The sequence below is a fragment of the Trichomycterus rosablanca genome, chromosome 20 (assembly GCF_030014385.1).
Source record: "Trichomycterus rosablanca isolate fTriRos1 chromosome 20, fTriRos1.hap1, whole genome shotgun sequence".
Lineage (NCBI taxonomy): Eukaryota > Metazoa > Chordata > Actinopteri > Siluriformes > Trichomycteridae > Trichomycterus > Trichomycterus rosablanca.
In genome coordinates this window covers 16308655-16597012 of record NC_086007.1, presented here as the reverse complement: position 1 = coordinate 16597012, position 288358 = coordinate 16308655, and the positions used below count along the sequence as shown (strand labels likewise).

At 39.3% G+C, this 288358-nt stretch overlaps 6 protein-coding genes across 7 annotated transcripts; 1 reads left to right on the top strand and 5 right to left on the bottom strand.

The window, feature by feature from the left end:
* Nucleotides 1-31990: 31990 nt before the first annotated feature.
* nyap2a (neuronal tyrosine-phosphorylated phosphoinositide-3-kinase adaptor 2a) lies at nt 31991-94011 on the bottom strand. Its single transcript, XM_063017116.1, has 6 exons — nt 93842-94011; nt 74394-74695; nt 69276-70436; nt 52195-52359; nt 42787-42911; nt 31991-32417 (listed from the first exon to the last, which is right to left on the bottom strand). The coding sequence occupies exons 1-6, from the start codon at nt 94009-94011 to the stop codon at nt 32196-32198; spliced, it is 2145 nt and encodes a 714-aa protein (XP_062873186.1). The 3' UTR covers nt 31991-32195.
* A 21346-nt stretch (nt 94012-115357) lies between these two features.
* vps53 (VPS53 subunit of GARP complex) lies at nt 115358-164741 on the bottom strand. The gene is made up of 22 exons (XM_063016426.1): nt 164658-164741; nt 155467-155547; nt 154107-154156; nt 153941-154007; nt 150863-150949; nt 150451-150566; nt 147417-147536; nt 144330-144408; nt 144109-144252; nt 143879-144021; nt 141659-141800; nt 141392-141487; nt 139341-139435; nt 138835-139077; nt 138392-138539; nt 138233-138315; nt 137680-137758; nt 136449-136597; nt 136306-136375; nt 119982-120119; nt 116699-116803; nt 115358-116426 (listed from the first exon to the last, which is right to left on the bottom strand). The coding sequence occupies exons 1-22, from the start codon at nt 164739-164741 to the stop codon at nt 116253-116255; spliced, it is 2493 nt and encodes an 830-aa protein (XP_062872496.1). The 3' UTR covers nt 115358-116252.
* Nucleotides 164742-165991: 1250 nt separating this feature from the next.
* slc35f2l (info solute carrier family 35 member F2, like) lies at nt 165992-172119 on the top strand. Its single transcript, XM_063016724.1, has 8 exons — nt 165992-166074; nt 167347-167522; nt 168654-168781; nt 168881-169040; nt 169203-169359; nt 170449-170501; nt 170601-170755; nt 171611-172119. Exons 1-8 carry the CDS (start codon nt 165992-165994, stop codon nt 171851-171853), a joined length of 1155 nt encoding a protein of 384 aa, XP_062872794.1. The 3' UTR covers nt 171854-172119.
* A 6182-nt stretch (nt 172120-178301) lies between these two features.
* On the bottom strand, nt 178302-206257 carry mnta (MAX network transcriptional repressor a). The gene is made up of 6 exons (XM_063017097.1): nt 206068-206257; nt 196040-196517; nt 195072-195113; nt 194719-194830; nt 180339-180531; nt 178302-180244 (listed from the first exon to the last, which is right to left on the bottom strand). Exons 1-6 carry the CDS (start codon nt 206138-206140, stop codon nt 179526-179528), a joined length of 1617 nt encoding a protein of 538 aa, XP_062873167.1. The 5' UTR covers nt 206141-206257; the 3' UTR covers nt 178302-179525.
* A 2778-nt stretch (nt 206258-209035) lies between these two features.
* Nucleotides 209036-249730, bottom strand: mettl16 (methyltransferase 16, N6-methyladenosine). Of its 2 annotated transcripts, none has more exons than XM_063016667.1 (10): nt 249703-249730; nt 247448-247577; nt 225101-225288; nt 224073-224213; nt 223866-223978; nt 223544-223686; nt 220543-220612; nt 217122-217211; nt 212181-212351; nt 209036-210933 (listed from the first exon to the last, which is right to left on the bottom strand). In XM_063016667.1, the coding sequence occupies exons 2-10, from the start codon at nt 247573-247575 to the stop codon at nt 210463-210465; spliced, it is 1515 nt and encodes a 504-aa protein (XP_062872737.1). In that variant the 5' UTR covers nt 247576-247577; nt 249703-249730; the 3' UTR covers nt 209036-210462. The 2 variants fall into 2 exon arrangements, with proteins under 2 accessions (XP_062872737.1, XP_062872736.1); XM_063016666.1 differs by having other exon boundaries at nt 249648-249724.
* Nucleotides 249731-251659: 1929 nt separating this feature from the next.
* pafah1b1a (platelet-activating factor acetylhydrolase 1b, regulatory subunit 1a) lies at nt 251660-285896 on the bottom strand. Its single transcript, XM_063016755.1, has 11 exons — nt 285752-285896; nt 278949-279177; nt 269613-269697; nt 265664-265738; nt 265071-265277; nt 262842-263010; nt 259579-259681; nt 259231-259459; nt 256067-256168; nt 255765-255921; nt 251660-253587 (listed from the first exon to the last, which is right to left on the bottom strand). Exons 2-11 carry the CDS (start codon nt 278978-278980, stop codon nt 253514-253516), a joined length of 1233 nt encoding a protein of 410 aa, XP_062872825.1. The 5' UTR covers nt 278981-279177; nt 285752-285896; the 3' UTR covers nt 251660-253513.
* Between the last annotated feature and the right edge of the window lie 2462 nt (nt 285897-288358).

Below are 288358 nucleotides of genomic sequence, written 5' to 3'. Positions count from 1 at the left end.
GCTGCAGAGATTGAAAAGGTGGGGTCAGCCTGTCAGTGCTCAGACCATACGCCGCACACTACATCAAATTGGTCTGCATGGCTGTCACCCCAGAAGGAAGCCTCTTCTGAAGTCTCTACACAAGAAAGCCCGCAAACAGTTTGCTGAAGACATGTCAACAAAGGACATGGATTACTTTCCATGTCCTATGGTCTGATGAGACCCAGATTAATTTGTTTGGTTCAGATGGTCTCAAGCATGTGTGGCGGCAATCAGGTGAGGAGTACAAAGATAAGTGTGTCATGCCTACAGTCAAGCATGGTGGTGGGAATGCCATGGTCTGGGGCTGCATGAGTGCAGCAGGTGTTTGGGAGTTACATTTCATTGAGGGACACATGAACTCCAATATGTACTGTGAAATACTGAAGCAGAGCATGATCCCCTCCCTCCGGAAACTGGGTCGCAGGGCAGTGTTCCAGCATGATAATGACCCCAAACACACCTCTAAGACGACCATGTCGTGGTGGCCACACAAAATATTGACACTTCAGGAACTTTCACTAAGGGGTGTACTCACTTTTGTTGCCGGTGGTTTAGACATTAATGGCTGTATATTGAGTTATTTTGAGGGAAGAATAAATTTACACTGTTATATAAGCTGCACACAGACTACTTTTCATTGTGTCAAAGTGTCATTTTGTCAGTGTTGTCCCATGAAAAGGTATACTTAAATATCTGCAGAAATGTGAGGGGTGTACTCACTTTTGTGATACACTGTATATACTGTATATGTATATATATTATTGAACTACAAAGCGCAGTGACTTATAAAACTATAACTATATATATATACACACACATATATGAATATACATATATGAATTATATATATATATATATGTATATATATTATAGAACTACAAAGCGCAGTGACTTATAAAACTATAACTATATATATATACACACACACATGAATATACATATATGAATTATATAAATATATATATATATATATATGTATATATATTATAGAACTACAAAGCGCAGTGACTTCTAAAACTATAGCTATATATATACACACACACATGAATATACATATATGAATTATATAAATATATATATATATATATATATATATATATTATAAAACTACAAAGCGCAGTGACTTCTAAAACTATAGCTATATACAGTATATATACACACACACACACATATGAATATACATATATGAATTATATATATATATATACAGTATATACAGTATATATATATATATGTATATATATTATTGAACTACAAAGCGCAGTGACTTCTAAAACTATAACTATATGTATATATATACAGTGTATCACAAAAGTGAGTACACCCCTCACATTTCTGCAGATATTTAAGTATATCTTTTCATGGGACAACATTGAAAAAATGACACTTTGACACAATGAAAAGTAGCCTGTGTGCAGCTTATATAACAGTGTAAATTTATTCTTCCCTCAAAATAACTCAATATACAGCCATTAATGTCTAAACCACCGGCAACAAAAGTGAGTACACCCCTAAGAGACTACACCCCTAAATGTCCAAATTGAGCACTGCTTGTCATTTTCCCTCCAAAATGTCATGTGATTTGTTAGTGTTACTAGGTCTCAGGTGTGCATAGGGAGCAGGTGTGTTCAATTTAGTACTACAGCTCTCACACTCTCTCATACTGGTCACTGAAAGTTCCAACATGGCACCTCATGGCAAAGAACTCTCTGAGGATCTTAAAAGACGAATTGTTGCGCTACATGAAGATGGCCAAGGCTACAAGAAGATTGCCAACACCCTGAAACTGAGCCGCAGCACAGTGGCCAAGATCATCCAGCGTTTTAAAAGAGCAGGGTCCACTCAGAACAGACCTCGCGTTGGTCGTCCAAAGAAGCTGAGTGCACGTGCTCAGCGTCACATCCAACTGCTGTCTTTGAAAGATAGGCGCAGGAGTGCTGTCAGCATTGCTGCAGAGATTGAAAAGGTGGGGGGTCAGCCTGTCAGTGCTCAGACCATACGCCGCACACTACATCAAATTGGTCTGCATGGCTGTCACCCCAGAAGGAAGCCTCTTCTGAAGTCTCTACACAAGAAAGCCCGCAAACAGTTTGCTGAAGACATGTCAACAAAGGACATGGATTACTGGAACCATGTCCTATGGTCTGATGAGACCAAGATTAATTTGTTTGGTTCAGATGGTCTCAAGCATGTGTGGCGGCAATCAGGTGAGGAGTACAAAGATAAGTGTGTCATGCCTACAGTCAAGCATGGTGGTGGGAATGCCATGGTCTGGGGCTGCATGAGTGCAGCAGGTGTTGGGGAGTTACATTTCATTGAGGGACACATGAACTCCAATATGTACTGTAAAATACTGAGCAGAGCATGATCCCCTCCCTCCGGAAACTGGGTCGCAGGGCAGTGTTCCAGCATGATAATGACCCCAAACACACCTCTAAGACGACCACTGCTTTATTGAAGAGGCTGAGGGTAAAGGTGATGGACTGGCCAAGCATGTCTCCAGACCTAAACCCAATCGAACATCTTTGGGGCATCCTCAAGCGGAAGGTGGAGGAGTGCAAAGTCTCGAATATCCGCCAGCTCCGTGATGTCGTCATGGAGGAGTGGAAAAGCATTCCAGTGGCAACCTGTGAAGCTCTGGTAAACTCCATGCCCAGGAGAGTTAAGGCAGTTCTGGGAAATAATGGTGGCCACACAAAATATTGACACTTCAGGAACTTTCACTAAGGGGTGTACTCACTTTTGTTGCCGGTGGTTTAGACATTAATGGCTGTATATTGAGTTATTTTGAGGGAAGAATAAATTTACACTGTTATATAAGCTGCACACAGACTACTTTTCATTGTGTCAAAGTGTCATTTTGTCAGTGTTGTCCCATGAAAAGATATACTTAAATATCTGCAGAAATGTGAGGGGTGTACTCACTTTTGTGATACACTGTATATATATCACGAAGTACATCTCAACTAAGCCTGATAAATTTGGCATAAAGTTCTGGATTGCTGCAGACTTGGAGACGAAGTATATGTGCAACGCCATTCCATATTTAGGAAAGGACCCCAGTCGTCCCAAGGGTGAAAGACTGTCTGAGAATGTCGTCATGAAGCTCATGGAGCCATTTCTGGCCAGCTCACTCAGGCCTGTCTGTAGAATTTGGGCAGGGGGATGAGAGGTGTTTGTGTATAGACAGGCTGTGGGTCATTACCATGATAATGGGTACTAAGTGGCTCACAACAGGGGAGTGGGGGATCGAGAGGCAAAAGTCCCTTGTGAAAAAAAGCATAAGCATTGTCATTCTAGTGTTTTAAGCTTCAATTTACCCATTAAACGGGTCACCTTGGCCATCATCGCAACAATTGCCCCCCCTGGGAGATTTGGCAGGAGCCGCCACTGATATCTATACAACTACACAATATTTTTTAGCAATATATTATTGTCCCCAACATTACAATCATTACAGTCTATGATTTCTGTAGGGACTTATTTGAAGCTGACACTTGTAGATGTTATAATTATGGAAACAAACACTGACAGGAGAGCACATATCAGCAATGAAAGAAAAGTGACATTTTGATCTCTGGAAATGTGAGAAATTTTATTATGTATTCATCTTGATCATAGATTTATTTATTTATTTAGTGTCATTACCATTTATGTTGTTACAGCAGTATTTTACAAAAAAAATGAAATGTTTACATTTACTTATATGTATGTAAAATGCATCTTATACTAGCTGTTGACTAACTGTCATTACCGCAACATGTCATTACCAACACATAACTTGTTGTGATGGTAAAGAGACTTTTACCATCACTATATTTTTAACTGTTTAATGATTAAAGTTAAATAAGATTTTATTTAAATATGATTTTACAATGAAATGCATAACTTCTTTAAACTAATTTTCACAGTTTTTAGTCAATATAGCCTTTAAAATATGGCCTATCGATCTTATTTGCCTAATCCCACCACCTCAGTCGAAAAGGCACATGATGCTGCCAGTGGATGTCTGGGAGAAACTGCACTCATATGTTCAGATAGGAGATTTGTCAAAGAGGCAAATGAGCATTATTTAGTTACAGTAAGATGTTAATATAAACATGTAGTCTGTATGAACAACCACTTTATGGCTGGGCTAAATTTGTTTACTGTTTAGATTAATGTTGTCATAGTTACATTTGATCCTGGGAAAAAAACCCTCAAGATTTAAAAGACTTTTTTCCCTATTTTGGACTGTTATAATTAGGGCCCTACTAAATTCACGGGAAAATATCATTCATGGACCTCGTTTTTTTCAAAAAATTTTAAAGAAAAGTGCCAGATTTCAGAGCAGTCATTAAATAACACTCATACATTGAATGATAGAATAAACGGAAGCTACAATACACACCACATCCTACCTTAATAGTTGAAAGATGAAAAATAACCTCTGTGTTTTGATGCCATCCTCTGCATCCACAGAATTGGTTAGGAGTTTTCAAAACTCAGTTACCCGAGTCTTGTTTTTAGCGGCTTTAGACTTCAACATCTTATACATTTAACATTTTTGAGTTTATAAAGAAAGTAAACTATCGGGAGCAGAATACTTTACTGGCTTGTTCTTTTGAGGTGAAGCACAGAGATGATCATGTGTGTAGAGAAGCACTTTTCCATTGATTATAGAATCCACTCAATATGTAAACACACACATCAAACATTGGCTGCATCCGAAATTGCATACTTAAACAGCACATACTAAATTCGAGGCAGTGCGCTCTGCTCGGCCGGTAAAGCAATAAGCTCTTTCAGTATACAAGTGTGCAGTATGCACACAACCTCAGATGTAGTAATTGTCAGCACTCCACACCACAGAAAAGTCAAGTCAAGTCAACTTTATTTATATAGCGCTTTTTACAATAGACATTGTCTCAAAGCAACTTTACAAAATCCAGGACCAACAGATACAAAAACCCCTGTTGAGCAAGCCGAGGGTAACTGTGGCAAGGAAAAACTCCCTGAAAATTACAGGAAGAAACCTTGAGAGGAACCAGACTCAGCAGGGCCCATCCTTCTTGGGTGACCTGGAGGATACTTTAAATAAATACACGATTTACACAAAGCATACAAACACAGAATTAAATGATCTAAAATTTATAACTGGTAATAAATAGATAAATAAATAAATAATAATAGAGTTGTTATTCGCTCTAGTCTTCAATAAAGTCTGTAGTGATTTCTTGTAATTCTTGGTGCAATTACTCCAGACCCGTCACATCCGGCAGGAGCAGCATCATTGTCACGGCAGTCTCGACTTTTAATCCTTAACCTCGGCGGGTAAACAGGTTTCCATCAGAATGCCTTTGGGGTAAAACAATAGAGAATGTAGTTAATAATGTACAATGCTAGTTGAGTAAAACAGTTTTACAGAGAGTTTTAGACTCCGGCAGCCCTAAATATTACAGCATAACTAAAAGGGAGAGCAAGCAGGTAACAAGGTCATGAAGGCTTTCACAGGACATCAGCGCCCACCTCTCCTACCCAAACCGGAGTGATCGGACAAGAGAGGCAGAACGACAGCAACCCAACATCCCTGATCACCACAAGTTTCTATGACCAAGAACCCCCAAGCTCTGCACCTTTGTCTATACTACCGTAATCAAAAGCCTGAGAAAATAAATATGTTTTCAGTCTAGACTTAAACATTGAGACTGTGTCCGAATCCCGAACAGAGGCAGGAAGATTATTCCAAAGTTGTGGAGCTTTGTAAGAAAATGCTCTTCAGCTGTGGTCTTTTTAATTTTAGGAACTACAAGTAACCCTGCATCTTGTGAACGAAGTGGACGCGCTGGGTTGTAGTGATTAATAAGCTCACTCAGATACTGTGGAGCCAGACCATGTAGTGCTTTATAGGTTAGTAAAAGTATTTTGTAATCAATGTGGAATTTAACTGGCAGCCAGTGTAGAGATGATAGAACAGGAGTAATATGATCAAATTTTTTAGTTCTAGTTAACACTCGAGCTGCTGCATTTTGAACTAACTGGAGTTTGTTTATGGATCTACCAGAGCATCCAGTTAGAAGAGCATTACAATAATCTAACCGAGAAGTTATAAACGCATGGATCAGTTTTTCGGCGTTATTAACAGATAGTATATTTCTTATTTTAGAAATATTACGCAAATGATAGAAAGCAACTCTAGTAATATTATTAGCGTGTGTATCAAAGGAGAGATCTGAATCTATTGTGACACCTAAGTTTTTTACATCTGAGCTGGGAGTAACAGAGAAAGTGTTTTGGTTTAGCACCAGGTTAGACAACTTGTCTCTTGCAGCTTTAGAGCCAACAAGTAAAACCTCTTATCTGAATTAAGTAAAAGAAAATTCCCTGACATCCAGTTTTTTATGTCGTTTACACAATCTTCTATCTTACTGATTGTGTCAGTATCATTTGGTTTGGCTGATATATACAGCTGTGTGTCATCTGCATAGCAGTGAAATTTTATGCCATGTTTATGAATAATTTCACCTAGTGGAAGCATATAGAGTGTAAATAATAGCGGTCCCAGTTCCGACCCCTGTGGAACACCACACTTTACTTTTGTAGTTTCCGAGCATTTATTATTTACATAAACAAATTGCGAGCGGTCAGTCAGATATGATTGAAACCAAGAGAGTGTGAGTCCTTTAACACCTACTGTATTTTCTAGCCTATCCAGTAAAATGTTATTATCGACCGTATCAAACGCTGCACTAAGATCTAATTAGAACATAATTGTTTGGAAACGACTTTTTCTAATATCTTAGAGACAAAAGGAAGGTTTGAAATTGGCCTATAATTAGATAAAACATGTGGATCAAGATTAGGTTTTTTAATCAGGGGTTTAATAACGGCACTTTTAAACAATTTAGGTACATACCCAAGGCTAAGGGATGCATTGATTAATGTAAGCAGGGGCTCTACAATAGCTGGGAGTAAATCTTTAACGAGTTGGAACAGGATCGAGTATACACGATGATGACTTCGATGATTTAATCAACACAGTTAGTTCGTTTTGGGAGATTGGATTAAAGGAATTTAGTTGGATTAACTCGTTACTATTATCACCAATGCTGCTCAGAGTGAGTTCATACTTAACATTGGCAAGTGACACACTCTGACTCTGAAGTCGTATTTTTTCTATCTTATCGTTAAAGAATTTTAAAAAATCATCACTGGTACAGTCAGGTGGTATATTAGATTCAGTTTCATTGACGTTTTTAGTTAATTTGGACACTGTCTCGAAAAGGAATCTGGGATTGTTTTTATTTTTCTCTATTAGGGATGAATAATATAAAGATTTAGCTTTTATAAGGTATGTTTATATTCAGTTAGAGCATCTTTCCAAGCAATCTTATACACCTCCAGTGTAGTGTGACGCCACTTGCGTTCTAATTTCCGTGCTGCTTGTTTAAGTGCGCATGTGTGGTCATTGTACCAAGGAGCAAGTTTTTTCTCCCTAATCAATGTAGTTTTGAGTGGGGCTACGTTATCTAAGGTTGTGCGCAGTACGGTCTCTAGGTTTTGAGTTGCCTGATCTAGTTCTTTAGGTTCTGATGCTGATTTGGTAATTCTGGTAGGCAGTTTATGAACGCTGCTGCAGTTGCAGATGTAATAGTGCGCTTACATTTAAAACGATGTGGTTGCTGTATATTATTGGACAGGGACACTTCATAAATTAGTAGGGAGTGATCAGAAATTAAATTAAGTATTAAATCTAAGGTATGTTTACAGCGGTGAGTGGGTCCTGTTACATTTTGGGTAATGCCTAAAGATTCTAAAATAGAATCAAACGCAATTTTGAGTGGATTACACTTATCCTCATAATGAATATTAAAGTCACCAACAATTAAAGCTTTTTTAGTTGATAAGACTAATTTAGAAAGAAAATCGGCAAATTCTTTAAGAAATTCTGAGTAAGGACCAGGGGGTCGATAAACAGTAACCAGCTTAAACATACTAGTTTTATCAGATGAACATTTATTGGTTATGTCAGAGATAAGAACCTCAAACGAGTTTGTTATGGGAGATGATTTTACAGTAAGACCTATGTCTTTGTCATAAATTGTGGCTATTCCTCCACCACGACCGCTAAGACGTGGCTTATGTTCATAACTGTAACCCGGAGGAGATGCTTCATTTAAACCTAGATACTCATCAGGTCTAGCCCAGGTCTCGGTTAAACAAAGTGCACTAAGACAATTATCTGTAATTATTTCATTTACAATTACTGTTTTGCATGCAAGTGACCTGATATTTAGAAGTCCTAACTTTAGTTTAGCCTTACTAGGGTTTTCATGATGCTCATTTAGATTAATTTTAATTAAGTTATTATGACATACTTTTTGATTTAGTTTTGGCTTACACCTGCCACGGTAAACAGACACAGTCTCAATGGTTTGTGACCTAAGGATTCCGGGTGACGTCCGATGGCGACTCGCAGACAGTCGGTTAGGCCTGTTTGTCTGCTGCCTGGTCTTGGCTCTGGGTAGTCATTTACCACTATCTGCCGCTACACTAACACGGTGGTAAAGCCTGTCACCTATGCTGCAAGAAATGCGAGCAGCACCCTCCCACGTGGGGTGGACACCATCCCGTTTCAAAAGACCAGGCCTTCCCTCAAAGGTGGACCAGTTATCTACAAAATCAATGCAGTTTTCTGAGCACCATTTAGAGATCCAGCGGTTCAGCGACAACAACCTGCTGTAGGTTTCGCCACTGGGTCGAATGGGTAAGGGGCCAGAGCACACTACTGCCTCAGACATCGACCTAGCTAACTCACACACCTCTTTAACATTACTCTTAGTAACCTCAGACTGCCGTAAACGAACATCATTAGTGCTGACGTGGATAACAATCTTCGAAAATCTACGATTAGCATTAGCCAGCACTTTCAGATTTGCTCTGATGTCAGGCTCCCTGGCCCCCGGAATGGGAATTGCTGGTGTCTATGGGGGTTGCAATACGCACGTGTCGGAGCTGAGAATCTCCTATAACCAGAGCACTTACATTAACAGGCTTCTCAGCGGGTGGGTCACTGAGTGGGGAAAACCTGTTGGACACGTGCAACTGAGATGGTCGGTGCTTTGCCCTACGACTATGTCGCCGAGACATCACCCAGTCACCCCGCTGTGAGGGCTCTAATGCCGGAGTCTGGGGTTCTGTACCTGAACTGCTGGCATTCGGGACTGCTACAGCTAAAGACGCACGCTGAGACGCTAGCCTAGTTGTTTGTTTGTAGCCTTTAGCTAAATAACTTTTTATATACGTATGTTTTAAACATATAATTTATACGTTAATCTTCCGTGTGTTGTTGATTTAGTTTTATTTTGTTTATCGTAGAAAAGCGCTTGTGTTTACTAACGTAAATTCGTGCTGTGTTGGAAACTAGGAAACTTCTGCTACCGGCATCCGAACGAAGCCGGTTTTGTTTGTTTTTGTACTTCAGCGCATAAACATCATAATTATCCAGAATTAAAACCGTTTTCGGTCCGCACGAAGCGCGTTTGTGTTTGGTTGTGTTCTGTATTTCAGCTCTTAAAACACCTCTGTTTTGTGGGGAGTTAAAACCGTTTCTGTTCGTAGGAAACGCGTTTATTTGTTTTGTACACCAGCGCATAACACCGTTCTCCTTTAGAATTACAGCCGCTTTTGTCCGAACGAAGCGCATTTGTGTTGTTTGGTTGGTGGTTTTTGTATTCCAGCTCATCATCGCCTGTTTCATCCGGAATTAAAGCCGTTCTTCTGTGACTACCAGCAGAAGCGCCGGTGAATCCAACATAAACATCATCTCCAACTCATCTTGTAAAGCTAAGTATATTTCTTTGTTACTATGGCCCCAGCAGGAGCATTATATCCATGTTCCGAGTGTAATATGTTCAGTTATTCCTTCTCCGTGTTTAGTGATAACTTTACATGTGATAAGTGTAGATTAGTGGTTAGTCTGACGGAGAAGATCTCAGTGTTAGAAGGGCGCATTCGGGCGTTAGAACAGACTACTACTAGTGAGGGTTTAGATTCAGCTGTAGCAGTCCCGAATGCCAGCAGTTCAGGTACAGAACCCCAGACTCCGGCATTAGAGCCCTCACAGCGGGGCGACTGGGTGACGTCTCGGCGACATAGTCGTAGGGAAAAGCACCGACCATCTCAGTTGCACGTGTCCAACAGGTTTTCCCCACTCAGTGAGCCACCCGCTGAGAAGCCTGTTAATGTAAGTGCTCTGGTTATAGGAGATTCTCAGCTCCGACACGTGCGTATTGCAACCCCCATAGAGACACCAGCAACCATAGTCACTTGTATTCCGGGGGCCAGGGCGCCTGACATCAGAGCAAACCTGAAAGTGCTGGCTAATGCTAATCGTAGATTTTCGAAGATTGTTATCCACGTCGGCACTAATGATGTTCGTTTACGGCAGTCTGAGGTTACTAAGAGTAATGTTAAAGAGGTGTGTGAGTTAGCTAGGTCGATGTCTGAGGCAGTAGTGTGCTCTGGCCCCTTACCGATTCGACCCAGTGGCGAAACCTACAGCAGGTTGTTGTCGCTGAACCGCTGGATCTCTAAATGGTGCTCAGAAAACTGCATTGATTTTGTAGATAACTGGTCCACCTTTGAGGGAAGGCCTGGTCTTTTGAAGCGGGATGGTGTCCACCCCACGTGGGAGGGTGCTGCTCGCATTTCTTGCAGCATAGGTGACAGGCTTTACCACCGCGTTAGTGTAGCGGCAGATAGTGTTAAATGACTATCCAGAGCCAAGACCAGGCAGCAGACTAACAGGCCTAACCGACTGTCTGCGAGTCGCCATCGGACGTCACCCGGAATCCTTAGGTCACAAACCATTGAGACTGTGTCTGTTTACCGTGGCAGGTGTAAGCCAAAACAAAATCAAAAAGTATGTCATAATAACTTCATTAAAATTAATCTAAATGAGCATCATGAAAACCCTAGTAAAGTTAAACTAAAGTTAGGACTTCTAAACATCAGGTCACTTGCATGCAAAACAGTAATTGTAAATGAAATAATTACAGATAATTGTCTTAGTGCACTTTGTTTAACCGAGACCTGGGCTAGACCTGATGAGTATCTAGGTTTAAATGAAGCATCTCCTCCGGGTTACAGTTATGAACATAAGCCACGTCTTAGCGGTCGTGGTGGAGGAATAGCCACAATTTATGATAAAGACATAGGTCTTACTGTAAAATCAACTCCCATAACAAACTCGTTTGAAGTTCTTATCTCTGACATAACCAATAAATGTTCATCTGATAAAAATAGTATGTTTAAACTGGTTACTGTTTATCGACCCCCTGGTCCTTACTCAGAATTTCTTAACGAATTTGCCGATTTTCTTTCTAAATTAGTCTTATCAACTAAGAAAGCTCTAATTGTTGGTGACTTTAATATTCATTATGAGGATAAGTGTAATCCACTCAAAATTGCGTTTGACTCTATTTTAGAATCTTTAGGCATCACCCAAAATGTAACAGGACCCACTCACCGCTGTAAACATACCTTAGATTTAATACTTACTTATGGTATAAACATAGACAACCTGGAAATTATACCACAGAATGACTTAATCTCTGATCACTCCCTACTAATATATGAAGTGTCCCTGTCCAATAATATACAGCAACCAAATCGTTTTAAATGTAAGCGCACTATTACATCTGCAACTGCAGCAGCGTTCATAAACTGCCTACCAGAATTACCAAATATATCAGCATCGGAACCTAAAGAACTAGATCAGGCAACTCAAAACCTAGAGACCGTACTGCGCACAACCTTAGATAACGTAGCCCCACTCAAAACTAAACTGATTAGGGAGAAAAAACTTGCTCCATGGTACAATGACCACACATGCGCACTTAAACAAGCAGCACGAAAATTAGAACGTAAGTGGCGTCACACTACACTGGAGGTGTATAAGATTGCTTGGAAAGATGCTCTAACTGAGTATAAACATGCACTTATAAAAGCTAAATCTGTATATTATTCATCCCTAATAGAGAAAAATAAAAACAATCCTAGATTCCTTTTTGAGACAGTGTCCAAATTAACTAAAAACGTCAATGAAACTGAATCTAATATACCGCCTGACTGTACCAGCGATGATTTTTTAAAATTCTTTAATGACAAGATAGAAAAAATACGACTTCAGAGTCAGAGTGTGTCACTTGCCAATGTTAAGTATGGACTCACTCCGAGCAGCATTGGTGATAATAGTAACGAGTTAATCCAACTAAATTCCTTTAATCCAATCTCCCAAAATGAACTAACTGTGTTGATTAAATCATCGAAGTCATCATCGTGTATACTCGATCCTGTTCCAACTCGTTTACTTAAAGATTTACTCCCAGCTATTGTAGAGCCCCTGCTTACATTAATCAATGCATCCCTTAGTCTTGGGTATGTACCTAAATTGTTTAAAAGTGCTGTTATTAAACCCCTGATTAAAAAACCTAATCTTGATCCACATGTTTTATCTAATTATAGGCCAATTTCAAACCTTCCTTTTGTCTCAAAGATATTAGAAAAAGTCGTTTCCAAACAGCTATGTTCTTATTTGAATGAAAATTGTATTCATGAAAAATTTCAATCAGGATTTAGACCCAACCATAGTACCGAAACCGCATTAATTAGAGTAGTTAACGAGTTGTTAATGTCTTCTGATAATGGATGTGTCTCTTTTCTTGTTCTATTAGATCTTAGTGCAGCGTTTGATACGGTCGATCATAACATTTTACTGGAGAGGCTAGAAAATACAGTAGGTGTTAAAGGACTCGCACTCTCTTGGTTTCAATCATATTTGACTGACCGCTCTCAATTCGTTTATGTAAATAATAAATGCTCAGAAACTACAAAAGTAAAGTGTGGTGTTCCACAGGGGTCGGTACTTGGACCGCTATTATTTACACTCTATATGCTTCCACTAGGTGAAATTATTCATAAACATGGCATAAACTTTCACTGCTATGCAGATGACACACAGCTGTATATATCAGCCAAACCAAATGATACTGACACAATCAGTAAGATAGAAGATTGTGTAAACGACATAAAAAACTGGATGTCGTGTAATTTTCTTTTACTTAATTCAGATAAAACTGAGGTTTTACTTGTTGGCTCTAAAGCTGCAAGAGACAAGTTGTCTAACCTGGTGCTAAACTTAAACACGTTCTCTGTTACTCCCAGCCCAGATGTAAAAAACTTAGGTGTCACAATAGATTCAGATCTCTCCTTTGATACACACATTAATAATATTACTAGAGTTGCTTTCTATCATTTGCGTAATATCTCTAAAATAAGAAATATACTATCTGTTAATGACGCCGAAAAACTGATCCATGCGTTTATAACTTCTCGGTTAGATTATTGTAATGCTCTTCTAACTGGATGCTCTGGTAGATCCTTAAACAAACTCCAGTTAGTTCAAAATGCAGCAGCTCGAGTGCTAACTAGAACTAAAAAATTTGATCATATCACTCCTGTTCTATCATCTCTACACTGGCTGCCAGTTAAATTTCGCATTGATTACAAAATACTTTTACTAACCTATAAAGCGCTACATGGTCTGGCTCCACAGTATCTGAGTGAGCTTATTAATTACTACAACCCAGCACGTCCACTTCGTTCACAAGATGCAGGGTTACTTATAGTTCCTAAAATTAAAAAGACCAAAGCTGGTGGAAGAGCGTTTTCTTACAAAGCTCCACAACTCTGGAATAATCTTCCTGCCTCTGTTCGGTATTCGGACACAGTCTCAATGTTTAAGTCTAGACTGAAAACATATTTATTTTCTCAGGCTTTTGATTAATATAGACAAAGGCGCAGGGCTTGGGGGTTCTTGGTCATAGAAACTTGTGGTGATCAGGGATGTTGGGTCGCTGTCGTTCTGCCTCTCTTGTCCAATCACTCTGGTTTGGGTAGGAGAGGTGGGCGCTGATGTCCTGTGAAAGCCTTCATGACCTTGTTACCTGCTCGCTCTCCCTTTTAGTTATGCTGTAATAATTAGGGCTGCCGGAGTCTAAAACTCTCTGTAAAACTGTTTGTCAACTAGCATTGTACATTATTAACTACATTCTCTGTTGTTTTACCCCGAGGGCATTCTGATGGAAACCTGTTTACCCGCCGAGGTTAAGGATTAAAGTCGAGACTGCCGGGACAACGATGCTGCTCCTGTCAGATGTGACGGGTCTGGAGTAATTGCAACGACAAGAAATCACTACAGACTTTATTGAAGACTAGAGCGGATAACAACTCTATTATTATTTAATTGTTTATTTATCTATTTATTACCACTGTATGACTTTTAGATCATTCAATTCTGTGTTTGTATGATTTGTGTAAATCGTGTATTTATTTAAAGTATCCTCCAGACCACCCAAGAAGGATGGGCCCTGTTGAGTCTGGTTCCTCTCAAGGTTTCTTCCTGTAATTTTCAGGGAGTTTTTCCTTGCCACAGTCGCCCTCGGCTTGCTCAACAGGGGTTTTTGTATCTGTTGGTCCTGGATTTTGTAAAGTTGCTTTGAGACAATGTATATTGTAAAAAGCGCTATATAAATAAAGTTGACTTGACTTGACTTGACTAAATCTAAGCCCTCACTACTAGTAGTCTGTTCTAATGCCCGAATGCGCCCTTCTAACACTGAGATCTTCTCCATCAGACTAACAACTAATCTACACTTATCACATATAAAGTTATCACTAAACACTGAGAAGGAATAACTGAACATGTTGCACTCGATACAGGGATATAAAGCTCCTGCTGGGGCCATTATAATAATAGAGAAAAGTACTTAGCTTTAGAAGATGAGTTGAAGTTGATGTTCAAGTTGGATTCACCGGTGCTTCTGCTGGTAGTCACAGAAAAACGGCTTTAATTCCGGACAAAACAGGCGATGATGAGCTGGAATATAAAAACCAACAACCAAACAACACAAACGTGCTTCGTTCGGACAAAACGGCTGTAATTCTAAAGGAAAACGGTGTAAACACATCGCGCTTCCTACGAACAGAAAACGGTTTTAACTCTCCACAAAACAAAGGTGTTTAAGTGCTGAACTACAAAAACAAACACAAACGCGCTTTGTTTCCGACAAAACCGGCTGTAATTCTAAAGGAAAACGGCGTTCATGTGCTGGTGTACAAAACAAATAAACAGAACGCAGTTCCTAAGAACAGAAAACGGCTTTAACTCTCCACAAATAGCAAATATGTTTAAGCGCTAAAATACATAAACATCCAAACACAAACGTGCTTCGTGCGGACAGAAAGCGGTTTCAATTCTGGATGAATAATATGTTTATGCGCTGAATTACAAAACAAACAAACTAAAACCGGCTTTGTTCGGATGCCGGTAGCAGAAGTTTTCACAAGCACGGATTTACGTTAGTAAACACAAGCGTAAACACAAGCGCTTTGTTTCGATAGACAAAATAACACTCTATATTAACTACGCACGAAAGATTAACGTTTAAAACATACGTATATAAAAAGTTATTTAGCTAATGGCTACAAACAAACAAACAACTAGGCTACAGTCTCAGCGTGCGTCTCAGCGTGCGTACCACCGGAAACCGGAAAGTCTGTTACACGAACTTAATTGCCGTATGATTTAAAGGACCACCTTAAATTGCATATTGCGCCTCATATTGCACACGCTATGCAAATGAAAAATGTTAATTTGATAAACACAAATATTAAATTTTAAATTTCACAGCAAATTGCATATTTCACAGGCAATGGCTCAATTCACGAAAAACGTCTCATTTCATGGTCCGTGACGCAATTTTTGCGGCCGTGAATTAGGTAGGGCCATAGTTACAATGCATTTCATTGATGTCATCACCAAAACACTATGTCATTACCAGAACCAGGGGCGATTTAATGCACGGGCTTACCTGGGCTTCTGCCCAGTGGCCCGAATAATTGAGGGCCCCGGATTGGCTGTTTCCTTTTTTATTTATTTTGTTAGTTATTTTGGTTAATAATAATGGGGAAGCTTACAAACCAATGATTTTGTAAATAATTTACACATTATTCATATTTCTGACTGTTGATTGGCCAGATAAACTCTAACGAGCTGCTGTAATTCTGATTGGTGGTTTCAGTTCAGCAACATGAACGTTAGAGCTAGTATGTGAGTGAAATTCAGCTCAGCCAATCAGAATGCAGCACCAGGTTTATACACGTGCATTCGGACGTTCTTCTGCAGTTAGTTTTGGATATGAGTCTCACCTTGTGCTCCCAGCATTGAAGTTCGAGTTCTGGAGCTAGGCAGTCTAAAATGTTGTAACGCTCATTGAAGTCCTGACTAAACAGTTAAAGTGACTCTACCCTGTCATGTGCCTTTATTCCCACACCTCCACCACCACACAGCAAAAGACCCGTAACATCCCCACCGGACAGCGGCTAGGTGAGCCGACCCTTTACAGTAGCAAGTGGCTAATGCTAGCGGTAAAGTGCCGCGACAGCGAAAGTAAAAACACGACAATATTTTCGTTAAGTAAAATATAAAAATAACTAGTGCACAGCAAGGGATTTTGGGAATCTGTGTAACCTGCTTAACGTTACTAGACCCATATATATATATATATATACAGTGGGGGAAATAAGTATTTGATTCCCTGCTGATTTTGAAACAAAGACCCTTACAAAGACTTGAACAGTCTATAATTTTTATGGAAGGTTTATTTTAACAGAGAGAGACAGAATAACAACAAAAAATCCAGAAAAAAAACATTAAATAAAAGTTATAAATTAATTTTTATTTAATTAAGGGAAATAAGTATTTGATCCCCTACCAACCAGCAAGAATTCTGACCCCCACAGACCGGTTATGTGCCCATGAGGCACACAAATTAGTCCTGTCCCTGTATAAAAGACTCCTGTCACAGAATCAATTTCTTTCGTTCAAATCTCTCGACCACCATGGCAAGACCAAAGAGCTATCAAAAGATGTCAGGGACAAGATTGTAGACCTGCACAAGGCTGGAATGGGCTACAAGACCATCAGCAAGAAGCTTGGTGAGAAAGAGACCACTGTTGGTGCGATAATTCGAAAATGGAAGAAATACAAGATCACAGTCAATCACCCTCACTCTGGAGCTCCATGCAAGATCTCACCTGGTGGGGTAAGAATGATTCTGAGAAAGGTGAGGTCAGTCCAGAATTACACGGGAGGAGCTTGTCAATGATCTCAAGGGAGCTCCACCAAAATCCACCAAAATCACTTGCAGCTGAGACAGCAGGCCAACAGGAGGGTCCACACAGGATAGTCTATGCCAAAGTGCTGAAGCAACCAAATTATTAGTAATGAGCACTCTCCCTCTAAAAGACATTTGACTATGTATCCACTTCCACCTTGCTAATCGGCCTTTCCTTTTTTCTACTACACCATCCCAGTTTGCCTGCTGTGAGCCTTCATCCCCAAGGAAAACTCCCAGGTACTTTATCCCCCCTCTTTTCCAAGCCATATCAGCTGGTAGCAAAGGCAGCCCCATTGCCCACTGCCAGTGCCTCGCTCTTTGCCCAGTTTACCTTTGCTGCTGATAGAGCCCCAAAATCTTGAACAATAGAAACTACACTATCAATGTCTTTCTGCCCCCTCACCATTACCATTACATCATCAGCATATGCTGATATTCGGTGATGAATGTGTTTCTCATGGTCCAAAACAACACCATCAATTGTGGAGCGAAGCTTGCTCAGCAGTGGTTCAATGGCAATGGAGTAGAGCATACCAGACAATGCACAGCCTTGCCGTATACCCCGAAGAGCCTTGAATGGAGCACTCAATCCACCATTAATTTTTAAAACACTTTCAATGTCATGGTACAATACCTTTATCATGCTAATGAAAGATGGACGAAAACCTAATGTTTCAAGAGTCAGCCATAGGTATTGATGCTCAACTCTATCGAAGGCCTTCTCCTGGTCAATCGAAATGAGACCAAAGTCAAGCCCCTGAGACCTGGAAATCTCCAGAACATCTCTAACCAAGCAAACATTATCCCTGATGGACCTGCCAGGCACACAGTATGTCTGGTCCTGGTGAATGACCTGCCCCATCACTTCCCTTAGTCTGTTAGCCAGGGTTTTAGAGAAGATCTTGAGATCTGTGCACAGAAGACTTACTGGCCTCCAGTTCTTAATGTCCTGCAGGTTACCCTTTTTAGGAAGCAGGGTGATGACAGCCCTCTTACAGCTCAAAGGCAGGGAACCATCAGCCAGACTCTCATTTAGTACGGCTAGCAAATCAGCACCCAGCTCCGTCCAAAAGGTCTTGAAAAACTCCACTGGAAGGCCATCTATGCCTGGGGCAGTGCCACCCTCCATGCTCTGTAAAGCAGCATAGAGCTCTTGCCTACCAAGCGGCCCTTCCAGTATCTCACTGGAGCGTTCTGAGACCCTCTGCAACCCTGCATAGAAACCATCAGCCAGTTCTCTATTTTCCCTGTAATCACTTCTGTACAGTTCAGCATAGAACCGTACAGCCCGCTTACGGATCTCTGTTGGCTCTGTCAGTTCCTGCCCGTCTTCAGAGCGCAGAGAGTGAATGAAATGGCTTTGACCATTTCTCCTTTCCAGACTAAAGAAAAACTTGGATGGGGCATCCATCTGTGTCAGGCGGACCAGAGCCCCCTGTGCCTTGACGTCCAACAGGTCTCTAAGAGCAGAAGTTTTAGATTTAAGAACTCCGACTTGACTTTGGTCTCTGGTGGAGTCCATCTGTCGTTGTATGTCTAAAATGTCTTTTTCCAAGTCTTTCATAGACTGAGTAATGTACCTTGAAACATTGAAGGTGTATTGTTGGCATAGTTGCTTTATTTGTACTTTTCCATAATCCCACCACTCTCGTAGGTCATGAAAACATTGTTTTTGCAATTTAAAACTATTCCAAAAAACAGTAAAAGCTTTTTTAAAATTCGTATCGCACAGTAGGGAAGTATTCAAATGCCAATAAGCACTCTTGGGTTAAAGATTTGCAATAAAGACGGAGCATAATACCATGCAGTGATCTGAAAAACCCACAGGAGTAATCACACAACTTCTAACAATATTAAGGTGGTGCTTAAAACAATAAAAACGATCCAGCCTGGCCATTGTCACAAAACCCTCTCTTGCATGTGTCCATGTATATTGTCTAGTGTTCCAATTTAGAGCCCTCCAAACATCACACAAGCTGTGAGTCTTCAGGGACTCACGAAGAGGATGCAGCATGAGGTTCAGAATGATTCCTATCTAGAGTGTCATCCTCCGTACAGTTAAAATCGCCCCCCATAAACAGAAATTCCTCAGAGCTGCACTTCTGCAGCGCTGTACTGACTGTGTTAAGAAAACCAACCCTTTCAACCCCAGTTGTGGGAGCATAAATGTTAAAAATAACAACCTTAAAAAGCTCAAACTGAGCACGCACCACCATACACCTCCCCTCCATCACCTGCTCAACCTCATAAGCAATTGGCAAAAAGTGCTTCGCAAATAAGATCCCTACTCCACCTCTATTGCTCAAAAGAACCTCCCCTTCAAACTCTTTTTTCCAATCTACTTCATTAGCCCCGTCACTGTGTGTCTCCTGAATAAGCATAATGTCAATCTTTTTTTGCCTGATGAGTTCATAAAGCAGTGCTCTTTTCTGTATGTCCCGTGCCCCATTCAGATTCAAAGAGCCCACCCTTATCCTACTCATAAAAATAAAAAGGTTGCACAACACAAGCAGTAACACAATAAGAGGCAGAAAAACTATGAGGTTTCAAATCCAGTGTCATTTTGAAGTTCAAGTTTCAGTTTTAACTAGGGCTGTCAAACGATTAAAATTTTTAATCGCGATTAATCTCAGAATTTCATATAGTTAATCGCGATTAATCACATTAAAAAAAATCTGTGTAAATGTTATAGAAAACAAGGATTTTTAAGTGAAATGTTACAATTACAATGGTGAACACATTTTATGCTAAATGTACTAATGTTAAAAACTGCTGGGACAAGAGAAAACTGTAAGGGAGTTTTATTCACTCACATACTAGGCAGTAATACTATCCAGTGGTTTAATGGACGTTTCTACACGAACTGAGTGTGTTTAGACTAGGGTGGCCAGATTCATAGTAACAAAAAGGAGGACATTACACCCCAAAAAGCCGGACATCTTATTAGGAACAGGGGGACATGCTACTGCAACACACAGAATGAATCCAGAACCCATATAACAGTTTTTGACCAATTTAAGCAAGAATTATATAACAAATGACTGTTTTACTCACTAAATGTTGTGTCTTTTCATATTTAGGTCCGTTCATCGCTGCCTCAAAAGTTTACTTTTTGGCATTTTCACCGCGTTCCTGATCATGAGAGCTGAGTGATTGACTCAGGTAGCGCGGTGTTTACAAAACAGAGAGGGCGGGCGAAATTCAACCACCCAATCACAGACTAGCATTTAGAGGGCGGACCTTCTCCGATTGGCCAGTGGTAGCTCTATAAGGAGTCAAATGAGGCTGTTAAACCAATGAAATACAAAGCATTTGTTTCGACATGTACCTGAGCCAATGGTAAATAATATTGATCAAAAATGAAACCAGTTCACTCCAAAAGGAGGATTTTTAAGTGTCCGTCCTAGCGTTACGTGAATGGAGGACTGGCAGCTTCTTTATTATGCAAGTGCATTACTACGACACTACCACGCTCGGTAACATTATGTTAACAAACCGCAAATAAAAAACGGTGGCAAGTCCGACATTAAAACGTTTGTTCTACCAGTCAAGTCTCAACATGAACTAGAATTTGCGTTAACGGCACTAATTTTTATAATCGCGTTAAATTGAGATTGCGTTAATGCGTTATTATCGCGTTAACTTCGACAGCCCTAGTTTTAACACAATTTTCTTTTGTCTATAAATTTCTTGTGCAGTAAACTGACATTCACCCTCACATCTCATAAAAGTTTGTACTGACTCAATAAAATGTTTGCGATCAGGGAAATATTCTTCCACCACGACACCTTTCATGTTCTTAGTTTTATGAAGAAAAGACCAAATTTTTTCAAAAGCATATGCACTCCTCCTACTCCGTTGACTTTTCACATCTAACAGATCACTGTCTGAGTCATCAAGGGTGCCAGAGCCAGAACCGGGGTTCTCTTTGTCCTTCTCGCTCTGTGCCTTCCCTTTTTGCCCACAAGCTCTAGCCCTCATTTTCCTTTTTCCCAACGGTATTCTGAAAACAGGGTCCTGCGCCAATGTATCTGTCTCCATTCCCTCCCCTTCCACAATCAGTTGAGCGGTATCGATAGCATCTAGTCCTGCCCCAGCTTCAGTAATGTTCTTAATCTGAAACCCAGAACACTCCTGCTCCATATGTACATTACTGTTCACAGGACTGTCTTCAGCAACAGACTCAACTGCTCCCCCCTCATCCCCATCCTGAGTCTGTACTTTTGAGGTTACATCACTTTTGCAACTATCAACCCTGGTACCTATCTCACTGCCCCCTACTCCACTAGGCCCAGCTATCGCCTCAGCCCCCTCCACTGTTTCAGGGTCAGTCTCAGGCCCAGGCCCATCAGCAGTGCCGGCCGTACCACCACCCTCAGACGCAGGGCCAGAGGCACGTGAGGTGCCTTCACCTGCCTCTGAGGGACAAGAACGCCTTAAGTGCCCCTCTTGTCCACACCCAAAACATTTCATTGTGTCTGAAGTAGCAAAAACCACATACTCAAAATCATCAATCCTGAACTTAAATGCCACATTCAGCTCATCAATACCGCTTTTTAAAACCATGAAAATTTGGCGTCTGAAACAGATGACATGCTTCAGCAGGGGAGACTTGGCACCAAGAGGGATTTTTCTCATTTGAGAAACGATCTGACCATAACGTGCTAACTCTGCAGTCAACACTTCATCTTTAATAAAAGGTGGGACATTGGACAGTGTAACTTTTTTTGCAGGACTTTTGAGGGGCACTACAGGTGTGAATGTACCCTGAATAACAACCCCATTCTGAACCATGGTGTTAGCTATCCAAAAAGACAACCACAGCACTGTTCATCCTAGAGGCAGACATAATACTGTCATACCCAACAACCTCTCCTACAGCCAAGCTGCACTCCTCCACTGAACATTTAACCCCAGGAGCGTTGTTCAGGAGTTGTTCAAACCGAACTTTCTCCGTCGCCGCCATGGCAACCGGCAAAAAGCCGGCAGCCGCAACAACCGGCGTTACACACGCTACACGCGCGCAACTTGCGCTCACAACAACTACACCGTTCCCTGTTCGTGACACAATTTCTATTGATTATACCCAGCAAAGATAGAAAAGATAAAAAAAAGAAGAAACTCACTCACCCGGCAAACAGCCAACCACGCTCGCTCACACACCGCTCACCCGCTCACACACTCACTTCCGCTCACGCGACAGAGAGAGAGAGAGAGAGAGAGAGAGAGAGAGAGAGAGAGAGAGAGAGAGAGAAGGGGGCCCAAAATAATTTTTTGCACTGGGGCCCATGAGCTCCTAGTTACTCCACTGAACTCTGTTGTCTTACGTTGTGTACTGATTTTATGAAAACTATACGTGGGGGCCCACAACCAGCCATAGCCCCTGGGCCCACAGGCGGGTTAAATCGCCTCTGACGAGAACACCATGTCATTACCGCCACAATACTTAATTTACAGCAAAAGTAGTTTTAAAACTGTTTTATCTTCAGTTTTGTGCTGTTACATAAAAAACTGAATGAAAAAAAAATTCAACTATCCAAAGTTATATTTTATGGTCAACAATGTTTACTACATAAATGAGTTAAAATAACCTGCTTGTTATCTGGTTTTCATGTTAAAAATGTGTTTTTGAAGCTGGCATTTTGCTATACCACTTGCCAAATAAATATAAAATATTTAAATTCTATATAAGCTCAATTTTAGCCATCATTAAATCTTTACTTTAAAGCATATGAACATTATTTTCTCATAATCAAAACAAAAATGTAACTGTTCATCAGTAGAATGGTTTTGACAGTTGTTTTGACATTTGTGTCAGCTTTGCAGGCCATGCATTCTGCTTCCCAAGGATCCCTACTGAGACAAAAACACTGATTTTTTTTCCCCTGTAATTCGTCTGTGAATGTTCATTTGCACTTGGGCATTTTTAAGAGAATTGCAAGAAGGCGGGATCTAAAGAGAAAGATAAAATCAGTGCAAAAACACGCAAAGAACAGCTCACGCAGACTATAAAAGCCGAATTCCGGACATTTTTGGTGATTTAGAAATCCCGTCCTGACGCATTTTTAGGTCCAAAAAAGAGGACGTGTCCGGGAAAAAGAGGAACGTATGGTCACCCTATAATAGATGTACGCTTTTGCCCCATTTACTGTGCACTGTAGTCTACAGTACAATAGCTCTTTTTATTGCAGGATACCAGGGATGCAAATTTTGCCAATTTCTTTTAACTGTCAACTGATCGTCATTAGTCAACAGTTAACCGATAACCAACAAGCTTATTGCATTCCATTAAAATATAAAACACACTTTAAACTTGGTGTAGACACTTGTTTGAAATTATAGAATATATGATGGACATATTAGATTTTCACTCAGCAGAGAGAATGGGAATGGGAAACAAACCAGGTAAGCTGGATATTAGAGTAATACAGTATTTGTAGCACAACCTCTCTCCTCTGCTTTGTGTGCAACTTATTACAGCGAGTTTTATGCCGATGTGCAAGTGATGCTTCTTATCTATTTTTTATATTTCTGCCCCTGCAGCAAACCCATCTCCATGTCTGAATATGTAATTTTTATTTAACTTTTTTTCTTTCTTTAATCCATTTTACCAAGAACGAGATTTATTTTGCTGATTAGCTCGTTTGAGTTATATTTATTGAAAAACTTTAAAAAAGCAGTTTTGCAAAAGATTGGTTCGTTGAGGCAACCAATCAGAACACACAGGGGCAGGGTTTTATTACAAAGCAAGTAGCTCAATTAACACTCATCTGGATAAGAACCCCAAAATAAAAAATGTAGGAGTAGCTGTAAAAGCAGGATCACATGCTGTTCTCCCTTATTTTAAACGGCAAAACACCCTGCGCTTCAAAAGTTGCTATATTTTGCTATAGAGAATAGCAAATGCATGAAACGCTAAATTTGGAGCCTGAATCTGCACCAATTCATCAACATCCTGTTCTCATTGCATTGTGTCGTTCAAGTAAAGCTTACTTTTTTTGTATTCATGCTGCTATTTTACTAAAATCAAGTGTTGATCTGTTGTGATTGATTGATTTAAAAAAACAGATGTGCTCCTTCAGGTCAGTGCTGATCAACTTCTCAGTTCTCAAAGAATTAAAAGATTTTGTTTTATTAATTGAACATCAAAAGTAAGATAGCACCACTTTTGACTTTGGTGCTTTAAAAAAAAGATGAACTGTAATGACTGAGATATTTAGGTTTCCTCAGATAATGGTAATTGTTCCCTCAAGCCACAACTTCTGTGTTTCCTTTGTCAAATAACTAGTCATGATCAACAACGAGACACATAAATATATATACATATTTTTAGCATTAACACATGCAGTAAAAATTTAATGAAATGGAAAAAAGTTACAAGATAGTTTCAGGAATTTATTTATTTATTTATTAGGATTTTAACATCATGTTTTAGAAACTTACTTACATTCATGACAGGACAGGTAGTTACTCATTACACAAGATTCATCAGTTCAAGTCTTTTTTTTAATGTCAAACACAATGGACAATTTAGTATCTCCAGTTCACCTCACTTGCATGTCTTTGGACTGTGGGAGGAAACCGGAGCTCTGGAGAAAACCCACACAGACACGAGGAGAACATGCAAACTCCACACAGAAAGGACCCGGACCGCTCCACCTGAGAATACCTGCTACCCACCGAGCCACAGTGCTGCCATAGTTTCAGGAAAATATATTTAACAATTTTGATGTTTTATTATTGTTTAAGATATCCTGCAAAATGATCTAATACATGAAAGTACCATGAGACAAGACATGTAAAAAGAAGTAAAATATGTAAAGCATATGGAAGCATAACAAGACCTAAATTAAAATATGTTGGACACGTTTCACCACAGCTGATGTGAGGAAAACTGTATGCAGAGTCAACCAGCGGAAAGCTGCTGGACCAGACAACATTCATGGCAGAGAGCTCAAAGAATGTGCAGATCACATCTTCAACATCTTCCTGAGCAGCACAGTCATTCCAAGGTGCTTCAAGGCAACCACCATCATGCCTGTGCCAAAGAAGTCATCAGTGTCCTTCCTCAATTACTATTGTCCTGTAGCATTTACATCCATTGTCATGAAGTGCTTGTCACTAGGTATATGAAGACCCTGTTGTCTCCCTTAATGGACTCACTGCAGGTATATGAAGACCCTGTTGTCTTCCTCAATGGACCCACTGCAGTTTGATTATCATCCCAACCGCTCAACTAATGAGCCATAGCCACCACACTTTATCTGGCTCTCACACATATGGACAAAAAGAACACGTATGTTAGGATGTTATTCATAGACTTAAGTTTGGCATTTAACAGCACCATTCCTTATCATCTTATTGGAAAGCTGTGCTTGCTGGGTCTGAACATCTTTCTTTGCAACTGGATCCTGGACTTGTTTGTCCAGATCTGTAATATTCACACTTCCAGCACCACCACACTGAGCACTGGAGCTCCTCAGAACTGTGTGCTCAGTCCATTGCTGTTTACTTTATTGACCCATGACTGCACAGCAATGCACAGCTCCAATCACAAGTCTTTAGATGACATGACTGTGGTGGGTCTCACCAGAAAAAACAATTAGTCATCAAATAGAGAGGAGAGTTAACGGACTGGTGTAGAGTCTGAATGTGGATGTTACGTGCAAAAGAAGCACGTATGTTTTTGTTTAGTTTTCCCCCTCTTGGTCTATCAACCTTGATTACAGGTGACGCTGAGCTAATCAGAAGTGGCTGCTGACGACTTGGAGGCGGGTCCTGGCGCTTAAAAAGGACCTATCTGGGCAGAGTTCGAGAGGAGAGCATGTTGGCGTGTAGCGAGGCTTTTGTTTACCGGCAGTTTCAGTTTTACCTGGTGATGTTGGCTTGTAGAAAATTGTATCTAACCAGTATCTGCCGGAGTCTCATTTATGCTCTCCCTGGTATCTTTCTCTCTCGTTTACCGCGACGGCTGGACAGGCAAGCTTGGCGCGCGTACATACACACACACCGTAGCGATTGTTTGTTAAAACCACTAGGTAAGAGGCGGGTGCCATTACTTGTATTTTTGAAGGTATCTTACGGGTTAGGTAGTTAGTCTCTTTTGTTATTTTCTTTTCTTTGGCTCCGTCTATGTCCACCGTGCGTTTAAATTAATAGTTAAATAAATCTTAAAGTTTCAGCATGCTCTCCAGTTAATATAGTTATATAGATATACTTATGTTAACGTGTTTTTGTTAGTAGATATTTTTGTAATAATCATTACTAAACACAATTATTTGGTTAAAGAGATCTTGTTGTCTGTGAACATTTATTTTGTTGGTTTGTTTGTATCATTTTATTTGTAAAGTAAACAAAGTACTGCTTGGAAAATCAGCCACTGGTGTTTGTGTCTGTCCTTTCTATTCACCCCCACATGCCCATGTTACATATCGTAACAGTGGACAAAAGATATTGTTGACTTCAGAAAAACACAGTGACCACTCTCCAATGAACGTTGATGACTTCTCTGTGGAGATTGTAAAGAGTACAAAATTCCTTTGTGTTCACCTGGTGAAGAACCTCACCTAGTCCCTCAACACCAGCTCCATAACCAGGAAAGCTTAACAGTCCACTTTTTAAGACGCATCTGCTACTTCCCATCCTTACCACATTCTACAGAGAAACAATCAAGAGCAGGGGTGCCCATACTTTTGTGGCTTGAGATCCACTATTTCAGTTGACAGGTCATCGCGATCGACTTTTTAAAGTTGGCCTCATCACTTTTTAAATGCGCTTCAGTTGCCTATATTGATATTTAGCATTACAGGGCAAGGTACTGAAAAATCACACTAACCTTATTCTGATGATTTGCACTGAATGATGTATGCCAGGTTTATGTAGTCTCAGTAGCTGCTGATGCCAGATCTCAAACAGTTTTTCAGGTGTTCATCAGTAAGGGTGGACCGATATTTAGACTTAATTATTTTCATGTGGGAAAAGGCTGATTCACACAAGAAGGTTGATCAACAAATTTTGTCAAATATGTGGCACATTTTCTCATGTTTGGATATTTTTCCTCAGCCAGCAAGTTCCAAAATTGTCCAGCAGAGGCTCTTGACTTCATATGAATGTCAGATTGTAGGGTTAAAATTTCTTCGCCAGCTTCTTACATAAAACAGCCGTCTTTGTAGTGTTCTTGCCAGAAACAAACTGTTTTTGGCTTCTTTGTTCTTAGTTGCACACTCATCTTCACAAACAGTGTAGGTTACAAAAGGAAAAATGCTAAAATGGCTACTGACGAATGAAAACATTCTAGATAGTGCTTTAGGAGGGCTGAGACGTGGCTATGATAAGAAACCGCAAATTAAAGAAACAGTGGCAACATGTCATGTCATGACCTGTTTGAATGAGGTGCGATCCACCAGCGTGCACTGTGCGACCGACTGGTAGGCCGCAATCGACGTATTGTAGGCACACCTGATCAAGAGCATCCTAAGCAGCTGCCTCACTGTCAGGTTTAGGAATTGCACTGTAGCAGTGCAGTGAGCAGTGAGGACAGCTGAAAAAATCATCGGGGTCTCTCTTCCATCACTCACAGACATTTACAACAAATGCTGTATTCGCGAAGCTCTTAGCATTGAGGAACATTCATCACACTCTTTACATGGACTTTTCACTTTCCTGCCATCTGGGAGAAAGCGCACACACACTTGTAGGCACATACACACGCTTACATACACACACATTGACACACAATTACACTCCCAAATATACACACATACACAAACACAAACTAACACACACATAGACACATACACTAAATATACGCACACTACATACACACACATACAAAAAATATGCAAACACATGCATGTATACATCCACATACATACACACACACACACACACTTAGACTGACACAATTACACTCCCACATATATACACTCACACACACACATGCAAACATACACACGAACGCATACATAAACTAACACTCAAACTTACACACACACTTACAAACTTGCATACATACACACACAATTACACATAATTACTTACACATATACAGTCAAAATCCAGGACCAGCAGATACAAAAACCCCTTACACACTTATACATACACACTTATATATACACACTTATACATACACACACACTCATACACAAAACAAACTTACATGCACAAACACACACACAAACATACACACACTCACACATTCATAAACTCTCGCACACACTCGACATTTACATTTAACATTTACATTTTCAGCATTTAGCAGACGCTTTTATCCAAAGCGACTTACGGTATGCAGTCTAAGCAATTGAGGGTTACTCAAGGGCTTAACAGTGGTAAACTGGCAGTGGCTGGGTTTGAACCAGCAACCTTCTGATTACTAGTCCAGTACCTTAAACGCTAGGCTACAACTGCCCGCACAACTGCACATACACATACAGTGTATCACAAAAGTGAGTACACCCCTCACATTTCTGCAAATATTTCATTATATCTTTTCATGGGACAACACTATAGACATGAAACTTGGATATAACTTAGAGTAGTCAGTGTACAGCTTGTATAGCAGTGTAGATTTACTGTCTTCTGAAAATAACTCAACACACAGCCATTAATGTCTAAATAGCTGGCAACATAAGTGAGCACACCCCACAGTGAACATGTCCAAATTGTGCCCAAATGTGTCGTTGTCCCTCCCTGGTGTCATGTGTCAAGGTCCCAGGTGTAAATGGGGAGCAGGGCTGTTAAATTTTGTGTTTTGGGTACAATTCTCTCATACTGGCCACTGGATATTCAACATGGCACCTCATGGCAAGGAACTCTCTGAGGATGTGAGAAATAGAATTGTTGCTCTCCACAAAGATGGCCTGGGCTATAAGAAGATTGCTAACACCCTGAAACTGAGCTACAGCATGGTGGCCAAGGTCATACAGCGGTTTTCCAGGACAGGTTCCACTCGGAACAGGCTTCGCCAGGGTCGACCAAAGAAGTTGAGTCCACATGTTCGGCGTCATATCCAGAGGTTGGCTTTAAAAAATAGACACATGAGTGCTGCCAGCATTGCTGCAGAGGTTGAAGACGTGGGAGGTCAGCCTGTCAGTGCTCAGACCATACGCCGCACACTGCATCAACTCGGTCTGCATGGTCGTCATCCCAGAAGGAAGCTGACGCACAAGAAAGCCCGCAAACAGTTTGCTGAAGACAAGCAGTCCAAGAACATGGATTACTGGAATGCCCTGTGGTCTGACGAGACCAAGATAAACTTGTTTGGCTCATATGGTGTCCAGCATGTGTGGCGGCGCCCTGGTGAGACAACTGTATCTTGCCTACAGTCAAGCATGTTGGTGGTAGCATCATGGTCTTGGGCTGCATGAGTGTTGCTGGCACTGGGGAGCTGCAGTTCATTGAGGGAAACATGAATTCCAACATGTACTGTGACATTCTGAAACGGAGCATGATCCCCTCCCTTCGAAAACTGGGCCTCATGGCAGTTTTCCAACAGGATAACGACCCCAAACACAACCTCCAAGATGACAACTGCCTTGCTGAGGAAGCTGAAGGTAAAGGTGATGGACTAAACCCAATTGAGCACCTGTGGCGCATCCTCAAGTGGAGTTCAAGGTGTCTAACATCCACCAGCTCCGTGATGTCATCATGGAGGAGTGGAAGAGGATTCCAGTAGCAACCTGTGCAGCTCTGGTGAATTCCATGCCCAGGAGGGTTAAGGCAGTGCTGGATAATATGGTGGTCACACAAAATATTGACACTTTGGGCACAATTTGGACATGTTCACTGTGGGGTGTACTCACTTATGTTGCCAGCCATTTAGACATTAATGGCTGTGTGTTGAGTTATTTTCAGAAGACAGTAAATCTACACTGCTATACAAGTTGTGCACTGACTACTCTAAGTTATATCCAAGTTTTATTTCTATAGTGTTGTCCCATGAAAAGATATAATAAAAATATTTGCAGAAATGTGAGGGGTGTACTCACTTTTGTGATACACTGTACATACAGACAGACACTAACACAGTCACACGCACACACTCACACAAACTCTCTCACACACACACACACACACACACAGAACCAACACAGTCTTGCTCCCTGGACTCTGACAACTTCAATACATACAACTACTTGTACATCTCTTTGCACAATTTTGCAGTTGGAGTAATGAAATGTACTGGGTTTTCTTTCTATGACAGATTGAAACCACTGAGCCATAACTCTTCTTCTTATACAAATACATGTGCCATTAAAGTACTACATTACTACAATATTGAAACAATCACTTGTTTTAATACTGTAGTAATGTAGTCCTTTAATGGCACCTGCTTGATGACTTTTACTATTATATCTCGGCTGTCCAAGCACGGATTTAAGATCTGAAAGCTGGGAAATGGCTGAGAGGATGTGGGATATATAGGATTAAATATTTACTTAACATTTATTAGAGAAAAAATCTGGTTGATAAATTGAGGTAAGACATTGCAATTTTAAGACATTGTAATTTATGACATTGTTTTGTTTGTTTTTATACTTTTATTTGCACAAATGTTAGGAATAGCAATACAATAAATTGGAATAGCTTTCACTGGCTTGTTAATGCTAGGATTAGTTACCTAGGATTAGAGAGGTTAGTCTGGTACATGTTTTAGTTTAAAGAAGTGACATGGTTTGCTTGGCATTCTAGTGAATGAATAAGAAGTTAGATTTAGTGTCCAGAATAACCTGTGTGTAGTAGTTTATATTAAGACGGGTTGGTATTTACCGCAGTTTTGCAAACATGAATTCACACTCCTCACCTGTGGGGGAAGCCCATGGGCAAAAAATACAAATTATCATATAACGTTTAAACATAACGTTTAAACTACATCACATAAAGTTTAAACTACAGCAATTATCTTCCTGTGCTTCAAGTGGAACACATTGGCCTAGGCCTCAAGGATGACCCGTACTGAATCATGCATTGGCATTGATAAAACAGTGCAAATGCTTTCTGATATAAAACATGTCTTTGTGTAGAGAAAGAAACAGTCTGTGGTATAATCATACAGTATTATTTTGCTTACATATATCTAATGTATGTAGGTGTTTTATAAAGAGGTTCTCCCTAAAATCTTTTAAACACAAAATGGATGTTAGTGCCACATTGCCACGAGAGCTATTGTGGTATGTTATATTCATTTACTGCAAAAATGATACATATTAATATACAAATTATCTTGCAGAAAAATGCAGGTTAAAGCATCTTTAATGTCCTGTGAGTAACTTATTTACTTTCTCAGTCATTACGGTCATATTCTTATATTATGTATCTATCAAAACAATGTATATTTATGTGTATATATTTTTACATGACAAATTTAAATCTTTATGAATTTTGTTTTAAAAAATGGTGCGACACATAATAATAAAAAGATTAAATTTACTTTACATTGAGGACACATTTAATTTTAAATAAACTTTACAATAAATATTTAGAAAATACCAATCTATGTTAAAAAGGGTACATATTAATGTTTAAAAACATGGTCAAGTTCACTTCCACTAAGTTTCTAAGTATGTTTTTCCTTAAACAAAATTACACTCCACTCTTAAAAAACAATGAAAAACAATATATAATCTTTTTTCAAGGGTGCCTTTGCATACCATCACATTACCAAATAAGCCCTGAGATTTCCACCTTCTCCTGTAAAAATCTAATGACACTGCTCTGTTTCACATTAAGACCATTTTCAATTTGAAAAATATGACAAACAGTGATGTAGAAAAGCAAGGATAGTGAACCCCTTGGATTTAATTTGATTTGCTACAGCACTTTTGTATCTTCCTTTTTATGAGCTGTCAGACAGATTGTTATACCCCGTCTTAGAGTGTATTTCTTCAGAAATTCAGAAGTCTTCAGAAGATGATTTTACTCTCTATTACATATCTCCATTATTTATTCCTGTTAGACTGCTGTATCCCAGAAGATTGTTGTTTGTGCTGAGTAGGGTGGTGCCATCTTGCTGCCATTGGTATTTTTCCAACTGGGCAGGATAGGCAGGCTGTCCTGCTTGCACAGGGCCTTGTCTGGCTTTTGCCGTGCTTTGATTTCCTTGCAAAGATGACGTTTTTTTTCGATCATCTCTATCATGGTGTTGTCATTGCATGCCCATGATAAAGGGAGCATCTGGGGGTAAGAGAACTTTGGTGACATCTTTACATTGAATTATTTATTTGTTTATTTGTTTGTTTGTTTTACAAATCACATATTACTCTAGTTTCCTATCATTTGTTAATAAAACTACAGCCAATAAGTCAGCAAAGTGCTTGATAGTTGGCTCCTTCAGACACTATGTATGGACATTGTGCCTGATAACATAAATGCAAACACTTCCAGACACTCAGTACATGCTCACATTAAACAAGCTGTGCTTTAAGTAAGAAAAGAGCAGAAAACACAGATGACAATCAGGAGGGAAAACAGAACAATAAACATTATTACTATTTATTTTAGTGTGTTTTGAGTGCTAATGTTGATGTAAGTTTGACTTCAAACTCTTGAATGTTTGCAGGGTTTTTTTTCAATAACAGATTTTAGCTTTCTTTAAATATTTTAAACTAAATTGAGATCCTCTGATTTCACTGTTTCTGTAACAACTTCTAGTCCAAGCGGCAGCAAAGCAGCCCCACATCACTGATCCTCCACTGATTCACTGTACAGTGTATCACAAAAGTGAGTACACCCCTCACATTTCATATTTCATTATATCTTTTCATGGGACAACACTATAGACATGAAACTTGGATATAACTTAGAGTAGTCAGTGTACAGCTTTTATAGCAGTGTAGATTTACTGTCTTCTGAAAATAACTCAACACACAGCCATTAATGTCTAAATAGCTGGCAACATAAGTGAGTACACCCCACAGTGAACATGTCCAAATTGTGCCCAAATGTGTCGTTGTCCCTCCCTGGTGTCATGTGTCAAGGTCCCAGGTGTAAATGGGGAGCAGGGCTGTTAAATTTTGTGTTTTGGGTACAATTCTCTCATACTGGCCACTGGATATTCAACATGGCACCTCATGGCAAAGAACTCTCTGAGGATGTGAGAAATAGAATTGTTGCTCTCCACAAAGATGGCCTGGGCTATAAGAAGATTGCTAACACCCTGAAACTGAGCTACAGCATGGTGGCCAAGGTCATACAGCGGTTTTCCAGGACAGGTTCCACTCGGAACAGGCTTCGCCAGGGTCGACCAAAGAAGTTGAGTCCACGTGTTCGGCGTCATATCCAGAGGTTGGCTTTAAAAAATAGACACATGAGTGCTGCCAGCATTGCTGCAGAGGTTGAAGACGTGGGAGGTCAGCCTGTCAGTGCTCAGACCATACGCCGCACACTGCATCAACTCGGTCTGCATGGTCGTCATCCCAGAAGGAAGCTGACGCACAAGAAAGCCCGCAAACAGTTTGCTGAAGACAAGCAGTCCAAGAACATGGATTACTGGAATGCCCTGTGGTCTGACGAGACCAAGATAAACTTGTTTGGCTCATATGGTGTCCAGCATGTGTGGCGGCGCCCTGGTGAGAAGTACCAAGACAACTGTATCTTGCCTACAGTCAAGCATGGTGGTGGTAGCATCATGGTCTTGGGCTGCATGAGTGTTGCTGGCACTGGGGAGCTGCAGTTCATTGAGGGAAACATGAATTCCAACATGTACTGTGACATTCTGAAACAGAGCATGATCCCCTCCCTTCGAAAACTGGGCCTCATGACAATTTTCCAACAGGATAACGACCCCAAACACACCTCCAAGTTGACAACTGCCTTGCTGAGGAAGCTGAAGGTAAAGGTGATGGACTAAACCCAATTGAGCACCTGTGGCGCATCCTCAAGTGGAAGGTGGAGGAGTTCAAGGTGTCCAACATCCACCAGCTCTGTGATGTCATCATGGAGGAGTGGAAGAGGATTCCAGTAGCAACCTGTGCAGCTCTGGTGAATTCCATGCCCAGGAGGGTTAAGGCAGTGCTGGATAATAATGGTGGTCACACAAAATATTGACACTTTGGGCACAATTTGGACATGTTCACTGTGGGGTGTACTCACTTATGTTGCCAGCCATTTAGACATTAATGGCTGTGTGTTGTTATTTTCAGAAGACAGTAAATCTACACTGCTATACAAGTTGTACACTGACTACTCTAAGTTATATCCAAGTTTTATTTCTATAGTGTTGTCCCATGAAAAGATATAATAAAATATTTGCAGAAATGTGAGGGGTGTACTTACTTTTGTGATACACTGTAGGTATGGTGCACTTTTCTTTATAGGCTTGATTTTGTCTAGTTCTAGTTTAGTGGGTTCATCTGTCATAGGACAGTCATGTCCTGGTATTGTTTTACATTTTGTTTTTTTCCATGCCCCAAGTTTTTTTTTTCTGTTTTTTTTTTCTTGAGCTTTCCTGTATCAAACATGTAAGCATATCCAGGCATGTAAATATATCCATGCAATATCACTAAAACTTTATTTCAGGAAATATTTTACATGGCGTACTTAATATATATATATACAGTGCCTTGCAAAAGTATTCAGCCCCCTTGAACTTTTCAACCTTTTGCCACATTTCAGGCTTCAAACATAACGATATGAAATTGTAATTTTTTGTGAAGAATCAACAACAAGTGGGACACAATCGTGAAGTAGAACGAAATGTATTGGATATTTTAAACTTTTTTTAGAAATAAAAAACTAAAAAGTGGGGCGTGCAATATTATTCAGCCCCTTTACTTTCAGTGCAGCAAACTCACTCCAGAAGTTCAGTGAGGATCTCTGAATGATCCAATGTTGACCTAAATGACTGATGGTGATAAATAGAATCCACCTGTGTGTAATCAAGTCTCCGTATAAATGCACCTGCTCTGTGACAGTCTCAGAGTTCTGTTTAAAGCGCAGAGAGCATCATGAAGACCAAGGAACACACCAGGCAGGTCCGAGATACTGTTGTGGAGAAGTTTAAAGCCGGATTTGGATACAAAAAGATTTCCCAAGCTTTAAACATCTCAAGGAGCACTGTGCAAGCGATCATATTGAAATGGAAGGAGTATCAGACCACTGCAAATCTACCAAGACCCGGCCGTCCCTCTAAACTTTCAGCTCAAACAAGGAGAAGACTGATCAGAGATGCAGCCAAGAGGCCCATGATCACTCTGAATGAACTGCAGAGATCTACAGCTGAGGTGGGAGACTCTGTCCATAGGACACAATCAGTCGTACACTGCACAAATCTGGCCTTTATGGAAGAGTGGCAAGAAGAAAGCCATTTCTCAAAGATATCTATAAAAAGTCACCTGGGAGACACACCAAACATGTGGAAGAAGGTGCTCTGGTCAGATGAAACCAAAATCGAACTTTTTGGCCACAATGCAAAACGTTATGTTTGGCGTAAAAGCAACACAGCTCATCACCCTGAACACACCATCCCCACTGTCAAACATGGTGGTGGCAGCATCATGGTTTGGGCCTGCTTTTCTTCAGCAGGGACAGGGAAGATGGTTAAAATTGATGGGAAGATGGATGGAGCCAAATACAGGACCATTCTGGAAGAAAACCTGTTGCAGTCTGCAAAAGACCTGAGACTGGGACGGAGATTTATCTTCCAACGAGACAATGATCCAAAACATAAAGCAAAATCTACAATGGAATGGTTCACAAATAAACATATCCAGGTGTTAGAATGGCCAAGTCAAAGTCCAGACCTGAATCCCATCGAGAATCTGTGGAAAGAGCTGAAAACTGCTGTTCACAAACGCTCTCCATCCAACCTCACTGAGCTCGAGCTGTTTTGCAAGGAAGAATGGGCAAAAATTTCTGTCTCTCGATGTGCAAAACTGATAGAGACATACCCCAAGCGACTTGCAGCTGTAATCGCAGCAAAAGGTGTATATATATATACAGTGTATCACAAAAGTGAGTACACCCCTCACATTTCTGCAGATATTTAAGTATATCTTTTCATGGGACAACACTGACAAAATGACACTTTGACACAATGAAAAGTAGTCTGTGTGCAGCTTATATAACAGTGTAAATTTATTCTTCCCTCAAAATAACTCAATATACAGCCATTAATGTCTAAACCACCGGCAACAAAAGTGAGTACACCCCTAAGAGACTACACCCCTAAATGTCCAAATTGAGCACTGCTTGTCATTTTCCCTCCAAAATGTTATGTGATTTGTTAGTGTTACTAGGTCTCAGGTGTGCATAGGGAGCAGGTGTGTTCAATTTAGTAGTACAGCTCTCACACTCTCTCATACTGGTCACTGAAAGTTCCAACATGGCACCTCATGGCAAAGAACTCTCTGAGGATCTTAAAAGATGAATTGTTGCGCTACATGAAGATGGCCAAGGCTACAAGAAGATTGCCAACACCCTGAAACTGAGCTGCAGCACAGTTGCCAAGATCATCCAGCGTTTTAAAAGAGCAGGGTCCACTCAGAACAGACCTCGCGTTGGTCGTCCAAAGAAGCTGAGTGCACGTGCTCAGCGTCACATCCAACTGCTGTCTTTGAAAGATAGGCGCAGGAGTGCTGTCAGCATTGCTGCAGAGATTGAAAAGGTGGGGGGTCAGCCTGTCAGTGCTCAGACCATACGCCGCACACTACATCAAATTGGTCTGCATGGCTGTCACCCCAGAAGGAAGCCTCTTCTGAAGTCTCTACACAAGAAAGCCCGCAAACAGTTTGCTGAAGACATGTCAACAAAGGACATGGATTACTGGAACCATGTCCTATGGTCTGATGAGACCAAGATTAATTTGTTTGGTTCAGATGGTCTCAAGCATGTGTGGCGGCAATCAGGTGAGGAGTACAAAGATAAGTGTGTCATGCCTACAGTCAAGCATGGTGGTGGGAATGCCATGGTCTGGGGCTGCATGAGTGCAGCAGGTGTTGGGGAGTTACATTTCATTGAGGGACACATGAACTCCAATATGTACTGTGAAATACTGAAGCAGAGCATGATCCCCTCCCTCCGGAAACTGGGTCGCAGGGCAGTGTTCCAGCATGATAATGACCCCAAACACACCTCTAAGACGACCACTGCTTTATTGAAGAGGCTGAGGGTAAAGGTGATGGACTGGCCAAGCATGTCTCCAGACCTAAACCCAATAGAACATCTTTGGGGCATCCTCAAGCGGAAGGTGGAGGAGCGCAAAGTCTCGAATATCCGCCAGCTCCGTGATGTCGTCATGGAGGAGTGGAAAAGCATTCCAGTGGCAACCTGTGAAGCTCTGGTAAACTCCATGCCCAGGAGAGTTAAGGCAGTTCTGGGAAATAATGGTGGCCACACAAAATATTGACACTTCAGGAACTTTCACTAAGGGGTGTACTCACTTTTGTTGCCGGTGGTTTAGACATTAATGGCTGTATATTGAGTTATTTTGAGGGAAGAATAAATTTACACTGTTATATAAGCTGCACACAGACTTCTTTTCATTGTGTCAAAGTGTCATTTTGTCAGTGTTGTCCCATGAAAAGATATACTTAAATATCTGCAGAAATGTGAGGGGTGTACTCACTTTTGTGATACACTGTATATATATATATATATATATATATATATATATATATATATATATATATATATATATATATATATATATATATATATATAGTCTTACAGTTGTGTTCAAAATAATAGCAGTGTGTTTAAAAAAGTGAAAAGCTCAGAATTCTTATAATAGCTTTTATTTTCATACACACAAATGCATTGACAACACTGCACATTCTTTTCCAAATCAAAACATGAATTAAAATTGGTCAAATGTGTTATTACTTTACAGAAAGTGAAGAAAAGGGAATATTAGGCTGTTCAAAAAAATAGCAGTGTCTGCATTTTTCTTTACAAACTCAAACATTTACTGTTTAAACTGAAAAATTCTTCAATATTTAGCTTTCCTGTAAACCACTAAACTAATAATCAGTTGTATAACCACTGTTTCTGAGAATTGCTTCACATCTGTTTCATGGAGTCAACCAACTTCTGGCACCTGTGAACAGGTATTCCAGCCCAGGACGATTGGACCACATTCCACAATTCCTCTGCATTTCTTGGTTTTGCCTCAGACACAGCATTTTTGTTGTCACCCCACAAGTTTTCTATTGGTTTAAGGTCCGGAGATTGGGCTGGCCAGTCCATAACATTAATCTTGTTGTTCTGAAACCAAGATGTTGCACGCTTACTTGTGTTTGGGGTCATTGTCTTGTTGAAACATCCATTTCAAGGGCATTTCCTCTTTGGCATGAGGCAACATGACCTCTTCAAGTATTTGGATGTATTCAAACTGATCCATGATCCCTGGTATGCGATAAATAGGCCCGACACCATAGTATGAGAAACATCCCCATATCATGATGCTTGTGCCACCATGCTTCACTGTCTTCACAGTGTACTGTGGCTTGAATTCAGTGTTCGGGGGTCGTCTGACAAACTGTCTGCGGCCACTAAACCCAAAAAGAACGATCTTGCTTTCATCAGTCCACAAAATGTTGCGCCATTTCTCTTTAGGCCAGTGAATGTGTTCTTTGGCAAATTGTAACCTCTTCAGCACATGTCGTTTTTGCAACAATGGGACTTTGCGGGGGCTTCTTGCCGATAGCTTGGCTTCTCACAGGCGTCTTCTAACCGTCACAGTACTCTTAGGTAACTTTAGACCTTCTTTGATCTCCCTGGAGCTGATCATTGGCTGAGTCTTTGCCATTTTGGCTATTCTTCAATCCATCCGAATGGTAGTTTTCCATTTTCTTCCACGTCTTTCTGGTTTTGGTTGCCATTTTAAAGCATTTGAAATCATTTTAGCTGAGCAGCCTATAATTTTCTGCACTTTTTTATGTTTTTCCCTCTCCAATCGACTTTTTAATCAAAGTACGCAATGTCTGGAACGACCCATTTCACTCTGTTTTTTAGAGAAAAATGCACCATAACCAGCATGTACAACATCTGCTGCTTTTATACTTTAATAAGGGCCACCTGTTTGACACCCATTTTTTCACAGAATGAATGACCTCACTAATTGAACTTTACACTGCTATTATTTTGAACACGCCCCTTTTAGTTACTTATTCAATTACACAGAATCAGCAGCATGCATGTCATAATGGTTGGGTCTGTTGGTTTTTTATTACTCTACTACACCTACTAGTAAGTTTTTTGCCATGTATAAATATAATTTCTACCAAAAACAGTGATTGATCTGATTAGTGATGTTGGACTGCTATTATTTTGAACACAACTGTATATCTTATATCTATAGTATATATATATATACAGTGTATCACAAAAGTGAGTACACCCCTCACATTTCTGCAAATATTTCATTATATCTTTTCATGGGACAACACTATAGACATGAAACTTGGATATAACTTAGAGTAGTCAGTGTACAGCTTGTATAGCAGTGTAGATTTACTGTCTTCTGAAAATAACTCAATACACAGCCATTAATGTCTAAATAGCTGGCAACATAAGTGAGTACACCCCACAGTGAACATGTCCAAATTGTGCCCAAATGTGTCGTTGTCCCTCCCTGGTGTCATGTGTCAAGGTCCCAGGTGTAAATGGGGAGCAGGGCTGTTAAATTTTGTGTTTTGGGTACAATTCTCTCATACTGGCCACTGGATATTCAACATGGCACCTCATGGCAAAGAACTCTCTGAGGATGTGAGAAATAGAATTGTTACTCTCCACAAAGATGGCCTGGGCTATAAGAAGATTGCTAACACCCTGAAACTGAGCTACAGCATGGTGGCCAAGGTCATACAGCGGTTTTCCAGGACAGGTTCCACTCGGAACAGGCTTCGCCAGGGTCGACCAAAGAAGTTGAGTCCACGTGTTCGGCGTCATATCCAGAGGTTGGCTTTAAAAAATAGACACATGAGTGCTGCCAGCATTGCTGCAGAGGTTGAAGACGTGGGAGGTCAGCCTGTCAGTGCTCAGACCATACGCCGCACACTGCATCAACTCGGTCTGCATGGTCGTCATCCCAGAAGGAAGCTGACGCACAAGAAAGCCCGCAAACAGTTTGCTGAAGACAAGCAGTCCAAGACATGGATTACTGGAATGCCCTGTGGTCTGACGAGACCAAGATAAACTTGTTTGGCTCAGATGGTGTCCAGCATGTGTGGCGGCGCCCTGGTGAGAAGTACCAAGACAACTGTATCTTGCCTACAGTCAAGCATGGTGGTGGTAGCATCATGGTCTTGGGCTGCATGAGTGTTGCTGGCACTGGGGAGCTGCAGTTCATTGAGGGAAACATGAATTCCAACATGTACTGTGACATTCTGAAACAGAGCATGATTCCCTCCCTTCGAAAACTGGGCCTCATGGCAGTTTTCCAACAGGATAACGACCCCAAACACAACCTCCAAGATGACAACTGCCTTGCTGAGGAAGCTGAAGGTAAAGGTGATGGACTAAACCCAATTGAGCACCTGTGGCGCATCCTCAAGTGGAAAGTGGAGGAGTTCAAGGTGTCTAACATCCACCAGCTCCGTGATGTCATCATGGAGGAGTGGAAGAGGATTCCAGTAGCAACCTGTGCAGCTCTGGTGAATTCCATGCCCAGGAGGGTTAAGGCAGTGCTGGATAATAATGGTGGTCACACAAAATATTGACACTTTGGGCATAATTTGGACATGTTCACTGTGGGGTGTACTCACTTATGTTGCCAGCCATTTAGACATTAATGGCTGTGTGTTGAGTTATTTTCAGAAGACAGTAAATCTACACTGCTATACAAGTTGTACACTGACTACTCTAAGTTATATCCAAGTTTTAGTTCTATAGTGTTGTCCCATTAAAAGATATAATAAAATATTTGCAGAAATGTGAGGGGTGTACTCACTTTTGTGATACACTGTATATATACAGTGTATATATATATATATATATATAATCACTAAGATCACAGAGAACCACAGTTCCTTGGACTTAATGACTTGGTCTTTGTTCTGACAATGCAGTATAATTGTGGACCCCTATAGACCCAGCTGTCATAGTGGATCTCATGGACCTAGCTGTGTTCAATCAATTCAAATTGCTATAGGTGGACTCTATTTGAATTTGAGACGTCTCAATAATAATTAAAGCAAAAAAGCACCAGACCACAATTTAAGGTCCCACAGCAAAGGCTGTAAATACCTTTGTTAATGAATGATTTCAAATGTAGTTCAAATATGGTCTTTTTAAGCATAGTCTTTATTTGACATTAATCCGAAATTAATTGAGCAAATCAAATTATACAGCATGACAATGTATGATGCCATTATATACTACTTAATGAAATGAAAATACATATTACAATCACTGGTTTACATTCATATTTATTTAATTGAAAACCATTACACCATTTACTGTGTCCTTGGCAGCTTGATTCCCAGTGAAGCCATTGCCAGTAATGGCCAGGGTTACAAAAGTGCATGACCAACCTTGGTTTTTTTTTTTAGAAGGAAAACTAGCCAGTTGTGGACATCATTTATTAGTGTCCTCATTTAAGTGTGTTATGACATGAGCAATGGGATCCAACAAAAAGTGATGGCTAACTTCAAGTGTCACTGAGCAAGCATATGTTTGCCTTTAATCTAGGTTGATAGCTGGGTGAAATGGCAGTGGTCAAAAGTCAAAAGAAGATTTGTAAACAATAAAAATACTTACTGCCCATATTTTTGTTTGTCTAGCATATTTTATATTACAAATCTTACTACACACACACTGTGTGTGTACATACTGCATTTTATATATCCTAAACACACACATTCCTCCAAGTGTTTTACTTAATTTTCTTTTCTTTTTTCTATTTAAGTAACCATTGTTTATTATACTAATCTTTGGGATGATCAGAACCATGATAGGCCTGAAACCTGCCTCAAAGAATAAACATTAAGCACAGTGCAGCAATGTACCATGTGCAAGTTTTGCCAACCCATCACACACTGATAAATGTACTACCTCCCAAGTAGGTATTTTTTGGAGGTGGAAGGAAATTATATTAGCCAAAGAAAACGTGTGTGTAGATAGGTATAAAATATAACAGCAGTGACTGGAGGTTGAGTTTTAAACCCAGGTCCCCAGAAGACTGGAGCTGTGCGGCACTAAGTTAACACCTACGTCACTGTGTTGCCCAACTGATTTAAAGCACATACATGTATTGTAAAATAATATGCCATAAAATGAATGAAGATGGTTAGTGGGACACCCACTGCTAAGCAATAAATAAAACAGAAAAGTTAAAGACTTACAGGAAGACAGCCCTGGTCTGGACCAAACTAAAACAAATATGCTATGAAAATTAACCTACACCAAACACAAATCATTAGTGAGGACAGCAGCAACAAGTATGCAGTAGACACACAGTCAAGGACAAGTTCACAAAGACAAGACACACATTAAAGACACACAGATCAGTTGACAGGCTGATAGACATGATGACAGACATGGAGATGGGACAGAGCCTCACACACATGCGCAGGTTGGCTTACGCTGAAGAGTAATGAGGAAGTACCTGGAATGGATTTGCAGTCTGATGGCTTAAGGGTTGCTCCTGGGCGTGTCTCTGGGGTGTTCCTATTGAAGTTGACACTCCTGATGTAGAGGCAGAATGGCCTAACTTACAGGCTGCTTTAGGTTCTAAAAAAATGTCAGACACATACTTAAAAATGGTAACACTTTATTTTAAGGAAATTATTCATGTCTTTTATTAATGTCTTGTTTCCTGTTTGTTGAGGCATGAATTGGACATTTATAAATTATTTATTTACTATGCATTACGCTTCATTTAGTGTGACCTTTATTAGTGCATAATTGGGGGTCTTATGTGTAAACCACTATTGCATTATTAGTTGTAAAAAACAGAATAAACACTTCAATAAGACCTTGTTATGCAACTTATTAAGGATTACCTAAATGTACATGTTAGTAGCATGCAATTGGCACCACTTTGATTCATGTGGGCTCAAATATTACCAGGTTTATTGCTATATGTGAGTTTCAAGAGTTAATGAAAGTTTAATAAGCCACTAATTGACCATGCAGTGTTCCATATTTTAAAGTGAGGTTCTACTCGTCACTAATTAGAAATTAAAAAGCACTAAATAAGTATTTAATAAGTCTATTTGAGTGTCATATTTGGCCTTTCATACACAGGATTTGAATTATACTGTTAAGACATCAAATGTGTGTTGCAACTTTGAGTGGCATCATAGAAAACACTTTCTAATGGACATTTGATAACTAACACAAAACACTGAAACGATAATAGTAGTGTGCTTTGTTAAAGTAAATACAAACACACAATACAAAAAACTTGAACATGTGTGACTATGCTACAAAACGTTTAAACAAAATTAGCAGATTTCTTTGATGGATATTTTGTTTGGACTGTTAGGATATTCTCTTAATGCTAACTTGCTTGTCTACTAACTCTAGTTGAAAATGGGTTCCAGTTCAAGTAAAACATATCCAGCCCCTGAGCCAAACTAAACTCCTAAAGATTGGATGTACAGGTGGGGATTTGAAAATGTATCTGCTAATTTAGCAGGTTGGACTAAAGGTTTAGGTTTAAAGACTTATCCTAGACAAGAGTCTTTTATAATCACCTAAGGATTGCTAGAGTATGCATATCTGATGGATACAGAGATCCAACTTGGGACTACTATCATGTCCAAAGGACTTTTTTGGAATCAGTTCCATTAAAAGAGTACCAAAACGGCTATAAAAACCAGAATTGCATCATTGAGCCCTCATGATTCTGAGAATTGTTCTGATAAGAAACCACAGAAAATGCAGGCCCAATAAAGTAAGCAGGATAGTCAATCAGAACAGTCTTTTATCAGAACTGCCTTCAGCAGCTGCAACCAATGTAAACTCATGAGTGATGCCTCCCAACTGTAATATCTGGATTTATCGCAGTTAAAGAATCCAACAACACGTTTTGTCATAGTGGGAGCTAAAAAGGTTGGGGTTTTGCCCCTCAAAGCTGTCAAATATTTACACATAGTCTACTGTTGGACTGGCTTCTACAGAACAGTGTGTGAAATAATAAATAATATACATATACATATAAATAAATATACATATAAATAATAATACAATAATATATGTCCATCTGTTTCTCTGCATGTTTTGTTAGCCCCGTATCATGCTGTTCTTCAATGGTCAAGACGTAATATTTAGGTGGTGGATCATTCTCAGCACTGCAGTGACACTGACATGGTGGTGGTGTGTTAGTGTGTTGGTATGAGTGGATCAGACACAGCAATGCTGCTGGAGTTTTTAAACACCTCATTGTCACTATTGCACTGAGAATACCAACCAAAAATAAAAAGCCAACATTGCCCCGTGGGCAGCGTCCTGTGACCACTGATGAAGGTCTAGAAGATGACCAACTTAAACAGCAGCAATAGATGAGCGATCGGCTCTGACTTTACATTTACAAGATGGACCAACTACACTGCAAAAAATTATTTTTTGACTTAGTAAATAGAGTGAAGATTTTTAAAGTACTTTATACAAGAATATTCTAGTACAGTCTTGCTACTTAATAATTTCACATATAATTTAGTGTGTTACTTGGTGTTTCTTTGTAACTATTTGTCATCAAATACATTAGTAAATTTTATTCTAAATACCAAGTAAAAAACTATGTTTTTTATTTCTTGGATTGAAGCAAAGAAAAAACTGAAAACTTCTAGTAAATATTAATACATGTTCCACGCATGCGCATTGCCTGGCAAGTACGGACATGTACGAGATTTTTGAATCTTCTCAAGTCTTCTCGAAGTTTTTTGGTTGTTGAGGACATACTTTGGCCAAAGGGGACTGTTTTATGGTAAGTTGTCATTTTTTAAGAAATTATATTACCGTGCCAGTTAATATTATAAATATTTAAAAAGTTGTTTAACTTTCTACACTATTGACTCCAAATTAGCGTCTGTTAGCATGGCAGATTTAATGTTATGTAGTTATATTAATCGTGATAACTTGTTTCGTTTAATGCACGTGGGCTTAAAACGTTGGTTCTAAAATAGTTCTTTTGTCTCATGATTATGAAAGCCCATTTTGCTACTTAAATAATAAATCTGTATAAGGCTGTAGTCCCGGGTCTTTCAAATACAAATGTGCATTATTAGGCAACCTGTGAGTAAACCTTGAGAAAGTAAAATTGAATTATAATATGTAACATAACATTCTGAGGTCTACATAAACTTTATAATTACTAACTTATGTTATTTTTTTAATCTTTTTCTTAGGTGAAAGATGAGTTCAGGAGGATAACTACACCTGGAGTGAGGGTTTCTCTTGCACTTTTACTTGCATCTATTTTTATTTTTTACTGCAAGTTTTCAGAAAAATGTTTGAAAGATTGATATTATTTATTTTGTCCTTACACTGTGACACTTTTATAGTTTGTTTTCCATTTACAGTTTTACTTTAGTGTAGTGAGACTTTAGAAAACATGCTGTTTGAAAGACATTTTGTCCACTGAACTGTAAGTGAAAATGTATTTCGATTAATTGAGCAAAACAAATAAAAAAGGTTTGACAAAAAATGTTGTCTGTCTGTCATAGTAGCTTTTGTATATGGTAATAATTGATGTTGAATTGAATAATGTAAAATTATTTAGCATTTTATAATATATGTTTTAATGCTTTTAGTGCTGCAATGTTTAAGTAAAATCTACTAAGATACAGCTATTAAAATATACTTGAAGCAGTGTGTAGCAAAGTAACTTTTACTGAAGAATTTCTAGTAAAATCCACATAAAATTGTGAGTATCTTTTACTTGAATATATGGTCTGTTAAATTTACTAGCAGTTTGTATGTGGAAAAAGTTTTTTTAAGTAAATCTTACTCCACATTTTTTGCAGTGTAGGTAGGAGTGTCTAATAGAGTGGACATGGTATTTAAAAACTCCAGCAGCGCTGCTGTTTCTGATCCACTCATACCAGCACAACACACACTAACACACCACCACCATGTCAGTGTCACTGCAGTGCTGAGAATGATCCACCACCTAGTTAATACTTACTCTGTGTTGGTCCTGACCATTGAAGAACAGGGTGAAAGCAGGCTAAAAAGGTACAGTGTATCACAAAAGTGAGTACACCCCTCACATTTCTGCAAATATTTCATTATATCTTTTCATGGGACAACACTATAGACATGAAACTTGGATATAACTTAGAGTAGTCCGTGTACAGCTTGTATAGCAGTGTAGATTTACTGTCTTCTGAAAATAACTCAACACACAGCCATTAATGTCTAAATAGCTGGCAACATAAGTGAGTACACCCCACAGTGAACATGTCCAAATTGTGCCCAAATGTGTCGTTGTCCCTCCCTGGTGTCATGTGTCAAGGTCCCAGGTGTAAATGGGGAGCAGGGCTGTTAAATTTGGTGTTTTGGGTACAATTCTCTCATACTGGCCACTGGATATTCAACATGGCACCTCATGGCAAAGAACTCTCTGAGGATGTGAGAAATAGAATTGTTGCTCTCCACAAAGATGGCCTGGGCTATAAGAAGATTGCTAACACCCTGAAACTGAGCTACAGCATGGTGGCCAAGGTCATACAGCGGTTTTCCAGGACAGGTTCCACTCGGAACAGGCTTCGCCAGGGTCGACCAAAGAAGTTGAGTCCACGTGTTCGGCGTCATATCCAGAGGTTGGCTTTAAAAAATAGACACGAGTGCTGCCAGCATTGCTGCAGAGGTTGAAGACGTGGGAGGTCAGCCTGTCAGTGCTCAGACCATACACTGCACACTGCATCAACTCGGTCTGCATGGTCTTCATCCCAGAAGGAAGCTGACGCACAAGAAAGCCAGCAAACAGTTTGCTGAAAACAAGCAGTCCAAGAACATGGATTACTGGAATGCCCTGTGGTCTGACGAGACCAAGATAAACTTGTTTGGCTCAGATGGTGTCCAGCATGTGTGGCGGCGCCCTGGTGAGAAGTACCAAGACAACTGTATCTTGCCTACAGTCAAGCATGGTGGTGGTAGCATCATGGTCTTGGGCTGCATGAGTGTTGCTGGCACTGGGGAGCTGCAGTTCATTGAGGGAAACATGAATTCCAACATGTACTGTGACATTCTGAAACAGAGCATGATCCCCTCCCTTCGAAAACTGGGCCTCATGGCAGTTTTCCAACAGGATAACGACCCCAAACACAACCTCCAAGATGACAACTGCCTTGCTGAGGAAGCTGAAGGTAAAGGTGATGGACTAAACCCAATTGAGCACCTGTGGCGCATCCTCAAGTGGAAGGTGGAGGAGTTCAAGGTGTCTAACATCCACCAGCTCCATGATGTCATCATGGAGGAGTGGAAGAGGATTCCAGTAGCAACCTGTGCAGCTCTGGTGAATTCCATGCCCAGGAGGGTTAAGGCAGTGCTGGATAATAATGGTGGTCACACAAAATATTGACACTTTGGGCACAATTTGGACATGTTCACTGTGGGGTGTACTCACTTATGTTGCCAGCCATTTAGACATTAATGGCTGTGTGTTGAGTTATTTTCAGAAGACAGTAAATCTACACTGCTATACAAGTTGTACACTGACTACTCTAAGTTATATCCAAGTTTTATTTCTATAGTGTTGTCCCATGAAAAGATATAATAAAATATTTGCAGAAATGTGAGGGGTGTACTCACTTTTGTGATACACTGTATGTAGAGAAATAGATGGACTACAGTCAGTAATTAAATACAAAGTGCTCCTACTATAGTCATACTATAAGATAGTCATGAAATTAGGTAAAAGAACAATGCTAGATAGAGTTTTGGTGGACAGGGTAACTTAGAAGTCCCAAACACAAAGAATTATTTTAAAAAGTGCCAACCAAATTGTGGACAACACCACACTGGTATAGGTTTGGTAAAGTCTAGAGAAGAAGTCTAGATTCAACTAAAACCAAATGTGCAACTCCTATTTCAAAAACAGTACCCACTCAGTGCTGCTGCACATTAAGGAATAATGCCTACAGTTAAGGGGTTGATAGAAGCAGGTGTCCTAATCGAGACTGAAAGCAACTGTAATGTCGTACCATATTCACATACTTTGCGCAACATACATAGCAGGAACCAAATATTATACAGTTATTGATCTGTGTTTGGCATTATTTAGCATACCACTGCATGAACAGTCGAGGTACCTCTTTGTCTAGGTTACTACAAGGCTACTGCAAAAGTCCATCAATATTTAATAGAGTGGTAGCAGCAGATTTATGTGACATTGAAGTGGCACACTCTTACAGTATGTAGATGACCTGTTAATTTACAGTTCAACCAAAGACCAGTGTGAGTAAGATTCCATTACTGTGCTGACAGCATTAGCAGAAAAAATACATAAAATAAATTAAAAAAATAAATAAAATGAATTGCAAGGGAAGTGGAATATTTAGGTAGACCTCTCAGAGGAGGTGAAAGATTTATTATGCCATGCCAGCATAAAAGCAGTGCAATATGCACCAGTGCCAATGACTATACCTGAGATGTTGACATTTCTAAGGAGTGCTGGGTATGGCAGACAGTAGATATGTGACTTTGCGTTAAAAACAGCTCCATTAGGAAGACAATCAAAATGGCTGTTTGTGTGGGGTGATGAGGCAGATCAGGTTTTTGAAGATGTTATGGCAGACTTAGGTTTACTTCTAGCACTGGCAAACCCAATCTATTCAAAATTATATTTTGTGATTTTATGTGACAGCAAAAAATGGTTATGCCACCCCCGTGCTAGCAATGAGAATAATGGGCAAAGTCAACCAATTGCTTACTTCAGCACACAACCAATCGCTTACTTCAGCATTGTTTTTTTTAATGCATTTTCTCCCTTTTTCTCCCCGTTTAACGCGTCCAATTGCCCAATTGCATCATGCTTCCTCTCCGCCTATGCCAATCCCTGCTCTGACCAAGGAGATCAAAGCTAACCCACGCCCCCTCCGACACATGGGCAGCAAGCCATATGCATCCTATCACCCACACATTGACAAGTGTTGTGCCACCTAGCGTTGTGTACGGAGAGACACACCCTAAGAGCACTCTTTCCACATCTCTGTGTAGGCTCCTCTAATTAGCCAGCAGAGGTCATAATTGCACCAGTCTGACAGAGAGAGACCCATATCCGGCTTAGTCCCGCCCATCTGAACAACAGGCCAATCGTTGTTCATGTGGCTGCTCATCCTCAGCCGGCAAGGCAGAGCTGAGATTCAATACGATGTATTCGAGATCCCAGCTCTGGTTGCAGCGTGTGTTTTTACCGCTGCGCCACCTGAGTGGCTACTTCAGCATTGTTAACATCCAGTTTTTTTGTATTGACTAGTGCTAGGCAAAAAGAGTTTGATGTTTTTCTTTCAGCGCCTGAATTGACATACGTAAATGTTCTAGAGAAAACCCAGCTGTAGGGTTAGCTACTCCAGATGAAGGGGTTTATGTTTTGTTTGGTGACAAATGTTGTACCTATATCCCAAAGAACATAGCTGAGAAAGCTGAAGCTGTTACAGAACATAGCTGTAACATAGGCTACAGGGCAAGCTGTAGCCTAGTGGTTAGGGCACAGGACTGGTAATCCAAAGGTTGCTGGTTCAAGCCCCACCACTGCTAGGTTGCTTCTGTTGGGCCCTTGAGCAAGGCCCTTTACCCTTAGTTGCTCAGACTGTATACTGTACTGTAAGTCGCTTTGGATAAAGGTGTCTGCTAAATGCCGAAAATGTAAATGAGAAAGATAATTTCACTAAAATAATAGATCGGTTACTTGAACTAAGGGATGCAAGAGATGGTTTAGTTGGTTATTTTCTGGCCAACAGAAATCTATTTTATTTAAAATGGGAATGATTTTGTTTGTATTGCTTTTGATTCTTTTTGTACTGGGATGCTGTACATTAGTGGACAATCCCAAATACTACAAGGCAAAATTTCTGCAAAAGATAATCTTCAGGTGACAAACAACTACAGTAGGCCATGGTGAAGTGCTAGTAGCCTCTACAAGGCCCACCAGCAAGCCTCTCTATGTGGTGTAAAATCACAAGAGGCAGAAGAAAGAGAGAAAAATGCATGTTCATCAAGATCGTGGTAATCATTTATCATGTGGCATATATTCAATATTATCTATGTTCATCATTACATTTATCATTTTACTTATTACTTTTGCAGTTAAGCTTTGTAAACTTGACTAAAGTTTTGATTATTGTTTTCAATTTCTAAAACTCTGGCTAGCTACGAGGCAGACTATGATTTGTAATCTGCATCCAATAAGTTGGGTAAAGAATGACAGTCTGATTATGATGTGCAGAGATTTCACAGCTGCATGTTAACATGTGGCCTTGGTGTAGCCGGTACCAGTAAAATGGCTTTGTGGAAGTAACTCTGTTATGCAGATCTGTTTTCTGAAATAATCAGCATGGTACGCTGTGTAACCTCTTTCAATTAGCTGTGCCAGCTGACACACCTTTGTCTCTCGCACAGCTGCGTGAAGCTTACCATTCTGTTAACTAACTGTGAAATGGTAATTTGGCACTTTGCATAATTATTGTCTAATTGTCCTGTGCTTAAAGTAATATAAAAGGGGGCATATGACAGGGAAAGTGTTGTATATTTTTACTCTTTTATTTACAGAACTGATGTATTTCAGTATTTAATGTATTTCTACTTATTTATTTACTCATTTATTCATTTAATAAGTTACTGTTATTATTTTGTTGATTCTTATGGATTTTTTATGGATTTTAATATTTACTCTTTTATTTTTACTTATTTTTTGGATTCTTACTTTGTCACTATATTTGTTTATCTTTTGTCCATACATTGATGGTATTAGATTACCCTTGTTGGTTTGGCAATATTTTAATGATTCACTGATTATCTATGCATTACTTATGGTATTGCTTATGGTATGAACATAATTAACCTACTATAAGCACTCATTCTGTGACTCATCCCGCACCGAACTCAGTTGTTGAGTGCACTATTGTGCCAAAAAGGTTGGTAGAATGGGAGTTTCCTCTCTATTAAAAAGTAAAATTGACTGATGATTAAAAAATTGGCTCATGAGTTTCGAGTTTCCTATGGCTGAGGAATGATAGGATAAATTATGTATTAACTTGAAAAATGTCTTTTAAATCAAGAGAATATTGTTAATTCATTTTATTATAAGAAGTTAAGCTTAGAATTAAAAGTATCAGAATCTTAGGCTTAGAATGTAAAATTCCAGTACCTTAGTAAGTAAAGCTTGAAAGTCAGGATTCAGTCTGTGCCACGTGGTGCAGGACAGTGCAAGGCCGTGAGGTCGGTAATCTTTTTTAAAAAAGTAAACATCCACCACTTGGAGATGTGTATAAACTATCTTTTGGCTAATCTAAGGATAGGATTGTTCTTCATCCCCCTAAAAAACTGTATAAAAATAAGACGTTTATGAACATTGAGATGCATTTGATCCCAGTCTTTGCCAGGTTTGATGCCTCTTGACCAAAACCTAAAATAAAGTTTGTAGCCTATTTCTCTTCTAAATAAATCCAGTTTCTGACATTTTTCTTTGAGAGTTTTGTGTTAGTTTAACAGTTTGGTGTGAAAGTATTTGCGCAACGACAGCCTCTTGTTATATTACCATGAAAAGTAGGTCTAACTTTTCCCACATTTTTGTTATTAGTAATAGTGAGTCACAGACTCACTTATTCAATTTGTTAATGATAGCATATCAACAATAAATAAATAAATAAATCATATTTAAAACAAAAAATATTAATAAATTAAGTAAAGAAGACAAAAGAACAAAGCTATAGGGGCAAAATCATTAAAAAATCATTTGAATTCATTAACCTGTCCATAAAAGGTATCCATTTTCAGACAGCCTTAAAAATTCATACATTGACCCAGCAGTGATTCTGAGAGTATCCATAACATAATGGTAAATTACCTGAGGCTCCACCAGCAAGCATGGTGGTTGGACTGAGGGAGGGGTGTCCCAGGTTAGTTGGAGTAGCAGATTGTCCTGACGGTGTGTCCCAGTCCAGCCGCTTTGGAGAGTTACGCAAGGCTTGGTCTTTACTGTCAGAGCTATGGCTTCTGGTTTTCACCTTAACTACATACACATAAAAGACAGTATAAAAAAAAAAACAATGAAAAAATACCACGTGTGCAAAATAAAATCACATTAAAAAAAAACAATATCATTTTTGTAGTCAGTATTTTATGTGATTATGGTATTTTTGTAACTAGTAAATTATTTAATAAACATGCATTTTAGAACAAGAAGGGGACATAAGGATAATATTTACAAAGGCAATAAAAAAACTGGCAACATGCTAAAAAAACAGAAGACGGGGAAGACAAATTGTTTTTAAAGCTACATACAACAAATGACACTGCTCAAATTAAGGAAACATCACAGTATAACACAAAGTAAGTTAAACTTCAGGGATTTCAATATGCTCAGTTAGGAAGCAAAAGCGATTGTGAATCAAGTTCGCCTGCTTTGGTGCAAATAAAAAGTGAAAACAGGTGCACTGAAGAGGCAACAGCAAGACAACCCCCAAAAAGGGAATGGTTTTGCAGGTGGTGGTCACAGACAAATACTCTCTCCTTATCCTTCCTGACTGATTCTTCTGTAGTTTTGAGTTTTGCTGGTGTCCTTGTCACTACTGGTAGCATGAGGTGGAGAGCAGGACAGGGCCGTAGAAGGGCATCAATACAGCAGGAGGAGCACTGCCAGAGCCATACTAAGTGACCTCCTGCGAGCTACTGCATATTTCTAAACAAACTGTCAGAAACAGACTCCATGAGGGTGGCATGAGAGCCCAATGTCCTCTAGTGGGACCTGTACTCACAGCCCAACACTGTGCAGCTCGATTGGCATTCGCCAGAGAACACCAGAATTGGCAGGTCCGCCATTGGTGCCCCGTTCTCTTCACAGATGAGAACAGGTTCACATTGAGCACGTGACAGATGTGAAAGAGTCCGAAGACACCGTGTGTGTAGGCAGTTCCTGGACGATGAAGGCATTAATGCAATTGACTGGCCCTCACATTTCCCAGACCTGAATCCAATTAAAAACCTCTGAGACTTTATGTATCAGTGTATCCGTAGCCACCAGTGACTGTCCAAGAGCTCATTGATGCCCTGATTCAAGTCTGGGAGGACATGCCTCAGGACACCATCCGCCAACTCATCAGGAGCATGCCCAGACGTTGCTAGGAGTGCATACAGGCACGTGGAGACCATACACACTACTGAGTAACATTAAGAGTTGCCATGATGAAAATCACGGAAATTGGATGAGCCTATGATTTCAATGTTTTACTTTGATTTTCGGTAGTAATTTGAGTCCAGCCCTCCATGGGTTGATGATTTTGGTTTCCACTGACTTATGTAATTTTGTTCTTCACTAATTACACAATTTAAATCAGTAAAAATTTTCAACTTGAATCTTTCATTCATCGAGATCTGATGTGTGATTTAAGTGTTTCCTTTTTTTTTTTTTTGAGCAGTGTACATATTTAGGCAAAACTGTAATAGCAATAGCAGATGTGTACTCCTTAACTGGGTCTTGGTAAATCAGGACCTTATCGGATATTTCATCAATATATACAGTCATGTAAAAAAGTTAGGACACCCCATGAGAACCTTTGTCTTTTTAAACATATTTAAACATATGGACGTCTGAGCTTCATTTAAACAGTATTTAGAGATAGAGCTTATATAACTAAACAAATAAAACTGAAAGAATTACTTTCAAACACAAGTTGTAAAATGTAATGAACAAAAATGGAAATTCATTGTGAGGAAAAGTTAGGATACCCTATGCCCTAATAGCTGGTATTTCCCCCTTTGGCTGAAATAACCTCAATTAGATGTTTCCTATAACAATCTACCAGTCTCTGACATCGACTGGGGGAAAGTTTTTCCCACTTCTCCATGCAGAATTTGTTCAGCTGTGTGAGGTTTGAGGGGTTTCGTGCATGCACAGCCTGTTTTAAATAACCCCCACAGCATCTCAATAAGATTAAGATCCGGGCTTTGACTTGGCCATTCCAGAACTCTCCATTTCTTTCTTTTGAGCCAGTCTTGGGGGATTTACTGGAATGTTTTGGGTTGTTGTCATGCTGCATGGTCCACTTCTGCTTCAGTTTCAGTTTTTGGACAGGTTGTCCCACATTTTCCTCAAGCATCCTCTGATACAATGAAGAATTCATCATGGGTTCTATAAAGGAGAGTTTGGAGACGTATTTACGCATCTTGCAGTCTGCTCTTGGGCTGAATTTGCTAGGACGGCCTGACCTGGCCATGTTGGCAGTTGTTTTAAATGTTCTTCACAGTGTTCCAGACAGTGGAATGGCTGGTTTTGAGATCTTTTTAAATCCCTTCCCAGACTCACATGCATCTACAACCTTCTTTCTGAAGGCCTCAGAGAGCTCTTTAGATCTCACCATGGTGATAACACTCACTTCAACAATCAGGAGCAAACCAAACTGTCTGAGGTTTAAATAAAACTCCAATGTCCTCTAACGATGGTCTAATCATTGCAGCTGATGTGGTGCACCAAATTTTAGATATTTTAGGAAGTAATAAATGTGGGGGTGTCCTAACTTTTTCCTCACAACACAATACATTTCCATTTGTGTTCATTACATTTTACAACTTGTGATTAAAAGTAATTTTTAACATTGTTTTTGTTTAGTTATATAAGCTCCATCTCTCAGTACTGTTCAAATGAAGCTCAAATGTTTATATGTTTAAATGTTCAAAAAGACAAAGGTTTTCATGGGGTGTCCTAACATATACAGTGTATCACAAAAGTGAGTACACCCCTCACATTTCTGCAAATATTTCATTATATCTTTTCATGGGACAACACTATAGACATGAAACTTGGATATAACTTAGAGTAGTCAGTGTACAACTTGTATAGCAGTGTAGATTTACTGTCTTCTGAAAATAACTCAACACACAGCCATTAATGTCTAAATAGCTGGCAACATAAGTGAGTACACCCCACAGTGAACATGTCCAAATTGTGCCCAAATGTGTCGTTGTCCCTCCCTGGTGTCATGTGTCAAGGTCCCAGGTGTAAATGGGGAGCATGGCTTTTAAATTTGGTGTTTTGGGTACAATTCTCTCATACTGGCCACTGGATATTCAACATGGCATCTCATGGCAAAGAACTCTCTGAGGATGTGAGAAATAGAATTGTTGCTCTCCACAAAGAAGGCCTGGGCTATAAGAAGATTGCTAACACCCTGAAACTGAGCTACAGCATGGTGGCCAAGGTCATACAGCGGTTTTCCAGGACAGGTTCCACTCGGAACAGGCTTCGCCAGGGTCGACCAAAGAAGTTGAGTCCACGTGTTCGGCGTCATATCCAGAGGTTGGCTTTAAAAAATAGACACATGAGTGCTACCAGCATTTCTGCAGAGGTTGAAGACGTGGGAGGTCAGCCTGTCAGTGCTCAGACCATACGCCGCACACTGCATCAACTCGGTCTGCATGGTCGTCATGCCGGAAGGAAGCTGACGCACAAGAAAGCCCGCAAACAGTTTGCTGAAGACAAGCAGTCCAAGAACATGGATTACTGGAATGCCCTGTGGTCTGACGAGACCAAGATAAACTTGTTTGGCTCAGATGGTGTCCAGCATGTGTGGCGGCACCCTGGTGAGAAGTACCAAGACAACTGTATCTTGCCTACAGTCAAGCATGGTGGTGGTAGCATCATGGTCTTGGGCTGCATGAGTGTTGCTGGCACTGGGGAGCTGCAGTTCATTGAGGGAAACATGAATTCCAACATGTACTGTGACATTCTGAAACAGAGCATGATCCCCTCCCTTCGAAAACTGGGCCTCATGGCAGTTTTCCAACAGGATAACGACCCCAAACACAACCTCCAAGATGACAACTGCCTTGCTGAGGAAGCTGAAGGTAAAGGTGATGGACTAAACCCAATTGAGCACCTGTGGCGCATCCTCAAGTGGAAGATGGAGGAGTTCAAGGTGTCTAACATCCACCAGCTCCGTGATGTCATCATGGAGGAGTGGAAGAGGATTCCAGTAGCAACCTGTGCAGCTCTGGTGAATTCCATGCCCAGGAGGGTTAAGGCAGTGCTGGATAATAATGGTGGTCACACAAAATATTGACACTTTGGGCACAATTTGGACATGTTCACTGTGGGGTGTACTCACTTATGTTGCCAGCTATTTAGACATTAATGGCTGTGTGTTGAGTTATTTTCAGAAGACAGTAAATCTACACTGCTATACAAGGTGTACACTGACTACTCTAAGTTATATCCAAGTTTCATTTCTATAGTGTTGTCCCATGAAAAGATATAATGAAATATTTGCAGAAATGTGAGGGGTGTACTCACTTTTGTGATACACTGTATATATATATATAGTCATGTGAAAAAGTTAGGACACCCCATACACACACACACACACACACACACATATATATACAGTGTATCACAAAAGTGAGTACACCCCTCACATTTCTGCAAATATTTTATTATATCTTTTCATGGGACAACACTATAGACATGAAACTTGGATATAACTTAGAGTAGTCAGTGTACAGCTTGTATAGCAGTGTAGATTTACTGTCTTCAGAAAATAACTCAACACACAGCCATTAATGTCTAAATGGCTGGCAACATAAGTGAGTACACCCCACAGTGAACATGTCCAAATTGTGCCCAAAGTGTCAATATTTTGTGTGACCACCATTATTATCCAGCACTGCCTTAACCCTCCTGGGCATGGAATTCACCAGAGCTGCACAGGTTGCTACTGGAATCCTCTTCCACTCCTCCATGATGACATCACGGAGCTGGTGGATGTTAGACACCTTGAACTGCTCCACCTTCCACTTGAGGATGCGCCACAGGTGCTCAATTGGGTTTAGTCCATCACCTTTACCTTCAGCTTCCTCAGCAAGGCAGTTGTCATCTTGGAGGTTGTGTTTGGGGTCATTATCCTGTTGGAAAACTGCCATGAGGCCCAGTTTTCGAAGGGAGGGGATCATGCTCTGTTTCAGAATGTCACAGTACATGTTGGAATTCATGTTTCCCTCAATGAACTGCAGCTCCCCAGTGCCAGCAACACTCATGCAGCCCAAGACCATGATGCTACCACCACCATGCTTGACTGTAGGCAAGATACAGTTGTCTTGGTACTTCTCACCAGGGCACCGCCACACATGCTGGACACCATCTGAGCCAAACAAGTTTATCTTGGTCTCGTCAGACCACAGGGCATTCCAGTAATCCATGTTCTTGGACTGCTTGTCTTCAGCAAACTGTTTGCGGGCTTTCTTGTGCGTCAGCTTCCTTCTGGGATGACGACCATGCAGACCGAGTTGATGCAGTGTGCGGCGTATGGTCTGAGCACTGACAGGCTGACCTTCCACGTCTTCAACCTCTGCAGCAATGCTGGCAGCACTCATGTGTCTATTTTTTAAAGCCAACCTCTGGATATGACGCCGAACACGTGGACTCAACTTCTTTGGTCGACCCTGGCGAAGCCTGTTCCGAGTGGAACCTGTCCTGGAAAACCGCTGTATGACCTTGGCCACCATGCTGTAGCTCAGTTTCAGGGTGTTAGCAATCTTCTTATAGCCCAGGCCATCTTTGTGGAGAGCAACAATTCTATTTCTCACATCCTCAGAGAGTTCTTTGCCATGAGGTGCCATGTTGAATATCCAGTGGCCAGTATGAGAGAATTGTACCCAAAACACCAAATTTAACAGCCCTGCTCCCCATTTACACCTGGGACCTTGACACATGACACCAGGGAGGGACAACGACACATTTGGGCACAATTTGGACATGTTCACTGTGGGGTGTACTCACTTATGTTGCCAGCTATTTAGACATTAATGGCTGTGTGTTGAGTTATTTTCAGAAGACAGTAAATCTACACTGCTATACAAGCTGTACACTGACTACTCTAAGTTATATCCAAGTTTCATGTCTATAGTGTTATCCCATGAAAAGATATAATGAAATATTTGCAGAAATGTGAGGGGTGTACTCACTTATGTGATACACTGTATATATATATACAGGGGTTGGACAAAATAACTGAAACACCTGTCATTTTAGTGTGGGAGGTTTCATGGCTAAATTGGACCAGTCTGGTGGCCAATCTTCATTAATTGCACATTGCACCAGTAAGAGCAGAGTGTGAAGGTTCAATTAGCAGGGTAAGAGCACAGTTTTGCTCAAAATATTGCAATGCACACAACATTATGGGTGACATACCAGAGTTCAAAAGAGGACAAATTGTTGGTGCACGTCTTGCTGGCGCATCTGTGACCAAGACAGCAAGTCTTTGTGATGTATCAAGAGCCACGGTATCCAGGGTAATGTCAGCATACCACCAAGAAGGACAAACCACATCCAACAGGATTAACTGTGGACGCAAGAGGAAGCTGTCTGAAAGGGATGTTCGGGTGCTAACCCGGATTGTATCCAAAAAACATAAAACCACGGCTGCCCAAATCATGGCAGAATTAAATGTGCACCTCAACTCTCCTGTTTCCACCAGAACTGTCCGTCGGGAGCTCCACAGGGTCAATATACACGGCCGGGCTGCTATAGCCAAACCTTTGGTCACTCGTGCCAATGCCAAACGTCGGTTTCAATGGTGCAAGGAGCGCAAATCTTGGGCTGTGGACAATGTGAAACATGTATTGTTCTCTGATGAGTCCACCTTTACTGTTTTCCCCACATCCGGGAGAGTTATGGTGTGGAGAAGCCCCAACGAAGCGTACCACCCAGACTGTTGCATGCCCAGAGTGAAGCATGGGGGTGGATCAGTGATGGTTTGGGCTGCCATATCATGGCATTCCCTTGGCCCAATACTTGTGCTAGATGGGCGCGTCACTGCCAAGGACTACCGAACCATTCTGGAGGACCATGTGCATCCAATGGTTCAAACATTGTATCCTGAAGGTGGTGCCGTGTATCAGGATGACAATGCACCAATACACACAGCAAGACTGGTGAAAGATTGGTTTGATGAACATGAAAGTGAAGTTGAACATCTCCCATGGCCTGCACAGTCACCAGATCTAAATATTATTGAGCCACTTTGGGGTGTTTTGGAGAAGCGAGTCAGGAAACGTTTTTCTCCACCAGCATCACGTAGTGACCTGGCCACTATCCTGCAAGAAGAATGGCTTAAAATCCCTCTGACCACTGTGCAGGACTTGTATATGTCATTTCCAAGACGAATTGACGCTGTATTGGCCGCAAAAGGAGGCCCTACACCATACTAATAAATTATTGTGGTCTAAAACCAGGTGTTTCAGTTATTTTGTCCAACCCCTGTATATACAGTGTATCACAAAAGTGAGTACACCCCTCACATTTCTGCAAATATTTTATTATATCTTTTCATGGGACAACACTATAGAACTAAAACTTGGATATAACTTAGAGTAGTCAGTGTACAACTTGTATAGCAGTGTAGATTTACTGTCTTCTGAAAATAACTCAACACACAGCCATTAATGTCTAAATGGCTGGCAACATAAGTGAGTACACCCCACAGTGAACATGTCCAAATTGTGCCCAAAGTGTCAATATTTTGTGTGACCACCATTATTATCCAGCACTGCCTTAACCCTCCTGGGCATGGAATTCACCAGAGCTGCACAGTTTGCTACTGGAATCCTCTTCCACTCCTCCATGATGACATCACAGAGCTGGTGGATGTTAGACACCTTGAACTCCTCCACCTTCCACTTGAGGATGTGCCACAGGTGTTCAATTGGGTTTAGTCCATCACCTTTACCTTCAGCTTCCTCAGCAAGGCAGTTGTCATCTTGGAGGTTGTGTTTGGGGTCGTTATCCTGTTGGAAAACTGCCATGAGTTTTCGAAGGGAGGGGATCATGCTCTGTTTCAGAATGTCACAGTACATGTTGGAATTCATGTTTCCCTCAATGAACTGCAGCTCCCCAGTGCCAGCAACACTCATGCAGCCCAAGACCATGATGCTACTACCACCATGCTTGACTGTAGGCAAGATACAGTTGTCTTGGTACTTCTCACCAGGGCGCCGCCACACATGCTGGACACCATCTGAGCCAAACAAGTTTATCTTGGTCTCGTCAGACCACAGGGCATTCCAGAAATCCATGTTCTTGGACTGCTTGTCTTCAGCAAACTGTTTGCGGGCTTTCTTGTGCGTCAGCTTCCTTCTGGGATGACGACCATGCAGACCGAGTTGATGCAGTGTGCGGCGTATGGTCTGAGCACTGACAGGCTGACCTCCCACGTCTTCAACCTCTGCAGCAATGCTGGCAGCACTCATGTGTCTATTTTTTAAAGCCAACCTCTGGATATGACGCCGAACACGTGGACTCAACTTCTTTGGTCGACCCTGGCGAAGCCTGTTCCGAGTGGAACCTGTCCTGGAAAACCGCTGTATGACCTTGGCCACCATGCTGTAGCTCAGTTTCAGGGTGTTAGCAATCTTCTTATAGCCCAGGCCATCTTTGTGGAGAGCAACAATTCTATTTCTCACATCCTCAGAGAGTTCTTTGCCATGAGGTGCCATGTTGAATATCCAGTGGCCAGTATGAGAGAATTGTACCCAAAACACAAAATTTAACAGCCCTGCTCCCCATTTACACCTGGGACCTTGACACATGACACCAGGGAGGGACAACGACACATTTGGGCACAATTTGGACATGTTCACTGTGGGCTGTACTCACTTATGTTGCCAGCTATTTAGACATTAATGGCTGTGTGTTGAGTTATTTTCAGAAGACAGTAAATCTACACTGCTATACAAGCTGTACACTGACTACTCTAAGTTATATCCAAGTTTCATGTCTATAGTGTTGTCCCATGAAAAGATATAATGAAATATTTGCAGAAATGTGAGGGGTGTACTCACTTTTGTGATACACTGTATATATACAAGCCCAGAGTGGCTAATCGGGAGATTCGGGAGGATTCCCGATGGGCCGGCTCATGTCAGTCTCAAGTTTGGGCCGGTTGGGAAAAATAATTTTGACACTCATCTGTCACTTATCTAATCTTATTCTTGCATTCATTCTCCATTTATCTGACAGCGCAGCCCCTACATCGCAGTAGATTAGATGGGTTCTACCATCTGAGGGAATCCCCCCCTCCCATATGTTTAAGTTGGTTTGGCCCATGAGGCGTCTGTTCTGGAGCGCCGGTAAAAGTAAATATAGCAACAGAATAGCACAAGTCGGTGGTGATGGAGGGCAGGAAGAGGCCAGGTGGAGCCAAAAAGACCAGGTTAAAAAAAAAAAGAAAGGCAATGGAAGAAGATGCTGCCAAATGTGCCAAATTAACAGACATGTTTTCCAGAGGACAGACCCCATGCAGCCGGTATTGCGCAACATAGCCAAGTCAACTTAGCATAGTTCATTTTGTAGAACCCAATACACAGCATTAATCACAAATATCCAGTTTCAAGCTGAAAATAATAAACATAATTTGAAGTGTGATATATTAAATAACCTAACTCATTAATGTAATGTTTTTGTTCCGACACTACTGTACTGATGATCCATGACTACTGAAGGGACAGGTAGAGGATATTCTAACAGATTTATTTAAACTAAGATGGTTATTTGTAATGTAAAATATAACGTAGAGAATATACTGTACATGATATATGTTAAATTGTTCAGACATTCAGAAAGATGTCAGCACGATGGCCTATTTTATTTTAAGAAATGAAGACAAATAGCCTAAATCACTATCAATTTTACACCATCATAATATAGGCTAAATTGTTAAAAACAAAAAAAACTTTAAGCATGTTATGTTATTCAGCAAAACAGGCTAACTCTTAATGAAATGTTTTTTTTTAACCTCAGAGCAGCAGATAAGCCATGTTTCATGTCTATAGACAATGACACCGTTATTAATAAAGTGCACTGCTTAGGAGGCTTTTGATGCTGTAGGTAGCCTACTAAATAGTGAAGCTACTTAAGAGTTTAGTGTAAACCTAACAATAGAGCACCTCTCTGTTGAAAAGACAAATGCTATTTAAATTTTTATTTCAACTTATTCCTCATGTACAAATGTAAATACTTTTTCATCTTTATCACATTTTTTACCTTTTAAATCTTTATCTGATTTAAATTTGAATTAAACATGTTTAAGTGAAGTGTTTTCTGTTAACTTACCAACATACACCTGAACTTATACCCAATAAAAAGTCATTGTAAGAGCTAGCTGCTGTTTCATTTATTCAAATTTTTCCTCCGTGGAAAAAGTGGGCCGGGTTTGGGCATAAAACTCCCGGGCTGAAAAAGGGGCCCACTCCGGCCCTGTATATATACAGTGTATCACAAAAGTGAGTACACCCCTCACATTTCTGCAGATATTTAAGTATATCTTTTCATGGGACAACACTGACAAAATGACACTTTGACACAATGAAAAGTAGTCTGTGTGCAGCTTATATAACAGTGTAAATTTATTCTTCCCTCAAAATAACTCAATATACAGCCATTAATGTCTAAACCACCGGCAACAAAAGTGAGTACACCCCTTAGTGAAAGTTCCTGAAGTGTCAATATTTTGTGTGGCCACCATTATTTCCCAGAACTGCCTTAACTCTCCTGGGCATGGAGTTTACCAGAGCTTCACAGGTTGCCACTGGAATGCTTTTCCACTCCTCCATGACGACATCACGGAGCTGGCGGATATTCAAGACTTTGCGCTCCTCCACCTTCCGCTTGAGGATGCCCCAAAGATGTTCTATTGGGTTTAGGTCTGGAGACATGCTTGGCCAGTCCATCACCTTTACGCTCAGCCTCTTCAATAAAGCAGTGGTCGTCTTAGAGGTGTGTTTGGGGTCATTATCATGCTGGAACACTGCCCTGCGACCCAGTTTCCGGAGGGAGGGGATCATGCTCTGCTTCAGTATTTCACAGTACATATTGGAGTTCATGTGTCCCTCAATGAAATGTAACTCCTCAACACCTGCTGCACTCATGCAGCCCCAGACCATGGCATTCCCACCACCATGCTTGACTGTAGGCATGACACACTTATCTTTGTACTCCTCACCTGATTGCCGCCACACATGCTTGAGACCATCTGAACCAAACAAATTAATCTTGGTCTCATCAGACCATAGGACATGGTTCCAGTAATCCATGTCCTTTGTTGACATGTCTTCAGCAAACTGTTTGCGGGCTTTCTTGTGTAGAGACTTCAGAAGAGGCTTCCTTCTGGGGTGACAGCCATGCAGACCAATTTGATGTAGTGTGCGGCGTATGGTCTGAGCACTGACAGGCTGACCCCCCACCTTTTCAATCTCTGCAGCAATGCTGACAGCACTCCTGCGCCTATCTTTCAAAGACAGCAGTTGGATGTGACGCTGAGCACGTGCACTCAGCTTCTTTGGACGACCAACGCGAGGTCTGTTCTGAGTGGACCCTGCTCTTTTAAAACGCTGGATGATCTTGGCCACTGTGCTGCAGCTCAGTTTCAGGGTGTTGGCAATCTTCTTGTAGCCTTGGCCATCTTCATGTAGCGCAACAATTCGTCTTTTAAGATCCTCAGAGAGTTCTTTGCCATGAGGTGCCATGTTGGAACTTTCAGTGACCAGTATGAGAGAGTGTGAGAGCTGTACTACTAAATTGAACACACCTGCTCCCTATGCACACCTGAGACCTAGTAACACTAACAAATCACATGACATTTTGGAGGGAAAATGACAAGCAGTGCTCAATTTGGACATTTAGGGGTGTAGTCTCTTAGGGGTGTACTCACTTTTGTTGCCGGTGGTTTAGACATTAATGGCTGTATATTGAGTTATTTTGAGGGAAGAATAAATTTACACTGTTATATAAGCTGCACACAGACTACTTTTCATTGTGTCAAAGTGTCATTTTGTCAGTGTTGTCCCATAAAAAGATATACTTAAATATCTGCAGAAATGTGAGGGGTGTACTCACTTTTGTGATACACTGTATATATATTAATGTTGGGAACTTACATTACAAATTTAAAATCTGGACACAGTCTGGCCATAATATGTGTTTCACCTTTCTTTTATCTATCTAAATATGAATCTATTAGGTTAAACAAGGTTGAAGGTTAACTAGGTACTCTCTTTCACTCTGTATGCCTCCCTTACTGGGAACCCATTAGTGATCACATTTATCATGTCTCTCTTTTACTCTGAATGCATTAAGGATATTGCTTCACTAGCAGATGAAAGCTTTTCAATTATTACAGCTGGCAAGTGTCTAGTGTGTGTGTGTTTGTGTGTGTGTGTGTGTGTGTGTGTGTGTGTGTGTGTGTGTGTGGGCCTACACAACGCAATTCTGAAGACAAATGTCAGAGTAAACACCAGTGAAATGGGTAAAGACAAACACTCATGTTCCCAATTGTAAAATGTCGATTTCATCATAAGAAAACCTTTATATCACTTAACAAATTGTGTTTGATTTAAACACCTTTTGTTCACCAGTGACCTAAAGTGCAATACGTCATGATTAGTAATTGTGCACTTTTGGATTTAATCAGCACATGGCTACTCTGCACACAAACATAGAAACAGCTATTTCAGTTTTGTCTACACTTTATGACTGAGTTTCAGATGTTTAAAACAGAGTTAAATAAAATTGTTTACTAGCAATGAGCCTCCATTTGTCAGGCTTGTTAGCACTTACCCAAATGGTTTTTGTTTTTGCCTTGTCCAACAAAGATATTTAACTAAATTTCTTTAAGCCAATCTTCCATAAGCTACTGCATTAATTAAATCATCAAAGCCATCATCATGTATACTGTTTTAACTCATTTTACTTAATTTACTCCCTGTCATTATAGAGCCCCTGCTTACCTTGATAAATACATCTCTTAGCCTCCATCTCTTTGTACCTAAATTGTTGAAATGTGCTGTCATTAAACACCTGATAAAAATGCGTTCTAATTATAGGTCGATTTTAAGTCTTCCTTTTGTCTCTAGAGAAACAGTTTCCCAACAATTATGTTTTTTATCTGCACAAAAACAGTTAACATTTTCAGTTAGGATTTAGACCCAATCACAGCATTAATTAGGGTAGTTAATGATCTATTAATGTCCTCTGATAATGGATGCATCCCTTTTCTCATTCTATTATATCTTAGTGCAGTGTGTGATACACAGGACTTGCACTCTCTTGGGTATAAATCCTATTTGACTGACCGCTCTCAATTTGTAATTTGTACAAGAGTAAAGTATGGTGTTCCCCAGGGGTCAGTAGTAAGATCTCTTTTGTTTACACTCTACATGCTACCATTAGGAAAAAATATTCATGAACATGGCATCAATTTTATCTGCTATGCAGACAACAGCTGTATATACAGTATATCAACCAAAGCCATTAACACAATTTGTAAGATTGTGTAAGATAAAAGACTTACTTAATTCAAATAAAACAGAGGTATTACTTGTTGGATCTAAGGCAGCTAGGGACTGGTGCTCAACCTTAACCCATTCAATAGAGCAGAAGGTGGCTTGGTTGGTAGCACTGTCACCTTACAGCAAGAAGGTGCTTGGTTCGATACCCATGTGGAGCAGTTTGGGTCCTTTCTGTGTGGAGTTTGCATGTTCTCCTCATGTCTGCATGGGTTTCCTCCGGGAGCTTCGGATTCCTCCCACAGTCCAAAGACATGCAAGTGAGGTGAATTGGAGGTACTAAATTGTCTATGACTGTCATGAATCTAACCAAAGTGTGTAAAACATGACGTTAAAATCCTAATAAATAAATAAAAAATCCATTTAACAACATCAATCACAATATTGACCATAAAATAGTTTCAGTTATAAGGCTTTAAAAATGTAAGTGAATGATGCATCAATGCATTTCCAGCAAATATTAAAATAAATAAATTTTCTCAATGAAATATGTACAGTGTTACATATTTAGTGTATACTGTCACATGACCAGAGCTGGTTGCACCATGAGAAGAGGATGACTGTATCAAAGTACACATCATCTTTAAGGTGTCTAGTATTGATGTGTGCATTTACAATTACTTTGTTCAGTGTGGTCAGACAATAAGAAAACAAGGTTGATGACAGGATAACAGTACATATACATGCATATTTGTAGTTGTACTTTCTACTCTGTTCTTTCTTTTAGGTTCACTTTGATAAGGGGTATAAGTCATAAGGGGTAAACAGGTCATATTGGCAAGAAATCTACGAACAATGAAACTGGATCTTTACTGGCTGCTCATGGTAAATATGGAACATAGAACAAAGCTTCTCACTGACCAGTCAACCATGATGCACCAGTTTTAGAGATGTTGTTACTATGACAAACGCACTACTAATGCATGTGAGAAATACAAAGCACCGTTGCACAATGAGTGCTTCAAGATATACCATGGGCAGTGGAAAAGGAGATAGGAAAAAAGGGAAAAAATATAAAAGTCAATGCAGTGTGGAAATGAAGTACAATAGACTTTAGGAAGAAAAGTCAACAAAAATGGGAAAAAGACAAACAAAACGACTGAAATGTTTTTGGAAAAGAAGGTTAATTGATTTAAGACATACTGTAAAAGTTTTGCATGTTATTGTATTGTAATCATGCAGCCATAAGGGTGTCTGCTGTAACTTTTCTGTGGTACTATGACTGGTTGACACTGTGTTATGTTCTCTTCATTTGGAATTCTCACTAAAGCCTTACAGTTCATACAGTGGGGCCAAAAAGTCAGCCACTGATTGTGCAAGTTCTCCTACTTAGAAAGATGAAAGAGGTCTGTAATTTTCATCATAGGTACACTTCAACTATGAGAGACAAAATGAGAAAAAAAAATCCAGGAAATCACATTGTTAAAAAATTTATTTGTAAATTATGGTGAAAAATAAGTATTTGGTCAATAACAAAAGTTCAACTCAATACTTTGTAACATAACCTTTGTTGGCAATGACAGAGGTCAAATGTTTCCTGTAAGTCTTCACCAGGTTTGCACACACTGTAGCTGGTATTTTGGCCCATTCCTCTATGCAGATCTCCTCTAGAGTAGTGATGTTTTGGGGCTGTCGCTGGGCAACACGGACTTTCAACTCCCTCCACAAATTTTCTATGGGGTTGAGGTCTGGAGACTGGCTAGGCCACTACAGGACCTTGAAATGCTTTTTACGGAGCAACTCCTTTGTTGCCCGAGCGGTGTGTTTGGGATCATTGTCATGCTGGAAGACCCAGCCACGTTCCATCTTCAATGCTCTCACTGATGGAAGGAGGTTTTGGCTTAAAATCTCACGATACATGGCCCCGTTCATTCTTCCCTTAACACAGATCAGTCGTCCTGTCCCCTTTGCAGAAAAACAGCCCCAAAGCATGATGTTTCCACCCCCATGCTTCACAGTAGGTATGGTGTTCTTGGGATGCAACTCAGCATTCTTCTTCCTCCAAACACGACGAGTTGAGTTTTTACCAAAAAGTTCCATTTTGGTTTCATCTGACCACATGATATTCTCCCAATCCTCTTCTGGATCATCCATATGCTCTCTGGCAAACTTCAGACGGGCCTGGACATGTACTGGCTTAAGCAGGGGGACACGCCTGGCACTGCAGGATTTGAGTCCCTCTCGACGTAGTGTGTTACTGATGGTAGCCTTTGTTACTTTGGTCCCAGCTCTCTGCAGGTCATTCATCAGGTCCCTCCGTGTAGTTCTGGGATTTTTGCTCACCGTTCTCATGATCATTTTGACCCCACGGGATGAGATCTTGCGTGGGGCCCCAGATCGAGGGAGATTATCAATGGTCTTGTATGTCTTCCATTTTCTTACAATTGCTCCCACAGTTGATTTATTCACACCAACCTGCTTGCCTATTGTAGATTCACTCTTCCCAGCCTGGTGCAGGTCTACAATTTTCTTCCTGGTGTCCTTCGACAGCTCTTTGGTCTTGGCCATGGTTGAGTTTGGAGTCTGACTGTTTGAGGCTGTGGACAGGTGTCTTTTATACAGATAACGAGGTGAAACAGGTGCCATTAATACAGGTAACGAGTGGAGGACAGAAGAGCTTCTTAAAGAAGAAGTTACAGGTCTGTGAGAGCCAGAAATTGCTTGCTTGTTTGTGGGTGACCAAATACTTATTTTCCACCATAATTTACAAATAAATTCTTTAAAAATCCTACAATGTGATTTCCTGGATTTTTTTTTCTCATTTTGTCTCTCATAGTTGAAGTGTACCTATGATGAAAATTACAGACCTCTCTCATCTTTCTAAGTAGGAGAACTTGCACAATCAGTGGCTGACTAAATACTTTTTGGCCCCACTGTATCTGTTTTGCAACTGTAGGGAGTGAGAGTGATATTCTGATCTAGCTTTGTGCTGTGGTTACTGAGCAGCAGTGTACAATTTAGCATTAGCTGGATGGGCTATGGTATAGACTATATATGATATACATGACACGATGTTTGGGTTTAGCTACAAATCGTACTCACTGCTCACTTTTATCAGCTGTACTTACAGTAGCATCTCCATCAACATGATCCTTTGGTCTAGTTCTTTGTGTCGCCACTGTCTGCTGCTATGTTAAGCTCTTTACCCACTGTTTGCTGCACTCCCATACACTGATTCTCATCACACAGTGCCAGAAAAATCTGTAACAATTCCGACAGCATATGTCCTAAAATCTGAAGAGGCATTTTACATTTTGCTTCTTCGGTAGCATGTTGTAACTTTTCTGTTTGATGTAACTATAGCACTACAGTAAAAAGTAACAAAACAGAAAATGTCCACTTATGGCTTTATAGCACTCCTGGCTGGTTTACTATCTGTAAAAAGCTCAGATATTGTATAGCTTAAAAACACAAGAATCATCTTAAAATAAAGAAAAAAAAATCAGGTTAGTTATCACTGAATTATGGTTTGCTGGCACATTAAAAAGCAGAAGCAAGTCGTTTTTTAGCTCTAATATTCTGTATATATTTTTTCAGAAAACATGTTAAAATTGGCTAGGGTCCAGTGTGGTCAAATGTATCAAAATATGAGTAACTCACTCTCACTGAGCTCCTTGCTCTTGTGCCCTCCAGAATCCTTTCTCAGCATGTTCTTGCTATAGGTAGTTATGTTGCTGAGCTCATCCAGTGAACTAGTCGGTGATCGGGCTCCAGACCCTGAGGTTGACCCAACTGATGCAGTGGAAACATTTTGCATGGATCCCCCATAAATGCTGGAGGAGCCTAAAAGGTGTCCGCTCTCGCAGGATCTATGCAAGACTCTGGAGGTACTAAGTGGAATTGTGCCAGTCAACAGAGCATCATAAGGTGGACATTTAAGACTAAGAGGTGTCGATACCTGTCCCATGCTTAAGGGAGATGGGCAGGCAGAGTGGCTGCGAGGGTAACCATGAGCTGCAGAGGAACCACTACTCTTGTTTGATGCTGATAACAACGGTGGGGCAGATGAACGACCAGATGCAGTGATTGTCTGGGTAGACTGGGGTTCTTTATTTTCTGACTTTTTATGGTTGTGTTGTTTAAGATTGTGTTGCCCCATAGACTGTTGCCCTGGCAATGCTTGTCCAGAGTCACCAGTTGTTGAGGAGTTGCTGGGTTTACCAAAGCCACAATTGTCTAGCATAGGAAGTTTGGTGACATCTAGTGGAGTAAGGGGGGATTCATCTGAATTTGGGGAACACTGAGTTGGTGCAGAGGGGAACTCAAGCAAGGGGGCTTTTTGAGTGAGTAAATTAGGAAAGGGGGCAGGTATGTCACCATGTGGCCCACGCTGGGTTGATTTAGTTAGTGCTTCATCTAAAACTGCAGGATTTGAACATGGCTTCAAACAAGATTGGATGTGTTCAGTAGATATGGCTGCTTCTTCAAAGATAGGGTATTTCATCTCCTCATACACACTTTCTCCCTGATCATTCTCTTCATCGGCATTGTGTCCAGTAAAGTGCCGAAAGTCATGCAGAATGTTTCCCACCATATCTATATAAACAGGCTCAGTCTCCTCATCAGTGTCCAAAGCACAGCTTTGATTTTGAGATAATGATTTCTTCTGTTGCCTTGGCAAAGTGCTGGACTTGAACTTATTGCTATGTTTTTGGATGTAAGACTCATCAAAGGAAGTGCTAAGCTGAGTGCTGGGATTGCGTTTAGGTTTAGGTGGAGGCATGAGGCGATACTCTTCACTGCACAGAAGGCTCTTCAATGCTGCAGGAAAGAGAACACTTATGTTAGTCTTCTACACATAACCTCAATGAGATTCTTATCTGTCATACAGTATTATGGTATTGTGCTCTTACGTTTGCAAAAGGAAAAAAGCTTACAAATAATTGAAGGTTTGAAAATAACCATTGTGTTGAATATTCATAATAAGTAAGTGGTAACTGGTTCTGCGAAATGCCTGCTGTACTTTGACTGGCCAGTGGCCAAATTCCTCACAGACATTGACTAGATCAGTGGTTCTCAAACTGTGGTACGCGTACCACTGGTGGTACGCCAGATAATCTCGGAAAAGTAATTACATGGACCGAAAAAATAAATCATTTAATAATTATAAATAAAAAATAATATGAAACAAAATGTGTAAATTACTAATAAAATCTGTTTCAAAGTTCTTATAATTCTGTTTTAATAAAATCAGTTTAATTAAAACAACTTGTATTTAAACTAATGTGCTTTTAAAAATATTCGGGGCTATGCAGACACCGTACTTCATTAAGTCTATACTTCACGTTCGCAGTTTCCATCTCGAAATTTCCGAAACGTTATTAGTAAAGTTATCAGTAAAGTTATCAGTAGCTCTCTCGCTTTTGTCAGAGCAGATCTGTGTTTGAATCTCACTGATCTCGTTCCTGACATCACCAGGCTGCTCCGCTAAACACGCGCACTCACTCAAATCCGAAAACACTTTCAGTATCGCGGAGAATGAGCGAGCGACACACACACACATATACACACACACACACACACACACACACACACGAGAGCTAGTAGTATAATAACAAATAATTGAGAAATAAACTATAAACTTGATTAATTAGGTTAAATCTGATTATTTCATTGTGCTTATGTTTTAAAGCAGAATCAAACTCAGTCACATCTTTGTACAAGAAAGGATTTTTCTAAAATGTCTCTTCCCTGTAGTTTTTTGCCTTTTGAAATTAATCTTTCTTATTTAAGTGATGTTTGAATTAGGCCTACATTTAATGCAAATTTGATGTTAATATCGGGGATGTCTTATAGTTTACCTAGCAGCGCAAAGATTCACTTTTTGAATGGCTCTTTAAAAGGAACCAAGCCAAAAGATCCGGCTCCTGTCAAGAAGCCATAATTCCCATCACTGCCTATATATATATATATATATATATATATATATATATATATATACAGTATATATATATATATATATATATATATATATACAGTGGGGCCAAAAAGTATTTAGTCAGCCACTGATTGTGCAAGTTCTCCTACTTAGAAAGATGAGAGAGGTCTGTAATTATCATCATAGCTACACTTCAACTATGAGAGACAAAATGAGAAGAAAAAAATCCAGGAAATGACATTGTAGGATTTTTAAAGAATTTATTTGTAAATTATGGTGGAAAATAAGTATGTGGTCACCTACAAACAAGCAAGATTTCTGGCTCTCACAGACCTGTAACTTCTTCTTTAAGAAGCTCTTCTGTCCTCCACTCGTTACCTGTATTAATGGCACCTGTTTGACCTCGTTATCTGTATAAAAGACACCTGTCCACAGCCTCAAACAGTCAGACTCCAAACTCAACCATGGCCAAGACCAAAGAGCTGTTGAAGGACACCAGGAAGAAAATTGTAGACCTGCACCAGGCTGGGAAGAGTGAATCTACAATAGGCAAGCAGGTTGGTGTGAATAAATCAACTGTGGGAAGACATACAAGACCATTGATAATCTCCCTCGATCTGGGGCCCCAAAAAATCCCAGAACTATACGGAGGGACCTGATGAATGACCTGCAGAGAGCTGGGACCAAAGTAACAAAGGCTACCATCAGTAACACACTACGTCGAGAGGGACTCAAATCCTGCAGTGCCAGGCGTGTCCCCCTGCTTAAGCCAGTACATGTCCAGGCCCGTCTGAAGTTTGCCAGAGAGCATATGGATGATCCAGAAGAGGATTGGGAGAATATCATGTGGTCAGATGAAACCAAAATGGAACTTTTTGGTAAAAACTCAACTCGTCGTGCTTGGAGGAAGAAGAATGCTGAGTTGCATCCCAAGAACACCATAACTACTGTGAAGCATGGGGGTGGAAACATCATGCTTTGGGGCTGTTTTTCTGCAAAGGGGACAGGACGACTGATCCGTGTTGAGGGAAGAATGAACAGGGCCATGTATCGTGAGATTTTAAGCCAAAACCTACTTCCATCAGTGAGAGCATTGAACATGGAACGTGGCTGGGTCTTCCAGCATGACAATGATCCCAAACACACCGCTCGGGCAACGAAGGAGTGGCTCCGTAAAAAGCATTTCAAGGTCCTGTAGTGGCCTAGCCAGTCTCCAGACCTCAACCTCATAGAAAATTTGTGGAGGGAGTTGAAAGTCTGTGTTGCCCAGCGACAGCCCCAAAACATCACTGCTCTAGAGGAGATCTGCATGGAGGAATGGGCCAAAATACCAGCTACAGTGTGTGCAAACCTGGTGAAGACCTACAGGAAACGTTTGACCTCTGTCATTGCCAACAAAGGTTATGTTACAAAGTATTGAGTTGAACTTTTGTTATTGACCAAATACTTATTTTCCACCATAATTTACAAATAAATTCTTTAAAAATCCTACAATGTGATTTCCTGGATTATTTTTCTCATTTTGTCTCTCATAGTTGAAGTGTACCTATGATGAAAATTACAGACCTCTCTCATCTTTCTAAGTAGGAGAACTTGCACAATCAGTGGCTGACTGTATATACCCCACTGTATATACACACCTAATTAATGTGTGCTATATGTGGTTCTGTGATGAGAGACATAGGTGGTACTTGGAAGTTTTGGTTTGACAATGGGTGGTACTCGGTCTAAAAAGTTTGAGAACCACTGGACTAAATGAAAGGATTAATCCCAGGACCAATAAGCTCAGTGCTACCCATACTACATATCAAATATTTTATTTTGCTTTAAAATTTTTCCTATTTATATCAGTTTTAACTGTTATGAAAAATAAAGAACGTATAATAACTTATTATCTTAAAGAAACTTATTACAATGTTTTCTATTTCTACTGATAATAATTTATAATTGTGTCACATATTTCTGTCTGTGTAAAACGCTGTAAACACTGAAATATCTTAGATTCTTACATATGGCATTATAAAAAAGAATTTTTACACATTTGTACACATGTATAAAATCAAGTTCATCAAATAAATTATATGATTACAAGCTTGGTTTGGAGAAACTCCAGTGGTCTGCACAGAGCTTTGACCTCAACCTTATTGAATTATTTGGGATGAAATGAAATGTCTTTTGTAAGCCAGGCCTTCAACATTATTGATTGTCCTCACAAGTGCTATTTTGAGATAAAAATGAGCTTCAATTTCTGCAGACACATTTCAAAATCTGTTGGGGGTTTATTTTGGTATGGAGTACTCAGATTCATGTTTTAATTTGTTTATAGCTTAAACTTTTTAAGCTAAAAACTTCTGTACAGGCGCCATAGGCCGCTAACCAGGGTCCTTATACAGTGTCGAAGATCCCACCCCCTTTTTCTCACCCAGCAGGCTAGTGGCCAATTTTGTCTGCTGCAAGCACTGCCAATTGTGCCTGCTAGGGGGCACACAGTCGACTGGTAGCAGAGCTGAGATTCAACTCTGAGAGATCACAATCCCAGTGCTGGTGTGCTAACGAAATATCCCACTGCACCACCTGGGTGCCTAAAAGATATTTTTAAATTTTAAATTTAAATAATTTATTATTACTTTAAATACTTAAAATAATTTTAAGTAATAAAATACTTAAATATTTAGAAAAAAATTAAAAACAAACATTTTTAACTGGGTTGCAAGAGAATATAACATATTTAGTCATCTTTTTTTCTTTAATTCTTATTATTTGTACTGTTATTATTCTTAAGGAAACTTGTCAAAGTAAACACGTATGCTTACAATAAAATAAAACAATCTTATATTTACCATCATTCTTATCCAACTCCTTCGATCTCTTTCCTGTGGTTAAGGTTGTGTTGACTGTTTCAGATGAGGTGCTAAGTTTGGTGCTGGGGTTCCGTTTGGGTTTTGGTGGGGGTTGTTTGCGTAGGTTTAGGCTGCCTCCATCCTCTTTGCCACCTCCTACTGAATGCAAAGACTGGGAGCGCACTGTAAAACCCAGTCCAGTTGGTTCAGACAGCCGGTCTAGGGGAGCTGGCATCGTCATGAAGCCCATGCGAAAGTGTTTACCAGTGTAAGCCTCTTCTCCTTCCACATCCTCACCCATCCTATAGAGACATACAGAACATACACAAAGATAGCTAACATTGTAAACACACGAGAGATAAAAATGTTCAATGCATATAATTATTTCACTAATACCCTAACAATTAGGACCCAACAGTAGTAAGGCTGTTTCTAAACAAAAGACCGTCCAATCTTAACCCTTAAAACACCATTGCTCACACTGCCCTACTAGAAACAAAAGTGTACTGAGAAAATTGATTTTTTTAAACCTTATTAAAATTAATATATAATTAGCATTTAACCTAATAATCTTAATGTATAATTTACATGTAACAGTAAGAACACCATACTAACAAAGAAACATGCTGGTGGTGGCATGGATGGAGTGTGAGTGCTTTTCTGAATCAAGGATTGCTGCTGTTGAAGAAACATTAAGAGGGGGACAAAGAGGGTGGTATGGGTGTGAAATATAGTAGTATGTTGGGCAACTGTAGCCTAGTGGTTAAGGTACTGGACTAGTAATGAAAAGGTTGCTGGTTCAAGCCCCACCACTGTCAGGTTACCACTGTTGGGCCCTTGAGCCCCCTAACCCTCAATTGCGTAGACAAAAAATAGTCACTGTACTGTAAGTTGCTTTGGATAAAAGAGTCCGCTAAATGCTGAAAATGTAAATGTTTTACAGTATATCTTAAATATCATGTATTTATGTCAAATCCTTTATTCTTTCAAAAAAGGGCTAATTTATAGACATTCTGAAGTAAACGGCCCTTCTATAACTGTAGTACAAACAATGACTATAAAAAATTAGGGCTGTCAAACGATTAAAATTTTTAATCGCGATTAATCTCAGAATTTCATATAGTTAATCGCGATTAATCGCATTAAAAAAAATCTGTGTAAATGATATAGAAAACAAGGATTTTTAAGTGAAATGTTACAATTAAAATGGTGAACACATTTTATGCTAAATGTACTGATGTTAAAAACTGCTGGGACAAGAGAAAACTGTAAGGGAGTTTATTCACTCACATACTAGGTAGTAAATGTCAGATTGTAGGTTAGAATTTCTCCATCAGCAAACATTGTAGATCAGCGGTGCTTTAGGTGGGATAAGGTGTAGTTATTGTATCAGACTTGTCTGTGGTTGTATCGTGACGATGGTTTGATGGACGTTTCTACACGAAGTGAGTGTGTTTTGACCCTTTGGGGCTTCCATAGTTCATGAACTAACGTGCTCGACTCAGCTTTCCGGTATTCGGTACAGAAGAAGAAGTTAATTAAGTGTAATAAAGTGTTCTGCTCCCGACAACTTGTGAATATAGCGTGTATTTATTTCTTTATTATGCAAGTGCATCACTACCACGATCGGTTACATTATGTTAACAAACCGCAAATGAAAAACGGTGGCAAGTCCGACATTAAAACGTTTGTTCTACCAGTGAAGTGTCAACATGAAATAGAATTTGCGTTAATGGCACTAATTTTTTTAATCGCGTTAAATTGAGGTCGCGTTAATGCGTTATTATCGCGTTAACTTCGACAGCCCTATAAAAAATATATATTATTTCCTTCCACCCATTTATTTACCACTTACAGTGGGGTCAAAAAGTATTTAGTCATCCACTGATTGTGTAGGTTCTCCTACTTAGAAAGATGAGAGAGGTCTGTAATTTTCATGATAGCTACACTTCAACTATGAGAGACAAAATGAGAAAAAAAAATCCAGGAAATCACATTGTAGGATTTTTAAATAATTTTTTTGTACATTATGGTGGAAAATAAGTATTTGGTCAATAACAAACAAGCAAGATTTCTGGCTCTCACAGACCTGTAACTTCTTCTTTAAGAAGCTCTTCTGTCCTCCACTCGTTACCTGTATTAATGGCACCTGTTGGACCTCGTTATCTGTATAAAAGACACCTGTCCACAGCCTCAAACAGTCAACCATGGCCAAGACCAAAGAGCTGTCGAAGGACACCAGGAAGAAAATTGTAGACCTGCACCAGGCTGGGAAGAGTGAATCTACAATAGGCAAGCAGGTTGGTGTGAATAAATCAACTGTGGGAGCAATTGTAAGAAAATGGAAGACATACAAGACCATTGATAATTTCCATCAGGAGAACGGTGAGCAAAAATCCCAGAACTACACGGAGGGACCTGATGAATGACCTGCAGAGAGCTGGGACCAAAGTACAAAGGCTACCATCAGTAACACACTATGCCGAGAGGGACTCAAATCCTGCAGTGCCAGGCGTGTCCCCCTGCTTAAGCCAGTACATGTCCAGGCCCGTCTGAAGTTTGCCAGAGAGCATATGGATGATCCAGAAGAGGATTGGGAGAATATCATGTGGTCAGATGAAACCAAAATGGAACTTTTTGGTAAAAACTAAACTCGTCGTGTTTGGAGGAAGAAGAAGAACCCAAGAACACCATACCTACTGTGAAGCATGGGGGTGGGAACATCATGCGTTGGGGCTGTTATTCTGCAAAGGGGACAGGACGACTGATCCGTGTTAAGGGAAAAATGAACGGGGCCATGTATCGTGAGATTTTAAGCCAAAACCTCCTTCCATCAGTGAGAGCATTGAAGATGGAACGTGGCTGGGTCTTCCAGCATGACAATGATCCCAAACACACCGCTCGGGCAACGAAGGAGTGGCTCCGTAAAAAGCATTTCAAGGTCCTGGAGTGGCCTAGCCAGTCTCCAGACCTCAACCTCATAGAAAATTTGTGGAGTTCGTGTTGCTCAGTGACAGCCCCAAAACATCACTGCTCTAGAGGAGATCTGCATGGAGGAATGGGCCAAAATGCAGCTGCCCGCCTGGTTTTCAACTAAACTAAACACTGCCACATCACCTCACTGCTGCATTCTCTTCACTGGCTTCCTGTAGCTGCCCACATTCAGTTTAAAACGATGCTCGCCTACAAGCCAAAAATGAACCAGCCCCAGGTACCTTAGAGGACTCAAAACCACGCTCTGTACAACGCAACCTCTGAGCCACAAGTCTCGCTTGTCTTGAAACTCCACCCAGAACTTGAGGAAGGCATGCATCTACGCTCTTTTAAGTACTGGCACCCAAATGGTGAAATAAACTTCCCCTGTCTGTCCGAACATCTCAGTCTTTCACCATTTTCAAAAGACGATTATAGACCAACCCCTAAGCACTTAAGCTGAGAACTAACATGTACTTTCTAACCCTTTATAGCATCTTCAAATAAAGACATTTTTAAACTAAATGCAGAAAATGTAAATGTGCTCACTTTCACTTTAAGTGTGTGTGAAATGTAATTTTAGTACAGTTAAGTTCAGTTAACACAGAGACGTTTTTGTACTATTTTTGTAAAATTAAAGTATAATAAATACAAAAATAGTTGTTCAATTTTACCACTCTTTAAATTCATTAATCATTAGTGTTACAGCAAGTACACTATTAACAATCATTTCTTAGTCTTACTGGTATTTAAGGAAAGATTGCTGTCCTGGCACCATGCCACCAGATTTTCCAACTCTCTTCTATATGCTGTCTCATTAGTTCCAGTGATCAGTCCAATAACTGTTGTATCATTAGCAAATTTGGTGATACTGGTGTTGGTCTGGGAGGGCTTCGCAGTTGTAGGTGAAGAGAGTGTAGAGCAATGGACTCAATACACAGGCTTGGGGTATTCCAGTGTTTATGATTGTTGTGCTGGACATATGATTACCAGTTCTGACAGACTGAGGCTTCCTGTAAGAAAGTTCAACAACAGCCCAAGTGTGTGGCGCTTATTGGTTGGTTTAGCTGGAATGACAGTATTGAATGCAGGTGGGTACTGTGGTTTGTGCAATGGACAAGTTGAAAATGTCTGGACATCAGCAAGCTCCACTGAGCAAGCCTTGAGTGCATGCCCGGGGATGTGGTCAGGGCCAGCTGCTTTATGTGGTTTTGTTCTCCTCAGTGTCCTGTTCTGCCATTAAGAATATGAATGATGTGAATGATGTAATAGTCACTCAAAGTGAGTTACATTTTAAAAATGTGCATAATAAAAATTATTAGCTATAATTTAGTATGCCATCCACTGCAACTGCAGTTTAACAACTTTAAGCCTTAATAGCCACTCATAAACCATATAATGATAAGCCAAAACATTATGATCACCCATCAAATATGCTATTAAATAGTTTGGACTCACTGACACATGTACTTCACAAGATCTTTGAAGGTGTCCTAGGGTATCTGGTGTGCGAACATTATCAGCTAGTTTGTTATTATGTTGTGAGATGAATCATTCTACCTTGGTGCATCTTTTCTAGGTTAAACACGCATGTACCCGGCTGTCCATATAACAGTGGATTTTTTTTTGTTTTCTCATTTTCTCCAATTCTTTCCCCCAATTTTCTCCCCTAATCTAGTCGTATCCAATTACCCTGTATGTGTGATGCTTCACCTTTACCAATACAGCCCTCCACTGCTGACTGAGGAGCTTCGCAACTGACACACACCCCCTCCGACACATGTGCAGTACCAACTGCATCATTTCACCTGCACGAGGCGAGTTCATATGCGGATCAGCCTTGCGCACGGAGAGCCACACCCAGATCAGCATTATTCCCCAACTCATGGCATGCGCCATCAATCAGCCAGCAGAGGTTGTAATTGCACCAGTTATGAGGAACACCGATCTGGCTTGTCCCACCAGTTCACTTATTTTGAAATGGAAGAAGCTTGGCATAAACCTAAACCTTGTTCGATTAATAACCATCTACACAGCACTCCATAAATCAGGACTTTTTGGAAGAGTGTCAAGACAAGTGGCTGTTAAGTAAAAGGAGTATGGGAGTGTGCTTGAAGAAAAAGGCACTGCTTAACACTAGGGCTGGGGATATATTGCAAATATCGATATATACAAGTATTTTTACAGAATATTGAAAATAACCATATTCGTTATATCAAGTATGCCTAGGATAAGTAGGTTATTATCTTAAAAAACAAAGCACAAAAGAACTGTGCAGCACAATTTCTCTCGCTCTTTCTTGTGCACATGAGCAGGTGTGCACACACACAAACACACCACGTTTGCCCAATATGTCTGTGTATTTCACCAGGTCTACATCACTGATAACTGATGTCAGTCAACAACAAAACCAGTGCCAGTGCCAAAAATTTAATTCCACAAAAGACTGTGCATGGGTCAGTTGTGTGGTCAGTTGTGTTGTATTGAAACCAAACGGTTTCCATAGGGATTATGTTTAACAAAGTAGAATTTTGTGCAAATTATGTGGTTAAAATGTTGCAACTAATGTATCAGCATGACACATTTATTTTATCATCATTGTGTTTTATCTCACTCACTATATAAGAGACAATCAAACCAGGGTTACCCACCGTCCTGTAAAATACAGAATCCTTCTTTATTTGGAGACTAAACGCCGCGTTCTGTATTGAACTGATACAGGACGCTTTGTTCCGTATTTTTATCAATGGGAGACTGTGGGAATTATATTAAGTAGTATTCACTTTTATTCTTAGTAACGGTGTGTGTGCGCTGGTTATAGCAGCATAACCTGTTTAATACACCTCTGTATGAGTAGCGCAGTGGGCAGAGTGCGTTGTTTTGCCTAAAATATGGTTCTGACTTATTATTATAAAGAATAAAAATAATAAATGTTAAACACCATAAATAAAACCTTTGTTCTCATGACTGCGTAAGGTGCCCCCCCCCCCCCCCTCTTATATAGTGAGTGAGATAAAACACAGCGCCAAAGCTTCATCAGTCCCGCACATGCTGCTGCTTTAATATAAGCTCCGATACACTGAGTCCAGTGTTACAAAAGTGAAACAAGCTTTAAAGCCTCGGTATCAAATGTTCCGTCCCTAATAAACAATGTTTTGTCCATTTTGTGTTAATTATTTTCATTATTTCGCTTTTGTTGTTCTTGTGGGAATTCCTTAGATGTTTAGAAGAGCGGACGGTAAATGGAGATGCACACGCCACGTCTAACCGTCTGCACAAACTATCTAATAACTTTCCACAAGAAAAACAATAGCGGGTCAACTGGATAAAATGATTTCCACAAACGAGACAAAACCTTGTTTATCGTCACCATCACAAACTCCGTTCACTTTACCTCTGACAAACAGTTTGATTGACAGCTGGTAAGCAACACGCACTTCCGGTTTATTGTACCTACCTTTTCCGTCAGAAATGTTACTGCAAAATGCAAAATTACATATGCCGAAAACAAATTTACAAGTGCTGAAACACTTTTACATATGCCAAAACAAATTTACAAGTGCTGAAACACTTTTACATATGCCAAAACAAATTTACAAACACTGGGTACCCAAGCACTTGTAAATTTGTTTTTGCTTTCGTTGTAAATTTGTTTTTGTTTTTTTGTAATTTTGTTTTCTGAAATGTACAGTGTATCACAAAAGTGAGTACACCCCTCACATTTCTGCAGATATTTAAGTATATCTTTTCATGGGACAACACTGACAAAATGACACTTTGACACAATGAAAAGTAGTCTGTGTGCAGCTTATATAACAGTGTAAATTTATTCTTCCCTTAAAATAACTCAATATACAGCCATTAATGTCTAAACCACCGGCAACAAAAGTGAGTACACCCCTAAGAGACTACACCCCTAAATGTCCAAATTGAGCACTGCTTGTCATTTTCCCTCCAAAATGTCATGTGATTTGTTAGTGTTACTAGGTCTCAGGTGTGCATAGGGAGCAGGTGTGTTCAATTTAGTAGTACAGCTCTCACACTCTCTCATACTGGTCACTGAAAGTTCCAACATGGCACCTCATGGCAAAGAACTCTCTGAGGATCTTAAAAGATGAATTGTTGCGCTACATGAAGATGGCCAAGGCTACAAGAAGATTGCCAACACCCTGAAACTGAGCTGCAGCACAGTGGCCAAGATCATCCAGTGTTTTAAAAGAGCAGGGTCCACTCAGAACAGACCTCGCGTTGGTCGTCCAAAGAAGCTGAGTGCACGTGCTTAGCGTCACATCCAACTGCTGTCTTTGAAAGATAGGCGCAGGAGTGCTGTCAGCATTGCTGCAGAGATTGAAAAGGTGGGGGGTCAGCCTGTCAGTGCTCAGACCATACGCCGCACACTACATCAAATTGGTCTGCATGGCTGTCACCCCAGAAGGAAGCCTCTTCTGAAGTCTCTACACAAGAAAGCCTGCAAACAGTTTGCTGAAGACATGTCAACAAAGGACATGGATTACTGGAACCATGTCCTATGGTCTGATGAGACCAAGATACATTTGTTTGGTTCAGATGGTCTCAAGCATGTGTGGCGGCAATCAGGTGAGGAGTACAAAGATAAGTGTGTCATGCCTACAGTCAAGCATGGTGGTGGGAATGCCATGGTCTGGGGCTGCATGAGTGCAGCAGGTGTTGGGGAGTTACATTTCATTGAGGGACACATGAACTCCAATATGTATTGTGAAATACTGAAGCAGAGCATGATCCCCTCCCTCCGGAAACTGGGTCGCAGGGCAGTGTTCCAGCATGATAATGACCCCAAACACACCTCTAAGACGACCACTGCTTTATTGAAGAGGCTGAGGGTAAAGGTGATGGACTGGCCAAGCATGTCTCCAGACCTAAACACAATAGAACATCTTTGGGGCATCCTCAAGCGGAAGGTGGAGGAGCGCAAAGTCTCGAATATCCACCAGCTCCGTGATGTCGTCATGGAGGAGTGGAAAAGCATTCCAGTGGCAACCTGTGAAGCTCTGGTAAACTCCGTGCCCAGGAGAGTTAAGGCAGTTCTGGGAAATAATGGTGGCCACACAAAATATTGACACTTCAGGAACTTTCACTAAGGGGTGTACTCACTTTTGTTGCTGGTGGTTTAGACATTAATGGCTGTATATTGAGTTATTTTGAGGGAAGAATAAATTTACACTGTTATATAAGCTGCACACAGACTACTTTTCATTGTGTCAAAGTGTCATTTTGTCAGTGTTGTCCCATGAAAAGATATACTTAAATATCTGCAGAAATGTGAGGGGTGTACTCACTTTTGTGATACACTGTAAATTTGTTTTGCACTTCTCGGCCACCGTAACCTGGAGACTAGTAAGAAATGAGGGACAGATACATGTAGCCAATGCAAACTTAGACTGTACCAACTCACATTTTAACACAACATTGACTCTGTAGTGGAGGGACCTGAAGATGGATCTTGATATGATCAAGAATAGCTTGGAGAAATATGAAATATTGAATTGGTCTAAAGGAGCTTTTGTAAATAAAGGGACACAGGTTATCACACGCCAGTGGGCAGAGTAGCTAGTGTAGTTTTTACCTTTTATCTAACATTTCGTACTTTACTGTGTGGAGGGGGCTTATCACCAAAAGCTGCTGTGGGGCAAGTGCATGGCCACTTGAGTTTTCTGACTGGGGAAAGAGTGGGGTTATGTCCCAGTGGGGCAAACATCATTTTCTTTTTAGAGAAAGCGTGTGGAGTGTAATACCCCTACTCAGACTAATGCGGTCATCTATCTGTATCTACTGTATAAATACAGAAAAGGCTCCCTAAATAAGTCCACTGCATAGAATAAAATATATCGTAAAATATCTGAACCATATACCGTGGTGTGTGTGTGTCCTTGGGGAAAGCAGGCTAAATGTAGAGAAGTGGAAATAAAGACCAAGCCCACTGTTGTCATGGAAACCCTGTATCGTAGTAACACACCTCTTTCAAAGTGCTGATGAAGTGTGACTTTGAACCTCTAAATGCCAGTGTATACTTTTTGTGTGATCCTCTACTGAAGTCTTGTATCAAGCAAAAATGGGCAAAAATTTCAGTCGCACAAATTGAAAATGAGTGTTGCAGACATCAAACATTAAATTTACAAAATACTATTAAGCTGTTTAGTGAAAACACTGGGAATCTTTTCTTTATACTTTGTTAGTTAAATTAAGGTTAAAAAGATTTTTTTTTTAAATCACAGATCTCTGTTTTTATTGCAGGATAAATTTAGGATAAATAGGAGGAGGACAAGAGGAGGACACGCAGAAGGTTTATAAGGTTTATAAGAAGAACCTACCACTTGATGGGCAGAATTACAGTGTATCACAAAAGTGAGTACACCCCTCACATTTCTGCAGATATTTAAGTATATCTTTTCATGGGACAACACTGACAAAATGACACTTTGACACAATGAAAAGTAGTCTGTGTGCAGCTTATATAACAGTGTAAATTTATTCTTCCCTCAAAATAACTCAATATACAGCCATTAATGTCTAAACCATCGGCAACAAAAGTGAGTACACCCCTTAGTGAAAGTTCCTGAAGTGTCAATATTTTGTGTGGCCACCATTATTTCCCAGAACTGCCTTAACTCTCCTGGGCATGGAGTTTACCAGAGCTTCACAGGTTGCCACTGGAATGCTTTTCCACTCCTCCATGACGACATCACGGAGCTGGCGGATATTCGAGACTTTGCGCTCCTCCACCTTCCGCTTGAGGATGCCCCAAAGATGTTCTATTGGGTTTAGGTCTGGAGACATGCTTGGCCAGTCCATCACCTTTACCCTCAGCCTCTTCAATAAAGCAGTGGTCGTCTTAGAGGTGTGTTTGGGGTCATTATCATGCTGGAACACTGACCTGCGACCCAGTTTCCGGAGGGAAGGGATCATGCTCTGCTCAGTATTTCACAGTACATATTGGAGTTCATGTGTCCCTCAATGAAATGTAACTCCCCAACACCTGCTGCACTCATGCAGCCCCAGACCATGGCATTCCCACCACCATGCTTGACTGTAGGCATGACACACTTATCTTTGTACTCCTCACCTGATTGCCGCCACACATGCTTGAGACCATCTGAACCAAACAAATTAATCTTGGTCTCATCAGACCATAGGACATGGTTCCAGTAATCCATGTCCTTTGTTGACATGTCTTCAGCAAACTGTTTGCGGGCTTTCTTGTGTAGAGACTTCAGAAGAGGCTTCCTTCTGGGGTGACAGCCATGCAGACCAATTTGATGTAGTGTGCGGCGTATGGTCTGAGCACTGACAGGCTGACCCCCCACCTTTTCAATCTCTGCAGCAATGCTGACAGCACTCCTGCGCCTATCTTTCAAAGACAGCAGGTGGATGTGACGCTGAGCACGTGCACTCAGCTTCTTTGGACGACCAACGCGAGGTCTGTTCTGAGTGGACCCTGCTCTTTTAAAACGCTGGATGATCTTGGCCACTGTGCTGCAGCTCAGTTTCAGGGTGTTGGCAATCTTCTTGTAGCCTTGGCCATCTTCATGTAGCGCAACAATTCGTCTTTTAAGATCCTCAGAGAGTTCTTTGCCATGAGGTGCCATGTTGGAACTTTCAGTGACCAGTATGAGAGAGTGTGAGAGCTGTACTACTAAATTGAACACACCTGCTCCCTATGCACACCTGAGACCTAGTAACACTAACAAATCACATGACATTTTGCAGGGAAAATGACAAGCAGTGCTCAATTTGGACATTTAGGGGTGTAGTCTCTTAGGGGTGTACTCACTTTTGTTGCCGGTGGTTTAGACATTAATGGCTGTGTATTGAGTTATTTTGAGGGAAGAATAAATTTACACTGTTATATAAGCTGCACACAGACTACTTTTCATTGTGTCAAAGTGTCATTTTGTCAGTGTTGTCCCATGAAAAGATATACTTAAATATCTGCAGAAATGTGAGGGGTGTACTCACTTTTGTGATACACTGTATATGGGCATGGTGATAGTTACAACAAACATAAGCCATTTGACCTGCCCTTTCGGGATGCATAGATGAATTGTTGTGAAAAGTATTGTGGCTTGTATGTGGGCCAACAAATAACAATCTATCAGTAATCTCCAGTGGCAGTAAGAATGGCATTATGGCTGCAATTCAGTACACCCTATGCCACCAGCATGCTGACTTCTACTCAGGAGTGTCTAGCCGTATGTATGGCTCACCCACAATCAAGATATCTGGGAGTCTATAAAAACTGTAGATACGTCTAAAAGAATAAGAGTCCTACATAAATATTTTATAACACAAATAAGTGCATAGGCATGGTAAATAAACATGCTTAATTGCAAGTACTTTTATCTGATTTTTTTCATTAAATCTTTGCCATATTTCAGGATTTATTTAAGGAAACTCTTCAAATGTAACCTAGTGTGAAAGAGACCATGGTCACACAGCTCCATATAGGCTTAATAACATGTCAAAACTAGTAAAACATAGTTTTCTGTCTCAAATCTGCAAACCAGTTACACGTGGTTTAAAAACAGCAAAATCCTGAAGAATTCAGAATTTCTAAATCCATAAGTGATTTAAACACATTGTATGAATATATGAATGGTACATATATTGTTTGAATATGTATTTGCCATTGAGAATGGCAGATCATCAGGAACTTGATAGCGGTTCCAATCCAGATGAGGGAAGTAAAGTTAGTTCAGTTGCAAATATGAAAGCATCTACATGCACAGCAGCCTGGGCTTCTGTAAAGAAATAGAACTGTTCATGCACATCCTGGTGTAAAGTGTTTTTTTCAACTAGTTATAAAAAATAGTTAGTACATTGTGCAATCTAGTTTGTAAACTTTCACAATCCATGATATAGTATGCTCTGTAACCTGTCTGCCCTTCTCTTAGTCTCCTGTTGCTCCCTGATAGACTAAGGTCAGGTTTTAAAAGTCTCTCAAGTTCAAGAGCAGTGAACTGAGTGGGGCAGGCAGTGCAGTCAAAGACTGAAGGGCTGAAAGACCTTCTTTAAATCTAATCAGTACAACACACTACTGTATGGTATCAGATATAGTATACATATGGGCAATGTAATAAACATTCTCTAAAATGACTATCCACTAAAACACATATTCATCACCAGAAACTCTTAAAAAGGGCTGTATGTTGACAGTTATTGAAACTGTCTTTAACTGATAATGCAGTACTATTTATGTGTCACCCATTTTGTCCATACTTTAAACATAGTCCCTGAGAGCCTGGCTGGATTAACGCACACTCCTCGGATGCCGTTAGGATATTTTTTTTGTTTGTGTAGACAAAAGATGATGAGAATTATTTTACACCAGAACTTGATAGGGAAGAGCGTGGTCAAAGCAGTGTCTTTCACCAAACACACAGATCTTCCACATTACCACTTTACACATGCCCCCCACGTTAATGCTCTTCGCCACTACACGTAACCCCAAACCCTATGACGCAGCACCAGGTGACAATACATGCGCATTTCAAAAACAATGATCCATTACCATATCTCAAAAATAAATATGAACAATGCTAAAACTGTAACATTCCGGCCCCTAATTTTTGTTTAACAAATAATTATCAAATTATATTAACAGCCATTCACTGATAACTTAAATAGGGTCAATCGACCAAAACCCATCCTAAACATTCAAGATTTGCACATCAGTCTGTACATCAATCCATTTATAAACAAATATATATTCCAATTTTTTTTTTTAATTACATAATCTATTCAGGTGTACATGAGTCCTTTGTGTGTCCATAAAAGTACCCCATACTCTTTCAGTTATTAGTAGTGCCAAAACTATCCAAAAACTGTATGAAGAAAGTCCAAAAAAAAAAGTCCAAAAAAAACAAGGTTGAAATTTTGTAAAAAAAAAAAAAAACATTGCATGCATGCAATGCAAGTGTCAAGTCAAGTCAAGTCAACTTTATTAATATAGCGCTTTTTACAATAGACAATAGAAGTGCAAATCCATCTGCTGGCTAAACATCAACATTATTATTTATATAAGGTCAGTTATGTTTCAAGGTTCTTTCAATGTTCAATTTTAGTGTTCATGTTCACAAAATTAAATACTATCAGTTTTGTTCTGCTTTAAGGCAAAAGGCAGATCTTAGTAACGGGTCTTTCCAATTTATTCGTTTGTGTTTTAACTCATACTTTACGTACAAGTCCTTTAGAGTCTTATATAGTTTCTGTGATTCGCCCCATACACCACGAATTTCTGGGGGCAGAATCATCTACTATAAGGACTAGATCTCCAACTACAAAGTTCTGGTGAACTTTATTCCACTTTTGACGTTGTTGCAGTAAAGGAAGATATTCTTTTGCCCATCTTTTCCAAAATAGGTTGCTAATTTACTGCACTTGTTTCCAGCATCTTTTCCCGTATGTCTCACATTTAGTAAACAGACCAGGTGGGAGAATGGGTTTCCCTTTTAACAGCAAAAGGTGATTTGGTGTTAACGCTTCAAGATCGTTTGAATCATCACTGGATGGTGTTATTGGTATATCATTTAGAATAGCCTCAACCTCACAAAATATGGTATTGAGGGCTTCATCATCAACCATTTGCTGTTTAGTGACAAAAACAATGGATTCTTTTAGTTTGTTGTACGAGACGTTCCCAAGCGCCTCCATGGTGAGCTCCATGAGGAGGATTAAAAGTCCATTTTATTTCTTCCTGTAGGAAAGTATCCTTTATTTTCCTTTGATTCAGATTTTGTAGCGCCTGCTTTAACTCACGATTTGCACTCACAAAATTTGTTCCATTGTCAGATCGTATTTCTTTGACCTGTCCCCTTTGACATATAAATCTCCTTATGGCATTGATGCAGGAATCTGTATCAAGCGTGTGAGCCACTTCTAAACGAACAGCACGATCCTTCCTCTTTTTACCTCAATGGGTCCAAAATAATCCATTCCAACCAATGTGAATGGTGGTAGGTCTACTGCAGGTTGATCAGATGGAAGACCAGCCATTTTTTGTTCTCCATATCTTTGACGATATCTGCGGCATGTCATACATTCTCTAATAACCTTCCTAGCCAATGAATTGGCATGTGGAATCCAAAATTGCCAACGTAAAGTGGAAAGCATATGATTTCTTCCACTGTGTCCAACCTTTTCATGCACACAGCGAAGGATGAGCTTTGAGATGTTACTGTTCTTTGGCAGAACGGCAGGATGTTTTACCTCTTCAGGCAACAAAGATCGGTTCAACCGACCTTCTACTCTTAGGATACCATCGACCATTATAGGATCCAGTTTGTGCAAATGACTGGATTTCTTTACGACTTTTCCACTGCTTAGATTTGATATCTCATCAGTAAAGTGTTGCCTTTGACTATTGCTTTTTCAGCTTTATCAAGATCCTCCAATGAAAGTTGTGTACTCCACTTTTTCTTTAGAATCACAGCTTTGTCCTCTTTCATTACGGCATTGATATCAGAATGGATATTTATCTTCTTTCTTTTCTCACACCTCTGCCTAAGTGTGTCTTTAAGCTTTAAAAGCCAACCAACTGCTCGTTTCAGGTCTGCCCATTTAGAAAAGTATGAAAGCAATTTACTGATGGGACAAGACTCTTTCATCTGCTGAACAGACATGAGGTGAACAGAAACTTCCTGCTTGATTTCAGGGTCATCATCCGATATGCTACCGGTTTCAAGTGCCATTTTTTTTTTTTGCTGATAGGCCGTGTGAAACAGAGATTCGATTTGCAACATATGTCTTAAATCGTTTTCTTGTGTTTGCTATATACTGCAGAACTGTCGGTGAATTTGCAATTCTGTTTTCAACATGTGATTCAGCTGATCTAGCTCCATTCTGGGAATGGTGGTACACTTCAGCGGTGCCACTTTTGCCTTTCCAAATGCACAAGACACACAGACTTCATCTTTATCGTTTGTAAGCCGAAGATAGGACACGGCACCATATCCCACCTCACTAGCGTCACAAAAGTGATGCAGCTGCGCAGATGTGATGTCACCAAAGCCTCTAGGAATAAAGCTTCTATCGACACCAAAGGTATCTAGTAGATAAAGCAAATTAAGCCATTATGTCCAGGTCTGTGCTATGTCATGTGGAACTGTTTCATCCCACCTTAGTTTCAGTTTACATAAACTTTGCATGATTTGTTTTGCCACAAGAATGACAGGAGCCAAAAAACCCAAGCGGTCATATACAGAACAAACAATAGACAGTATGCCCCTTCTTGTTAATTGGTGTGGCTTAACTTTTATGCTGAAAGTAAAGACATCCTTTTCGACGTTCCATTGAGCACCAAGGGCTCTTTCCATTGGCAGCTGCTCCTTGTTTAACTCCAAAGTTCTCACTTCTTTGGCTCTGTCCTCTTGGGAATGGCAGAGAGCACAGTACGATCATTACTGATCCATTTGTTCAAATGGAAGCCACCTTTTGAGCATAATTCCGTAAGTTGTTGATACAAAAACATAGCCTGTTCTGTATTGTTGGTTGCTTTCAGGCAGTCATCCACGTAGAAATGTTGTCAAACGGTGTTTGTGACTTCTTCACAATATTCATTTTGATTGTCATCTACTGTTTTGACTCTTTATTGTGTCGACCATTTTGTCCATACTTTAAACATAGTCCCTGAGAGCCTGGCTGGATTAACGCACACTCCTCGGATGCCGTTAGGATATATTTTTTTTGTTTTTGTTTGTGTAGACAAAAGATGATGAGAATTATTTTACACCAGAATTTTATGAAGTTGATAAGAAAGAGCGTGGTCAAAACAGTGTCTTTCACCAAACACCCAGATCTTCCACATTACCCCTTTACACACGCCCCCCACGTTAATGCTATTCGCCACTACACGTCACCACGTAACCGTATGACGCAGCACCAGGTGACATTACATGCGCTAAACATTATTATAATTCAAAAACAATTATCCCTTACCACACCTCAAAAATAAATGTGAACAACGCTAAAATGGCTGTAACAATTTAAGTTCTGTTAACAAGTTGCAAAAGTTGCAGATTGGCATCATATTCATTTTGAACAAGGTAACTAACATTAAATTAGGCAAAGATATGTTGTTACCTGCATTACACACAAGTTGCAGTTAATAATATACCATGGGAGATAGTCTGAAACAATTGTTAAAACAACATACTTATTTAGCATGTTATATATAAACACAATATACATGTACATAATAATATATGTAATATATTATATTATATGTACATTGGGGAAAATAAGTATTTGATCCCCTGCTGATTTTGTAAGTTTACCCCCTTACAAAGACTTGAACAGTCTATAATTTTTATGGAAGGTTTATTTTAACAGAGAGAGACAGAATAACAACAAAAAATCCAGAAAAAAACATTAAATAAAAGTTATAAATTAATTTGTATTTAATTAAGGGAAATAAGTATTTGATCCCCTACCAACCAGCAAGAGTTCTGACCCCCACAGACCGGTTATGTGCACAAAAGGCACACAAATTAGTCCTGTCCCTGTATAAAAGACTCCTGTCACAGAATCAGTTTCTTACATTCAAATCTCTCGACCACCATGGGCAAGACCAAAGAGCTATGAAAGGACGTCAGGGACAAGATTGTAGACCTGCACAAGGCTGGAATGGGCTACAAGACAATCAGCAAGAAGCTTGGTGAGAAAGAGACCACTGTTGGTGCGATAATTCGAAAATGGAAGAAATACAAGATCACAGTCAATCGCCATCGCTCTGGAGCTCCATGCAAGATCTCACTTCGTGGGGTAAGAAAGATTCTGAGAAAGGTGAGGTCAGCCCAGAATTACACGGGAGGAGCTTGTCAATGATCTCAAGGGAGCTGGGAGCACAGTCACCAAGAAAACCATTAGTAACACACTTCGCCGTAATGGATTGAGATCCTGCAGTGCCCGCAAAGTCCCTTTGCTCAAGAAGGCTCATGTACAGGCCCGTCTGAAGTTTGCCAATGAACACCTGAGCGATTCCGAGAAAGCTTGGGAGAATGCGATATGGTCATATGAGACCAAAATTGAGCTCTTTGGCATCAACTCCACTCGCCGTGTTTGGAGGCAGAGAAATGCCCAGTGGGGATGGTGTTCTTGGGGTCATATCCAGCATTTCTCTGCTCCCAGCTCCCTTGAGATCATTGACAAGCTCCTCCCGTGTAATTCTGGGCTGACCTCACCTTTCTCAGAATCATTCTTACCCCACCAGGTGAGATCTTGCATGGAGCTCCAGAGTGAGGGCGATTGACTGTGATCTTGTATTTCTTCCATTTTTGAATTATCGTGCCAACAGTGGTCTCTTTCTCACCAAGCTTCTTGCTGATGGTCTTGTAGCCCATTCCAGCCTTGTGCAGGTCTACAATCTTGTCCCTGACATCTTTTGATAGCTCTTTGGTCTTGCCCATGGTGGTTGAGAGATTTGAACGGAAGAAACTGATTCTGTGACAGGAGTCTTTTATACAGGGACAGGACTGATTTGTGTGCCTTTTGTGCACATAACTGGTCTTTGGGGGCCAGAATTCTTGCTGGTTGGTAGGGGATCAAATACTTATTTCCCTTAGTTAAATACCTTGCTGTGTTTGTCTGTGGCAGGGAAACATTTGTCTATGGCAGGGAATCAAAAGCCACAATTAAAGCCACGACTTGATAACACAAAACATAATGCTAGTATTGGTAAGTGCATTTAATTACAGCAAACATTCACACATGGTACTCGTGTACAGCCCTTCAATTATAATTAAAATAATATATATTTTGTTCTGTTGGCCAAAGAGCAAAATGACTATCCTAATTGTTACCAATATTACAAAGACAGAGAGTATGTCGGTTTATGCATGTATTTTGGAGCAACATACAATATATTGATAAAAATATTGGGACACCTCTATTAACTACTGAATTTGTTTGTTTTAGCTACAATATTGCCAACAGGAGTAATAAATCAATTAATAATACATAATAAATAATCATTGCTTCCAACTTTGAAGCAACAGATTATTGAAGGCCTACACAGAACAAAAGTTCCAATTACATTTATATTAGCTGTTCATTAGCCTTTCTGAGGTTTTTGATCTGTCTCAAAAAGTTGGGCCGTGGTCAATATCAGGATGCTCTTTGAATGACAAAAGAAAAGTTCAGGAGGGTTGTGACACAGAGAGAGGAACTGATGTCAAAGAGTGGAAGCCTGTGTTAATAGATGATGGAGTTGTAGGTAGAGTTTGTTTCTTTAGGTAAGTGCATCTTGCTTGAGAAAAGGACAACTCCTTCCAAGTCCTAATTGACTGCTTATATAGTAACCAATCATTCCTTTCCCTTTTCCTTGATGAATCCTTGCATGCAGCCTACAACAGTACATTGACATCCAAGCTTCACATCACATATTGTGACTAACATCTAAACTTCATATCAAAGACTACAATATCTAAACTTTGTATGAGACTAGGCAGTTCTACACCTTTGTTTTATACATTTAAGCCACACGCCATGACCAATTGCAACAAAACAGTGCTATCTGCCACTTTTTCTCAATTTTCCTCATCAGTCAACACTCATCACAAACCTGCACAAATCACCTCAATTCAAAGCACCAGCATCTCAAATTCCACCACTTTCTTCATCATCACTTTCCTCATCATCACTTTAAATAAAACCACTCTCTACTTCTCAATCTCTCTATTCAAGCTCTTCCCAAGCAAACATGCAGCTCTTCAAATCTACCAAACTATTCTTGCAGTAACCACTTGCCCTATCTGGTACAGACGAAAGCATCTTCATTATCTTCTATCAACCAAGCAGCATTTCAACAATCACAGCATTCCACATACATATCAACTCACATAACTCAACTAACCTAATTTGCTAATAAGGTCTTAGCAGCAAACCATCTGCACTTATCAGTTTTTGTACATGATTGGTCAATTTTGACTTTACATTAAATTCCTATGGCTTGGCCTCTGAAAATCTATAGCTGGACCACCTTACAGCACAACCTTCTTTCTAGTGACAACAGAGATTGACAAAGGGGCTTCTTTAATAACACCTTTCACATTATATACTGTATATTATAAAGAAGACTATAAAACGTGCTAAAAGGGAATCTGTTCCTGATAAAGAAGCCAGTACATTTAAGAAGTATTTTAAAATCCCACCAACAGTGCTGCACCTGAACAACACACACAACCACATCATTACCAAGTTAGTGTCAGAGCAGTGCAGAGAATGGTCCATCATTTGGTCAACAGGGGATCTATTTTAATTGATAAATGGGGTACAGGGGAGTGACAAAGTGTACTAAACAGATGGTCTACAATCAGCATACTCAAAAGGTTCATTTCTATTGGAGGTGAAGCTTACAAAATAGTAAATGAATGTGTGAAACAGGTGTACCTACAGTGTTTTATGTATATAAATGTGTGTTTACCTATTGATATGCCTTCTCTTACCATCTTTTTTTCTGGCTTTGATCCATCAGGTATGCCCTGTGCTGGCGAACGCGATCACTCTCACGTGCGATGTCTGAAGCATTCTGTATCACCAGCTCATCATAAGCTTTCAGGCCACTATCCTCTACATACTGCATAAAGTGCACATATTCGTTCTTGCTGCCATCCATCCTTTGTTGCAAAAAGACTGATTACCTGCAAAAACCAGAGGGAGAGGTAGGGATTTATATAATACATAATAGTTCAAAACAGAACATTTTCAGCCACTTAATGGGATTACTATGGACAATTCAATGAGCTTTACAAAGGGCTGGAAAAAGCTGCCAAAGCTAGAGAGTCATCTTGTCATACACATACACACACCTGGCTGTGGCATGCAAAGGCCTGAAATAAAAAGCCGCCACTAGACCTGAATATATTACACACAAATTAAAAGCTAAATTAGTATATATTTTTTTTTGTGTGTGTGTGTGTATTTATATGCTTAATTATGGCAATTGATTTTATACATTATATGATATATAGAGTTTATTCATTTCATATTTTGTATAATTTAATTAAATACTGTATGTTTTAAATATGTTTTTAACAGAAATACAAACAGCAACAATGTACTCAGTACGTGATTCTTTGTGTAGAACTGCAGATATCTGTAACACATGACTAGTGGCAATATAACAATGGGGACTAGAGACAAATACAAAAGGAATGGACTGGGCCCAACAGATGAGACATAACCTAACTAACCCTTTGCTAAGCTATGCTAATGCAAACGCTAAAGCTAATAACTGAATGACAAGGAACAGAATCCTAGACTGGATCAAAACAGAACATGATATAAACCCTATGCTCATGGTTAATTCTAATCTAAGTTAAGTAAACAACAGAGTGCATACCAGAACAAGGAAAGGAACCAAGACAGGAGCAAAATCATACTGACTAGCACAACTCACACAATGACCAACAAAGGAAAAATGCTTAGTGAAGTACACTGACATCATGACAGAAGTCCCCCTCCCTAATGCATGGCTCCTGAAGTGCCAGACCTTGGGGACATAATCTGCACCACTTTGGCTGCCAGGATGCAAAGAGCCACTTGGCAGCAGCGGCGAGACCTCTGGAGATCCCCCTGACATCGGTGACAAGACCTCTAGAGAGTTTTGTGGCAGCAGCAACAAGACCTCTGGAAGGCTGCCTGAACGCAGTGATAAGATTTCTGGAGAGCTGTCTGGCAGTGACGACAAGCCCTCTGGAGAGCTGATAGAAGCCAGCATGGTACCACACTTGGGACCACACTGATGAATAAGAGGATGCCACTTTGCATAATGCTTTGTACTAAATGCCCATGTTTTTATTGTAGAATAAATATTTATTGTACAAACTTTTCGCCAGGTGAGACCTGCAGAGTCTGGTAGCTGGCGGAAACAGAAAGAGGGACCAGGTAGCCGGCTGGAACTGGCAAGGAAGCTTGGACAGACAGATTAGCTAGCACTAAGATATATACATGTATATAAACTCACAGCATTAAATCTTGTGTCTACATGCATATACTATTATAAAAACTGACCTATTGATTATCAGTGTATGCTGAAGTTCTGGTGTTCAATAAACACAGTAATAATCTATCTTGCTCTATGAGTCTGCTCTGTAGATTTTCTTTAATTAATTAATTAATTTGTTAATTGCTTTTCATGAGGAATAGAAAAATCTTGTCGTAATAACATCATCCCACTACAAAACCCACAATCGACATCAACAGTTTTGTCCTTTTTAGTCTCTAATTAGTTATGAGTAGAACCTTGGGTTTGCTGTTATGATCTGGTCCTGAGCATGTGGATTGTTACCGTGTGTTAATGCTGAGTAAGGGGACTGTTCTTTTTGCTCAATTCTTGGTATTGCAAAGTCTAAACAGAACTGATCTCAGTTCCCACAGCAACCCCCACTCATATAATTATATGAGTGGGGGTTGCTGTGGGAACTGAGATCAGTTCTGTTTAGACTTTTAAGGACCTCCTGCAAACTCAATATAGCCAAGCTTCCAAGGCCCTATGGGGATGCTCCCCATCACCCACTAGAGAAGTGGCCCAGCTTCCAGTGCCCACTGGAGACATCACCCCTTACCCAGTGCCCACTACAGAAGTTGCCCAGCAGGTTTCTGTGAACTTTTGTCGGTCCTAGCTGGTCTCCATGAACCCTTGCCGGTCCCACCTGGCGCCAGTGAACCTTCGCCGGCTCCAGACTTCCTGGACTCTTCCGGGAGCCATGACCATCAGGCAAGCACTTACCCATTGGCTCGCCCCCCTGATGTAAATTGTTTAGTGCCTATTGCCTTGGTAATTGCATTGACAGACCCTGCCCCCACATCCCACAGAAATATTACTAAATAATATACACATGCACAAGACAGTGTAACATAGTCATATAGTCAAAATAGTCTTGAATATTGTTAAAGATTCGAATGCATGTGTATATTATTTAGTAATATTATTATATTAGTATGTGATTAGAATATTGTACTTGTCGCACCAGACACTGCATCTTCTATCCAGGTGCAGGTGTTCATTGACGGGGTACGTTGCTTTTTATCATTGACTTATTCTGTAGGAAACAATGCCAAAGTTCCACTAAAAGGAGATGTATAAAGTCTCTTATTTGCTCTGTGAACCCTGTGCATTCTTTGTACAAAATGTTTGCGTTTATTGCTGCCAAGTCAAGCATGTTGTAGAACCTAACATTTGTGGAAAAACTGCCAAAGACGTTTATCATCATTTTCTCCCAAACTGACCAGCTTTTGCTTTTACAGTTAGTGCAGGTGTGTTATCATCATGTGTTACCTAGTGTTTCTTTCTGGTAGGGCTGCATTTCTCTTTATTCAGTGTACCACTGGTTTTCACATCTGTGGACAATTTAAGTGCAACTCTGTATCGGAATCATCATCCATATCAAAAGAGAGTTCCTTACCACTGTCGAACTCAGCCAACACTTGCAAAAAAGTGTAGCTCCTCTTGTTTGCCAAAGCAGATTCAATTTACTTCAAACATTATAATTCATTTGTGTTTGTGTGTCTGTTTTTATCCAGACTCCAATAAAACATGCCTATAGCAGTTTAAACTGGTCTAAATTTGGGGTGCTTTACAGACACGAGATATGCTCACATGGTAATGTTTTACAGGTGTAAAGCAAGAGAGCATAGGTTAGCATTAGCATAGGGGTAGGTTAGCATTAGTTTGTTTTTGCCTTTGTTTTGTTTTTCCCAGTCTCCTATAGTGTTCAAGTGTTCTTGTTTTGAGTTCATAGTTTAGTCCTTGTGTATCTCATTGTCACGTCTGTTTGTATGCTTCTTAATGTTGTGTTAGCCTCTAGTCTCCTTTGTTTCCTTGTTTGTTTCCTATTTTTATCTTGCTTGTTTCCTACTGTTATCTTGTTTTGCTTATTGTTTATACATTGTCTGTTTTTAATAAATCTTAAGTATGTTTAGAACATCTATGCATGTGTCTGACACCTGCCTTTAGTCACTTGTTACATATAATGCCCAGAAGAAGTCGTTACGATCACTAAATAATTATAATTAATTTACTTTCTTTATTGTTCATACCATAAATATGTGTTTTGATCTGAATCCTTTCTGAAATATTATGACATTAGTCTTTTTTTAAGTTTACTGCCAAAGCTTACTGCCAAAGGAATGGCAGTCTGGCTCCAGCAGGTTCAGGTTCTGCTGTAGACCCTATGCAGTGGGGAATAGCAAAACCAGGTCATCTGTACAGAGCAGAAATGTAATCACTAAGTCATGCAGGGTGAGACCAGGAGCTGTAGACTTGCTAATTCATTATAGATATTAAAAAGTGTTGGGCTTAGACAGAAGAACTGCCTCACGACAAAATTTTTCTATTATAGGCAGTTTTAATTCCATATTTATTTCCTGTATACACTTACTTAATAAGATTATATGTTTTACCCCTACTTCACTTTTTCAATTTTCAAAAACAAAAAGTTGTTGCCTATATACGTATGTTGACTATAAACCATGCAAATATTTTGCTTTTATTTTATTATATTTATCAATTAGGGTGTGTACCGTGTGCAAGAATATGATCAATGGTGCAGTAATTTGGTAAAAATCAATTTGGCTTATTTCATGACATTGTGTTTAGTAAAGAAAGTTCCAAAATCTTCCCACAGATGCCTCTGTAACTCTTAGGGTCAAAATCCAGATTTTAGGGAAGAAATCTACACTCAGAACAAGGCTAACCATTTTTAGAATAGCCAATTATTAGCAAATTAGGTTAAGTGCACATTTATATTTCTTTAATTTCTCACAGTAAAAGAGACATACATGATCAGCCTTAACATTAAAACCACCTCCTTGTTTCTACACTCACTGTACATTTTAGCAGCTCCACTTACCATACAGAAGCACTTTGTAGTTCTACAATTACTGACTGTAGTCCATCTGTTTCTCTACATATTTTTTAGCCTGCTTTCACCCTAATCATTAATGGTCAGGACTCACAGGACCACCAAAGAGCAGGCATTATTTAGGTGGTGGATCATTCTCAGCCACTGTAGTGACAATGACATGGTGATGGTGTGTTAGTGTGTATTGTGCTGGTATGAGTGGATCAGACACAGCAGCGCTGCTAGAGTTTTTAAACACTGTGTCCACTCTTCGTCCACTCTATTAGACACTCCTACCTAGTTGGTCCACCTTGTAGACGTAAAGTCAGAGACGATCGCTCATCTATTGCTGCTGTTTGACTTGGTCATCATCTAGACCTTCATCAGTGGTCACAGGACACTGCCCATGGGGCGCTGTTGGCTGGATGTTTTTGGTTGGTGGACTATTCTCAGTCCAGCAGTGACAGTGGGGTGTTTAAAAACTCAATCACCATTGCTGTGTTTTATCCACTCATACCAGCACAACACACACTAACACACCACCACCATGTCAGTGCCACTGCAGTGCTGAGAATGACCCACCACCCAAATAATACCTACTCTGTAGTGGTCCTGGGAGAGTGCTGACCATTGAAGAACAGCATGAAAGGGGGCTAACAAAGCATGCAGAGAAACAGATGGACTACAGTCAGTAATTGAAGAACTACAAAGTGCTCCTACATGGTAAGTGGAGCTGATAAAATGGACAGTGAGTGTAGAAACAAGGAGGTGGTTATAATTTACATTTACATTTTCTGCATTTAGCAGACGCTCTTATCCAGAGCGACTTACAGAAGTGCTTCCATAGTAAACATTTCATTTCTCAAGTTTTAGTAAGCAACAGTCAAAGAACACAAATCTGCTGAAACCTGTTAGAACCAAAGTGTTTTTTTGTTTTGTTTTTTTGTTTTTTGTTTTTTTGGAAATGGAAGAAAAATGTTAGTAAATAAGTGCAAGTCAGCTTAAGTGCTTAGTAAAAAGGTGGGTTTTTAATCGTTTTTTAAAGACAGCAAGAGACTCAGATGTTCGGACAGACAGAGGAAGTTCATTACACCACTTGGGTGCTAGAACAGAGATATAATGTTATGGCTGATCAGTGTATGTTGGTGCTGTTTGGATCTCTGTGCTTGTGATTTGACAGTTTGTCTTCTTTCTTAAGTTTGGATTTTGATGCGTACTTAAGGTTTAATCTTGCTTTGCTTCTGTCTTTTCAGAACTAAGATCATTTTAAATATTTAACTGCCAGATTGATTCTTTATTTACTTTGCATATATGTGGTGTCAGGAAAGGTGTCTAAAATATTTGAATTTTGGCAGTATCCATTGCTTTCTTGAATTCTTCTGGAATTCTTCTGTATATTGTTCTGATGTACAGCTTACTGGGCAGTGTAATTGCTGTGTTAGTCTCTGCCCTTTTTAATGAACACAGTAATATGGTTGTGATCAGACAGAGGTTAGTAATTTAATGGTGAATGCACTGAGAGAATGGGTCTAAATCTGTTACTACATATTTTACTGTACTTTTCCCGAAAGGTGAGCATAACTGTATTTTCCTTAGTCTCCTCATGTCCTTGCATTGATGTACAGACCCAGACTTTGACATGGATACAGAAAATTTCATTCCTGTTAATAACATTATCATTGTTGTTTTTGTGAGGACAAAACAAATTGTTATTAATATTTATAGTTTGTTAGTAGAGGAATGTTCTTTTTCTATGTAAATGAAGCCAGGTTGTGCCCCTGTTCTGGCATTCAGCCCCTCGCAGATGAGTACATTTTCCTGGGCCTGGAAATGGAACACCTGTACTTCCAACTCTTTTGGGTAATATGGGGATTCTGAGGGGAGATGGCACAGAGGAATATGTCCTTCTGCAAGACTGTGTTTTTTTGAAGCCAAATATGGTATTTGCTTTTTACCATTTCCATAAATTGATGTACATTTGATTTATACCAGACTATGAATTCCCCTAAGCATCTGCCTTGGCATACTGAGGTCAGCTTTGGGGGGGAGGGCTATAATTTATCTATATTGAATTCATGGCTTGGATGTTCCATACACTAACTGAAAGAGATGCTATATTATATACATTAACTTTTTATCTAAAGTTTTCCTTTTAAGGGTGATGTGGGGTTGTGCAGCGTCACATGAGTTTGGGCAGATGTACTGCAGTAATTGCTTAATCTCTTGATTGGAGTGTGTTGCTGATGCCATCAGAGGAACACACTGCTATTGTTGGCTGAGCTGCAGGGACAAGAGGGGTCCTCTTAAGATCTCTGCATAAACTCTCTGGATGGTGGCTGGGTGGGAGTCTTTGTGGGGAGGAAGGGTGGAGACTATGATCTTAGCACTAAGAAAAGTCTCTGCAGCTGTCATTGTCACTCTGCAGACCAGTCCTCCAACCCCCTCCTGCTCTGCTCTGAGATCATTTGTGCCAGTGTAAATGATGATGCAAGTAGACTTCCTGAGCACCATATTTTTGATGTTTTCTGGCTATCTGCTATCAATTCTGCTTGCCAATGTCCGCTCACTGGAAAAAAAGCTGTACAATACCCCCAGAATATTAAGAACTGTTTGCACTGTAGCTGTTACTCCATTTGCTATTAAAGGCCTCTAGACTCTAGGCCAAGATGCAAAGCCTTGTCGTTTTTTAACAGTAAGACTAGGCATTTTCTTGTTAGCTATGCTGTTTTGTGTTTCTGTGCTATCCTGTTCGTTTTTCTCATTTTTGGATTCCCCATTTATGTACGGTGACTCTTACACTTCACAATTTCTGGACTATGTTTTTGGTGCTGTTGCTGTTCAATAAACTTCTGAACCATGTCTTTCTGTCTCGTCCGCCACACTACAACAAGAGGTAAATAAAAACTGCTGTGCTCTAGTTTTTACTAAACCTGGCTAAATGAGACTGTAATGGAGGTTGCTATTAGCATTGAGGGGCTAACAACTTTCCAGGCAAATAAGAGAAGCACTCTCTGTAATAAAAACTGAGGAGGTAGATGGTAAATACATAAATTATGGTACAATAATGCAAATAGCTTTTATACACACTGCTCTCCGGATATTGAACTTCTGAGAGTTTATTAATGCCCCTTCTATCCTCCAAGGGAATTCTGTTATTATCACAGACACAGACACAAATGCAGCCTTATTATACATATTATATCACTCCATTAAGGGATTTGCAATCCACATATCCTGAGGGGGTATTTATTGGTAATGGGAATTTTAACCAGGTAAAAAAATAAATTCCTCTATCACTTTTTCCAGCATGTTTTGCCCCAATGGGAGCTAACATTTTGGACCATTTTGGCAGTCTGTATGAACATTAGAGGGGCATTTAAGACCATCCTATGCCCGCACCTTGGCTCATCTGATTACATCACTGTAATATGAATGCCATCGTAAAGACCACTGCTCACCACAACAAGATAGAGTATTGCCTGATGGAGCCATGTAAGCATTCCAGAATCGCTTTAACTGTACTCACTGGTCTTTTTTTTTACTGTACTGACCGGTCTTAAGGAGGCTGTGGCCAAGGACCAAATCACAGATATTCGGGGGTATTCTGAGGCTGTAGCAGGCTACATTTGTATGTATGAATGGATGATGTCTGTGTCACTAAGAATATCATGATCCGGGAAACCAAAAACAGTGGATGACCACCAAGGTCCGGGTCCTACTGAAGCAAGAAATACTGCTTTTTAACCTTGTAACACAACTGCCCTTAGGTCTTAAGTTAAACAAGGCTATCAGGGTAGCAAAGAGGGCACACGGACGAAAAAGTCAGTACTACGTTTAGGACCACAGAGACACCAAGAGGCTATGACAGGGAATACAATCCATTACAAGCTACAGGGCTGTTCCTTTGATGACAACATTGACTTTCTCAATAACTTAAATAATTGCTTTGGATGGATGGAACAATATACCAGCAATGTAAGCCATTCCACACCACGAAGACCAGGTACTAAGCCTTACCCAGCTAATGTACACTTTAACCCTGAGGAAAATCAATTCATGGACATGATACCAGGGCGGGTGCTTAAGGATTAAGCAGACCAACTGACTCTTACTGACATATTCTTACTGCCATTGTATCATCCTGCTTTAAAACTGTAATCATTATCTCTGAACCAGACAAATCTAGTTACCAGTTTAAATGACTATTTCCCAGTGGCACTCACTTTAATTATAATTAAGTGCTTTGAAAGGCTCATCAATCATATTACATCTGTTCTACCACACTCACTTGACCCACTGCAGTTTGCACATTGCTCAAATTGCTCCACTGAGGACGTCTTATCCACTGCACTCCATCTGAGCCTGGAACATCTGGAGAACAAAAATACATTTGCATGGATGCTGTTTGTTGATTTTCTTTTGGCGTTCAATACAGTAATCCTCCAGCATCTGGACATTAAACTGGACAAGCTGGGACTGAGTACCCCCTTGTGTAACCAGATACTAAACTTTTTCACAGACAGGCCCTTAATTTCTGTGGGTTAGCAATAACATATCAGCCACTATGTCACTGAGTACTGTTTCTCTGCAGGGATGTGTCTTGAACCCCCTCCTGTTTGTCCTGATGACACATGACTGCTGTGCCAGGTTCAGTATGCAGATGACACAACAGAGAAGAGGTGAAACTTTTTACAAATTGAAGCAACAACAACAATTTAGCTTTGAACATCGGAAAAACAAACAAGATGGTGAAAGACTTTAAAAGGAAATGTTTTATTTTTATAATTTCAATCTATATTTTATTCTTAAAATCTCATTTTATTAGTTCTTTTTTGCTCCTGTGATTTAATTTGGTAAGCCACTTACATTTGGCTGTGTGCTTTTATGAGTGTAGAGTTGAATGACAATCTTGAGTCGTGAGTAGTGCGTATCCAGGCAACCATATCCTAGAGCGCAGGGTGACATAATGCAGTAAGTGGGGGTTCCTAATTTAGTGATGAACATGCATTTGTTCAGCACCACACTATTAATTGTAATACTTCTGCATGTGTATAACGGTGAATAGATGCACATGTATAACGCTTCAAGAAGGGGGATTGTCATATTCAATTCCTCTTTTTGCCATCCTAAAAATCCCAACAATAATGCTGGAACTACTGCACTTTTACAAGTATAACATGTGATGTACATGACTTCTAAGTTTTTATCACTTACACTGACATCATAAACAGGCTCCTCAGGCAGGGCTGTGGTTGTGCAAAGCTAGAATAAAAGAGCCAAGCTGAGATTTGCAAAAAATCATAAGGATTATATTGGTGTAAGGTCATCTACTATGATAAGTATGATAAGGCAGTTGTAGCCTAGCTGTAAAGGTACTGGACTAGTAAGTAGAAAGTCACTGGTTAAAACCCCACCACTGCCAGGTTACCACTGTTGGGCCCTTAAGCAAGGCCCTTAACCCTCAATTGCTTAGACTGTATACTGTAAGTCTAAAAGTGTCTGCTAAAAGCTGAAAATTTAAATGTAAGTATCTCAGCTTGGCTCTACACCTGGTCATCTAATGGTTAGACAGAGACCTGGAGAGGACTACAAGTCACAGTGACTCACACCCACTGACCCACTGTGAAATTTGGCTGAAAATCTGTGATGACGTGGCGACTCTTCAGCAATAGTTAATGAGTTAAGCCATGTACAAGGTTACTGGTGGCTCTTTCAGCAGGACTTGGGATAAAGTCAGAAAATGCAATACAAAAAAATGCTTGTCATTCTAGAAATCACTGCTGATGCACTGTTTGGATGCTAAGGTTAACTGGGTACACCCGACCAGCCTAAACTAGTCTTCTGCTTAACTACTCTTTTTGTCTTAAAAATAAATCATAATTAAAGATCTCTGTGTATTATGGCAAAATGTGTATTTGAGGGATGAAAGCTCAAATGGCCATGATTAAAATACTGTAGGATTTGTCATTTGTGTCATGTTATGTTTGTTTAAATATTTATTCAAGTTTTAAATGTTTAATTTCATTACATTTTTAACAGTTTATCTGCATATGTAATTGGAATTATTTGACCAAATTACATTTAGGGAAATTTTTAGATGCATTTAATATTGTTTTGATAAAGAAGCTTCACCGTTTATGTAATAAATCTCATGAACTTGAATTAAACAAAATTTCATTGGACATATAAAATTCACATCATGTCACTGACCCACACGCAAAAAGGAACATGACAGGAAACCTTTCCAGGTGACATGAGGTTAGCAGCAACACATCCAAAGGACATCAGGAGGAACACACACACATACACGCACACGCACACACGCACACACACACGCACACAAAAGTTTATACTTACGGTGTCTCTAAGTTATTTTCCAATCCGACCTTGGGTCTGTGTGTACATGTGGCCTCTTTTCAACAGTGTGCAGTGTGATCTTGCTCCATGCACGTGTCTGCGTCTACCCGGGGATGACTGTGCACTCCAGATGCATCACACACAGCAATGAAGAAGAGCAGGGTGCCAGGACAGAAAAAGATGTTCATCTCTGATGTGCTGGAAAAAAAGGAATAAGCTGTTTTTTCTTATTCCTATGGCCTCTTTCAGTCACCTTGCATTTATGAATAGATCCGAACTAAAGATTCACTTTGGTTTCTTACTTGTCAGCACAGATAACGTGGGTGTACTGTGCGTGTGAGTGTAGCACAAATGCACTGCTATCGCTCTGGTTTGTCCCTCCCTTATGCTGCTGTTTATGTCACACACCACAGTATTGGTTGCTGACGTTCATGCACACCCCCATGTTTCACACTGCACTAGAGGGAGAGACCAGCTACTACATCTCTTTCTTCCTTTATGTTTCAAACACCCCCTTTTTATACTGTAGACAGTACAGATTATGACCTGCTAAAAGAAAACAGAAAAACCTTTAACAATGGTGTTGGCAGAGTCTAAATCACCTCATCTCATCATCTCCTCCTCCTAACCCCCTCCCCCTCATTCTTTCTGTGTGTGTGTATTTTACAATCGTTTTAGTAAAACTAAAAATCTAGGTTTGTAGAACAAGAGTAGATTGAGAGTTATAAAACAATACAAAGACTCTACGTCTGAAATACACTGATCTTTAAATGTAGTACAACTGTTAAAAATTAACATAATTTGTTTTGCTTTTCACACCAATGCCACCTTGATTGTTGCCAGAGAGCCCACTTTTTTTTATCTAATTTGACCATTCAACTTCCATTTAAAGTTTAAGTGGACTCCACTGAACTTCAGGCAACTGATTAAATAAAAGGCAAAGCTTTCTTATGCCTCACCCTAAATCAATTTAATAGCATGAAGGTGGGGGTTTTCTTGTGATTTGGAGTCTTTTGCAGATGTTTGTTAGTAATCCTATAAAAAGTTTGCCCCTATAACTGTCCTATTCACTGTACAATGGCAAAATACACTTAAATCCTGTTACAGACAGATTTGTGGCAACACCAGTTGTTTTAAACGTCTTAGTTGTTGCTCATCAGTAAATATGGGCATTTCCGGATAAAAAAGCTGTCTTGTGAAGCTATAACCTGATTTTTAAGGGTCAGCACTTTTGTCTTGTTTTAATCAAAAAATATGGGATCTGTGTCACCGTTGTTTACACGTAAGTAGACATTTTATAGATTTTATAAATGTAAATGTTGTTCAGGGTTTGTCCTTAGCCAGCACCCTAGACTAACATGTGACCCCCCCATCCAACATGGGCTGTTGCCAGCCACTACACCCCTTTCATCTGTCAGAGAGGGACAAAGAGTCTTATCATGATACATCTACCACTTATGCGGGCACCTCAGCCAGACAGCAGAGGTGACTTTGGAGAGACCTACAATCCACAGTGTCTCTCTTCCACTTTGAAATTAGATTTTCCCAGGAAGACAATGTTCCAAAGAGTGGATGAATCTCCAGACCCAATCTCCAGACCTAAACCACATAGAAAACCTCAGGATTGTGATTAAGAGGAAAATGGATGGGTTACATGCCATAAAATTACTCAGCAATAGTGTAATAGACTAGTGGAGAGCATGCCAAGATGCATGAAAGCTGAGTGAAAATCAGGGTAATTAAATATTAAATAACTATAAAAAAAAATAATATGAACTTGTTTGCATTATTGCATTATTCAAGGTCCAAAAACCCTGTATTTATTTATTTTCACCAGTTGTCATTTTCTGGTATATTGTCATATCATGATACATCCACCACTCATACAGGCACCTTAACCAGACAGAAAGGTAAGTTTGGAGGTCACTTTATATACACTACAATGTTGTTTTAGCCAGAAACAACATGCCAAAAACACTTGCTAACAGATGTAATAAATTAATTATATAAAAGAAAATAAATGCTTCTAACTTCGCAGCGACAGTTGAAGGAAGGCTCTTCCTGTTCCAGCATGACTGTGCCCCTTTGCACAAGACATAAAGGAAAGCTTGGTTTATAGTAACTCCACTGGCCTGCAGAGATCCCTGAACTCAGCCCTACTAAACAGCTTTGTAATTAAGTGAAACAATTTTTTGAGATCAATTCCTGCATTTCAGGCCTGCAAAACATAACCTACAAAAATTGAGACAGGGTCAGTTTAGGGCTAGTAATGTAAATTTAGGGCAAGTTATGTAAAAAAAAAAAAAGAAAAAAAAAAATTATGTGATTTCAAACAGGTGATTGTAATATTGATTTAAAACAGAAGCACACAAAAGGCTGAGTCTTTAAGGATCTAGGCAGATAGGCAGAGGCAGTTTGTCAACAAATCCATTAAAAAGTTTTGAAATGTTTAAAAACAATGTTTCTCAAAGAAATATTGGAAGGGTTTTGCACATTTCTTTCTCTACATTGCATAATATCATTAAATGATCCAAGGAATATGGAGGAATTTCAGTGCATAAAGGACAAGGGTATATGCCTAAGCTGAATGCCTGTGATCTCTAATTCTTCAGATCTCTTCCACTGCATCAATAGCTGTCATTCATCAATAGCTAATATAACATGGGCAAGGGATTACTTTGGCAAAATTTTGTCAAGCAATACAATTCAGAGTTACATTTATAAATGACACTCATGGACCAGTACAAAACTCCCTCACAAAGGAATGGTTCATGAAGTCCCTAATTCTGTAAAGGAATGTACAGGAGAGCAGGGACAGGTGCCTTAATGCTGCCTGGCAGTACTGAACAGGTGGAAGGAGAAGTGTGGGATAAATGCTTATTGAGGGGCAAAATTAAAATTGGTTGTCACAATATGGTTAGCTGATCAAAGCGCCTGTAGCAACCAAGTTTTTGGAAAAAGAGACAAGAAAGGAAACTGACACTAGTTGGTTGCTACAAAATTTAGTTTTATACTAGCTAAAAAAAATGTAAATTAAGATAAGAAGCAGCATTAAATCAAATTAAGTACCTTGTTGACTTGAAGTAGGGGTTCCCAACCCTGACACTCTCAGACACACTGTAATAGGTGTGCTTCTACTTATTTCACCAGCAACTGGAAGCACAGATCAGCACAGTTACCCATTAGATCCACCCCACCACGCATCTTGATAACTATGTAGAAAAAAATCACTCTATTCTTGTCACAGATTTCGGATCTGCCCTTCATTCCTAATCTTTACATAGTTTCAATACAACTCCACGATAAAACTGGTGCACTCTTACAGTTTAACTTTGGAGACCCCTATTTTAGATCACATGCCTGAAAACGGATTTGAGTTCAACGCAAAGCACCACATAACCAAATTGATCTGTTAATGGTTCCCCCAGAGTACCACTACCTCCAGTCACTTTTTAGCAAAGACATGGCCCAAATCCTCCCACCTCATCACCTACAGTCATGTGAAAAAGTTAGGACACCCCATGAGAACCTTTGTCTTTTTGAACATATTTAAACATATGGACATCTAAACTTTATTTGAACAATATTGAGAGATGGAGCATGAAGATAGAACTAAGCAAATAAAACAAAAAAAATTACTTTTAAACACAAGTTGTAAAATGTAATGAACAAAAAAGGAAATGTATTGTGAGGAAAAAGTTAGGATACCCTATGCCCTAATAGCTGATATTTCCACCTTTGGCTGAAATAACCTCAAATAGACGTTTCCTATAACCATCTACCAGTCTCTGACATCGACTGGGAAAAAGTTTTTCCCACTCCTCCATGCAGAATTTCTTCAGCTGTGTGAGGTTTTAGGGGTTTCTTGCATGCACAATTTAAATCACCCCACAGCATCTCAATAGGAATAAGATTCGGGCTATGACTTGGCCATTCCAGAACTCTCCATTTCTTTCTTTGAGCCATTTCTTGGTGGATTTACTGGAATGTTTTGGGTCGCTGTCATGCTGCATGGTCAACCTCCGCTTGAGCATCTGTTTTTGGACAGATGGTCTTACATTTTCCTCAAGCACCCTCTGATACAGTGAAGAATTCATTGTGGATTCTATAATGGAGAGCTTGCCAGGCCCTGCTGCTGCAAAGCAGCCCCAAACCATGACATTTCCACCTCCATGCTTCACAGTTGGTATGAGGTTCTTGTGCTCAAATGCTGTGTTTGGTTTGCGCCAAACATGTCATCTGTTATTGTGCCAAAATAATTCAACTTTGAATTCATCTGTCCAAAGCACATTGTTCCAGAAGTCCTGGTCTTTGTCTAGGTGTTCTCTGGCAAACTTAATCTTGCCCTGATGTTTTTTTTGAAAAGCAAAGGCTTGCAGACCTTCCATGAATATCAAACTTGTGCAGTCTCTTTCTGATGGTAGATCCATGTACCTTGCTATCAAATGTGGCAAGAGCTACCTGTAGGTCCTGTGATGACATTGTAGGATTATTGGAGACTTCTTTACGCATCTTGCAGTCTGCTCTTGGGCTGAACTTGCTAGGATGGCCTGACCTGGCCTTGTTGGCAGTTATTTTAAATGTTCACCACTTGTAAAAAAAATTCTGGACAGTGGAATGGCTGATTTCTAATTGTTTTGAGATCTTTTTAAATCCCTTATTATCCCTAATCCCCCCAGATTCATATGCATCTACAACCTTCTTTCTGAAGGCCTCAGAGAGCTCTTTAGATCTCACCATGGTGATAACACTTACTTCAACAATCAAGAGCAAACCAAACTAATGTCTGAGGTAAATAAAACACAAATGTCCTCTAACGATGGTCTAATCATTGCAGCTGATGTGGTGCACCTGATTCTAATTTTAGACATTTTAAGTAGTAATTAATGTGGGGGTGTCCTAACTTTTTCCTCACAATAAATTTCCATTTTTGTTCATTACATTTTACAACTTGTGTTTAAAAGTAATTTTTACCATTTTATTTCTTTAGTTATATAAGCTCCATCTCTCAGTTCTGTTCAAACAAAGCTCAAATGTCCATATGTTTAAATATTGTATGTTCAAAAAGACAAAGGTTTTCATGGGGTGTCCTAACTTTTTCACATGACTGTATATATGACTGTGTCATTAACCTCCCCCTGGATACTATACCACCCTGGAGTTGGTTGTTCTCATTGTTTACCCTGGAGCAGAAGGTAATGGATTAATACAAAAGACTTTACCCCCTTAAAACATCTCAAACAACTCACTGGGGCAGGATTCTTTGTGGCTAGGAAGGATGGGGCCCTGTGCACCTAAATTGACCTCCAAGGACTAAATGAACATTCTCTACATAGGCCTATAGTTTTCACATAGGGGAACTGCGCAGGCCGATAATCTGGTCATTATTAGGCAGGGAGATGAATGGAAGATGACCTTTTTCACCCAACTGGATATCTAAAAATATAAGTTATATAAATATAATTTGGCCTTATGAATGCCCCAGCTATTTTCCAGCAGTTCATTAACCAGGTATTCTGAGAAGCGCTGGGGCACTACGACATCTTGATACATAGCAAGAACTCAGACAAACATGTGACATCTTACATGTTTGTCTTAGTTCTTGCTATGTATCAAGATGTCGTAGTGCCCCAGTGCTTCTCAGAATACCTGGTTAATGAATTCAGTTCAGCTTTCAGTTCCTCCTCAAAAACCTCTTTCTAAAAGTGGAGAAATCTCAGGTTCACACCTGCACCTACACTGTAGCCTATCTTATCTTCAGATGGTGTCTGCAAATGGATCTAGCTAAAACCAAAGCCATTACTGACTGGCCCTGTCCCACCTCATTCTGGCTGGTTCAACAATTCCTGGGCTTTGCTCATTTTTTCTGAAGTTCCATCAAGAACTTTAGTACCATCACGGCACACTAGACCAACTTACCAAAAAAATTGGTAGCTCTGGCAAACTTAAAGCTCTTTTGGTTAGCCTGCCAGACCCTGAGGTCTCTTTTGTCATGGTGGTGAAAGCTTCTGATGCAGGGGCTGGAGAAGTTCTATTTCAAAGCACAGGGCCCAATAACAGACTACTTCCCTGTGCATATTTCTCACACCTACTATCACCCAAAGACATGATGTAGGGGCAAAATACCTACTGGGAGTCAAGCTTTCCCTTGAGGAGTGGAGGTATTGTCAGGAAGGAGCCAAGCACCAATTTTTGGTCTGGAAAGACCATAAAACCTCCACCAGGGCAGACAGGCCTTATTCTTTGGCCAATTTGACTTCGTACTATCATAACGTTTTTGGTTAATAATTTCGTTCACCTGATTAAACTTTGAACCAGTTTGCCGCTGACAGTTTCAAAGCGCCTCCAATGAGACAAACTGTGTTATATGACGCGGAAAAGTGACCCAGGCAGTATGAACAATGCTTAACATGGAAAAATAAAGCTTAGGGTGGCTTGTTGTACTAAAACAACAACTGAGGAATTTTAGCAGTACAGAGCACCTATAATCAGTAATAACAGAGAGAAAATTAATGTTCTTATGTCATTCTTTTAGTACATTAAGCCACGCTAAGCTTTTTTATGTTAAGCTCTCCTGGTGACGAAGATTCTCAACGATTATCAGCATCCTGGGCTGGTTCTCTATAAAGCACCAAGGTTCAAAGAAGCCCAAACGAAAACAGTTCTAGAACTACAGTTCTTTCGGTGGTAAAGCACTACCAGTGGCAACATTACTTTACATTCAGAGCGGCCTCCACTGGTAAATTTGCGTTATGTGTGGGATGCACTAGTTGGTGGGGTTTGGGTGCCGCTTGTGCATTGCCAAAGCCAAAAGTTTCTGAAGATTCCCTATTGTTTTTTCTGAGAACTGATTTGTTGCAGACGCCCGGATCCCCCAGTCATATCGTAGCAACCGGTTCTCAGTTCTATCCATTTTCTCCATTGTTGTTGTGTCTTTCATTTGTTGCTTTGTTTCTGTTATTTTGGCCAGCTTATTTATTTGCCCTTTTTTCTTTTCTTGTTAGTGGCTTTTTAGTCAGTATTACTCTGCCTTGGTTAAAACATTAGCACTTGTTTTTTACTTCCATTCTTGCAGGTGTGTGGATTTGGCTTACGATTCAATAGCAAGATGCAACATGCCCTGTTACAGTTTTATTGCGCTGTCCAGAAAAAAGACTTGTGGTAAATTCTGCAAGCATTAATCATATATTAAAACCACCCACTCCTACAACCCATGCCACCCAACTCACTCATCCAATTCGTGCTTACAGTATGTGCTTATTGTTTGAGGCTTGTGTAATGCCAGATGACAACACTCTATTCTTTTTCTTTTCTAAAGGGACCAAATCAGCTTATGTGCAGTAGTACAGCTTTTTACAAGTGTGACTTGATTGGAAATATGCACCATGTGGCACTGGTCATTATGCATTCTCAATTTTCTCAAGGATTAGAATCTCAGCAGTTATTATTATTATTAGTTTATTATTTTTATTATTGTTATTATTATGTAACTTTTATCTGATGGTTTACTTTGACTTTTAAAAGTTTTTTTTATTGTATTAAAAACAAACTCCATCAGAAAAAGGTAAATGTTATCGATATTACAGAAGTGATGCTTTCATCTTGGATAGTGTGTTTTTAGATCACCATTTTTCTCTCTTTAGAGCACCACTTTCAGGCCCCCTCTGCTTGCCATATTATCATTCCGTAACCGAGTCACACCACCAATCTCCACCCTCATATTGTTGATAGTTTATACTGTATATAAACCAAAGAAAACAAATAAAATATTTTGGTGATCCTAATCCAACCTGCCCTGTGTGCAAAATTTTTGCCTCCTTAAAATTAAGAAGTTGTACACAATTGCAACTCAATGCTTCAGTTTTTTTCTCTAGTAACCTGCATGAAGCCTATTAATGATCAGGTGCCTACATACTTTTGGCCATACAGTGTATGTTTACAGTAAATAATTCATACCCGCAGAGTCTCAATAGATTTTTAGAGTGTCAATGCAATTGTGTTCTTAATCCAAATTACCTTGTGCGCTAAACAACTGCCCTCTAAATCCAACTGGTTGTGCCACCTTACCATAACAAAATATCAATTATTTACACTGCTCTGGATAAATTTTGGAGGAATATAACTGCAGAATTGTTATTGTTATTGAGGGCGGGAGGAGTAATAAGTAGTTGTGTCTGAGAGCTTGTAGTATGGATTTAGTGGCATCTGATTCCCACCTTTTTGGACCACTCAAAGAAGCTTTAAGGGGAGGAAGATTTTCATGTGATGATGTGAAAGCAGCAGTGCATCAATGGCTACATGCTCAAACAAAAACATTTTTTGCTGTTGGCATTAAAAAGTTGGTACGACGTTGGAAAAAAATGCATGGGAAGGTGACTATGTAAAAAAAGTGATGTAATTTGTTTTTGAAATTCTTTTTAAATAGAGTTTCAATAAGTGCGAAAACTGTTTGAAGAACCCTCGTAAAAAGATGCTCAAAACACTTAAACTAGCATGTCTTCATTTGAAAAAGACCACACTCCTTATTCTATCATTGGTCAGGGGAGCCTAAGTTCTGCTGCTCGTACCAGTGACAAATCATGACCACAGATGAGGATTATGTTTAAAGACTGACCTGACAATCTTGAACTCCTTTCTTAATCACTTGTAAACAATGTCCTGAGGTAAGATAATATTATTATTTCCCCTCAATTAAAAACAACATTTCCACCTTCTAGCAGGAATTATAAGTCTTGGGCTTGAATGTACTAAATCTCATCACAGCCTAAAATGCAAACAACACACACACACACACACACACACACACACAATACCTGCCATGGAGGATATCTCTTGTGAAATAATCCCACACCCACTAATTGTTAGTGCCAGACTATGCATTATCCCATAGTGGTTAACGGCCACACCTAATGCTAACACGTATAGAAAATGAATTATATAAAATAAATTAGATGGGTAGTAAATTAGATTACTGTACCACTGTACACAAAGCATGTCCATAAAACATAGTATGATGAGTGTATTATGGAGGATTTCCTGTGGTCCGTACACAGCCTTTACCTCAACCACAATGAACACCTTTGAAAGGAAGTGAAATATTTGTTTGGCAGACCAGCATTATTATATTCAACATATAGTGTATGTGTACAGTAGTTTAAGTCAGATATTTGATAAGACCAAGCCTATCATGTCTAGATAAGCCCAATCCCAGATCTGTAGGTGGCACAACGGTGGATGAAAGTGTCAAACTGCCTTAGTAATGCAGGTTAGTAAATTACCCATGTACCATTCACTACAACCATATTAAGTCCTACAGTATAGGTACAGTAAAACATATATAGTGAAATAAAATCTAAAGTAAATTTTAATATAATAAACGTTGTTGTAGGTACCTGGTGACATGTACCACTTACTTCACCTAAATTACAGAAAAAAGCCCTACAGTATGGGTACAGTAATAAAGAATAAAATGTAAAAAAAAATACCAAAGGTCTAGAAACATAAATTTTAGTGTGTGACAGACCCTGGCATTTGGACTTGTTCCTGATAACAGTCTGGATGGTCCTTTTCGTCTTTAGTCCGAGCACACGGCATCCATTTTTTCCACAATACACTGTGTGATGGTCCATCCTAGATGCCTCAGAGCCTAGATAAGTCGATGCTGCTTCGGGACATGGTTAACATAAGGCTTCTTTTTTGCACAGTAAAGTTTTAAGTGGCATTTGTGCATGTAACTCTGTATTGTAGTTCTTGACAAAGGTTTGCCAAAGTAATCCCTTGCCCATGTGGTTATATCAGCTGTTTTTAATTGGCGGTTCTTGATGCAGAGCTGTCTGAGGGATCGAAGATCACGGGTGTTCAGCTTAAGCTTGTCCCTAATGATATTATGCACTGTAGAGGGAGAAATATGCAAATCCCTTCCAACCTTTCTTTGAGGTACATTGTTTTTAAACATTTCAATAATTTTCTCACACATTTGTTGACAAACTAGAGATCCTCATCTTTGCTCATCAAAGACTCAGCCTTTCCTGGATGCTGCTTTTGTACCAAACCATGATTACAATCACCTATTCACATCACCTGTTTGGAATCACATCATTATTTAGTTTTTCACCTCATTACTAGCCTGAAATTGTACCCATCCCAACTTTTTTGGAATGTGTTGCAGGCCTGAAATGCAGGAATGTATTTTTACAAATGAAATAAAGTTGAGCAGACAAAACATGAAATATCTTGGGTTCAAACTGTCTGCAATCAAATAAAAGTCGAAGTAAATGAAAGGAACACTGCATTTTAATTTTATTTCCATTTTCCATACTGTCCCAACTTTTTTCTGATTTGGGGTTGTATCTATTCAATGGGCTAGAGTTTCTGTTACATCTCTTAGTTGCAACTTAAATATAAAACATAAAAAGCAGCTGTTGTCTGCAGTAAAACTTTCTGTTCTTTTGTCAATACAGGGAAAATTGGTGTACCTGGTAATTATCCATACACAAAATCAGACAGGACAGTAGTCAGACAACTAAAACTTACACTACCCTCCTCTGAACAATTACTTTTTTTTTATTTTTATTGCAGACTGCAAAAAGTTTGCCCAGATTTAATTGGTGACTGTTATATTAGCAGCAATATGACAGTATAAATTCCTTTTTCTTCAAACAACAAATGCACCATAAATAGACATTAAAGCGATGTATAAACATAATTAGAAAATTCAACACTCTCACACACAAAAGAAGACAACAACTTTAGAACTAAACTCTTTATATTTTCATATATTAATAACCAAACATGTATGGACAAGGCATAAGACCAGTTTCCTAACTATTATAATAAGATGGACATAATTTAACAGTAGTTTATCCAGACGCTTTTGACTAATTAGACATTACACACATGCAGTGAGACTGCATTCTCAGGGTCTGCTCAGACCATAATAAACATCTCAAAACATCTGCAATGTGAGTCTTTACAGCTGTACCCATTCCAAAGGCATATACAAGGCAACTGGGTTGTGACTCACTAGAAGACAGAAAATCCCAAACTCTCTGTGGCACAGAGTGCCCGAGGCTCAACTGCTACATTGCAGACTATTACAGAGTATACCTTTTTACCCACCTTCCCCTAACACACAAACTATTCTCTGAATTCCACATAACCATTTACTGTAATTAAAAAGGGGGCATTTAGGGAAAATGCCTTTAAATCATTTTAATGATCAGATTTACAAGCCTGAAGGATTTGTGCCAAGGTTGCAGCTGGATAATCCTTCAATCTTTCTGCCATCCACTTTACTTTAGGTGCAAACATATTTTAGAAAAATGTGCAAAGTAAAAGACACGCATTATGGAAAGTCTGCACATTAGTGTTAAAAAAAACAAAAAACACACTGGGGTAGAGGGGTGAATGACATACATGCTAGCAATGCTTAACAATAGTGAAAAATTCACAATTAAACTTTCAATTTCTAAGATTAATGATTAAGGTTTTAAAGTGATCAATGATTAAGGTTTTCAGAATAAGACAATTGATTCGTATAAGTGTGGAAATTTTCATATTTATCAACATTTAACATGTCCACATAATCTTTGAGGACTGCATAATCTCACTGCAGGAGATCCATAATCTAGTCCAAACTAATATGTTGACACAGTAGTCACTGAATTCGTTTTTTAATGAGCTTCTCCAGTTTGCGGATGCGTGAGGACTCCTGTTCAGGGGTTGAAGCGCTAAAGGACATGGCAGGCCCTGCGTCTGGCCCTGAGGGGAGAGGGGGTAACCTCAGTCTGAAAAGCTCCAGCATACTGTTCTGCTCACTGCGCTTCACTCCCTGAAGAATAACACAAAACTGTGAGAGCACTACAAACACAAAGCAAGACCAACCTGGACAAAAGAAATAAGCCTGCATATAGAAGGAATTTTAGCTTTACATCTACAAATAGCATTTTTGACAAGGTCTGCAGAATTTTGCAGCTTGTAAAGATTAGCATTTCGTTTTACTGCTTTAATAAAGCTTTATTATTTCAGAAATAACACGATGGAGTCTATTGTTTACAACATTTTGCTAACACATTTAAATTTAAAAAATCTTTGTGAACTAACCTTCATGTCTAGAATCTTCTGGAAAGTCTCAGGGTTGCCATCAGCTAAAAGCTTAATGTAGTTATCCACAAAGACCACTGACGGCTCATGAGGCGCCATGACCACCTGTGGAGAAACAAAGAACTTGAGACAATTGTGGAAAGGGCTTGGTCCTGTCTCAACAGCTTAATGCTCCAACTTGAGCCAAGTGAGCATTATGCCAAGTTCACACTACACGACTTTCTGATTTGTCGGGTCGCTGTACAGTTCACACTACACGACTGAATCTCCTGCACTCGGGAGTCTTTCAGTCGGTGTATATTTCACACTACACGACTGATTAGCGATAGGGGGATTCACACTACACGGCCTATCACCAACTGGAATCACAGGTGAGCTTCTCTGGTCTCCCAAACTACGTTTTGTCAAGAAAACAAACGCGAGAAGTGACGAGGGGTTTAATGATACCACGTCCAAAAATGCACGTCAACAAGTAGCAAGTGACCAAAGTGTTTGTGCGCTGATGTGCAGCGTAAAATCAAGGAGGAAAAAATAAATGAATCTGAGTGGATTTGGCAACACGAACAGTATGGATTGTTCTATAGTAAGTTGGAGGTTAATTAATATTTTTGCAATGCAACGTTGGTGTTTTGTAGAGAACGATCAAGTCAGAAATACTGTAAAGCTTGTGTGTGTGCCGGTGTATTCTGATATAAACTATATTATGTCCCTGTCTATATTATGTACCTGTTTACACTCCTCTCCAGCGTTTCCCCTCACACGGTATCTTGCGTTCTCATTGGCTGTTCGACAGAGCACTCATTGCCAGACGTGCAACTGAGATCAGATATCTGACATGCTAGATATCTCAATCCGGTCGCCGAGCACTCAGCGAGCCGGTCGAATCGAGTTGTTGGATAGTTCACACATAGCGACTGAGTGCCGAGTTTCGATCGCCGAGTGAACGCCGAGTTGCTCCCGAGCCAGCAAATCTAGCGCCGACCAGTCGCCGAGTGAAATCTGGCCGTGCAAAAATCGTGTAGTGTGAACTTGGCATTAGGCAGTCACCAAATAAAATATAAGCAAAATTCAAGACTTTTCAAACAGAACTAACACTCTATGCTTGAACAGAGCTGAATTAGCCTTGTTTGTAATTATTAATTATTGTAGCTGTATTTAAAAAGTTGTGGAAAATCAGCAATTAAAAAAACATTTTTTTTAAGTGTAAAGAAAAAAACATGCACAACAGGCACAAAACAAATGTGGCTGGTTCAGTCTGCCAGTGGATGGCCTCCAACCTGGAAGGGTGTTCATACCAGGTGAACAAAACATGACTCAACATGAGAAAAAAAGATTCTCTGGTGTAATGACACAAGAACTGAACTCTTCGGGACAAAACTGGTACTGAACATCACTTGGTCAATACTATCCCTACAGTGAAACAAGCATTATGCTACTCTGGTACTCAGCAGTGGCAGGGACAAATAAAAAAGACTACTAAGAAACTTAGACTGTAACAACAGGCCGAAGCATACAAAACAGCACGGAAGTGGTTTCTAGTAGTTGTATTTGCTGCCAACAGAACTTTTACAAAGTATTTCATAAAAGGGTCTGAATAGAGTGGCCAGCCCAATCCCCTGATCTCAATCCCACAGAGAACTTGTGGGGTGATTTCAAAAATGCATTTTTTGAGGCAAAACCTAAAAATGCTGAAGAACTGTGGAATGTAGTCCTGAAATACCTGATTAGAGGTGCCAGAAGGTGGTCGACTCCATGCATAACAGATGTCAAGCAGTTCTTAGAAACTATGGTTATGCCACTAAATATTAGTTCAGTAATTCAAAGTAATGTGAAACCTCAAACATTTTCTCAGTTAATACATTACATTTTTGAGTTTTAAAAGAAAATGCTGCCACACTGCTATTTTTTTGAACAGCCTGGTATTCTTTTTTTCTTTACTTTATGTAAAGGATTAACACAAACTGGATCAATTTTGAGGTCTCTCATGAACAAGGTGGAGGAACTGTCAGCTTTGGTGAACAACCAGTGGGTCTACAGGAAGTGAAGACTACTGTGATTCATGGAAACATGGCTGCATGAGAATGTACTGGATAGTCTAATTGAACTAGCTGGTTTCTCGAGGGAAACAAAGCAGTAAGAAGAGTCTTGCTGTATTTGTCAACTCTAGATGGTGTAATTTTGGACATGTGACTCTGAAGGAATGTATCAGCATTCCAGATATTGAACTTTTGGTGGTATGTTTGAGACCATACTATCTAACGCGGGAGTTCTCACACACCTGCTGTTACTGTTTACATCCCTCCATCGGCTGCAGCAAAGAGTGCTAGGGATATCATTCACTCTGTCACTACGTGACTTCAGACAACATCCCAGCGCCCTCAAAAGACCCTGGACCTCTTTTACGTCAATGTGTAAAGGGCATACAGTTCCTCTGCCCTCCCCCCACTCTGAGAATCTGACTATAACCTTGTGGCCACCCACAAGCCAATGATTATGCAACAGATGCTTAGCACAAAGACTGTAAAGATTTGGTCCAGGGGAGCAGAGGAGACTCCAGGAGTGTTTTCAGAACACAAACTGGGAACTGTTCCAGAACAACTATGAGAAGGACATTAAGGGCCTCTCTCACTGCATCACGGAATATACCCGCTTCTGTAAGGACACTAGTACCCACCAAGATGGTTCGCTGCTACCACAACAATAAGCCATGGATAAGCAGAGAAATTAAAAACCTTCAATTGGAAGAAGAGGACCTTTATGTGTAAAGACAGAGAGGAACTTTGGGCTGCTCAAAAGAAACTAAGAGAGGCTAGAAACTGCTACAGGGAGAAGATTGAGGCCAAAATGGGACAGAACAACACAAAAGAAATGAAACACTTGGACATGCAGGGAAGCACTGTGAGAATTATGTTCTTTGGCTTCTCTAGTGCATTCAACACCATCCAGCCCTGCCTACTGAGAGAGAAGCTGCTGGAGATGCACCTGCACCCCGATACCACATTCTAGATCACAGACTACCTTACAGGTCAGCCACAATGTCAGAGTGGATGGTTGTGTTTCTGAGTCTGTGATCAGCAACACTGGTGCACCCCAAGGAACTGTACTAGCACCATTCCTCTTCACTGTCTACACCCTGGATTTCCGCTCCAACACTGGTTCCTGCCACCTCCAGAAGTTTTCTGATGACTCCTCTATTGTTGTATGCATCACCAGAGATAACAAGGAGTAGTACAGAGGACGGATTAAGAGCTTCACAAAATAATTGTGAAATAGAGGAACCTACCTTCAGAATCATCTCTGCTCGAGTCATCCCTTTTACCACTATTTTTGTATAGCTGGCTGGAGCTTTGCGGAGGACTTGGGAGCCAATAGAAGGGAGGTCTAGCAAAACTGTCTTCAGCGAGTGTGTGTCTAGTAAAAGCTACAGAAACATACATACACAAAAATACTGCAAAGTTACAAGATGAGTTGAAAAAGGCCTGTAGGTAATCAAACAATAATAAATATAGGAGTGCAATGTACCATACTATGTAGTAATATGTAAAGGAGTAATCTACCAAAGCCCCATTTCTGTGAGCATTTTGAGCAGTCTCTGAATCCAGAGCAAAAGCATGCAAGCCAATCTCTAACTGTGACTTATTAGAAGTTTACTAGCAGGGAATTATTCATAAGCTAGTCTTTCAGGCAAGTGAATTGTTTCAAATGTATGATGTACTGACAAATTAAGTCCATTTACACAGACTGACAATTATTAAGGATGTAATAAAACATGCAAACACATTTTCACATTAATTTAAGTCCAATAACCAACAATATTCTGTACCGTAATCTTTATTTAGAGTGGCACAGATCCCTAAAAATGAATTGCTGAGTAAAACTTGACCCTGATTAAACGCTGTAATGTTTTCTGGATTTCCCCCCTTTCTCTCATAATCCAGTCATTTTCAGTTCCACACTGTGAACGCAGGTCAGCTCGCACAACCCACGATCTGATCAAGGAGAAACGGATATAGGCTCTATGCACGACTGTCTTCCGGGTTCTCGTATACTGGCAGATCAACTTCCGGTATTCATTCGCCGGTCGTCAACAAGCAGATAACGTTAGCCATGGCTCTCTTTTACACTTGTTGTGTTTGTTGGGTATAATTGAGTATTAATGTTCTGTATTAATTGTATCAGATTACAAATGTTACATCTGTTTTGTAAGAGGCCTTGTAAATGCTGAGTTTACATTTAAAATGTGAATGTATGTGTTTTTCAAAGAGGAAACCGAAATACAATAGCCTATTGTTCTGTACGTGCTATACCAAGGAAAGACAAACTTAAAGTGATCTTATCTTTTGAGAAGTAAGCTGCAAAATAAGGTTCACAATGGAACAATGTGTACAGATGTTTCCTGTCCTAGCTACACAGACAGTGTGAGAGCTGACTGAACAGGAAAACACCACAAGTCTTGTACTTCTGCTGCGTGTGCAAAGAAAATACCCTTGCTCAGCGAAATCGTGGGAAAGCTTTGGTTGACTAGTGTTAGAGAGGGAGGAGTCAGCCCTTTAAGAAGGAACCACAAACCCACAGAGGACGGGACTTCTACATACAGCTGTCATGTGTGTGAAGTGTCCTGGGCCCAGAATTACTTTTACCAATCTGTATATTTGATGCTTAATAAATCTTTTCTCTTAACTAATCAGAATTTGTCCTTCTTTCCTGGATAAAAGAATAGAACACAGCAATTTTGGTGACCCCGACGTGATCTGGGAAGAAAGGAACCAAGAAGAGTTCTCAGACCTTGAGTTGGAGGAAATTGCACACTTACAAGGCCGGCCAAAAGGTAAGCAGAAAACCTATTAAAATTGAATTTCTGCATAGGATTATATAGGATAAAGTAGTTGTGAGTGTGTGAATTCTTCTGATTCAGTAAGTGTCTTTAAATTATTGCGTATCATTTTAAGTACAAAATTGTCCTATAGAAATTGGTAAAAGTATTATAAGGGAATTGAGGATTGACTCTTCCCAAGTGGCACTAGAGGATTGACTCGTGCCTTATTATTTCGTGTTGTTTGTATGTAAGGGAATCGAGGATTGACTCTTCCCAAGTGCCGGTAGAGGATTGACTCCTGGTTTGTCATTTGTATGTATTTGTTATTTTTTATGTAAAGGAGTTGAGGATTGACTCCTCCAGGTGGCAGTAGAGTATTGACTAAATTGAAATTTAGTGAGTTTGTTTTAGTTTTTCTGGTATATTGATTTACTAGTTAAAATGTGGATTATTGTAATTACTATTATTGCATTGATTGTTTTTCAAGTGGGAATTTGTTGTGAATGTATTTAGAATATATGTGTATTTTCTGGTGTCTCTGTGTCTAATGATACAGAAGGGTTAATATAACTGGCCAGAAAATTAGGAATATAAGGGTGGTATAGTATTGTGAACCTAACAGAAGGATCTTCTTGTTCTGACCATTTGGGTTCCAATGACTGTCCGCCACCTAGTGGTAGAAGCTTGATCGTTTGGAAAACAAATTAAGGTCTAACAAGGAGGAACTTGGGTTCTCTTTTGGTGGACGGGGTTGTATTCTATTGTATTGTATTTTGTTTTGTAATAATCAGATTTATTAAAAATTATAATAATGGCTGAATCAAGTAAAGAGGAAGTAGACACAGCTGGAAAACTGAAGGCGCGTATTCTCAGTAGAATTGAAACTACTAGTATTGCAAAAATGAGAAAATCTAAAATCAAAAAGGCTGAAAAATTGCTCCTTGAGTGGCAGGATAAGAATTTGTATCCGGCAGATTCAAATCTTGCCCCTACTGGGGAGGACAGAAAGCGTATACTTTCTGTAGAAAAAGGGAATCAAAGCCTCGCTTTAGCTCAGTGGCAAAGGGGAGGAGAACATAGATTTGGTCCATTAAAAATTGCTTTGGACAAAGCCAATGATCGTTTGGCTAATGCCACTGATTTACTCCTACACATGAAGGCCGTCACTGTAAACATGAATGACCCTCTAGAGAAAAACGTAGACATTAAATCTTCAAAAGTCCCATCGATCACACCCACTGTCAGGGCAGAGGATATTCCTACTCTTGAAAAAACAAAGGAAGAAAATTGCCCTGGAAATCACGTTTTTGATTCCTTACTCCCAATAATTCGTAAAATCTATCCAATATTGGCTGAACAAGCAAGACCTCCCGCTTATAACGAAGCAGTTCACTGTATTGATCAACTAGTACCAGGCTTACCTGCCCCGATCTCTCCTATTGTAACTGCTCCTGAGCTAAGCGTACAAGCCCCAGTTTTGCAAGTAAATAGTGGTGTATTGGGCATAGAAATGGGCGAATTGGATGTAACATTTCAGGGAGAGACTGATCAACAACGCCAAATTGATGGACTGACCTTGTTAGTTACAGAACAAGTTGCAAACATAGACCGTCTAAAACACATAGTTTTGACTGAAATAGACAGGTCCGGGAGACCAGGCTACCCTGAATGCAATTACCAATCACCAAATGCAAAATCTACCCCAATATCTGCCATCCATGGCACTAGGCCTGATCCTTTTCCCCAAGACATGCGTCACAGCCTTACAGGTGTGCCCGAACACCAAAATAAGGATAGAGAACAGCTTAAAAGTTGCGCCAGTGACACTGATGACGAAAGTAGTGTGCTAAGTGGTTGTAGTAAAGTATCTAACAGACCAGAAGCTCTGGCCTCCCATCCCGGTATTCATGAGCACTCTCAAAGTGTAACAATAACAGGAATGGACCTTGTAGTTAAAGGACCAGTTTCTAATTCTGACCGTGCCACTGGACCACTGATTGAGCTGGAATTTGACCCTCCAGCTGCGAACACTCGGTCTAAGGCTCAGTCAAAAATTGGGCAGTTCCCGCTGGTTACCACTCACTCCGGGGTCGAATATGTCCCCTGGAGTCACAGGGATATGGAGGGGCTAGTGAACAAATTGCCCCCATTACATAAGGGTGGGCAAAATTGGATTACACAACTTGAAAAGTTTACAGCTGGCGATGCTCTGTGCTTGGGTGACATCAGAGCTCTTTTGGTACGTATTGAAGGAAAACATAAGCTGGCTCAAGTTGAACATTTGTCCGATACCAATAAACTGACATCTGACCAGTCCCTTAATGGCATTAGGAATTCCCTGTGGGATTCCATACGTTCCTTGTTTCCAACCACTCGAAATCTGACAAATTTATCATCCCTGAAACTAGAGGACTCTGAAGACATACATGTGTACCTGAAAAGGAGTGCAGAGCAGTGGTTAGAGAACACAGGTGAAAGACATGACAGGACTGACGCTACCATGTTGTTATACAGGGCACAAGTATTAAGGGGGTTACCTAAAGAATTACAGTCCAAATTAGAGGATGTCATTGATTTGGCTGACATGGAGGATGGAAAATGGACAGCTACTCTGGCCCATTATGTGCGTCGCTATAGGGAAGCCCAACAGCAACAGAAGGATGAGCTGGACGTCCTCGCAAGACGTCTGCTTAAACTTGAAGTCGCTGAAAAAGATAAACTTGCCACCCAGGATAAACGAGATAAAAAACAGTTGGTGGCCCTGGAATCCCAAAATTCACTTCATCAGTATGCCCCTCAAACACAGCTACAGGCAATCGTTCCAGTACAGCCCCTACCTCCGCCTGCAGCAGCTTATCCAACAGCATATCTGACAGGTGCGTACCAGCCCACTTACCCAAGTGATCAAAACTATGGGTATAGGGCCCAACCCAACCGTGGGCGAGGGAGATTCAATGGCAGACAGCCAAGAAGGGAGAATTATTGTTATGCCTGCGGTCAACCAGGACATTTCTCCAGAAGTTGCCCAAACCAACATATCCCACCACAACCTGGAATGATGGCAGTTCCTCAGTCACCTATGGGACGTCAGCAAGCTGCGGGGTTTCCTCCTGCTCAGTTGCAGGGTGCCCCAAGATATGCCGTAACACAGCCTATTGCTCCTGGTCATGTCCCAAATTCTGGTTTAGCACCTGGCGTAGCATACCAGGCCCCAGTCCTGCTAGGACAGGATGGGGTCTATAGTGACTCATACTGATGGGGCCCAGGGTATCCAACAGCAGGTGTGAAAGCTTTTGAAAAAGAACCATTGGTCACCTGCCATGTGGAGGGTCGCCTTGTTCAGTTGTTGGTGGACACTGGTGCCACTGCATCCTGTTTGACGGGTGCAGGGGGCTGGCAGCCACCAATGACAGACAGGACACTTAACACAATTGGATATTCAGGGAAAATTGAAACTCAAAAATACACAAAGCCATTGGTTACTGCTGTTGGAAATCAGACCCTAACTCACTCTTTCCTATTTGCTCCAAAATGCCCTGTCAATTTGTTGGGCCGTGATTTGTTGACTAAATTAGGTGCTACTATTTACTGTACAGATCAAGGTCTGAAATTATGCTTAGCAGGACATCGTCCGCCAAATACTGCTCAGATTTTGTTCATGTCCAATGCCCCGACACCAGACAACCCGACACTTAATGCTACTGTCTATTGGTCTAGACTGTTGATCGACGGGCCAGACACACCACGTCTTTTGCGTACTTATCAGTCCTGGAAGCCTTGGATCCTGTCCATTGGGGCCTACTCCCCTCCCATTGATCCATTACATTGTACCTATAATTATTTGCGCACACCTGATGAACAGTACCAACAAGCATGGGAGGAGGAAAAGGAGGGTCATGTTGAACTATTGGAAATAACTGACCTATATGTTGGTGCGGCTGGAGTGGCCGCATCTGTCTCGCTTAGCCCAGATCAGCTAGCCTGGTTTGTGGAAGCTACTGGCCACCCAACTGTTCCCCACGTCACACTAGCCATAGGAAAAGGATATGAGGCTAGGTCTTTGGGCCCAATGGTCAAGGAAGCCATGACCAATACATATGTTCCCACTGAAATTCCCTGTCTAAGTAGGTCATTAGATGGCTTTTACTGGAAAATTGACAATCAATCCATTGACAAAGCGGTGTTGGAGGAACAATTGCTGTCCAGACACCATGGTAGAGAACACACTAACCACGAACTGACTGAAAACTACCTAATTAAAGTTCCAGCTCACATTTGGACCATTGACCCATTTGATGTAGGTCTGGTGACACACCACTCCATTATGGTCGGTTTGAAGCCTGGTGTGTTCCCAGTATGGAAACCTCAGTATCCTTTGAAACCAGAACAATCTCTAGGTATAAAAGACACCATAGCTGGACTACTGACAGCTGGTGTTCTCAGAAAATCCAATTCTGACTGGAACACCCCGATCCTACCTGTCTCCAAAGGAGAGGGAAAGGGATGGCGTATGGTGCACGACTTAAGGGAAATTAATAAAGCTACTGTTACTGAAAATATCCCTGTCCCAGACCCATACTTGGCTTTGCAAAATCTGACTCCTGACCATTGTTATTTCACTGTTATCGATTTGGCAAATGCATTTTTCTGCCTCCCACTGGCCAGCTACTGTCAACAAATTTTTTCTTTCACATATGAGGGACAGAAGTATACATATAACAGATTGCCACAAGGTTACAAGGACAGCCCAGGTCTGTTCAATAGAGCCCTTAAAGCTGATTTGTCCAGCCTAACCTTACCTGACAATACGGTGTTAGTCCAGTATGTTGATGACCTACTGATAGCAGCCCCTGATGCAGACACCTGTCTAGCAGCCACTGTCTCCTTGCTCACGTTGCTGGCTAACCTTGGATACAAGGTGAAACAGGACAAATTGCAAGTTGCTAGACCAGTGGTGACTTTTTTGGGACGCCAAATTTCGGCCATTGGTCACACTTTGACTGCTACACAACGTCAATCCATCCTGCAACATGGTAAACCCAGTACAGTTCAGGATCTACTAGCGTTCCTGGGGTTAACGGGCTACAGCCGTAATTTCATTTTTGATTATGTGGGTTTGACGCAACCTCTTAGGGATTGTTTGGCTATGGTTGGACACAGGAACCTTAAAGCAAAACTAATCTGGACCATTGACGCCGAAAAAGCTTTCATTGACTTAAAGCAAGCCTTGGCGCATGCTGAACATTTACAGGCCCCAGATTATGAAAAACCCTTTTTCCTAGATGTTTCTGAAAGGAACGGTATTGTAAATGCCGTTCTCTTTCAGAAAGGGGGGAGGGAAAGTAATAGACAGATTCTCATGTACTATAGCTCAAAACTAGATGTAATGGAACAGGGCCAAACACATTGCACTAGACAAATTGCAGCTCTAGCCAAGGCTGTTAACAAAACTGCTAATTTAGTCATGTGTCACCTTCTAGTGATCAACACGAACCATGGTGTTGTTGCCTTTCTTACTTCTACAGCATTCACTCTTTCACCCACTAGGAAGATGAGGATCAGCGATACGCTGACACAACCACACATCACATTCACACACAAAGATACGGTGAATATGGCAAAACAATTACCGCACACTGATTTGGAACCACATGACTGTGAGTTTGTGGCCCAGAGGGACCTGAGACTCAGGGAAGACCTCGGTAGTGACCCTTTAGAAAATCCTGAAGTGGTATTTTTTTGTGATGGTTGTTGTTATAGAGGAGAAGAGGGAAATGTGGCCTCATTTGCTGTAATTGAACAACAGGGGAAAGGCTTTGTCACTAGAGTAGCAGAAATCATACCCCAGCCAGCGTCAGCCCAACTTGCCGAAATAGTAGCACTTACAAAAGCTTTAGAATTAGGAAAGGACAAGGTCCTAAATGTTTACACAGACTCTGCTTATGCCCACTGCGCAGTCCATGTGGATGGACCGCAGTGGATGAGGAGAGGATTTGTGACCTCTCAAAACACTCCTGTGAAACATGCAGAAGCCCTAAAAGCCTTATTAAGTGCTACTTTGTTGCCCAAACTAGTAGCTGTAATTAAGTGCAAAGGGCACTCCAAGACAAGTGACTTGGAGGGACTGGGAAACAATGCAGCAGATGCTGCAGCTAAAAAGGCAGGAGGTTACACTGTACAAATGACTGTAAAGGCTGACGTAAGAATACCTGACTTATCACTTGACAATGTGCGTGAGATGCAACAGAAAAGTGGTGCCTATGAGAAAAATCAGTGGTTAGCAAGGGGAGCAGTAGAGAGGGATGGAATCTGGAGATCAGTAGATGGGAGGCTTGTGGCTCCAGCAGAGCTATGCACCCTGCTAATTAGACAAGCTCATGGACCCACCCATGTGGGAGCCAGACGAACCATGAAAGAAGTGGCATTACACTGGTGGCACCCATATCTGATGGCAATAGTGGAAAATTATGTGGAAGAATGCCCTACTTGTTCAGAGTTTAACATCAAGCGTCCCCTTAAGAGACCCATGGGACATTTTCCAGTTCCAGATGCACCTTTCAAGGAGATTTGCATTGATTTTACAGACATGGGACCTGATAATGTGGTAAGGGGATTTAGGTACATTCTGGTAATGGTTGACAGATACACCAGATGGGTGGAAGCAATACCCTCTAGACGAGAGGATGCTAAAACAGTGGTGAAATGGCTCAAGAATGAGCTCATTCCACGCTATGGAGTACCTAAACTGATCAGGTCTGATAATGGCACACATTTCACAAGCAAGCACTTGAGGGAAGTGGAGGAACACTTGGGAATAGTGCACAAATTTGGAGCTGTCTATCACCCCAGCTCCCAGGGACTAGTAGAAAGGGCAAACCAGACATTGAAAAGCAAGATCGCAAAGATCTGTCATGGGGGAAAACTTACATGGGTAGATGCACTACCGCTTGCCCTTATGTCCATGAGATCAGTCGAACGGGAAAAAACGCATTTGTCTCCACATGAGTTGTTAACGGGGAGACGGATGCCAGGGCCCTCTAGGGATAATGTTACAGGTCCAGTTTTGGACCTTTGGCAAACAGAGGAAGATGAGTACATGCGGGCTCTAACTAATCTTACTCGAGTTTTGTCTACACAGGTCCAGCGGAGTGAGCCCCCTCCAAAACCACCAGCAGATGACAGCGAGTGGCTGGAGTTTAAAACTGTCAAGCCTGGCGACTGGGTACGGGTGAAAGTCCACAAGAGAAAGTGGTCTGAGCCCAGGTGGTCGGGTCCGTGGGAAGTCACTGAGGTAACAACCCACACCGTCAAAGTGAAAGGTAAAAAAGGGGCAGTTTGGCACCACCTAACACATTGTGTACCCGCTACAGCACCTTCCCGCTCATTGCAGGAAGTTAGAAAAGATTTGGCAGACAGTGGGACCAAAACTGTAGAATCTGATTCATAAACCATATAAGTGTATTCCCACTGTCCATTAGAGGGTAGAAGACTGATACCTACCCAGTAATATACCCTTCAAACCTGCCGAAGGTACAACTTCTTAAAAAGAAAAAAAAAAAATGCCTTTTAACCCTCCTTCTGATGTGACCGTCCAAGCTTTTAAGAGACTGGGATGTGCATCTATGAAAATAACAATATGTGTACTCTCCATAATAATTGTTGTTGTTCTGTCTATTATCTTCATAGCCACAGCAGAGTCCCACAGAAACCAGACTACTCATAGAACCTATCGCAGTGTGAACAAAGGTCTCCCAACCATTACATGTACCGAGGGTGTTGATTGTGTTGCTCAGTTTGATTTGTGTGCGATCTCGGATTGTTCAGGTTATGTTGAGAATCAGTTAGGATGGCCAGAAAAGTACATATGTAACACTAAGTGTTTGAGGAAGAAAGGGAATGTGGAAGTAAATGTATTGTCGTGCAGTAGTTGGTCTGCAGTGTTGACAAACACAGGTAAAGATTGGGGATACAAAGGTTGGGTAGATATGCAGGAAAAGTCAGGGGATCGAACAGGCGGAAAAGAACTTAGCTCTAGGTTGTCCTTAATAAAAGGCAGCACCCCGCATCCCTGCAGTAAGGGTGCATGTAACCCTTTAACGCTGACCCTGAAAAATCCAAAGAAAGGGGACAGCAGGTATTTAATGCTAGGCTCCTATCAGTCGGGTTCGGATAACCTGGGGTTGTTTAAACTGACAGTGATCCCGAAGCCAACACCTAAGCTAACCACTGTCATTCCAGACAACAGTATTGTTGTGACTGGGCCTCCCACGGAAACGCCTGTATTGATAAAGACCATAAATATAACTACTATAAAGGACACGTTTGCATTAGAAACCGGATTCGAGGATGAAAATCAGTGGTTAAATTGGATCATGTATACTGCGCGCGCTGCCAACAAATCCAACTGTTATGCTTGCTCCTCAGCAAGGCCACACCTGGGTACTGTACCTTTTCCTCTAAATCGATATAATGATCTAGAAGGTCTAAAATGTGTGGTCTCCTTGTTCAGTGGCTCTCCAGGCTGTGGGAACTGCACCACTGTGCACTACCTGTTCCCAGAAGTGAAGCAGAAGGTGGTACCCCCAGCATACATGCCCTACAGAGGGAACTATACCTGTTTCGCTAGGAACACGGGGACCGTTGAGGTGGGTCAGCTGAAGTGGTGTGGAGACACCGTGGACGCAGAAAACACCTCAGACGGGTTCAATTCCGGGTGGTTTAGCGATCAGAGCGTTTCCAGGGCTGATGTTTGGTGGATGTGTGATCCTAAGGTCTTAAGGTCCAAGCTTCCTAAGAATTGGAAGGGAACCTGTGCCCTGGTGCAGTTGGTGATGCCACTATATGTGCTTCCATTGGGTGGAGAGCCGGTGGGAAGGGAGACGGATACACATGGCCGTGTTAAGCGAGCAGTCGCAGGCCCATCGGGCTCTTTTGACCCACATGTATATATTGATAATATTGGAGTGCCCAGGGGGGTCCCTGACGAGTTTAAAGCTAGAGACCAAATTGCAGCTGGATTTGAAAGTTTGTTATTTTGGTGGTCCACTGTTAATAAAAATGTAGATTGGATAAATTACATATACTATAATCAGCAGCGATTTGTAAATTACACAAGAGATGCCGTTAAAGGAATACACGAGCAACTTGACAAGACTAGTTTAATGGCGTGGCAAAATAGGATAGCATTGGATTTCTTATTAGCTGAAAAGGGCGGTGTATGTAAGATGTTTGGGGAACAGTGTTGTACATTTATTCCTAACAATACAGCCCCTGATGGGACAATAACCAGGGCTCTTGAGGGTCTGACCTCCTTAAGTAATGAATTAGCTGAAAATAGTGGTATTGAGAACCCCTTTAACACTTGGATGACCAAAATGTTTGGTCAGTACAAAGCCTTAATTTTAAGTATAATGACCTCAATTTGCTGTGCTATGACTCTGCTCGTGGTATGTGGCTGTTGTTGTATCCCGTGTATACGAACCCTTCTTACTAGACTTATTGAGACTACTCTCTCCAACGGGAGTGACCTGAAGTCCCAGTTCTTTCAGCAGCATACTCCCCTATTAGGACTACAGGAGATAGAAGAAGTTGAATTGGAGGAAGTTTGAAGTGGAGGAAAATTCAGTTTTTCTTTCTTATTGTATATTCTATTATACTGTTTTGTTGTTTTTGTTAATTCTTCTCACTATGTCCAGAATGGTGAGAATAGCAGTTCTGTCTCAACAGGAAGCCCAAGTTGCAGGACCTGACAAATCCAAATCATCTACTGCTCATCTTTCTCCCGTTCTAATTTTTATGCTTTATTCTTATGATTGTTCATAAATACTATTCTAGCATAGGTTGTTCTTATTCGGGTTTTTTGTTTCATAGTCATTAGGTGTTTTTCAGCCCGATCTCCGCATAACGGGGAGCTGATAGCACTTTTATTTAGCTTAATCTTTTAATTTTCATTTTGTATCAGGAAATGTGTGATTCTGTTTATTTGTTTGATTTGTAATTGTCCTGAAGGACAATTAAGGGGGGTTTGTTGGGTATAATTGAGTATTAATGTTCTGTATTAATTGTATCAGATTACAAATGTTACATCTGTTTTGTAAGAGGCCTTGTAAATGCTGAGTTTACATTTAAAATGTGAATGTATGTGTTTTTCAAAGAGGAAACCGAAATACAATAGCCTATTGTTCTGTACGTGCTATACCAAGGAAAGACAAACTTAAAGTGATCTTATCTTTTGAGAAGTAAGCTGCAAAATAAGGTTCACAATGGAACAATGTGTACAGATGTTTCCTGTCCTAGCTACACAGACAGTGTGAGAGCTGACTGAACAGGAAAACACCACAAGTCTTGTACTTCTGCTGCGTGTGCAAAGAAAATACCCTTGCTCAGCGAAATCGTGGGAAAGCTTTGGTTGACTAGTGTTAGAGAGGGAGGAGTCAGCCCTTTAAGAAGGAACCACAAACCCACAGAGGACGGGACTTCTACATACAGCTGTCATGTGTGTGAAGTGTCCTGGGCCCAGAATTACTTTTACCAATCTGTATATTTGATGCTTAATAAATCTTTTCTCTTAACTAATCAGAATTTGTCCTTCTTTCCTGGATAAAAGAATAGAACACAGCATGTTCAAGATTAACCTCGTCTGACAGTGAACGATTTAGACCGACCGACGCATGGGTTGTACTGCTTCTTCTAACAAGCGGGAAAAAGGATTTTAAATGTACAACTCCAGCAACATTGACAAATATGAAGGTAAGTACGTTAGCAAACATCTCCTTAGAACCATGCAAGTAGTCTAGTTGTAAACTGGTTAGTGGTTGTTTTGCTAGACTAGACAAACACTACATCTAGCTTGACAGACCAGTATTAACATTTATGTTTTAGTTAGCTTTGAAGCATACCATTAAAATTTCATTTTTATGCATCTTCTACTTGCACAGTGTCAGGTTAGGCAAGCTTTAAGATAGATAGTGTGTCAAATCCCATGTATTAATGATGTTCAGTATATATATATATATATATATATATATATATATATATAATGTATGTGTGTGTGTTCAATTCCCAGGTGGAGTGGTCCGGGTTCTTTCTGTGTGAGGTTTGCATGTTTCCTCCAGGTGCTCCTGTTTCCTCCCACAGTCCATAGACGTGCAAGTGAGGTGAATTGTAGAGGTGAATTTTGTTTGATATTAAAACTTGAACTGATGAATCCTGTGTAATGAGTAACTACCATTTCTGTCATGAATGTAACCAAAGTGTAAAACATGATGTTAAAATCCTAATAAAACATAAAACAAACTAAACATATCTGACTGGATATATTAGCAATTTAGCCTCAATCTTTTGATTAAGTGTAAAAAGTTTTGTTCACCAATATATGAATGAGTTATCTTTTATTCATTATCAAATGTTATGTCAGACCATAATAAATTTCCTGTCAATTGATTAATTTGATGTTATAGTATTAACATGTCTTTCTCCAAAAACATATTTGTTGTAAATGCAAGGAGGAACTTTGATTTTTTTATTCTTATGTTTATTACAGCAGGTTATCAAGAATTAAAGTAATTACAGAATTTATCAGTGTCAAGCTGGCAGCAATGGGGTATCAAATATATATGCTGTTCAGTTCAAAACCTTGTATCGCGTTACAAAAGAGAAAAAAAACTTCCATTTGAAGTTAAATGTAAAAAGATTTTATTTCAAGTCTTTTTAACGCCATTCAAGTGGTCTATTCATTATGAAATAAATGTTAAACAACTGCCAGATTCACAAAACGTAAGAAACAGCAAAAACTGTTTCACACTCAATATAGAAGCACTTTGTAGTTCTACAATTACTGACTGTAGTCCATCTGTTTCTCTACATACAATGACTCTCCCAGAACCACCACAGAGCAGGTATTATTTAGATGGTGGATGATTGTCAGCACTGCAGTGACACTGACATGGTGGTGGTGTGTTAGTGTGTGTTGTGCTGGTATGAGTGGATCAGACACAGCAGCGCTGCTGGAGTTATTAAACACCTCACTGTCACTGCTGGAATGAGAATAGTCCACCAACCAAAAATATCCAGCCAACAGCGCCCCGTGGGCAGCGTCCTGTGACCACTGATGAAGGTCTAGAAGATGACCAATTGAAACAGCAGCAATAGATGAGTGATCGTCTCTGACTTTATGCCTACAAGGTGGACCAACAAGGTAGGAGTGTTTAATAGAGTGGACAGAGAGTGGACACAGTGTTTAAAAACTCCAGCAGCGCTGCTGTGTCTGATCCACTCATACCAGCACAACACAAACTAACACACCACCACCATGTCAGTGTCACTGCAGTGCTGAGAATCATCCACCACCTAAATAATACCTGCTCTGTGGTGGTCCTGGTCATCAAGAACAGAAAGGAGGCTAACACAGTATAGAAAGAAACAAATGAACTACAGTCTGTAATTGTAGAACTAATAAAATAATCAAAGAGTGTAGATATAAGAGGTATGTTTACATAATGAAGAGGCTTTTGTTGGCTTGTTATGCTTTTGTTTAAAAACAGAGTATAAACTATAATATACAGGGGTTGGACAAAATAACTGAAACACCTGTCATTTTAGTGTGGGAGGTTTCATGGCTAAATTGGACCAGTCTGGTGGCCAATCTTCATTAATTGCACATTGCACCAGTAAGAGCAGAGTGTGAAGGTTCAATTAGCAGGGTAAGAGCACAGTTTTGCTCAAAATATTGCAATGCACACAACATTATGGGTGACATACCAGAGTTCAAAAGAGGACAAATTGTTGGTGCACGTCTTGCTGGCGCATCTGTGACCAAGACAGCAAGTCTTTGTGATGTATCAAGAGACACGGTATCCAGGGTAATGTCAGCATACCACCAAGAAGGACAAACCACATCCAACAGGATTAACTGTGGACGCAAGAGGAAGCTGTCTGAAAGGGATGTTCGGGTGCTAACCCGGATTGTATCCAAAAAACATAAAACCACGGCTGCCCAAATCACGGCAGAATTAAATGTGCACCTCAACTCTCCTGTTTCCACCAGAACTGTCCGTCGGGAGCTCCACAGGGTCAATATACACGGCCGGGCTGCTATAGCCAAACCTTTGGTCACTCGTGCCAATGCCAAACGTCGGTTTCAATGGTGCAAGGAGCGCAAATCTTGGGCTGTGGACAATGTGAAACATGTATTGTTCTCTGATGAGTCCACCTTTACTGTTTTCCCCACATCCGGGAGAGTTACGGTGTGGAGAAGCCCCAAAGAAGCGTACCACCCAGACTGTTGCATGCCCAGAGTGAAGCATGGGGGTGGATCAGTGATGGTTTGGGCTGCCATATCATGGCATTCCCTTGGCCCAATACTTGTGCTAGATGGGCGCGTCACTGCCAAGGACTACCGAACCATTCTGGAGGACCATGTGCATCCAATGGCGGTGCCGTGTATCAGGATGACAATGCACCAATACACACAGCAAGACTGGTGAAAGATTGGTTTGATGAACATGAAAGTGAAGTTGAACATCTCCCATGGCCTGCACAGTCACCAGATCTAAATATTATTGAGCCACTTTGGGGTGTTTTGGAGAAGCGAGTCAGGAAACGTTTTCCTCCACCAGCATCACGTAGTGACCTGGCCACTATCCTGCAAGAAGAATGGCTTAAAATCCCTCTGACCACTGTGCAGGACTTGTATATGTCATTTCCAAGACGAATTGACGCTGTATTGGCCACAAAAGGAGGCCCTACACCATACTAATAAATTATTGTGGTCTAAAACCAGGTGTTTCAGTTATTTTGTCCAGCCCCTGTATATATTTACAATATTTAAATGTGCACGTTCTTTAAAAAATTGCAGTCAAAAACGAATGTTTAGCTCCATCCCTTGACAAGTGGTCCAATCTCACGATACAGTAAACAGCTGATTTATGCTCCCAGATAGCGATCACTGTGTCGAACAACTTATGCTCTTTTACCCGTCGGATGCAGCGTTCAACATGAACCCTGATAATGTACCGATCCAACCCGATCTTGTTTTTGAAAACACAAAAACTTCTTACTAATTTTAGAACTCAAACTCTGTATATTCGCCGCTATACGACACGTTGTGATTAGAAATTTGCCGGTGTTTATAACAAACCGGAAGCTAGACTGCCCGACTAACGCTAAACGAAAACGCGTCACAGAGCTTGCGTGCATAGAGCCTATTCACACCCACCCTTCGACAAGTGTCCAATCTGTAGCTGGGCAGCAGAACGACCTTGTATGACCTTCCCTCCCTTTAGCATGGCCACTTGTGTTTGAGATTTAAACACGAGAGTTTAAGCACTCAGCAGGGGTGTGCTAGTGCATTAGACTGCTGATACACCCGAGTGCCCATGGGGCTATAAATTCTGGTACTCCCTTATATTTTCAGACGTGCAACTACAAGTAAAACACATACCAAATGATCAAAATGGTTGGCTGGGCATGACAGGATGAAGCAATTTTTTTCCTTTGAAATATATAACTCCTGGGCAGTGAGAGCAGTGGTAGCTCAGTGGTTAAGGTACTGAACTAATAATCAAAAGGTTGCCAGTTCAAGTTACACTACTGTCACATTGACACTTTTGGGCCGCTGAGCAAGGCCCCTATCCCTCAGTTACTCAAATTGTATTCAGTCATAACTGTTAGTCGCTTTGGATAAAAACATCTGCTTAATGGCTCAAATGTAAATCTTTTGATAGCCATTAAAAGTTACTTGCCTACAAAATAATAAAAAAGTCAGTTATTATGACTGTGGTGTTTTACTTACCTGCTCAGCTCCCACCATGCTAATGGGTTTACATCGAAAGAGGTGATTGATGAACTTCGGGATGAATGAGCTGAAAACAGAACAGAAGGTTTATTAACATTAAAAACTTCTTAAATTAAACCTAATTTGTTGGGGTTACGCACTTGATAAACTTGATGCAGAACTGGGTAAAGTATTTGCGGGTGGCAGCCAGGTTGTCTCTGATAATTGGTACATTCTGTTTGATGTGCATGATGACAGAGGTGACATATGGGCTTTGGTCTCCCACATGTTCCACACTCTGCCATGGCATCTGCATGATGACATACACACAAAAAACACATACGTCAGTGATTTGCTGATAGTAACAGATCAAAATAAAACTGACTGAAATACAGCAGCAATATCTGCAACATGAACATTGTGTTAAAACAGATATTTGATGTTGCCTCTGGGACATTATTAGCAACAAAATCCTGAGTGGTTTAGCAGTTGAGGTACCAGAGGTATAATCTCAAATTAGAAAAAGTGTTTTACATTTACTTTGCTGTTTCATGTTTGGCCTGGTCAATTTAATTGTATTTGTTAATCTACATACATTTCTGCATTTCAGGCCTGCAACACATTCCAAAAAATGTTGGGACGATAAAGCATTTACCACTTTGTAATGTTGCCATTCCTTCTTACAACACTTGAAAGACATTTTGGCATTGATCATACAAAGCAATGAAGGTATTATTTTGTCCCATTCTTTCTGCAAACACATGTTATGGCATGCAACAGTACCGAAATGTAGTCACATTTCTTATTTAAATTTTTTTTTACAGTTTCTGTTGAGTACAGGTCAGTACTGCAGGCAGGCCAATCTAGTACCCATACCCGCTTCTACTGCAGCCATGCCTTTGTAATGTGTGCAGCATGCGGTTTTGCATTGAAAAACGCATGAACATGCATTAATGGTGCTAAAATTAAATGCTACACAGCAAACAAATCATTTCCTAGACCGACTTGGCAGGGTAGTCACACAAACACAGTTGGCTGTTTAAGGGAGGGAAGGTCAGACAGGGTCTCTTCCTGCTGCAATATGTGATTTCCAGGACTGGTCCGGGTGCCTGCACGAGTAAGGGGGTAGTGACATAGTGTGGTTCTCTGTATGGCTCTATTTGGAAACCCAACACTGGCAGGTAATAAGAAACGGACGCAGATTGGACATCTGTTGGAGGGGGCGTGTGGTGACTTGGCTCTCCTTGATCAACCTATAAAAGTCATTATTTCTGGTACTTGGCCAAGAAACACAAAATATTCTCAAAATATAATATGGCAACCAGCTGGCAACTGGCATTAAAAAGAAAAAGAACCATACTTCATAAAACAACTAAATTAAATGGAACCCACCTTGCTCATGGCTGTGAGGGCTGGGTCACATGCAGCATCCAGGTCTTGAACCAAAAGCTGGATACTGTTGGAGATCACACTGCCACACATGACCACATATATACACAAAAAACATGTCGTTAAGGACAGAGAAAAGATGAAATGCTTAAAAAACATACAGCCAAGCATCTCAAAAGTGCAACTTGGGCACACTATGCCACTGAAACACAAATTTCCATTCTCCATTCTGTTTTAAGGAGGGGCTTTATAGATTCTTATAATATAATAATATAATATAGTATAATGTTGGTGACTCTCAACCCAGCCTTTTCTTCCATGGACACAGGCAATTGTGTTTGTAAAGCAGCTGATGGGGCAGGTGAGATCCCAACCAGTGTGCCACCCAAGCGTTCATCCTAAATATTTTAAACAGACTCTATTATGTAGCATGCAGAGCCCTAGGGTTTTACAGGATTGAGTTTCCAAATGGTACATAATGTGCACTAGGTTTAACAGGAAGTAAATGTCTTCAGGATTACTATCACACGGTACACATAAAGAGGATGATAGTTACGAGCTAAAGGTGTCCATCTCTCCTGTTAGGTTGATCCTTTCCATGAGCCCTTTGTCCACCTTCTCTTTTAGCTTCTCTTCCAGCTGTGGACCAAATTAGACAGTTAGTGCACTGAAATTTCTTAAATTTAATATGCTACTTGTGTGTGTGTGTAAAGACCTGTTGTGTGGTAGCAAGACAATATTCAGCTGTACTGAGAATACTACAAATGAGGCAGAGCTCCTCTGTGGTGAACTTGGCCACCTCTGAACCTTCTTTTTCCTTTAATAGGCTGCTGATGGTCAGACCTCCGCTGTTACTGCTTGTTCTGCAACACATACACAAAAATGTTTTCTCAAACTCCAAATCCCGCAAAGCTCTTTTTGTTGTTCTAGCAATGGAGAGTAATAGGCTGTTTGGCCACCCAAAATTGCAGGCTGTCTTTTACAAGGAAGTCATTAAAATTGTTTTGTTCACTGGGTATTAGCCAACTTCAGAGCATAAAACAATTAAGCAAATATGAGGCTCAAAAGCTAGTCAAGGCAGTTCATGAAGTGGAGAAGAAAAACAGCCAATATAAAACCATATGAGGAGCATATGCACTGCTGCATAGCTTTACTTACTTGGGCAAGTTCCCTGACAGGATCTTCCATGCATACTCTCGCAGGTACTTCTGAAAGATGGTGGTCAGGGCAATCATGGGCTCACCTGTGCTCAGCTGAGAGCACTGCACCATGCACTTCTTATAGTAGACAAAGAGATCTGCACAGCTTGGCAACACAGCACCCCCTTCCTCTGAGCCTGACCTGGGAGGACCTTGTGTTCGAAAATCAGCCACAAAGCGGTCAATCAGTTCCCCAAGATTCCTGCAATGACCAGTAATAGAGAACTACTGAGAATTGTCTTGGCAAAACCAAAATTGACTCTTAGTTGTAGCGCATGAATGAGCAGGTGAACGGGTGTTCCTAATAAAATGGTTTTCCAACACTGAACACACAACATGCACATGAAATAGAAAGAGAAAAGCACTTCTACAACATGCAAAGTGAAAAACAAGTAAACAAAAGCCCCTCAAAGTGGAAGTCTGGGTCACTTTGTACTTGTATAATTGCTTGCACATTCAACTCACTTGTCCTGGGATTCAATGTAGACATATAGATGAGGCTCAAAACTTTTGGATATTATGCCATGGAACGGATTCTCTGGGGTCTTGGGCTTCTTAGGCTGAAAACAGGGAAACATTATTCAACCAAAGGTTCTAAACATGTTCCTAGCTAAGCTTTACAACACAAGCTGTTGAAATTTGCATAGTGTATAATGCAATATTTTCCAAACATGACACATCAAAGCCTACAAAGTAAAAACCTGGAAATCTTCCAATGCATTTTGTCTAATCTGACAGTCACTACAATAATGTATATGTTAATATAATGTAAGATATATACAACCCCAAATCAGAAAAAGTTGAGACAATATGGAAAATGCAAATAAAATAAAAATGGAGTGTTCCTTACATTTACTTTTATTTGATTGCAGACAGTTTGATCAGTCATTACAAGCAATACTGGTTCATGGCTCACACTTTGTGCTAGACTCCAGGAAAGAATTGCCAAACAGTTGCAAATCAGGTGCAAAAGCCAACATCTATCATGGTATGGAGGGGCACCAGTGCCCATGGCATAGGTGACTTGACTGTGTGTGAAGGTGCCATTGATGAGAAAGCATATACTGGAATTTTAGAGAGACATATGCTGCTATTAAGATATCTTCTCCTTGTAAATCAATGATCTTTTCAGGAAGACAATGCCAGGCCACATTCTGTACATGTTTCAACAGACAACGGTAACCACGGAATGATGAGTAGCTAAAGTTCTGTATTAAGCAATAATGAACAAAAATTCCACTTGCAAAACTGCAACAATTATTTTCCTCAAATTCCAAACCACTTAAAAGTCTCATTGATAAGAAAGATCAAGAACACAGCGCTAAACACACCCTGTCCAAACTTTTCTGAATGTGTTGCAGGCATCAAATTCTAATTCTGTTTATATTTACAAAATATAATTAAGTTGATCAGTAAAAATGAAAGATTCAAGAGAATTACCAAATCACAGATTCTTCTTTTATGCATTTTACAAATCTGGACATGGTTTGTATATTTACAGGATTTAGCAGACACTTTTATCCATAGAGACATACAGTTGTGACTGTGCTTGCCACTTAATATGTGAAATGATTGCTTGTGCTTCCTGAATCCCACATTTAAAATTTGAGTCCAATGAGTCTTGGCATTGTCATCCTAGAATCTGCCCATGCCATCAAGCAAGATGAAAATCATTGATGGGACAACCTGATCATTCAGTACATTCAGGTAAACAGTGATATCATTTTGCCACATAAGGTTGCTAAGCCTTATGCGTATGCTGAATGCTAATGTTTCAATCAAAGTGGCAATTTAAAGAGTTAGAGTTTAAAGAGTTAAAGAGCTACAAAGCCACAAAACACAATTCCAGGATTAGTAAATGTGGGAATGCTATCTAAAACACAAACCTGGTACCCCCATTTCACAGTTTAGTGGTCACCATGGCATATTTTCTCTCATGATATTATGTTGAATACAACAGCTCATGGTATTGTGAAAGAGTGACAATAAGACTGAACTTTGAGCACAGCATCAATGCAGCAAATTGCAGTTGCAACATAAGCAACACAGCCACACTCCATAGGAAGTCACCATCAGCGCAAAAGTAATGCTGAATGCAGCCTAAATCACTATGGATAAACCCTCTGCTAAATGATTATATGTAAATGTTAAAATAATGCCCATGGTTTTGGAATGGAATGTTTAACAAGCACATATGGTTGTTATAGCTGAGTGTCCACAAACTGTTGATCATGTTGTGGATACGAGTTGAAAATGATTTGATAAGATAATATAAACTACATAGTACTGGATCTGGATTGAGTTGTGAGTTGAAACATTGTAACTACATGTAAAAGGTTTTATCAGGCTTGTGGTGGGGAACCATTGAATTTGATGTCTGAGGTCTGGTTTTTCTGTACATCTGTCCTTTACATGGGTGGTTTAACAGTCATTGCATAACTATCTTAATTCATCATCAAATTTATACTGTAGGAACAGACTGCAGGTCAGTAAGATGAAGACTCAATGACTCTCACCCTATCCAGATCTTCATCTTTCTCAGAAACATTGTCCCCTAACGACTCGTCCTCCAGAAAAGGATTTGTGGGCTCCAGGGGCATCTCAGGTCTCTTCTAAAAACAAAGAATCATCACACATTACACACAAGTAGACATTATCTCCCAGCATTATCACTGGCCTTATTTATGTTTAAATCAATGTGAATCCACAAAAGCATGTCCCAAAATGTAGTGGATAATGACCTGGAAAGCAGAACCAGAAGAGCCCAATTCTGTCAGACTTACCCCTGGGCCATCATTCAACGTGCTGCCAGAGAAGCGTTTAGCTAGCAGCCCCTCAAAATTGGTGGTCCTCTGAATGGCAAAAAGCAAGAGCTTGACCTCAATCTCCCTGGCACGAGTGCGCATTAGCTTTGCCAGCTCTGTCCTGGCCGACAAAACACACACACTTTTGTAAGTAAAACATTATAAGTTAGCTAGGAGAGAAACTTCATATCAGGGGATATACGGGCCAGCTCATGGATATGGTAAGCAAACTGAAAACTGAATGTCACATGGCTTTAAGAAATAATTTGACTTCCCTTGGAGAAACAAGCTATCCATCAGCACCATTAAATAACCATGCTCTAAAAATAATTTTATAATTATTATTTATAGTATTATGACTTCTAATATATTTGTGGCTTATTTGTGTGGAATTTATACCTTTTTAACCAGCCCATATATAAAATGCCTTTTTCTTTCCTGCTTCCATGAATTTTAAAATATGTGTTATAGGTTTCAAAAAGGGGTAACACAAACAAACATAATAATATATAACAAATACAATAATAATAATTGTCAGTATGATTATTATTACTATTATACTTTGTATAAAGACAAACCTGAAAAGTAGCCTTCCTTTTGCAGCCATTATTTAGCTGTGAACACTTTAATCCAAATTATCTTAGGACAGAGAACTTTTTTAATTTAGCTGAATCTATACATAACTTTGTTTATTATGCATTTTTGCTTTGGTGATTGCATTAAATACTTCATGAGGCAACAGTTTATATAACTGCAACACACTCAAATAAAAACAACTACACAACATTGCCAAAAGTATTCACTCGTCTGCCTTCACACGCATATGAACATGTCTTTATGGACCTTGCTTTGTGCACTGGTGTGCAGTCATGTTGGAACAGGAAGGGGCCATCCCCAAACTGTTCCCACAAAGTTGGGAGCATGAAATTGTCCAAAATCTCTTGGTATGTTGAAGCATTAAGAGTTCCTTTCACTGGAATTAAGGGGCCGAGCCCAACTCCTGAAAAACAACCCCACACCATAATCCCCCCTCCACCAAACTTTACACTTGGCACAATGCAGTCAGGCAAGTACCGTTCTCCTGGCAACCCCCAAACCCAGACTCGTTCATTAGATTGCCAGACAGAGAAGCATGTTTCACTCAAGAGAACACATCTCCACTGCTCTAGAGTCCAGTGGCACGTGCTTTACACCACTGCATCCGACGCTTTGCATTGCGCTCGGTGAGGTAAGGCTTGGATGCAGCTGCTCGGCCATGGAAACCCATTCCATGAAACTCTCTACACACTGTTCTTCAGCTAATCTGACGGCCACATGAAGTTTGGAGGTCTGTAGCGATTGACTCTACAGACAGTTGGCGACCTCTGCGAACTATGGGCCTCAGAATCCGCTGACCCCGCTCTGTCATTTTACGTGACCTACCACTTCGTGGCGGAGTTGCTGTCGTTCCCAATCACTTCCACTTTGTTATAATACCACTGACAGTCGACTGTGGAATATCGAGTAGAGAGGAAATTTCATGACTGGACTTGTTGCACAGGTGGCATCCTATCACGGTACCATGCTGGAATTCACTGAGCTCCTGAGAGCGACCCATTCTTTCACAAATGTTTGTAGAAGCATTCTGCATGCCTAGGTGCTTGGTTTTATACACCTGTGGCCATGAACATGATTGGAACACCTGAATTCAATGATTTGGATGGGTGAGTGAATACGTTTGGCAATACAGTGTAAGTGTGAAAAGTTTGTAGAATATTAAAATCACACTGTTTTCAAAAAGATATTCACAAAAAGCAGGTGCAATAAATGGAGATTAATGTATAAAATGAAAAGTCTCAGTCTTCGGCACAAAATAAGCAGCTTGCAAAGTTCATGAGAGAATTGTCAATCAGTTCAAAAAGAACATTTTACAACACAGTGCCCACCATTGGTTTACCGTTCTGTCTGGGGACCCAGAGCAGCCCAGGAAAAATTTGACTTGAATTGTATGTACACTGTCTCACTCATGCTAGGCTTATGCAGTCACTGTGACACTTTGTGTAGCAATAAAGTCTCAAGGCTCATCAGTAATGCTGACACTGTATGTTATTGTTTCTTTTGCTTATGGTCAATTACAGTCCAATTGTTTGCTTGTTTGTGCCCCTCTAAAGACCAATTTAATGGCACAGAAAGCTAAAAATCCAACAGATGAGCTGATACCTGGTAATGTGACAGAACTCCACAGCGATGCGCTCAGTCATGCACCACTCTTCAGGAAACATGCGCCCATACTTCTCCTCATAGTCTACCAGCTGACGCTTAATCCACGCATAGCGCCGGTCAATCTTATCCAGCCACGCCACCTGTATTCGAAACATGACCCTTACAATGCAGATCTAAACAGTTTAGCGGCAGCCAAATATTTAGGACATATTGTAGGCCACACTCACATCTTGGTTCTCCTGAAAGAGCACTAGGTACTCAGACAGATGTTGCCTTATGAACTTCTTGATAACTTCCTGTTTAATACGAGGATCCAGGACATTCGCCACCAAACAGGCATCTTTAAGCACAATGCTGGGTCCTCCAGGCCTCTGTTTAAAAAACAAAACATTTTTACATAAGCAATCCACAAATTTATTTAATTAAATTACTTGTTATAGAGCAATACCTTTGAGCCCTGTGATGGAAATGCCTCTTCAAAGTCAGCTAGGATCTGAGTACCAAGCTCACTCTGTGCTGCTTTCACTCTGTGAGGGAAAATGACACACATGGTTTAACAAAAAAAGGCACTAAAAATGTTATATGCAGGATGATCTTCCAACGCAGGTGGTGATGAGTTCCTCATATTATGACCCTGATAGAACAGCCGATCTGATCCTCCCCTACTCTATTTGAATAAATGGCTCCTTTAGACTTCTCCGATTAGGATGTGTGTCTGAGCAGACTAGCTCAAGGTTAAATGGGGTCTGCTAAGTTGCTAGTCAAAATGCAAGAGATCTCAAGCTTGAACACAGAGTAAAATACAATTGTTTATTAAGAACATAAAATAAAGAACCACGAAATCAAATAATGTGAAATATAAAATGTATTCTAACACCCTCCTGTTTATCCAGGATTGGGACAAGCATTATGCAAGACAATTTGGGTCAAATAAAAGGTCTGAAAAGGTCTTTCTATAAAACTGTCTTAAAACATTCTTTTAGGAAAACTGAAGTTAAGTAACTTTTGAGGTTATTTAAAGACAAATTAGGTTTGATGACTGAGTGGCAAACATGAATGTAGCTAGTGATACTGTAACTGTCAGAATTCTGTGATTAGCATGCCTTAAAGTTATTAACTCACAACCAGACAAGCTAGTTGCAAAAAAAAAAAAATTTATAGTGTTGAGTCTATTGAGCTAATGATAACAAAATTAATTACATTTACAACCCAAAGACATTTCAAAACATAATCAATACTGTGTCTGAAGTAATACTTGAAGGACAATGTGTTGCAGACCTGTAATGCAGGAATGAATGTATATTAACAAAACAAATGAAGTTGACCTGACAAAACATAAAATATTTGGGTTCATGTAGTGCTGGACAATAATTCGATATCGATATATATCGCGATAGAAAATGTTTCAATAACGGTGATATGATTTATAAACAAATTCGATCGATATGCATACGTCAGTACGTGATGACGTGCGCCACAGGCACGAAGTCAGTGCTCAGCGTTACCGCTGTGATTACACTCCGCTACAACACGGTGGATATTAGCGGCTAAATGAGTTCAACAGCTGTGAGTGAACGAGCATCCACAGTTAAAAAAGAAGCAGTAGAAATAGTTGATAAGAGAGGAAAGACTAGACTCTTTTTTTTCTGTATTCTTTAAGCACAACATCTGCTGCAGCAAATTCTGCAGCAACTCTTAAGCACTTTTTATATTCTTTATCCTGGTTGAGCACTTTTGTTCGAAAATGTTTACATACAAATAATAATCAGTCCATGTTGTAGATTAAAGTTAGTTAAGACCAGAGGTGGAAAGTAACGAATTACATTTACTCGCGTTACTGTGTACTTTTTTGTTTTTTGTGTACTTATACTTTATAAAGTAGATTTCACAGCCTGTAATTTTACTTTTACTTCAGTATGTTTTGTATTAAGAATTGTAATTCGCTACATTTTTAATAAGATCCGTAACTGAGTAAAATAATAAACGCCAAAGAAATCGCGTCGGGGAGTCGGATCTTTTGTCTCGGTTCCTTTTAAAGAGCCGTATATATACATAAAGCGTGAATCGATTCCTTTATTTCAGTTTAAAGGGCCGTTCAATAGATTCAAATAATTCTACGACACATCACTAGTGGTTATACAGTTTTAAAAAGTTTTATGGGACTAAAAGGACACATTACACACCCCTAAATGTTTTAAATATTGTATCAACATGAATTAAAAACAACTATTGTGAGATTTATATCCACTTGTCCTGTTTGCATTACACAGAAGAGACACCCCCCCCCCCCTGTTAATAAAGTAACTAAGTAACGTTTACTCTGAGTACATTTTAAATGAGTTACCTTTTACTTGAGTAGATTTTTAGACTAGTAACTTTACTCATACTTAAGTAAAAATTCATTAAAGTAATAGTACTTTCACTTGAGTACAATATTTTAGTACTCTTTCCACCTCTGGTTAAGACATATGTTAATATATTATATTATATATTGTCAAGGCTTATGTTTATTTGAGAATGATGTCGTGTTTTTGTCTGTATACAAATGCTGAATACAAGTAAAAGGTGAAAGCTAATTTATTTGTGTTATTATTATCATTTCTAAAATATTATGCAGTTGTAAAGGGTGAGATTTCATAGACTGCAAATACATTTTTCAGAGGTTTGCAGGTACAGCCTTTCAATGTTGGTGTTCCTGGCAGTTTTTCTGACATTTGTATTATTCATATCGATATCGGAATTATATCGTATCGACCGAAATTAGGAGTTATATCGTGATATAAATTTTAGCCATATCGTCCAGCCCTAGGTTCATGAAAGTAAATGTAAGAAATACTGCATTTTATTTCTGTCCCAACTTTTTATGATTTGGGATTAAAAAGCTGGGCTGAAAAGGCAACCTATAGGAGCTGGAACGAGCAACCAAAGCCACAGGTCTTAAAACAACCTATGAAATACTGTTCAAACATCAAACACTTCTGTCCATGCTCTTTGCTTATAAACCAACAGTTCTATCAGTATATGAAACCTTAAAGAGCTGTGAGAGCAAGCAGCAAGTCCCAATGACAGGTTGAAATAACACTAAAGGGGTTTCTCTTATGTCTTCACAAGTAATGTAGTCAGAGATTACACCAGAGCCAAAGAGCTCTAATGCTGGAGACGGGAAACAAAACGCCGCTTTTTGTATAGGAATGCGGCTAAAAAGTGTTTAAATAATCAAAAAGAAGTCGAAGACCAGGTTTCCTCCCTGTGTTGCATCTGTGGTAAACATAAACAGGAACCTAATACCATCAGAAACATTCACAACAGAAAATTACTTACATAAACATAGTATGCATCTTAACTGATCAAATAAGTCAACTGAAAATTTTACAACTCAATTTTACAACAAGTCATGACTCCTAACACATGCTGCAAGGTTTTGCTCAGCTTGGACCTCTTCTGATCAGATTGCAATATTTTGCAACATCGTCTCTTCAACTTAGCTTAAACCGGTGCATAAGAACTGGAGAACAGATTGGGAGAGAGGACTTACCTCTCGGATAGCTGTCGGATCTGAGGGATGCCCATATACTTTTGGAAGTGTTCCAGCACATTGATCACTCCCTGCAGAAGGTTGGCCACCTCCCCATACTGCCTCTTTCGTGTCATGCCCCTAAAAAAATTGTAATCCAGTTAATCAAACAAACCCAAATTAAAGTTGTTCCTGACAAACTATTAAATGGTACCATTATCAATATACAAAATTAAATACGGTTAAGAACTTCTACAGTTACAGGAAAAAAGTCAGAGCACTGACAGTTCCGATCAATTACTTATAAAATCTGATATCATTTTCATTTGAGTCAGAACCTCTGGCCCAAATGACTTCCTCACAAATCAGAAGTTCCAGTTGATGATGAGATGTAAGTTGAAAAGTCAGAGTCTACTCTAAGAGCGGTCTGTGTATGTGAACCATGGCCCAATTACAACAAGACAAATGATAAAGTGTAGAGATGCATGAAAGCTGAAAAAATGTACATTATTAAATATGATCTGTTTAAAAAAACACTACAAATAGTAAGAATTCTCAACTGTGCTACTTTTTAAACTTGTGGGTGTCCTGCCATGATCACACCCAGAACATGACATAAGGGTGTAAATTTTCCACCTCAAATTTGCACTAGTCTAATCAGCAGCTAGAGCAGGGGTGTCAAACTCATTTTCACCGAGGGCCACATCAGCATTATGGTGGCCCTCAAAGGGCCGATTGTAATGTTTCCTGCTGTGATTGCAGTCTGCTGTTTTTCTTAAAGGCTAAATTCTGCATTTATATTGTCCTCCTTTACCACAGACACGGCCTCATAACACAAGAGATGCACCGGATTCCCTTCCTGAAGCACAAACTTGTTTTCATTAAATTTCCTCCTCCTGCTTAATTTTCTTACTTATCTTCTTGTACATTTTGGGATTATGTGTAAATATTTCTTAACATCATCTACTGGCGGGATGTGTCACTTTGCAGGTCACAACATCAGCATGCATTTTGAGAGGTGCAGTTTATGTAGGATTTTACAGTGTATTTTAAGACAATCATTCTGCCCTCACTAATAGTTTATCCCCCTTTCTCAGCTAGACAGCTAGACAGACAGACAGACAGAGACAGACAGCTCCCTTCAGAATACAGTCGGTTTTATTTGCTTCCCAGCTGTGTGATACACTGCATCAAAATAAAGTAAAAATACAAACAATAAAAACAATATAGAACCTAATACAGTAAAAGCACACAGCTGTAGTCGAGTGTTACATCTGGTACATTATGAGATTTAACCAAACGTAACATAGCGTTAACGAGTTAGCATTCGGTGTAAAGATACGAATTGCTATAGTAACGGTAACAATTGTATTTAATTACGGTGAATTTGTAACTAAAACGCTGTGATATACTCACTAAACATTTACAAACAACAGAATATAAACGCCACTACTTACAGACGATGCTTCTGTATTATATTGCAAGATAATTATTTATATTTATTATTATTGTTTACATTACTGACTACGCTACCCCGCGTTCTTTTGCCGTAAAAGTCACATGGCTTCTAGCGAAGGTCAAAGTTAGTTGCCATGACTACGATGACAAAAGTTGCCGATTTTAAAGGCGCAGGAGTCCCATTAAAAAAATAAGCGCGTCTCTGTAACGACTCGAACCATCACAACAATCGTACAGTCGTTTAAGCTCTCGCGGGCCACATGAAATGACGTGCCTTGAGTTTGACACCCCTGAGCTAGAGGAAACAATATTGCATTGTGTGCCTATAATTTAGTGTGCCTATAAGAACTGCTGCATGCTCACTAGGTATAGGTGCAACGACTGCTTGCACAAAGCATTTGTGTTTGTTCGTTTGTTTGTGTTCTAACTCTGGTTGGTGAGACTCTCTAGAGTCCAGAAGCTTCATGCTTTACCCAGTGTTTTGAGCATATGGGCATCCTACTGCTGTGGTGACATCTGCTAATGGTGACTAATCAAAAACTGAGACCAGTGAAACCATATGAAAATGAGAAAGACTACAGTCTCAAGAGAACTCTGTTTAACTGTGCGTGGGTGTCTTTACCTTTAAATAAAACATGATTTTTATTATTAGGGTGGCACGGCACTAAATCATGCTTTGTCTGTGCACTTTCAGTGCAGGTTTCAGTCAGGATTAAAAAATAAAGAGGGCATCAGGAAGGGCTTCTAGTGTAAAACTTTGCCAAATCAGTTGTGCAAACCAGAATTATCCACTGTGGTCACCCCTAAATCATTTTTTATTTCATTTTTTATGTTTTATGATTGCTTTATCAGGGTCAAGGTGGGTCTGTTTTCCCTAGAATTACTAAATACGTTGCAGTAAAACACCCTGGACAAGACACCAATCCACCCCCTACTCAGACAGACATAGCAAATCATGTCTGTATGCACACACCCAGCTGATAGCAACACTAGGGATTTAAACTCTGGAGTGGTTTGAAACCTAGACTGAAACCCAGAGTAGTGGGTAGGCGCAATTTACCACTGCGCAACCTGAGCATTCAATTATTATTTATTTATCAATATTATTATCATTATTATTATTATACTATCATTATTAAACGCACTTAGGCTGATGGTTGTTTGAAAGCCCATACAGGCAGGCTGAGACCTGAGTGACCCAAGTTGTCATTATGGCCAGACAACTGGGTCGATTTGATTCCAAAAAAATCAAGAGGTGTTCAGGTTTACCTAGAATCAAGAAGGGACAAACCAAAAACAGGGTATTGGGCAGCCAAGAATTATTATGTCTGTGTACAACAAAGGTCAGACCAACCCAAGGCCTTATGTGACAGGGTACATTGTAAATGTATATGCTTAAATTTAGACAATGCAAACTGGGAGTGTAGGGGGGTTGGGAAGTAATGAAAATGACAGTTGTTTGTGTTAAGCGAAATAAGTCAGCCTTGTAACAGAATGTCCATAAATATTAGATTTTATGGGTAATCTATAAATTTAGGTAATTTCCAGAGGGTCACCTTTTTGCAATTTATAAATAGCACAAATTCAGAAAACTTACTCCAAAGACTCAACACCCCCAGCCAGCATGTGCAGGTGATTGAGGGTAGTGATGGAGGTGGTCAGGTTACGTTTGGCATGGTCCAGCTGCTTGATGTCCCGAGTAATCTCTTTTACCTGAGCATGAAAGCAAACATTTATAGAACTGATATTTCTAAAACATTCAAGGTTGGGAAAAGGTTACTATTTTCCTGTCCCACTAGTCCAGACAGCCATACACTGCCCTTTCTATGACCTGCATGCCACTGTTAAAATGCAGATGTCTAGTGCATTAGTCAGGGCAAACTACACCCAAAGGATGTCACAATTCTGTCTTATCAAGTTAGCCAGCAGCAAAGTCTCTTATTTATGTTGGGTTGATTTGTAAGCACTAAACGACTAGGTTCCTGTCTAGAAGACTTATTTTTACTCACCATTTGTTCAGATTTTTCTGCTTTGTCCTTGATGTCTTTAATTTTGCCAAACAATTGCTGGATGGCTTTCTGGGCCTCCTCCAGGGCCTAAAATAGAGACAAAGGCTTAGAGAAATTGTGGAAATTGGTCATTTCAATAAATAAGGATTAAATGTATAAGGATTCAAATCTCTGCCGGTCCCAAGCCCGGATGAAGGGTTATGTCTGGAAAAATGCCTGATGTTAAAAATGTTGCCAATTCAAGTATTCTAACAGCAGACCAGAATGATCTGCTGTGTTCACCCCTAAATACATAAAAACAAATTATGTTCTAGACATTAATACTGCAAATAAAAATGTCTTTGTGCAAGTTATAAAAAAAATTATAAAAGATGATGCTATTGTTTGGGACTTCACACCATATAATGGTATAATGGTGAGGTTGAAGCTTCCTGGCATTCTCAACTAATACAAGACCTAAGCCATTGAAAACACCTTAAATATCTCTGCTGGTACAATCAGTTAGAAAATGGCAAGTGAATATTTCATGGACAATAATGTCCTCTACACCAAACCTAAACCATGTCTTTATGGGCATTGTTCATTTGTACAAATAGGCACAATTATACTGAAACTGGAAAGCAAAACTGTTCATACAAGCTACCTCAGTACTAGCAAAATGTACTTTTAGTGTCTTTGTGGGCTTCTTAGGCATAAAAAAATATGACCGTAGGTAGCTACATGGCTACATATAACTGCCCCTAAATGTGTGTGCGAGCCACCCCGTATGAGATACAGTGGGGCCAAAAAGTATTTAGTCAGCCACTGATTGTGCAAGTTCTCCTACTTAGAAAGATGAGAGAGGTCTGTAATTTTCATCATAGGTACACTTCAACTATGAGAGACAAAATGAGAAAGAAAAAACCAGGAAATCACATTGTAGGATTTTTAAAGAATTTATTTGTAAATTATGGTGGAAAATAAGTATTTGGTCAATAACAAACAAGCAAGATTTCTGGCTCTCACAGACCTGTAACTTCTTCTTTAAAAAGCTCTTCTGTCCTCCACTCGTTACCTGTATTAATGGCACCTGTTTGACCTCGTTATCTGTATAAAAGACACCTGTCCACAGCCTCAAACAGTCAGACTCCAAACTCAACCATGGCCAAGACCAAAGAGCTGTCGAAGGACACCAGGAAGAAAATTGTAGACCTGCACCAGGCTGGGAAGAGTGAATCTACAATAGGCAAGCAGGTTGGTGTGAATAAATCAACTGTGGGAGCAATTGTAAGAAAATGGAAGACATACAAGACCATTGATAATCTCCTTCGATCTGGGACCCCACGCAAGATCTCATCCCGTGGGGTCAAAATGATCATGAGAACGGTGAGCAAAAATCCCAGAACTACACGGAGGGACCTGATGAATGACCTGCAGAGAGCTGGGACCAAAGTAACAAAGGCTACCATCAGTAACACACTACGCCGAGAGGGACTCAAATTCTGCAGTGCCAGGCGTGTCCCCATGCTTAAGCCAGTACATGTCCAGGCCCGTCTGATGTTTGCCAGAGAGCACATGGATGATCCAGAAGAGGATTGGGAGAATATCATGTGGTCAGATGAAACCAAAATGGAACTTTTTGGTAAAAACTCAACTCGTCGTGTTTGGAGGAAGAAGAATGCTGAGTTGCATCCCAAGAACACCATACCTACTGTGAAGCATGGGGGTGGAAACTTCATGCTTTGGGGCTGTTTTTCTGCAAAGGGGACAGGACGACTGATCCGTGTTAAGGGAAGAATGAACGGGGCCATGTATCGTGAGATTTTAAGCCAAAACCTCCTTCCATCAGTGAGAGCATTGAAGATGGAACGTGGCTGGGTCTTCCAGCATGACAATGATCCCAAACACACCGCTCGGGCAACGAAGGAGTGGCTCCGTAAAAAGCATTTCAAGGTCCTGGAGTGGCCTAGCCAGTCTCCAGACCTCAACCCCATAGAAAATTTGTGGAGGGAGTTGAAAGTCCGTGTTGCCCAGCAACAGCCCCAAAACATCACTGCTCTAGAGGAGATCTGCATGGAGGAATGGGCCAAAATACCAGCTACAGTGTGTGCAAACCTGGTGAAGCCTTACAGGAAACATTTGACCTCTGTCATTGCCAACAAAGGTTATGTTACAAAGTATTGAGTTGAACTTTTGTTACTGACCAAATACTTATTTTCCACCATGATTTACAAATAAATTATTTTAAAATCCTACAATGTGATTTCCTGGATTTTTTTTCTCTCATTTTGTCTCTCATAGTTGAAGTGTAGCTATGATGAAAATTACAGACCTCTCTCATCTTTCTAAGTAGGAGAACTTGCACAATCAGTGGCTGACTAAATACTTTTTGGCCCCACTGTATATAGCTGTCTTACTCCTAGTGTTTTTACTTCATGCCTCTGATCAAAATAAAGCAGTTATTAAACACAGATTTTTCATGTTACATTTAACTCACACCCAACCTGACAAAACTGTATTAAAACTATAAACAATAAAATATATCAGTTTAGACACAAAGATTAAAAACACTGTTACACAGACTCCCACTACCAAGAAACTGCAATATTCTTTGACTCCCCAAACCTTGACTTTCAATGTATCTGAGGAAAAGTCTTTGTATCTCACAAATAGGTGTCACATTTCACATCTGCCAGCTGCTTTGACTGAGCATCTGATTATACTAATATACTATCAATAAGATAACATAACCACCATCTTCATTACATAAAGCTTTTTCCCATTAAAAACCCATTACTTAAAATTAGGCAGTAATTGTAATCAAGTTTGAGAACAATTGAATAGGCTAATAAAGGCCTGTGGCTTTTAAACAGTGAGCTAGGTTAGGTTCAGATAATAATTTGTGCACACTAAGCATAACTGCTTAAACAGAAAGATTTTGAATAGGCATTGACCAGTCAGACTGGTCCTTGCAATAGCTTTCCCATGTCTGGTGTAACATCCAACACCACACTTGAGTGGCTTTCTTTATTCATGCTGCAGACCTGCAAAATTTTCGGTACTCAGCAACAATTAATTTCTGTTGCTTAAGAAACTTACCTGCCTGCCATCCTGACCCACATTAGTTTGTCCTCTCACCACTGTCCTGATGTCATCATCCAGACGTCTGGTGTATTAAATGTCAAAAAAGCTCAAATTAATGACAGGTGTATAATGCACAGTGCATTGCTGGAGAACATTTCTGCAAGCCAAATTAAGGGCTCACCTGATTTTCATCCGAATCTTGCTCACCACTTCATCTATATTGGCCAGGGACTGTTAAAAGGAAGATATCGTTGACAGAGCATATAAATTATTTCTCAATTAGGTTACAGGTATTATGAAAGGCGGATTGCACCACCTAGTGGTGAAAAAACGATTACAAACGCGCATCTATTTTAAACCATGCATGATTTAACAACACAGATACAAACAAACCATAAATGAATACAGATTCAGTATATATCTAATCGCAGCCCAGTAACTGGGTTGTTAGGTTACACCCCATCCTCAGAAGTAGCCAGTTATGTCTATGTAGATGCCCAACCTGCCAGCACAGCTGAAATTCAAACCCCTTATTTTAGCCGTAACGGGCTAGCATGTTTTGCTGCTGCACCAGCCAAGCGCCCTACATAAAATATTTTAGAATTGAATATAAAATTTATCAAAGAATAGTAAAGATGATTTTAATCCACCACTGTGCTATCGACTGGCCGGGCATCTACACAAATATAACTTGCTATGTCTAAAGCCACCTGTTTGTCTACAAGTGGGCTGAGCTAAGTACTGCCCACCCAGAGAAAGCATCTGCCCATCCAATCAAAAGTCTCAAAAAATCTCTTTTTATAGGTATTTTTTGAGCATTAATAGTTTTCTTTAATTTTGTCACTGGTCATCAAAAATGAACTGCATTCCTGCTGGCCATTTTAAATGTGTCTGTGCCCCTGCTTTACATTATCACCAACAGAGTTGCAAGGTTTGTGGTTCTCCCGCCAAACTGAGCTTATTTAAAAATGCAGTCGAAGGTCAGAGGGTGTGATTTTTTGGGCTACTTTCAAAATTAACCGCCAAAAAGCTCTCATTACAAACATACAAAATAAAAATAAACATCTACTCAGCACATGCGGAGGAAGACAAGGAAGAGAGCACATGTGTTCAGAGAAAAAAAAGCTCCAAGACTGAAAATAGTTCTTAATTGAAACTCAAAACAAAAGGAAGCTGCAAGTAAGGGAGTAAAACAAAGAATTGGTAACGAGTCCTAAAAAGCATGGTAGAAGAAGATAATAACACAAAATAGAAAACAACTAAGATTACTAAAATATTTAAGAGTAGTACACTTGTAGTTTTCTTCAAACTTTTTGTGACACCTTAGATTTTAGGCTAGTTTCAGCTTCTGAAGGGTGGGTTTTAGACAGACTTTCGATGGGTATTATTGCTGGACCTGGCAACCCTAATCTCCAAACATGACACTTCTTTAAATACATGATACTTGGTTGAGTGAACTGCTAAGAATAATCCCAAAAAGGTTAGTCCTCTCTTGCCTGACAAAAAGTGAAAGGTACTAAAAACGGTATATAAAAACTCACCTGCTCAGTTGGAAACAAGGTGTTGATATATTCAACTGTGTTAAAATCTGCTCGATCAAGAGGATCCTGACTGGGGAACACCTTAAAATAAAAACACAATGAACAGAAAGAATTAAATTAAACGTATGTGTTATTTAGTACCCTAATGTAATCTTAGCCCAACCAAAGTCAAACGTCATTTACACTTTTAGTTTTAATTTTTATTTGTACCAACTAGGGCTGGCACTGATCCGATACTCTGTATCGGTATCAGTCCGATATTGGCCCAAATTACTGGATCGGATATCGGAAGGAAAAAAACGTGTAATCCAATCCGATACTGTTGCTTATTGTAAATAACACTTAATGTAAATAACACTTCATGTAAATACGGCCATTGTTTGTGTGTAAAGCAAATAACACACGAAGACACTTTCCAGCACAGTGCCGTTTATTGCCACTCACTCTTGATGACATCATTAGCATGTGCCACTGATCTACAACTCATCTGCAGCACCCATTCAGAAATTAAAACACACTGATCTACTTTCAGCATTTAAAAAAAAAATCATCTACTACTGCCACAACTAAAAACTAGAGATGCATGAGTACCGATACTAGTATCGGGTATTAGCCCGATACCGCGCTCATTAACTCGTACTCGCAAACGAGGCTCCGATACTAAACATCCGATACCTTGTACCTAGTGCACGTTGCTGCGTTAACGTAGGGATTTTCAACCTGTGGGGCGCGAGTGCCTGACCGGGGGGCGCGACATTGCGAGATTTTTTTACTTCTAAAACTAAAGCAATTCATTTTTCACCCACGGGAGACAGATTGAATTATTCTCACTGACCACGCTCACACGCACGTTTAATGTTATTTAGTTCCGTTTCACACAAAAAAACCTTCAAAATAGAGCTAACAGTGAAGATAACCGGTTACAAAAGCGTTTGTTATATTACAAGTGTTATAGGACGTGTTTGTGTTCAATACTCTGTTCACAGTGTCGATACAGGAGTCGACTCATTTTAAGCGCAGCATAAGTTTCTTTTCTCAGTCAATTCTCCGTTTTTACTGTTATAATGACTGTTGCGGTTGTAAATAAACACCAACTACTACAGAACATTTTGTGTGACTCGCTTACCTGATAAAGCTCAGGCTTAATTATACTGGTTATTACCACAGAGCGGGAGCCGACTCAGAGTCGTTTACGATTTACCGAGGTGAACCCACGAATGGATGAGCTGATAGAATCGGCTCAGATGGGATCGGACTGTATTATCTTTTTAAAGTAAATATTTCAATCAGCAGAATCGCATCGCATGTATGATGTGCACAGCGTTAATTACGTGCGTTTATTAATGATGAACGTTAATCACGTGCAAACGTTTATTAATGATGAACGTTAATCACGTGCGTTTATTAATGATGAACGTTTACGTTAGCTTGTCAGAAGCTTTCTCAATGATGTCTGTGCAGTGTTTTTTTTTTTTTTACAATTAGTGATGGCAACCCAAGCAACTGTTCCACTGCACTATTTTACACTAAAAACTACACTATTCCATAATGCTCCAGATTGCATCATTTTTAAATAGGTATCGGTATCGGCGAGTACAAAAATACATGTACTTGTACTCGTACTCGGTTGGGAAAAAATTGTATCGATGCATCCCTACTAAAAACACTGTTTAAACACAATAAAAATCACTTTATAAATGATAAATCGCTCACCTGTCTTGTCCCGGCTTGGAGATATCTCACATCCTCAACGATTAATCCATTAGTGTTATGAAATAAAACAAACTACACTGTTTCCCGTTTTCCTCTTCAAAATCCAGCAGGGTTTTTTAATAAGCACGCTTTGGTTTTTAATAATCTAAAAACGTGACAGAACTTTAACGGAAACTCTGCGTCAATTCTAATTGGTCCATCGCGTTTGATTGGCATCCACATCTTCCAATTGTAGACACTTATGTTAAACAAGCCAAAAATGCTTCTAACTGTTCTGTGTGTAAAAGTTAAAATAAAAACTGCAGTTTTACATACAGTGTATCACAAAAGTGAGTACACCCCTCACATTTCTGCAGATATTTAAGTATATCTTTTCATGGGACAACACTGACAAAATGACACTTTGACACAATGAAAAGTAGTCTGTGTGCAGCTTATATAACAGTGTAAATTTATTCTTCCCTCAAAATAACTCAATATACAGCCATTAATGTCTAAACCACCGGCAACAAAAGTGAGTACACCCCTTAGTGAAAGTTCCTGAAGTGTCAATATTTTGTGTGGCCACCATTATTTCCCAGAACTGCCTTAACTCTTCTGGGCATGGAGTTTACCAGAGCTTCACAGGTTGCCACTGGAATGCTTTTCCACTCCTCCATGACAACATCACGGAGCTGGCGGATATTCGAGACTTTGCGCTCCTCCACCTTCCGCTTGAGGATGCCCCAAAGATGTTCTATTGGGTTTAGGTCTGGAGACATGCTTGGCCAGTCCATCACCTTTACCCTCAGCCTCTTCAATAAAGCAGTGGTCGTCTTTGAGGTGTGTTTGGGGTCATTATCATGCTGGAACACTGCCCTGAGACCCAGTTTCCGGAGGGAGGGGATCATGCTCTGCTTCAGTATTTCACAGTACATATTGGAGCTCGTGTCCCTCAATGAAATGTAACTCCCCAACACCTGCTGCACCCATGCAGCCCCAGACCATGGCATTCCCACCACCATGCTTGACTGTAGGCATGACACACTTATCTTTGTACTCCTCACCTGATTGCCGCCACACATGCTTGAGACCATCTGAACCAAACAAATTAATCTTGGTCTCATCAGACCATAGGACATGGTTCCAGTAATCCATGTCCTTTGTTGACATGTCTTCAGCAAACTGTTTGCGGGCTTTCTTGTGTAGAGACTTCAGAAGAGGCTTCCTTCTGGGGTGACAGCCATGCAGATCAATTTGATGTAGTGTGCGGCGTATGGTCTGAGCACTGACAGGCTGACCCCCCACCTTTTCAATCTCTGCAGCAATGCTGACAGCACTCCTGCGCCTATCTTTCAAAGACAGCAGTTGGATGTGACGCTGAGCACGTGCACTCAGCTTCTTTGGACGACTAACGCGAGGTCTGTTCTGAGTGGACCCTGCTCTGTTAAAACGCTGGATGATCTTGGCCACTGTGCTGCAGCTCAGTTTCAGGGTGTTGGCAATCTTCTTGTAGCCTTGGCCATCTTCATGTAGCGCAACAATTTGTCTTTTAAGATCCTCAGAGAGTTCTTTGCCATGAGGTGCCATGTTGGAACTTTCAGTGACCAGTATGAGAGAGTGTGAGAGCTGTACTACTAAATTGAACACACCTGCTCCCTATGCACACCCGAGACCTAGTAACACTAGCGAGTCACATGACATTTTGGAGGGAAAATGACAAGCAGTGCTCAATTTGGACATTTAGGGGTGTAGTCTCTTAGGGGTGTACTCACTTTTGTTGCCGGTGGTTAAGACATTAATGGCTGTATATTGAGTTATTTTGAGGGAAGAATAAATTTACACTGTTATATAAGCTGCACACAGACTACTTTTCATTGTGTCAAAGTGTCATTTTGTCAGTGTTGTCCCATGAAAAGATATACTTAAATATCTGCAGAAATGTGAGGGGTGTACTCACTTTTGTGATACACTGTAAGTGTGATGTTGTAGGTTCTGTATTTATTCCTTTTACTGTGTATTTGTTTCACAGTCTGAGCATTGTTATTGAGATAGCTAGTTTAACCATGGTGCATTGAGACATGTATTATTACTGCTTAGTTGTTTGAGAGGAGAAATGACGGTATCGGGTTGGTATCGGACATAAAAAAAAAAGTGGTATCGAGCCAGCCCTAGTACCAACTTTTGTGAAATTGCGGTTGCAGATTTTTTAACCAACTAGATTTTGTGATAATGGTTGGTTTTTGGCCAAAAGGCATCTAATTGTTGGATAAGAAAAAAGCGTTCCAGAAATCATTGAAAACGCAAACTGACAGGACATACATGTCTGTTTAAAAAGTGTATGTAAAAATTTCATTTATAAAACGGATAGTTCCGGTCCTAAAATCTGATTGGCTGAGCCGCGTTCGAAGCCGTTGTAAAATCCCCGATAAACGCACACCTATGACCACCTCACATCATTCCATATTAATACGCCACTGAATCGAAAAAGTTAATGTTATTTTCGCCCTCATGTTGCCTAGCAACACTGTTAATCGAACTATTTTGCGTCGCGGAAGAATGCTTTATTGTAAGTTTATACACGATAAATACATTTATGAATTAAACATTGTTGTATTTATTATATTTTTTGTTGACCGCCGTTTTATAAAAGCAATAAGCCACTCGAGACCGTGCATTACTGTTATGATTTTAGCACGGGGAAAGAAGTTTTAGGCACTCCGCTTCGCGTCGTGCCAAAAACGTCATCCCCCGTGCTAAAATCACAGTAATGCACGGCCTCTCGTGGCTTATTGCTTTAGTATGTGTAATGTTAAAAATCGCGATTAAAATAGCGTATGGGAAAACGTCAGCAATGTTATAGTTAAATAGTCAAATTAGTTGATCACCAAATTTGACATCTTTTTTTTTTTAGTATAACAGTATCCCAGCTAACACAGAACGTTCCCGTAACGTTAGATTTTGGTTCCCCTATGGTTATTTTTAGGGAACCATCCCATAACGTTATGGGAACGTTCTATTTTTGTTAAAAAAATTAGCGCTGTTCCCGGAACGTTCCGGGAACTATGAAACCTAACGTTCTCTCATGTTTTTATGAAAACTAACAGAGAACGTTATCTAAAAGTTGCCTTAACGTTCCGGGAACTATGAAACCTAACGTTCTCTCATGTTTTTATGAAAACTAACAGAGAACGTTATCTAAAAGTTGCCTTAAGGTTTTCTTTCTTATGTGTTTAAAGTAACGTTCCAGTAACGTTCCCAGAAGGTTTTCTTATGATCTTTAAAGTTTTTTGGTAGGAACTTACCAAAAAAACAGCCTTTTGCTTGGGACGGTCCATGTAGATCAACCTTTACTTACAAGTACCAACTATAAAACTATGAAACCTAACGTTCTCTCATGGTTTTATGAGAACTAACAGAGAACGTTAGGTAAAGCTTGTATAAGGTTTTATTTCTTATGTGTATAAAGTATCGTTCCAGTAACGTTCCCGGAAGGTTTCTAAGTTAACCCAGCTAGCACAATCATCTGGCCCAGTTCCCACTTTTCTATCGGCACAGTCGGCCGAGTGTCAGAATCGGCCAGAATCAATGTAGCCAGATCCGGCCCAGTTGTTACCACAGCTGGGTTTGGCTGGTGCTCGTAGAAACGCGTGCGCGCCGACGCTGGTTGTCCGGCTGTGGCCCAGCGTCCAGTCTCTGATTCAGCGGCGGCAGAACGAGCGTCACCATAGCAACAGTGCGACGCGAGCCGTTGAAGAAGAGGAATCGTTCGTTCGTGTGAGGTAAATAAACATTTAATCTTAACAACTTTTTACTTAGTAAAATGTAAGCAGAAAGTATATTAATGAGTTTTGGATTAAGATAGAGAACAATTTGGAAATGGAAACTGTTTATGGTAATGTTATCTAGTGAGTTTCAGGTTAACTGGTAGTCTGAACTGAAACACTTCAGGTAACGTTAGCTAAAAGGCTAACAGTTTCTAGCATTAGACAACAGCTGCTAAATAATTAAAGTTCATTGAATACTGTGGATAACGTAAACTTAAAAGCTACAATAAGCAACAAGAACAACAACAACAATAATAGTAATACAATAATAAGCAACAGACGACCTACCATCTCTGACTACATCCACAAGGTGGACCAACAAAGCAGGTGTGTATAATTTAAGAGTGGACAGTGAGTGGACACGGTATTTGAAAACTCCAGCAGCGATGCTGTGTCTGATCCAGTCATATAAGCACAACACACAGTAACACACCACCAACCACGTCAGTGTCACTGCAGTGCTGAGAATGATCCACCACCTAAATAATACCTGCTCTGAGGTGGTCATGTGGAGGTCCTGACTATTGAAGAATAAGGTAAAAGGGGGCTAACAAAGTATGCAGAGTAACTGATGGACGACAGTGGAACTGTAGAGCTACAAAGTGCACCTATAGATAGATAACTTTATTAATCCCATAGGGAAAGTCAGTAAATGGTTAGTAAACTACGTATATGGTTAGTGGAGCTGATAGAAAAAGAGTATACATACAAAGAGGTGGTTTTAATGTTATGGCTGATCGTATATAATTTTATAACCCAAAGATTGTCCCTTGTATTTTTTGTAGATATTCAAGTGTCCACTACCATCACTGAGCCACATTTGCTTATTCACCTCTCATACATGAGTAAAAACTATGAACACTACTCTGCAGCATCTAACAGCCGGTGTAGATCATCAGCCAAGATCACAAGATCCAGCAAGAAGGTTCTGGGTTCGATCCCCAGGTGGGGCGGTCTGGGTCATTTCTGTGTTGTTTGCATGTTCTCCCCATGTCCGCATAGGTTTCATCCGGGTGCTCCGGCTCCCTCCCACAGTCCAAAGACATGCAAGTGAGGTGAATTGGAGACACTAAATTGTTCATGACTGTGTTTGATATAACCTTGAGAACTGATGAATCTTGTGTTATGAGTAACTACCGTTCCTGTCATGAATGTAACCAAAGTGTAAAACATGAGGTTAAAATCCTAATAAACAAACAAACAGTACTTCTTTATATTGTGTATATATATATATATATATATATATAAATATATATATATATATATATATATATATATATATATATATATATATATATATATATATATATATACAGTGTATCACAAAAGTGAGTACACCCCTCACATTTCTGCAAATATTTCATTATATCTTTTCATGGGACAACACTATAGACATGAAACTTGGATATAATTTAGAGTAGTCAGTGTACAGCTTGTATAGCAGTGTAGATTTACTGTCTTCCGAAAATAACTCAACACACAGCCATTAATGTCTAAATAGCTGGCAACATAAGTGAATACACCCCACAGTGAACATGTCCAAATTGTGCCCAAATGTGTCATTGTCCCTCCCTGGTGTCATGTGTCAAGGTCCCAGGTGTAAATGGGGAGCAGGGCTGTTAAATTTGGTGTTTTGGGTACAATTCTCTCATACTGGCCACTGGATATTCAACATGGCACCTCATGGCAAAGAACTCTCTGAGGATGTGAGAAATAGAATTGTTGCTCTCCACAAAGATGGCCTGGGCTATAAGAAGATTGCTAACACCCTGAAACTGAGCTACAGCATGGTGGCCAAGGTCATACAGCGGTTTTCCAGGACAGGTTCCACTCGGAACAGGCTTCACCAGGGTCGACCAAAGAAGTTGAGTCCACGTGTTCGGCGTCATATCCAGAGGTTGGCTTTATAAAATAGACACACGAGTGCTGCCAGCATTGCTGCAGAGGTTGAAGACGTGGGAGGTCAGCCTGTCAGTGCTTAGACCATACGCCGCACACTGCATCAACTCAGTCTGCATGGTCGTCATCCCAGAAGGAAGCTGACGCACAAGAAAGCCCGCAAACAGTTTGCTGAAGACAAGCAGTCCAAGAACATGGATTACTGGAATGCCCTGTGGTCTGACGAGACCAAGAAAAACTTGTTTTGGTCAGATGGTGTCCAGCATGTGTGGCGGCGCCCTGGTGAGAAGTACCAAGACAACTGTATCTTGCCTACAGTCAAGCATGGTGGTGGTAGCATCATGGTCTTGGGCTGCATGAGTGTTGCTGGCACTGGGGAGCTGCAGTTCATTGAGGGAAACATGAATTCCAACATGTACTATGACATTCTGAAACAGAGCATGATCCCCTCCCTTCGAAAACTGACTAACATCCACCAGCTCCGTGATGTCATCATGGAGGAGTGGAAGAGGATTCCAGTAGCAACCTGTGCAGCTCTGGTGAATTCCATGCCCAGGAGGGTTAAGGCAGTGCTGGATAATAATGGTGGTCACACAAAATATTGACACTTTGGGCACAATTTGGACATGTTCACTGTGGGGTGTACTCACTTATGTTGCCAGCCATTTAGACATTAATGGCTGTGTGTTGAGTTATTTTCAGAAGACAGTAAATCTACACTGCTATACAAGCTGTACACTGACTACTCTAAGTTATATCCAAGTTTCATTTCTATAGAGTTGTCCCATGAAAAGATATAATAAAATATTTGAGTGAGGGGTGTACTCACTTTTGTGATACACTGTATATATAGTTTACTTTTATAATTATTATTCTTATATGCAATTATATGGTATTTTCTATGTATAGTATTCATATAGCTGTCATTTTGGTTCACTTTTGTAATTGGCCTTATTTATAATATTCTGATTATTATTATTATACTACTTGCTGCAATTATCTTAATAAAACACTTTCTACTGCACAATCTGTAGTTAATCTGTAGCATAAATCTACTATTTTATCTATGAGGATGTGAAAGGAGAAGAAAACGGTAAATAAATGGTATCGTAGTGTTTCGGGGGCTATTCCGGCCCAGTTATGGGAGAGTCGGCGGAGATCTGGCACCCGGATTTGGGCCAGTGTATTTGGCCCGATTCTGGGCAGTCATTTAAAAAGAGTCAGAGCCGACACGGGCTGCCGGTGTTACCGGAGTGTTATTGCAAGGTTGTCTAAAGTTTTCAATAATTTAAAGGTTAGTACAAGGTTCCCTTAAGGTTTCAATAATTTTAAGGTTACGGGAACGTTAGGGGAACGTTCCCACAACTATAATGCACAACCAAACGGGAACGTTCTATTTCCGTAAAGAAAACTTTCCTGGGGAACCAAAGGGCAACCAAAATTATCTGTTCCCAGAACGTTCTGGGAACCAAAAACTAACGTTCCCGGAACGTTCTGGGAACCAAAAATTGTTAGCTGGGATGCTGTTTTGGACGCAGCACAGTTTCACAATAGACATCTAACAAAACATGGTATGACTTTCCCTTATTCGAGACATTTTAAAGTGCACTACTTAAATCAAATGAGTAAATAAAACCAACATTTAAGAGGTAACTACACAGAATGACAAATAAGCTACCTAACTAGCAGTGCAGCCACTGGATAACAGCTAGCTTAGCAGGTAGTTACTATAGCAAGTAACATTTAGTGACACCATGAAGTAAAACAAATTACCTGTTCAATTGCGAGTTGAACTTCAGGAGTAAGATGTAAAATTGCGTCTAAATCCGCCACAAATTCTAATTCTTCTTCCTCCATTATTGCACCGAAACAGCCGGTTGACAGAGAGCTGTATCTCCGTGTTGTTCTTACACAGCTGGCACTGAAGCGCTCAATCAAAACAACCCATTACTGCCACTCACTGGACTGGAGGTTACAAACCCTTCAGAACTGAACTTGAATTCTTTCATCTTGACTTTGTAAATATACCCTGGATGGGATCACGCAATCAACTGTTCTCTCATATCAGAGTGGCAAATCCATTAAATGCCTCACTGTGGGGAGGTAAGAGAAAACTACACAATAAGTTATTTGGTGGCTTTCCTGCTCTGAGTACCTAGACAAATTTCACAACTCCTTACAGACAGTAACTGAAGAATAGGTTCAAAACCCAAGTCCCCAGGATCCTGAAGCTTTGTGGCACCACACTACCTGTTGTACACATAATAAAAGCATTATTAAAAATGTACAGTATGTCTTTTTGTTGTTGTTGTTGTTGTTGCAGTTTACTTGCTGTTACCCTGGGTTCTTTTTCACCTCTTTTAGCATTGCATACTGTGCTCCTGGTGTTATCTTTGTAAAATTTAGACACTCAGATCTCAGCGGGGGGTGGAGGGTACTAGTGTTTTAGACTGATGCATCCTGAGAATGTCTGACTTCTAAAAAATTTACATTAACTAAAACGTTAACACATTTTTAGCCCGGAGTGTAAAAAAAACAATGCATTCGGTACAATCCAGGAAAAAAAATATATTTTTATGTGTTATAAATTGAGGCAGAATGGTTTTTATTAAGACTTGAATGAGGATTACATCACATTTTATGCATAGTTAACACAGACATTTGTGAAATTCCTGGTAAATATTTTACCTACTTTTACTTTCTACTCCCTGCTTTACTCTTCTCCCTGCTTCCAACAAAAAAGTGGCAGGTAAATTGGCTCCTAAATTAATTCCAACGTGTGCATGAAACTGTATGAGCATGTGATGCACGGTGATAGGCTGCTATCTTTTACAGTGTGTTTTTTCTGCATTTTGCCAATAATTTTTAGGATAGCCCAGACCAGGATAAATCAATTCCTAAAAATCAATAAATTACTTATTGTACCTTAAAATAAGCTACACTTAAACTATAGTCCTAGACTGTAAAACACGTCCTCTCTCACCCTTGTAGGCTACATTGTTTCACAACTGTAAATGATTCATCTTGTTAGATAAGACACTCAGTTTGAACTGTTGCATTGTTTTACACACAGGACAGCAGCAACAGTCCAAGTAAGAAGAATCAGCATGAGTGAGGAACAAAATAAAACAGTATGGGAAAAAGTCACAAGGAAAATCAGACGATTCAAATGGAAAGACATTTTTACATGGTAAGTGGCTCTCTCACTAACCACAACATTTTAATAAAATATAGTTACATGCATTATATGATAAGTCAGAACACACAGTTTAATTACACTTTAATGTCATACTGGTTCAGCCACATTTGAAATGAATATTAAATACACTGTTATAAATGCATTCAGTAAAAATCAGTTAACATACAAAAAAAAAAGTATTCATAATAATACATTTAAAATATATTTTTTAAAAATTAGTTTAAACCACTAGAAAAACCTCGAAAAGTGAAATATGAAAAAGAACACTTCAGTTACAATTTCATACATGGCTGTTTAGGGGTGTCAGTAATTGTGATATATGTTCGATTGTTTTAAAGTTACAGCTAATTAACCACTAGGATTTTTTCCCATAGTTTTTTTCACCTTTTCCAAAGGTTCAAATAATTACTTGAGTAAAAAACAATTAAATAGTCAAATTCTACTTTAAAAAGAAAATTCACTACACAACTGCATAAATACCATCAGTGTTTTACTAGATAGTGGCTATAAAGGTAGATCTGGAGTCCATTGTGGAAGAAAGTGAGACACTGGACTGGGACATATTCAATTTCTGATGAGCATAAAGCATGCTCAGATTTCTGAAAATGACATGCCATATCTCTCAATGTTAGAGAGGTTGATTAGGGAGATGTGTTGTTTTACATAATGTAGTACAGAGGTATTTGAGGCCTGTAATACAACATGATTGTTGAACTGAGGAACATGATGGCACAGCAGGTAGTGTGGATGTTGCACAGCACCTGGGTTCTGGGGACATAGGTTCAAATCTTTGCCTATTATAACTGCCTTGTGGGGATTTTACCATGTTAATTTTATTTCTGTCTTGGTTTCCTAATGACTGTCTAGGCATTCTTGTTTCCTCTTCCCAAAATCAGCTGGATCAGCTGCACTAAATTGACCATTGGTGTAAGTGGCTGAGTGTATGAATGGGTGAGACTAGCACCCAATTCAGGTTGCATTCCCTCCATCCTGATCAGGATAAAGTGATTAATAAAAAACAAGAAAATGTAATTGTTGCAGCAACTGGAAGCCTGTCAGTAAGAAATTGACAGTAAATAATTTTGTTAGGTATTTTGTGTGAAAGCTCAGCTGATGCGCAATACCCTCCAAATGCATCTCTTTAATGAATGTCTTCTTTGATTGCATTATAAAATAATATCACAGAGTAGAAACTGTACTAGGAGCAAGCAAAGTGGCTTAGATGATGAATGTTTGGTTACTTACTCTCTTTGGTTGTTATAGGCAGCTGCTGAAAACACTGGCCATGGGTCAGGGCCTATCAGTGCTGATTTGTGGGACTGCAGTCACGTCTCAGTACCTGGCTACGGATTTCCATCTAGATGTACCAATGTTACAGAGCTGTATCAATTACACACTTCTGGGCCTCACCTACACTACAGCACTTTGTTTCAGAAAAGGTCTATTAATTTACTATTTCATGTTTATGTTATTATAATGTTAACAGTTTAATGTTTTACACATTTTTAGTTAATATTTTAACTTGCATTTTATTACATAGAGTTTATACATGTCATAACTTCATGTACACTTTTAAAGTTGTAATGGCAGTCTTAAAATCTTATACATTTCTGCAGCTGTTCTCTTACTGTGACTCCATGATTGGAAAACCTATTTTTGTTTAAAAACTTTCAAATTAAATTTTTTTTTTAAAGTGTATCATCAAATTAGACATAAATATATAGACAGCAACAGACTGCCTAACTGTTTGAGTTCATGGATTAGCAGTCTCCTTGAAAGGATCTGGATAAAAGCATAGTTGCCCTATGCAGTTTTCTTTCTGACCTTGGCAAAGAGACCACTAGTCAATGTAACTGCCCTTTTACACAAGCACATAAAAGTCTTCAGCTGTACTCAGTTATATTCACCAATGGTGAGTTAGGAGGCTCTATGTATATTTCTTGATCCTGTATATTAGAAAACATCACAATTAAACTTAAAAGAACACGAATTCTTGAATGTTTGTGACAAAAAAGTGTTTTCCATTCAGTTACATACAAATGGCAGTTGTAGAAATGGTAAATATACTGTAAATCCCAAGTCGCTTGTAGCACTGTCGCCTCACAGCAAGAAGGTCCTGGGTTTAATCCCCAGGTCTGGGTTCTTTGTGTGCGGAGTTTGCATGTTCTCCCAGTATCTAAAAACATGTCCAAAAACATGCAGTCAGGTTAATTGGAGACAACGAATTGCCCTATAGGTGAATGGGGGGGGGGGTGTGTGTATGTGTCTCTGCCCTGTGATGGACTGGTGCCCCATCCAGGGTGTTACTGTTTGCCTTGCGCCCATTGACCCCCCCCCCCCCCCCCACACACACACACAACCCCACCCCCGACCCTAATTGGATAAGCTGTTAAGAAAGTGAGTAAGTGTAAAACCCAAGACTGCCATGATGTGATGTTTCCCTACACGTGTATGTAATCATTATGATTTAAATCATATATCAGTATGTTATTTTTAGTGTTTGGATAAATATCAACATGTTTGGCTTCACGATATCACATCCAGGCCTCAACTCTTTTGATGTATTGTAGGTGAAGAAAACATTTTGCAGATCTTAAAGCAAAAATGGTGGAAATATTTATTGTTGGGACTGGTAGATGTGGAAGCAAATTACACAGTTGTGAAAGCATACCAGTACACCACATTAACCAGCATACAGGTGAACACCTACCTAAAAAATGTGCTGTAATACAATATTATTATTGGTATAAGTTGTTACTGCTTCAGCGCATTTATTGACTAAATTACTGTGTTTCAGCTGTTGGACTGCTTTATTCTCCCAGTGCTTTTAATCCTGTCCAGAATTTTTTTAAAGACACGCTACAGAATTATTCACTATGTGGGTGTGAGTGCATGCCTGGCTGGTGTGGGAACCATGGTGGGAGCAGACCTCCTTTCAGGCAGAGACCAAGGATCAAGTAAGAATGCAAACAATGCCCTGTTAAAAATAATTCAAAACAGTAATAGCCTAACTACTGACGCTGGCTAAAATATGCACTAATCCACAAACTACGAAGCACTGTGATGTATTGTAAAATGTCTACAGAATATTAACTACTACATAATATTGACATCAACAGCCAGTAATGTTCTTCTGGGAGATGGTCTGGTTATCATCAGTGCCACTCTGTATGCAATCTCCAACCTATGTCAGGAGTACACAGTGAAGAACAAGAGCAGGGTAGAGTTCCTTGGAATGCTTGGCCTGTTTGGAATGCTGATCAGTGGAATACAGCTGTAAGAATTATTTTAATATATTTTTAAATGGCAAAGAAATGTACAAGTAAACTGTTTAATCAGTCCAGAAAGTATTACATCATCACTTGCTATAGTATTCCGTACTAGCCCCCCCGCCCCCCCCCCCATGTCTGCATGTAGACGGCTGACTGATCGATAGCACTGCATAATTTACTGCTGCACCACCCCAGTGCCCTGAGAATACACTAAGTTACATCAAATTGTTTTAACAATTATGTTTACTGAATTCTAAAAATATTTCCACATTGCTTGTAACAGTAACAACAGCAGACATATTGACCAATGGACCTTTCAATGACTGGCCTAATTTTATTGATTTCAGCTTTACTTAACAATAGGGTGGCACATTGGCTATCAATGTCGCCTTACAGCAAGAAGGTCCTGGGTTTCATTTCCTGGTGGAGTGGTCCAGGTTCTTTCTGTATAGAGTTTGCATGTTCTCCCGATAGCTGTGTGGGTTTCCTCCCACAGTCCAAAGATATGCAAGTTAAATTGGAGATTAAAAATTGCCCATGATGGGGTTTGACATTGAACTGATGAATGGTGTGTAACTTAACTACCTGTTCTGTCATGAATGTAACCAAAATTAAAAACATGTATAAATCCTAATAAACTTAATCAAATATATGTTAGGTATTACCCCTTATATACTAGTTTTATCATTATTTACAGCGTTTGTACTGCATTAGTACAGTTTATGAAATGTATTTATTTAATGTAAAAATATACAGAACTATTGCATACCTTAGAAAAAAAATCATGCAAACGTGAATAAATTTACCTTTTACTGTACTGTTACAGTCTTGCTCAGTTGTATAAAACTAAATAATAGATTTGTTAACAATAATTTGATGTGTCTCATTCTAAGCCCTTTACTGTAAGAGTTTACTGTAAAACTTTCAAATCAAACTTTTCAAATTTAATACATAAAATTATTTTATACATAAATAAATACCTTTGAACTTTGATTATACTTTTTTTCATGTTATTTAATACCTTAATGCTATGAAATAATACTCATTATTGTACTGTTTACATTGCTTTTGTATTGTTTTGTACATATTACAGATTTGCTCTAGAGTATGTGAAGTTGACACATATTCCATTTAAATGGGAAGTTGGTAAGGCTGACAAGTGTTTGTAATGTATTGTTAGTCATACAGTTTGAGAAGTTATGAGAGTTTTGTTAATGTTTGAATGTTAATTGACTCTTTTCTTAGTTCTGCTTCTTAGTGGATTTGCTCTGTGCATGTATGCACTGTACAGCTGCATGCCTGTGGTGATCAAAATGACCAGCGCTACTGCTGTTAACCTGTCTCTACTCACTGCTGATCTCTTCAGTCTGTTTCTGGGTCTCTTCCTGTTTCAGTACTCTGTAAGTGTAACTTTGGAATAGTCACTAATCAGTACATCTAGTCATAACCTGATGGAGTAAAAAGCACATTTTAGATGGGACAGAAAGTTAAGAAAACGTCCAAATATATAGGCACCATATTGACATTGAGTAATGTAGAAAACTGTGCTTTTGCAATCTGTGCTGATTAAATAGTCTTGAAACACAAGAGACTTGGTAGCTGTTTTTGGTTCCATTTGCATAGTGTTTATTAAAAAAATCAACATTTTTTTTTCCAAAGTGCAAGTCCTAAGTTTTATAATATAAGTGTACAAAACGTACTACAGGCCATTATGAGTCCGTGGTCCATCCTGAAATGATTGAAATGATAACTTTTCAGACGTCTACTCTGTCTGTAGTGAGCATTTGAAGGGCTCAGTCACTCACACTGGGCACGAGGTGGGAATACTCTGGGCAGGGCACCAATCCATCAGCCTCAGCCATTCTCCCCTTGAACATGGCCAATCATGTTAGAGTAGACACCCAGCCGCTGAGATTTAAAACCGCATGGGTGGTGGACTGTTGTAATATAAAGAGCACATTAGTTGTTCCCTTAAAAAATAACTTTTGCAAAGGCTTTTGTAATTCAGAACATACAGTTCTACGGTTTCTTATATACACACTTAAAGATTTCAATAAAGACTTCAATAAATGTACATATGTATCAGTCACAGTGCACTGTCATTGTGACCCACTATCTAATAAGTACTCTGTTAATGAATAATCTCTCCTGTTTTAGCATACTCAACAGTACCCATGTGCAATTTTAATACAATTATCTGAGCTGTTTTTAAAGAGTGATGACTGGATTCACAGACTGTACCTCTTTCTCTTCAGTTCTCAGGACTGTATGTTGTGTCATTAATTGTGATCATGGTGGGTTTCACCATGTACAATGCTGTACCTACCCCAACCCAAAGCGCTGAACCTCTGTCTGAAGTGGAAGGACATTACAACCAGGCTGCTGAATTTGATGATGAAAGACAAACAGGTTCTGTAGTGATTACATCCGAACAACAACAAAAAACCATCTCAACTGAAAATGAACAAGGGCATGTTATTAACAGTGCTAAAATGTAGCTTAAGTATCACAGTAACATTTACAGTGTTTGGTTATATGCAGATGACAACACCAAACTTGGTGCCAAAATATTTAACAAAAAAAATGTTAGGAAAGTGCTGTATTTTTTTAAATGCCCTAATGACTTTTCGAAAAGACTGGATCTATAGGACAATATACCTTTACCTAAACACATAAGAAAAACTATCTAGTGTCTAGTGCAACAGTGGATTTTTATAGCAACCGATGTACTGTATTATTTATTATATGGCCATTAAAAGAAACATTGTGTGGTATTATTATAATTATTATTATTCATCTCATGTTTTACCATAGTTTTAGGAAATAGAGATTATAGAGATTCTCCTCAACACTTAACAGTGGTGATTTGTTTATTTTCTGCTTGACTATCTTTATTTACCTTAAATTGACCCTGAGAAGTTTTTTTGTTGTTGTTGTTGAATTGCTCTTTCATTGTGATTAGCTAAAAGAAAAAGGAAAACAAAAAAATTTCTAGAGTAACAGTGGATTTTATAGCAACCGATGTATTATTTATTATATGGCCATTAAAAGAAATAACATTGTGTGGTATTATTATAATTACTACTATTCATCTCATGTTTTACCATAGTTTTATCCTGGTCAGGGTCACGATGGGCCCAATTTCCCCGGAATTACTGGGCACAATGCAGTTGCACACTCTAGACAGGATGTCAATCCATCATGGGGTTAAATGGTCTGATCATATAGGGAATAAAAACATTTTCTATTTGTTTGTTAAAGGACTAACTCTAGGTTATGGTAAGTTCTCAGAGCCTTCTAAAAATCCATGAGATTCTCCACAACACCTGACAGTGGTGATTTGTTTGTTTTTTGCTTGACTATCTTTCTTTTTTTTTACCTTAAATTGACCCTGAGACATTTTTTTGTGTCAAATTGCTCTTTCATTGTGATTAGTTAAAAGAAAAAGCTTTTCTGTGTATTCTCCTGTTAGCCCCATGTTAATAAACGACTAAGAAAATTTGACCTTTGTTAATACATATACTGAAGTAAGACAGGAAGTCACAATGAAACACTTGAGTTAAGCACTGTACATAGAAACATGCTAGACTCACATTAGGTTCATAAAAATAAAGGGTTCAATGTTTTTGTTAACTTACAATAAAAAAAACAAAAAAAACAACGTACAACAAAATGTACCAAATTTAAGGTTCAATGAACCACAAAATAACTTTTCTTACCTATATTTACCAAGGATATCAATAACGGTGGTAGGGTGCATTCAAAACATAAAAAAAAAATAATAATAATAATAATAATAATAATATTTCATTAATCATTATAAACTTACACTTCTTACACGTTTTTCAAGCATTTGCAGTTATAAGCAGAAGTGTGGTTGAAATTAAAAGTAATTATATATGAACCATATACTAATAATTATTTATATATAGCTAACCTTCTAAATAATGAGAGATTGCTAATATCTCACATAAAGTATTAAATTAGGAGCAGAGAGCCAAGCTAAATACATAAGATCCTTGTGCTTTTTATTTAGTTTCCTCTGCAGGGGTCATGAAACTCTACTGTGGAGTCGAATTAAATTGTTTAGCTTTTAATACAGTCTTTGATCAATCTTTGAGACAGTTGCTGGATGTTCTGGGTTTACATTCAACTGTTAAGGTAGGCTATGCCATGTACAGTATTGTAGCTTCAGTTCATTCTATCATTTGATTTATAAGTGTAATGACTGCCATGAAATCTGCCACTTCTCTGTAAAAAAATCGTTTTTTATTTAGTTTCTTCTGCAGAGGTCATGAAACTGTTTAGCTTTTAAGACAAAATTGAGGAGAGACATTCCATAGTTCACTAGAACGACTAAACCTGCTGACTGTTACTTTATGAAGAATAACCCAGGCTTCAGACTGCTCAGGAGGAGAAGAGTTTATCCCAGTATTTACAACCCTACTATTAGCTGTGCCATGACCAGAGATCAAATAAAAAAAGTTTGCATATTGGGGGATCTAACAATTATCAAAAAGTGTAAATCAGGGCCCCGATTTCCATTCTGTTATTTACCATTTGTATAAATTAACTTTAATTTTCAGCACAAATGAAATACAACACACTGACTAACAGACTGATATTAATGTAATCAAATGCATTAGACATTATTATTGTTTATCAATAAGAAGGTAAATTAAAGAATAACAGGGTAGGTACATCTCCATACCAATATTGCATTCATTTATTTTTTGTTTGTACCATTTTAAAGTTGTATTTATAACTTTAACACAGACTGTTACATGTATGCAGCCCCAATTTTCTAGGTAAGGCCCTACCTGATTCACGGCATGAAAATCCTGTCACGGATTGTAAAACAAGCCTTTTCCCGTGTAATAAATGTAAAATTTAAAGTTTGTGTTTGGCAATTTAACATTTTCATTTGTAAAGCATTAAAGTGTCTGACATTTAATGGTTAATTTGAACTATGAGGCAATTGTAGGGCAATTCAGTTCACAAACACTTTGTCGAAATGTCCAGGACGTTGAAGTCTAAAGCAGGTAAAAACACTGCTCATGTAAATGAGTTTGGAAAACTCCCAACCAATTCTGTGGACGCAGAGGGAGGTGCGTCAAAACACGGACGAGAATTTTCGTCTTTGAGACAGACGCTGGATGTTCTGGGTTTACATTCAACCGTTAAGGTAGGCTATGCCGCGTATTGTAGCTTCCGTTCATTCTATCATTTGATTTTTCTGTTAAAAATCTGTGAAATCTGTGATTTAGAAAAACGAGGTCTGAGAAACTAAACAACATTTGCTGTGAATTTATTAGGGCCCTATTTACAGGCTAATATACAACGTAAACTTTCTCCATAGAGAAAAACATATCATTTCTATATATTATTGTATTATTCTATCTATTGTTGTGTATATAAAAAAGGTCAGATAGGTTGTCTTATCATATACAGAAATCCAAATGGTCCCCAAAATGTATCTTTCAAAGAAGAAAGGTGACTATCCTGCTTGCTTTGTGAGGAACAGTCATGCAGTCCTGTATTGAATTTCCTAATACATTGCTGGTTCTGGCACCAGCACCGCCAAGTTGATATTGCTGGGCTCCTGTGCAAGGCCCTTAACCCTTACTTGCTTGCATTGTATGCAATCACAATTATATTGCTTTGGATTACAATGACTTTTACATGCCATAAATGTATTTTTTAATGTTTTCTATATTGCTTCTGTGCAGATAAACCATGTACTCCTAGTTTATGTTGCCATGTGAATTGTTGAAAGTCTGCTGTTGCTTTATGATTTTTTAAGCATTGGGGTCATGTAGTTGAAAGAAAAAGTCTGCATCCAAATCAGGGATTTCTTATAAGGAAAAAAATGTGGATTAATCCTACAAGTTTTACTATGAATCTCTTTAAGTACAAACCTTGCTTTATGAAAACAGTAGAGCAAAGTAAGAGATCAATGCAACATTAGAGACATATCCAAGAAGTACTGCCAATTGTAGCTTCTACAAAGAGTTGTATAAAGAGTTGGAATACTTTGGTGATTAAGAGATTTAGATTTTTTATATTTTTTAATTATAAAAAAAAACTCTACTGACTAATGAAAAACACCCTATCCATGGTATTCCTGCCTTACACCCAGTGTTTAACAGGGAAATTTGGCCACTGCGACCCTGACCAGGATAAAGTGATTGATGAATATGAAATTAAAGAAAATAAATAACTTTGTCATTATTGGTGATTAAGGTATAAAAACATCCCTGTAGGTACAGCCCTAAATCAAAAAAGGTTGGGACAGTATGGAAAATGCAAATAAAATAAAAATGCAGTGTTCCTTTCATTTACTTTGACTTTTATTTGATATTTCATGTTTTGTCTGCTCAACTTCATTTCATTTGTTAATATACCTCCATTCCTGCATTTCAGGCCTGCAACACATTCCAAAAAAGTTGAGACGGGGGCAATTTAGGGCTAGTAATGAGGTGAAAAAAACTAAATGATGTGATTCCAAATAGGTGATGTCAACAGGTGATTGTAATCATGGTTTGGTACAAACACAGCATCCAGGAAGAGCTGAGTCTTTGATGAGCAGAGATGGCCAGAGGATCTCCAGTTTGTCAACAAATGCGTGATGGCACTGCATCAAGAACCGCCACTCAACAATAGCTGATATAACCACATGGTTGAGGGATTAGCGACTTTGGCAAACCTTTGTCAAGCACTACAATACAGAGTTACATGCACAAATGTCACTTAAAACTTTACTGTGCAAAAAAGAAGCCTTATGTTAACCATGTCCAAAAGCGGCATCGACTTCTCTGGGCTCTGAGGCATCTAGGATGGACCATCACACAGTAGAAACTGTGTGAATCAGCATTCCAGGTCTTTTTTGGAAAAAATGGACGTCGTGCGCTTTGGACCAAAGATGAAAAGGACCATCCAGACTGTTATTAGCAACAAGTCCAAAGGCCAGGGTCTGTCATGGTATGGGGCTGTGTCAGTGCCCATGGCAAAGGTTATTTACACTTTTGTGATGGCAACATTAATGCAGAAAAGTACATTGAGATCATTGAGCAACATATGCTACCTTTGCTACCTTCAAGATGTCATCTTTTCCAGGGGCATGCATGCATTTTTCAACAAGACAATGCAAAACTACATACTGCATACATTACAAAGACATGGCTGCGGAAAAAGATAGTAGGGGTACTGCCTGTCCCCAATAGAGAATGTGTGGAGAATTTTGAATTGACGACCCCCTACTGTTAAACATCTTAAGACGTGTTTTCAGGAAGAATGGGACAAAATAAAACCTTAAACACTAAATCGTTGGTATCCTCATTTCCAAAACATCTTTTAAATGTGGTAAAAAAAAAAAAGGAAAGGCAACATTACAAAGTGGTAAATGCATTACTGTCCCAACTTTTTTGGAATGTGTTGCAGGCCTGAAATGCAGGAATGGATGTTTATTATGAAATATCTCAATATCTTTGATTGCATACTGTCTGCAATCAAATAAAAGTCAAAGTAAATGTTAGTGTTTTTTTTTATTATTTGCATTTTCCATGCAACTGTTTTTGATTTGGGTTTGTACATGGCATCCAATCTTAATTTTTCCCCAACAAAATTATTTGTGTCTTAAACTTAACCAGCTATAATTTATTGGGAGACCTTGTAGACAGCGCATTATGAGAAACACAAATATGACATGGGAGATTTTTGGCAATATTTATACCACTTATTTCACAATAGGTAAAATTGACTGTTTTGAATCTATAATAAAGAACCATCTGAGTGAATCAACAGTGAATCAGTATGATAATGCACTGTATCAGTAGCAGTATCTATTGCATGTGTGATTGCTTTTACGTGTACAAATATATAGTATGAGTGTTTTGTTGTATACCTCTACTGGTTCAATTATGCATGATATGATTTAACCTAATTTCAAACCAAAGTCGTGTCATTTACTAGTAACGATAAACTTAAGCTCTAGTTGGGGGTGTGAAAAGGATTTGTATAAAAGTGCAGTTACAGACAAATGACAGCAGAGGACGTGTGCGAAACTAAAAAAAAACTGCTGTGGCACAGAGGTAGTGTGAAATGCACCAAAATATCCCATTCTGAAGTCCCTCCTAACTAATATTACAATAACAAAGTAATAAAGCAGAGTCCTTATCGGCAGCTTCCATATGTTTATCTGTAAAAATGTGTATGGTATGACGGCAGATTAGGGCCACTGTAATTTGTTTTATTTAATAAAATATTTGAAAGTTTTGATTTCGAGAATAAAGTCATAGAAGCTTCAATTTTGAGAATAAAGTCGAAATGATTATGAAAATAAAGTTGAAATATTATGGACAAAGAGTGTGCAGCCATCGTAGGCTTGTCAGTTCAGAGAAGCACGGGTCTCAGTACCTGGATCGGCACACAAGCGCTGAGGGCGAGGGCAGCCTCCAATGCGTTACTGTGGTTATCCAATAACCCGCTATTATTTTTGGGTCGTTGTTTGTATTTTACGCTTCCAATTACATGACATGATGACTAAACCCGTCAATGCAACCATTTATAGCGATGCCATATGGCTTTAGTTTATCGTACGAGTCCATAAGGCTCAGTTGAAGTACTGGCGGCAACGCAGACGCCGAGCGCACTGGCGGCACACGTTCTTCTAAATAAGCAGTTTATTGCAAAGCCGTTTCAGCGTCCTTACACTTATAACAAACTGGTGCTGACGTGCAGGAGATTGGGGATTTCTTTATTTTTGAAACGATACGAAAGTATAACTTTACCAAATCATAAACATCCTTTATTTTAACACAAGGAGGTTGCCATGGCCATAATATTCCGACTTTAATCTCGAAATCATTTTGACTTTAATCTTGAAATAATTGTGACTTTAATCTCGAAATCAAAATTTATACGACTGGATTTTCGAAGTAATTTCGACTTTATTAATGACAGCAGTCATTCATTCTATAGACACCATCCTGACATAGCACGCTACTTCTACAGTAAATTGTACACACCAGACCTGAGCACTAGGTCATATCATTATTGTTATGTCTTCCTCTAAATGTTGTCTTTAAATTTATTTCATCCAATTGAGTCATAAAGGGCAGTTTGATACTTGAGTATTGACACCGTAGGAAGTATGAGCTTCTGTTTTAATTTTCTCCAGTGCCAAAACCTGTCGTCACCTGTCATTAAATTTGGCATGCACTTAAACGCAAGTATTTACATTAGTATTACAGTAGTATTAGTATTTATATTTTTCAAAAAAAATATTTTTATGAATTTATAAATTCAAATATTTCATAAAGGTTTGACTTTAGTCCAACAGCCTGCAGTACTTTCTCAATGTTTGCAGTAGTGCTTCTGCTGCTGTTGTGGAATTTCAGGTTAAAATATAGCCCATGTGAAGTTCGATTATGGGCTTAGGCTGAATACTGAATATTGTTGTGTTTTAATATAAAAGTCACGTTAGGCAAGTGTCAAAAACTGACTTGTGAAGGTTTGTGCCTGGCACATAGACAATGTATTAACATACAAGTGTATAGCATGTGACAAGAGCATTATTTGACAAGCGGCATGACTGCTGTATCTAAAATAAAAGGATCATGTCCTCTGAGACATGGCAAGTGAGTCCAACATCTTTTTGAAGTGCTTCTCAGGGATAAACACACATGGCAAAGAGTGCTGCAATATTCCAGACACAAAAGCTAATAAACATACATAATGGGTTAGTGTTGCTCTAACTGGAATGCCATATTTGTCAAAAGGCCCACATAGATTCACATGGCATCAGTGGGATTTGAACTCAAGGCAAGGGGACTACAGTTAACACTTCTAATCAACACTAAAAATAATTTTGTACTACTGGTTTTATTTTGTTCACTTTTTATATTTAAATTTTGTTCATTCTTTGAATTGAATTTGTTTGTTTTTATTTGTTTTTCTTTGAGTCACCAATAAAAAATGTATAAGCACATATTTTTTGTCGTACAAAATCTTTAGTTTGTCTGTTCAATATAATTATGTAGCTTTAGTCATAAATTCAGATAGACCTTTGTCTTAGACTCTTTATAAATGTTTTTTGGGATGGGGGTAAAAGTAATATATCTGTTGTAATGATGTTTGCGACTGACAGTCTGCCACATAGGGCCTGCTGATTTATGCCAGTTTTAGAGTGCTGATAGGAAAGGAGGGCATGGTTACCATAGTAACTGGGTTAAGGACAGTCTGGCCCACCAACTGTGGATGGTGGGTGAGTACTTGGTGTCCAACAGGAGTCTGTTTGGGTAGTGCAGAGGTGCCATTTGACTGGCTTTGTGAGAGTGTGTGACCGATGGTGACAGGCTGTGGGTAAAGTGCAGGAAGATGTGCCACCGGGTGCACTGTGATGTGCCCAATGGTCTGAGGTCCAGCTGCCAGTTGCACAGTGCTATGGGAAGTGGTAGAAGAAGAGGAGGGGACTAAATGGGCTATGTGATTGGGACCCGTCTGGGTCACATGATTAACAGCCTGAATGACTGAGGCATGTGAAGCAGCATGAGTGATCACAGTTTGTGGGATGCTTGGTGTGGCCACTATGTGCCCGTATGCCAGGCTCTTTGGCGCCACTACAGCCTGGGGCTGATGGGACACTGCTGCAGGAGTCAGAGGCAGCGAAGAAGAGGAGGATTGGGAGGGGGCCAAGGCAGGGGCTGTATTAACAGGTGGTGCAGGGTTATTATGGGATTGAGAAGAGACAGAGATGTGGTGGAGTACAGATGGCGCCATCGAGGAGTTGCTGTGCTCTGGCTGCAGTGAGTGAGGCACTCTGGATAAAAAGCAAGGCAAGGTCAATGCACCCTCCTCTTCAACATCCTCGTCCAAGTTATCTTCACCTTCTGTGGGAGGCAAACAGATTAAAAAAACATGTTAATTAACTACTGAGAAGAGCAATCATTGTTGAATTTCTGATGCCAGAATAAGAAGTGTTACCAGAAGCTGTGGAAGTGGACGCCTGGTCTTCTTCAGGCTGAACAGTCTGGCGCACTAGGCGCTCAATTTCTATCATGTCCAACCGCTGGCTGAGATCGTTTTTCAGCTCAGCCAGTCTCTGTTGTGTGGAGATTTTCTCCCGGGCCAGCCGTTCCATTTCGTGCTCATAGTCCTTCTCTTTTCTTTTTAGAGTCTGCCCAAAAGAAAAAAGGAGAAGTAAATACACAGAGAAAACACAACAGGATTGGGGAGGAGGGGTGTAAATCACAATTCTTGTAAGCATGTTTGTTTTAAACATCACACATTTTACTACGTTCATTTTTGCCAAATTTGCCAAAACACAAGACAAAAAATTTATGCAACAGAACAATACAATAGAACAAATATAAAAAAAGCATTTTGAAAATATAGCATTTAACAAAAGCTAAGCAACCCGGGACCTGCATTTAAAAACAACTGTCATTAAAATAAATACAAATCAATATGAACCTACATGTAATACTGTGGAAATCCTAAAGACCAATCACAAATAAAGTAATTGTGGATGGTGTGTCTGATACAATACAATCTGACCAATGGAAGGGGGGGGGGGGGGGGGGGGGTACTCTTACAATCACACAAACCCAATGACTACTGTCAAACCTCTAGTGCACTTATTATTGGTCAGTAGTACTTCACATGTTCACAGTGTCATAAATAAATAAACCAAACATAAATATGGCATAAATAAAACAAACCCTAATCATTTTTAACCAATCAGTAGTTCAAATCAGCATAATTTCTATCAACATTCATTCTAAAAAAGTAAAAGGCAGTGAGCAACTTTTCACTTGAGCGCTGCCAATGGTCCATGAATGAACAGGAGTTCAGAGCACCTTTGGGGTGTATAAGAACAGCCACCACAGAGCAGGTATTATTTAGGTGGTGGATCATTCTCAGCACTGCAGTTACAATGACATGGTGGTGGTGTTAGTGTGTGTTGTGCTGTTATGAGTGGATCAGACACAGCAGCGCTGCTGGAGTTTTTAAATACTGTGTCCACTCACTGTCCACTCTCTCTCTTAGATACCCCTACCTAGTTGGTCCACTTTGTAGATGTTATGTCAGAGACGATCACTCATCTATTGCTGCTGTTTGAGTTGGTCATCTTCTAGACCTTCATCAGTGGTCACAGGACGCTGCCCATGGGGCGCTGTTGACTGGATCATTTTGGTTGGTGGACTATTCTCAGTCCAGCAGTGACAGTGAGGTGTTTAAAAACTCCATCAGCATTGCTGTGTCTTATCCACTCATACCAGCACAACACACGCTAACACACCACCACCATGTCAGTGTCACTGCAGTGCTAAGAATGACCCACCACCTGCTATGTGGTGGTCATGTGGGGGTCCTGACCATTGAAGAACAGGGTGAAAGCAGGCTAAAAAAATATGTAGAGAAATAGATGGACTACAGTCAGTAATTGTAGAACTACAAAGTGCTTCTATATGGTAAGTGGAGCTGATAAAATGGACAGTGAGTGTAGAAACAAAGAGGTGGTCATAATGTTATGCCTAATTGGTGTATATAATGGAGTTATGTTAAATTAGAACAAATTTCTAAAGTATTATTTCCAACATTTTGTTGGCTACATGCCACAGAGAACTGAGGCACTTCTAAAAACAAAGGCGGGGGAAGATATGCACATAACATGCAGGTTTAAAGAGTGAATTTAATCACAGTTATCAAATGAACAATGTAACTCCTTTGTCTGATAGCCAATCAGTATGGTAAGCATTTTACCTGCTCCAAAACTACAAAGACAGCACTCAGGTCAAACACTGTTTTGAGCGTTCTGTAAAAACAACAACTTAAGCCTGTTACTATTAGATAAAGTTCCTGGTGTTCTACAGAAGCAAACAGGTCACTGGAGTCCAAGTCCATTCCTTACACAGCTCTGTCTTAGTCCTTCATAAACCTGAATGTAAGCAGTCCAGGTCCCATAACCAGCTACCCTATTCTGAAAATACCTAGATGACTGATAGCCTCATTGACACTCATTTTCTAAAAATCAAAGAACCTAGAATAAACAGGGTCATGTATGTAAGTTGCATGTCCTCCATCATTCGTACATTTTCACTAATCCCTTCCATTCCTGGTTTTTACTCAACATTCTGGCAGCACACAACTCAGCACACGCTCGCCTTGCTCACTTCTGGTAAGGAAGCAGTCATGCTTACCCTGCATGAGTAAACGGGCTAGGGCAGTGCCGAAGGTGGAGCTTGTGGAAAGCCAGCTTATCCAATTGTAGGTGGACATCTGGAGAGAAAACACTGAGTCAGGGACCCCCAGCTTACTAACACAGTCTGAGGACCATGACTCTACCTCCTCTTTCCCAAGCATACACTAGCACATACCATTCCCAGTTTTGTCAACAATAGTAGTAGTCACATAGAGGGCATGAGGAAGAGTGGGTGGGCATATATTAAACACAGGGATGTGCCTTGGTGACCCAATTTCCCAGCTTGGTCAGCTGACACTTTATGCAGGTAGTAAGCACACTTAGCAAAGCCTTAACCAGCTTTCAAATAGATAGATAGAGTTTGCAGTATCTGTACACAAAACATGCTTGCACGCAATACAAAAACCAAGGAAAAATTTGAACTCTGCCTAGTGTGATGGTTTTACATCCATGTTATGACAGTAATTATAACTGCAAAATGATTTGAAATTGGTTGCGTTCCTTTATTTTTTATTTGAAACCCAGTGCGTAATATTTCTTACTCTCTCTCTCGTCTATTTGTAACATCTCAAACTCATCTGGACACAATCAAGTCTACTTTTTGAGAAGACTGAGGAAAGCTCATCTGCCACCCCCCATTCTCACCACGTTCTACAGAGGAACAATCGAGAGCATCCTGAGCGGCTACATCACTGTCTGGTTCGGAAATTGTACTGCGTCGGACCGCAGGACTCTCCAGCGAGTAGTGAGGACAGCTGAAAAGATCATCGGGGTCGCTCTTCCATCTCTCACTGACATTTTTAACACCCGCTGCATCCGCAAAGCTCTAAGCATTGTGGACGATCCAACCCATCCATCACATGGACTTTTTACTCTGCTCGCATCTGGGAGACGATACCGCAGCATCCGGACTAACACAACCAGACTGTGTAACAGTTTTATCCCACAAGCAATCAGACTCCTCAACTCAGTACTATAACAATTTCCTCCGAAAATTTTCTGCTGAACTGTATTGACTATGTTAGTCTGTTTTTACCTGTTTATTCAAATACTGAAAAGTCTTTTTGTATTTTTGCACCTTATTTACTTTTTAGGCACCTTATCTCCATTGCCAATTTTACGCTGCTAATGTACAACATGTCACTACCTCATGAACCATTGTACCATCTATTCACCATCATGTACTAACACTTGTCTTTAGTCCTGTCTTCTAATTACTTGTTTAGATTAGGGATAATTAGGAATATCTTTTGTAGTTACTTATTATAGGATTTTTTATTGTTGTATTTACACTGTTTTGTATTTACACTGTTTTGTCTTGCACTTTTTACACTGTGATCCTAGAGGAACGCTGTTTCGTTTCAATATGTACTTGTATGTAGCTGAAATGACAATACAATCTCTCTGACTCTGACTCTTACGCATTTAATATTATTTTTTTAACCTCAAAGACACTTTAAAAAATTATGCCAAATAGGCAAACAAAGCCTCAACATTCAAGATTTCATTCCAAAAGTCTGGTATCAGCTGTTGAAGTCAAATAGGGACAACCCAGCACCACGATTCATACTACGTATATTTTGAATTTTAAATATTTTAATATAACTTCCTTTTTTTCAAACATGCGGTAAAACATTTGCACTTAATATTTAAGTGAGACTTCAGGACATAAACATTCCATTTCCTTTTTTCTATTTAATTCTAGCAACAAAAAACAACCTTTAATGAAAAAATCTCCTAAAGGTAAATAAAGTAATAATATTGTGGAGTTCAGTAACCATTAAAGGTCTTTAAACAGTCACTTTCACAGGACCAATGCATACAGTGTACAGCCTAAATCCATTCTTTACACATTTACATACACAGCATGTTCTCATTTCATAATCGCGAGTGGTGTTACAAAGTCTTTCAATTACACACAGTTCCTTGTCCTTTTCTTTATACAATCCTACAGGTAAAGAACCTGCTAATTAAGCCCAATTAGGCTAGTTTAGCTGGATTGGATTGTTATTAAAAAGACTTACGTAAGACCTCGGAATGTTAATTAACCAGATAAAGAAGTCAGTGGCTGCGTCTGAAATCGCATACTTCCATACTGAACAGTACGCGAACGCAGTATGCGAGAGCAGTTAGTATGTCCAAATATGTAGTATACATTAAACTGTACGTGAAAAGCACCCGAATGACCTACTGCATGGGCAGCTATTGAGTATGCAAACGATGCACACTTATGGTCCGATAATCTATCCCATAATTCAACTGGAGCTGCAAAGGCATTCGTAGCGAAGAAGGAACATAATAAATAATGTTATGAGTAGCTTTGTGGAGAACGCCAAAATTAATCTTGTCAGATTTTAAAACTAATATAACTGTGGCGATGAGACTCACTAGTGCTGTTCTAACCCAAATAAAAAAAGTATGCATTTATGTTACTTAAATTGGGCGCTTGGGTGGTGCAGGAGTAAAATATGCTAGCCCACTACTGGCCAGTTGGGCACCTACACAGACATGACTGGTTTCTGAGGCAGGGGCTTGGCCAAACAGCCTAGCCGTTGTGGTGCACTTGGATAAAAATAGAAAGGATTGCATCAGTAAGGGTATCAGATGTAAAAACTGAAATCAGGTATGCAGACCAGAATGATCCCATGCGACTCCCAAAACAAAATACAGGTGCAGCTAAAAGAGGAAATACAATCATTTAAATCATGAATGCCACAGCTACTGACAATTAAAATCACAAACAGAAGAAGTTTGCAGTTTTGTGTCAGTATGGAGTCTAACTGCATGTTAAACTTTGCACATGTAGATTTTGTTTACAAAAATGATTTGGATATTTTTTTTTATTATATTCATGTATAAAGATAAAACACTGATTCTAATAAGTATAATTACCACTTAAATCGTCAAGAAACGCTTCATTATACTGACATCATCACTTGAAAGGTTTGCTGTCGATTACTGTTCATAATCCACATTCATGATGCTTAACTGGTTTTGTTTGTGGTGTTTATGTTCATATAGCTGTTCTACATTACTACCAATTCACAACATAACTAGGGTTTGCCAACCGTCCCATAAAATACGGAATCGTTCCTTATTTGGAAACGTGGTGTTCCGTATTGACGCACTTTATTCCGTATTTTTATCAAAGGGAGAAAAAAGCTGCAGATTAGACTGAGATTTCCACACTCGAAGAAGCTGAACTACAGCAAAATTACCCTAAGAAGAAATCTAGTTTGGTTCACTAAAATTACTTTGTGGAAGAAAATATCAAATTGACAGTGAACATGTGATATGAAATTCTAACAAAATATAATACAAAAAAGTAACCTGCCAGCAAAAGATGACACACAGTTGAGTTTATTTCAAACATTGCAAACTGTAATCCACAAACTAAACAAGACCAAAAAAAACCCCAAGTATTTAAGAAAAAGTGTGAGAAATGTTCAGCATTTTTTGTAACACCAGGTTTGTTTAATTTAAAAAAAAAAGTGAAATATGCAATAGTTTGCACTATTGAGAAAAATGTTACATGATGTTCTTTATGCATGTTGTTTTGCCTAAAATATGGTTCTGATTTATTATTATAAAGAGCGAAAATAATATATGTTAAACAGCCTATATTAAACATTTTGATAATGTTCCTATGACGGTGTAAGACCCATAATATTTTTTATAGGTGTAAACACCCGCCAAACCAACCCCCACCCTATGCCTTCCGCCAACCTGCCAGCCTAGGGTGTTTCTTATTTCCAGTTCTGAAAGTTGCCAACCCTAAACATAACTCTTTTTATTTTATTTAATAAGTATAAGGAGCTTGCGTCACATTATATGCTGGACTGACTTATTTAAAAACCCCATTTAAGTGGTTTAATTATTGAACGTGATCCATTGTAAGCATACACTGTGTTAAGTGTTAACAGTAAAACAATGGTTGTACTAAACTTGCTTTATCACTGTCTGCAAATACATATGACTACAGACCAGTTAGGACACATTTCCCCAACACTGTAAGCCCGGATAAGTTCAATCTACTTAAAAAATTTTTAGGAAACCGGTTGCCTTAAAAAAGTTAAGTAATGTATAATGAAAACTTGAGTTAGCATAACTTAAAACATTAAGTTATTACACCTAAAAGGCAAGTTGATTAAACGTTTTTTTGGTTATACCAACTGCTTTTCCCAATAATTCTACTTATTATCTTGAGCTCAATGGACAAAAATATTGATTTCTTCTTAGTTTTCATGTTAATTACATTTTAAATATCAATTACAAATGTTTATAGAAAAACAGACAGAATTATAAAATTGTTTTTCTTTATTTCACTTCAGAAGTATTTACTTAAAATACAACATATCAAGAAAACATCTTAAAAACTGTACAAGCTGTATATAAAGTTTTGATGAAACACAAACAGCTCTTCACAGTAACCATGAACCTGTCGTCAGTTTCACAGTGAGCTGATTTCTTAATGTTTGGCTGCAGCTCTCTAAAACAAAACAAAGAAACAGAAGTATTAATATCAACATTAATACCATTCATTTAAGGATTAAAATAAAGCAAGCCAGCACACTCTTTGCTTCGTATGAAGGCTAGCATGCTAGCATGTAGCCTAAACACGGCAAATAAAGCAGCGCTGTTTGATTATTTATTTAGTGTCAACATTAAGATCATTTATTTTAAACAAAATTGTTAAGTAAAGTACAACACTTACCAAAATTGGACGGAAGATGAAAAAGTCCCATCAGACTGGTGTACATGCTACTCAAAAATAGCATAATGAGGAAGAAAATGTTTGTCCATTTAGTTTAACAAAGGTTCCACTTCACAAAAGACAAGTTTACTTTTGCAAAAAGCCTTAAATGAAAAGTAAAAAGTAATTTGCAACAACAGGTTACAAAAGTTAAAACAAATGGCTACCCGAACACAAGAAAATCATTTTTGCCTGATTCACCAACAGCAAGCTGAAAAAAGGCGGACTTACACGTAAATGGGGGCGTTTTTCTGTTTAATTACCTTAACTTAACTTTTTTAAGTTAATCTGATAGAAAAGTATTTTTTTTGTTTAGTAAACTTAAATCTTTTAGCACATTTAAATGTGTACTCAAATGATTAATAATAACTTAAATAATTTATGTAAGTTGTACTAAAAATGTTTGATTAAATATAAAGTCCGGGCTAACAGTGAAGGATCATTGAATTTATTGCTGTTGTCTGGGCAACACTTAAAAAAATGGCGCATTCTCCCTGGTAACTGGGTATCTGGACAAGAAAAAAAGTGTTAAGCTGCAGACTACAACCAAACTTAATGTGATGATCACAGGTTTTTTTCCTACAAAATGTGTTCTGCACAATAACAACGTAATGCTACACTAGCTGCAAAGTTGCTGAGCTCATCAGTTTAGCACAGACATGTTCACAATGCAAATCAACTACTTGTTGCATGATATTCTGGTGGGTGTAACATTGTTTCCTTCTGCAGTAGATAATAAGGATTACTTTTTACCGCAAAGCAAATTTAAAGCCCAACAAATCTGACAATGAGGACAAACACATCAGATATTCATAACAGAATAACTAACCTTAAAGAACACTAAGACCTAAAACCTTAAAGCTAGGAACATGCAGCAACAGGGCACTGTAGCAGCTGTAAGTCTTTTCCTACACTGATTGAGTGTGTTTACCTCTGGTCTATTATGGTAAAGCAGTGTATTGAAAACCCAAAACTAGAGCTAGTTTAGTAATGCAAATGTAAAACAATTAGTTTTACATTCTTTTAGTTTTATGAAACACAGCCTGAACACTCATATATTGGACTGACTTATTTACTTTTTTTTACCCTAACAAGTACCCTAAACTAAAAAAACATAGATTACTTAAAATATAATTACATAGTATATATTACACAAAATGTTCAGAAGAATTTAACCTGTCTGGAATTGTTTGTCAAAGTCAAATCCACCTAGCTCAGTGGTTCTCAAACTTTTTAGACCAAGTACCACCCATTATCAAACCAAAACTTCCAAGTACCACCTATGTTTCTCATCTCAGAACCACATATGGCACACATTAATTAGGTGTGTGTGTATATATATATTAGTGATGGGAATTATGGCTTCTTGAAGGAAGTCGGATCTTTTGGCTCGGTTCCTTTTAAAGAGCCGTTCAAAAAAATGGCTCTTCGTTCTTCGGGAGGCGCTACTGGGTAAACTATAAGACACCCCCGATATTAATATAACATTTTGCTACTTTGCCTTAAATGTAGGCATAATTCAAATAACACTTACATGAGAAAAAAAGATTTATTTTAAAAGGAATAAAACTACAGAGAAGAGACAGACTGTGGTTACATTGCATTAAGTTTCAGAAAAATCCTCTCTTGTATTTAACACAATTAAACAAGTTTATAGTTTATTTCTCAATTATTTGTCATTATACTACTAGCTCTCTGTGTGTGTGTGTGTGTGTGTGTCTCGCTTGCTCTCCGCGATACTGAAAGTGATTTCGGATTTGAATTTCGACAATAAACAGCTCTTATTACGAGTTATGATTAATTCCCTCTACTGATGCGAAGCAGAATGGGTGGATTACAGCCGATAAGAACTGCTCAGAAATAAAAGACTCGGTTCCTTTCGTTCATTTCAAAGATCCGTTCAATAGAATCGGATCGTTCGCGAACGACTCATCACTAGTATATATGCAGTTACCACTGACCATTTCAGTGAGTGCGCCTGTTTAGCGGAGTAGCCTTGTGATGTCAGGAACGAGATCAGTGAGCTTCAAATGCAGATCTGTCTCTGATAAAAGTGAGAGACCTACTGATAACTTTACTGATAACGTTTCGGAAATTCCGAGATGGAAACCGCGAACGTGAAGTATAGACGTAATGAAGTACAGAATATTTTTAAAAACACATTAGTTTTAATACAATTTGTTTTCATTAAACTGATTTTATTAAAACAGAATTATAAGAACTTTGAAACAGATTTTATTAGTAATTTACACAATTTGTTTCATATGATTTTTTTTTATTCATAATTATAAAATTATAAATTTTTTCGGTGCATGTAATTACTTTTCCGAGATTATCTGGCGTACCACCTCGTGCTGCTTCACGTACCACAGTTTGAGAACCACTGGCTTAGACAATATACTGTCACAGTACTGTAAGTCACTTTGGATAAAAGTGTCTACTAAATTTCAAAAATGTAAACGTATCCACAATTTAAAATATATAGCCAAATGTCTAACTAGTAAATCTGGTTAACTTAACAATATTCCTCGCAACAAATAACTTTCTCTAGTTAAAATGTATTGGATGTGTGCCCTGCTAGACTTCCCCCAGTTCAACTGTAGGTACTGTAAATAAACAGCTTTTTGGAAAGTGGTAGGCCACACAAGCTTATAAAACGGAACCATCAAGTGTGTAGTATAAAAATCAACTTTTGTCAATGAACAATATGGATTAAGTTTTCAAAATGACCATGTGCAATGTCATGTGCTGGTTGAGTTATTGCAAATCCCACTGCAGATAAAGCAGATTAAATGTATTTATTAATAAGTCACAATCGGATGAACTAATCTGGCATTGCTGTGCCAGGAGAATGGAGACCACCTTTAGTTTAAATGCTTAGTAAGATGCTAACAGAGGAGAAATACTGACCTGGGACTGTTTTAATAGTTTGGGCTACACCCTGTTGTTTCAGCTGAAAACAAATCTTACTGCTGAAGCAGTGGCTCAGCAGCTTTGTCATAGAAGATCCTAACTGCCATTAAAGCGTCAACCATCCCTAGCCATCAAAACTTATAATGAACTGCAACACGGACTGTAAGAAGGCCTTACTGTCCAGCATCTGTGTCAGACCTTACTTCTATAGCTAAATGAAAGTGAATCCCCTAAGTATACACTTTATGACCAAAGGAATTTAGACACCAGACTGTAAGCCTCTTGGTCTTCGTTTTCCAATATAATGGGTATTTGCAACCAAATGACCTTCCAATTCATTCCAATGGTGTTTAAAGGAGTGAATGTCAGGTCTCTGTGCAGGTCAAATGAGATTTTCCAAATTAAACATATCAAACTGTCTTACAGACCTTGCTTTGTACACAGTAAAACTGTCATGCTGGAACAGAAAAGAACCTTCCCTAAACTGTTTCCACAAAATTGTTATCATATAATTCATTTTGTTTTATTGATTTTATACACCTGTTAGCAGTGGGTGTGGTTGAAAACTAAATTTTATACATAGGAGAAGTGTTCCCATCACAAAGCAGCACAAATGGGGAAAACAACGTTTGTCCTTCCTGCTGTTTACGTGACTGTACTTAATGCCTGAGGCTTCATCTGGGTAAATGTAAGTGAAACAGGTTGTGTGCAGAAGATCAACATTAGACATGTAACATGCAATGCACATGAGAAGCACATGGTCAAAGCTGAGTCGAAGGAGGTGAGGTTTAAATGACTCACATTTACAGAAGAAAAAGAAAATGTGCAGACAAGGATACAGATCTCATTACTCCTGCTGTGTCATTCTGCAGCTTGGACAGCTTTACATTTTATCAATAATGACTAGAAAAAGAAGTCTTTGGTCACAGCATCAATTTAGCGGAAAAAAATCTAAAGCGTTACAGCTTATAAAGGGCTGCCCTCTTTGTGCATTATCATCTGTAGGTCAGCCAGCCAGACAGCTTTTTCCCTTGATCAAAAAAATAAATAAATAAAACACGTACAGGATGTCATTTTGACCCAGTAAGCTGGAGCTGTAATTACTGTCTAGGATGACCTGAAAAATGACAATGGAGAAAGACGAACAATCAGACCTGTGTTCTCCCTCAGTAAAGCTCTTCAGAGCACATAGCTGTTTAGTGACTCAGCAGAGAGACGTTGTACATGTAGAAGCCCTGTGCTGCATCCTGACTCACCAAACCTTTCAAGAATGCATTCAAAATGCAGCTGCTTGCCTGGTTTTCAACCAACCTAAACACTGCCACATCACCCCCCTGCTGCGTTCTCTTCGCTGGCTTTCTGTAGCTGCCTGCATTTAGTTTAATACAATGATGCTCACCTTCAAAGCCAGAAATAGACCTGCTTTAAATTACCTTTGAGAACTAATAAAACCTCGGTCTGCACCACACAACCTCCAAGCTACTAGTCTCGCTCGCCTTATCCTCCACCAAATACTTGATTTATTCAGAAGATGATTAAAAATTCACCTCTTTACTAAGCACTTAAGCTGAGAACTACCGTTTACTTACTATTGCTCTTACTTATTTCTTATTTATTACTATTTAAAAAAAAACTTTGTTCTAACAGAGTTTCCGCAGATTTGTATCCTTGGACTGTTGTCTACTTAAACTAGAGTAGGGAAATGTTTACAGTTGAATCACTTCTATAAGTCGCTTTGGATAAGAGCGTCTGCTAAATGCTGAAAATGTAACTGAAAACTTCTCATGAACAACACCTACACAGTTCCTAAAAAATTGAATTGTATTTTCAACAATACAAGAACCATGTTTATTATGCAAGATAATGAATTATGACCGAAATGGAAAGGACATTTCAGCACTTGGCAAAAGCACAACAAAAGTTAAAAGAATGTAAAAATATAAAAGTCGTTAAGATGGGAAATGTGATTTTTTTAACAATATGAACCAAAAAAGCTAAATAATTATTTTTCTATTTTTCAATATTTTTTAACTAGTCAATTTTACACATTGCATTTTAGCTAAATACTGTTTTTAAGAATATGAAGAGTGGTGATTTCGTAAAACTTTTTGTAGCAACTGAAGCTTCACCCCGATAGTTCCTGTTCTATGGAAAAGTGCATGGTCAGCCACACGAAATAAAACTGGCAATGGGTCCGTTTAAGTTCTTCAGAATATTCAACCTCAATACCATATTGGTAGAGTGGTTATGGTGCAGAGCAATGCTGCTGAGCACTACAATTTTATGGAAAGCTGAACAAGCTGTTGATCACATTGATCAGGGCCAGCTCTGTGTGATAAATAACGAAATGTCACCCAGCTCTACTGCCAGAACCCTCCTTGTGTAAATTAACTGTTTTGCAGGAACTAAAGTCTGTAGCAAAATGTGAAACCCCATGAAAAAATCTGCGAGCTTCAAAGGGTTAATTAGTCAAAGGTTTTATTTGGGCTGCTGGGCTAAACTCTAGCTGCGTAAAGTTCTGCATAGCTGCACGCTGGATTAAAGGTGTGTACTGGATCAGAGGGGCGTGGAATGGGGGAGGCCTGGCTAGCCATGTGCTCAGCACTCATGTAAAAAGATCAGAATGAGAAAGAAAGGGAGGGAGAAGAGACTATGTACAGATAGAAAATTCAGACAGAATTGTGACTGGAAGTTCTATTTTATAAGCCTACACACAAACACTTTTGATTTTAAAATGATTATATACAGAACCAGTGCTGGAGTAGAAACAAACAAAAAAACATCTGCATGTAATTAATGTATGCTTAAAACAAACAAGAGAAACTGTACAATGCATCACCTCGTCTTGAACTAAGCTAACACAGAAGTATAATTAGTAAAAAAAAAAGTTAAACTGTGTTATAAGCCTCATGGCCAGGTCACATGGTGCCACAAGGAATGTACTTGTAAGCATGGCTCAGGTTAATTATTTTAACTATAGGACTGCAGACAGACATTCAGCCCACAGATGCCTTGTCTAATCAAACCAGGACATACAGATAAAAAATGTAATTAAAAATAATCCATTTTAATTAAAAAAATAATTGCAATGCAAATTTGTCCAGCAATGCAAAAAGGCAGCATGGTAAGAATGGGGAGTGCAGTTCATGCAAGTGGTGACATGTAAAGACAAGGCCAATGATTATGAAACCAGAGCACATGCTTTCCTGCTACTATCACTACACCAACACCACCGAACATTCATACCCACTAACAGGGCACCCAATATACAGTATTTATCTGCTAGTTTAAACAGAAAGTGGAAGCAAGCACCATTCTCCACCCACTCTCTACAACAACGCAAGCTTGATGTTGCTGCAATGCTCTAACTCTCTATATGCCTCTAAATATGAGCAAGTCAGATGAGCATTTTAGCAACTAAATAAGTACAAGAGTACAAGTAAACAAGACATTAAAGGCATGCCAGTGAATAGTCTAGTATTGTAAACTTGCACAGCGCTCATGGAGAAGAGAGGGTCAGCAGTGACTGCATGGCAGAGCTGAAATTCCTTTCCTATTACAAATTTGTGGCAACCCAATCACATCAACCACAAATGCCCTATAGTATCAAACTGGGACAGTGGTAGCCTAGAGGGTAGAGCTTTGGGCTGTCAACTGTAAGGTTAAGAGTTTGAATCCCAGCTCTGTCATGCAGCCACTGTTTGAACAAGGCACTTAACCCTTTCTGCTCCAGGGCCACTGTACGATGGCTGACCCTGCGCTCTGACCCCAGCTTCCAAAATAAAAAAAACTAATTGGGATATGCGAAAAACATTTTTCATTGTACTGTACATCTGTACATTAGTATATACACCTTATGTATGTACAAATAAAGGCATTCTAACTAATTTTAGCTGAAGTTACAGTAACTTTCAAAACTTATGTTTAAAAAAACATGCATTTGCTAGCTAATTTGCTGATACAGTGTGGAGTGTTTACAGATGTGGGTAGCATGCTTCTGACATCTAGTATGCTTCAAATACAGCATAAATGACAGAGTGAAGGTGGGAAAACAAGAGAGTAAGAAACACTGCCTGACTTCATTAATTAAATGCATGTATTGAATTTTTTATTCTCTTCGATTGTCTAATGATAGAATGTGACTAAAACCTTATTAATATTAATTACCAAAAAATGAGACACTGCACTGGTGCTTCATTTTAAATCAACTTTTTTACTTCCTTGTGGACTAATTATTTTTCCTGAGGTACATCATAGCACTAACACATACTCACCTGTCTGTCTATCTTGCCACCTTGTCTGTCTAACTTGTATAACTGGTATCACAACCCATATAAGTCAAACATTATACTGTTCTCTGTCATGCTGTGCTTGTGGCATTATGTCACATATTATGTAGAGCAATGGTGAATCCTATAATAAGAACTGTAATGGCTAGAAGAAATGGTGAGCCACACTACCACCTATTGCCATAAAGTGAAACCCAGTGTTACCTGAATGTATCTCAGGGCACTTCTTAGCACACTTAGGTTGGAGGTCTTCTTCTCATCCACGTTAGGTATGTTTTTCCTAAGGGTCTCAAAGCATTCCTTCAAGTGTGCACGTCTAAAAGGAGAAATCAGGTGATGAAATTGATAAGTGACAGTTTAAAGCAAACTGGGTCGTTTAAAGTTTAACCCAGTTTAACACAGTTCTCGCATTACATGAATTGAGACTTGAAAGAAATAACATGTCAAATAAGTTCACAAAAACCTAAGAGCTTGGTAAACTGAAGTTTTTTTCTGTGCCCTTAAGTGAAATCTTCAGACTGTTATGAAAACAGTACCCAGTGACAACATTCACTCACCTGTTTTTTTCTAGCTTGTTATGTACTTCCCGTGTCCCTGCTCTAAAAAACAGACATACAGACAGAGAAATTTCCATTTGTTATAAAAACTACCCACAACACAAGACATTTTTATCACAGTATTACAGCTTTGCTCCTAATTATGGAACCTCTGTATGGTCAAGCGTATGAATGTGCAAACTTTTCACACATGCATAACTACATGTTCAGCTCAGCTAGGGGGAAGATGTTGAGTCCAAACTTCAAAAGAGTGGTATAGATGTCCAATATGCTAGCCTACCACTGCTGAAGCTTGACTCTAAAGCTTTAGTCTCTGCTGAGGCCCCAGCCAGGTCTTTGGCACCTCAGACACAACCGATTTTGTCTTAACAAAGGAAAGGCTAAATTCACTTCTATGCCACTGAAACAGTGGCTCCTACTTACTGGTCGAGGCACTGGCAAGAGTAGTGGAGAAATTCAGAGGGAGTAGCATGTTCCTAAGACCCTCAGTGTAAAGATAAGACCTGCAGCTTTACAGGTGTCGAAGGAGACGTGTGCTAGTACGCAGCCCTTATAAGCCAGAAAGGGTGTCATGGAGCTAGCAGAGGTCACCACAGTGTTTGGGGAAATGGAGCACATGCAGAGTAAAAGCAAAGAAAATAATAGAGTAATGTAGGTAACCAAATAAACCAAATAAAATGATTCCAAAAGATTTAACTTGTGATACTGCCATTACATTTTTTAAACAAACTACTGAACTGTTGCATTGTACTATTGTAATATTGTTAGTTGCATTTACAGTTCCTGTACTCGTAATCGTGACTAGAACTGTAATTAAATTAAACAGGGGTACTCAGTTCCAGAATGAATTAGTACAATGTCATAAATTGGAAGAAAATGACAGTAATAAACACATTTCTTGTGTAAACACTCCTTCCCTTTAGCCCTTGATCCCCATGTCTGGAAGATAATTTGGGCCCTGAACTCACCCTCCAGGTCTTTTCTTGCTATCCAGACCACAGTGATCATCAATCAAGCTGGGTACAGTGCTTGCCTGTGTAGATGCAGAAACTGACTGGGGAAGAAGTGCATGTTGGGAAGCCCTTATGATAGAGCTGGGGTAGGGCTGCACAGACTGGGCTGGTTTGAGGCCATTTGACTGGTGAAGTGTATACTGGGATCGGGGCGAGTGTGCATCTTTTGAAGGCAGGGTTGGGCAAGTGGCTGTAAGTGGGGCGGCTGAATTTGATGACACTACAGGAATAGGGATGACTGTGATTGGAATGGAGGGTGGAGTAAGAGGGGGAGGGGGAATGTATGACAGAGGGCTGTGATAATGATCTGGACTTGACTCGCTCCCTGAAGTCACATGATTGGAATGTGCAGTATAAATAGAGAGGGCAACACCTAATTTCCTCTTTCCTGTCTTCTGTTCAAGGCGAAGATGTTTTCGAAGCTCATTCTCTTCTAAAGAAGATAGAAAAAAAACATATGTTGCATATAAACACCCAAAATCAACAAAATCTTTCAGAACAACAAAGTTTTGCACTTTGTTTACCACAACGCTGGGTACATATCACTGCTTACCTGTGTGTTAAAGCCATTCACATGATAAGCAGCAAAAACGTGTTTAAGCTGGAAGTTAAAATTACAGCCTTAGTAGGCTAATCCAACGTCAACATGCAACACTGTTTGCTTGCTGAGTCATTAAAAAAAAAAAACACCAATAAGAAAACGGGAGTCAGAATTCTAAGAGTGGCTGAATGTAGGATGTAGAGCTTAAAATGCATAAATCAGCCATACCCCCACCAGACACTAGCCAATCATGTCTGTGCAGCTGCATGACCAGCTGATAGCAGCTATAAGATTCAAACCCCAAACTGGCTTTATTATTAATAATTTGTTGCTTTTGTATGGCAAATATGATATTATAAAATGTATTTAAAACTTGCATAACCAAGTACTGATGGATTAGAGTGATGCAAATATGCCCTGCTTTGATAAAAATTCAGACTTTTTTCAGTTCGAAATGAAATTAAAAGCATTCTTTTACCTGTTGAGCAATACTGAGTAGATGACAATGTGACCATATACATTTCTATCCATAAACTGGATATGTTGCATGTCCAAGGCACTCAAGTGACACAGCGGTAAAATTGCGCAAGCTGTGCTATCAGCCGAAAGGGGGAGGGGGCACTGCGATAGATTGGCAACTTGTCCAGGGTGTATTACTGCAGGGCAAATTGATGGTAAAACATAACAATAAAATGGTGCTAGAAATCTTTTTGCCAGATGGGTCTCTAAAAGAAATTAAATATAGTAGTGTAGCAGTCTAATATACAAGCTTATCACTGCAAAGAGTTAGAATCTTAGCAATGCCAGTAGTTTGGCTGGGCACTTAAAATAACAGTTGGTCTTTTCTGAGGGATGGAGGGACAGATGGGAAATCACCCCTTTGCCATTACAGCAGCGAATCCTACTGTCTGGTCAAGGCACTGACACAAGCAATAAAGCATTATTCTTTTTCCAGGCTCACAGTGGCCTCTGGAATTTTCAAATAAAAATTTGAGCTTGGCACAACTTGAAGCCTCCCGAGTTGAGATGAGAGTTGAGAAGAGTTGAGCCAAAATGGGCATTAAGGCAAGAAGGGCAGGATATACTGAGAAATGTGGTACACTCTGCTATGCCACTGATCCATAAATGACAAAAGCTGAACATAAGCCACCCACCCAGCAAACATCAGCAAGCATGATGTTTGTCAAAGAGCAAGCTTCTTGAATAAGCTGGGCACATGGTGGAAGGCTAACCAGTTACTATGACAACACACCTACAGAAACAGAATGCACAAGGAAAATCTTGAACATTGACGAGGAGATTGACATGTTATTGACGATGTTACATTGACGATGTTATTATTTGTGCAACTGGACCACTATCAAACTGGGTCAAGAGACCATGAGTCAGTTAACCTGATTACTGGGTTCACAAAACCAAATGCATAACTGTTCATGGCAAAACAAATTCAGGTTAAAGTGACACCCAAGGACTTTCACATTCCTGGTAAATGACCTAAACAGAAAGTTCTGAAAATAGATTACCATTAAAATTTTAGGTTTATCCATTCTATTTAAACCTGTAAAGCCTGGACAATCAGTGACTGATAAGTAGGGCTGGGCGATATGGATCAAAAATTATATCTCGATATTTTTTTCTGAATGGCGATATACGATATATATCTCGATATTTTTTTATCCCATAAGGTAATAACAAAAAGACACTTCTGAGACAAAGCTACATGTTCCAATTTTTTTACAGGCACTTTTATTAATATTCATGCTGGGGAAGCTTCACACAAGAATTATTTTTCCTTAAAAAAAAAAAAAAAAAGAGCTATTCTAAGAAAAAAAAACAGTTGTTTTCTAAGGCATCTCCTGTTGTGTAATGTGAATTACAAATATATTGTCTGGCCCTTTAAGAATGTTAAGTGTACTATAGGCCGCAGGGAGCGAGTGTGTAGGGAAGATGTCGGAATGACACGGTTTCTGGCTGAGCTTGTGTGACATTAAAAGTAAAACCCCGTTAAAGTAAACCCCTCGTTAATCCCCCACCCCCCCATGTTTGGACTTTATACATTATTTTATGTATATGTCGCCACAACATTACCATTTACATTAATATTTTCTTTTACTGTATAGAACTCAGTTCTGTAATACAGGCAGAACTAATCGTTCATGTTACTGTAACTATTACAACATTTAATGCATTTTAATCAGCGTTCTTCTTCATGCACTTTATTATTATTTAACAGCTTTATTTGTTGTTTAATTGCTGTTTGCTCCTTGTTTACTGCAGAGTTAGTTCATGCAATTTAATAATGTTTGGTTGTTTATTGGCCGACAACAAGAAATACTATAATAGAAGATAAATAAATAAATGACGTTTCGGACGTCGGGCGATCGTCCAGTATAAACTAACACAACCACGTACAACATCCAGTACAGAAATCACTCCCCATAATGTTTGTTTTTTACAGATAGAGCAAATATCTATATATGCACATCACATATACAAACACAAGAGTCAGAACAACAGGAGACGCACCGCTACGTTATTATTACTTTCTCAACACTTAATGTGAAGTAAATACGTGCATGTCAGCGTGTGCATGCCCTTGTGTTGGTTTTTAAAACAAATAACGACTCGTTTTCTTGTTTTTTAACTTTGGGATCTGAAGTGAAAAACGAATGAAGGTACACGGAGCTGGAACCTTTTGTCTGGACTTGTTTTCGGCATTCTCTACAGAATACATTATTCTGCTGCTCATCTGACACTTTGAATTCGAACCGTCTCCAAATAATTCCAAAATTAGTCATTATTTTTCATTTTAGTAAGCAGCTCCTCCTCGATAGCTTCTGTCACGTCTTTATCCGTCTCCATGCTATCGCTGCCTGCAGGAATTACTGGTGAAGCGGTGGGGGCGGGGCGAGTTGTGTTCAGTGAGGGAGGGGGGTGGGGCAGGTGAACATGTGCAGAGACAAACTGGGAGAAGAGAAAGACGAACAGTCTGATCTAACTGGAACGCAACATCTATATCGATATACGCGATATTGTCTTATCTTATATCGCGTATGAAAATATATCGATATTTTATAAAATCTCGATATATCGCCCAGCCCTACTGATAAGGTTTGAATACTTTTTTACTATTTTAACATTTATGTACTAAACACATAATACGCAGGCAAGATCGCCCAGACATAGCCAAGTTTAGCTGGCTAACTAACAATGAATTAATAAAAACGAGTCTGACGTGTCAGTAAACCCCAGTAAAATAAAACAGATGTAGACAAACCATCTTAGCTGATGTAACAAACTGTACAATTCTCTCATAGACTTGAGCATGCTGTAGTAGTTCATATGCAAAATAAACTTCATACAAGGAAGTTGGATGTTAAATTTTGCCTCTTGAACTATTATAATTCAGTCAAATTCAATATATACATCTTGTACATGAAAAATAGATGTTTACAGAAACACAATCAAAGAACTAAAACATTTAGTTTGGGTTCCACAAAAACTGAAAGATTTTTTGAAAACTTATTAATTCCTTATAATACCCTCATCAAAAAATGTTTTATCGATCCCTAACTGTTTTTTCTAATAAACAAACCAAAATTAAGCAAGTAAAAATCTTATATGAAAAGGACATGGGTGTGTACACCCTGGTATAATTGGGGGTGTGGCTGTGTTAAGAATTAACCAATCACATTCAAGCTCATGTTAAATAGTAGTCAGTGAAACCTGCCATCAATTACAGTGACTCTGATGAGCCCATTTAAAGTTCAGCTCTTTTAGTTGGATTTTCCTCACATTTACTACGTTGCATATAACAGCAAAAGCCATGGTCTGCAAGAATAACTGGACTTTCCTAAAAAATTAATGAAAAGACAATATATTTATTAGGATTTTTATGTCATGCCTTATACTTTGGTTACATTTATCCAAGACAGGTCATTAAGTTACACATGATTTATCAGCCGGTATGGTCAATTTTGTCCATAAATCGACAATCTTCAATTTACCCGATTTACATGTCTTTGGACTGTGGGAGAAAATCAGAGCTCCAGGAAACCTACACAGACATCAAATATACAAATTCCACAAAGAAAGAACTTGGACCCATTCACCTGGAAATTAAACCCATGACCTTCTCGCAGTGAGGCTACCCACTGAGCCACCATGCTGCAAAAACAACACTGCACATCACCAAAAAAAACACCATGCCCATAGTAAAGCATGGTGGTGGCAGCCTTATGGTTTGGGTCTGTTTTCTTTGACCGAAATTGGTCTGGTCAAGTTGGAAGGAAGTAAAAACAGTTCCAAACATCAGGCAATTTTGGCACCAAACCTTCAGACCACTGCTAAGAAGGTAAACATGAAAATAAAGAGAAATTTCCTCATACCTCCATATCAACAAAAATCATGCTGCCACATCAACTAAAGAATTGCTTCACCAGTAGATTTGGAGAAGGTTCTGGAATGACCCAGCCAGAGCCCAGACCTGAATCCAACTAAAAATCTGTGGGAAGACTTAAAGAGGGCTGAGCACAGGAGATGCCCTTGCAATCTGACAGTTCAAACATACACTGCCTGGCCAAAAAAAAGGTCACCACCTGGATTTAACTAAGCAAATAGGTAAGAGCCTCCCATTGGATAATTACTGCATGGGTGATTATGTTTCAGCTGGCAACAAGTTATTTAACCCTAACTGATGCAGTGAGTAGCTTCTCATTTGTTAAACAACCATGTCGAAAGACATCCTGTGGTCGTGGAAAAGATGTTAATCTGTTTCAGAAGGGTCAAATTATTGGCATGCATCAAGCAGAGAAAACATCTAAGGAGATTGCTGAAACTACTAAAATCGGGTTAAAAACTGTCCAACACATTATTAAACAGTGGAAGGACAGTGGGGAAACATCATCGGTTCAGGGAGCATGCGACATCATTTTCACACATGGATTGGCCACCACAGAGTCCAGACCTGAACCCCATTGAGAATCTTTGGGATGTGCTGGAGAAGACTTTGCACAGTGGTCCAAATCAACTATTAATTAATGCAACTCTGGACAGAAATAAATGTTGTGACATTGCAGAAGCTTGTGGAAATGATGCCACAGCAAATGCGTGCTGTAATCAAAGCTACCAGAGCTTGCAAATTAAGATATTTTTTCCTCCTATTGTACCGGAATGATGCTCCAAAACCAGAACTGATTGGGTGTTTTTTTTTTTACAGCTTATTAACATCTAAGTGCAAGTTTTAGATGAGACAACATTTAAAAGTTGATTTGTGCAATATTCCATTATTTTTTCTGGGCTTTAGTGCAACAAGATCAAGTATTTAAAAAAAAAAAAAAAAAGAAGAAGAAAATGTAACAAAGACACAATACAAAAAATGGTTATATTAACAGACAGGCTATATAGAAGAAGTGGAATGCTTATATAAACTTGTTAAATCTTTGTTATATATCTTGTGGTTTGCACCAATCCTTAAACCTGTTTCATAATTCAAGGTATGTGAAGATCATGAGTTCATGTAGGAAGGACATACATTTGCAAAACAGGGAAAAGGGGATTGATGTATTTGTAAAATCAAATTTAAAACACTTGATCTACTATTACTGATTCGTTTGTTGACTATGACATTATATGAACGACTTGTGCAAATAACTATTTTGGGCGGCATGGTGGCTCAAGTGCGTTGCACTGTCGCTTCACAGCAAGAAAGTCCTGGGTTTGATACTCGGGTCCAGGGTTCTTTCTGTGTGGAGTTTGAATGTTCTTCCCGTGTCTGTGTGGGTTTCCTCCGGGACCTCCGGTTTCCTCCCACAGTCCAAAGACATGCAAGTGAGGTAAATAGGAGATACAAAATTGTCCATGACATGCCTCACAGTGACATCGCTTATGGTGGTTAGCCAGGACAAGTCACACTTCCAAGGCATGTATCCTGTCCAGCACATTTTGGTGGTGTTTGAAATAGCTTTCTACTGTGTTTAATAGTTGGCACCACTAGTATGAAGGGTTATAAAGATTTAAGAATTACGTAACGTTCAAGTACAATTATATATTCAACTACAGTTATTTAGCACTACAAAATGTCATTTGAAAATGAGGTTAATTTTAAATGCACAATTTACTTAAGAGTTATACTGGTGCTGGTCATAAAATTTGAATATCATGAAAGTTGATTTATTTCAGTAATTCCATTCAAAAAGTGAAACTTGTATATTATATTCATTCATTACACACAGACTGATATATTTCAAATGTTTATTTTCTTTTAATGTTGATGATTATAACTGACAACTAATGAAAACCCCAAATTCAGTATCTCAGAAAATTAGAATATTACTTAAGACCAATACAAAAAAAGGATTTTTAGAAATGTTGGCCAACTGAAAAGTATGAACATGAAAAGTATGAGCATGTACAGCACTCAATACTTAGTTGGGGCTCCTTTTGCCTGGATTACTGCAGCAATGCGGCGTGGCATGGAGTCCATCAGTCTGTGGCACTGCTCAGGTGTTATGAGAGCCCAGGTTGCTCCGATAGTGGCCTTTAGCTCTTCTGAATTGTTGGGTCTGGCATATCGCATCTTCCTCTTCACAATACCCCATAGATTTTCTATGGGGTTAAGGTCAGGCGAGTTTGCTGGCCAATTAAGAACGGGGATACCATGGCCCTTAAACCTTAAACCAAACTGGTAGCTTTGGCACTGTGTGCAGGTGCCAAGTCCTGTTGGAAAATGAAATCTGCATCTCCATAAAGTTGGTCAGCAGCAGGAAGCATGAAGTGCTCTTAAACTTCCTGGTAGACGGCTGCGTTGACCTTGGACCTCAGAAAACACAGTGGACCAACACCAGCAGATGACATGGCACTCCAAACCATCACTGACTGTGGAAACTTTACACTGGACCTCAAGCAACGTGGATTCTGTACCTCTCCTCTCTTCCTCCAGACTCTGGGACCTTGATTTCCAAAGGTAATGCAAAATTTACTTTCATCAGAGAACATAACTTTGGACCAGTCCTTTTTGTCTTTAGCCCAGGCGAGACGCTTCTGACGCTGTCTCTTGTTCAAGAGTGGCTTGACACAAGGAATGCCACAGCTGAAACCCATGTCTTGCATATGTCTGTGCGTGGTGGTTCTTGAAGCACTGACTCCAGCTGCAGTCCACTCTTTGTGAATCTCCCCCACATTTTTGAATGGGTTTTGTTTCACAATCCTCTCCAGGGTGCGGTTATCCCTATTGCTTGTACACTTTTTTCTACCACATCTTTTCCTTCCCTTCGCCTCTCTATTAATGTGCTTGGACACAGAGCTCTGTGAACAGCCAGCCTCTTTAGCAATGACCTTTTGTGTCTTGCCCTCCTTGTGCAAGGTGCCTTCTTCCCACCTTCTACCCTATCTGACTGCTTAGACGAAACTAAAAACTGGTTCTCTAAAAACTTCCTAATGGTTAATACAAATAAAACCCAAATTCTCCTTGTAGGAACTAAGACCACTCTCGCCAAAACCAAATCGTTTACTTTGAACTTTGAAAACTCCGTCATTTCGCCTTCTTCCCAGGTTAAAAGCCTGGGTGTTGTTCTTGACAGTCATCTTTCTTTCAAAGCACACATCAATAACATTACACGATCTGCCTACTTCCACTTAAGGAATATCAACCGCCTATGCCCGTTCCTCAGTCAAACAAGTACTGCCATTCTCGTCCATGCGCTGGTAACATCCCGAATTGACTACTGTAATTCAATCCTATTTGGCTTACCTTATAAATCATTACAAAAACTCCAACTAGTCCAAAACTCCGCTGCACGGATTATCTCTAGCTCACCCTCAACTAATCACATCACTCCAGTTCTCAGACAGCTTCACTGGCTCCCCGTAAATTATCGCATACACTTTAAGATCTTGTTATTCACATTCAAAGCTCTACATGGTCTAGCACCCTCTTACATCTCCGATTTACTCCAATTCTACAATCCCACCCGCACTCTTAAATCTTCCTCAGCCTTCCAGCTTTCTATTCCTTCTGTCCGCCTGTCGACTCTGGAACACCCTCCCAATCCATATTCGTACTATCGATTGTTTCTCTACTTTTAAATCCCAGCTTAAAACTCACCTCTTCAAGCTAGCCTACTACTAATCTTTCAAACTTGATTGGTACTACTACCCCAATATTTGTTTAATAGTGATTACATTTGACTGTTTGGAGATTGTATTGATTTTATTGTATTTATCTTTATTGATTTTTCTATTAGATTTTAATGGTTTACTGATGTCTGTTACTTTCTTGCTTTTGTAAGGTGTCCTTGAGTGTTTTGAAAGGCACCATAAATAAAATGGATTATTATTTTTTATTATTAATGGTCGTCTTTTGGACAACTGTCAAGTCAGCAGTCTTCCCCATGATTATTTCCCCATAGTTTGAGAGACCATTTAAAGGCCTTTGCATGTGTTTTGAGTTAATTAGCTGATTAGAGTGTGGCACCAGGTGTCTTCAATATTGTACCTTGTCACAATATTCTAATTTTCTGAGATACTAAATTTGGGGTTTTCATTAGTTGTCAGTTATAATCATCAACATTAAAAGAAATAAACATTTGAAATATATCAGTCTGTGTGTAATGAATGAATATAATATACAAGTTTCACTTTTTGAATGGAATTACTGAAATAAATCAACTTTTTCATGATATTCTAATTTTATGACCAGCACCAGTATATGCTGGCCTACTTTCTGAACAGTGCTGTCTGGCACGCACGTGGCCTGGAGGCGGGGTTTAGCCACGCGGGTTCTACTATATGGGCGTGGCTATAATGGACACGTCACCTACAGGCGGCGGCAAGAACGTGCAGCTCACAAACACCGTGCAAAACAAGTTTCGCTTACAAGCCGAGTTTAGTTTAGCGATAAAACCAGCGCCCAGACATTTACCCTTCATGACAGAAAAATACCGCCTAGTCAGAGACCAGAACCAAGAGTAGTTATTGTGGAAGCAACACAACACCCCGCAATGACATTATGTAAAAATGCAAGTAGCACCAGCACGTACTACAGCCGCCACCGCCCTTGTGAGCACAGTTAAACCTAAAAAGGGAGATGAAGGTTTAAAACGGCTAAATATTTCCTGCGTGTACACATTTGGTATATTTTGGAATACATACAAGCTTACAATAAAGTTAAAGCAAACAGCAAATACACTGCATACTGAAAACACGCATTTCATTTAACAACACAATGTAATTCGGAGCACTCTATTAACAGTGTACAGTGTAACAGTGCTTTCTACTGCATTTCCACAACAATATCTGGATTCACTTGTTAACTCTTCATTCTGCGCAATCATCCCTGCACCTGACAAAATCTTTAATATCAGAACCGCAACAAAGCCTCCATCAGTACGTGCTGTTCCTTTGCAGACAGAAAAAAACACATTACAGAACTATTTGTCATTACCACGTGTTTTCTGTTGTTGCTGGGCTTGCAATTCTAAAAACTTGGCCGCCTCCAAAAGCGTTTCGATACTCATCTCTGTTCTCCTCTCAGCTCCACACACACAAAACTGCTCTGTACTTTCCAGTCAGTAAAAAATCCGGCTGGTACCTAATGTCTCCGCTTGCCAGGGGGAAAGAGGTGGAACCAGCCCCCTCCAGAAGGAACTCCTACATGCGCGTAGTAAACGCAACAAGATGGCTGGCTGCGAGAGAGAACTGTAAAGTCCTGAACCTCAGCACAGCACGTTCAGAGGCGTCCCCCGCAGTCTGACCACGCCCATTATGCGGTCCCCCGCCCATTACTCCAACACTTTGATTCAGTTCCGCTCAGAGTCTCTCTCCACTTATCACCTGTGATCCCGCCCAAAGGGTACACAGTCTAAACATGGAGCATATAATAAAAAGAAACAGAAAGTAAATTACACCAAGTTTAGCAGATCGTATACGCACTCACCAAGCACTTTATTAGGTACACATATCTGCTGCGTACATTCGTTTGATTATTTAACAAGCTACACCCACAAGTCTCACAAGTTAACTTGGGCATGTAATGAGGCACCCAGACAACATCATCAAATGCAGTGTTCGAATCCGAATATGTGTAAGAACTCGAAAGACAAGTTAGACAAAAAGTAAACTGGACTGACATCACAGCGTGGATTGCATTATCAGGGGCTAATCTTATACAGATGAGACAAGATAGAGTGTATTGGAGAAAACTGACCCATCTATGCAGCCAACTATTACAAAACAATGATGACATGACACCCTCCTTAAAGATGTACTGTGTAGACATACAGTTACTGACGGTAACCCATCTATTGCTCTGTACACTTTAACCCCATTCTCTCAAGGTTCTTAGGCCTCAACTGCCAGTTGCTTTGAATAAAAGCACCTGCTAAATGCCATAAATGTAAAAAAAAAAGTCAGCTAACTGAGGCACAGACATGGTAAATAAAACATGAAGCCAGAGCAGCCAGTGAGCAGAGAAAGCATGTAAAGCAGTGACACTGAGATATATCCAGTTCTATCTCACCTGAAAGCTAAAAACCAAATGACTGTTGTTAATACACTGCCTGGCCAAAAAAAAGGTCACACACTCTAATATTTCGTTGGACCGCCTTTAGCTTTGATTACGGCACGCATTCGCTGTGGCATAATTTCCACAAGCTTCTGCAATGTCACAACATTTATTTCTGTCCAGAGTTGCATTAATTTTTCCCCAATATCTTGTATTAATGATGGGAGATTTGGACCACTGCGCAAAGTGTTCTCCAGCACATCCCAAAGATTCTCAATGGGGTTCAGGTCTGGACTCTGCGGTGGCCAATCCATGTGTGAAAATGATGTCTCATGCTTCCTGAACCACTCTTTCACAATTTGAGCCCAATTAATCCTGGCATTGCCATCTTGGAATATGCCTGTGCCATCAGGGAAGAAAAAATCCATTGATGCAATAACCTGGTTGTTCAGTATATTCAGGTAGTCAGCTGACCTCATTCTTTGGGCACAAAACGTTGCTGAACCTAGACCTGACCAACTGCAGCAACCCAGATCATGTCTACCCATGTCATGTCTACCCATGTCATGTCAACCCAGATCAGCAACCCAGATCAACCCTATAGGGCAAGCCGTAGCCTAGTGGTTAAGGTACAGGACTAGTAATCAGAAGGTTGCTGGTTCAAGCCCCACCACAGCCAGGTTGCTGCTGTTGGGCCCTTGAGCAAGGCCCTTAACCCTCAGTTGCTCAGACTGTATACTGTAACTATAATGTAAGTCGCTTTGGACAAAGGCGTCTACTAAATGCTTAAAATGTAAATGTAAATGTAAATCATAGCACTGCCCCCACAGGCTTGTACGGTAGGCACTAGGCATGATGGGTGCATCACTTCAGCCGCCTCTCTTCTTACCCTGATGCACCCATCACTCTGGAACAGGGTAAATCTGGACTCATCAGACCAGAGTCCAATCTTTATGCTCCCTAGCAAATTGAAGCCATTTTTGCCGGTTAACAAATGAGAAGCTACTCACTGCATCAGTTAGGTTTACATAACTTGTTGCCAGCTGAAACAATCACCCATGCAGTAATTATCCAATAGGAAGCTCTTACCTGTTTGCTTAGTTAAATCCAGGTGGTGACCTTTTTTTTTGGCCAGGCAGTGTATAATGTACTTGAAACCAGTTATTATGACATGTGAATGTATTTTTCTATTCACTTTTTTTGTACATGTGATACCTGGAGAAAAATCACATGGATATGAAACTAAAACTTTCGACATGCCAAACTCCTCATAAACAGTGACAAGTGATGGTTACTAGTCCTTGCTAGTACTATAATTTTTAGAAAATTTAATTTAAAGAAATAAAATAAAATAATTGACTAGGCAGCTAAACACCATTGTTTCTATTATGAAAACAATATTAGCATCAAAGGTCTAAAATTACATTATAGTAAAGCTAAGGTTCTTAAACATTTTGAAGTAGTAATATGTTGGAGCAGGGTGTGAAGAGAAACTTTACCCTGACCCAAGACTAACAAATGTTTTCCAATAAATAGTCTGGACCAATTGGGTTTGCACAACCATCTCTATATATTTAACAAAGTAAGCACATTACACTCTAATCTCTTTTTTTTCTGGCCAACTTTAATATGACACTTCTACATTTCATAGTAAACATTGTGTTTCTTTTTTTTTTTTTTTAATAAGCAAGTAGGGCAAATGAGGAAAAGGTGTTTTCTTCCCCCACTGTAAAAACGCTGTATGTGCTTTCAGTTATACACCCTAGCTGAACTTTTGTACAGACACAGATTTCCTGCAAGGAAACTGGTTGCATTCTAAGGACAGGAAACACAGCTAAAGCAAACTACATGCTTCAACAAAATTTCTAAGTGGATAAAAGACAAGTGGAAACCACAGAAAAATTCTCAACAGTTAAAATGTTTATTACAAAAGTTTACTGTCTCTACAAACATGCACTGCACCGGTACAAATACATAAGTAAAAAACAGTAGAATTGCTTATAGCAATGAAAATGGTGTTCTGAAGGGGTAAAGTTAATGGAATATGTCTGTCCTTTTCCACATAATCACTATCCACTGCATAAACAATCATTTTGATGTGTTTTAGTAGTGAAAACCAAAACATACTTATGCAAAACTCAAATATAATGAAAATCTCAGCTGTGTATTTAAGTGTAAAGTAAAGATTTTTCATACAGTTTTTATACTTCGTAAATCGGTCTAATTATATTTATTAGGTTAATTGACAATGCTATTTCAAAAGGGTAAAATTGATGTTTATACACTGTGAGTAAAAAAAGTGACCTCTATACCTTTGCTCATAAATAATGGCAAATGCTGATCACGATGAATAATTTAGATTAGATTATTACGACTTGCTAAGTCAAGTTTTCCTAGAAATTTGATGTGCTGACCAATGGGTTTGATGTTTGTTCTCTTGGCTAAGCACAAGTTCTTGAAGTTGCGCTATGCTGTCATAAGTATGCACACTTTTGGTCGACCGCTACGGTTGCGTGTTTCATAGCTACCAGTTTCACAGATCTTACGAAGCAATTTTTAACTCCTCCTTTTCCAGTTTTGCTCTAGAAATTCAGCAAGTAATTTTATACAGTTTATAACTGTTAAGCAAATAAGTTATTAAAATTCTGGTCTCTAAAAAATGTTGTCATGTGTTACAATATTGCCGTCTGCTGTCGTTGAGCATAAACACAAAAGGTTGTCATAGTAACCGATATTTTAAATAAGTAAAATGGCCTCATTGTGTCAATGGCAAATGTTGATCAACTTTCAAAATTCTTTCAAAATTATGAGCAATGGTACAGGGGTCCCTTTTTCAAACTCACAGTGTAGATGTAAACTAAGCATACCCTGATCTAGGAAATCTGGTTTTTAACCAGAAAACCAGCAAATTACTCTAGCTATGCTGTTTTAGGTAATGCAGTTCTTACCTTGGTTATAAATACATACACAATAAAAATGAAAAAAAAAAAAAAAACACCCACATATCATTCCTACCAGGCTTTGGCTTTAAAAAAGAAGTAGCTGCATACTGTAGACATATCAAAACACTACTTAATTGTTTTTGACAAAGCCATTAAAGCATTCTTTATATTGCAGAAATCATAGGATCCATTTAAGTAAAACTGATGTACAGCAATTCTGGTATAGAAACCAATGTAAATAACAACATACACCTTTATGGACTACTGATAAAAATTACTGTCTATAAAAACTGCACATACATGGTGGATTAGGCTGAAACAGCTGGGGTATTCTTTCATTTGGATGCTGAGGGAGAAAAAGAGCTAATATGGTGTTGAGAAGGCTGAATTGGAGTTACATGGGCTTCACCATTTTGCGAAACAGTGAGTTCTTCAAGCATGTGCATAGCTGGTTCATTAGATCTTTGTTCTGTCCTTCCACCCAGTGTATTTCCACCAGCACATCAGTACCCTCCAACTTCACATTCATTAGGCACTTAAAGAGGAACTGCTGGACTGGACTGGAGCTTCGAGAAACACTGGGCTCTTGTGTTTCTGTACTGGGTTTCTCAGTGGGGACATTTGTATCAATTTCAAAATCCTGCTGTGGCTTGTTTTTTTCCTCACTGCTGTGGCCCTCTGAGTCACCATCTGCTGGTGTCAAGCTGCTTGTGTCAGAAGGAGCAGGATTCAGGGCTTTGGGCAACTCACGAAGCTGGCGGCTCTGGTCACGTCGTTTTTGCCGGGCATGGACCCATGTATTCTCTACGGCTGTTAGGAAGAGACTAAGCTCTGAGTCACCAGAGGGCACACGTTTATTTAAAACCTGAAGATAAAACACAACAATATAGCTGTTTATGATCTTTCAAATTAAAAAACACAAAAACCTTCATTCAGACCTTCTTTTTGGTAGTGTTCCCTGTATGTCTGGACAATTCCTACATGCTGTCTAATCATATACCACCTCACATTAAATAGAAATTTCAATAATAACCAGTTAACTATTAACTGACAAGTCACATAGAAAAATGCTAGCACAGCAGACAAAACTCGGGAGTTTGAATCTCAGCTCTGCTATCAGCAGGCCAGGTGCCTATATCAGGTGCCTATATGTATAATAACTGGTTCATCAGTTGGTGGAATTGCTGGCAAGGATTCCTTATAACTGCTGCAATTACGACCTCTGTTGGTGGATCAAGGGTGCCTGCACAAACAGACGGGGAATAATAAGATTGTAATGTAACTCTCCATATGTTATACGGATCCTCGTATGAACCTGCCTCGTGTGGGTGAAAAGAAGCGTCCAGCTCCCTGCATGCAATGGTCATAGCTCTCCTGCTAGATCGGGAGTGAAGGATTGTATCAGTAATAAACAAAATACCAATCGGGGTGATTAGATATTATTATTAAGTCATTGTTCGGTTAATGCTTAAAGCCTAAATGTCTTTTAAATACAGTTCCATTAAGTTTGTTTTATTCTACATTACTGTCATGTTCACTTTGTTATTCTGTTTTTTTATTAAATAAAGCATTAAGACTTGTTGATATGAAATGTGTGTTGTACTTCAATGGGACGCTATAAGCTTGTCAGTTATCAGTTAACTGTTGACTAATGACGTTGGGTATCTTTTTAAAAGAAGAAATTGCCAAAATTTGCAGAATTAAATTACTGCATTAAAAAGCTGCCTCAAAAACACATAATAATAAAAGTAATAATATATACAACATTTTAAAGCAGAACTATGCAGGGCACAAATGCTCCTTCTCACCTATTCTTCAATAACCTGTAGGATGTTTTCCTGAGATTTACAGAGAAAAATAGTTCAAAGATATGCAGTCAGGCCAACTGGAGCTACTAGAAATGGGTCTGTGTGTTTGTGTGTGTGTGTGTGTGTGTGTGTGTGTGTGCATGCCTGCCCTGTGATAGACAGCAACCTGTCCATGGTGTTTACTGTCTTTCGCTCAATGAATACCTGACCAGGATAAGATAGTGGTAAAACAGACAATAAATAAATGAATAAATGATGGAGTATTTATGTAGCATTTTGTGTGTGTGTGTGTGTGTGTGTGTACCTTCAGGTCTGTAAGAATGTTCTCCAGCCAGTAGGTGACGCTCTCCACTCGTGTGAGTGTCTGGCCTGTGCTTAAGGCCTGTGAGTGCAGCTCAGCTGCTGTTGCCTCTGCCACAGTAAAAGTCAGCGGCTTACGAACCTTCTCCAGTTTGCGCTTCTTACACGGTGGAGACTGAATCACACAGACAGAAACACAGCTGTTAAACATACAGCAAAATAATTTTCACAGCTTAATCTGAACAGAAAGTTAAAACATGACTTCAATAATTACGAATCTTCCTCAAATTACAATGATTCCTAAAATGTTATTGAATTATTTCAACTCTGGCAGACTAAAATGCTTGATATGGAAGTGCAATTTCTGATTTTTAAAATCTTTTTTCCACTGTTTTTGCATTAGTTCTTAATGTGAAGCAGAGCTGGATTCAATACCAGGTACTCAGAATCCAGCTCTGGTTGCAGCGTGTCTTTTTACCGCTGCACCACCTGAGCGGCCTAAAACGTGTTTTCAATGTAAACTAACTAGTTCTTAAAATAAAAAATGAATGAGTAATCAATAAAAAAATAAAATTAAAATGGGCCGCTCAAGTGGCGCAAATACGGTAGCACACCAGAGCTGGGATTTCAAATACATCGTATTGAATCTCAACTCTGCCATCCAGCTGGGCTGGGCGGCTAGATGAACAACGATTGGCTGTTGTTCACAGGGTGGGATGAGCCGGACCAGGGTTCCTTATAACTGGTGCAATTACAACCTCTGCTGGCTGATTGATGGCACCTGCGCAGAGTTGGGAAATAATGCTGATCAGGGTGAGCCCTTCGTGCACAAGGGCATATGAACTCACCTCGCGCAGGTGAAAAGACGCAGTCAATACTGCACACGTGTCGGAGGGGGCACGTGTCAGTTGTGAAGCTCCTTAGTCAGCAGTGGAGGGTTGTATCAGTAGAGGTGATGCGTAATGCAATTAGGGTAATTGGATATGACTAGATTATGGGAGAAAACTGAGGGGAAAAAATCTGAGAAAAAGAGTCACTATGACTACATTTTCCACACTCAATTGTACTTTATAATTTTAGGACATTGCCAATGAACGCCATCAAGAGCAAAACAATTTCTGGCATACAAAGTGTTTTAATAATAGTCAAAAATATTTCTTTTCCAGACCTCAATATAAAATCTGTGACAAAGCTCTGACAGTGCACTGGATACTTCGGATGTACCAAGTGTTTAACTGGATTAACTACCAAAAAATACCCCTGACCCCAAAAAAAAAAAATAGCCAAACCATTAACTGACTTGTAATCGACTGTGTAAATGTGTGCTGCATTGCAATGGAATGTCCAAAATGTTTTCCTATCTTGTCCACCTTGTTACATCCTGTCTACAATTATATTGTTAAAACATCAGTTTAATTTAATAATCAGTTTTATTGTTATAGGTTTCTTCCCTTTACACAATCTTGATCTTAAATTACTGTAAATAACTACAGATGGCTTTACAGTGAACAGATGTTACTTTGGAGTTCTCTTGGCCTGAAATCATCTGAAATGGGCCAAAAGACATTGGAGCTCTGTGGTCAAAAGGGTCCACATTTCAGCTTGTTTTTGGGAAAAATGGATGTTGCCAAAGACAAAAAAGAGGGAAAAAAAGGAGCATCTGTAATGGTATGGAAAAACATCATTGCCCACGGCATGGGTGATCTGCATATATGGGAGGGTACCATTGAACCGAGGTCTATATTGCTTTTTGTCAAGTTAGTCTCAATATTATTATCTAGGCAATCACACTACTGTATTTTTTATCCACTTGTCTTATTATTATTCCACTCGTTTTTTGTCCAGCTTTCTTTGTTCACAGTTTGAGATATTGATGCTGTTCCAACTCTAAAACGTCCCCCGTTGATGACACCATGCCATTGGACATGTGCACTCGCTCACCCGCTACGCCCGTTTTTATCCCCCTTATTGTCTAATTCACTTTCATTCATTTTTTAAAAGACAGATTGACCTACCGTACATCTGCTTAACCGATAACTTGGACACACACACAGTCACCTGCCTGAACAAAAGTAATCACATCCCTACCAACTACACAAGCAAAAGTATTCGGATGCCACTAACTGCATGCCTGCACAGGCACACATGCTGATCTGTAGGATGTATTCACACCACCACCAACTATATGCTTGTACACACACACAGTCACCTGCATGTCCAAATGTATTCAGACACCACCAACTGCAGGACCAAAAAGTATTCGGACACAACTAACTGCATGCTTGCACAGACACACAGTTACTAGTCTGAGCAAAAGTATTCACACCCCCACCAACTACATGACCAAAAGTATTTGGACGCCACCAACTGCATGCTTGCACAGACATACACACTCACCTCTCTAAGCAAAAGCATTCACATGCCCCAACATCTACATGCTTGCGTGCACACACACACATACACACAGTCGCCTGACTGACCAAAAGTATTCAGACCATGCCAACTGCATGCTTGCACACACACAATCACCTATCTGTGCAAAAGTATTCCCACCCCCACCAAAAAACATTTAACACACAATGTCATATATCTCACCAAAACTATTTAACTACCACATACTCTACCACTGCGAAGCTGCAATCGCACTTAGATTTTTTTCAGGAAATGCACCTCTCTTGTTATTTGTCTTATTATTAGTGTGACTGCCTACAGCAAGCACACTATTGTTCTCCATTTGTCTTATTATTAGTGTGATTGCAGTAGGCACAATCACCTGCCACAGTAAAAGTATTTGCACCTCTGCCAAATACGTACTTACACACACTACCAACTATTTGAGCAAAGTATTTACACCCCTCCTCACCACATACATACTTAAATACGACCAAACAACCATCTAAAACAACACAGCAACCACCCACCAGCACCTATGCAATACACCCTGGCAACCACAACAGCAACTGCTTAACTATACTTCAACAATCAACCTGTTACCATAACAACTGCCTAGGAAAACCCTAGCAAATATGCCCTATATCCTATAAAGTTGTGTAGTGTGAACTTAGCATTAGTCTGTCGGCAGGTCCAGAATCTTACATAGGTATTTAGGTAAATTTACTGCTCTAAGTTGCCCTTAAATGTTTAACAGAGTAATTGACTGGTGCCCCATTCAGCAGATACTCATAAAAACAGATCAAAATAAAGATGAACATAAAAGGTACAAAATTTCTAGCAGTTAGAACATAAGCTGCTCAGAATAAAAAAAAATTAAAAAATCTTATTTGGTGTCCCACCTATTTTGCATACAAGGTCCCTTTAATACTGGAGAAGCAACTGAAAGATGAATGTCTTTACTTTTTTTGCAGTAAATATTTTTTTCTCTTTTAAAAAACATATTAGATTTTACAGATGCCAGCAGTTTAGCACTGGGATCTGTCACGTCAGTGTTGGTAAGAAGTAAAGGCCTTAGGAGCCCTTAGAGAATAAGTATAAATGACACACAGGAGAAACGTAAACAAATCAGCCTGTACCTGTGTTCTCAGACTCCCTCCCTCAAGCTTATAATGCACATGGTTTAATCACCAGATCTCCAGATATTGCACCTTGTTTTTAAGGTAAGAACAAAAATGTGACATTTATTTCTCTTCACATTCTCCTGACAAACATTTAATGACTTTTTGTCAGGATTAAAGACCAAACTTTAATTTTCATTGGATTTACCATGGGGCTCAGCTGGTTGAGATGAAACTGCAGCATATACACCGATCAGCCATAACATTAAAACCACCTCTTTGTTTCTACACTCACTGTTCATTTTATCAGCTCCACTTACCATATAGAAGCACTTTGTAGTTCTACAATTACTGACTGTAGTCCATCTGTTTCTCTGCATGCTTTGTTAGCCCCCTTTCATTCTGTTCTTCAATGGTCAGGACTCTCCCAGGACCACCACAGAGTAGGTATTATTTGGGTGGTGGATCATTCCCAGCACTGCAGTGACACTGACATGGGGGTGGTGTGTTGTGCTGGTATGAGTGGATAAGACACAGCAATGCTGATGGAGTTTTTAAACACCTCACTGTCACTGCTGGACTGAGAATAGTTCACCAACCACAAAAATATCCATCCAACAGTGCCCCAGCTGCCCGCGCCCTGTGACCACTGATAAAGGTCTAGAAGATGACCAACTCAAACAGCAGCAATAGATGAGCGATCACCTCTGACTTCACGTCTACAAGGTGGACCATCTAGGTAGGAGTGTCTAATAGAGTGGACAGTGAGTGGACACAGTATTTAAAAACTCCAGCAGCACTGCTGTGTCTGATTCACTCATACCTGCAAACACACACTAACACACCACCACCATGTTATTGTCACTGCAGTGCTGAGAATCATCCACCACCTAAATAATACCTGCTCTGTGGTGGTCCTAACCATTGAAGAACAGGGTGAAAGCAGGTTAAAAGATATGTAGAGAAACAGATCTATTGTGTATGTGTGTGTCACTGCTTTTACTTGAAGACTGTGATGAGGGTATAACTGGCAGGCAGACAAAAATGTGGGCCAATCTTTCTGCTCAAGTGCCTCTGTGGAGAAAGGCATGAGGAAGTAAGGGTGTTGAGAGACCGGAACAATTCTTCTTCCTGTCCCTTTCACTATGCCTTACACTCATCTCCCTTTAGTATGGCTCCATGGCACAGTCGTCCTGGCGACCGTTGCCAGGCTACTATGGCTGAGGAAAAGAGCCAGACTCCATGGAGCAGTCTAATAGTGTCTATAAGAATTGGCTGAGCTTGCATTATTAATGCAGGCATGAATGTGCAGTGGTGTGACTATTCAGCATGTATGGGTTTCCCCTAAGCTGAATGCAAAACTCCCAAATAGCTTAGAGGGTAATTTTGGGCGATTTATATGGAAGTCCCAAAAAAAGAAGCCTTTTACTTACTGGCACTCTTACGTCCTCATAGAAGCTCCAGGCCAGAGCCCAGCGCATAGTGCGACCCTGACAGAACTCCGTATGTGTGACTTTAGGAACCTACAGAAAAAAGAGAAATTTGACCATTAGTAAAATGGCACAACAGTCTTTTTACACCAGCCCATCACCGCTGAAGCTCAAGCTTTTAAATTCAAACATCAGTAGTGCTACTGACCTGGGCATCTTGCATGCCCAATTGGATGTGACTTTGGAAGGTTGACTGTTGCAATGGGACCTTTCTTGGCTGGATGCATTTTTTTATGTTAATTGTTTTTTTTATTACAAATTATATAAAGAGCAGTTTTACTTGAGAAATGTACATGCATTTTAGAATTTTATAGTATTTGGTTTGGCCATACAGAAAATAAGTAAGCAACAGCTGCAAATGTATTTACATAAGCAAGCTTTTGATAAGTAAATCAAAGTCAACATCATTTGAGCATGTGCTTTATTTAAAAATAGGAAACCTTTTAAACCTTTTAAACAAAGGAATTGACACTGTAAATTTCACAAATGTGCTTTACAGTGTAGCCAAAAACTAAGAAATCCCAACATTTTTAAACTTTACGCTGCTTATATTAATGAATATGAAAAACAGAAACATGCCAAATAGAAGCATTTTCACTACTGGTTTATGATTTCTTGCCCCCAGTAAACGCATATGTAGTCATATAAATATATTCACTGGTATAATATGTTTAATAACCAAAATTGTTTGAACTGACCAAAATCGCTGCAGTTGTTTAGTGAAGAAGTAATCAATGCAACTCATAAATAAATACTACCTACTATAGCAGAAATGGTACAGCCAACTTTCTGTCAGTCTGTTACACCACCCAACCCAAAATAGTTCACTAGTGTGGGTATTGTAAGGTATAAATGCTTTTACAACTGACCAATATTTACTGTAACTGCTTACAGATATAATTGAATCTTTATTCCAGTAAAAGAATCTATAATATTCCTACTGGTTTAAAAGAGGGGAAAAAAACAGGAAAACAATTTGTAACAAATTCATGCAAACCATACATGTCTCATTTTCATGCAGACCTAAAACCAGCCTGCATTTTCTACTTGTCTGCAAAAATTGTTAAAGATCGAAAGGTAATATGATGCACCCAGTTTCTATTACACCTGTAGGTCTTCTATCACATCTCTCCCACATGAGAGGCGGTGCTCAGGTGTAGACCACAGCTTTTACACATTTACCACGAATTAGTCTTGTGTGTGCAATAGATGTACAGCCTATTACACATAGCAAACCAGCTTGGTTATTCTAACAGTCTAATCTTTTTCACAACCACCAACAGACCAAACAGTACAAGAGCAGTGGATCCTGCAGTCACTTTTGACTTCTGAAAGCATAGATCATTTTAAAAAGATCAAAGCTAAGACAAGCAAAAAAAGAAGTAAATAAAAGTAGTAAAAAAAAAGTCTCATTAGCATATTAATTACAACTCTATTAGTGGGCTATGGGGCAGACAGGAGATACCATGCCCATGGGTTGAAAAAGTGCCATGTGCACAGTCTGCATGATAAAAGGTGCCAGTACTTTGATACCTTCAGACAAGAAGAAGAAGAGGGGGGAATTGCTGAAAGGGGCCAGCAGACTGATAGCAGTTAATAAGCTGTAAATGAAGCAAACAGCTCACGGTGTTGGCAGCTAATGATAATTAATGAACTAATGAAATCCAGTCGATTAGTTTTGTTTAAACAGTGTGTTTTTGGTGCAGCTTGACGAGTGCTGAATAAGACCTATTAATCTGAAATTTCTTACAGCACCACAAAGCAAATCGCCCAACATGGAGAGGATTAAAGGAATACTTTTGTGTTCTTTAGGCTAGTGTTCTTTAGACATGTATGCAAAGCATCTGTAGCACATAATAATCATAACACTGTGATAAAATAACCACATGGGTTTAGAAGTACTTCAGAAAAATATTGTCACTTAACACAGTCTGCTGTTGCATCAAGAAATGCAACCTAAAACTCTTATATACAAAATAAAAGTAAACAGTATTTGCTTTTCTGTATTTGTATAAATCTATAGTCCTCTACAAAGACAGATCTGCATCTCTGAATAAACATATTAGAACCTACGTTAAAACTGTTATTGGTATTGCACCAACTTAGACAAAGTCTAATACTAAAATGATTTATTAATCTATAATTATTATGAAAGGTGGCACGGTGTATAGTACTGTCACTTCACAGCAAGAAGGCCCTGTGTTCGATTCCCAGGTGGAGCGATCTTGGTCCTTTCTGTGTGGAGTTCTCCCCATGTCCGTGTGGGTTCCCTCCGGGTACTCCAGTGTCCTCCCACAGTCCAAAGACATGTAGTCTGGTTAGGTGGAGATACAAATTTGCCCTAGCAGTGTGTGTGAGTGTCCTGTAATGGAGTGGCAACCTGTCAGGGGTGTTTTCTACCTGTCGACCTTAAAGTTGCACCCACTGTGACCCTGACCACGATTAAGCAGCAGTAAAACAGACAATGAATAATTGAATGATTGATAATTATTATTTATTGAAATTATTATGATCATTGATCTGAGATCAATGGGGTTCTGTTCAGGGTGTGTTACTGCATTGTGCCCAGAGATTTAGGTAAAATCAGAACTAAAGCAACCCTGACGAAAAGAAACCTGTTTACCCGTCGAGGTTAAGGATTAAAGTCGAGACTGCCGTGACAACTACGCTGCTCCTGCCGGATGTGACGGGTCTGGAGTAATTGCAACAAGAATGACAAGAACTCACTACAGACTTTATTGAAGACTAGAGTGAATAACAACTCTGTTATTATTTATTTATTTATTTATCTATCTATTTATTACCAGTTATAACTTTTAGATCATTTAATTCTGTGTTTGTATGCTTTGTGTAAATCGTGTATTTATTTAAAGTATCCTCCAGACCACCCAAGAAGGATGGGCCCTGCTGAGTCTGGTTCCTCTCAAGTTTTCCTTGCCACAGTCGCCCTCGGCTTGCTCAACAGGGGTTTTTGTATCTGTTGGTCCTGGATTTTGTAAAGTTGCTTTAAGACAATGTCTATTGTAAAAAGCGCTATATAAATAAAGTTGACTTGACTTGACGAGGAAAAAAAAAGTAGTAAAACATGAAAATCACATGAAATGAAAGCTGATCTTTTCTGGTAAGTGATTTTGGCATCAATCTGTGTTTTAGTGGATATCTTTTTCCATATTCTACTCACACAAAAGTTATACAAACAACATAATTAAATCTTTATGTGTACACTTCAGAGCAGTCAAAAGGTAGGTCGTATTATTAAAGTTTAATGGATGAACTTTTGAATGTAGGGTTTGAACAAGGCTGGTATTTACATTGTAAAAATGACACCTTACACACAGGCATGCATATTTAATTCTCTACTCACCCCTTGTTTCCTCAGCTCTTCCTTTAAAGGGACCAGACTGCACTTTTTCCCTAGCATGCAGCTGTACCACCTGAAAGGCAGAGAGTGTGAAAAGTAAAACAATTAGCAATGTTCTGCCCTTTTGGGTTGTGTGTTTTATTTAAACCCAAACTGCAGACCTGTGTAAGGTATGGGAAAATAGCTTACATCATGCCCAGCCAGGCCCAAGACTTGAACACAAAAAATAAGAATCTTTAGGTAAAAACACACAAGAAACAACATTAAACTGCAGCTGTTATCTATATTGTTATCTATGAAAATAATAGGCATCAGAGAGATTCGTCACTACTATCTATGAGCAGTCAGGAGTTCCTACTGTGGTCCAAATCCTAATTCAGCAGGGGGTCCTCATGCCCAGAAAACCCACAGATCTACATAATCTATTTCATTTCACTGTATGAAATATTCAAAAGACTTAATATTCACAGATGTTCCCCACTTTGTTAATACTATACAGACTTAAACTCAATAATGCATTACAGCCTTACACAATCACAGATTTACAAGAGCTATAGGCAAAAATCAACATGCTTGTCATTTACAGGAAAAAGTAATTAAAATGGCAGACACATGTGGTAACTGCAAAATAATTACGTGTTTAATTACATGGGGGGGTGGAAAAGTTGAGAATAAGCTGTGTGGCAGGGAGAATACTGGTGCTGATTACAGATTTGTAGATTAAAAGAGAAAGTATATGAGGGCCAATTAGGCAGTCTGGTGGGGGGGGGGGCTTGGTTTACAGACACCTGCCAGCTAACACACAGACACACAGACAGACAGACACCTGGACAAAGACACACACACACACTGACGCACACAGAAACTGCCTTCCAGTGAAAGGAGCCTTTAATCTACACAAGTGCAATATCCACATAATAATTGTATGTATTGTATATATTATTTTTTATTACAAATAATTTGTTACTAATATAAACTGTAATGTAGTTTTTGCAATTCATGCTCATTTCTGATTTTACTTTGTGTTGACAAGCTGCCATAAAAAGGATCTATGTAAAAATAAACAGTGCTTTGTAAGAATCAAGCTTTGTGTCTTTGCTTAAGGTTTTTCTTTATTTAAATTTGGTTAAAAAAAGTGATGTGGTGTAATGTTGGTGTGTGATTGACTATTTATAGATGGGCATAAACCTTCCTGAATTGTGTACGCTTTCTAATACAAATCAGGAACCAGGCCTATTGGAAACTCCATCTGAGCCTGTCTCCTGGGGCTTGCAGGTGTGACTTTGTTAATCTGGTGTAATGTGCCCTGTGATGACCCCCCCCCTCCTGCTGTTCACTTCAGTGCTTTACTGACAGCTTTGGCACAGGGAGCACGCGCACAAACACTTGCACATGGGCATACAGCTGCTCCCATGTGACTTGCCGGATGCTTCATGGGTAAATGTTTGATTTTTCTGTTAATTAACTAAAGACAACTCTGAATGTTCATCCCATCCTCTGTCTGGTGTGCCTCCTTATTTAGAAGGGCTCTCGTGCCTCTGCACCTCTGATAGCCCCTGATAATATATGTTGATATACTTACTGCCAACTCTTTGCTGATGCTGAACATATTAAATACAGGGCTGAGGTGAAACTACTATATGCCCCCAAGAATATTTACTTATTGATAATATTTAAATAGGTAACCTAAAAAGATTCATGAACAGCTTCATTTATTTTACATCACAACCACTCATTGTTGCCCAAACCACGTCTTCTGCAAATTAAAATACACCTGGAATTTTTGAACAGCTCAACATGTTCAGACTAGCATATTAATTACTCAACTTTATCAGCAAACACACTAGTCCAGACTTCATGTTACAGCAGCACATGGACTTTGACATGGGACTGAATAAGAAACTGGCCTATTTTAAAATGAACAGAACTTGGGGCTCTTGTTTCACATCACTTTTCACAAACTTGAAAAGTGCCATCTTTTGATGTCTTGCAGTTCACAGCTGCTACAAAATAATATTTGTAACATAGTACTAATTTTGTTGGCCCATTACAAAAACCTTAATGTAAAACAGAATTGTAAATTTGCAAACAGTGCACCAAAAACTCCCAGAGCTGGGATTTCGAATACATCATATCAAATCTCAGCTCAGCTGGGCGGATTGGCTGTTGTTCACAGGGTGGGTAAGCCGGACCACGGTTCCTCATAACTGGTGTAATTTCGACCTCTGCTGGCTGATTGATGGCGCCTGCACAGAGTTGGGGAATAATGCTGATCAGGGTGTGGCTCTCCGTGCACAAGGCTGATTCGCATATGAACTCGCCTCATGCAGGTGAAAAGAGGCAGTTGGTACCAAGCATGTGTCGGAGGGGGCTTGTGTCAGTTGCGAAGCTCCTCAGTCAGCAGTGGAGGGTTGTATCGGTAGAGGTGAAGCGTAACGCAATCAGGGTGATTGGATACGACTAGATTAGGAAAAATTGGGGGAAAAAATTCGGAGAAAAAGAGAGAAAAAAAATCTTTACGATTATTCTCCAAAACAGAATAAATAAATAAATCTTGTAGAGAAACCTTTGGCTTTGAAACTGGAACTACAGCCATGTATTATTGTACAGTACTACTGGGTGCAATCAGAGCAACGTGTCAAAAACTTATTCAAAGAGGACAAAAATACTGAAGAGAAATATATAAAACAGCTAATGAATAATAATTAAATACACATTTTGATTGTTCTAATTATTTGAATAACTTCCTATGAGCCTTTAATTCTTACAGGCAGTCAGGGAATGAGGACTGACACATGCACTGTGCTTGTAAAATGTTTTCAAATCAGTAATTGTGTAAATAAATAAGCACAAGCATGTGCTATAGTGAAAGAAGCACAACTCAACTTTACAGAACTTGTGTAAAATAACTACTGGATAACATTTATATATAAACATCGCTTTTTCATGTTTATATAAACAATAGTGTAAGTAGCTGGAATATGTTTGTATGCAAGTATCTAACCTGAGCCTTCTTTTAAGCTGCACACTGTCATGGATGATCCTTTTCACAAACTCATACTCGCCTCCTTCAGCCATAATCTCAGTCACTCCTCCTGTGTTTACAGAGCTGGGTGGGGGTCTGCGCGAGTTTCTTGAGTTTACTCCCTACAAAGCAGATGAAACAGCGACAGCCACAATAAAAAAAGGCATTAATAAAAGCCTAAAAAGCACTAAGGACATTAATTATGTAGAGATGCACAGATCTACACAGAATGAAAATGTCCTGTGGGTGCCATGTTCACAATTAATCTGGATAGAGGGCATTTAAAAAGAAAGTGCATTACCTTGGCCTCTAACTGGTTAGCAAAGAAAGGGGGATTACACATGCAGAAATCGTACACAATTGACTCCTCCTTTAATGCATCCATTAGCAAGGTCTTCTGGGGCACCTTTACCACTGCAAGACACAAAAAAATCAACACACAGCCATTAAAATTTCACAGAGGAGGTTTCAATTCCACACATAAATTACTCAGTAAAAAGACTAGTACCTTTAACGAGGTCTGCCATGTTGTTTTGTTCAACATTTTTCTTGGCATAATTAAAGCAAATGTCATCCACCTCTGTAGCAAGGAAGTACCATCCATTCATGGAGGCTCCCAAAAGAGGATAGATACAGGAGGCCCCAGTACCTGTACACAAACAACACAAAAAAGATAACCTGCTGATTCAGACCCACTATCCAAGCCCAAGGTTATGAATGTTTTATTACATACTGTACAGTTGGAGTCAAAAAATTACATATTCAGTTTGGCACTACAGTTACTAAAGAAAGACAGGTTTGGGCAACAATGAGAACAGATGTGATGTTAATTCTAGTCAAATAAAAGTAGCTTTAATTTACCCTTCCTGGGATACCTCACCAGACATTAGCAATAAATAAATATTCTTTGTAAAGGAGTGCAGGCTTTCAGCAAAGATCCATCGGTGCGCCATTCATTTCTTAATCAATCCTAAACAGACTGCCAGTTCCTGCTGCTGGTAAGCATCCCTATACCAAAATGCATAAGACTCTGGAGATGTGTTGCAGTTGCTGCAGTTGATGTGTAGTTGCAGTTGATGTGGGGCAGCTGTAGTCTTGCGATTAAGGTACTGGACTAGTAATCGAATGGTCGCTGGTTCAAGCCCCACCACTACCAGGGTGCCACTGTTGGGTCCTTGAGCAAGGCCCTTAACCCACAATTGCTTAACAATATACTGCCACATTCTGTAAGTCGCTTTGGATAAAAGCATCTGCTTAATGCTGGAAATGTAAATGTGTTGTGTCTTTTGGGTTTGGCTCTGTCAGATCATTTAGGGATTTGGGGTAGTAAGGTTCCATGCAAGCAGAAGGCAATTGGGTTTATTGATGTCCATCCCAGCCTAGTCAATAAAACCACTGAGACTTAAACTCAAGAGATCAATATTCACTTGACTGACCCATATTATTACAATGTTAGGTGTGGAGTGTCATTCCCCTGAAAATGGTTTAAAAAAAATAAATAAATAAAAAATAAATAAATAAATAAATTGCACGTACCAATATCAATGCCCCGGCGTGGGTTTCCCTGACCTCCAGTGAGGTCCTCCACCCAGTGGATGTAGTTGAGGCGTAATGGAACAGTGGGGATGAGGCGCTCCAGTGGAATCTCAATGGTTAGGCCAAAGTCTTCCTTCAGTAAAGTGCACGTCAGAGCACGCACCGCTTCTGGGTCCTTAAAGTTTAGCCTGCAGGACAGAAAAAGAGGAGTAAAGAGAGAAAGAAAGACAAATAAATAATGTGTTTTGTGCATGTGTTTTGTATGCCGCAGCATGAAAGCTAACAATTGAATCTTGGCATATAAAATGATGAAATGATGTTGAGCTGTCAGCCTGCACAGCTCACTTTTAGAGAAAACCATATAACTAATGTTCCTCATTCCTCATAAAATAATATATACAAAAAAGGTGTATACATATATAAGGTGTGTATATATATATATATATATATACAGTGTATCACAAAAGTGAGTACACCCCTCACATTTCTGCAGATATTTAAGTATATCTTTTCATGGGACAACACTGACAAAATGACACTTTGACACAATGAAAAGTAGTCTGTGTGCAGCTTATATAACAGTGTAAATTTATTCTTCCCTCAAAATAACTCAATATACAGCCATTAATGTCTAAACCACCGGCAACAAAAGTGAGTACACCCCTTAGTGAAAGTTCCTGAAGTGTCAATATTTTGTGTGGCCACCATTATTTCCCAGAACTGCCTTAACTCTCCTGGGCATGGAGTTTACCAGAGCTTCACAGGTTGCCACTGGAATGCTTTTCCACTCCTCCATGACGACATCACGGAGCTGGCGGATATTCGAGACTTTGCGCTCCTCCACCTTCCGCTTGAGGATGCCCCAAAGATGTTCTATTGGGTTTAGGTCTGGAGACATGCTTGGCCAGTCCATCACCTTTACCCTCAGCCTCTTCAATAAAGCAGTGGTCGTCTTAGAGGTGTGTTTGGGGTCATTATCATGCTGGAACACTGCCCTGCGACCCAGTTTCTGGAGGGAGGGGATCATGCTCTGCTTCAGTATTTCACAGTACATAGAGTTCATGTGTCCCTCAATGAAATGTAACTCCCCAACACCTGCTGCACTCATGCAGCCCCGGACCATGGCATTCCCACCACCATGCTTGACTGTAGGCATGACACACTTATCTTTGTACTCCTCACCTGATTGCCGCCACACATGCTTGAGACCATCTGAACCAAACAAATTAATCTTGGTCTCATCAGACCATAGGACATGGTTCCAGTAATCCATGTCCTTTGTTGACATGTCTTCAGCAAACTGTTTGCAGGCTTTCTTGTGTAGAGACTTCAGAAGAGGCTTCCTTCTGGGGTGACAGCCATGCAGACCAATTTGATGTAGTGTGCGGCGTATGGTCTGAGCACTGACAGGCTGACCCCCCACCTTTTCAATCTCTGCAGCAATGCTGACAGCACTCCTGCGCCTATCTTTCAAAGACAGCAGTTGGATGTGACACTGAGCACGTGCACTCAGCTTCTTTGGACGACCAACGCGAGGTCTGTTCTGAGTGGACCCTGCTCTTTTAAAACGCTGGATGATCTTGGCCACTTTGCTGCAGCTCCGTTTCAGGGTGTTGGCAATCTTCTTGTAGCCTTGGCCATCTTCATGTAGCGCAACAATTCGTCTTTTAAGATCCTCAGGGAGTTCTTTGCCATGAGGTGCCATGTTGGAACTTTCAGTGACCAGTATGAGAGAGTGTGAGAGCTGTACTACTAAATTGAACACACCTGCTCCCTATGCACACCTGAGACCTAGTAACACTAACGAGTCACATGACATTTTGGAGGGAAAATGACAAGCAGTGCTCAATTTGGACATTTAAGGGTGTAGTCTCTTAGGGGTGTACTCACTTTTGTTGCCGGTGGTTTAGACATTAATGGCTGTATATTGAGTTATTTTGAGGGAAGAATAAATTTACACTGTTATATAAGCTGCACACAGACTACTTTTCATTGTCTCAAAGTGTCATTTTGTCAGTGTTGTCCCATGAAAAGATATACTTAAATATCTGCAGAAATGTGAGGGGTGTACTCACTTTTGTGATACACTGTATATATATATAGTGGGGCCAAAAAGTATTTAGTCAGCCACTGATTGTGCAAGTTCTCCTACTTAGAAAGATGAGAGAGGTCTGTAATTTTCATCATAGCTACACTTCAACTATGAGAGACAAAATGAGAATAAAAAATCCAGATGATCACATTGTAGGATTTTTAAAGAATTTATTTGTAAATTATGGTGGAAAATACAGTGTATCACAAAAGTGAGTACACCCCTCACATTTCTGCAAATATTTCATTATATCTTTTCATGGGACAACACTATAGACATGAAACTTGGATATAACTTAGAGTAGTCAGTGTACAACTTGTATAGCAGTGTAGATTTACTGTCTTCTGAAAATAACTTAACACACAGCCATTAATGTCTAAATAGCTGGCAACATAAGTGAGTACACCCCACAGTGAACATGTCCAAATTGTGCCCAAATGTGTCGTTGTCCCTCCCTGGTGCCATGTGTCAAGGTCCCAGGTGTAAATGGGGAGCAGGGCTGTTAAATTTGGTGTTTTGGGTACAATTCTCTCATACTGGCCACTGGATATTCAACATGGCACCTCATGGCAAAGAACTCTCTGAGGATGTGAGAAATAGAATTGTTGCTCTCCACAAAGATGGCCTGGGCTATAAGAAGATTGCTAACACCCTGAAACTGAGCTACAGCATGGTGGCCAAGGTCATACAGCGGTTTTCCAGGACAGGTTCCACTCGGAACAGGCTTCGCCAGGGTCGACCAAAGAAGTCGAGTCCACGTGTTCGGCGTCATATCCAGAGGTTGGCTTTAAAAAATAGACACATGAGTGCTGCCAGCATTGCTGCAGAGGTTGAAGACGTGGGAGGTCAGCCTGTCAGTGCTCAGACCATACGCCGCACACTGCATCAACTCGGTCTGCATGGTCGTCATCCCAGAAGGAAGCTGACGCACAAGAAAGCCCGCAAACAGTTTGCTGAAGACAAGCAGTCCAAGAACATGGATTACTGGAATGCCCTGTGGTCTGACGAGACCAAGATAAACTTGTTTGGCTTAGATGGTGTCCAGCATGTGTGGCGGCGCCCATGTGAGAAGTACCAAGACAACTGTATCTTGCCTACAGTCAAGCATGGTGGTGGTAGCATCATGGTCTTGGGCTGCATGAGTGTTGCTGGCACTGGGGAGCTGCAGTTCATTGAGGGAAACATGAATTCCAACATGTACTGTGACATTCTGAAACAGAGCATGATCCCCTCCCTTCGAAAACTGGGCCTCATGGCAGTTTTCCAACAGGATAACGACCCCAAACACAACCTCCAAGATGACAACTGCCTTGCTGAGGAAGCTGAAGGTAAAGGTGATGGACTAAACCCAATTGAGCACCTGTGGCGCATCCTCAAGTGGAAGGTGGAGGAGTTCAAGGTGTCTAACATCCACCAGCTCCGTGATGTCATCATGGAGGAGTGGAAGAGGATTCCAGTAGCAACCTGTGCAGCTCTGGTGAATTCCATGCCCAGGAGGGTTAAGGCAGTGCTGGATAATAATGGTGGTCACACAAAATATTGACACTTTGGGCACAATTTGGACATGTTCACTGTGGGGTGTACTCACTTATGTTGCCAGCTATTTAGACATTAATGGCTGTGTGTTGAGTTATTTTCAGAAGACAGTAAATCTACACTGCTATACAAGCTGTACACTGACTACTCTAAGTTACAGTGTATCACAAAAGTGAGTACACCCCTCACATTTCTGCAGATATTTAAGTATATCTTTTCATGGGACAACACTGACAAAATGAAAATTTGACACAATGAAAAGTAGTCTGTGTGCAGCTTATATAACAGTGTAAATTTATTCTTCCCTCAAAATAACTCAAAATACAGCCATTAATGTCTAAACCACCGGCAACAAAAGTGAGTACACCCCTAAGAGACTACACCCCTAAATGTCCAAATTGAGCACTGCTTGTCATTTTCCCTCCAAAATGTCATGTGATTTGTTAGTGTTACTAGGTCTCAGGTATGCATAGGGAGCAGGTGTGTTCAATTTAGTAGTACAGCTCTCACACTCTCTCATACTGGTCACTGAAAGTTCCAACATGGCACCTCATGGCAAAGAACTCTCTGAGGATCTTAAAAGACGAATTGTTGCGCTACATGAAGATGGCCAAGGCTACAAGAAGATTGCCAACACCCTGAAACTGAGCTGCAGCACAGTGGCCAAGATCATCCAGCGTTTTAAAAGAGCAGGGTCCACTCAGAACAGACCTCGCGTTGGTCGTCCAAAGAAGCTGAGTGCACGTGCTCAGCGTCACATCCAACTGCTGTCTTTGAAAGATAGGTGCAGGAGTGCTGTCAGCATTGCTGCAGAGATTGAAAAGGTGGGGGGTCAGCCTGTCAGTGCTCAGACCATACGCCGCACACTACATCAAATTGGTCTGCATGGCTGTCACCCCAGAAGGAAGCCTCTTCTGAAGTCTTTACACAAGAAAGCCCGCAAACAGTTTGCTGAAGACATGTCAACAAAGGACATGGATTACTGGAACCATGTCCTATGGTCTGATGAGACCAAGATTAATTTGTTTGGTTCAGATGGTCTCAAGCATGTGTGGTGGCAATCAGGTGAGAAGTACAAAGATAAGTGTGTCATGCCTACAGTCAAGCATGGTGGTGGGAATGCCATGGTCTGGGGCTGCATGAGTGCAGCAGGTGTTAGGGAGTTACATTTCATTGAGGGACACATGAACTCCAATATGTACTGTGAAATACTGAAGCAGAGCATGATCCCCTCCCTCCGGAAACTGGGTCGCAGGGCAGTGTTCCAGCATGATAATGACCCCAAACACACCTCTAAGACGACCACTGCTTTATTGAAGAGGCTGAGGGTAAAGGTGATGGACTGGCCAAGCATGTCTCCAGACCTAAACCCAATAGAACATCTTTGGGGCATCCTCAAGCGGAAGGTGGAGGAGCGCAAAGTCTCGAATATCCGCCAGCTCCGTGATGTCGTCATGGAGGAGTGGAAAAGCATTCCAGTGGCAACCTGTGAAGCTCTGGTAAACTCCATGCCCAGGAGAGTTAAGGCAGTTCTGGGAAATAATGGTGGCCACACAAAATATTGACACTTCAGGAACTTTCACTAAGGGGTGTACTCACTTTTGTTGCCGGTGGTTTAGACATTAATGGCTGTATATTGAGTTATTTTGAGGGAAGAATAAATTTACACTGTTATATAAGCTGCACACAGACTACTTTTCATTGTGTCAAAGTGACATTTTGCCAGTGTTGTCCCATGAAAAGATATACTTAAATATCTGCAGAAATGTGAGGGGTGTACTCACTTTTGTGATACACTGTATATCCAAGTTTCATGTCTATAGTGTTGTCCCATGAAAAGATATAATGAAATATTTGCAGAAATGTGAGGGGTGTACTCACTTTTGTGATACACTGTAAGTATTTGGTCAATAACAAAAGTTCAACTCAATACTTTGTAACATAACCTTTGTTGGCAATGACAGAGGTCAAACGTTTCCTGTAAGTCTTCACCAGGTTTGCACACACTGTAGCTGGTATTTTGGCCCATTCCTCCATGCAGATCTCCTCTAGAGCAGTGATGTTTTGGGGCTGTCGCTGGGCAACACAGACTCCACAAATTTTCTATGGGGTTGAGGTCTGGAGACTGGCTAGGCCACTCCAGGACCTTGAAATGCTTTTTACGGAGTCACTCCTTCGTTGCCCGAGCGGTGTGTTTGGGATCATTGTCTTGCTGGAAGACCCAGCCACGTTCCATCTTCAATGCTCTCACTGATGGAAGGAGGTTTTGGCTTAAAATCTCACGATACATGGCCCCGTTCATTCTTCCCTTAACATGGATCAGTCGTCCTGTCCCCTTTGCAGAAAAACAGCCCCAAAGCATGATGTTTCCACCCCCATGCTTCACAGTAGGTATGGTGTTCTTGGGTTCTTCTTCTTCCTCCAAACACGACGAGTTGAGTTTTTACCAAAAAGTTCCATTTTGGTTTCATCTGACCACATGATATTCTCCCAATCCTCTTCTGGATCATCCATATGCTCTCTGGCAAACTTCAGACGGGCCTGGACATGTACATATATACGTATATGTACATATGTATATACAGTATATACTGTATATCTCTGGAAAAAAATAAGAGACCACTTCAAAACGTTTCTCTAGTTTTACAATTTATGGGTATGTGTTTGACCAAAATGAGCAGTGTTGTTTTATTCTATAAACTACTGGAAACATTTCTCCCAAATTTCAGATAAAAATATTGTATTTTAGAGCATCTTTTTATTTAGAAAATGACTAATGGTCAAAATAACAAAACAGTTACAGAAATTTAGGACCACAAACAATGCAAAGAAAATAAGCTCATATTCATTTTTAAACAACACAGTACTAATATTTCAATTTAGGAGTCCAGAAATCAATATTTCATGAAATAACCCTGATTTTTGATCACAGCTTTCATGTGTCTTGGCATGCTTTCCACCAGTCTTTCACATTGCTGTTGGGTAACTTGATGCTACTTCTGGCACAGACATCCCAGGAGCTTGGCTTTGTTTGATGGCTTGTGACCATCTATCTTCCTCTTGATCACATTCCAGAGGTTTTCAATGGGGTTCAGTTCTGGAGATTAGGCTGGTCATGATAGGGTCTTGATCTGGTGGTCCCTCATCCACACCTTTATTGACCTGTCTGTGAGATATGGAGCATTGTCCTGCTGAAAAAACCAATCATAGAAGTTGGGGAACATTGTCAGACAGAAGGAAGCAAGTTTTCCTCCAGCACAGTTTTGTATGTGGCTTGATTCATGTGTTCTTTACAAAGATAAATCTGCCTGATTCTGGCGTTGCTGAAACACCCCCAGATCATCACCGATCCTGCACCAAATTTCACAGTGGGTGCGAGACACTCTGGCTTGTATGCCTCTCCAGGTCTCCATCTAACTATTACATGACCTGGTGTTGGACAAATCTGAAAATGGCACTCATCAGAGAAGATGACCTTACTTCAGTCCTCGACGGTCCAATCCTTATGGTTTTTCGCAAACTTCAGCCTGGCTCTTCTTTGCTTCTCATTGATGAAGGGCTTTTTTCTAGCTTTGCATGACTTCAGCCCTGCCTCCAGAAGCCTGTTTCAAACAGTCCTTGCTGTCCATTTTACCCTAGCTGCCACTTGCCATTCTTTTTGTAGGTCACTTGATGTCATCTTACGGTGGTTAGGTGACATTCGAATGAGGTGGCGGTCAAGTAGAGAGTCGTTTTCGCCCTCTGCCAATCTGTAGCTTTTATTGTCCCATGTGTTTGTTGCTTTACCTTGTTCTTATGAACCACTGTTTTTGAAATTTTCAGGATGGAAGCAACGTGACGCTAAGAACCTTTCTTTTCAACTCTTTTGGCATGGTCTGTATTTGTATTTTGAATACACTTACATTTTAGGTAGTACTAGCACTGCTTTTGTCATCCAGATGGTTCTATAACAAAAGAATATTGATGACACCAGCAGTGGTTTTTATACTTTTGCTCTTTAGAATAGAATTTGGTTGAGGTATTCACCTAATCAGCATCTAATTAGGTAGAAGGAGGTGTGTCTGTGAAGGAATTTCCTTCAGAACGACTGCTGTACATGTAGAGAAGCTGATTTAAGAAAAAACTGGAGTGGTCTCTTATTTTTTTCCAGAGCTGTATGTATGTAAGTATATATATATAAATATATATATATATATATATATATATATATATATATATATATATACTTACTGTATATGTATATATATATATATATATATATATATATATATATATATATATATATATACAGTGTATCACAAAAGTGAGTACACCCCTCACATTTCTGCAAATATTTCATTATATCTTTTCATGGGACAACACTATAGACATGAAACTTGGATATAACTTAGAGTAGTCAGTGTACAGCTTGTATAGCAGTGTAGATTTACTGTCTTCTGAAAATAACTCAACACACAGCCATTAATGTCTAAATAGCTGGCAACATAAGTGAGTACACCCCACAGTGAACATGTCCAAATTGTGCCCAAATGTGTCGTTGTCCCTCCCTGGTGTCATGTGTCAAGGTCCCAGGTGTAAATGGGGAGCAGGGCTGTTAAATTTGGTGTTTTGGGTACAATTCTCTCATACTGGCCACTGGATATTCAACATGGCACCTCACCTGGTTTTAGACCACAATAATTTATTAGTATGGTGTAGGGCCTCCTTTTGCGGCCAATACAGTGTCCATTTGTCTTGGAAATGACATATACAAGTCCTGCACAGTGGTCAGAGGGATTGTCATTGTCATCCTGATACACGGCACCGCCATTGGATGCACATGGTCCTCCAGAATGGTTCGGTAGTCCTTGGCAGTGACGTGCCCATCTAGCACAAGAATTGGGCCAAGGGAATGCCATGATATGGCAGCCCAAACCATCACTGATCCACCCCCATGCTTCACTCTGGGCATGCAACAGTCTGGGTGGTACGCTTCTTTGGGGCTTCTCCACACCGTAACTCTCCCGGATGTGGGGAAAACAGTAAAGGTGGACTCATCAGAGAACAATACATGTTTCACATTGTCCACAGCCCAAGATTTGCGCTCCTTGCACCATTGAAACCGACGTTTGGCATTGGCACGAGTGACCAAAGGTTTGGCTATAGCACCTCGGCTGTGTATATTGACCCTGTGGAGCTCCCGACGGACAGTTCTGGTGGAAACAGGAGAGTTGAGGTGCACATTTAATTCTGCCATGATTTGGGCAGCCGTGGTTTTATGTTTTTTGGATACAATCCGGGTTAGCACCCGAACATCCCTTTCAGACAGCTTCCTCTTGCGTCCACAGTTAATCCTGTTGGATGTGGTTTGTCCTTCTTGGTGGTATGCTGACATTACCCTGGATACCGTGTCTCTTGATACATCACAAAGACTTGCTGTCTTGGTCACAGATGCGCCAGCAAGACGTGCACCAACAATTTGTCCTCTTTTGAACTCTGGTATGTCACCCATAATGTTGTGTGCATTGCAATATTTTGAGCAAAACTGTGCTCTTACCCTGCTAATTGAACCTTCACACTCTGCTCTTACTGGTGCAATGTGCAATTAATGAAGATTGGCCACCAAACTGGTCCAATTTAGCCATGAAACCTCCCACACTAAAATTACAGGTGTTTCAGTTATTTTGTCTAATCCCTGTATATATATATATATATATATATAGTATAGTATAGTATAGTATATACTATACTAGTATCATATATAGTATAGTATATATAGTAAGTATTTAGCAAGATCTTCCCATACACTTGAACAATAGCAGGAACCCAGCTCTTTTCAACCTAAACGAAATTGAACCCTACTTAATGTCAATGCTAACACTTGTATTTGTCCTACTATTTCAAGTATAACTGTGAAAATGATGTATTACACCAGGTTTCAGTGCGTAAAGGCCAAGGGCGCAAGCTTAACCTGAACGCCTGTGATCTTCGATACCTCAGATGGCACTGCATCATGAACCGCCACTCAACAATAGCTGATATTACCACATGGGCAAGGGATTACTTTGGCAAACCTTTGTCAAGCACTACAATACGGAGTTACATGCACAAATGCAACTTAAAACTTTACTGTGCAATAAAAGAAGCCTTATGTTAACCATGTCCAGAATCAACATCAACTTCTCTGGGCTTGGAGGCATCTAGGATGGACAATCACACAGTGGAAACATGTATTGTGGTCAGATGAATCAGCATTCCAGGTCTTTTTTGGAAAAATGGATGCCGTGTGCTCTGGACCACAGACGAAAAGGACCATCCAGACTGTTATCAGCATCAAGTCCAAAAGCCAGGGTCTGTCATGGTATGGGGCTGTGTCAGTGCCCTTGGCAAAGGTCATTAACATGGCAGCATTAATGCAGAAAAGTACATTGAGATATTAGAGCAACATATGCTGCCTTCAAGACGTCATTTTTTCCAGGGACGTCCATGCATTTTTCAACAAGACAATGCAAAACCACATGCTGCACACATTACAAAGGCATGGCTGTGGAAGAAGAGGGTACGGGTACTGGACTGGCCTGCCTGCAGTCCTGACCTGTCCCCAATACAGAATGTGTGGAGAATTTTGAAACGAAAAATGCGACAACAACGACCCCGTACTGTTGCACAACTTAAGACATGTTTGCAGGAAGAATGGAACAAAATAAAACATGAAACACTAAATCACTTGGTATCCTCGGTGCCAAAACAACTTTTAAGTGTGGTGAAAAGGAATAGCAACATTACAAAGTGGTAAATGCTTTACTGTCCCAACTTTTTTGGAAAGTGTTGCAGGCCTGAAATGCAGGAATGAATGTTCATTAATAAAATAAAAATGAGCAGACAAAACATTAAATATCTGTCTGCAATGCAATAAAAGTCAAAGTAAATGTAAGAAATTCTGTGTTTTTTTTTATTATTTGCATTTTCCATGCTGTCCCAACTTTTTCTGATTTGGGGTCATATTTAAATCATTGACAACGTGTGAGAAGAAGAGCTGGAGAAAGATGGAAGAATGATTGCTTCAGTATTACATGGTGAAAGGTCTGTCCTGGTTTGGGCCTGCATTTCTGCAATCTGTAAAATGTAAAGCGTCTTTGAGTATCTTGGAAAGCGCCATATAAATAAAATGTATTATTATTATTCAGAAAAGTCTCCCCAAAAGAGTTCAACATGTTCTTCATGCCATGGAAGGTCATGTTAAATACTGACTTTTGCCATTTTGTTCTGAAAATAGTTTTCTCTATATTTTCTCTATTTTCTGTTTGTAGAAAAATAGGAGAAAGATTAAAGAAGAACGAGCTCAGTACACGCTGTGCGGCAATCAAAAAATAGCTAAGCAGCCACTCCATAACTGTTGCAGACCGCGGTCCAGTGTGGATTGGTCTGGGGGGGCTGACCTCTAGAGGCAGCTTGAAGGTCATGGAATACTTCATGACAGTCAAAGAGCACCATAAAACTAAGTTCCTTGGGAAAAATCAGTGCGGAAACAAAATATACCAGACTAGCAGGGCATGCAGCTGCCACTAAGGCACAGTCACCATACATCTGAAAAATCAGAGACAGCAAGCAAAAGCCCAACAAGAACTGCTTTTAAAAGGATCTCCCAGCTCCAGCACATTACCACTGATAACACGTCTGTACCCATCAGTCCAATTCAATAAGATATGCATGTCAGCACGAGTAAAGGAAGTCCATTACACATGTGGCAGTTGTAGCGGTTAAGGTACCGGACTAGTAATTAAAAGGTTTCTGGTTTAAGCCCCACCACTGCCAGGTTGCTGCTGTTGGGCCTTTGAGCAATCCTCAATTGCTCAGACTATACGGTCACAGTTCTGTATGTCACTTTGGATAAAAGCATCTGCTAAATGGCAAAAACTTTAAATGTAAAGGTGTGGCCACACGTTTCCCAATAACGGAGGAAAAACGTCACAGGTATAATCAGGCACTGACATGGTAAATATGCATTTATTATAGTACCTAAACAGGAGCATAAATTGTGATAGAAAGTGATCCTGCTATGATAGATATTATCACTGCATTTAATATAAACACCTGATTTAAGTCATTAAATATTTATATTTGCTAAACCTATTGTTTTCTCATCAGGACTGGACCCTTACACTCCTGAGCTAATTAAAGTGCCATGTCAGGATGCTGCAGAGCCTTGTTGAAGCTTCCACACTATCATTATAAGAAATCAAAGGAGAAGCCTGCAACACACAATCCTTTTCATGTTGTAGCCTTAAAAAGAGCTGACAGTGCAACTGACATTTAGAAAGTAGATAAAGAGAAAAGGGTAGCCTGGGAGGTAGGGGTGTAGATCATGCTCCCAGCGGAACCTCTTCAGGTGCACACATCACTGAAAACAAAATAATGAAAACACATCTCTGCAGTTCACCTTTTCTTTTATTTCTTTTCGCTATCAAAAATCTATCTGTCCTGCTATAATGAATGTCCTACTGAGGCGATGTGACATGAACAGACAGTCTGAAAGACTTACTTGCCTGAAAGACAAACTGCTTTCAAGTTTAAACTTTCTGGCAGAGGGAAACGGGTCTAATACAATATCTCCGTGTATTGGACTGCATTTATTTTTCCATCAATCTAGATAAGCTGCTAAAAAAAACAGGGTGCTCAGGTGACAGAGTGATTTAACGTGATAAATACATTATAAATCACCACAGTGGAGGAGCTTAAGCTCGAAACACCAAGCATCCAATACAATTGCCCTGAGGGAGGGAAGGTAGGATGGGGTTTCTCCTCATTGTTGCTGCAAAATGCACCAAAAAAGTGCCCTAAGAAGTGGTGAAGGATTTACATTGGGCATATCATGCCTCTCCATACATTGTACTGTATGTGAGAATCCACTACTGGCTGGTAAAGCATTTGGCATCTGCACACACGTGTAGGAGAGAGCAAATGCTAGTCTGTGGCTGTCAGGAAGCGCAGGGATATCGCAAGCAGCAGAGGAATTGTAAGAGGTAATTGAAAATAACGAGAAGAACTCTGGTAAGCGTAGCAGGCAAGTACACATTTTTTGCAAATTAACATGAAATAATTACAGTTAATCACTTGATAAATGTAATGTTAAGATAAATATGATTAGTACAATAATCTTTTGTTATAATTACCCTTGACTTATAAGACCCTTGACTTACGAATTTAATTGGTTCCGAAGGGCTGTTCTTAAGTCAAAATGTTCGTTAGTTAAACACATTTTTTTACCATAAGAAATAATGTATATAGAAATCATCCATGCCATACCTTCCAAACCACCCCCTTACCCATAACCTTTCTAATGTCTTAAATGGTATTTTTTGTTATAAATACAAGTATATTTTCCCTTAATCTTAAATTATAGAATATTACTGTAATAAACAATAATAAACAACAAAACACAGTAGTACTGTACATAAAACACACACCACATTTCAGTACAGTTCGTGTGCTGTAACATACACCATAATAAATCCTTCTTTTTTAATAAAATGTATCTACCAGAAACAACAATAACTCTTATATTTCTCTATTATTTCCAACTTTATTTTAATAGTGTTGTATTTTGTAGGTGTAATTGCACGAAAGAAAGAATACTTTACTCAGCGATTTCCTTCTTCTCTCTCACCCACTGTCCCCTCTGTCTGATACACAGTGACAGCTACTGGCAGGTGTAATTATACAACAACGAATAGTAATAGATTTGTTCATTTTCTCAGCACTACGCTTCCTCTGCACCTTCTTTGAGGCCATTTTGATATTGAATTTTACAAAATATAATCGTAATCCGAAATTTGTTCGTACGATAAGTTGAAAAAGATTGTTCGTAACCCAAAATGTTCGTATGGTAAACCGTTCATAACCCAAGGGTCCACTGTATTATTATTTTACTATCTTACTGTTTTATGTTTATCTTTTGATGATTCTTTAATAACAAATCAAATATATGCTTATATGTGGCTGAATTCTTTGCAAAAACAACACATCTTGATGCCAACACAAGACAAATATGCAGGACTCATTTAACAATGGGGTACAGTGTGTAATATTAAGGTGGGTGTAAGGTAAATGTGTGTGTGTGTAAACCCTAAGGCTATTCAGACCAAGACACTGAAGAGAAGCAGTTGAGCCAGAGCTTGAAGTAAAAGATTCCCCTGGTGACTGTAGACTACAGCACTTCCAAACACCAGTACTCAATACACATGCCCTCAAAAGACTCTTGCCAGCTCCTTTCTTCTGTGCTGCCCATGTTCAAGATCTATTTTTAAACCCCCTGAAGGAACTTTTCTGATTTCAATACATCAACCCTGAATAAAAGGGGGTGTTTATGTGCACTTCTCGGCAAGGTTAGCAATAAACACATAAAAGAACAAGGACCAATGAGAATGGAAATGAAAAGATGCTTTTAGCTTAAGAGCTTTAGGCATGACGTAGGGTCAAGACACTTTTTTTTTTTGCACAAGATGATGCCAAGACAAGAATAATAAAAATATATATAGTTATCTGCCATTTAGGGTAATCTTTGGTAAGCAGCTGCCTAGGACACATTTGAGCCAACAACCAGATAAAAATGTTAAATCAATAAACATTATCTGTTAATGCAAACAATCTGCTCTAGAGTATGTACACTGATCAGCCATAACATTAAAACCACCTCCTTGTTTCTACACGTACTGTCCATTTTATCAGCTCCACTTACCATATAGAAGCACTTTGTAGTTTTACAATTACTGACTGTACTTTTTTTTAACCTGCTTTCACCCTGTTCTTTACTGGTCAGGACCCCACAGGATCACCACAGAGCAGGTATTATTTAGGTGGTGGATCATTCTCAGCACTGCAGTGACAATGACATGGTGGTGGTGTGTTAGTGTGTGTTGTGCTGGTATGAGTGGATCAGACACAAGCACTGCTGGAGTTTTTAAATACCGTGTCTACTCACTGTCCACTCTATTAGACACACCTACCTGGTTGATCCACCTTGTAGATGTAAAGTCAAAGATGATCACTCATCTACTGCTGCTGTTTGAGTTGGTCATCTTCTAGACCTTCATCAGTGGTCACAGGACGCTGCCCACAGGGTGCTGTTGGCTATATTTTTTGGATGGTGAACTACTCTCAGTCCAGCAGTGACAGTGAGGTGTTTAAAAACTCAGCACAGCGCTGCTGTGTCTTATCCACTCACACCAGCACAACTCACACTAACACACCACCACCATGTCAGTGTGTCAGTGTCACTGCAGTGCTGAGAATGACCCACCACCCAAATAACACCTGCTCTGTGGTGGTCCAGGGAAAGTCCTGACCATTGAAGAACAGCATAAACAGATGGACTACAGTCAGTAATTTTTAGAACTACAAAGTGCCTCTATATGGTAAGTGGAGCTGATAAAATAGACAGTGAGTGTAGAAACAAGAAGGTGGTTTTAATGTTATGGCTGATCAGTGTATATTGTTAAGGTAAAAAGTTGACATACACTTAAAGGTCACAACAGTCCTAAGAACTAATTCACTCACTCTTTCTTAACCACTTATCCAATTGGGGTCGCGGGGGTGGGAGTGGGGGTGCTGGAGCCTATCCCAGCTTTTCAATGGACGCAAGGCACACAGAAACACCCTGGACAGGGCGCCAGTCCATCGCAGGGCAGACACACATACACACACACCTACACACACCCATTCATCTATAGTGCAATTCAGTGTCTCCAATTAACCTGACTGCATGTTTTTGTCTGTGGGAGGAAACCAGAGCTCCCGGAGGAAACCCACGCTGACACAGGGAGTACATGCAAACTCCGCACAGAAAGGACCCAAACTGCCCCGTCTGGGGATCAAACCCAGGACCTTCTTGCTGTGAGGCGACAGTGCTACCCACGAGCTACCGTGCCACCCAGTCCTAAGAACTGTCCTTTTAATAAAATATTAAAACAAATAATGTCTTAGGTCTGAAAATGTAATAAGCATTTTCTTAAAAAAAAAAAAAAGGACAAAATTAGTTAGTCAAAAATGTACACACAGCAACCTTGGTTACCTCACTTTTACTAGCCATCGACACACTTTTGGAACAACGTTAATTGGTGAACAGCTTTGGAATAAACTGAAACATTAATTGAAGCTTTTTTGACAAACGTTGGTACCCCGCTATACAAATGCTTTTTTGACTGAATGGGCAGAAATGCCCACAAACATACTGCAAGTCTTCTCACAGGAGTGGTTGTTGGTATAGGCTGTTGACAGCAAGGTTGAATTGAATGCCGCACATTTTTCTCTTAAAACATGCTCTGTTTAGTAATTAGTGTAGTCCCACACTCAGTTATGGTTGCAATGGGCTGTTTCATGTTGTTACATAATGATGCAACTGTGTGAAAGCAGACTGATAATCAAAATGCAATTAAACAATAGTCTACAGAGTGAAGAAAAGAATGAATACAAGGGAAGTCTAGGGCAAGTCAAGCTAAATACTTGAGGGAATGGGGTTAATGAGACTTGTGAGCATTTGTGAAAACACAAACTTCTCCCATGCTACCTCTATCTCTACCTTTAAGTATTATTTGAATACTTAGATAATATAATTGATCTTAATATTTAAATATTATTATAAATTTTACTTAAACACTTTTTAACTACAGCAAAGCCACATAAAATCCTTATTTCTAATTTGCTGGAAAGTGTATAATGATTCCTTGTAACTAGGGCTGCAACGATTAGTCGACATAATCGATAACGTCGACTATAAAATTTGGTCGACGTGTAATTTCATTGTCGAAGCGTCGTTATTATTGCAACGCACTAAAGGAACTGCATGGGGCGCAGCATCGCTTCCATGGTGCAACGGGGAGTTTATGAAGACAGAGAGGCAAAGATAGAGAGACCAAAACTTTCTACAGTATTTCAGGAGCATTTCAGCCAAAATACCCTAAAGAAACGAGCTGAATGCAGACACTACAAAGCAGAGTTGTGGTTTCACGCCAGCAACACGGTGATGCATGAGCATCTGAAACGCGAGCACCCTGCAGCCGTGATGACCAGCATTATTCAGGAAAGGTAAGGTTTTACACCGCTTCATTCTTTAACCAATGTACTGTAGCTAATGTTTGTTAATGTTAGAGTACCTGTTGGAACACTTCCTAAGAGATCGCTATTTTTTAGGTTTGATAGCTAAGCTAACGCATTAAGTGCAATAGTTAATCAGTGATTTATTAGGAGTAACGTTATATAACTGAACGTTATAGCGTTAATGATGAGAGCATTCATTCTAAATAATAAGCCTCCTCCACTTAATGATAGCTAGTTAGCTCAGCAGATAATTCAGTTAAGATATTTAACCTGTTATGGTTTAGTTGGCATAGCCAGTACACTATTTGTAATAAACTATGATACATAGCCTTCAGTTTGTGATAATTAATACAGCTTTCTATTTTGCTCTTTCTATTAATAGCACTAACAATGGAGTGTGGATGAGAAGAGGTTCATGCACCCCTCAAATGGCTGAGGTCTTCAGACAGCAACCACATATTATATATGTTTTTAACTTCCAGAGTGATAACTTCTGAAACATAACAGTTTCTAATGCTGTCCAAAGCTTTCTTATTTAATTGATTTTTTTATTGTGATTGTGTATTAATGTTTCAAATATATTTTATTAAACTATCAAGCTTAAGTTTCAAATTCATGTTTCATGGGTCATTATTTTAATTTGATATTGGAACTTAAATAACATAACAGAGTTTTGTTATGTTAAGGCAGAGATGGAGGGTATGACATAAATAGTCGTTGACTAGTCGACTAATCGAAAAAATAATCGTCAGATTAGTCGACTACTAAAATAATCGTTAGTTGCAGCCCTACTTGTAACACAACAACTTAAAAGTTTATTCTAAATCAGTGACCAAACATTATAGAATGATGACAATAAAAAACATTAATAAGAATGAAATTAGACCCACCTTTACATTTTGTTAGCACTACACAATAAAAGTGGATCTGGGCGCAATACAGTACCACATCCCCGACAGGCTACCAATCTGCCCTTCCACCCCACCCCCAACATAGCCAGTCATGTGTCTGTACATAGACAACCGATAGCAGTCACCAGTTCAGTAACACATTTGTACTAAAGTAAAAGAGTTAATTAAATAATTTTTCTCTGGGTCCCCCTTGTCAGCAGCTGTTGAATGCTTTTAATAGGACAGTTCATTGAGTGAGTTCAGCTACGATTAAATTTGTCAGATGGATAAGAATAAAACTTTAACACATGCAAAATATTTGAAATTTGTGTAACCTAGCCTAGTGGGTGCAGCTTTGGGCTATCAGTCAGAAGATTGTTGGTTCAAATTCAGGCTCTGCTATGCAGCCACTGTTGGGCCCCTAAGCAAGTCCATTAACCCTGTCTGCTACAGGGGCTCCGTACGATGGCGGACCCTACTCTTTGACCCCAGCTTCCAAAGAAGCTGGGATATGCAGAAAAAGTATTTCATTGTACTGTACACGTGTATATGTATACAGGTCCTTCTCAAAAAATTAGCATATTGTGATAAAGTTCATTATTTTCCATAATGTAATGATAAAAATTAAACTTTCATATATTTTAGATTCATTGCACACCAACTGAAATATTTCAGGTCTTTTATTGTTTTAATACTGATGATTTTGGCATACAGCTCATGAAAACCCAAAATTCCTATCTCAAAAAATTAGCATATCATGAAAAGGTTCTCTAAACGAGCTATTAACCTAATCATCTGAATCAACGAATTAACTCTAAACACCTGCAAAAGATTCCTGAGGCTTTTAAAAACTCCCAGCCTGGTTCATTACTCAAAACTGCAATCATGGGTAAGACTGCCGACCTGACTGCTGTCCAGAAGGCCATCATTGACACCCTCAAGCAAGAGGGTAAGACACAGAAAGAAATTTCTGAACGAATAGGCTGTTCCCAGAGTGCTGTATCAAGGCACCTCAGTGGAAAGTCTGTGGGAAGGAAAAAGTGTGGCAGAAAACGCTGCACAACGAGAAGAGGTGACCGGACCCTGAGGAAGATTGTGGAGAAGGGCCGATTCCAGACCTTGGGGGACCTGCGGAAGCAGTGGACTGAGTCTGGAGTAGAAACATCCAGAGCCACCGTGCACAGGCGTGTGCAGGAAATGGGCTACAGGTGCCGCATTCCCCAGGTCAAGCCACTTTTGAACCAGAAACAGCGGCAGAAGCGCCTGACCTGGGCTACAGAGAAGCAGCACTGGACTGTTGCTCAGTGGTCCAAAGTACTGTTTTCGGAAATCAAGGTGCCAGAGTCTGGAGGAAGACTGGGGAGAAGGAAATGCCAAAATGCCTGAAGTCCAGTGTCAAGTACCCACAGTCAGTGATGGTCTGGGGTGCCATGTCAGCTGCTGGTGTTGGTCCACTGTGTTTTATCAAGGGCAGGGTCAATGCAGCTAGCTATCAGGAGATTTTGGAGCACTTCATGCTTCCATCTGCTGAAAAGCTTTATGGAGATGAAGATTTCATTTTTCAGCACGACCTGGCACCTGCTCACAGTGCCAAAACCACTGGTGAATGGTTTACTGACCATGGTATTACTGTGCTCAATTGGCCTGCCAACTCTCCTGACCTGAACCCCATAGAGAATCTGTGGGATATTGTGAAGAGAAAGTTGAGAGACACAAGACCCAACACTCTGGATGAGCTTAAGGCCGCTATCGAAGCATCCTGGGCCTCCATAACACCTCAGCAGTGCCACAGGCTGATTGCCTCCATGCCACGCCGCATTGAAGCAGTCATTTCTGCAAAAGGATTCCCGACCAAGTATTGAGTGCATAACTGAACATAATTATTTGAAGGTTGACTTTTTTTGTATTAAAAACACTTTTCTTTTATTGGTCGGATGAAATATGCTAATTTTTTGAGATAGGAATTTTGGGTTTTCATGAGCTGTATGCCAAAATCATCAGTATTAAAACAATAAAAGACCTGAAATATTTCAGTTGGTGTGCAATGAATCTAAAATATATGAAAGTTTAATTTTTATCATTACATTATGGAAAATAATGAACTTTATCACAATATGCTAATTTTTTGAGAAGGACCTGTATATGACAACACAGCTGTTGTTCCTACACGATTCGCCTAAATATTTAACTAAAGATAAACTAAATGGACACAAGTATGTGAACAACCTTCCTAACTTACTGAGCTTAGGTGTTTTAGCCAAACCCATTGTTAAAAAGCATTTAAAATCAATGCAATCAACTGCAATCAACATTGTGGCAACAGTTTGGGGAAAACCCTTTCCTCTACCAGCACGAACCCCAGTGCTCAAAGCAAGGTCTATAAAGACATGGTTCCTACATAAGTGTAGGAACTGCAGTGGGCTGCACTGATTTTGTAAATGATTGTTTATTATTTAAATGTTTTTTTCTGGTAGGAGGGATTCTTGGGTCACTAAAAAATACAAATTTTTTTCTCTCAGGACGACACATAAAAACATACACGATCGGGTCACATTAGTATGATCACCAGCTAATATTTAGAGTAACCTCCGTGTGCAGAACGGACAGCAGCTAGATGGGCTGGGAGTGACTCAATAAGGTCCTGGTAAGTTGTCACAGGTATCTGGAGCCAGTGCATCCCACAGCTGCTGTAATGTGCTTGGTGGAGGATCCACAGAGCAAACACGACGATCGAGGTGGTCCCACAGATTCTCAATTGGGTTCAAGTCTGGGGAATAAGGGGGCCAGGGAAGTACTTGGAAGTCATGGTCATGCTTTACCAAGCGGTGTTGGACATTTCTAGCCATGTGACATGTACCATTATCTGGCTGGAAGATCCCATCCGCTCCAGGGAAGACAATTTTACCCATGGTACTTTTACCCATGACAGCAACAAGGGATATACACTACCGGTCAAAAGTTTTAGAACACCCCAATTTTTCCAGTTTTTTTTATTAAAACTCAAGCAGTTTAAGTCCAATGAATAGCTTGAAATGGTACAAAGTTAAGTACTGAACTGCCAGAGGTTAAAAAGAAGTAAGGTTACCCTAAACTGAAAAATAATGTACATTTCAGCATTAAAAAAAATTGCCTTTTTCAGGGAACAAAAAATGGGTTAAAAACTTAAAGCTATTCTGAAGCAATGGAGGTTGATCAAGCCTTTAAAGTTGGTGCTACCAATTCCTAGGGGTCTTCCAATTTTTCTTGATTGCTTACAACCCCCTCTGTCTGCATTAAAGTAGTGTTGGAACACACTGTGGTACCATACCCTTGTGAGCATTATTTGAACAGTATTGTTCTGCATAAAGTATTGTGTTGCTATAAAAATGGCAAGAAAATTGCAATTCACAATGGAAGAGAGACAGACCATCATAACACTTAAAAATGTAGGTCTTTCCTATAGAGAAATTGCGAAGAAAATCAAGTTGTCAGTGAGTACAGTTTCCTTCACCATCAAAAGGCACTTAGAAACTGGGGGGAAACTCTGACAGGAAGAGGTCTGGAAGACCCAAAGCCACAACAGAATTAGAAGACAAGTTTCTAAGAGTCAACAGCTTGCATGATAGGCGGCATACAGGACAGCAGCTTCAAGCACAGCTTAATAGTGGTCGTAGTAAGCAGGTTTCAGTTTCAACTGTGAAGAGAAGACTTCGGGTTGCAGGTTTGACAGGTTGAGTTGCAGCAAGAAAGCCATTGCTAAGATGTCAGAATGAGAACTAAAGGCTTGCCTGGGCCATGAAACACCACCAATGGACTATTGAAGACTGGAAGAAGGTGTTATGGACTGATGAATCAAAATCTTCGGTTTATCACGCAGGATTTTTAGTACACCTTAGAGTAGGCGAAAGGATGGTTCCTCAGTGTGTGACATCAACTACCAAACATTGAGGAAGAAGCGTGATGGTCTGGGGTTGTTTTGCTGGATCCAGGGTCTTGTACAGAGTGAGAGGTACCCTGAACCAAAACGGCTACCACAGGATTCTACAGCACCATGCAGTACCCTCTGGGATGCGTGTAGTTGGTCACGGGTTCACCGGTTCACCCTACAGCAAGATAATGACCCAAAACATAAGTCCAATCTTTGCCAGAACTACCTTAGGAAAAAAGAACAAGATGATAAGTGGCCAGCACAGTCTCCAGATTTAAACCCCATTGAGCTGGTTTGGGATTAACTGGACAGAATAGTAAAAGCAAAGCAGCCTACATGTGCCACACATTTATGGGAACTTCTGCAACAGAGTTGGGAAGAACTTTCTAAAGAATATTTAATTTCCACTGTAGAAAGAATGCCACGAGTGTGTTCAGCTGTTTTATCTGCCAAAGGTATCTACTTTAATGAATCAAACTTTTATAATACATTTTGGTTTATAAATTAATTCCATGATTTATTTTTTTAACTTCAGTTGTTTTTTTGTTCTATGTCTTCATTTCAGAGTACAATAAGACATTAAACTGCATACATTTCAATAAAAACTGGAAAAATTGGGGTGTTCTAAAACTTTTGACCGGTAGTGTATGTAGACAGCTTATCGCACACCTTATATACCCACCAAGCCAGCTCATTAAAGTGACTTCCTTCATGTGCTACGCGCTGCCGCTGTCAAAAGTAGCAAGTGGTCATAATAATGTGACTTGACCGTGTATACATATTAGCCTGCAACCCAAAACTCAAATGTGGTGGAGAGACAGAGCAGAGCAAAAAGTTTAATTACTTACATAACTCGGCCAGATAGTGTATTCTGCACATGCTTCTGAAAATCTGGATACTTAGAGGCCAGGTAAGCAAAGTCTGGTGGCTTGTCCTTGTAGCGATTTCGAGGATGCATTGATTTGTTTAGCGCCATTCCTGTAGACACAAACACTGGTGTAAAATCAGTGTTCTGTACTGTTCACCTTTGTTTTAGAGTAAGGAAAGTGTACAGTGCCTATAAAGAATCAGCCCAATCCTTTTGTTATATATTATATTATAATAACATGTAAATTAACATAAATTAAGCTTAACTTTTTCCAATTGACATAGCCAATCATGTACATATGCAGACAGTCAGCAGTACTGGGCTAGCGTAATAATCACTATAATCGCTAAATCTTCAGCTGTATTAACAGATTATGACCCTCATCATAAAATAGTTAATTTGTTTGCTGTTATAATTTGAACATCATATTTTACACTTTGGTTATATTTATGACAGGACAGGTATTTACATCTAACATGATTCATCAGTTCAAGTTCAATGTCGAACACCGGCACAGGCAATTTGGTATCTCCAATTCACCTAACTTTTGTCTTTGGACTGTGGGAGGAAACCAATACAGACATGGAGAGAACATGCAAAATCTACACAGAAACCAACACCATGCTTCACTGTTGCCTGCAGACACTAATTATTGTACCACGTCAAGCTTCCATAACAATGTAAATTTCGCTTGACTATGATGTTAACCATGTTCCAGCATCTGACAATCCAGAAAATTTCCTCTCAGCAGATTTGAACAGTTATTTTTGTTCTGGCCTTAAAATGTACTTCAATGGCTGCAGTCAAACTAGTCATATTTACATGGGCACAGAGAAGTCTCCAGCTACAGTCAATTATGATCACTAATGACAAATGTAAAATATTAGAAAAGTTGCAGGAAAAATATATAATCTGACACCACCAAATTAATAATCTAACCTGCTGTGCAAACTTGTTGATTCTCCTTTTCATCATGCGCCATACATTTTCAATAGGACACATATTTTTACTTGGATATATATCTGGACTTCAAGTCAGTCAGCAACACACGCTCTGTGTCTATGAAGCCACACTGTTGTAGCACTTGTGGAATGAGGCATTGAGCATCGTCTTGATGAAGTAATCTTGGACTTCCCAAGAAAAGACATTGTCTTGATTTAGTGCATATGTCAATCTTAAATCCCAGTATCAATGGTACCTTGACACATCCCATAATAAGTCAGCCATGCCAAGGGCACTGATAAACAACCATACCGTGACATATTTTGCCTTCTGCACCTTTTGCTAAAAAAACAGTCTGTATGGTCCTTTATGTCATCGGCAGAGAGGATTTGATGTAATTTTCCTCAATGTTTCTGCATAGACTTGATGTATGGCTTTCTCTCAACGGGGCCCTATGTTTACTGACAGTTTTCCAAAAGTACTCCAGAGCTCATGTAGCTATATTTATCACAGTAGCATGACACTTTCTCATGCAATGCCATCTAAATACTTAAAGATCATGTACATTCAACAATGGTTTTGTTGACCTTGTGCTACATGGAGTGAGATTTCTCTGAATTCCTGGAATCTCTTTACAATAATATGTAAAGAGACAGATGAAAGTCATTTGCAATCTTGCATTGACCCCTCATGATCCCCTTACCTGTAATCAGTTCAGCTGATTATAATGGAATGTTTTTAAAAAGTGTAACTTGTAAAGTCTAAAAACTTTTTATACTTATAGTGTTTCAGTCACCAATTTGAAAATGTGTTTATATTTACAAAATACAGTTAAGTCGGTCAAACAAACTATTAATAAAGTTCATTTCACTTTTGGCAGTTAATAAAAAATCACATGATTGCTGCACCTCAAAACATTCCGTTATCTTTTATAAATGACTAGAGCTCTGTACTGAACACCTGACTTTATGGTGCAATGCAATACACAATCTCAAAATGTTAAACAATTAGAAAGCATTTCTGTAACATTAACAAAGATGTTTTTGTGACAACAGTAAGTACAGTTTGGTTTGCAACAGAACTGTCCGTAACCAGAACTGTAAGACAGAACTGAGTCCCTAATGACTCCTAACTAATCACTGTAGTAGAAAAAACAGTCTGGACTTAAAACAGCAGATAAAAAGCAAAACACCAATCCAGCACAAGAACAGACAAACAAAACGTACAAAGCAGCGTACCGTTTAGTTCCCTTTATAAGGGCACTTAATGATGGAAGGAATTGAATCAGAGCACCTGGACTCAGTAGATTCAGCTGCGCTCTCACTCTGCTCACACACACGTTGTTACAACGTTGTTTCTTCCTGGTGTAGATTTAAGTCACATGTCTGCGTCGGCACCAAATATGACGTAACACGTACCGACAACCTGCTGTGTATCAAAGTTTGGGAATTTTCATGTTAGTCTGAAATATACTGCTGTGTGTTTGATGCCACCCCACCGGGAGTGAGAATGTTATAGCATAAGGGATCTAATAATGTATCTTGTTTAGTAAAACCCTTACTTGATCCAATCAGCATACAAATAGGGAAAGTATGTTTTTATGTAGTTTTTAATGTGTCAAAAATAATAGGAATATTTGTGCATTGCTCCAGAATCACAGTGTTTCCAATTCCAAATTTATCCAGTAAAATTCCTTTTGGTGTCAAGATGTAATGTATTTATTGATGTAAACTGTACGTTTTGTGGATTACACCTAGAGGCCGTTTTTCATTTAATTTGACTGTGTAAGCACTCACAGACTGTGGCAAAATATTTGTAGCTTTATTCTGGACTTTATAACAATTTTGTACATTATTTTAAAAATGATTTATTTGGGTAACAAATTACCAAAATGTGTAAAAGTGTAATCTTAAAGTGTAATTTTTTTTCTCACTTTATTAAAGATGTATTAAAGAGTATTATGTTAAATTATTATCATTTATTACCCATTCTGTAATAATAAAAAAAAGCTATGCAAACTTGGAAATAATGTTCCAATTTTGGCATTTTATGTAAATAATCTTTTTTTTATTATTTTGTAACATTTTTTGTTTCATTGAATTCATCATCTCTTCAATTGCTTCTTTTATTATATTAATGTATTAATATAATATGTATATAATAGGGTGCTGGAGCCTATCCCAGCTTTTCAATGGGCACCAGTCCATCGCAGGGCAGACAGACACACATACACACACCCATTCACCCATAGGGCAATTCAGTGTCTACAATTAACCTGACTGCATGTTTTTGGACTGTGGGAGGAAACCAGAGCTTCCGGAGGAAACCCACGCAGACACGGGGAGAACATGCAAACTCCACACAGAAAGGACCCCGACCACCCCGCCACGCCTGGAGATCGAACCCAGGACCTTCTTGCTGTGAGGCAACAGTGCTACCCACCGAGCCACCCCCAATCTGTTAATTAGTTGAACTATATTTTTAATTAAGTACATGTAAAAAAAAAAAAAGGCTTAATTTAATTAGATTTGTATGTTCGAAGTATATAATGCAATGCGAGTTGGTTTTGCACAGCAGTAAGGGTCCTGGGAACCTGGACCTGATTCATACCTCTAGCCACAGTCTGCTAGGAGTTTTTGCCTGTTCTTCCTTTTCTATGTTGGTTTCCTGCACGAAATCTTTTTCTTCTACCTTCTAATGCAGCTTTATAGTTCATAATGCTAGAACTTTATTATTGGTTTTTAAACACAAGGTGAAGATTATTTTCCAATTTTCCAATCTGTGAGCAGAAAATCTTCAGGGCCTGAGAATATTTGTATTTCAATATTTGTATTGCAATTTCGCTGTCTACGGTTATGATTATTATATGTGTTTATGTGTATATGTCATTTACATTTTCGGCATTTAGCAGACGCTTTTATCCAAAGCGACTTACAGTTGTGACAGTATACAGTCTAAGCAATTGAGGGTTAAGGGCCCAACAGTGGCAACCTGGTAGTGGTGAGGCTTGAACCGGCAACCTTCTGAATACTGGACCAGTACCTTAACCACTAGGCTACACTGCCGACACACACGTATGTCCTTGTAGTTTAGCCAATCGTGTGTGTGCGTGATTAGTAATTGACTGTCACAGACACCATTAAACATCAGTACTATTACATGCAGCAAGTACAGAACTCAGACTAGTCACCAATCAGAATTTTATAGCTTTGTGCAGTAGACAACATGAAATGGCTAGATAACAGACAAGTTCAAGCAGTGGAATTCTTTATTATATAATTGCATTGTAATGAAAAGGGTTATTAAAATGATTTATGCATTTAGTAATAAAACCTAAATCGCTTAGACCATGAGTCGGAATGGACTAAAGATCTAAGAACAGGGATGTGCAAGGTTTCTTCATTCTTTAACGTTTTTGCTTTACTGTCAAAAAAGGCAGTTTTCTTTATTTAAGCTGCAAAATGGTTTATTTATCTACTCTTCCCAGAGTGGCTATGGTTCATATTGAAAGACCCACACATATTGAAAGATCAACAGGAGAGAATGTGCCAGTAATAAGACATAAGCAATTGGTTAAAACTTGTGGTACTTTCCTGCTGGGATGTTCGCCATGTCACTAGCAACCTGCTCCTCTCTGGCCGACTGTGCCATGTTGAGAGAGAGCCACTGTGGACAACGACATCAAAATCCCTTTAAACAGGAACAACCATCAAGTCTTCCCAGAGAAGTATCAGACACACAGAAGCATAACCGCCATTAGCATTCCATTAAGATTCCTTTACATTAATTTATTAGTTAATACAGAGACAGACCGTTTTAACGGTAGCAAATGTTTGCAAAACATGGCATAACTTCTTGGACGTAGCCACCATCTGTTTTGTTTCATACAAACAAAAGTATTTGCACATCCCCTACAAAACACTGGGAAACACTTTGAGCCCTCGTCATGTATTTTTGTTAGATTCATAGCACTTTGTGTCCAAACTGAGGATAAGTTCTGTACAGAAAGACCTGCTCTGCTGGGATAAATTAGGTTGGCATGATTCTTACAGAGTTGAAACAGATAAATTCCAAGAACACAAGCTCTAAAATGTATTTTAATATAACGGCAAACTATCAGAGCTTCACTGAACTATACGAGCACCAAAAGGCAAATCAAGTGCTTCAGTAAGTCACCATTTAGCACTAGTAGATTCTGAAGTGCTTCTATGAACAAAACCAACAAGTCACAAATCATCTCTGAGGTTAATCTGTAGTTTATATTCTCACAGATATATAAGCATTGCTGTCCAATTATGTCTTGCTGTCCAATTATGCCTTGCTGCCCAACATACACAGAAACTAGACAGGCATTTTAAACTTTTTAAACATTACATCTTGTCAAAAGGTTTCCTCAGCAGGACACGCCATGACCAGGGTACAAAGATTAATTTCCCAATGTCACCACATAATGGCTTAAATAATTTTTTAGATGCAGCTGGTAAAATATCATCTAGTTCCAGAGAGAAAGAGAATATTAGCACACTTCATACTGGTGTTACAAGGCTACAGATTATTCCAATAAAAAAAAACTCCCAGACAACCAATCTTCTATGTAGGGATTATAGGAATTTCTTTGTCATCTCCCCCCTCAAAGCTTCAACAGGCTATCCACCAACAGACTACAACAGTGACAGAAAAATAAACAAATATGGAAAGCAAAGTCAAGGTTTAAAAAAAAGACCAACAAAAGTAAAACAATCCAAATAAAGACAGACAAAGACGATGTTGTCTTTAAATTATCTGTTTAGTGCCTAAATTATCTTGCTCGGTTTATGCCTTCTGTAGGTTAAGGCTGAGTGAAAGTTCAGCCTGAGATACTTCTAGACAACGTTATGCAAATTTACAGTATGCAATTTTGGATTTACCATGCAAGAATACTTTTTTGTGTGTGTAACATTTAATAGCTTGACATCCAGAATAATTTACATAAAAGGACAACAGTTATTAATCCAGAGCTAGGTAAGTCATAACCATGGTGGTCAAGTGCATCCAGGAAAGACAGAGAAGAGAGTGAGATGGGTCGGGGTGAGGGCTGTGGTAGCCATGATGTCCTGCTGGGGGATCAGCGACACTCCCACACCTTTACTGCCTGATCTACACTTCCAGTGACCACATACGGAGCAGTCTTGTGAAAATCTGTAAGAGACAAAAGATTATTTGGTCAGTATGATAAAAACAGGCATTAGGCATAAACTGTGGTATGAGCATAGATATTGGGCTTAAATTTGGAAAAAAAATGTGCAGTTATAAAGTAGATGTTACAAGCCTGTCTTTCAGCAAACTGAAGTTATAAAATTATAACTGAGAATTGTCATACGAATAATTATGTTTTGTTTCGGTTTCCTAATGCCAGTTTTATATGATATGGTTTGTTAAAAATGTATACATATTCAAAACAGCATTGTATATCGTAACAGTACAGTAAGCTTTTCTGCAGAACAGCATTTTCCTTAAAGTCTTTAACAGCCGAATGATGCAGCAAATCACCAAGCCAAAAACACACCCAGAGGTATGTACACTATCAGTCAAAAGTTTTAAAACACCCATTTCTTCAATTTTTATTAATATTTAGACAGTTCCGAGAACCTTTTTAGGCAGTCCTTAAAACCTAGTTGGCACATGACCAAAGGTTATAAATACATAAATAAAAAATAATAAAAAGTTTATTATCTATAAATCTGTTTCTTTTATACCAATGTTACTGCACCCTATATACTACAACATTTTGCAACACCATGCAACCAACTCTGGTCTTTGTTTAATTGTACATGGATTCCTCCTACAACAGGACAATGACCTGTAACATACCAAGCTATGACAAAACTACCTTGGAGGACAATAATAAGTTGGTAGGCTTCAAATCATTGGATGGGGTCTGGGGTTAAACTGGACAGAAGGGTGAAAGCAAAGCAACATACAAGTGCACAACATTTGTGAAAACCTCTGCAACAGTGTTGGGGAAAATGGTCTGAACAACATTTGATTTCTACTGTAGAAAACAATTACTTGAATGTTTGAACTGTTAAATATGTAAAAGAAAAAATTTATATTTCACTTTGTTTAACAAAACCATGCCTTTCACAGATTAATGTAAAAGTCACGACAATCTTGTATAAAAATATGTTTAAATATGTAAGAATTTAAAAAGAAAATGGAAACTTCCACTAGTGGAAGCACTTTGGGCAGCAACTACATCTGCAAGTCTTTTTGGATGCATGTCTACAAGCTTAGCTCAAGTGGATTTGGGCAAATTGTCCCATTTTTCCTTGCAGCTCTTCTCAAGTTTCATCAGGTTGGTCGATGAGGGGCTGTGAACTTCCTCAGCTCTCTCCATAGATGTTTAAAGGGGGTTTAAGTTTGGGCTTTGGCTGAACTACTCAAGGACATTTTTAGACTGTATCGTTGTATGTTACATGTGATTGTTGTATTGAAAGATAAACAAGTTCCAAGTTGTAAGTCTGTAGGTAATCTGGAAAAATGTACTTAAAGGATGTTTCTGTATTTGGCTGCATTCATCCACCCCTCAATTTTGACTTATGAAGGCCAGCATGATGCTGCCACAAACAATTTTCACTGTAAGGCTGATATTAGCCAGTGAATGTCTTGCGCTGTTCTACCGAAAGAGTTAAACATAAATCTCATCAAACCAGAATATATTTTGTCGCCAGAATCCTTCACATGCTTGTAATAAGCCTTATTCAGTGGCTTCCGGTGCGCCACGTAGCCAAAAAGCTGTGATTTATGGAGTGCTGCAACAAACACTTTCATTTTTACGCTGTACTTTTGGAGCCGCAAAACTACAAAACACAGTTTGAGTACTTTTTAAAATTAGATTTCAGTTTCAGTTTGACTTTGTACAACTTATAGTAGATATTTTTTAAATGACAAATGTTTGATCAACACAAAATAAATACAAAATAAAAGCTCATTTTCTCCTTAATAGTTTATACCAATCAACACAAAATCAGAAGTACTGTATACTGTGTACTGCTATAAAGAGCATTTAAGGTTGCACAGGTGTCTGCTGGGTGTTTGCTATATTGAGTCAAATCTTGCGAGAATTCCTTATCCTTGATCCACTAAAAAGCTCAGACAATTAAGCGCCCCCCAGGATGATGCTTTGTGAAAAATAAATAAATAAGTAAATCGCAGCTCAAACTCCACAGAACACATTGTGCATCTATCCTGCCTTTAAAGGCTTTCATCCATTGAGGAATGAGGTATTTTACATTGCCCAGAGGTTCCTCTGTACAAAAAGAAAGCACCACAGTTGGAACAATAGTGTGTGATTCAGAGTGGCCCCGGAAGCTTACCCAGAGTGGTAACAAAATGTTCATGAGCACTCAAGGTCTTCATGCAGCGTTTATTTTTGTAGTCCCAGATCCTTAAAGTCTTGTCATCAGCACAGCTCACTATAAACTTTCCACCAGGGTGAAAAAGCATTCCACGCACCCAGTTATCATGCCCAACCTGTGCAGCACACAAAAAATGTGAGGAAGGGGATGTGGGAGGGGGTGAGATAATCAAGCAAAAAACTAAATAATTAAATGAACACACAGTCAGTTCAAACATGTGTATCATGTAAAATCTCAGTATATTCATCTGGTTTACTCACCAGTGTCATAAGGCACATGCCAGTGCTGATATCCCACATTTTGATAGTCTTGTCTCTCGATCCAGACAAAAGAAAAGGTCCAGGTTTTCCACTTTTCTTAGTCTGCCAAGCAAACGAAAAAAATTATCAGCCTAAACAAGAGAGCAGGCACTCCGTGTAGGGCTACTTATAGTGCTCTTTTATATATAAAAAAGCTAGACTTGTTTATTTAAATACAACAGTAAAAAAGTAAGGATTTTTAGCCCATAACAGTATTTAGTATTTATTTAACAGAATACAGATAAACCTCTGGATGTAATGGGCAAGGCTTAAAAAGAGAAAGGGTTAAACAAACTTTAGAAACTCATCAATAGACAGTAAATACAAGTAAATACCAGACAGGTATACCTAACAAAGTGCTCTGCAAGTGTATAAATAACATGCAATAAACCCTGCAAAGAAATCTGCCAAATTAACAATGATTGTAAATTAAAGTGCAGAACTTTGCTCCCTATAGAGGATGTGTTATTTTTAGGGCTGCCAAACGATTAAATTTTTTAATCGTGATTAATCTCAGAATTTCATATAGTTCATCGCGATTAATCACATTAAAAAAAAAATCTGTGTAAATGTTATAAAAAACAAGGATTTTTAAGTGAAATGTTACAATTAAAATGGTGAACACATTTTATGCTAAATGTACTTATGTTAAAAACTGCTGGGACAAGAGAAAACTGTAAGGGAGTTTTATTCACTTACATACTAGACAGTAATACTATCCAGCAGAGACCCTTGACTTCGTATATATGTCAGATTGTAGGTTAAAATTTCTCCATCAGCAAACATTGTAGATCAGCGGTGCTTCAGGTGGGATAAGGCGTAGTTATTGTAACAGACTTTTCTGTGGTTGTATTGTGACAATGGTTTGATGGACGTTTCTACACGAAGTGAGTGTGTTTTGACCCTTTGGGGCTTCCATAGTTCATAGAATAGCATGCTTGGCTAACGCGATGAATCTAGCTGTCCGCTATTCGGTACCGTAACAGAAAAAGTGACAAAGTGTTTTGCTCCCGACAATTTGTGAATACCGTGTATTTATTTCTTTATTAAGCAATTGCATCACTACGACGCTCGGTTACATTTGAGAAACGCTGTATTAATGAGAGATGTCGTGCACAGTGTTGCCAACTCCTCAGTAAGGAAAGTAGCTATTGGCTGTCCTAAAAGTCGCTAGAAGTCGCTAAATGACGTCATTGCCTAATTTGCATATGATCCATTTGCATGTAATTGACGCTGTAGAAGAGGAATAACATCGTGGGAAAGACAAAAAGTGGGTAAAAAAAACACCCTAAATATGTTTAGAACTACAAATGAACATTCTTCTGTTAATTCGTGGTTTGTTTTTGTTTTTTAAGAAAATACTGAGCTACTCTGGGCAGGGTTGCCAGATTGCGACAGTAATTTTCAGCCAAAGTGCATGAAAAAACACCCAAAACACAGGATAAGCAGATGGTGTTTAGCATTTCACAAATAATAAACCAGTTAAACCATCATGACCTACAAATTAATATCTTAAAATGCACAGATCAGTAATTATACATTATAAAGGACAAATTTTTAGTAGCCTGCCAAGTTTGTAAAATGCATTATTTGTTAGGACACACAACCCTTTGCATGTAAATAAAAATAAACTTTCAAGCAATGAAAGTTCAACCTCTCGTACATATGAGACTTGCTTACCTTCATATTCAACTCAAATCACTTGTCTAACATATGAATCACTGTATTGATGGGCGTGGCAACAGTGTCTTGGACTGGAAAGAATAACCTGTCAATCAAACTTTTGACAACGGGTTGGATGTAGTGGGAGAAGGTAGGGAGAAGGGAGACCTATTTATATTCCACCTGCTTTAGCAATAGCTTTTTTTATTTATATTTTAAGCTGCCAAAATAATTACAAACCAGCCCAAATTTTGTCCACCTGCCAAAGTGTGTTTTTCCCTGCCAATTTCCAACAAAATCCGCTCATTTTGGTGGAAACCCGCCCAATCTGGCAACACTGACTGTGATACTGACCGCCCGTGCTTGAGGACAGTAACTGCAGAACAATGTGTGTTTTCACGTTCGAGTCTCCAAAAGTCTTCAATAACACCAGAAAAAGTCGCTAGATTTGTCGCTAGTCGCTTTTTTGAAAAAAAGTCGCTAGAGGGGTCTGAAAAGTCGCTAAATATAGCGACAAAGTCGCTAAGTTGGCAACACTGGTCGTGCACGGTCAAGTCTCAACATGAACTACGGATGACTCACAGAGCCAAATAGAATTTGCGTTAACGGCACTATTTTCTTAATCGCGTTAAATTGAGATTGCGTTAATGCGTTATTATCACGTTAACTTCTTTATTAGATTTTTTACACCACTTTATACACTTGATTGTGTTATTTATGGCATGATCGGTGTTATGTTTAAGTCACTCCCTGTAGAGGATGTTAACTTATTATTACTTACAAAATTAAAATTTGACTAAAGGTAAGTAAATGTTTGCATAATACTGAATGTTAGCTAACTGTATGGTAATTTATGTACAAAACATATTTGAATTCATTGTTGATGAAAAAAAAAAAAAACAATAGAGATCCACAAGGACAAAATCCTTCACACTAAATGATAGACATGTTCAGACAAGCACAGGCAGTGAGTAGTGTAAAACCATTACAGACTCGCAGCGTAACTAATGTCAGACATTCATGAATTATTCTACCAAAACTGGTTTGGCAGAATAAACTCTTTGAATGTTTTGGTTTTAGCTCAAGAAAATAGAAGAAAGTTTCATGCGTGTGATGATGATCAAGAATCATTCTGAGGATTTAGGCTGCCTGATGGCGATATATGCTGTGAAGGCGAACGTTACATCTGATAAATTGGAAAGTGGGCATGGTTAATCACCAGACTGGCAAGAGTCAAAATGATTATTGTTACTTCAGGTCATCAATTTCATTTCACAGTCTAATTCTTTGTATGGTGTGGTGGTGGTGGTGGTTTGTAGGTTAGCCTCAATCTCAAACCAATAAGCATGTTTAAAAGAACTGGACCAACACACACCAGAAAGCAGTTACGCAGTCTCATATTAAGCAAGCAGTTTCAGGACATCAGGGCACATCATAACAATAGAACAGTTCTTTGTCCTCACCTCTGAACCAGTGGCCTCCAGTATAGTGGGACTGGCATTGTCAGGAGCCCATGAGATGCACTCTACTACGTGCTCATGTTCCCTCAGTTCAGCCTTGCATTCTTTTGTGGCCACCACCCACACTCGCACTGTCTGGTCATTTGAGCAACTGGCAATCAGGGAACCATCCTGATTAGGTCGTACCATACGCACCCACTCTCTGTGACCAGTGAACGTCTTCACACAGTATCTATGGAATAACAAGATTATTATATAAGCACTGATGAGAAAAAAAGGACCTTTTAAATATCTAAGGGCTTGGTTTCTAAAAACATTTTGACATAAAAAGCAGCTTTCAATAGTACTTACCCAGTGGCAACTTCCCACATTTTAATGGTTTTATCTCTTGAAGCAGATATTATATGATCTCCATTGGGCATTATGGCTACAGACGAAACATTATGGTCATGCCCTAAAATGAAAGAGACAATTAAGTTATGAATCTCATGCATTGTACATTTATGACAGACATCAGGTATGTCTGAAATACAGTGTGTATGTTTCTTTTTCTGAATAAGTACAAAAACTATGTGCACCATATTTAATATAATCATATAATATATGTTCAAAACCAAATAAATGAAAAAAGTATTAGGTCATTGTAAAGGGTTGTGGATAGAATCCAAAGAACACCATGCTAGGCTTGGGTGATAATGTAAAGTTAAACAAACAATTATCTCAAATTATTGCGATAAACAACATAATCATGTTCTATTATCATTCTATCTGTAGTCTGAATGACAAAGTACCCCATGTGAGCTTTACAGGGCATTTTATCTGTCATGACCAGCATACATTCACTATGTAAGCAATCCGCTGCATCTCAGTTTCATGTTTTTAGAGAGTTCTAATTCATTTATTTCCCCAGTAGTTATGGCAATTTAATTTTTTTTTTAAATACCTTGTATATAGCTTAAGTAATTAAATAATTTCATTAAAATTAAAATTACACAAACAATTTATATAATTCCTTGACCACGTGTAAATTGTCAATTAGTAAAACTTCACTCTTCTCAACTTCAGAGCAAACATTGTTATACATCTCATGCACGACTTTGCTGAAGTATTTATGGCTTGGTAGCTCTTACTGTGAATACAAGGTTTGTAACATTTCTCAGAATGGTGGCTTTTTGACTAAGCTGAATGGCAGCAGACGCTTTACTTAGTAACAGGTTACACTGGTAGTGCACAGTCGCGACTATGGCATGTAACACTGTTACCATATAAATTATATTATATTTATAATAATAAATTTTCCATTTTTGGCATATATTTGTAGTTAAAGCAGATTTTTTAAAATACCTATTAAAAAACAAGTCACAAAGCAATGGAATGTGATAGAATGCACTAGACAATAATTCGCATTTTGTCATGGATTTAAATTATGGCAATATTCAATAATATCAGCCCAACGCTACTCCATACACATACTATGAAGGTAGGAGCATCATGATATGGGACTGCCTCTTCAGCTGATATTTGAACTGATAACACACAAGCTTAAAGCTTTCCAATAATATAAACACATCATAAAGTTACAAATCGACAAGTCTTTGTGTTTTGTTCACAGCGTACTGTAGTGAATGTTGAAGGTAGTTTTTGTTTATTTGTAATTTTATGCTGTTTGCATGTGATATTCATGGCAGGATAGGTTTTTTAGTTTGATTGCTGAATGTGGAAGAAATTAGAATCAGAATCAGCCTTATGTTTACACATTCCAGGAATGTGTTTCCAGTCATTGGTATCTCAGACAATGTACATGTTATTCATCTATTCCTGATACATTAGTGTGATTATTATAAGATAAGCTGAGTTTTGCATTTATACTAGTGTATAATGCCAAATTAATCATTAATAAATAACATTACACGGATTTACTTTTTAAATTGTGTTACCTAGACACCAACTGGGATAAGAAAATTTTAGAACAAAAAATAAAAACCTTTTTTGAGGTTGGGTTAGCTAAAGGTTTAACTCAAGCGTAAGCTCATAAAACATATTTCATCAATGTTGTGTACAATCCAATTGTAAATTCAGTATTTGCCAAACTTAATTACATTTTTGCTATTTATTAACATCAGTTAGTACACATGAGTGTTATGATAACCTAAAAATGCTTTGTTTGTTGTCAAATCAGAAGCATTTGCGAATAAGTTTCAATATAAGTAATATCAATTAAAACATAACTTTAAGAGAGACCAAAAACTATTACAAAAAAGCCAAGGTAATATGCACAGTTAAAAATGTGTTTCTTTATTTCCCTATTTTTTTTTTTTTTGCCATTTCTTAATACTGTGATTAGTTTGACTTTTTCGTGGTATGATAATCTTGTTTAAAAAAAATCTAATACAGCTTATTTCCAATCAAATCAGATTGTTACAGTAGCACTTGAAAAGGAATTTAATTGCCATCATTTAAAATGTTCAATTACATTAGGCAGTACAACCAATTTGCCTTTGGTGGCTTTGTTTTAAACATGCGTGAAAAAGCACAAAAAGTTAATACATAGGAAACCAATTTCCAAACATTAAATAAAACTGGACAAGGCTTAGATATGGAAAAATGCCCACAATCCTGTCAGGAGAAAGATTATTACAATGCTGTCCCCAAAAAAGTGGGAGAAGGGCAGATAGCAAAAAAGAGGAGGCAGCTATCGGGAAAGAGAGAAAGGTTCATTTTTCACACAGCCATGAGGTGAAAGACAGATGGGGGAAGGGAATCATGCTGTGAAAGGGGGCTGTGGTGAAGTCTTTGCACTGCTTTCATCAATTATTGCAGTCTGAGGTGAATGTGCCAGTTTATCCAGTTTATAAATTACAAGCCACCAAATTTTAACTTAATTCAAATATCATGCATGCAACAGCTTTTATTATTACGACTGAGGATTTACATTTAAAATGAGTAAGTGTGACTGTGTATATAAATGTGTATGTAATCAGAAATATTCACGAATAATTATGATTGTTTCAGGTTGTGTAAGGCCAGTCTTAAGTGGTATTCCTTATAGTTAATGAAATCAAATTTAACAGTACTGTTGCAATCAGAAATGTTCAAACCCCCCCACCCCCAGAATTTTACTGTGTAGCTGGATATTTTGTTGCTGACTTTCTGCTAGTCTGTATAACCTGAAGTTGGGTTACAACATGATTAAACTATTGGGAACGACTCTAAATTTGTTATAAAAACACTACTCAGAAAGCTGAGAGAGGGATACAGTTCTATGGAAAGACAAATCATAACTGAAAATGACTGGCCACATGTATAAGCAGTTTGTCTGGCACAAGAATGGCAGGCTTCATCCTCAGGCATGGAGGTGGGTCAGTTTTTATGCTGTCGGAACATCATCTACTGAAATACCAAGGTATTTTGAGAAGGAATATTATGCCTTCTGTGATAAAATTAAACTGTGGTGATAATTGAACTTTCCAGCAAGTCAATGATCACAAGCAGTTTTGGAATATATGGAGTGGTCTTCCCAAGTCTTCAGATTTAAACCCCATTGAAATTCTTTGATAGGATTTAAAAATGTAGGTCCTCATAAGCTACACCCTTCTAGTGGTCTGTGTACTTACCATGCATGGTCCTGATGCACTCAAATCCTTGGAAGTCCCAAAGTTTAATTGTCATGTCTGCTGAGCAGGAGGCCAGCAGCTTTCCAGTCTGATCAAAGGAGATGTCCTGAACAGAGTCTGTATGGCCCTTTAAGGTACGCTCAAAGTCTCCTGCCTCATAATCCCATACCTAAAGAAAATATCAGAAAGCAATAAAAATCGGAAATTAAGGTAGGGCTGCAGTAAAGTGGTACTGTAGTTCCTGTTAAGTTAAATCACACTTTCTATGGAGAAAAAGAAACCATTCAATCAAAAACCTGTTGTGGTCAACTCCAATGGACAACAAGCATGTTTAGGAGTTTTAGAAATGATTAGACTTAAATAACATCTTGTCTGATTACACTGGATTAACAATACAGCAATCTGATGAGCTAGCACACCACTGAGGAGTGTTTGATCTTATGAGTTCGGATCTCAGCAAAAGCACCAACCTGGCTGGGCGCCCACACAAACACAAAACTGGCTGTATTTGAGGTAAAAAAGGCTGTACAGGGTCTTTTCGCATTGCCCTGCAATACATGATCCTCAAGACTGGTCCTGGCGTCTGCCCAATCGGGAAGGGGGGGCATCAGAGTATGAATGTCAGCTGTACTATCAATCAGCTGGGCACCCACACACAGGCACAACTGGCTGTGCCAGTATAGGTTTGTTTGTTTGTTTATTAGGATTTTAACATCATGTTTTACACTCTTTGGTTACATTCATGACAGAAATGGTAGTTACTCATTATACAAGATTCATCAGTTCACAAGGTTATATCAAACACAGTCATGGACAATTTAGTATCTTCAATTCACCTCACTTGCATGTCTTTGGACTGTGGGAGGAAACGGGAGCACCCGGAGGAAACCCACGCAGACACGGGGAGAACATGCAAACTCCACACAGAAAGGACCCGGACCTCCCCACCTGGGTATCAAACCCAGGACTTTCTTGCCGTGAGGCGACAGTGCTACCCACTTAGCCACCGTGCCGCCCCGCCAGTATAGGAGGGGACAGGAGTGGTGGTGGTGGTATTTGCTACTGGCATAATCCCAACAATAGCAAATTAGAAATTACTAGATTGGTGGCAAAAGAAGGAAGGGAAGAAAAAACAATACCCTGCTATATGGAGTGCTTTGTGTTTGTTTTTTTGTTTGTTTGTTTCTTTTCAGTATTTTCAGCCAACCTTTTGTGTTAATTTGGATGTGGTCATAATATTTTTGGGCACCTAGAGTAAAAATATAGGTATTCCGCATTTTTCCACTTTACAAGAGACACCGGGTGATGAAGTGTATGCACTTATTTTATGTGCCATGTCTGAAGGCAAAATGTAAAGCTTTGAAACTACTGACTAACATGTAAACAGATCAGCTAAGTAACAGTAAAGCAAGCTGCACAATGTAGCAGCTATTGAAACCTTATTTTACCTTATTGTAAACACCAATACTGATCTTTGAGGATAAGAGTAGGAAATAAGGATGGGCAGTTTTGTTATTTTGACTGAGAAAGTACTCAGCAGCGAGTACTTAATGGGGCTGTGATGTGGGTGGTATTTATTATGCCTCTTTATTCACTTGTGTGTCACTGCGGGTAAGTCAGCAGTTGTTTTGTGCACAAATGACACAGATTAGATCATGTAATATTGATTATATTGCACTCATTGAATAAAAAAAAAATTCCTTTTAGGGTGCATTTTTATTTGATCTTTTTTCAGTTCTTAGGAGAAGCATGCTGCTGTGATTTATATATTGATCAGTGTGTCATCAATACAGCCATCTGCATTTATTTACTGTAAAAGATAAAAAAATCTAAATCTTTAATCTAGAAGCACAATTCTGTGAGCACAAGTGCACAGGTACACTTTGAAATGGCTGTTTATCCAGTGATTAGGAGCAGCATGCATGCAATCTTTACTTACTGTTAAAAAGGTTTGATTTTATTTATGAACATACATAACTTTTTACAGTTATAAATTACAGTAGCTTTGGGTGCAGTACACTAATTAGTACACTAACTGGGGTGTGGCAAGGGGGGTTTAATATGCTGTTCACACTTTTTAATCCTGAAAAAGTAGAACTGGAGTCTGTTGAGAGCATGACAACATCTAGGCATTTACAGTGATCACAAAATAAATAAATAAAATAAAAAGGGAATCCCTATTTGCAAGAGCAAGACTGTATTTTGTTTTAGAATTAGACAAATTCAAACCTTTATTGTAGCATCCTCTGAGGCAGACACCATGACACTGAAGACAGGATGGAAGATGACCTTTGTGACAGGACTCCTGTGGCCATTAAGAGCATATCTCTCAGGGGGGCGGGGGATCCATTCTTTGGGGTCTCGCTTTTGTCCAATTGGTCCTCCTAAAGTGATCTCTTCTTTTGCTTCATTAAGCTTTGATTCTAATTCCATCACCTTTTGAAAAACAGCATGGTAGAATCAGTAATATGATATGCAAGGTGAAACTTTTCAGCATCTAAACTAAACGACTTACTCAGCTCTTCAGCAAGCTAACTACAGCAAACTAATATCAAACTTTACAACTTTGCTTTAGGTCTCACCCAGTAACTTTTGGATTGTTTGTTGCTGGTAATGTCTAGTTCTTGCTACTGGCAAAGCAATAGCAATCTTGCTCGATAATGTTGACTCAAAGCCATTAGCACTCTGTGCAAGCGAGCTAACAGTCCTGAGCAGATTTTATGGAATGACCAATTCATCAAAATGTATCAAAAATACCCACAAAAAGCTTAATAGTATCACCATAACTGCAACATTTTATGTACATTAGGATATGTACAAACCTTCTTTTGTAATCGGATTACTGAAGTCCATTTCTTTTCCAAAAGGCCGGCGTACTTCTTATCCAACTCTTCATTCTAATAACCAGAAAAAGAATGAATTTTAAACATTATTACAACTAATTATAATTCATTATGGCATCAATATTTACACACAAAACAAATGCGAGTTTAAAATTACTTCCATTTGTTGAAGAAAAAGGGTAATGCAAAAACATAACCCAAGTGCACGCTTTGTTGCAGAATTAAAGAAGTCAAATTGATGGGCTTTTGAGCATAATTGTCTTGTTGAACGTCTGCACATGAGCATGAGCTTCATATGACAGACTGATGACTGAACAGACTCCTCCAAGATTTTTGGGTAGAGCGCGGAGATCATTATGGCAAGTAAATTAAGACTCAATGCAGCAATGTATCCCCACACCATCACACCACCACTATGATGTTGGGTTCTTTTTAAAAAATGTTTTAATTTACTGGTTAAAATGTTGTGTTACACCAACAGAACCTTCTAAAAATGTCATTCAAAAAATTATATATATATATATAATATATTATATATATAATTTTTTGGACACTACGTATCAGTATACAAAACATTAAAGTTAAATGTTCCACTTAATTTTGCCTTGCATCTACCTCATGAAAACTTTTTTTTTATCGCATTTTACCTCATCTGCAATTTCAGATTTTAAATCCACTGCCGCTTGCCCATCTCCTAACCTGATCAAGAGGAGCTGGATAACAAAATTCCCCTTTCGACATGTGTCCAATCTACAGCCGATTCTTATCACCTATGGCAGGGTTCCCACACATAGACGTTTTAAATATGGAGAGCCATTCTAAGTTTCATGTGACTCCCCCATTTGCACAGGTACCCAGACCAGTCTTAGAGATAGTATATTGCTGCAGCTTCAGGGAGAGACCTTGTCCAACCTGCCCTCCCTCAAACACGTCAACTGAACCTGAGAACCTCATGGATAACAGTCTCTCTCTAAGGGTGAAATCATGAATGCTGCCTTTTGGACAGCGAGGTCTGCAAATGCCTTGGATATATCACACACATTACACAGCACCCACAGTTAACTGTGTTTTCCATCTAATTAGAGTTCTTATACAGTGTATCACAAAAGTGAGTACACCCCTCACATTTCTGCAAATATTTCATTATATCTTTTCATGGGACAACACTATAGACATGAAACTTGGATATAACATAGAGTAGTCAGTGTACAACTTGTATAGCAGTGTAGATTTACTGTCTTCTGAAAATAACTCAACACACAGCCATTAATGTCTAAATGGCTGGCAACATAAGTGAGTACACCCCACAGTGAACATGTCCAAATTGTGCCCAAAGTGTCAATATTTTGTGTGACCACCATTATTATCCAGCACTGCCTTAACCCTCCTGGGCATGGAATTCACCAGAGCTGCACAGGTTGCTACTGGAATCCTCTTCCACTCCTCCATGATGACATCACGGAGCTGGTGGATGTTAGACACCTTGAACTCCTCCACCTTCCACTTGAGGATGCCCCACAGTGCTCAATTGGGTTTAGTCCATCACCTTCAGCTTCAGCTTCCTCAGCAAGGCAGTTGTCATCTTGGAGGTTGTGTTTGGGGTCGTTATCCTGTTGGAAAACTGCCATGAGGCCCAGTTTTCGAAGGGAGGGGATCATGCTCTGTTTCAGAATGTCACAGTACATGTTGGAATTCATGTTTCCCTCAATGAACTGCAGCTCCCCAGTGCCAGCAACACTCATGCAGCCCAAGACCATGATGCTACCACCACCATGCTTGACTGTAGGCAAGATACAGTTGTCTTGGTACTTCTCACCAGGGTGCCGCCACACATGCTGGACACCATCTGAGCCAAACAAGTTTATCTTGGTCTCGTCAGACCACAGGGCATTCCAGTAATCCATGTTCTTGGACTGCTTGTCTTCAGCAAACTGTTTGCGGGCTTTTTTGTGCGTCAGCTTCCTTCTGGGATGACGACCATGCAGACCGAGTTGATGCAGTGTGCGGCGTATGGTCTGAGCACTGACAGGCTGACCTCCCACGTCTTCAACCTCTGCAGCAATGCTGGCAGCACTCATGTGTCTATTTTTTAAAGCAAACCTCTGGATATGACGCCGAACACGTGGACTCAACTTCTTTGGTCGACCCTGGCGAAGCCTGTTCCGAGTGGAACCTGTCCTGGAAAACCGCTGTATGACCTTGGCCACCATGCTGTAGCTCAGTTTCAGGGTGTTAGCAATCTTCTTATAGCCCAGGCTATCTTTGTGGAGAGCAACAATTCTATTTCTCACATCCTCAGAGAGTTCTTTGCCATGAGGTGCCATGTTGAATATCCAGTGGCCAGTATGAGAGAATTGTACCCAAAACACCAAATTTAACAGCCCTGCTCCCCATTTACACCTGGGACCTTGACACATGACACCAGGGAGGGACAACGACACATTTGGGCACAATTTGGACATGTTCACTGTGGGGTGTACTCACTTATGTTGCCAGCTATTTAGACATTAATGGCTGTGTGTTGAGTTATTTTCAGAAGACAGTAAATCTACACTGCTATACAAGTTGTACACTGACTACTCTAAGTTATATCCAAGTTTCATGTCTATAGTGTTGTCCCATGAAAAGATATAATGAAATATTTGCAAAAATGTGAGGGGTGTACTCACTTTTGTGATACACTGTATATGCATAACTTTAATCTAAACCATGGGAGCTCGGTTTATAAATAAGAGTAAATAATAAGCCTTTACTCTGGGAGGGTAAACAGGTCATGTGTGGTATGTATTTTAGTTTGATTAATCGAGTTAACCTTTTTCCATTACATAAAAAAATTAAATCCACAAAATAATCTTTTTATTTTTGCAGTTAAACATAGATGCAAGATGAAAGAGAGAAAGATGTTAAAGTGCTTGACACAGATACTTTACTTTGGTAAAATCTAATTAAATGGTGTCAATATGAATTGCCACCTGATCTGGGAGAAGGAAGCGAAAGAAAGATAACATTGTTTTGCTTACTTTTTACTCTTTCACGGGTAAGTAAACCCACATCACAACTTCTTAATTGTGGATTTCAAATAGAGCGCGTTACACCAATTTTGATAACTGTCAACAGGACAAACAAGGTAAATGTGATAAATTTCATCCCACCACACCAAGTGAGAATTCTTGGCCTTCTGATATCTCTGATGATAAGATTAAGTCAAAACTTTAACATCAAAGCAACTAAATAATGCACTGGAGGTGTACAGGAAGGAAAGGTACTTTATCAAGCACCAAAAAACATCTCTGCATTCTTCAATTGGACATGGAGAAAATGTCATCTGTGACCAAATACAACCATAATAAACCATAAAAAAACCTAAAGTAAAGTGATAGAAAGCAAAAGTAGTGTTAATAGCATGATGACTATATAAAACAAGTTTTATTCCACAGGCTATAATATGTACAAGATGGTTCTTGTCCATTTACAAATTGTCTTCATTATTTATTGTTTCATCTGTGAATGCTCCTAAAATCTAGTGGTAGAACAAAAAGCAAAATGCCAAAACTTGGTGGTATGTGCATGGTAGTATATACTGCATTGTTGAATTATTTATTATTATACATGCCCACTAGCTGCAAACCAACCATGAAAAATATTAGTGACTTGGTGCTTGCTAGCGTAAATCATAGGATATTTAATACTAATAAAGACAAAAGTGTGTGTCTCAATCACAGATTACCATCTCCCATGGACGTGCATGTTTTACTTGCCAGAATCAAAAAAATATTTTTTTCTTATTTGTTTAACTCAACACAACTGCTTTCAGTTACATCCTCACATACTGAAACTACTTAACCATGAAATAGCTTAAATGAAGCTTTTCTGTCTGGTATTTGATTTTAAATAGGAAAAAATGAAAGGGTTTCTCCCATTTACTTACCATGTCTAATTCCGCCTCCTTCTTGAAAAATGAGTATGCCTCTTCATATCCATTGGAACGAAGGTAATCAGCTATTGCTCGATTTCTTAAAAAAAAAACAGCAAACAAACAACAGAGGTATAATTAGTTTATAGCAACAGTAGACAGATTTGATTTAAAATTGCATGTCGGAGAAAAAAAGGTTGATTTCCTCATAATCAACAACAAAGCAAGAAAACAAGCAGGTCTGAGAGAAACGATAACTTGTACATGCTGATTACATTTCTATTTGACAAAAAAATACATGCATGCCTAAGTTGTAAAGTAAATAAAGCAAAAATTGCTTTGGGACATAAAATGTAAGCAAATAATAAATGCAGAAATACCCACATTCATATAAAAAAGACATCAAGTGGTGAATAAACAGCAGCATAATATTGTTTATTATATTATATTGTATACACTTGTCAGTGTATGAAAAAGTGGTTTTGTGCCTGTGGGTTTTTTAAATATTGTTTAAACTTACTGGCCTCTTTATTAGGAACACACATCCTGTTAGTGCTTGTTGTAGGTGTTCAGTTAGGAACGGAAGCTGTTTTTCCCCTGAACAATGTGTATTAATCTACTTCTGATCACATCGATGTGTTGGGAAATCTAATGGACTCATACCAGAACACCACACACAGACATGTTAATACTATTGCAGGGCAGAAAATGGTTCAACAACCTAAATAATATCTGGTTAGCATGTTCACCTGTATGTGTAGATTGTAGGTGTAACTAAAAAAGTATACCAAATAAAGTGCCCTTTGTGTGTGTATATGCATTTTAATTATACATAGTACTATTTTAAGACAAAAAGTATTTTTATAAATGTTTTTTTTAAGTGAGTCTATAAATAATAACACTGATTTTACAGATAGTGAGAACAAAAGCAGGCTGAGAAATGCCAGCACTGTTTTGGTCAGCATACAAGTGGACTTGGTATATTCCTAACTGTCCAAACAAACTACAAGAGTATAAATCCATAAGGGACTTATTCAAACAGATTAAATCATTTCAGGAAAGGACAGAAGAAATGTCAGTATTGAACTGCAATTAATAAGTAATAGTTTAACAACCTGATGGTGCTATAGTTGTCTGAGAGTCCTATAAAGTGTTACAGGCATTGCTTCTAGGGTCAAGCAGATGCCATTTTTGCATCCTCTAATGATTCAATGAATACCACTCAAACTTAGAAGCGTGTAAGTCTGCCCCACATATACAAAAAAGAAAAGTTACCACCCTCCCACAGGTAAGCAAATGTGCCCAAGTACATGGCATGAGGAGTAGTTTGAAAGTAGTCAGTGGCTATCTTCCAAGGTTGGTAGCAGTCTTGCAATATTTATGGCATGAAAAAGGATGTTTCTCTGTTGTATTTACAATCATTTGTGTTTTTAATGACAAAAATCATTCAAACAATCACACACTAAAAATTGCAAAGACCTGCTATGCCACTTTCAGATATGCCAACTAGGGCTGCAACTATCAATTATTTTTGTAATTGAGTATTCTATCAATTATTCCAGCGATTAATCGAGTAATCGGATAAGAAATACTTTAGCTTTAATAAAGAGCAAAAATAAATACATATAAGATTAAAGAAAGACATGTCTCTTAAAACAAACTGTACATTTTAATTCCTTGCATACAGTACAGTTTAAAGAGAACACTTTTGAAATGCAAAAACAAATACATCAAAAATAAATCAAATTACCTTTAGGCATAAATAATAATAAACAATAATACATGAACATTGCCTCAAATTTGTGCAACTTTCAGAACTTTCAGCTACAGCTCACATATACCATAAACCTTAAATACTTTGTTGGGAGGTTTTGTGGTATTTGTAGGAGGTTCTGTCAGGATTGTATCTGTCAGATGAGGTAGATTTGATGTTTGTGTGCGTGTACGTATGTGTTTGCCTAAGTCAAAAAAGCGTGTGGTGGTTGCAATGACGAAAAGTCAGCGTATCAACAAGACGCTCTGATGGTGTGGATGTTATACTGAGTTTTCATTTTTTCAGCTTGAAATGATCTCAAACTTTCTGTGGTTTTCTCTGTCCAGTGTCCTGTTCGCTATTTTCTCTTGTTCTATATTTTGCAGTCCACGCTATCAAATCTCGGCTTCATCCTAAATCGCTACATTCACACTGAACAGTACGCAGTACCAAATACGTAGTATTCATTAAACTGTACGCAAAAAGTACCCGGTTTAAGTCCTGTTAAGTAATGTTTAAGTATGATATTTCGGACGCAGCCCTCGGCTTCTTCACGTCACCTGCCCACAGCGTGAACACGTTGTGCAAAAGTGAAAGTTGTCCATGCAAAACATAGCTGTATGTAGTTGTATGGATTAAACGATGCCTCGATGCAAAAAATTTTAATCGATTTTCTCGAGGAATCGTTTTAGCCCTAATGCCAACCTAAAACCTGGTATGGATTGGCAGTCTGTCCAAAATGCCTGCATTGCACCAAGTCTTTTACAGTATAACTGGAAGAGTAAATGAGTGTTTACTCGTGTTCCATAACCTTTCTTATGAAGAGTTTTTAATTGTTTGATAACAGAAGACACAGGAGACAATTTTTTTTTCCATTTTGGCTTGATATGAGACTTTAGCTGCCTAACTGTCTGTGGTCTCTGGTGTAGCATACAGAGGATAATCAGACGACATACATTTTTAACAGGAGACATGTCTGGTTTGCAGCCAAGCAAATGTGGTTATTCTTTCTGAAATGTGGTTTGCATTTGTTAAAACGTGAAAAGAATATTACATAAAATATTACATAAAGTATACACATACTGTAATCAGTTGCATATTTGTTTATTCTAATAAACAAACCCAGCCCTAGTAAGCGGAAGGTGAAATTCCTATAGCCAGTCATATGACTCCCTGTAAAATTCTAACCAAATCAATATCAGATGCCTGTTAACAAGAACGGGCAGACAGAGTACATATTAGAGTATGAGCATAACCACATGTTTTAGGATAGTGCATCTAGCACACATTACCTACTTCCCTATTAACAACTGCACATCACATCAAAGCCGACAGTGAGTCATTTGTCTGGCTTATTGAAAATATTTTGTTGTAAAACAGCATCTCTGCCATCATGGATTAGCTTGTGGCATCACAGGACTGTAGTGTGGCACTGTGCTGGGGCAGTAATAGCCTCTAAATAAACAAAAGAAACAGTGATTCTGTTCTTAGCCTGCACTGATGACCTGAAATACATGACATGAAGGGCTTTACATCAAAGCCAAAATGTTCTTTTGCCTCTATTCAGGATTGTTAGACACAAATAAAATAAACACAAGACTGACGTGTGCCCTTAGTCCACTGCCCAGGACCAACCAAGAGAAATACCTACCATTTTTACAGTACCATACAATGGATATATGAACATTACGGATTTGACAAGTAAACCAATACTGATCTGCAAAATTATGTACAACCCTAAATCAGAAAAAGTTAGGACTGTATGGAAAGTGCAAATAAAAAAAACCACAATGGTTCATAATCCTTAGGTCACAAACCATTGAGACTGTGTCTGTTTACCGTGGCAGGTGTTAGCCAAAACAAAATCAAAAAGTATGTTATAATAACTTAATTAAAATTAATCTAAATGAGCATCATGAAAACACTAGTAAGGCTAAATTAAAGTTAGGACTTCTAAACATCAGGTCACTTGCATGCAAAACAGTAATTATAAATGAAATGATCACAGATAATTGTCTTAGTGCACTTTGTTTAACTGAGACCTGGGCTAGACCTGATGAGTATCTAGGTTTAAATGAAGCATCTCCTCCGGGTTACAGTTATGAACATAAGCCACGTCTTAGCGGTCGTGGTGGAGGAATAGCCACAATTTATGATAAAGACATAGGTCTTACTGTAAAATCATCTCCCATAACAAACTCATCTCTGACATAGCCAATAAATGTTCATCTGATAAAACTAGTATGTTTAAGCTGGTAACTGTTTATCGACCTCCTGGTCCTTACTCAGAATTTCTTCACGAATTTGCCGATTTTCTTTCTAAATTAGTCTTGTCAACTAAAAAAGCTTTAATTGTTGGTGACTTTAATATTCATTATGAGGATAAATGTAATCCACTCAAAATTGCATTTGACTCTATTTTAGAATCTTTAGGCATCACCCAAAATGTAAGGGGACCCACTCATCGCTGTAAACATACCTTAGATTTAATACTTACTTATGGTATGAACATAGACAACCTGGTAATTGTACCACAGAATAACTTAATTTCTGATCACTCCCTACTAATTTATGAAGTGTCCCTGTCCAATAATATACAGCAACTACATCGTTTTAAATGTAAGCGCACTATTACATCTGCAACTGCAGCAGCGTTCATAAACTGCCTACCAGAATTACCAAATATACCAGCATCAGAACCTAAAGAACTAGATCAGGCAACTCAACACCTAGAGACCGTACTGCGCACAACCTTACATAACGTAGATCCACTCAAAACTAAACTGATTAGGGAGAAAAAACTTGCTCCATGGTACAATGACCACACATGCGCACTTAAACAAGCAGCACGGAAATTAGAACGCAAGTGGCGGCACACTACACGACTGTACCAGCGATGCTTTTTTAAAATTCTTTAATGATAAGATAGAAATAATACGACTTCAGAGTCAGAGTGTGTCACTTGCCAATGTTAAGTATGAACTCACTTTGAGCAGCATTGGTGATAATAGTGATGATAATAGTAACAAGGTAATCCAACTAAATTCCTTTAATCCAATCTCCCAAAATGAACTAACTGTGTTGATTAAATCATCAAAGTCATCATCGTGTATACTCGATCCTGTTCCAACTCGTTTACTTAAAGATTTACTCCCAGCTATTGTAGAGCCCCTGCTTACATTAATCAATGCATCCCTTAGTCTTGGGTACGTACCTAAATTGTTTAAAAGTGCTGTTATTAAACCCCTGATTAAAAAACCTAATCTTGATCCACATGTTCTAGCTAATTATAGGCCAATTTCAAACCTTCCTTTTGTCTCCAAGATATTAGAAAAAGTAGTTTCCAAACAGTTATGTTCTTATTTGAATGAAAATTGTATTCATGAAAAATTTCAATCTGGATTTAGACCCAACCATAGTACCGAAACCGCATTAATTAGAGTAGTTAACGAGTTGTTAATGTCTTCTGATAATGGATGTGTCTCTTTTCCTGTTCTATTAGATCTTAGTGCAGCGTTTGATACGGTTGATCATAACATTTTACTGGATAGGGTAGAAAATACAGTAGGTGTTAAAGGACTCGCACTCTCTTGGTTTAAATCATATTAGACTGACCGCTCTCAATTTGTTTATGTAAATAATAAATGCTCGGAAACTACAAAAGTAAAGTGTGGTGTTCCACAGGGGTCGGTACTGGGACCACTATTATTTACACTCTATATGCTTCCACTAGGAGAAATTATTCATAAACATGGCATACATTTTCACTGCTATGCAGATGACACACAGCTGTATATATCAGCCAAACCGAATGATACTGACACAATCAGTAGGATTGAAGATTGTGCAAATGAAATAAAAAACTGGATGTCGTGTAATTTTCTTTTACTTAATTCAGATAAAACTGAGGTTTTACTTGTTGGCTCTAAAGCTGCAAGAGACAAGTTGTCTAACCTGGTGCTAGACCTAAACACTTTCTCTGTTACTCCCAGCTCAGATGTAAAAAAAACTTGGGTGTCACACTAGATTCAGATCTTTCCTTTGATTGATACACACATTAATAATATTACTTGAGTTGCTTTCTATCATTTGCGTAATATTTCTAAAATAAGAAATATACTACCCGTTAATGACGCCGAAAAATTTATCCATGCGTTTATAACTTCTCGGTTAGATTATTGTAATGCTCTTCTAACTGGATTGTCTGGTAGATACATAAACAAACTCCAGTTAGTTCAAAATGCAGTAGCTCGAGTGCTAACTAGAACTAGAACATTTGATCATATTAGTCCTGTTCTATCATCTCTACACTGGCTGCCAGTTAAATTCCGCATTGATTACAAAATACTTTTACTAACCTATATAGCGCTACATGGTCTGGAATAATTACGGCTGCCAGAGTCTAAAACTCTCTGTAAAACTGTTTTACTCAACTAGCATTGTACATTATTAACTACATTCTCTGTTGTTTTACCCCGAGGGCATTCTGATGGCAACCTGTTTACCCGCTGAGGTTAAGGATTGAAGTCGAGACTGCCGTGACAACGATGCTGCTCCTGCCAAATGTGACAGGTCTGGAGTAATTGCACCAAGAATGACAAGAACTCACTACAGACTTTATTGAAGACTAGAGCGAATAATAACTCTATTATTATTTATTTATTTATTTATTGCAAGTTATAACTTTTAGTTCATTTAATTCTGTGTTTGTATGATTTGTGTAAATCCTACTTATTTAAAGTTTCCTCCAGACCACCCAAGAAGGATGGGCCCTGCTGAGTCTGGTTCCTCTCAAGGTTTCTTCCTGTAATTTTCAGGGAGTTTTTCCTTGCCACAGTCGCCCTCGGCTTGCTCAACAGGTTGTTTTTGTATCTGTTGGTCCTGGATGTTGTAAAGTTGCTTTGAGACAATGTCTGTTGTAAAAAGCGCTATGTAAATAAATTTGACGACATTTTCTTTGATTCTTTTTCATTGCAGACAATATGAACCCATGATATTTCATGCTTTGTCTGATCAACTTAATTTCATTTGTTAATATATGTTTATTTCCACATTTCAGACATGCAACACATCCAAAAAAAAATGGGATGAGGCAAACAAAATAAAGATGTGATTTCAAAGAGATCAACAGACTGTAATCACGATTTGGAACAAAAGCATTATCCAAAAAAGTCTTTGAAAAGCAAAGATGGGCAGAGAGTTTCAATTTTGTCACAAAATGCATGAGAAAATAACTAAAATTTTCCCTTTACTCGTTATAATATCGTTAAATGATTCAAACAATCTGAAGGAATTCTAATGTGCAAAAAGCAAGGGTAAAAGCCTAAGCTGAACACATGTGATCTTCGGTCCTTCAGACATCACTGTATCAAGAGCCATCATTCATTAATAGCTGATATAACCACATGGGCAAGGGGTTACACTTTGGCAAACCTTTGTCAAGCACTACAATATGGAGTTACATTCAAGTCACTTGCTGTACAAAAAAGACGACTTATTTTAACCATGTCCAGAAGTGGAATCAAGTTCTCTGGGCTCAGAGGCATCTGGGGTGGACCATCAAACAGTGAAAAGGTGCACTGTGGTCAGACGAATCAGTATTCCAGATCTTTTTTGGTAGAAATGGACACAGTGAGGTTTGTCATTGTATAGGGTTGCCGGTGTTCTTGGCAAAGGTAATTTACACTTCTGTGATGGCAGAATTAATGCTGAAAAGTACACTGAGATTTTAGAGCAACATGTGCTGCCTCAAAAACATCTTTTCCAGGGACATCTTTGCATTTTCTTAACAAGACAATGCAAAACCACATTCTGCAGGAATAAATTAATTATTAACAAATGAAATTAAGTTACAAAAACATAACATGAAATAGCTTGGGATCATACTGTCTGCAATGAAAAGTAAAACAAAGTAAATAAACAGTGGGGTTTTTTTTGTATTTGCCATACTGTTTCAAATTTTTCTGATGTGGTGATATCCTGCCAAATTTTATTAATAGTTACAGTTTAATCAACTATTCAGGGAAATGCAGACCTATTAGTAAAAACATGATTATTTATATGTTGCAGAAGAGAAGGTGTTTAGTATTATAGATGCAAGATCACATAGGCTCAGAAATCACATTTTGAGCACAGCAAAGTAACCTACGTGCAGTTTAGTGAAATTGGCCATCAAATGCCTTATATTCAACAGTGGCTTTCATCTTGCCACACTGCCATTGTTTATGGCCTAATGTATAAAATGCTGCAGAGATTGTTGTCTATCCGGGAAGATTTTCTTCTTAAAGAAAGAAAAATCTTACCCCAAACAAATCAGCATTTAATTTATAGCCCTTCCAGGCAGATTAAATCTTAGGAGGGAAAGACTTTATTTTATTAATACATATTTGTGGGCTCACATTATTTTGTCACTCCTGACAGGAGTGCAACTTATGAGATCTAACTCACACACACAACAGAAGGGGCTAAAGCACGTACATCGGACTGTGTGCAGATCTAATCCTTACTGGTAATTGGCAAGCCACTGACTGTTTGGTGGCAGCTCCATCTACAACTCAACAGGAGATTAAACCCACAGCCTACATAAGCACATGTGCAACTGTCCCGTCTTTCAAGCTTCAAAAACAGGCATACTCCCCCTACTTAGATTAATCACACAGCAGACAGACACACTTCTGCATAAAAAGCTGTTACCGTTTCAAAAGACATGCATTTCCCTAATCTGGAAAAGTGTAACTGTCTAATTATTATGAATATTTATATTTAATAATCAGTATTACCACAAAATCTACAACATACAGCTTTCCAGGTTAAATACAAGTGTAAAGGTAACAGCTATTGGTGAGCACAGCAGAAGGAGCAGAGACCATGTCATGGATATCAAATGGATAGTATTTTGCCCTCCAAACATACTTGTCTAAACGCTAGTCTGTTTAACAAGAAAGCTAAAAAATTTAGCTCAGAATTTCACCCAGTTTCTGTTATTGCCCAGTTTCTTTTGTGCATGTTCATAAGTACACAAATATATTTGTACACAGCATTAACACAAAAAGTTCACATTAATATTTTTTGGTGTAGAATTTGTTGACCAATCACTAAGGCTAGGCAGGTCAGAAAAGCTACATTTGAAATGTTTTCAATCTGATCAACTGTCATGTTTTTGACCATTAATATTTCTCACAATGATCTGCATTAACCACTTACATTATTACATTATTTTTCTTATATTGTTATTTCAGGGCTAGTATGAAACAATTTATGGATATTGGACTGATTTGGAAACTCGCTTTTCTTTAACAATATCATTGTTGCCCTCAAGTTGCTAACATGTTATGCAAAATATCAGAAATGAGATGTTGGGCTTTAAGAAGTTTGTGTCCTTTTAATCAAGATTTTCTATCCTGGTTTCTTGAAAGTATTTAAACACTGTAAGTGGATGAAAACAGCCCAAACTGGTGGTCAAATTATATATTCTAAAGCTAGCCCACCAACAAGGGAACCCTCTATTGTGCTAGTCCAGTGCACTTTTTAATTGTCTGGGAAAGTTGACATTTTATTGTGTATGTAACAAAGTATGGAAATGGCCCTGGTAGACTTACAGTTCATCTCGTTGTCTCTGGGACAGCACCATGGTGGCAGTGGGATGAAAATGGGAGCAGGTTAAGGTGTGTTGCAGCTGCCGTCTCCCTGGCAGAAGATCACCAATTAGGCACAGGCGCTGTCTTACAGGGATGTGTGCCGCTCACGCTGTCTTATGCCCCGACAGACCAGCTCCAGTAAACACCAAAGACTGCCTGCAAACATCCACTGGTCAGACTAGCCCTGCATCTGCACAAAGAACGAAAAAACACAGTAGTGTAAGAAATGATGCTAGACAAAACATGGATCACAAGTGCCAAATCAAATATGGGATTAAATGTTAAGTGCACCACATCTTTTGAGCACAGTATTTAGTAGATTATTAGCAGCAGTGCTTCTCCTTTGCTACATATACAATACACCAATTCTCAATTATAACCACTTGATTATTGTGTGCACCCCAGTAAAATCATGATACTTCACTTCTTCATACTGACAATTTTGTAGCCTGTTTTTGCTTCTATAGTGCATTCCCTGATAATACCAAAAGATATCCCATCTAACAGTTAAAAACATAAAAACTTTAATAGACATTAAAAAACAGCAGTATTGCCTGTGCAAAGTTTAGACACCCGACACTGATACAGTCTCAAAATTTAACTTACTAGGCCTTTGAGTCATAAGAACTTAAACAGGTCATGAATTGTCAACCAAAATAGAACTACTTGTCAACAATTACCAAAGTCAAAAACAGAAAGAACACATTCTATCAAGTTTTGGGGATGGTGTGATTACACAGGCAGGATGTCACTACAGTGTATCACAAAAGTGAGTACACCCCTCACATTTCTGCAGATATTTAAGTAAATCTTTTCATGGGACAACACTGACAAAATGACACTTTGACACAATGAAAAGTAGTCTGTGTGCAGCTTATATAACAGTGTAAATTTATTCGTCCCTCAAAATAACTCAATATACAGCCATTAATGTCTAAACCACCGGCAACAAAAGTGAGTACACCCCTAAGAGACTACACCCCTAAATGTCCAAATTGAGCACTGCTTGTCATTTTCCCTCCAAAATGTCATGTGATTTGTTAGTGTTACTAGGTCTCAGGTGTGCATAGGGAGCAGGTGTGTTCAATTTAGTAGTACAGCTCTCACACTCTCTCATACTGGTCACTGAAAGTTCCAACATGGCACCTCATGGCAAAGAACTCTCTGAGGATCTTAAAAGACGAATTGTTGCGCTACATGAAGATGGCCAACACCCTGAAACTGAGCTGCAGCACAGTGGCCAAGATCATCCAGCGTTTTAAAAGAGCAGGGTCCACTCAGAACAGACCTCGCGTTGGTCGTCCAAAGAAGCTGAGTGCACGTGCTCAGCGTCACATCCAACTGCTGTCTTTGAAAGATAGGCGCAGGAGTGCTGTCAGCATTGCTGCACAGATTGAAAAGGTGGGGGGTCAGCCTGTCAGTGCTCAGACCATACGCCGCACACTACATCAAATTGGTCTGCATGGCTGTCATCTCAGAAGGAAGCCTCTTCTGAAGTCTCTACACAAGAAAGCCTGCAAACAGTTTGCTGAAGACATGTCAACAAAGGACATGGATTACTGGAACCATGTCCTATGGTCTGATGAGACCAAGATTAATTTGTTTGGTTCAGATGGTCTCAAGCATGTGTGGCGGCAATCAGGTGAGGAGTACAAAGATAAGTGTGTCATGCCTACAGTCAAGCATGGTGGTGGGAATGCCATGGTCTGGGGCTGCATGAGTGCAGCAGGTGTTGGGGAGTTACATTTCATTGAGGGACACATGAACTCCAATATGTACTGTGAAATACTGAAGCAGAGCATGATCCCCTCCCTCCGGAAACTGGGTCGCAGGGCAGTGTTCCAGCATGATAATGACCCCAAACACACCTCTAAGACGACCACTGCTTTATTGAATAGGCTGAGGGTAAAGGTGATGGACTGGCCAAGCATGTCTCCAGACCTAAACCCAATAGAACATCTTTGGGGCATCCTCAAGCGGAAGGTGGAGGAGCGCAAAGTCTCGAATATCCGCCAGCTCCGTGATGTCGTCATGGAGGAGTGGAAAAGCATTCCAGTGGCAACCTGTGAAGCTCTGGTAAACTCCATGCCCAGGAGAGTTAAGGCAGTTCTGGGAAATAATGGTGGCCACACAAAATATTGACACTTCAGGAACTTTCACTAAGGGGTGTACTCACTTTTGTTGCCGGTGGTTTAGACATTAATGGCTGTATATTGAGTTATTTTGAGGGAAAAATAAATTTACACTGTTATATAAGCTGCACACAGACTACTTTTCATTGTGTCAAAGTGTCATTTTGTCAGTGTTGTCCCATGAAAAGATATACTTAAATATCTGCAGAAATGTGAGGGGTGTACTCACTTTTGTGATACACTGTAAATATCAGCAAATTGTAAAAGCAAATGTGACACAAGTCAAAAAAACTAAAGGAATTTATTATTTAGGGTTCCCCCCCCCCCCCTTTTTTTCCTCATAACCCACTGCTCTCACAAGCCTCCTTCGTGAAGCTGCCGAGTGCATCTTTTTTACAAAGAGCTTTAACATGTATGGAGGATTAACATTCTCTTCGCATTCATTTACTACGTATGGCAGCAATTTGACCAAACAGAAGAGGCTGCTGCAGTAGCAAGGCAGACTGGGAAAATGATCAGACACATGCCAAAATCCACCAAAAAGTACTTCAAATAAACTGGCTATGTGTACTCAAAGCTTTGCATGCAACTATAAACCGTTCCTTTATTTATTTAGTGATTATTTGATCCTCAATAACAGCGACTGAAAGACTACAACATGGAGCTACCATAAGCACAAAAATGGTTCATAAACATTTAAACCCAATTCAATAGTTGCATCCTATGCACTAGGTTTTACATTCTGAGAGTAGCTAAACACAAACATCAAGTGTTTTATTTGCTCATTCCTCTCAGCAATACATTTCTGACACTTATCTGCATTTAGTTTGCCATGTTAAGTATTTTGTTATGAATTCCTGCTTGCCCTGTTGAAAGCTTCAGACAAGTAAAATGGGAATAGTGACCCAGATTCCAGCATCAACCTACTTTTAGTCTACCACCCTGTGCTTTAGAACAGCAACAAACAAATGTAATTAAGACTGTGGCAGGACAGAAAACTGGTAGAATGTTAAGATTGGTAAAGACGTCAGCTCAGAATATAGTAAACAAGGCTTTTACCACAATGATCACTAAAAGAAGAAATACAAATCCACAGCCTCATTACAAAACATATCCATCTTTGTACTCACAGCCAACAACTTTACACATTAAACCTACAAGCACTAAAAGCACACGGTCATGAGCACAGAAAGACCTTTCATAAAAAACAGAAAACTAAGTAATTATCAACACAGGTACATGAACTATAAAGTGAGGCGTTGGGTGACAACACAGGAAAGTATTACAAAATGTCAACAATCAGAAATACTATATCAATTGAATGTGAATATTACATTCTCTGTGACCTCACCCAGTTTTCTGAGCTCCGATCAACTTATTTGTATGTTAATCATTTATTAATTAACATCCCTGATGACTTGGTATATATTCAGACAAACAGAGGACAACCCACTCAGGTGGTGCAGCAGTAAAATGATCAACTCGAGCTCTTATGTTCAAATCTCAGTTCTGCTATCAGCTGTCTGGGCACTCACAATGGTGCAACTGGCTCTGTGTCTTTACGGGCAGACAATGGCTTAACAAAATTTCTTCACAACTTCAGCAATTACGACCTCTGCTGGCTGTTTGAAAGTGCCTGCACAATGAGATAGGGAATAACGGAAATCAGTGCGTTGACTCTCAGTGTGCCAAATGGATCCCCCATATGACCCCACCTTGTGTAGGTGAAAAGATGCAGTTGGTACTGCACACATGTCGGAGGGGGCAGGTGGTTTACAACAGGGTAATTGTTTGTTTATTTGGATTTTAATGTCATGTTTTACACCCTTCGGTTACATCCACGACAGAAACGGTAGTAACTCATTACACAAGATTCATCAGTTCACAAGGCTATATCGAACACAGTCATGGACAACCTTGTATCCCCAATTCACCTCACTTGCATGTCTTTGGACTGTGGGAGTAAACCGAAGCACCCAGAGTAAACCCACGCAGACATGGGGAGAACATGCAAACTCCACACAGAAAGGACCCGGACCGCCCCACCTGGGGATCGAACCCAGGACCTTTTTGCTGTGAGGCAACAGTGCTACCTACTTAGCCAACGTGCCGCCCCAATAGGGTAATTGAATACAACTAGAGAAAAATTGTGGCCCAACTGACAAAAAGTTAAAAACTGCTGAAGCATTAAAAAAAAAAAAAAAAACTAAAAAAAAAAAAAAAACTGTATTAATTTGTGTTTTACATTCTACATACATAATGCCCAAGTGTTTTACTTTGCTCTAACACTGCCATTACACAGTACCAATTGAAAACCCAGTAAAACTCTCATATCTGCTGAGACTTATTTTTACCATAGACATAGCAAGGTCTCTTAGCAACTGCCTGTGTGGTAAGAACCACCAACAGCGATGAAGTCTAAAAGTAATTATCCATTACTGCCTCAAACAGTTAATGGTTTAAGCAGATTGGTATGAGCAGATAAATTTGTGCCAAAAGGCTGCTAACTGGAAATGGCTGAGTGGTACAAAATTGCTTGCTCAGTCTGCTCAGCTAATTACTACTCTTGTAAAAATATAGATGTTGATTTAATAATAAAATCACAGATTACACTAATCACTCACAAAAACAATGATCTTGTTAATCCTTTTAAACGTGGTAAAAGTTATTCCTACAAAACAACTACAGAACTAATGATGGACGATTGTAAGAAGGCTTTCTCTGATCTATAACCCACATAGCTCAATCAAGGCAAAACATTGTCAAATGCAAACCAATAAGATCCATTATTTTAGGAAATTCTCAGATTGGGACATGCCTACAATAAACTAAAATGTTTTTCAAAAGTAAGAAGGACAAAATGCTAGAAATGTAAATTAAACAATGTGGGTGAATAATAAAACACCAGCTCCTGAAATACCAATTTTTAAAAAACCAATTCAGCCAGCAGGGATTGTTTGTTCTTCAGAGAGCGTTGGAAGTAAATTAAAGCAATAAGCCCTCTGAAGAACAAACAATCCCTGCTGGCCGTGTAATCCAATCCACTCCTTCACCCAGATTCATTCCTTTTCCCTCTTTGTTTTTTACGCTACATATCGGCGCACAAACAACTTTGATTGCTTGCTTTTTGTTGAGGTGCATTTATGGACATAATATCATTACACCCAGTGTCATTTCTCGCGTGTGTTTTCGTGACAAAACGTAGTTTGGGAGACCAGACAGACTCATCTGAGATTCCTCCTGATGATAGATCGTGTAGTGTGTGACCCCTATCACCGATCTATCGTGTAGTGTTTGTTTGCTTGTTTATTAGGATTTTATCGTCATGTTTTACACTTTGGTTACATTCATGACAGGAACGGAAGTCACTCATTACACAAGGTTCATCAGTTCACACAAGGTTATATAGAACAGTCTTGGACAATTTTGTATCTCCAATTCACCTCACTTGCACATCTTTGGACTGTGGGAGGAAACCGGAGCACCCAGAGGAAACCCACGCGCACACGGGGAGAACATGCAAACTCCACACAGAAAGGACCTGGACCGCGCCACCTGGGGTTCGAACCCAGGACCTTCTCGCTGTGAGGCTAATCGTGTATTGTAAAAACCACAACGACTTAAAAGACTGCTTATTATACACGAGATCAAGTTGTGTAGTGTAAGCTGTACTGCGATCTGAACACCCTGAAGGTCGTGTAGTGAGAACTTAGCATAAGACAGGCTTTTGTTGATCCCCAGAATCAGCTGGTAGATGTTTTGTTAGAACTGCAATTGTGGACAACTTCAAAAACAAAGGTAACTTATTTAATAAAACATAGATTTAGTTAAATATTGTTAAACAAATGGTCAAGTTTAAGCTTGTTTAAATGTCACTGGGCAGTGATTATGAGCCATCAGGGCCCGTTATGTCAACTTCAAAAACCCTATCCCAACCAAGCGCATACCGTACTCTTAACAACTTATTATTATTCTAATAATAACAACTTTTTAAAAAAATTATAAAAGCACTGATTAAGTTAGGCCTTTAGGAAGGCCCACACTACATAAAAAGTGTATAGTACATTGTGATATAAATATTATACAAGCATATCGTCCAGCCCTAACTGGCAGTTAAATAATATACAAGCCTTGAGCTTGAGGCTGGTTACTTAGGAAAAACATCAACAACGTTTAGCTCTGGCTGCGTTACAAACCACGTACTATCATACTTAATAGTATGTCAAATTGGACTGTTACGTTAGTATATGGTGAAGCTGTTGTTATACACCACATAGTAAGAATTGGGACACGACCACAGTAATCATTAGCCAACTGTTGATAACTGAGCTTGTGTGCTACAACGCTCGCGCAGCCTGACATTGATGAAATGACGTGTTGATTCACCGGCGGCTAACTGTTAGCTATGCTACCGGCACGCCACAAATATTCTGCCACACAGCATAATTACGTCTAACCAGTAACAATGTAAATCACTCATAGGGTAAAAGCCATAACACAAATTAAATTCAGCGAGCACAAACAAGACTCTAAACTATTTCTCCAACTGCCTGTCCGCCATTTTAAGACACTGCAAAAAGGAGGTGCATTTTTACATTACACTCGAACAAAATATGTCAAAAACGCTCTTACCATACTGTGTCACCACTATATATGTATCCACGGAGCACAGTCAACTGATATACAATAAAATGTAGGTAAGCCGGGGGACCTGAAATTTTTGGTCTACCTCCGTGCCTTCTCTCCCTTTGGTTAGCTACTAGCGGCTACCGTTGTTTTCTCGACAGCAGTCACCACTGCACTCTGCGCATGCGCTAGATTTTAGCCACAGCGCGCGCACGCCCTTCGCTTTCACTGCTTAATTTAATAATATATTTATAAAATTGGACAACTTCTGTACTATTGTGTACATAATAATGAAAAATATTTAAAATGTGTGGTTGTTTATAAAATCACACATATAAAAACTTTTAGCATTAATAAAATTTCTATATAGCATATATAACATTTTTTGCATTAACTCAACATTTGAAGAATGTATTCTTCAAATAAATTCTTAGTAAAACATGTTTTTGCTATTACATATTTTATATGTTTATTATACACATTATTAATTTAGCTGAAAAGCAAAACACTTATGCATAAAATCATTTTGCGTAGTGTCTGCTCCCCCTAGCGGACACGTATTCGTGTCATTTATGCGTCATTCTGATTGATTTAGTTCACACTGTACCCAACACCCCCCCCCCCAGACAGGAAGGCAGGCAGTCAGAGAGAGAGAGACAGACATACAGAGAGACATGCTGATACAGAGAGACAGACAGACACAGCATACATGCATATACTGTGTTCAGTGGGACTGATGTGTAGACTGATCTAGATACTGTATCTGTTCAGGCTGGTGTATCTTAGACTGACAAATGTTGTACATTTCTTAAGGTTGTTTTATTTCGATTTGTTCAAAATAAACACGTTTTTCCAGCCATATTTTGATAGTATTGGCACTTTTATTTATAAATATGATCCAACATAGGTAGTAATAGTAAATGTTAACCTAATATGCTGTCTTTATTGCTTGTAGACATCTTAAAGTAAACATCTGATATTTTGTATGTTAAATAAGTTATGGCTGTATTGATTTAAAAACACAGTAACGCGGTGGGTCCACCAGACCTGCACACATTGGCTGAGTAACAAAACTATGAACACCACACAAGGGTTAAAGTAGCACATTCACATTCAGCAAATCTGACTGAAACAGAAGAACCCGAAGGAAACCCACATGGAAAACATGCTGAACTTGCGTCATTTAACAAAAGATAAGAATCAAATCCAGGTCCTTAGGACAAAAAAACACCCACTCTGCCAGCTCCACCATGTTACACCCCCACCCCATGAACTGTAAATCATAAAAAGTCATATTGTACAAATACGTAATTCAGTTACAAATTCACTGTTTAAATAACAACATTGGTCCAGTGTTAAAAGCAGATTTTTTTTTTGTTATTGTCAAGTTGTGCAAGTCATCAGTTGTGTAACCATATGCGTACTTGGTATTATATTTTGCAATTAAGTAGTGTTTTGCATAGTCCTTTGCTTAAGGGTGAGTTATGCCAAGCTCTTGCATTTGCTCATAGTGAATCTTTGTTCTTAAATTGCTGGATTGTTCACTGATGCATTTTTAGCAAAGTTGTAAGTGGTAAATATACAGACGGTTACACAATCAAACTGCTAATATGTTTCTTTTTTTGTTAGTTTTAAACAAAGCATTCTTAAATCAAACATAATTACTCTGTTATTTATGAAACAAACAAAAACATCAAACAGTAGATGGGTGTAACTGGGTCCCAGTGGTTTCTGCCAGTTCTGAGCTGATGGCATCTTCCGATTTCGAAGGTAAGTGAACATGATGTCTCATGTGCTGCATTAAGTTTCTTTGGCTGACCACTGGGTCTACGGTCCTCAATGTTGGCTGTTTCTTCGTGCTTATTCAAAAAAGCTTGAACAGCACATCTTGAAACCCAAGTCTGCCAGTGCTGATGCAGTATAACTTCCTTGTGTCTTGTTGCTGTGTTCAGTTCTGCCATGGTGTATGACCTGTGACATGAAACTGCCTTCCACAACCTCATCTTTGTAGCAGAGTTAGGCTGTTCCTCACCTAGTTTTAGGCCTCCTACACAGCTGTTTCTATTCGGTGTTTTAACCTACATGAAGATGATTATTATCACCTGTTCGGTATACAGCAGACACAGAGTTGCATTCAAAATGAGGCAGAAAGGCTCAGATCTGAGTGCAAAATACACCAAGGATCAGATTATATTATAATTATATTAATTAATTATATAATTATATTATATTATATTAAGTAGTGTTCACTTTTATTCTTAGTAACGCGGTGTGTGCGCGACATAACCTGTTTAATACACCGCTGTATGAGTGCAGATGAAGCCTCATTTAAGTTTTTGAAGCTTTTTTCCTGATTGTGCTGAAAATACCTGGGGGGAGGGGGAGGGGGGCACCTTACACAGTCATGAGAACAAAGGTTTTATTTATGGTTTAACATTTATTATTTTTATTCTTTATAATAATAAGTCAGAACCATATTTTAGGCAAAACAACGCACTCTGCCCACTGTGCTACTCATACAGCGGTGTATTAAACAGGTTATGCTGCTATAACCAAGGACGGATTAAGAATAGTCTGGGCCCCCCCCCTCCAAAAACATAAATAAATTAATAC

Coding starts and splice junctions, on each gene's coding strand:
- nyap2a (XM_063017116.1), bottom strand. CDS start 94,011: ATGGATGGCAGCAAGAACGAATATGTGCACTTTATGCAGTATGTAGAG. Junction 74,696..93,841: donor CAAAGCCAGAAAAAAAGATG/GTAAGAGAAGGC, acceptor ATGTCTCTATAG/GATGGGTGAGGATGTGGAAG. Junction 52,360..69,275: donor GAGCAAGGAGCTCAGTGAGA/GTGAGTTACTCA, acceptor ATGTGTATGTAG/TTAAGGTGAAAACCAGAAGC.
- pafah1b1a (XM_063016755.1), bottom strand. CDS start 278,980: ATGGTGCTGTCCCAGAGACAACGAGATGAACT. Junction 265,739..269,612: donor AGGAGGCGGAATTAGACATG/GTAAGTAAATGG, acceptor TCTGGTTATTAG/AATGAAGAGTTGGATAAGAA. Junction 259,682..262,841: donor GTGCATCAGGACCATGCATG/GTAAGTACACAG, acceptor CTTTCATTTTAG/GGCATGACCATAATGTTTCG.
- vps53 (XM_063016426.1), bottom strand. CDS start 164,741: ATGGAGGAAGAAGAATTAGAATTTGTGGCGGATTTAGACGCAATTTTA. Junction 144,409..147,416: donor ATCCGACAGCTATCCGAGAG/GTAAGTCCTCTC, acceptor TTTCCCTCACAG/AGTGAAAGCAGCACAGAGTG. Junction 137,759..138,232: donor GAGATGGACACCTTTAGCTC/GTAACTATCATC, acceptor CATGTGTGGCAG/TGTGATCTCCAACAGTATCC.
- mettl16 (XM_063016667.1), bottom strand. CDS start 247,575: ATGGCGCTAAACAAATCAATGCATCCTCGAAATCGCTACAAGGACAAG. Junction 225,289..247,447: donor ACACTATCTGGCCGAGTTAT/GTAAGTAATTAA, acceptor TCTGTCCTGCAG/GCTAAACTTTAAGGACCCAG. Junction 223,687..223,865: donor CTAACCAGTTAGAGGCCAAG/GTAATGCACTTT, acceptor TCTGCTTTGTAG/GGAGTAAACTCAAGAAACTC.
- slc35f2l (XM_063016724.1), top strand. CDS start 165,992: ATGAGTGAGGAACAAAATAAAACAGTATGGGAAAAAGTCACAAGGAAA. Junction 168,782..168,880: donor CCACATTAACCAGCATACAG/GTGAACACCTAC, acceptor ACTGTGTTTCAG/CTGTTGGACTGCTTTATTCT. Junction 169,360..170,448: donor CTGATCAGTGGAATACAGCT/GTAAGAATTATT, acceptor TACATATTACAG/ATTTGCTCTAGAGTATGTGA.
- mnta (XM_063017097.1), bottom strand. CDS start 206,140: ATGAGTATCGAAACGCTTTTGGAGGCGGCCAAGTTTTTAGAATTGCAA. Junction 194,831..195,071: donor AACAAGCTAGAAAAAAACAG/GTGAGTGAATGT, acceptor TTCTCCTTTTAG/ACGTGCACACTTGAAGGAAT. Junction 180,245..180,338: donor GTCCACTTCCACAGCTTCTG/GTAACACTTCTT, acceptor TGCCTCCCACAG/AAGGTGAAGATAACTTGGAC.